Source organism: Rhinolophus hipposideros (assembly GCF_964194185.1).
Source record: "Rhinolophus hipposideros genome assembly, chromosome: 12".
Taxonomy (NCBI): Eukaryota; Metazoa; Chordata; class Mammalia; order Chiroptera; family Rhinolophidae; genus Rhinolophus; species Rhinolophus hipposideros.
This window is the reverse complement of record NC_138058.1, coordinates 30,150,292-30,438,649: the sequence shown is the minus strand read 5'-3', so window position 1 is coordinate 30,438,649 and position 288,358 is coordinate 30,150,292. Positions and strand designations below refer to the sequence as shown.

At 40.0% G+C, this 288,358-nt stretch overlaps 1 pseudogene across 1 annotated transcript; it reads left to right on the top strand.

Annotated features, from left to right (window-relative positions):
- The first annotated feature begins 269,215 nt into the window (after positions 1-269,215).
- On the top strand, positions 269,216-269,672 carry LOC308505970 (large ribosomal subunit protein uL24-like; annotated as a pseudogene). Its single transcript has one exon. The product of its transcript is annotated as a large ribosomal subunit protein uL24-like (transcript).
- Positions 269,673-288,358: the final 18,686 nt, after the last annotated feature.

Below are 288,358 nucleotides of genomic sequence, written 5' to 3'. Positions count from 1 at the left end.
CTTTACATAATCTGGTTTGGGTTTACAACTTGGTTTTTATTTTGTCTTTGTTTTTGTCGAGTATTTTTCTAGAAAGTCTTTTTGTGTTCTTCTGCTTGCAGTGTTTTTTTTTGTGTGTGTGTGCCATTATATTTTAGGTGAAAGTCTTGAAAATGACATTGCTGGATTTTGTTCTTTTTTGTTCAAATTCAATCTAAATTCTATTAAAACAGATTTAGTTTATCATGTTTCTTGTCATTATAAATATATTTGGATTAATTTCTTCAATCATATGTTTTGCTTCTATCTGTTCAAATTTTTCTATGCATGTATTTCTTCTTTGATCTGTTGAGTTGTGTTTGTTTCATTTTTCCCCCTTTTCTTGTTTGGAAGCTATCTATTCTGTGTTGGATCACATTAACATATTTTAAAAGTAGGGCTTACTAAGGTAAAATTCATCCTTTTCAGATATATAATTCTGTTAATTTTGATAAATGTAAACAGTCATGTAACCACCACCACCCCAAAATGTGGAATATTTCCATCATGCCCCAAAGTGACTACATGACCTTGTGTAATCAATTCTCCTGTGAACACCAACTCCCTAGCTACTACTGATCTGTTTCCTGTGCCTATAATTTTCCTATTCCAAAAGGTCACTTAAATGGAATCGCAGAGAATATTACATTTTGAGTCTGGCTTCTTTCACTTAGCATAATACACTTGGGATTCCTGCATATTGCTGCATGTATTGGTAGTTTGTTTTGTTTTATTGTTGAGTAGTGTTCCATTGTATTGGTGTACTACCATTGTTTATCCACTCACCTGCTGATGAACATTTAGGTTGTTTCCAGTTTTGGGTGATTACGAAAACAGCTGATATAAATATCTGCATACAGATTTATGTGTCGTACATATGTTTTTATTTCTCTTGGGTAAATACCCAGGGATAAGATTGCTGGATTGTATAGTAAGTATATGTTTGAGATTATAAGAAATCCCCAAGTTGCTTTCCAAAGTTGGCTGTACTGTTTTGCATTGCCTCATCCTGTGAGTAAGAGGTTCCAATGTTCTTCATCTTTGTCAGCACTTAATATTTTCAGTACTTTATTTTTTGGTCATTCTAATAGGTGAGTAGCATATTTTATTATGGTTTAATTTGCATATCACTGATGACTAGTGATATTGAGCATCTTTTTATGTGCTTAATTATCATCCTGTATCTTTTCTTGGTAAAATGCATCTCACAAATTTTGATATATGATGTTTTCATTTAATTCCATTATGACTATTTTCTAATTTCCCTTGTGACTTCCACTTTGAAGCATGAGTTATTTAGAAGTTTATTGTTTAATATCCAAATATTTGGGAATTTTCCAAATATCTTTTTTCTGCAGGTCTAGTTTAATTTCACGGTGGTCAGAGAATATACATTCTACAATTTCAATTGTACAGTTAAATTTGTTGAGGTTTCTTTTAATGCCCAGAATATGGTCTGTCTTGGTGAATGTTCCATGTTCACTTGAATATTCTGCTTATACTTAAGGATTCATTTTTGCCTTCAATTCTAGAGACTTCTCTCTTCAAAAAATGTATTCTCTCACACTCACTAGAATGGCTATTATCAATAAAGTCTAATAATAATAAGTATTGGAAAGGATATGGAGAAATTTGAACCTCATACACTGCTGGTGGGGAAGGTAAAATGGTGCAGCCACTTTGGAAAACAGTCTGGCAGTTACTCAAATGACTAAACATAGAGTTACCAAAACTCAGCAATTTCACGCCTAGTTATATGCCCAAGAGAACTGAAAAATTTGTACATAAATCTATATAGCAGTATTATTCATGAAAGCCCAAAAATGAAAATAACTGAAATGTCCATCAACTGATATATAGATAAACTGTGGTATACTGACACAGTGAAATACTATTTGGCAATGAAAAGAAACAAAATACTGATACATGATATAATATGGATGAACCTTGAAAACATGCTAATCTATAGAGACAGAAAGTAGATAAGTGGTTGCTTAGGTCTGGAAATGAGTGGAGTGGGGGAACAGAGAGGTGATAGCTAAAGGGTGTGGGGTTTCTTTTTCAAGTGATGAAAATGTTCTAAAATTGACTGTGATGGCTGCGCATGTAAATATGGTAAAAAAAATCGATTATATACTTTAAATGGGTGAATTTTATGGCATGTGAGTTATATTGTAATAAAACTATTGAAGATAATAATTCTCCTTTCCCTCTAGTCTCACCTTTTAGGATTACAAATAGATATATAAGATTCTTTATATATCTATTATATCTGGTTATAACACCTCACTGGTTACATCTTTCTAAAAAGTACATTAATAATAATGTAATAGTCTAATCTAATTCTTATATTTATATTTCCTTCAATTGTCTGTAAAATATCTTTTATAGTGTTTTTTTTAAAACCAGGTCCAATTAAGTTTCACAAATTGCATTTAGTTATTATGTCTTTTTAGACTCTTAATCTAAAACAATCCCCTCTCCTTTTATGGTTTTTTGTGATATGACATTTTTTGACGAATCCAGGCTACTTGTTAATAGAAAATCATCCATTGAGCTTTTAATGTTAACTATTATGTTTTTTGTTTCCAGAAATTGTTTCTTTTTTTCAAATTCTCTTTTGAAATGCTTGTTCTTTACTCATATTTTTCTATTTTATTTTTAACTCGTATAAATATTTTATGTATAGTTATTTTATATTCTGTGTCTAGGAATTCCATCTGAAGTTCTTGGTAGTCTAAATGTTTTCTTGTTGGTTCTGGTGGCTCTTTTAGTAGCTTGGTTGCTTAGGAATATAGTAATTTTTAATGAAGAGCTCCTATTTCAATGAAGTAGGATCCTGATAGACCTAAATAGACAGTATATTCCCCTGAGAAAATGTGTATTTCCTTTTAAAGGGATCCAAGGGGACAGATGTAGATAAGGCCATTTTGATTTAATTTTTCAGTTAGAGGTTTCATTACTATTCAAGATAGGAAACATTTGAACCCTAGACTATTCTTTTCTCCAAATGGAATTGCAACTGAGAGAGTACAAGTTTCTATTACGGATGCTTTTTCTAGCCTTTCGTTCCCTGGCCCATTCTTTCACTGAGGACTGGGGACCTCAGTATCTTCCCCCCATCTTGTGTGTGCCCAGTCGTCTCCTGTTCCCCCATGTGAGCATTAATTCCCCAAACTCTAGACTCCTAATAACAGTTGCCTGAGGGTGGACTCCGCTCCCCCGTTAGCTCACCACTCTGGTTTCAGTTCACTAGGCAGCTTTTCACCATGTGGATCTACCTTATTTTCATGCAATTTAAACTATGCATTAAAAAATACGTTGTGATTGATTCGGCAGTAGGGGTTCTGCAGCAGTAGGAGTTTCAGAGCAGCTGATCTGCCACACTGCTGGAAGCAAAATTCCCTACCTAACTCTGTGACCTCCTCTCCCTTGACTCTTACCTTTTTTGCTCTGCTCCAGTCACATTGGCCTTCTTTTTATGATGCAAACATATAAAGCTCACAGCTGTTTCAGAGCCTTTTCACCTGTTATTTGTTTTGCGTAAAGGACTCCTCCAGTTTTTCTCCTTTGCACTTTATTCAAGTCTCAGCTCAAATGTCCCATCTTCACATGCTTCCAGGATCACTCTCTTATTTTCTCTCTTAACTTAATACATCTTCTGCATGAAACTTTCCAGAACCTAATATTAGTTTATTTTTTTATGTTCTATTCTCTAGAATGTAACCTGCTTGAGGGCATGGACTCCTGGTCTGCAAAAGTGCTTGGTACATAGACACTCTAAAAGTAGATATTTGTTGACTTGTTTGGAGGTATCCCTGTTCTTTATCTTCTGCTAAGATACCTTCCTGTGATCTCTTCTAGGCTAGAAACCAGGGCCATTTTCATAGTCACAGTAGTTCACCTATATAGCAGGGTCACCATGGAAGTGCCACCCTGTGTATTCTAAGGGACATATACTCAAACTCTGTGTGTGTGTGTGTGTGTGTGTGTGTGTGTATGTACATGAGTACGTGTACGTGTGTGTGTTTGTGTCTATGTGCATGTGAATAATTGGGTTATAAGTGTTGAAAATATGTATATCTGCACAACCCACATCCACAATCCCTTGAATCATCAAAAAAAACAAAAACTATAATCTCTGCGTTAGCACCCCAGGGAAGCCTTAGGGAATGGATACAATAGAATGAGCTTTAATTCGTAGCTCAGTGCCATTAGATAGTATTTTTAAGAGTTCTGCAGCTATGACTACAAGGGAATCTCTTGTGATTTTCGCCCAATGTTCAAAACACTGGGAAGGGTCTTTCTGCTTACAGGCAAACAACTCACTCACTTATGGAAATCTCTTTGAAACTTCCATATTTGAGTTTTGGACGATGAATGAAGAAATGGTTCTCCTTTCACTGAAAGTACTAACTATTTCTGTAGGCATAATACGACACCAACAATGTTGACCATCAAAAGACTATTTAAGACTCAAGAATTTTGAGTCAGGATAGATGTGTTACTCATATCATATACAGGGTGACATTAAAAATATCCAACAAACATCATAGTGTGGATGCCAGCCATAGCACAGGAGCAGGAAGTCTCCTGCTGTGCCAGGTCAGGTTGGTGGGGAAGCTGCAGTAGGTTCAAAGCAGCAGCTGTTCAACATCTGATATGGAAGTGTTTCCATATTTTAACAACCAGTGTGTATTGGCCTAATATCAGCAGCCTTCATCTTATGGGATCGTGGCTGGTCTGAGCTTCCAGTAATCTTAGAAATCATCTAGTCCTAAGGTTTTTCTATTTAGTCTTAAAGAACGGAAACTAATGTATGATAGTTGACTTTAAACTAGTCCTAAACTTTTTCAAGCTATGCTTTTTAGGTCCTCTTCCATACCTCGGGATTAGTATGATCATGAATTTTAGAGAGCTTAGATATTTATCTCTCTATCAGAAGCCTGTCTGCTTTTAAATACCTTTTTTAAATGATTGGCCGTGGAGAATTATCTCTATAGAGAATTCCCTATCAAGTGAACAAATATAACCTCCTTTCTATTTTCTCATTATGGGTGAACATAAGCACAGTTTATCCAGAAAGCTCGATTTAGGCCATAAGGTTTAGTTTAGCCTTCTGCTTCTAAAAGTCTTTTACCAGAACTGCACATAAATTCATATGAGGGTCATCCTCTTTCTTCCTTTCGCCTGACCTCCTGGGATGGGGGTTGCCGTCGTATAATGGGAAAAGCCTGACTTTTAGAGTCTGACAACTTTTGGAGAAGACAAAAGAGGCAGTTCCTAGCAAATACCTGTAATATACAGTAGTTGTTCATCAATGTTTGTTGAACCTGCGGTACAAGTAGGCAGGAAAAGGTCAGCCAGGAGGAAATGAAAGAAGGCAGATGCTCTTAATAATTCACAACCCAGATAATCAGACTCAGTACTAAGTATCCCCCAATTCACCAGTCTTTTGATGGAGCCCGAGGACAGAGTGGGCTTGCTGTTATCCTGTGCATATCTCACACTGATATCAATCCCAGTACCTTTCCTGGGATCTTCCCCAAACACTTTTGGGATTACAATTATAGTTTGTCCAAAATTTGGCCAACATGGGGGAGTGTGACAACCATATCAAGGGGAAATAGACATATCTTTTATAATTTGACTGGACCTTCAGTTAAAAAAAGAAAGTGACTTTTTTTTACTTCATCACGGGTGGACGGTGTCATGAGAAAAGGAGATAGGGATAAATCTGGCATTTTGCAGCAGGAAAGAAACAATTACCAGAAATGTTGCAGTTGTGGTAAGAGCAACAGCCGTTGAAATTTGGGAGGGTGTATGCTAAGCAAAGGGCAGGAAAGAAAAACTGTCTTACAAATGAGATTTTTTTAGCTTCCAGAAATAGAGAAAGTAGTTTACATACTTACTCCTGCACATCTGTGTAGACTTGCAAAATGTGCTTTGCCTGATTCTTACGTTGCACTGTTTATGCTATTGGGATGCAGAATACCAGTGCCATTTTAATATTTGTGTTGTTAACAGACTGCTGCTCCTGTCCCTGCCTCGGCTTATAATGGCGGTCAGGACAAGCACTACAAGTTCCAAGATCATTGTATTTAGAGTCAGCAGGGACATTAGGTATCGATGCTTATGCCTTGGAGAAAAAAGGTTTCTAGCTTCTGTGGAAAATGTTTTCCACTCTCTAGGTATGTCAGGAAGGTGGTCACAAACTATACTGAAAGAAAAACTCCTTGCTGGAAACTACAGAACTCTGTGTTGAACACTGGGCTTAGCTCTTCAGATCCAGATATGCTGCCAGGTTACCACAGGTATGTTCTGCAGGAGAAACGAACCTCCTCCCAGATGGAATGTCCCTCCTAGATTCTCCCCACACTGTTTTTGTTATGAAGCTTTTCCCAAAGATTTCAAATCCTGCAGCAATTTCGAGTTCTGATCACATTCCTCCCCCTCCCTTCAGGATGTCTTGATTGAGTTCCCAAGGTCAATTATTTGTGCACATTCATCTGTCCTTCGCTCCTGCCAGTGCAGGGCTCTTAGCTTCATATCTCTCTTGCAGATCATTAAAAATCCTTCCCCTTGACTGGGAGTTCAGTGACAACAAAGCCTGATCCCTCGGCCTTTGCTGCTGTGCATACCATTGCCTTCTCTAGGGATGAGGACTCCTTCCCGGGTCCCTCCCGGTCCCCTCCCCCCTCCATCTCCATGACCATCTTACCATCCAACCTGCTAGCCACCTCTAAATGTGGGATGGTGCAACGGCGACACTGTCAGTCTATTCAAAAAGACGACTCTGAGTTTTTCTGTGATTTCTTAGGTGTAGCTAGAGCTCCCATTTCTTTTGAACATAACTTTTCTTAAAACGGAAAATACACTGAACCGGTTAGTGCATTTATCAGTTCATTTCACTTTTGATCCAGTAATTATAACAATATAATGAGCCCCTATTACCTCTTCATAAAGAAGTGTGTGTGCAGTGAAGGGCTGTCTTTGGGAGTAAATAAAGAGCCACGGATGGAGCTCTGTGACCACGCAGCCTTTGCTCACCACTCACCAGCTCCAGGCTCATTGGAGGCTGGCAGAACTGTGTACACTGCCTCGTGGGTGGCTGGTCTTGGAGTTCACACACATGTTTGAGGGGTACACATTTCCATAGAGCTCCTGTCTAATCCTGATTCCCTTTTCCCCTGTGATCCCCTGTTAGTGCTTGATCTGGGAATAATTTAAAAATGAATGAGACTAGCAGCAAGGCAAGGGGGTATTTCTTTTTTCTTTCCACTTCACTCTCTTGTTTTCTACTCCCTTTGTCTTCGCCTCCTCTTAAATCTCAACTTCCCCCTCTGTTCAGAATGGGAAGCTGTGTGATATAGTTAAAACCCATCCCAGGAGGGCTGGGAGGGAGGCAGGGCACCAAGTTGGGAAGGTCATTTTGCTGGCTCCACAGCCCCGACGGGCTCAGACCGGAACAAGGCCCTATGCACAGCCTCAGAACGCCCCGCCAGGGACTGAAGAAAGCATGCATGCATGTCCCGCCCAGAGGGTACCAGGCATTCATTGTTTTAAATCCCTAATTATCTTGCAAAGAGCACAATTTTATTTGTTAAATACAGATGTATAAAATATATGAAATTACTTACAAATTTATTTTGGCATTTCTTCCTTTATTTACTATGTTCCACGCCCACCCCACCCACCCACCCCACTCCACCTACCCACCCCACCCCCCAAAAAAAAGAAAAGGAAAGAAGGACGGAAGGGTGGGAGGGAGGGAGGAAGGAAGGGGAGAGGGGAAGAAGTGGGTATGGGCCTGTCCGCTCTGTGCTCTGAAAGGCCCTGGCTATAGAGAAACAGACACAGAGAAGGGTTGGCTGACTAGGTGGTCCTTCAGTTCCACCACCAACTGTCCTGGGACCTGGAAAATGTTCCTGTCAGAGCCTTGCTATGCTCATATCTGGATTGAGGTGATGGACTGGATGTCTTTATGGTCTCCTGCAGAGGCAGCAACTATCCATGATTCTCACGGACCCTTTGGAGAAGTGATATGTTTAAAGTTAGGACTGTACCTTCCAGATTTTCATGGACTAAGAAAAAAGAGCCCGATTATTTTTCCCTGCCTCGCCCTAGAGACCTTAGAGAGAAAGCACTTGGCAGGCATCCCTTGGAGAAGCCAGGTTTAGCAACATGGCTGGGTCAGAATACCAGGAGCAAAGCCAAGCACGGGGCTGAGGCCTTCACTAAATTCCCCAGCAGAAGCCTAGGAGACTCAGTCTTTTGAGAAACCCTGACTACTTCAGGAATCGAAATGAGCTGGAGAGGCCAAAAGCAGGATTTCTCATGACAAATGCAGATGTGACTGGCAGGGGGTTTACCTACAGGAAGAATACACAAGGAGGTCTTTGGAGAGGCATTCATCACACCCATAAATACTTCCTAAAACGCTACCTTTAAATAATGGGAAATGCATGTTAACGTGTTTAGAGGATGGGAGCCTGCGAGAGACCTCCTGTTATACAGTATGTGGAGTAATCACTGAGCCTTAGTGTCCGTTGTGGAGAGGCCAGGTGTCTGCGGGGACTGAAGCTGACTGCGAAACCTGGGCCTGCTTCTCACGTTGTCCATCACAGCAATTCTGACAGTGAATAATTTCCTATTCCCCCTTCAGGGTTTTCCATTTCTTCACCCTTTATACATTCAGTTGTGGTTGCAACATTCTAATAAGGCCTGCTTGCCATTGACATGTGTTAGCCAGCGTGCCCTGGGATCCAGGTTGTGGGAAGTGAGCAGGTTCAGGCGTGGGTGTGGTGTCATCTGGGATGCTGTTGTCTGAAATGCAAACCTTTGTGCAGCATATTCCAGTAGAGTTTATCTCTATATCCTCCTAAATTAGGTTTTCTATCCAGAAATCTGAAAATCAGGACAAAATGTTGATAAAATTGAAAAGATTAACAGCTGAGCAGGCATGACTGATGTAGTCTTTGTGTCATTGTAACCACCCTTGGAGTGACTTACCTGCTGGAAAGCAGGAGCTGAACCAGAAAATATTCTATGTCCTTTAAGGATGATGGTTTAAGCATTCAGTCCTATTCCTTAGACCACAGTGCAGACAGAAGGGAAAATATTTGTATGTTTTGTCTATCTAAGGCTTACCAAGTGCTAGGCATCTAACCCACTTTATCCCCTTTAGTCCCCAAATAACTCTGTAAGGTATTTATAGTTATTCTGTCCATCTGGCAGGTGAGAATACGGCAGGTTTCTCACATAGCTAGTAAAGGGTGAACCAGGACTCAGATCAGCCTGATTATGGAACACTTACCCCCAACCTTGAATTCTGGCATTCTTCTAGAGGAAGAAAAGGAATCCTCTAAGCAGAGGGTTAGATTACCAGAGCCCAGGGCGATAATTGAGGACTGCCCTGAAATTCCATCTCTAGGGTATGTGAGAAGGATATAAAATGGCTCGCTGGTCACTTGTGGTTGTGATTCAGTTCTCCAGAGAGGCTGTGTCGAGAAGGATGGTGATCAGACCATCAGTCCCCGAGTGGAGCAATCAGTCTCTAAAGTGACCAATCAGATCAGCTGTCCCTGTTCTGGTGGTGGAGTAGCGTCAGGCATCAGAACGGCACGTGGCCATCGCCCATCTAGATTCAATCCATGTGGAAGGAGAGGCTTTGAGTAGATGGTAAGAAGGAATTCTCAGGTAGAGTGGCGGTCTGGATAACCATCAAAGAGTGTGAAATCTCTACCTTATGGTTCTCAGGAAGCGGGGTGCCATCTACCTGGCGTGGGACAGAAGCCAGGGTTCAGGCACTCATGTGCCCTTCCAGGTCTACAATGTCTTATAAAAGCCTCCCACTCGTGAAATTCCTCAGTAAGTCTTTACTCTTCCTGAACACCTCTACGACGTGACATCAGGGTTTAAGAGCGGCTGCACCTAACTGCCTCATTTGTTGTGACAGTTTGTTGTCTACTAGATGGGTGTATTTTTGGCTTTACATAGATTGTAAGGTACTAGAGGGCAGGGGCCGTTCCTTAAATACTTTTATAGTCATTGTTACCTGAGTCTAACATTTATTCATTTACTTAACAAATATTTATTGAGTGCCAACTCTGTGTCAGGCACTGCATTTGTAAAGCAGAACGAGGCTCAGCTGTGGTCGGTGGAAAGCTTATACCTCAGACACATAGCAAATAAGTGGGATACATTGTGATTAGCATTCCGCATGTAGAGTTCATATGGGGAAAAAGGAGTTATGCATTATGTACAAAGTAGATGCTCAATGAAATATTTGTTGAATGAATGAAATATATGCTTAGGGAATGTAGCAAGTAATGAAAGATGTTCTGTACTAAGGATTATTGGGTAGAAGACAAAAGGTCACAGGCTCATATCCCACTCATGCTGTACCTAATAGGATCCTATAAGTTTAGGTTTGAAGGGGCTTTATTTGGACCTCCACATTTAATTGGACCTCCACATTCTTGCCAGGAGGAAAACTTAAGACCCAGAAAGGTTGGCTTGCCTCGGTTCACCACATCATCAGAGCGAAGCTGCATTTTCTCCTTCTTCACCAGCTCTTTGCTCCAGACAACACAAACTCAAAGGACTACAGGCTAACGCAGCACCCTTAATAACCCTAGTTATCGCCTTGATTGAGCTTTCCATAATCAAAGCACAGCCCTTGTAGAAGGGAATTTCCAAAAAGCTGCCTGAGGCTGCTGATCAACAATTCATTTTTAGCATTTCTTTTTAAATCACTCTAAGTCGTTGCACCTGGGTCACAGTGACAGCTGAATAAGGGGGCTGAGCAGCAATGTTGGGACACCAGGTTGGCAAGCCCCCTTTGCCATGTATATGCATGAGCTCGCCATTTGCATAACGTGAAAAAGCATCGCTCCCATTAATCACTGCATTCATCTTAATAATTAGTGGCAATAATGTTGAAGAGTAGTGGTCTCCACATCGATCTCCACAGCACCACGGGCTCTTTCTGTTGCAGATGAATGATCATCAAGAGTGACAAGTTGATGTCTTTGGATCGACCACCCCAGCTCCACGTGCTTTACAGTCTGGCAGCTGGTCAGGAAGCTCGGGTGATCTGTGAGGCTAACGCTGTTCTTCTAACAAGACCAGTAAAAAGGAGTGATGTGACACCTGGGAGGGGGCTTGAGGAAAAGTCCCTGACCACGTTAAGAGGCCCTCTCTCCACCATATGCATAGTACACTCGCTGTAACTGCAAAGCAAGAGGCTATTTGTCATAAAGATTATGACTCTATGGTTAAGCACTTGAAAGGCTACCACTTGCTCCCAGACCTTCTCCATAAAAGATTGGCTTGAGGTCTGTAATTTGCCAATACTTCTGGGTCAAGAGAAAGCCGTTTCAGATCAGAAATGTAATAGAATGTGTTAAGTCTCGTGGTACAGTGCCAGAAAGGATGGGAGTATTAATAATTTTCATGGGTTTTTTAAAAAAGGTCCTATCAGGTAAAAAAAGAAAAAAAAACCAACAGAAGTCACAAAGGAATCCACTTGAAGGTTTGAAGAGAAACTACAAAGGGCTTCATTAATACAAAAGGGGAGATTAGTCAGAGAACAAAAGAATAAGGAAGGAGGCAGCAAATGGAGAGAGGGAAGGAATTATAATAATGTGAGAGGGGAAGACTGTTGAGCAAAAACCAGGGAGGAATTAAAACAAAGACGCCTCAACTTTTTAGATCCATGAGATCATCCTGGATATTTCCCCCCTTGACAAAGTGTAAGTGCTAGGGAAATTTGGGTTTTAGATAGAAATGTTGTGAAAATGTAACAGAAATTTCTCTCCTGAGGTCCAGGGTAGCGGAGAGCCACCAGTACAGCCTTAAGGTGGATTTGAGAAACTTGATACTTATTTGTCTGCTTTCTCAGCTTGTATTCACAAGGTTTGAAGGCACCTCTGAACTTTCATTCTGCCTTTATTAGGCGGTGAGGTTTGCATTGTCTACAACAACCACCACAACCAAAAAAATGATGAAAAGCTCCTAAAGAGAGTGCAGGTATTTCCAATGGCTATTTCTTTTCTTGGGGATTTTTCAAATAAAACTGTCTTCCTCCATCTCCCCAGTGACATGCATGAGGCCTGCTGATGGGGTCTCTGCGCTTGTAGATTCTCTGCGAGAGGGACAGCACATTGAGTCTGGTCAGTGTCTGCACATAAATCGTGTTGGAGGAAGAAAGGGCATAATTTATTCAAGCAGCTGGCTATTTTGTACACAGCTGGTTGACTTCAGTAATTCTTTTTCCAAAGGGTGTGTGTGTGTGTGTGTGTGTGTGTGTGTGTATGTGTGTGTGTGTGTGTGTGTGTGGTGTTACAAATAGCTTTGTATTTTTTTTTGTATTTTTTGTATTTTTGAAACATAGACCATTCAGCTTTCGAGACAAGATAGATGACTCAAAACTGAACATTTTGAGAATTTTTGCGTGTTGCTACACATCCTTTTCTCCTCTTTGAGGTGTTTTCTGGTTTGGGTATCTAGAGAGAGGCTTTGTTACATCTCTGGATGGGGTTTTGAAAGGAAAGGAAGGATTCCGTTGTAAAACGTCCAGTGAACATGTGTGTGAATAAACCCCAGTGCTGACCCTTCTCCTAAATGAAGTCCATAAAGATTGGGTCTTTTACAATCATTTGAACCAATTCCCTCTCCTCCCTGGAGATAAGGGAAGGGTCTCTTATGTACAGGTTTGGAAACAGGACAAAGATGCTGGAATGTGAACAATGGCATTCTTCAAGAACTCTTACTAAGTGATGGCAGGATCTGGCTTCTTTGACCCCAAGAATGAAGTAGTTGAGGCAACAAAGAAGGAACACAATAAGGTCTGTCCATTCTGACCTTGGCGTAGGTTGACACTTCTCAGCCGACATGGCCACATTTGTAGGGCATGGAGTGCTTGGCTTGCATCTTCTGGGTGAGCTCCAGGCATTTTGCAAGGCTAGATTTTTTAGTTTGTTCCCTCCTTCCCGATGTGTTTTGCTGTGCCTGGTTCCTCTGCCCTACTGCTCAGTGTCTGGAGTGTGCAGGGGTGTTTTTAATTGGATTCTCTGAAATGCATTTCTGACGCTGATTTGGTTACATTATATTCTATTCTGTTATCAAACAAATTTGCTGTCAAACAAAAGATCAATGTTATTGTAATGTCCTACTTGATGGATTAAATAGGGTATTATTCAACTCTTATTAAACAATCAAGAAAAACACACTGGGACATGCTTTCATTTGCAGCTGCTGACAAATACAGTGTATGTGATCTGTGATTAAGAAACAAAGCAGGAGCAGTGATTTTCAGATTAATTAAACAAACAAGGAGGATTTAGGGACCAGGATTTTTAAAACCCAGTACAATTCTTTGAAACATGTTTGGAAAAGGACATAATTTACTTTAACTACATGAGTGAACACTTAAGAATATAAAATCTTTCAGTGACGCAATTCTGGATTAATTGCCCGGAACTATCGTAGCGCCATAAACAAAACTGTTCCAGGGATGGACCTTTCAGAGGAATTTTTTTTTCCCCTTGTGAGTAAATGTCCATTTAGAGAGCATCTCTAAATTTAGAAGCAATGCTCATCAATCATTTCTAATAAGTGCTGGGTAACTCCACTCAGCTGCCTGTCCGAAATGCACTCTCCTTGTGGGGAGGCTCCCCTCAGAGGGCTTTCCTCGCTCCACTAGCATTCGCTCCATTACCAGGGCGTGACCTCTGTGTTTCTCAGGGTTTGCTCTCAAGATGCCCAGAGAAAACAAATATTAAATCAGTAGAAATCTCTCTCTTATCTCAGCCTTCCTGGCTCTATATTATCTTTAAGCCCCCACCACCACCACCACCACCCCATCACCGGCTTTACATACAGTTGGCTACATTTTGGCTCCTTCTGTCTGATGCTGTTTCCGCTAATGGCTGAAGAAATGGAACATTACACCATTTAACGTGTGTGGGTCACATTAATCACAGAAAATTCTTTTAATGTCTCAGAAGTAACTGTCAAACTGGACATACTGAATCTATTTAAACTAAAGCATGCCATTTTTTATCTACAGTGATCTTTAATTCCCATAAAAGGGTCAAGAAAATGTGATTAAGTGACAGTTTTAAAATGTACTATAATATTAAATAGCTTGATTAAGTGACAACTATAAAATGTAATACAATATTAAGTATCTGGCTATGTCCCAAAAGAACTTTAAAGTATTTTTGAACGGTTTGGGAATTCACTAACCCATAATGGGTTACTAAGGAATTTTTTTTGTGTGTGGGGACATAAAAATAGTTGAACTTAAAGCACACATTGAAAAAAAAAAAAAGCAACAACAAAAGCTCGAAGCATTTACAGATAACATAGAGTCTGTCTTTGGAACACCCCAAAGACTGGGTTTTTGGCCGGATAGTGTGATGATTCTAGAATTCTGAATTTACCGGTGCTTGACTAAAATTATAATATAATGCCTGTAATACAAAGAATAGAATCAAAAGTAGTTGTGGCAGAGAGACCTCACAGCTGGACAGAAAGGACGCAGGCCTGTCCGCATCCTCTCAGGTTACCTCCAAGGGGCTAGTCATCCACCCCCAGGTTCTGCCTTACCCTGTATAGTAGGACTGTGCTCCTGTGGGAGGCAAAGTAAGAAACACCAGCTTGGCTGAGCCCAAGTCCTCCAGCTTCCCAGCTATCTCCCACAGAGTAAGTCAGCAGAGACACTCAAATATAAGAAAGGGCCCATACCAGGATCCTTGCTCTGTCCGGACTTTCATGGTGGCACCATCAGGAGGCTGAGGTTGGAAAGGGACATTCTATGCAATGCCTAGAATACATGTCTGGACCAGATGCCCAGGCCAAATGATTAAAGAAATTTATGCCAATATTCACAATTTAGTAATTCTTTTGCCCTGATTATTTGGTCATATCTTAGCCTTGTTCCCCCAGAAAGCAGAACTTGAGGCAAAGGTTTCAATGCTATTTTCCTATTATGGGGGTACAACCCAGGGAGCAGGAGTAAGAAGAAAGGAGAGTGAGGCTGGGAGAGCCAATATGAGGATGTCTTATCCTATTGGCTGCTACTATGTCTAACCCATTACTTGATCTTGCAGGAGTGTCCCCTAGGAAACCGTAACTGTAGAGTACATCAGCAAAGACAAAGGAGAAAGACTATCTGCCAGCTCCCATCTCTCATGGGTCAAATGTTTTCCCCACTGTACATCAACTCATCACTCCCAGTTACATTTGGGTGGGTGCACGATGGTCTCTTGAGGCATCCCGCACCTCTGGAGCAACAGGGAATGCCCAAGGCAGGAGGCAAGGCAGGTCAGGTCGAGCCTTTGGGATGCCAGTTGGAGCTCATGCAAAGCTGGTCTCTACAGTGGAGTTGGGAATGAGGAGAATCTGAGAGGATGTGAAGGGGCACATAGGAGGGTCCCTATCTATGTCAGAGTCAGAGGCACTCTCCAAGTAGTCAAATTCACCAGAACATTTCCATATGCTCCTGCTGAGAGGACCTCAATTGAATTTTGAAGTGTCTTCCTGGCTTCTGTCCCAAGCATAAGGCCATGGAGTTTCTGGGCTGGGTACCATGGACAAGTACACTCTGCACCTCTAAAGACTGCAAAGTAGATAGTAAGTTTGGTGATGGTTAGCAAGTGGCTATGCCTAGAATTGTAGACGCCCCTTAAGAGCCTCCCAGCGTCCCATAGAGAAAAGGATGGAGTCTGATTTCTAAGGACACTCTTCCAAGGAAAGATGCAATGCCATGCTAGATACCACTACAGGTCCCACAATGACAGAGACAAATGGCCATGACATATTTATGTCGGCTCACTCACTCTTTCTCAGAGTGATGATGAAGCTACATTTGGAAGATTTGCTCATCTGTCTAATAAATCAGCGAGGAAACTTTCCCTGATATTTACTCGGACTTTCTTTCCCATCTTCATTTCATTCCACTCCTCCAGTTGCTCACCCTCGTACCAGGCTACATAAATCTCTTCTCTTTCTTCTGCCCCTTTGTCAACCATTAGCCTGCTCCCCCTCTGTCATTGTTTCACCAGACCATAGATGTAAGTCTTCTAATCTTCGCTGATAAATCAGGCTCTCAGAATCACCCCTTGTTGCTCCCTCAAACTCCCTGGAGCTGGGATATAGGGCTCTGAGCGCCTGGTGCAGACGTTTCTTTTATAATGGGCCCTGAAAGGTTGTCAGCTGCAGATAATTAGGATCTCACTTCCCGCCATCGAGCTGCGTATATCTTCCATGCAAAAAACCCCCATCACCTTCAAAAGAATTAACACATGCAGAGGAGATATATGAGGGGGCTGGGAGACTGGAGGATGGGGCCAGCTCTTCTGAAGGCCAGAGCTGCTTCATGTTTCCTGTGGAAGAGGCGCGTCTCCTCAGGAGGAGAACCTGACCCTTCTCACACTATTTTATGGTAAAAAGTCTTATGCCTCGAGTCTGGATTGTGAAACACAGAGTAGTGAGAAGAATATCTTTTAAAGTAAATTGTTTTATAATAGTGATGTGCCTTCATGCTCTACCCTACTCTCTCCCTGTTGAGCTAGCATTTAGTCTTACAATGAAAACTCAAGTGTATTTTGTCTAGTTTTTATGTTCTACCTGCTGATCACTGGCTCACATCATTGTTAGGCATACTGCTCAGGTTTTCTTTAACAGTGGCTGAGAGCTATCAGGGATCTAGCTTCGGGAAACCTGGGTGGGCTGTCAAATGGATATGACGTCAGAACGCAGTGCTGGCCCCAAACACAGCCTGGCACAGAGAAAATTCTTTTCCAGCAAGTGACCCGTGAGACCTTAGGGATTCCCATCGTTAGGGTTGGGGATATTTAGAAGGAAGGGAAAAATCAAGTGGGGTGGATCTGAGACACTCCCCACGCTTTTGTCAGAGCAGATTTATTTTTATCCATGCTATATAATCATATTCCACGTCGGATTTTTATATATTAAAAGAAAGGAAAATAAGTTTGAAACCTCCTGATTCCATCCCCTTGTACATGAAGAAAGAGACCCAGAGACATGTTGAGGTCACATGGCTTGTTAGTGTTAAACCAAAGTTAGAATACAGGACCCCCACGCCCTGGAATTTTCGTTCCTCTCCAGCACTGTGCTGCATCATACTGGTCATAATAATGTCCCTGAGTGTTGTATTGGGCTCATTAGGAAACAGAGGGCTCTGTATATTCCCCGGGCCTTGTGCTGGTGACGAAGTGCTGTTCGCAGTCTGAGGTGCTCCCACTGACCTGTGCGCTTAGAGTGGTTTTTCTGCTGGTGGGCGCAGATGTGCACTGAGCTACCCTCACAGCCGCCATCATCTGCGAAGTGATTGGTGAATCTCAGGGGTGTGATCTTTGAACCTCAGCAAAGGGAACTGACGCCTTGAGGGAGAAAGCGACTTGGCCTGGGCTTCCTCCGAGTCACTGCTGGGACTGACCATAGCATTTCAGAGCTAGACTGGATCACAGCCATCCCCACTCTTTTTAAAGCTGAGGACATTGAGGCCCAGAAAGGCCAAGTGGTTTTCCCACACAACATAGACGGACTTCAGGACTGATGGGCAACAGGCATTGGTTCTTGTATCCTAGCTGGGTGCAGCTTGATTTGTCTATTTTCCTCCTTTCCATTGGGGCCAGTCCAAGACAGTGTTATGGGTAAAAGTGTGTACTCTGCCGACGAAAACTCACCTTGGACCTGCTGTTTCAGGGTCTAGATGAGAGAGAAAGGGGCATGCAGGAAGTTATCATTTATCCTTTCTTCTCTCCCCAGTCTATGTCCTTCCTGATCTTACTTGCAATAAAAATGGTGGTTCCGCCTCAATATGTTAACTTGTTTTTCTTATTTGATTCAGAACATGGCTGATGAAGAAGGCTATTATTTATGGGGTGCTCTCATACCCCAAGTCTTTCTAGAACTTATATTACCAGCAGTCTGCAGGCTGGCACCTCCATGAATCTAACCTAACTTCCCTGTGGAGAACGGAGCCAGCTGGAATCGTTCTTAATAAGAAGCCCAGTGGTTGGCATCATTCGTTGAAATGGGTGAAGACCAAAGTCATAGTGGGTTTTGACTGAGATTCCTTTTCTAAGCAGGGTTTTTAAAAACATTTCTTAAGAGTAAAACTTGAAACAAATGGGAGGCCTTGTTCCCACCAGGACTTAAAATACCAACATATGTATCAAAGAATCTATTCAATTTGATAAGTCAGTTCAAAGTGACCAGGAAATAACAACAAGAAGCCAGGGATGGAAACCAGCATTGGGTGTTTGGAGAACATTAAATACCATCTGTACATGGGTTGTTCTCCAAAATCCTCAAGTTCAGAAACATTCCTCCTCCCCTTCTGTTTTTTCTTTCTTGTCAGACATTCATTTATTTTTAGAGAGTCGGATGGCTTTCTCTGATTAGGTCAAGGTATCATAAAAAAAGCAAAACAGGAGTCCATCGAACAAAAAATCATCTTAGCCAAAGATAGGATGGCCGAGGGAGGGGCACTCTGGGGGGCGTGAGAAGAGGGAGCAGTTAATTAGGTCAAAGGTATCTCTGCGAAAACCATGCTGCTGTGGAAAGAAAGCCACTTATTATTGAGAAAGGCCATGATTTTTAATAAGTTTCCTCTTCTGGAAGGATACTAATAACACCTACCTCACTGAGTTGATGTCAGGATAACATGAGGTAATCATGGTTAACACTTCATGAACTGGAAAATGCCGTAAAACTGTAACATAGGATTAAGAGAGGTTGTTCAAACTCTGAAAACACCACAGCTTCCTGAGAGAGTGGATAATGGATATTGGTGTGTAGTGTGTGAACTGATTCTTGGCCTGCTTTCCTCTTTATAACTCCGTAGAAGGTATAAAGCATGTATACAGCTCCCTCAGAGGGTTTTTTGCCTGTAGACTAGCGTGGTGTTGATTACAATTGAATTAAAGTAGTAACATTTAAGAAAGATAGGGCATCTCCCAAAAGTCAGATGCTTATTCCCGCAACAAATTTTTGTTTTTTTAAAACTTATTTATTTTAAGTGTTTTTCCAGGACCCATCAGCTCCTAGTCAAGTAGTTGTTTCAATCTAGTTGTGGAAGGTGCAGCTCACAGCCCATGTGGGGATCCAACCAGCAACCTTGTTGTTAAGAGCACCACGCTCTAACCAGCTGAGCTAATCGGCCGCCCCAAATTTCTATTGAGTACGTATTTGGTGTTGCTCTCTAGCTAGGAGTTGGGAAGATGCAGCTCTAAAGCAGGACAAGAGCACCCATGGACTTCATTTCCTAACAGGATGACAAGAAGGCAGACACCATCTCAAACCAGGGCACGATTTGTCTCTCCCACTAACCCCTGTGGCTCCCCTTAAGTAGCATAACCTGTATGGCTTGATTCTGACATCGAAGCCAGGTAAGATTTTCATTTTTTACCAGAAATCCCATTTGTTCTTTACACCTTTTTTTTTTTTTTAAATCAAAGAAAACTGTTTACTTTCCATTGCCATTTTAACTTGTTACTAGAGAGCATCTGGCCTGGGTGTTCCATTAGCATGAAAATTCAGGAGGCAGCAGAAGGCAATACCTGCAAGTGCACTGTGAGAGAGCCGCTTCCTTCCCTCACTGACAATGTGACTTGCGTTTCTCTAGTGTAAATAAAATGATGATTCAAAGAATGTTCCCCATTAATGAGTATCTGATTTAGAATAAAATAAAATCCATGCTGGGAAGTTGATGAGCTTGATTTTGCTGAATTGCTTCTAGCATGCAACTCATATTTATTGGTCCTTTCCCTCTGACAATTGTCACCAATCGTCTGCTGTTCTTTCTGCTGAGTGGAAAGGGAGAGGGCTGGCAAGTTGATTTCAGTTCCCTGTAACTGGAGGTGACATTTGAAAGCTCAAAGCTATTGAAAAGGTAGGTGATTATTAAAATGTAATGTGTTTCTGCTTTCCTGATTATGACCTCCAGGTCTTACAATTTGCTGCCAAGCATATGCCAAAGCTGGAACACAGGTGGTGAAGTGTCGTCCCAGCTTAGGGAGAGTTTTAGACCCTATTAACCACCTACTTGTTCATCTTTCCTAATTGTTTTCAACAGTAGATAAGCTTAAAAATTAAGGTACAGGGAGAGATTACCTACGGTGGCTTTAATGAAGAATAGGGGGACAGAGAGAAAGGGAGGGAAGAATGGAGAGAGGAATGGAGGGAGAGAGGATATAGCACATAATTAATCAGAAAGAACACTTAATTGCTGTGAAAGGGTATTTCCCAGAAAAACAATTGAGTCCAATCTGAACACATACTCCACTGGCATTAACCACACATTAAAATTAGTGATGATTTGCTTCTTCACATTCTCTACTGCTTCCTCGTTAGGCTCCAACTTGCCACTCCAGCATGTTGTTCAGATGAAAATGATTGGATGTGTTATGGAGAGCAGGGAGCACAGTCAAGTGAGCAAACAGTTTTACTGGAGATACATGATGGGTGCCCTGCACAGAGGACAGAGACCCATGATCATCAGGACACAAAACAAGGTGCCTTCTAAAAGACCTGATGGAGATGACAGGTTAATTTTCCTGACTAGGCTGTTGGAATTAGGCGATCTGGGGCAATTAAAAGAGCAGGCACTCCATAGCTTGTTTGAAGTATGAAGTTTCTTTGCCTGTGAAGCTTCTGTTTTTTTATTTATAGAGCGGGACTAATACCTGTGTCAAAGGAATAAATAAATAAGATAATGTTCGTAAGCACTTAGAATAATTCCTGGCACATTGTGCACGTCAGGTGTAGAAAACTGGTGCGATTAGTTATGAGGCTCTGGCCAAGGGGTATTTTAAAATCTCTACCATCTGGTATTTCATCAACAAATTAATTCAAAAAATTAAATCTTGGTGGACTCCAAGAGAGGACATATTCTGCTACATGTAGGCTGTGTCTGGAGGAACAAAACAAAAGAATTCATACCCTAAACCTCTTGCCATTATAGCTGTTTTCTATTCTTATTCTTTCGGGCCATTCATTTGGTGATTGATTTATGTTCGTAATCCCAGACCTACCTGTCCTTCCTAAACCCCTACAAAAGCAGTGTTGCATTAAAAGCTACCAAGTCATTATCCCTTCTGAATTGGGAAGTATACACAGAGCTGGGATCTCCACTTACATACATATAGTCTAGGGGTAAATGACTGCTGTCTTAGAGAACCCACGTCGTTCCCTCCAGGGCCCCTGAAGAAGTTCTTCTGCAGATCTGGGTGGGGAGCGTGGCGTCCTGGTGGGTTCATAGGCAGCTCCCTAGACTGCTCAGTCATGACTGCCCCAGGCCGGTCAGAACCCAGGAAAAGAGCATCACACAGGCTCCAGGAGGGGACCTGCACATAGCAAAAGTCACCGCCTCCATGAAATTGGATCCATCTCTGCCCCTGTGGGGCCAAGTGGCAGTTGAATGTGCTTGTAAATGACATAAATCACTTGCAGAACCTCAAGAAACTATTACCTCTGGTTGAAAATAGCTGCTAAGGTTTCACCTCCTTGTGTGTTTACTACATCCCTTCACTTTAGCTTTTAGTTTTGAAAAACGGAGGATTAAAATTGCTTGGAGGGCCAAATTGCAAGGAAGGGCCAGTTGGCTATGGCATCTGTGTGAAATTCCATGCAATTTAAATACAGTTTTGCCTTCTTAGAATAAAGATATACCAAAGGACAATACCCCCTCAAAAAAAAAAAAAAGGAAGAAAGAAAGAAATTAATTGATCCTTGTGAGATAGCAACCTGGCAGTGTAGAGTGGGTCCATGGGTTTCAATATAGAGAAGGGGTAGATCGATCGATAGATAGATAGATAGATAGATAGATAGATAGATAGATAGATACATAGATACATACATACATAGATACATAGATAGTAGATAAAAGCTTCAAAAGAATCTTCTAGAAAGAAACCAAGCTAGCAACAAAGACTTTTCCACGTTTCTTTCGATGCACCTCAACCCTATAGCTCCTTCACTTTACGTTTGATGAGGCATGAATCACTCGGCCATTATGGAGCACAGGAAGAGCTCATGAAAATGTTGAAGACTGAAGGGTATTTCATTTCTTAAAGAACTATGCTAAGAGGCATTGCCTTCTTATTTTGAAAGACTAATTTCAGTATTTTGCTAATTATAAAAGCACTATAAGTTCATGGAAGAAAACTTAGAAAATACTAAAATCATCTCTAGCTCCACTCTCTGACATTTTGATGCATTTCTTTGTAGCTGGAAAGACCTCATACACCATCACAGTAGGGAGCGAGTAGGAAGTGGGTTAAAATTTTGGGTGAACTGGGTGAGGACTCAGGATCCCAGTCAGCCAGCGGAGACTTCTCAAGGATGGAGCGCCCCCTGCACCCCTGGGGTGAGGGGGCTCTCTGCTCTGTCCATTCCTTCATCCAGAGGTAGATTCTTAGACCACATTCTTCTCATTCTCCCACTCCTTGAGTTCTGCAAGTCTTTATAAGCAGCTACAGTTGTCCTGGAGGTGGGAGAAAGCAAACTCAATATCTGCTCTGTTTTACAGTTTCTTTGTTTTTCTTTCTTAGAACCCTGCAGGATGCTCTCTTTCTGTACCCTTTGCTCTTTATTCGGCATCAGCTAAAAGCCCTTTTCTTACAATGGGAGGTATGCTTTGGTAGAAAGAACACAGAACTGGGAAGCAGGGGTCTTGGGTTCTTCCCACCTTATACCTACCTGTGTGATCTTGGGCAGCTTGCTTCATCTGTCTGGGGGTGGAGGGGTGGCAAACAGAAACTAGATCAGTGGCTCATATATGGGGACAAGAGGACAGAAGCACGCCACAGTCACCTGGGAGCTTTTTCAAGTTAATAAGACAAGATCTGTAATGTTCACCTGAGTGAAGCCTTTTGTGACTCACTGGGAAAAGAGAGGCGGTAGTAGCTGGGGCCATGGCCGTGGGGACTGGGACACCACACACTTCAGGGGAGGACACTTACTCATTTCTGTTTCTGTTAAGCAACCATCTCAGCACTGGCCATCTGAGAGATTACTGGGGGGAGAAAAAAGTTGCTGTGAATTGAGGAGGTGGGGTAAAGCCAGCTCAAATCCGCTTTCTGGGGCTGTGCTATGTATCACCTACAGACACTGACCACAAAGGAAGGAATGAGTCGTTTTCTCTGTCCTCTGCCATTAGTGTTCATCAAGACAAACTATTTCTTGGCTCCAGTTATTGAACTTCCTAGAAAGAAAGGAAAGGATGTCTCTGGAGTTATTACAGGATTGCGCTTATTTCTCTGTGCTCTTTTAGTTGTTTTTTTTTTTTTTTCAAGCGATCCATTTCCTTTCCCTATTCAGTGGGGTTGGCAGGAGCTAATTTGTAGGCATCCTCCCTACGAAGCCAGATAAAAGTTTATGTGATGTTACTCAGTAGATAGCATCCCCATGCAAGAAAGCCAGGAACTGCATGGACCTTTGCCGACACTATTTGGGGCCCAGTTGTAAAAGTCTAGACTAGCATGACTTTAGCCATTCGTTTTCCATTTAAACATGAAATACCTTTCATACTCACAAGACTTAACCTTGTTACTTTCACTAAAATAAGCCTGTGTCATGCCTACCATTTAGGAGGCTGGTGACAAGAGGAGACAGAAACTTTCAGAATTTATCACAAATCATTCATTGGGTTAGATGTAGGAAAGAATGACTGGAGAAATAGTGCTTAGGGGAACTCTTAGTGCATAGGCATTTATACTTGTTTTTTCTCTGAGCAAGAAGAGTTCTTTTGGCCTCAGCTAGGCATTGGGTACCTAGTGGTGCTTAGTGATATCGATGTCCTGATGTTGTACATTTAAATAAGAGATCTTTGATGTACTTAGTCAGTTACACAATGCATAATTGAAAAACCCCAAAACCAGCAGTCGGCAACACCAATGGTATAGGTTTGGGCATCAAATTATGATGAAAGCCTCTGAGTGACGTTAGGCTCCCCGTGAGCCAATATACATGGACAGATCTAATGAGTGAATGAATGAATGTCCTGACTGGATTCAACAGAGATTAGAGTTGTAAAGCAGTTATTAGCAAATCCTTCATCGTGTTATAACACCAATGGTCAAAAAAAGGGAAAGGGATCTGTCTTAGTCTACTCAAGCTGCTTTAATAAACTACCATAGACAGAAATTTATTTCTCACAGTTCTGGAGGTTAGGAAGTTCAAGATCAAGGTGCTGGCAGATTCGGTGTCTGGTGAGGACCTGCTTTCTGGCTTGTAGACAGCTGCCTTCTCACTGTGTGCTCACGTGGCTTTTCCTCAGTGCATGTTTGAGGGTAGATTCTCTCTCTCTCTCTCTCTCTCATTTCATCTTTTTAGGACACTAGTCTCATCATGATGGTTCCAGCCTCAAGACATAATCTAAACCTGATTACCTCCCAAATGCCCCATCTCCAAGTACCATTACATTGGGGGCTAGGACTTCATAATGAATTATGGGTGGGTCAAACATTCAGGCCATACCAGGGTATACTGAATCAAAGGAGTGTTCAGTAGAGCACTGGGGCTCAACTCCCATGTCTATGAGCCAGGTACCTAACTTTCTTGAGACGTTTATGTTCATCTGAAAAGTAGTAAGACCTACCCTAAGGATTGTCTTCACGGTGTTCTGCGCTTGGCATCAAGACCGGTCAACGAATGCTCGATCAGGATGACCAATATGATTTCTGTTGCTATTACTGATGCCGGTGCTTCTGTCATTTCTCATTCCCAACGGAAGAGAAGTAATAATCATGATAGACTTATTTCAAAGGCCCTCAAGAGCTTCAAGCCTTTCCTAGAGTGAGAGTTACCATCCTGTGTTTTCATTTACAAAATGCATCCGCTCCACAGATTGCTCAAACCCAAGTGCAAGTACGTTCCAGACGCTGCCCTTGCCAGTAGGAGAGCACTTCCTGGAATGCTGAGTATTGACGTCTGAGTCTGTGCGAGTGTGTTATGCAGACCCAAACGCCTCGTTCGTCATCACTGTATTCCACAGGGTGAGCGTGGAACGGGGGCCCCAAGTGGAAGACAGCATTGGAGCCTGGTTGCTTGCTCCTCAGAATACCCTTTCCAAAAGGAAGCTGTGTGAAAATCATTGAAGAAGTGCTTTTTCTTCTTGCAGGAGTCAGTGTTTCACAGATGTCTCCGTGATGATGTTTTTATGAGTTGAACCTCTCTAGTAGGTTTTCCCTTTTGTTTTTTTGTGTTCTTTTATTTCATTTTGTTTTGGTGTGCTTGCCTTCAGAAATAGCTTGGCTTTTTAATATCGCCATGTACTGGATGGTTGGGGGTCTGGTCTCTTGTTTATAAATCAACTTTAGTTACTTACATCTGTTCTTTTTTTTCAAGCAGTGTTTTAATTTTTTTATAATTATTTATTTTTTCAGTTATAATTGACATTCAGTATTATGATATATTAGTTTCTAGTATACAGCATGACAGTTAGACATTTATATAATTTATTCTGTGATTCCCCCTAATTAGTCTAATACCCACCTGGCACCATATATAGTCATTGCAACATTATTGACTACATTCTCTATGCTGTACTTTATATCCCTGTGACTGTTTCGTAACTGCCAATTTGTATTTCTTAATCCCTTCACCCTTTTCACCCAGATCCCCAACCATCCTCCCCTGTGGCAACCATCAGTTTGGTCTCTGTATCTAGAAGTCTGTTTCTGTCTTGTTTATTTATTTTGTTCTTTATATTACACATATAAGTGAGATCATATGGTATTTGTCTTTCTCTGTCCGACTTACTTCACTTAGCATAATACCCTCTAGGTCCATTCATGTTGTCACACATGGTAAGATTCCATCCTTTTTCATGGCCGAGTAATATTCCACTGTATATAAGTACCACACCTTCTTTATCCAGTCACCTGTTATGGGCTCCTGAGTTGCATCCATAACTTAGCTTTTGTAAATAGTGCTGCAGTGAACATAGGGGTGCATATATCTTTTCAAATTAGTGTTTTGGATTTCTTTGCAGCCACTATAGAATATGTTTTGGAGGTTCCTTAAAAAATTAAAATTAGAGCTACCTTATGACCCAACAATTCCACTTCTAGGTATTTATCCAAAGAAATCCAAAACACTAGTTACATCTGTTCTTAATTGTAATCGATACAGTGATTGATCTTACAGACTTAACAGAAATGACTAAGAAATCTACTTTAAGTATTCATATAAAATTTCCATGGCATACTGGGGAAATCTTTGTTACTGTGGTAGAGTTCCTTTAATAATGGCGTAAAGAACTCGTTTCATCACATTGAAACTAGAGGAAACTCGCTCGCAATACATTTACATTTATGTTATTGGTTTGAGAGAATTTGCAGATAGGAAACTTAACTGAGTTGTTACTGCCATATTTCATCACGCTTAAGAAGATGGCCAATTTGAAGGGAAAAAAGAAAAGGCATTCATTCCAGCAATTAAGTTGCGAGATAGAGAGAAACTGACCAAAACTGTTGCTGAGTTTCTTGTCACCCAACATGTATCTTCAGGTTCTGTGAACATCATGAGTTGTGCTGCATTAGCACTGAGGGCATATTTCATAACATCTCTTGACTGTCTCTACTAGATAACATGAGAACTTACGAAACTAGGAAACACATTTTCAGAATACTGTTTTGACTTTCTGTGTGTGTATGTGTATTTTTCAAGACCACCAATCACATTGGGTTCTGCCACTAGAGCAAGGTGACTGGTCGGAGCCATTCCAGGTTAGGAGAGAAGGTTGGGTGGTGAGGCATGTGTCCATCACTCGCCGACTCATCTGTTCCCCACAAGGTGATGGGGTAACCACACCACTAGTAAGCCTCTCCTCGAGAGCCCACTGGCACTGGTTAGGCACTGCACCTCCTGCTGAGTCTCCAGGGTCACAGAGAAGAGCAAATAGGAATTCTGATCTGATCTCCACAAATGCTGAAGTGCCATCACTTGCTATTTTGACATCAGTTTGTCAAGTTGTTCTCTACCCATAAGTGCATCAGAATCACATGGGTGACAAGTTATAAAAGGAGATTCCCATGCTCCCCCACAACAGGTTTCGATTTAGCCAAGTCTGGGGTAGGGCCTAGAAATTTGCCGTTTTACTAAGTTCCTGGAGAGTTTGGATGTGTGTGGTACATGGGTCATACTTTTAGAAGCACCAGCCTAGCACAGTGACTCTGAAACTTGAAACACCTGATGGATTTGTTAAAACACTGATTACCTGGTCCAATCCCCAGAGTTTCTAATTCAGTAAGTTTGCTTTGGAGCCCAAGAATTTGCATTTCTAACAAGTTCTCTGCTGCTGCCGCTGCCACTACAACTCTTGGAGACCACACTTTGTGAATCAACAGCCTACGAAAATGCATCATACCTTTTTCAAAAACTGTTAGCTAGGAAGGCAGGTCACTCTTTGAGAAAAGAAAAAACTCAACTGGACATTACTGAGTACCGACTAAGAGAAGGTACCTGGCAGAGTGAAATGATATTTATTTTATCCCAGTAACAGTAACTTTTTATTTTATTTGTGGTTTTTACAGATGAAAAATCCAAAGGTTGGGCAGTTATTACCTTGTTAAAGGTCACATAGCCCGTTAAAGTATTTTAAAGTAATTTTTTCCTTCCCGTTCCTGTAGTTATACATGCAACAATTTACAGTAGCCTTTGGCCCAGTAAGGAGGCTACGTTTTGCTTCTCCCCAACTCAGCCCAGACGTACTCAGCCTTGTCCTGTGGAAGGAAATGGCATTCATACTACACACTTCCTGTGACCACAGAACAACTCTTTTGGAAGATGGCTGGATTTCATTGCTTACATTTACCATTTCAGGAACCAAGAAATTTCCCCTAAGGATAGAGCCACCATACAATTAGCAAGTCAGGTCATTAGGCATTGATTTCCTCAGTTTATTTATTCATTCATTTATTTAAATATGTACTAAGAATGACTGTATTTGCTGAGTATTGCACAAGGCACTGATACAGTGGAAAGTTCTAGAGTGAAGCCAGTAGATCAGAATTTGTGTGTTTTCCCCTTCACTTACAAGCATCAAATTTCTGGGTAAGTCCCGTCAGCCCTCTGGGTCTCAGTTGCCTATCAGCAAACTTAGGAAGTGAGATGAGGTGATCTCCAGGGTTCCTTTACTTTGGAACACTCCTGAATTTATAATTAAACCATGAATTTATAATTAAAGCCTAACTCTGAGCTGTGGGATGTATGGGTTTAGGGGGAAGATGGTGGAAGCAGAAGGAAGTAGAAATAGAAGAAAGAGTCCCTGTGTTTGAGAACTGAAAAATCAAAATGTGCACACATGGCATCATTGGAGAAAATGACAGTTTAGTATCTAACCCCAAGATTAAGTCAGGTAGTATGTCTTGCTGTGGGAGAGGTGGTCAAGGGGTGGAATATGAAGTAGGAATGGAGAGGGTTCGATTAGTGGAAAGGAAAGGGGAACAAATGCGGCAAGTTTGTGACCTCAAAAACAGGAATGTTTGTGATTTCACACCCCTTACAATTTAGAGTCCTCTTTTCTCTGCTGGTCACATCGTCAAATGGCTCTGGGGCTGGGTGAGCCATCTGCTTGTGAATCATGTTGCAAGGATCAACAAATAAAAATATAGGGCACCCAGTGAAATTTGAATTTCAGATCAACAACACAATTTTTTAAAGTATGAGTATGTCCCCCCAAATTGCATGAGATGTACTTATACTTAAAAATTATGCATTGTGCATCTGAAATTCAAGTTTAAATGGCTATCCTGTATTTCATCTAGCAACTCTGTGCTATGGGGTCTCTCTCAGAATCTGGGCAAGCCCATGAACAGTGAGGGGAGAGCAGTGTCAACTGTTATTAATTAACACTTTGGCTGTTTCTAACTCCTTAACCAATGGCTCACTCTGAATCCCCAAATAAAGTTCTCTCTGGCCAGAGAACAGAAGGAATCCAGCTTCTCTTTCCTCTGCTGCTCATCCTCTCCGCAGGCTGGAGCTGAAAGCAGAGCAGCCCTTGGAATCCTCTTCTCTCATGAACCTGCTTATCTCCAGGATTAACGTATAGTCGTCTGGCAGCATTAGATTCCTCTTGATCTCCCTTCCCCATGGCCTTGGAGGCTCCTAGACATGGATGAACATCTCTCGGCCTTCTTTCTCTTGCCTCACTCTAATTCCCGTCAGTCTGCAGCTCAACAGTAATAGTGAGAGCAGCTGGAGGAGTAACCTTCTGACACTACTTGTAGGGACTGGCTGAGCTATTTTTTTTCTAACTAATTGTTTTCATTTCTTTAAGGAGAAGAGTCCCTGGCTTTCCTGTCCTCTAACACTGCACATCAGGTCATTGGACTGAGGTGAGAAGATTTTGTCTTTATTGCCCTGTCTCCCTGCTTGCTTATGTCTGTCTCCACCTCCAGGTCCTTGAAGCCACTCACTGTCTAGATGAATTTGGCTTGTCTGCTAGGTAGGCTGTCCTCAGGGACACCTGTATTCTGGAGGCTGATTGAGCAGCCTGAGCAGGACAAACCCTGTGATACACTGGATTAGCCTCCTCTGTGTAATGCAGTTTAAGGGATTCCTTTGGGACACAAGGTAACATCTGAGCTTTCTGCCTTAAGTGATCAAGAGTCTCTCGTGGGAAAACGAGTTTCATTCAATAATTTACTCCTCCAGCATCTGTTCAGTGCCTAGTTTGTGTCATAGCAAATGTTTTCAAAATAAAGCGCTGTCCGTGCTTGCTCGGGAGATATAACATTCAAGCCTATAGTCTACTATCCTATCTTAGGGTATGCTGGGTGGGACGTGACCCATTTTACTGCAGTCAGATAAAGCAGCCTGCAAGTGGCCAGGACTGAACTTTCACATGCCTACTGCAGTGGACCAAGTGCCAGGAACTCCAGGTTGGAGTAAAATAGGGCATCAGAAGAACAAAGCAACCATGGGTTGTGACTGACGTGGCAAGGTGCCAAGTGAAGAAGGCTTCATAATCCAGGGAAGTCTTTTTGCAACAAAGGGCCACCCTGTAGACTCAGGTTCAGGTGCAGGACCTCTGCTGAAGGAAAGAAGAAAAGCAACAGGAGTAGGCAGGGCCTAAAGGGCCTTCAAGCAGAGGCCCAGTTACATGATAGAAGGCATAGCAGGACCTGGGCCTCAGAAATAAGAAAAAGGCCCTACCTTGGATGTAGGGACACAAGTTGAGACATAGTAGAAACGAGTGATTTCAGGGTAATCAGAATCTTGAGTTAGAACTATTTAAATTCTCCTTTTCCAAGATCAGAATTGTCTCTTTGGGTTCTATGAAGCTGAGGCTGCAAGTGTGGTTAAGTGGCTTAAGAAGGGGCCAGGTAGGATAGGTGACAGGTGGGCAGGGCCTGCCATTACTATCAGCCCCACACAGGTTTCCACGATCACAGAAATTTAATGAGTGTTTCAGGCACTGAAAATCATACTGGATTCCTGGAAAATTTACAAGGCAGCAAATTTAAAACTTCATTTATATTGAAGAAGCGGGCAGATAGTTCTTATTTACAGAGGCTCTGGCTTCCTTTATAAACAGGAACTTTAGCTTGGTCCTTGGTAAAGGAAAGAAACTAGGGAATGAGCCTAGAGGAGGCCACTGAAGCCTGATGCAAGCTGATTTAAGATACAGGCAGGTGTTGGCCAACCTGCAGTGGAACCTGCTTTCCCCAGAATGCAGCGGTCTTTGCAGGCAAGGCCTGGCTGGAGAAGCCTGTGGTGGGCACACGCTGTGCAGAGGAGTACAGGGGAGGTGTTCCAGACACAGGCCTTGGGCCAAGCAGGCGAGGCCCTCAGGGAGTGATGAAGCAAAACGCCAGCAGGAGCTTCTCCCGCCTGAGCTCCTGGCGTCAGCATGCAAAGAAGCCAGCTGTGTCTCTGGTGACGAGCGACTGTTCTCAGGCCCTCCGGAGCATGGCGTCATCCAAGCAGAAAGATCAGTCTACGGTTGAGAGCAGGTAAAGCAGAAACACTTGGTGCCCAGCAGTAGCTTGAAGGGCTGGATGAAGGACACGAAGGAAGGACACCAGCCACCTGCAGTTTCCCCGGAGAGGGGAGAAACGCCACTGGTGCTGGAGGTAGCTCCAGAGCTTCAGAGGCCATCAATAGCACGCGTGCTTGTCATTATCTTTACGAAGAGAGCAAGTATTTGTGGCAGCAACTGGTCTCCCTGGGCCTTGCCCTGCCTGCTTTGTCCTAGAAAAGTCACACCGCCGGCCCTAGGTTGAAAGAGGTCTCAGCTAGTTACATACTCTCAGGACTGGGGTCGATATTTTTAAAGGTCCCTAAGTAGACATTTACAAGTGAGGCTTCCCTTTGGGGCTGTTATTACAACTTATCCCTGGTTTATAAAGATTCTCAGAAATATATCTTAAGTGTCTCATGTATTTATCGACATCCTAGGCCAAGCAGCTACGCTAGGTGACCCCCTGACCTGGCCCACCCTGTGCAGATGGCGGGGTTCGGCCGCTCTGGGATTGCCAGGCAACAGACTTTTCAGTGTGAAATTCTGAAATTCAGAGTCCTCCTTCATCTTCTCATGCTGGACTGTATTAGTGCTCCCGACCAGAAAGAGTTACTGTAATGTCAAAAGGTGCTCAGACTGGGAGAGGATATTAGGATAATCCCGAACACTTGTCTCTGACCTTTGGCTTTTCAAATACATAACAACGTCTAATAGCTCTGCTTGATTCTCAACAATTCCATGGAGGAAGTCAGGTCATTATTATTATGGCAGTTGTTCTGAGTCTGGAAACTGAAGCCCAAAGAGCTTGAGTGGCTAGCCTGAGGCCACACAGCTAAGACTCAGGTGGGCTAACACAGTTCAGTGCTGTTCTCAGTACACCATGAAGACACCTAGCAGCAAGGGCGTGTTCCAGGCTCCTTGTTCACCTTGTTCACATTCTTCCCTATGATCGCGTAGAATATTTGAGCAGGGTTGGTGGCCTCGTGTTCTAGATTGAACCTCCCAGTGGCGCTGCTTCTGCCCAAGGATTTCGTTTCCTGAGCCTCTTCACTCCTGCTCATTTCATTCCCAGCTTTAATCCTGGGCAAGAACATTCCTTTTTATTTAAATTCTCACTCTGTGTAAGACACTATTATGAGTTCTTTACTAATTCTAACTCATTTATTTCTCATAATAACCCTATGAAGGAAAAACTATCATCTCCACTTAACCAGATTAAACCAAGGCCAGGGACATGAAGTAGTTACCTAAGATCCCACAGCTAGGAAGTGGCAGGCACAGGATTCAATGTAAGTTGGCAGGCTTGCAAGTCTGTTGTCTCGTCACTACACCAGGTCACCTCTTTGAATCTAGACCAGTGATTCTCAAACCACAGTGTGCATGATGGTCTCTGGAGGGTGTGTTACAACCCAGGCTCCTCTCAGAGTCTCATTCAGTAGATTTGAGCTACGGGGGCTGAGAACTCGGATTTCTGACGAGTAATGCTGCTGCTGCTGCTGCTGCTGCTGCTGCTGCTGCTGGTGGGGCTCCCACACTTTGAGAACAAGTAACCTAAGGACTCCTGGTGCAGCTGCTTGAGAAGCCGCTGGGTGAGTTTTTGAAAAATGACTCCAGGGCTCCCTTCCTAGATATTTTTGATTGAATGGGTTTTGGAGGAGGAACTAGGGATCAGTAGCTTTAGAGAGTTCCCCTGGAGATTCCGATGTGCAACCAGGTTAATCCCCTGAGTTGACCTCCTGGTGACTCAGTTTTCTGTCTAGAAAATCTGTATAAGAATCAGTCCACTGACACAAGGTTGTTGACTAACTCAAAGGAGGAAACCAATGCGAATGTGCTTTGCAAAGATTAAAGTTCTAACTAGAAGCAGTTCATTGTGGTTGTTGAGCACCTTGTTGAGGGTTTTGTAGTTGGACCAACCTGCTTCTCATTCTGGCTCTCCATTTTCACTTGTATATCCTTACCTCTAAAATGAGAATAATAACTAGTATTTTCATAGACTTCTTGTGAAATAATGCTGCTTTGGTGATTAGCGCATAGTAAGTGCTCAGTAAAGTGTAACTTTAAGCAGCTTTAAAATAATGCATTATTTTTTAATGTCCTTTCTTTCATGCTGACAGCTGTGTTTGTAAAACTGGTCTGATTTATGCACCTTGGCAGACCTCTTCCTCACTCCCTAAAAGCCCATCTATTCCTTGGACTAGTCCAGCTCTTTATTCACTTCATTATACGCTGGCCAGTCCTCTTTTGAGCATCTCTAAATGTGCATATATTATATGACCTCAGGATCTTATTTCTGTTTCATTTATCTAATTTTAGAAAAGGACAATAACGAATATTTGTGTCTATTTAGAGTTTTACAGAACAGTTTAATATACGGTGTCTCACTGGATGCTGTGGAATATGATGATGATGATGATTCCTTTTTGCAAGTGGGACAAAGAGGTCATAGAGAAAGAGAAGTGATTTGCATTACATCCCCCAAACTCTAAATGCTAGAGACAGGACTCAATCCAGTCTAGACTCCAACCCTGTGCTAGGCTACAGAGAGAAATATTTTTTCTGTTGTGTGTAGTATTTTCCTTCAGATGTATTTTATTTTGGTCATTTCCCACCATCCTCCAACTCCTTTCCCCTCACAAAAAACACTGTTGGGATTTTCAAGTTGAATTCCAATAAATTTACCAATTAGTTTTTGCAATACTGAAACTTTCTACCCAAGAACATAGTTTGTTTCCCTAGTTACCCAAGTCTTGTATATCCTTTGGTCAAACTCTGCAGTTGGCATTGTACATGAGATACATATTTCTTATTAAATTTACTTTTAGGTAGTCTATATGTTTGTGCTTATTTGGATGGGCTCATTTTTCTCATTTTATTTTCCAGCTGATTGTTTGGAAAATCTGTTTTGTAAATCTATTGATTTTGATTACTGTTTTTTAAGCAGTTAGTTACTGTAGCTAAACTCTGTTAGATGTAAACAGTTTTCCCAAGATTCTCTTGGGCTTTATAAGAAGAAAAAATTATATGATTTCCAAATGATGGCATTTTTTTTTACCCTTTCCAACAAATTATTCTAAACTATTTTATTTTCTTGTTGCTTAAGCTTGGATACTTTTGTAGAATTTAAGACAATGAGGAAGTTGGCTTAGGTTTACTTTTTATTGGCAAGACTAAATATGCTCTGAAGATTAAATCATATGAATGAAGTTAACCTTCATGTCTTGTAACAATCTCTAAAACAGGAACTTTGGGAAGTTTGTCTTATTTTGATAGGTTTCATAACATATGGTTGGGTATATTATATAAGCTTATTTGACATCAAATAGGAAACAAAGAGGATGCAATTTCCACATTTAAGTAGCCAATCACTCACTGGCTTGATTGCAGGAAAGCAAGCAAAAATTATTTCTGGAGCAGTAAAATAAAATTCATTGATTTAAATGAATTTACTGACTGAAAATAAATTCACTGACAGAGAATATTTTTTGCATTGATAATAATTGGTATGCTTTTCATAAATTTAAAAAGAGCATGATTGTGTAGCATTTTGTTTTCTATAGGCTTTGAGACAGGACTTATGATTGTCAAACTTAAAAAGAATACTTATTCCTGTTGATAAGAAATATTTAAATATGCAAATATTTACATCAAAGCATAGAGAGAACTTTAAAAAATTTAAAGGAGATAGAGAGTTTAAATGAGGAAACTGAGGCTCAGAGAGCTGAAATAACTTGAAGAAGTTCACATGTGCAGCAATGGTAGGTGAGAACTAGAAGCCAGATTTCTTGACTCTCTATTTCATCCATATTCAGATAATTTCTAAAGCATGCCTTGTAGGTAATTACCATTTCGTTGATTTGAAATAAGGTTAATTGCATTAGTGGTCATTGATGGTCCCCAGGCTTGCTGAATCCTCATAACTTCAAGCAGCCTGTGCTTCATAGATCATTGTACTTTGAATATACATTTAAAGTTTCCAAAGTCAACTCCTTTAGGAATAAACCTCAGTCCAGGCCCTGCCAGATCATGCCAATCTACATCCACTCCTTTGGAGAGTGAACATACAAAAACGACTGTCTTATTGGTCTACACAGGGCACAGAATGATGGTAGCAGAGGAATTTCCTTCCTCCCCAATTTACAGGCAAGAGCCAAACATTAGGTCCATTCTATTTGCCTATGGTTAGTGGAAACACAGTAGTGTTACAAGTATAATTATTAATTATCTTTGGAAATTCCTAACTAATCTCTGAAAAACAAGCCTAAACCGAACCACCCTGTACTTCATCAGATCAAAAAGTGACTTCCAGACCTGCATTTTATTTAAAAATCCTCATAGCAGACATTGTAGGTTGACTCACTCCAACTTTCTCTAGCTTTTCCTAGTTTTTCTTGGTTTTCTTAGGCTGTGCTGGCCAGAAAGCTAAAGACTACATTTGCCAGACTCCCTTGCAGCTAGGGCACAGACAAATAGCCTTGGTTCTACCGGTTAGAGCCATCTGATTTGTGACTCGGAGAAATAAGAGGAACCAATTATGCAAAGAGAAATTGGATCTTCTGGGTATGAAGACTTTTTTCTCAGATAACAGTGGCAAAGCTCTTGGATTCCAATCTCAAAAGTGGTCAGTGCCTAGAAATGGGCAGTGGTGTTTTACTATAACAGTCCTGGAGTGTCGTTGGGTCTTATTTCTGGCTGCTTTGATTCTGGCTATATAAAATGAACAAGCCTGGGTCCCTGATTATCTTGGAGATTCTATGACCTTCTTCATATCCTCTAATATGCTTTCTGCTTAAATTGACTAGATTTGACTCTCTTAAATTGACTAGATTTGACTGCAACTGAGAATCACAATTTATATATTCTTAACTATGATGATAATGACTAATGTAATGTTGAGTGTATCTATGTAACACTATTATTGTAACGGATCTAGCCTCTTATGTGCCGGATATTCTTCTACGTACTTTACATTTATTTACCTAATTCTCACCTCCATCCCTTGGAGTTTAGTACATTATTTCCATTTTAAAGATGAGGAAACAGAAATGTAGAGGGGATAAGATGCCTAGGGTCACAAAGCAAATAAAAGAGAGAAGTTCAGATTTAAAGCAAGGCTTTGCAGCACGTGACCTAACTCCTCAGGGTTCCCTGCCAATTTGTTCCCTGTGGATTTTATGAAATACGTATTATTATTATTATTATTATTATTATTATTATTATTACCATTTTACAGAAGCAAAAGTGAGGTACATTCTGAGAGGGTCACTGGCAGCTGTTATATAGCTGGTAAGTGACTGGGCATAAGTGGACCCAAGATCTCCAAACTCCACATCCAGGGATCTTTTGACTATGCCCCATTACTGGTCAGAGTTTCACTCTATTGCTTATTTGTCCATTCATTTGTTCAGATTGTTGATTATTCATGCATCTCTCCATTCATCCAGATGTATTATTCCTGTGAAAATACTCTGGTCTTTACTATTTTGTGAAGAATATGGAGCTTGTCCCAGGGCTTCTTCCTATAATGTACTGAGACCCACACCTCATTTCCATTGGGGTCCTATAGAGGTGTAGCATGACCCATAAAAAACACCATCTCTGCTCATATCTCATGATTTTTGCAAATTAATGATCTAAGTAAAACGGACCATTGCCTTTAAAAGTGTGCAATAAAAAATGATAATAAATGCCAGGCTGAGGATCATAATGGAAAAACAACTGTTTGGGGTACTTTGCTATGGTACAGTTCCCCAGCCTGAGTGCGTTAAGTGGAGCTAGCTGGATTTTTTTGGGTTCCATGTTCAATGCCTCAAGTCTTCTTCACACATGGCTGGATGCAGAATAAGAATTGCCTGTGAAGTCAAAAGAGGCTTAAATCTGAGGCCTGCCAATAGGCGTAATAATTAGACAGTGACCCAGAAATTCTTGGAAGAGTGATTTTTGAGCTACCTTCCATCTCCTTGAGGGCTCCTTCCCTTTCTGCCTGCCTTCCATGACTTCTTGGTAGGAAACTGGAAGAGCTGGGATTTTTGCCCAAGAAGGTTTAGGAAAACAAAAGTTAACTGCTGTAGCTTTGAGAAATAAATTGCTCTGTGAGGCAAGGAAAAAAATCAAAGATCTTGGGAGAAAAATGAAGCCACAGTTTCAATTATAACTGTTACCAGGTTTAGATCCAACTTTGGGCCAAAGTGTCATCCAGACAGATGTTCTTGCAATTTGGTTTCCATAATAAATGTTGTACTTGTGAAAATATTTTAATGACATCTCAGCACTTTACTAGGCCTCAAATTCTAGAAGATTTTCCAGGTCAGGCAAGGACCATTTGCACCATCTCACCCAGTGACCTCTTTCATTCTGCTGGGGCTTATGGGGAACATTAAACTTACAGATGCAATTATTGCATAATAAAGTATTGATTTTCTAAGAAACCCTATAACACTTTCTTCTTCATAATTAGCATTTACAATGAATACACCCAAGAACTTTTATAGAGGATTAACCACCTATTGCCACTTGAATGAGACACTTAGTACTTCAGTTAAAAAGTAAACAACATTAGAAAATAGCTTCGGTTCACAGAATTGTAGGTCAGCTGCACATCTCTTATAAGGGTTCCCACAGCGTCCTCGTTTCAGAATAATTTTGATATATATTGTAAGCCATTCTGGAAATGCCATTTAAAGGCAAATTGAATTATCTTCTCACAGCTGATGTGGACTTTAGTTTTGCTTGGCAATGGGATAACTAACTTGCTGAATTATCTCCTATTATAGTTTTCATCTGTTAAAGCACCAAAAACAAGAACAATGCACAATTGTAAAATAAAAGTCCCCTTAAATGCAAAGAAGTTTTCAAGAATAATTTAAAGATAATTTCTCCTATGTAGACGACTGAGGTTATTTAATACTCTGAGTGAACAAAGGCTATGATGACTGGTTATATTCATGGGAGGAAAGAGAAGATTTATAAATAAGTCGTCTGAAAAAGATGTTTTTCCACGTGTTTCTGGTTTGCTCCTGTTGAAATTAGGGGAGTGCTTTTGTGTCCTTCATATGTTCTGTTGAAATTGTCTCCTGAACGTGTTGAAGTTAGCTTTGGGGGAACTTCAGACACCAAGATTGCTGGAGCTTGAGAAATAGTGTTCTAACATTCAAACAGCACCAGCTAACCTAGACTCCATTTCCAGTTACACCACTGAGGACCTCTGCCACGTAAAAATAGTGCCTGTCTTTAGCTGTATGCTTCAGCTCAGTTGTCTGGGCAGCAACTTGGCATTGGCCTTGAAATTGACCGTCCCACTTAGTCCTTTTGTATCTCCCAGGGGAGAATAGGAGACATTCATTCCATCAAACACAAGATGTTGTTGAGCTCCTTCTATGTCCTCAGTCTTCTGTTGAATGCGGTATGGAGGCAGAGATGGAAAGATCACTGACAACAACAACGTGTGAAATACATGTGCAGAGATGACCAATCATACATAACTGTACAGGTAGAACTTTGGTTGATGCTGTTCCTTTGACCTGAAAGGCCTTGCCCTTGCTTCTCCAATCAATTGACTTTCTCTTCCTTCCAGGAAGCTTTCTCTAACTCTAATGCTCGTAGCTTCACTATTTTCCAGAGTATGTTAAAATTATCTTTCCATGGTTCTGACACAGTTATTGGAATCTGGTTCCGCCCCACACAAGGATTGGGTGTGTTCCTTTTCACATTTTAGGGCTTAGCACCTGGCAGGGAGTCATGCCCATCTTCTCTGTCCATCTAGCACACAATTTTCCTAATGATAAGGTATATATATAATTATCTTGAATTATAGTTATTTGGTTATGTGTCATGTCTTCTAATAGAGGAGAGTTAATGGTGCTTTGCAGCAAAAAAAAAAAAAAAGGCATATGTTTGAACCCTTCCCCACCACTTATTGGCCAACAGACTTAAGCATTTTATTGGAACAGCAATATTTACTTCATAGAATTGTTATAAAATGTAAATGACATGGAAAGTGTCTAACAGAGTTTGACACACCCAGTGTTTTCATTAAATGTTATTCTCCATGACCGTGCTCTCATTAATAGAAGGGAAAATATCTTAAATTATGTACTTTGCTTGTAACAGATATTAAAAAAGAGTGGGTGAAAAGATATGAAGCCAAATTAATTACATATACAATTAATAGGCGGGAAGTTAGAGGAAGGCAGTCATTGTGAGAGACGTAGTGCTCAGCAGTGACTTCATTCGTGAAGGGAGAGCTGAGTGAACAACGAAGGGTACTCAGGATTTGCAGTGATCACACACCAAGAAAAATACCCCTTATTGAGCATTTATTTTGTGCCATGCACTATGCAGATCACTCTGCATGTCTTGTTGAATCTTCACCAATAACCCTGTAAAATAAGTGTTATTACAGTTCCTACCATTTTCCAGAAGAGGAAACGGAAGCTTTCAGAAATTGAATTATTTTTTCAAGTTCATATAGATAATGTATTAGTCAACTATCGCCACAAGGATACCGTATAATAAGCCACACCAGAACTCATTAATTTGAAATGATAATCATTTACTCTCATGCTCATGGAGCTGCAGGTTGGCTGTAACTCTGCTGAGCGAGGCTGGTCTCCAAGTTATGGTCTCTGGGCCCTGGCGTCTAGCTGCTGCCCCTACAATAATCTCCTTAGACTATGGCTACATAGAACATGTAATTTGCCTCATAGGACTCATTCTGGGTCTGAGGCTGAAGGAACCATGATGAACTGGACATGTTCCTCTCACCGTGCAGCATGGGAGCACAAAAGGGCAGGCCAGACTCTGCAGGTACATTTCAAGTCTCATGTGCTGATACCCCATTGGCCTAAACAAGTCACATGGCCAACCTTAAAGTCAAGGGGTAGCAAGGTCCATGCTACCCACCATGAGGTCCTGGCAAGAATACGGTAGTGTCTTTCTATCACAAGATAGTGAAGAATTGGGACCAATAACTCAATTTCATTGGTGATAACTGGAAGAGGTAGTATCTAATCCATCTCTGTAATTTAAGAGCACAAAATGTTCTTCTCTATCATATACCATTTCCAAAGAGAGGAAAGGGGTTTCAGGTAGAGGAACAACACACACAACGGTAGATTAGAAAGAGGGTGAGGAGCATTTAGCCTGGAGCAAGGAGAGTGGTGAAAGCAGTATAGTGGCCAGAGTACAAAGAGCTCAGAAAGAAGTGATTGCAATGCATAATCTAGCAAACACTCCTGATTCTATTATTAGGAGGCCTGTCCTGAAAATCTCAGAGATCCCTAGGTGACTGGCAAATATTTCTTTTGATTTTCAAAGTGCCATTTGTACCCATCATCTCTGCTAGCCTATATGGTCCAACTAGATTAGGAAAAGTTTCCCTATATCAGTCAGTGTTCCAGCCAGAAAGAGATGACAGAGTCAAAAGGGTTCAATGGAACAGAATTGAATAAAAGGACCATTTATAGATATGTGGCCAAGGAAAAGGGAACCCACAAATGTTGATGAGGTACCAGGTACAAGCAACAGTGAAAGCCATTATTACCCCTCAGCCGAAAGGAACAAGGGAGGGAACAGTGTTACTAGAACCCAATGAGATCTGGGGCTGCCCAGCAGGACCATGGTGGGACAGGGATGGAACATGGTGCATGAGAATGGGGAAGGGAAAATGTGGTGATGGAGAAAATAAATAACCTGGCCTCTTTTCTCCCACCTTTCCCATCTCCTACTTGTAATTCCAGTTGGCCAAACCACACTGGAAGCCAGAACATAAAATATCAGATACATTGTGGAGAGGCTACCATCTGGGGCACAGGACAGAGAAAAACAACAAATGGGGAGGAGGAAATGGAGAATATTCAGAACATAACCCCCTGACTTGATAAATTGGAAATAAAAATTGCTCTGAGCAGATGCAGCTTCAATGATGAGTGATTAGCCACAGCACCCCACTGGGGACAATGTACCCAGCCCAGGGGCCAAGGGATACCAGGCTGGATTTTAATTCTCATTCACCTCCTTGGCGTGGTGCCTTGGTGTCAGGGTAGGCTGTACAGTGTATGCAGCAGCCCTGTGTACACCAGTCTTGACTTGCCGTATCTGACTATTAGCATAGGAAGCACATAACCCGAAATACAGTTGTGGTAGGAAGGTGATAAAATGGGTCCCCAGAGAATCCCCCAAATAACAGCTCCCCTTACTAACAGAGTGAAATACACCTTGATGTCGTCTCCATTTGCTGAAGCTCCTTTCTGTAGACAAGACCCTACTTCCTTGGACTTCTCTAGACCCTGTCTAGGTCCTCAGGTGATGGGCAAGCCTCCTGTGTGTTGCCTGGGACCAGGCCCCTTTCCTACCACAGCTCAGATCAGATCTCCAAGGATCTCCATTGCATCTAGACATCAGGAAGGAGCCTCCATGTCTCATTGTTGGTTTTGTACCCAAATCACACAAAATTCCCTATGGTCTGGGAATAAATGCATCTTTCTTCTGATATTATAGAATCATTGGTTTAAGTGGTTTGATGAGGGAGGAACAAAGTTCATACCTACAAAATGATAATTTCAGATAGCCTTAAGTCTTCACTAATCTGTACAAACAAGACAACCTGGCTTTTCTGGGAGTGATCGCATACTTGCCTGTGTTCTCAGGCTCCCAAGCTCTTTGAAAGGTAGGAGTGTCCCCACCTGTCCTCCTTTTTGTCATTGCTTCTGAAAACTCTGCCCTTGGCTGGGCCCCTTGGTATGTAGAACTGTCTTGCTGAATCTCATTCTTTGCACCCCCCAAAAAAAATGTTAATTGGGTAGCTGTACTGTGTGTTATTTGCTAGAATTTTTTTTCTTGAACATTATAATTATTGAATTATTTATTCACTCCAACATGAATGAGTTCCTGCCATGGACCAAGTACTCAGGATACTGAAATAAAATCTAAGTCTCTACCCTCAGAAACACACAAAAAATATACCTTGAATCCCAGATCTTTGAGCTAAGAACTTAGAGTTATACTAAGTTAGGTCCTTTTCAGCAGCTAAGCTATCTTCTTCACTTTACAAGTGACCCATGGGAGGGTCAGAGAGTCAACAGTTTACCTCGTCCACGACCTCTTAGCTGGTTGATGGTAGTGAGGAGGTGAAGTGCTGCTCTTTCTCCCTTGTCAAGATGTCCTGGTTAGCAGGGATGTGCAGGTAAATTTCCATTGTCTGGCTGGAAATTACTAGTGCCTGTGTCACCTCGTTCTCCAGTGCAATCACAAACCAGCCATTTTTGTTTTCTCGATTGTTAACACGACTAGACTTAATAGGAAAATCTGAACTTGGTAGTGACCTCATTTTCAAAGCCAGCTCTGAGGCCTGCAGGGAAAGGTTTTTGGCTTAGATATATTTCATGCACCTCACTCTTTGGGCTAGAGGGGAATTTGGCTTTTGGCTCACCTGGTAAACCAGGTGCCTCTGGGTTGTTCCCAGTTTGGTTCACTTCTTGGCCAAGGGGAAGCACTTGACAACCTCCAGCCTAGAATGAGGTCCCGGGGCTAAATGATACAGTCCTTGCTGAGAGATGACCAGGAGAGCCTGGCCTCCCCACCCAATAGCTGCACACATGTACCCTAGTGCCCTTGAAACAAGAGCAGAATCCTGATCCACAGCCATGTGGTTATACTTAGTTACATAGCAGTGTAATTAATGCCACTTAATGTAAAGTGAAAACAGAATTTCTGCAGCTGCCAACTTCCTCCAGCTCAGCCTGTACTATAGGCTGACTTCATTTCTAAGCATTATTTTCTTTTTCATCATGCTGATTGCAGAGAGAAAATCAGTCCAAGAAAGAGAAACAGACATCAGACTTCAACTGACAATACACAAAATACAAAATTTAGATTGCAGGTATTGATTTCCATCTAGCATCACGCCAATTGCTCCATAAAACTGAAGCCCTCCTGACATCTTAGTCAATGGTCAATTTGAATGCATCAGGCCTGTGAGCTCCACTGGACCTCAGCGAGGGAACTCGGCGAGGCATCACATTCCCTATTTCTTCAGTTCATTCCCTCCCCTCACTCCAGATTGTCTGCTAAATGTCTGAGAAAAGCTTTATGAAAATAAATGAATTTTTGGTTTACTAGTCATTCGGTCATTGCCGTGGTCTCATCAGCAAGGGCCTGGCTTCCACTGTAGGTATTTTCCTACATTCCATCTACTGTGCTTGGGTATGAGATCCGTGAGTCACCGAGACCCATATGGACCGTGGTCTGTTGGGTCACAATGAAAAGCGTTCCCATCTATGGAAGTCTTTAGAGTCCAAGCAAAGGCATTTGATGCTTGGGAAATAAAGGCTTTCCCAAATCGTGCTTGAAAATAATCAAGATGTGAGTTTTTACATAAAGGTGTGAGAAGGGTGAATGTGATTTTTGTTCTGAGCCAAGCTGCTAATCAGTCTGTGTGATTTAGTGTTGGGGAGGGACTTGCAAAGCTGTAATAGTATGCATGTTAATTAAAGTCAATATGGTCTCAGAAAATAGATGAGAACTGACTGGACACCATGTTTAGCTATGAAACACCACTTCCAATAAAAATTCCAGTTCCAGCTCCTAGCTCTTTTGAACAGTTCTTAATATATTAATTTCCCAAAAGCAACTCACACTCTACCGTGACGACACAGGCCTAAGAGAGATGATAATCCTCATCAACCGGACTCCATCCTTAAGCATCTTTGCTCTACGCTCTGTGCCCTTTGAAGACAATGGGAGCTTCCTTAGCCAAGCAGACACATTGGGGTGGGAGAGTGGATTGGAAATCAAGCCATCCCTAGAATGAAACACCACCAATAATTATTCTCTCTGTCAATGCACATTTTTCAAAAGTAATGGAAATCTCTGAAGAGTGCAATTAGAGAACTTTGCTCTTCAGCAATTGAATTGCCCACATCTTGCTTTAACTTTCGTGACATATGAAAATGCTAATGTTTATTGTTATATAGAGAGAAATATGGGAAAATTCCAAAGCAGACTCGAGAAAATAACAACAAAATATGGCCTCCACCCTGTCCCCCAGGCCCCTGTGCCCCACTGGTGCGTCATTAGAGTTGTACAATTTACAGCCTCCGTAATCAATTACATTCCAACCTCCATCATCTGGATGCCCACATCCATGCAGGACGGAGCCAAAACAGGCTTTCGGAGCAGCTGTGACATCAGGAGATTTGTGCAAGGGGAGTCATGGGTTTTTCTCAGTAGTTATTGCCACATCAAAGGAGGATCTCCCCTGGCCTCCTGAATGTGCTCTACCAGATGATTTGACCATACTTAGGTAACACCTAAAATGATGTCCAGCCCCAGGACAAATAAATTTCTTTGTCCATGCTCTCCCATTCTCTGATACATAGTTCTGCCTCTCTCCCCTCCCCCTCCCATCCCTCAGCAGCATCTTCTTACAGACATTTGTCTGATCCAGGCCCCTGTACCTCCAAAAACTTGCCCTCTGGGCTTTCTCCCTGGCCCTCTTTCCTCAAACAAAACAAACTTTTTCTTCGCTCAGTTTTCTTGGTTCTTGCTCCTTTCAACTCACCTGATTAACTGAATTAAGCTAAAGTATTAATGGCTGAAAATGAAAATTAAAGTGGTAATTCAGCCAGAAACATGTGTAAGAGAGTAAATCTTTTTATTATTTTAGTTACTAGCATCACCTCACTTCTTAGAGAGAGAACTATCATCGTTTGAAGAAAAGAAATTATTGAGCCATTTGGGGTAGATGAGATTCTGAGGGTAGCAGTTACAAAGGGAGGACAAAGTTTTAAAAAGATACTTAAAGTGCTCTACATGAGAGAATAAAAGAAAGTTGTGTTTTATCCCTGAGAGAAAAGAATAGATGGGTAGAGAGAAGTGAGGTAGAGGAGGGAAGAAGGTATGGCAAGAATCTGATTCTTTGTGAGATAAAGAATTGGTAGCATTTCTATATGGAAATGGGCAAAGCAAATTTTAAAATGAGAGTGTCTAATACTTCATTTAAAATTTTGCTCTTGTTTTTCAATGCAAGCTCTTTTACAATTCCTCCTATCCTTCATTTACATCTAGTAGACACACAAATATTTTTGTGAGTGTGTTTGTGTGTGTGTAAAATAAAAAAGAGCTTCTCACCAATGAGGTATGTGCAGAAGAAAGAGCCCACAGAATGAAGTGACTCTGAAGGTCTTTCGCCACTACTGGGAATTCGCAGACATCTTTGGACTGATTTCTTCTTCCAAAGAGTGTGCAATTGTTCATTTTACCCAATGTTCTCTAGATCTAAAGGAGCAGGCAGAGCAACTAATGTTTGAGTAACATTTGTAACTCGGTGAAGTGAAAGGACATGTAGTAGAATTTGCTGATGGAGAAGGGAGGAAGGGGACAGAAGCTTCCCCAGAGGGTGAAACAAGTCTGTATGGCTTAATAAGACCACCCGCTTTGGGATAGAAAAGAGGAATGAGATTTTGGACCCCTGAGCCGTTAAGTGAAAGCTAGGAAGATTCTCTGTGATTTAACCTGGGACAATCCCCCTTCGTTGTGCCTGGATCTGTGCAAATAACTGACTTCACGTAGTGTAGACTGGAGAGAAGCTTTGTGCCTTGGTGGGTAGAACTTTCAGGCAACAAATACGAGAGCCAGTGTGGAGCTAATAGTTTGAGACACATAACTTACTTTTTTTTTTTTTGGCAAGAATAGCAACATGGTGGTGGAAGTAGTTAAAAATGGCTTAAGCAAACAAGTGAAAGCACAAAAGCAAGGAATGACAGCATGTGAGACACTTTCAGGGTCTCCCCTCCACTTCTGAGTCAGCAGTGGATAGGATCTGGAAAGAGCTAGATTTTTCTGCCATTGACAAAAAAGATGAGCAGATAATGTATCTGTTACAGAAAAACATGTCTCCAGGTATAACGTGGAGGAATAAAAACCTGTTATAGCCACAGATTCTATTGCAAAAGAAAATTTTAGAAGCCAAGTAGTCTTTCCCACTACACCTATTTATGGAATGACTTCCAAGTGCCAGATACATGGATGGATGTTGACTACTTTTGACTATTTTATTTCTAGGCTTCACAGACAACTCACAGAGGTAGATATTATTATCTACTTTGCAGATGTGAAAACAGAGTCTTCTAAAGGTAAAAGAGTATGTCTCCCCAAGGTCAAATGCTAGGATGCTCAGGGGTGAGAGAAATGTGGGTTTAACTGGTCTGACTGCAGAGTTGATGGTCTTCTCTGGCAGGAAGTCAGCGAACCACAGTGGTGGCCAACAGTCTGTCTGTACATGCCGTGTGAACTAAGAGTGGTTTTTACATTTTGAAAGGGATATTTTAAGGAAAGAAGTATGTAGGATAGAGATCATACGTGTTCCACAAAGCCTAAAATATTTACTGTCTGGCCCTTTGCATGGGCTAGAGAGGCCCTGAATGAGACTTGATAAAGGTAAGCACTGCCTCTGCCTGATAACGTGGGAGCTCAGGCATTCCAGGTACTTGGGGCTTCTTAAAAACTCTTGTTGGACCAACAAGATGGCTATCAGCTAGAGCCTTAAAACATTAAAATAGTTTGTACAAAATGCTGCAGAAACGATAAGGTTCAAAAGCAGAGGCTTTCTCTAGAGTGTGAGTTTGAGACCTGAAGACCATGGGTCACTAAGGGGTCTAGGGATAACCTTAGAGATGTGGGAACCCCAGAAATTGTGCACAAACCGTGCATATGAAAAAAAATGATTTTTTTTTTTCCTGGGGAGCAGGCTTTAATTTCCCTATCATTCTCAAAGAGGTGGTTACTTCTAAAAGGTTATGACATCTGTTTCAAGAGCTCATGAAGGTGTGAAATATAGAATATCAGAACTGGGGAGGAGCATTGAAATGACTATCCCTTGGTCCAGATCTAGGCCCTTTTCTCTGTCTATTTTCTTTCCCTAAATAATTGCATCTACATCATGGCTTATTTTATGATCTAGACACATTTTGCAATGATCTAGATTCTACAGTCAATGACCTTCCTCACAACTCAGCTTGAATTTCTCAACTCATCAAGTGCCAAGAGGAAACTTTTGCTCTTTCCCTCACACCTGGTTCTTTTGAGTGTTCCCAGCTGTGCAAACCAGCGTCCAAGGAATCTCTATCATCACTCTTCTCCATATCCACTTCATCACCAGATTCTATTATGTTTTACTTCCTAAACGTCTTCTAAATATGCCCACTCTCCCTATGTCTCTTCATCATCCTAGACCCAGCTAACACCATCTTTGGCTATATATTTGGGTTACCACTTCTACCACCAGCCCCTCTCCAGATCATTCTCCATGTTACTTCCAGACTCTCACAGGTTGTGTTTCCAAGGAAGCCAACTTGAGATGGAGATTAGAATTCAAGTAGTTGATTAGGCAGTTTCTTGAAGAAAGGAAGGCAAGTAAGCTTGGGCAGAAGGAAAAATTGAGCTACAATGAAATTTCAACTGAAGTCTTAGCCCACACTGTGGTGATTTCTGAAGATGGAATGAGCCTTCAGAGCTGTCCCAAGGTGAGAGGAGCAGCCGGCCTTTATACTCCTGCACTGATCAGTGTATGAGTCCTGGAACAGGGCATCACCTTGGGCACCAGGGCTCTGCAGTTCAGGCAATTCCCAAAAGGGTTTGACAACTAAGGGCTGTCTTCCAGCAGGACTCTCAGCTGCTGGGATAATAGATTCTTCATTTTCAAAGGGGAATTGGTGTGGCAGAGTGAACTTTTCAATTCTGATCATGTCATCCTTTTGTTTAAAACCTTTCAAAGAAAAGCCAAAAGTATGTAACATGATCCTCAAAACGGTATGGTCTGACCCCTACCTGACCTTTCCACCCTCATCTCCATTCTTCTCAGCTTTGCTGTCTGGCCTCCAGCCACACTGGTCTGTTTTCATTCCCTCGTATTTATCTTACCATGTTTCCCTGAAAATAAGACCTAACTGGAAAATAAGCCCTCGCATGATTTTTCAGGATGACATCCCCTGAACATAAGCCCTAATGCATCCTTTGGAGCAAACATTAATATAAGACCCAGTCTTATTTTCGGGGAAACACGGTACTTCCTCCCACCACCGGGCTTTTGTACATGCTGTTCCCTGTTTTGCAATTGTTTCCTCCCCCTCCACTTTACCTAGTAGAGCCTTTAGGTATCAGCTCAATTCCTCTTCCTGACCTCCCTGACTAGGTCACTCCCCCATTACAGGCTCTCACAGCCCACGTTCCTTTGTGCAGTAGTACACGTGTTGGTTGCCGTTTTTGCATTTGCTTGTATGACTATTTCACAGCCAACCGTAGCTCCCATTAGAGGGGTTGCTCCATGATGACAAGGCTGTGCCTAGTTTTTGCTCACCATTCAATTTCTAGGTCCTCTCACAGTTGCTGACGCATAGTGAGTGTTCAGAAAATATTGGTTGAATGGAAAGTGCAAGAAGACCCTTATTTTGTGGATTAGGTCACCAAATATTGAAGAGTTCACATGGACTTGCTTAGAATCAAATCGCTGTTTAGTTTTGGAGAAGGATATTTTAAGTCACGTGTGTTTGCATATTATTTGGAGAGATTTTGTGGATTATTCATAGGCAAGTTCACAACTGAAAATGATTACTGCTTCTGCCTTCCACTCCCCCTGGAACTGGACCATTGACTTTTCCTAGAGCTTATCCACATTAGTTGTGGTCTTCATTTAAACAGTCAAGGAAAAAACTCAAACGGATTGGTGGATTAAATCCGATCAGGCAAGACTTTAAAAAAAATTATTTCTGCATGACACCAAATACCTAGTTTGACAGATTCTTTTGCTTTTCATCCAGTTGTTTTAACATGATGGAGATGCAATCTTCCCTTCATTCAGATGTCCCACCCTTACCCTTGAGTTTAGACTACATGGCAAAGAGAGTGAGAAAAACAAGAAGAAGAAAGGAGATTGGCCCACGAGGCACCTTGTATTGCTGGGCTCAATTTTAGCGAAGAATGAGTTGAAATCTTGGGTCATAATTCACCAATCAGGCTACATATGCAAATGAGAACATCCTGACTTGTCCAAAAGAGTTCCGTAAATAATATTATTCATCTCCTAGAAGCAAGCCATATTTTTACTGGACTTTTTACTTTAGCCCTGCATTACTAATGAGAATATATATTTTAAAAACTCTGTTATTTATTTCCCTTCTGCTTAATATTTCAATCAAACATACATTTACTGTATTAATCACAGAACATGATGGTTTTAAAACCTCAGAAATCATTTTAATTGAATACCTCATGTCTGTTTAATCTAAAGTTAATAAAACCTTTTTTTTTAACATCATTGTATCCAATTTTAATTTCTTCCTGTAGGACATTCACCCCTCCTTTCCCTGAATTTTTTTTCAGTCAGTTATAAAAAATTCATATTTTATTTGAAATCAAAGTTAGATTCTTTTTATGTTAGTAATACTAACCTGTTAATTACTTAATATCAGTACAATAACCAAAAAAATGAAGAATTGTGTCCAATGATAAAAATTTATGATGTATCAATTCAAAGTGTATTTAGAAATAAGAAACTCTCAGCTGATGTCAGTCATTTTCAGACATGAACACAGTTGGACAAACAGAAGAGTTCTGTTGCAAGACCTTTATGTATCTGCATCAGTGGGAGTTCGTGGGGAGAGGAAATAGGGGATTGCACATGGCACCAAGTGGCATTTCTTTTATTAATTTGGCTAGAAATACCATGGATACAACTCTGGATTTGGATATGCAAGCAATGAAATTCATTGTTTCACACATCTGCAGTGTTCCCAATCCTTTTCATTTACTTTTAAACTTGCATTATATATTGTCCCTGGTCTACAGATAATAGGTAATGAATGGCTCTTTGGTTATCTCTTTCATTAGAATTCCCTGGCTCCATGTTCATGTTATAAAGTGAAGGGAAAGGTGAGGAGAAAATTTTGTCTCAGAAACATTTGGCATACATTCCTTTGGGGCTTTATATATTGTGGTTCAATCAGCAGCATAAGAATTAATCTCTCTTTTAAATTTTGTATCAGTGCTGTTTAGCAGAGGGTTTCATTTATGACTCCTCTTGCACAAACACACAATTTGTCTGTCCAACCTCATGCAAGGTCAATGAACCCATTCCTTGTGTAGAATAATACTCAGATATCACATAGCTGGGTTGACCATATAATTCATCTACCAAACCTGGGTGGGACACTTTTCTTCATTAAAGAGGAAGAATTACTGAGTCAGGGCCACAAGTGTGAACCTCAAGCTTCCATGGAACAATGGGCATCTGGTCGCTCTACCTATAGTGTATCTGGAACACTGACCTCCTTTTCCCCCAGAGGAACATTCCATGAACACTTTTCTACAAAAAGAGTTAATTGATGTTCTGTGCCTCATAAACCTAGTCTTAAAATTACATGGACCTATCTGATCATTTTGATTATAGTGGAGAGTTCTGAAACTCCAAGAATGACCTGATCTATCGTAGATATTGGGCCCATGATTAAGTCCCTCTGCCACGGGCCTCATCATGGTCTCACAGTCCTAGAGACCCACAGCTGCCGAGCAGTGACAACAACTCATTGTGATTAACTTTCTACATGGCTGCATAACAGCTCATTGAGAGCCTGCATCATCTTTTATTTGTTCACAATCCTATGTTTGCCCATTTTCGGTTGCCTTCTGTTATCTTGAGCCTCTGGCTTCTGCCACAAAGGATGCAAGAACGCTAAGGTAGGACATCACAGAAATGTGAGACGTCTTAATATTTTGACCCTTACTCCCTAAGAGAGTAGCAGCGAGCCAACTGGAAGAAGGACACAGACAGTGAAGTGTGGGCCTGCCCCATCATGTTGTAGATCATTCTGTTCTGGAAAACAAATTTGTGGCAGGCTGCTCGTGGCTGCTTTTCCTAGAGTTACACAATCTTGGTATCAGACCCAAAGGTCAAATAATACAATCTTGAATTTTTTTTGAGGGAGACATTGTTTAGGACTTTTTCTTCCTGAGAGAATCCTTTATTTGGAAGTGACCAGAAAGGATGAGTTATTGAACGACTCTTTTGTCTTGGCCCAATGGGCAGAGAAAAAGCAATGCTCCCGTTACCTACAGACCTTCATGAAGACAAGGGCAGTAATTCGCAGATAATTAACCTGTTCTTAATCCAAATACTGGAGACAAATCTCATCAGTCTGTAGTCCTGGATCAGAGGGAATGTGCTTTCCAAACTAAGCTATGAAAAGAAGGGAGGACATTGGGGAGAAAAAAATCTTGGCCACAAGATTTTTGGCCAGAATTTTACATGATTCTCAACCCAAGGAAACCCCAGGCCATCAAAGGACTTTCTTCTTGTGGTGCAGATCTATCCTGAGAGAAATAACAGAAACTTCACAATATTGAACATGAGGTGATTAAATCGTTATATCCCTGCACTACTTCTGAGCAACAAGTGCCAGGGGTGAGTTTTACATGTAACATGGAAGTTGATGTGGCACAAAGCAGTGAGTGGTCTTTTTCAGCTGATACTTCAAGCAGCAAATAATTCTTGCCATGCAAAGAGACTTAAAATGCCCCTCCCAGTACCGCATAGCAGAAGACCCTGAATAAAGTAGAAAAAAGGAAGATTTGAAAAGCCAAGGTTTGAGAGACATAAAGTATCATGCCGCCATTTTTACTAGCAAGTAGTCAAGCTGTCACTAATTATTTGCAGAGTGTGTTAGAAGGAAGTAGAATTTTTCACAGGTGTAAACTGGTAAAGTTTTAGTTCTTAAAAAGTGCCAAATGCAGATAGACAGACAATTATTTTTTCTGTGATTAGTAAGAGACTTATAGTAAAAAACAGCCATCTCAATGCTGAAGGTTTGAAATACTGAGATCTGGGACATGGAGAGACGGCTAAAAGGTGATTCCTCTAGTCACATTCCTTAATGGTTATCACTAGTTCCTTAATGAACAGGAAGTAAAGATCGGAATCAGGATCCTTTTTTGTTCATTCCATAGGAATATTTATGTATTGTTCTTATCACTATTATTTAATTATTCTCATATGATTTTATTTTTATCTTCACTGAGGTCCATGTTAAACTATCAATCCAGGTGTTTCTGTTTTTCTGCACATATCAGAAATCCTGCCCTTTGTACAATTATACAAAACTGGGTACCTAGTAGTCCTTAGAGAACTGAGACTAGGTATATATTTCAAAGGCACTCAATCTCTGAAATGAAAGGTAGTATTCTATATCCTTCTTTATTCCCATCTATATTCTCTACCTCACAGACATATAGAAATATAATCAAAAGCTGTTTGGCCCAGGACAGTCATCAGGAAGTTTCTTTATCCCCCTACATTTCATGTTAGTAGGAATTCTGAAAAGACTTGGCAATACTTATCTTAATAAAGAGTTTAATTATTTTCAAATTCTCCACATATTTTTTGTTAACCTCAGCCTTCTGAGAAGCTCAGAAAAGGCATTACACTTTCTATTTAGTAGGAAACTAAGGCCTGTGGTGGGGTAATGCCTTGTCTAACATTTCATGTCCAGTCAGTGGCAGAACCAAGACCAGAACTCAGGTCCCCTGACTCTCAGACTTCTCCGTACCTCATGCCACAGTGCCTGCATTGTGGCAAAGGCCAAGCATCCCCTTTCATTTCTCCTCTTGGAAGAAAGAGGCATGCAAAGCTATCATTAGTGAAGGGAAAGGCGGAAACATTGAGTGGTGTTTACTGGTAGCCAAGTTAGTGGAGCTTATGAAGATAAGACCATCTGAGTCACATGGCATGTTGCTTAGTGCGGCTACAGGGCATTCCAGAAAAAAACAACAACATATTGGCACACAAAAATATTACTAAGAGGAATAATAAAGATATAATAATAGACAAAAAATAATAATTTCAGAGAAACACCAACAATGAGTGGTGACAATGAAAAGAGGTAATGTGGGCTGTACAGAGAAGACTGGAATAGGCTTGAGAAAACTTGGATTTTATTTCTGACTACATCACTTACCAACTTTAAGATCTTCAGCCAATCATTTATCTTTCTGTGCCTCAGTTTCCTTGTATGCTAACCTGCTTATCTTCCTCACAGGGTTCTGTCAGAATCAAATGAGATAATGAAGATGACTCTCACAATTCTGAAGTGCTAGAGAAAGGTAAGAAATTATAGAGTATTACACATAGTAGGTACTTACACTTTTACTGAGCTAAAAGGCTCTTTCACCTGGGATTGATTACCACGCTGCATCATGATTCCTAAGATTACGTGCCAGTAATTATTGTTTTAATGGAAATGGCTAAGTGAATTAACCTGCTGCCAGAATTATGGATCTAATAACATTTTAGAGAATTGTCATTATTCTTCAGCCCTGAGATATCTGGGAATGGAATGCAGTAACAAACATGCAAATTCTGGCCAACAGCCTGGGTGTTTTTGCTACTTGATAAAATTGGAATGCTTGAATACAGTTTTTCCATTTGAAAGACACATTACAAAAATCTACCAAGACAAGTTAAGTATGTGTCTCTGGCAAAGGAATTAAACAAATGTAGAGAGTGAGAAACATCAATGCAATGCTAGCTATTTTAGTGCTCTATTATCACCCACAGAGATTCTTAATGCAGGACGAAAATTCCATGATGATAAATTCCAGCTATAAGGCCCACCTTGTAGGATACCTATCAGGATCTGCATTGCTAAAAAGAGATTAATCTGAATTTTAAGAACGTACTAACCAGTCATCATCAAACTCCATTTCATATGTGTGTATCTGAACACACATGTGCACATGTATTAATAAGCAACTACTATAATAAAGGACAATGTTGCCCTTCGTGTAATCCTGTAATTTCACCAACAGTGAACTCGGTCTCAGAGAACATCTCATCTGTAAAAGTCTTCCTGTGGTATCACATTGCTTTGCTTTTAATCTCTGTGCAGTTCTTTTCTGTGTTGCTCTAATGCTTTGTGAAGACGAGGTATCAGCCACTGTTGTTGCCGAATCAGACAGATCTTAGGGCCAAATTTGGGGTTTCTTGAAAACTTTCTTGGGTGCTTCATCCTCCAGGCATCTCTGCTCATAAAACATATTAAGTACTTTCAAGGACAAGTTGACCTCTGGCCTACGGCACTTCCATGTTTGAGGGGATTGTTTAGTTTCCCCAGGGACGTAGCTAATGTGTTTTATAATCTGCAAGTGCCTCTCCATCACCCAGCCTGGGTTGGGTTGGGTTGTCGCAGCCTGTCCAGAGGCAAGGCTTTCCGCCTATGAGCAGCTCCTAGGTGACAGGATTCGGCCACTTGGGCTGTACTCACAGGCCCTCATTTCTCTCTCAAAGTGAAGTGTAGGAGATTACTTCATCCTGGCAATGGCTTTCAAACGCTAATTTGCCTAACAAAATGAGAAAAATAAAGGCAACGCTATGATATTTTTAATTGGAGTAAAATACATATAACATGCAATTTACCATTTTAATCATTTTTAACTACACAGTTCAGAAGCATTAAGTACATTCATATTGTTGTGCAGTTATCACCATCCATCTCCAGATCTTTTTCGTCATCCTCAACTGAAACCTCATATCCATTAAATAATAACTCCCCACTCCCCCCAGCCCCCAGGTACTAAAATCTATCACTCTACGTTCTGTCTCAATGAATTAACTACTCTAGGAATCTCATGTACGTGGAATGAAATAATACTTGTCCTTTTGTGATGGATTAGTTCACTTAGCTTAATGTCCTCAGGGTTCATCCATGTTACAGCATGTGTTCGAATTTCCTTACTTTTGAAGGCTAAATAATATTCCATTATATATATATATATCAATCACATTTTATTTATCCATTTATCCATCAGTGGATACTTGGGTATCACCTTTTGACACCTTCTGTGAATAATGCTGTTATGGATATGGGTTTGGCCCAACACAGTGAGTTTTCATAAAGTTAGATGTGTTTCAAGATCTGTCCTTCCAGTTTTTTCCTAGGTGTTACTGTGCTCTATCCTTTATGAACTAATAGGGATAGCAGATAATTCCTTTTTCCTTACTTGGTAAAGTACAATGTTGACAACCCTAAGTCAATATCCTTTTTTTTTTTTTTTTTTTTTTCATTTAACTCATCTGTGAAATACCAAAGTCTGGGAAACAGAGAAATTTTTCTCAAATGCAGTTGAGCCCCATAATCACTTGAAAAGCTTTGGAAACTACAGTTCTCAGGAACCTGCACTAAACTTGATTGAAACCAAGTCTAGAGAGGCGAACTCAGACCGTGATATGTAATTTAAAGCTCCCAATGTTATTCTGATTTACAGTTAAGTTGAGGAATTACTTGTGACTTTCCAGGACATTATGTCAAGTAATATGGATGAGTTTGGTCAGTGGTTACACCTCTGCCACCACCAAACCTATCATTGGGTGAATGCTACTACCAAATTTCAAACCTGTCCAGGACAAGGAGATTCTGAACTAGGACTGATGCTGTGTACAGATTACATCAGTTGTCCACAGTGCAATTTTTATTTCCAAATCAAAGTTGAAGTTTGTGTGGTTCCCCCACAGCTGTTTGCACCTGTTCTTTGGGAAAAGGAAATCAGTTTCCATAGCTTCTCTCCTTTCTTCCACCTTCTCAGACTTGAACTTGGCCACCTCAGGCTTCCAAAACTACATTTGGCCCAAATTGTACAATATCCGCACTCTGAATTTGCTTTGTTTGCAACTGTAGCCCATATTGAGAGGGGTTTGCTTTCATTCACACACTTATTGATTTTCTTTTCCCAAGTAAACAGCTAGAGTCTACCATGTGTTCAAAGGATCAGTAAATTACATAGAGAAGCATGTCAGAAATGAAGAGAGTTGAGTCCCACAAGAACCTTCCGAGTGCCATCCACAGAGTGCACGCACCCACATTTACTCTTAATCTTCACCACCTTCCAAATACCAAACATCAGTTGATGACATGTGATCAGTGAGGAAGCTCTGAGTTGATTAAGTGCAGTGATATTTTGAGAAAAGCAGGACATTCCTCATTATCTGCAAATCCATGGGTATGAGAGAGTGCGGGCTCACATATTAGCATTTCCACATATGTCTTCCCATCCTCTCTCAATCTCTAGCAAGGCAGCTTGCCTTATTAGTACCATGTTTGGGATTAACAGCTTTGCTATTGTGTTAGCATCTCTGTCATTACCCAGAGAGGGAAACTGGCAAGTGCTAAGCCAGTTACTAACAGACCTAAAACAGCACCCAGGATGGAATTCTCACACAGCAACCAACCTCAGAGCCAAAACTCCGCCAGCTACAAGCGAGGTGTTTGCACCTTTAATAAAATGGGCTTTATAATTAGGGTCGGGAAATTTTTAACCGTGCTAAAACTCTCATATCACATTAAAAGAAATGCCATTCAGATATTTACAAAGTAATGGAATCCCATTCCCATCTGCTTCGGCTTCCTTTCAACACCTCTCCCCTAAGCAGTGCCAAAAGGAGAAAAATCCTAGGCTTGCAGTGTGACTTGTAGGAGAGCCAGCCTGGAGTGTTTGGTTGGGAGGGGCTAGACCTTGGAAGTGGCTGGAAGTACTAAAAGTGTCTGGCGGGAGCAAAGAGGGCCCGTGGGCTCAAGGGATTATAAGGTTGACTTGCAGCGAGCTGGCTTTCTGCAACGGTGAGCAGTGGCCAAAATCCCTGGCCAGCACGGGGCCCAACGGAGAAAGCCCAAGAGCAGATGCTAAGACAGCTGTGTTTGCACCTCAAGTCATTTCTGATGGATCCAACCATTCTGGGGACAGTCAATCCATGGGTCACTTTCTTTTATACCACTTTAGATTATGGAGTTGAAAGCAGGAGACAGAGGTGCTAGAGACAAACTCACCCACTGTTCCGGGCGCAAACCCAGATTTCCCATCTTGGTTGTCACATGGTGCTGCTTTGGAGTTGCAAAGAATAGAATGAGCAGTGTCTCCGACTGATAGCCTTCCTCACCCCTCAGTGGTAACCAGCTCTGCATCACAGAGGTGGAAACTGAGAGTCTGGAAAAAGGAAAAGAAAAAAACGTCCCCTGGACCACTCTGACACTAAACTCAGGAATCAAGCAAGGAATTTGCCCTCCGTTACTAGTAAAAGTTTCCAGTTTCAAATTAGTCTGCCTTCAGCAAGGGTTCTCAGAACTTTCCCAGCTGTCTGTAGAATGAATACTGACTGCATGTCATGGTTTCTCGTAGTGATATGGACCTCTCTGCCCCCCAGTTTCTTCCACCACTTTCTTCATGGAGGAAAACATCCTTCTAGTGATTAAATGAGGTTTACATCCAACAACCCTAAGTCCAATAGGAAGAGAGGACCCCAGGACCTCAAACATCTGTGCCAGCAAGCCTGTGATGGTGCTGAAGCCATGGGGCCAGAATGGTGAGGAAAATTGTGCCACGGGAAGAGAGAAAGAGGGAAGAAAGGCTTGGAAAGCGAACTTCATTCACTTCATAATTTTGCTGGAGGCAGGTCCTATTTTCGTTTCTAGATCTGGTGATGAAACTTTGTGAACCAGATATTTCAGCACAAGTTCTGACAGGGTTTTCTCTGATTTGCAGGCTTTCTCATCTGAAAAGTCTTACAAAGCAATAATAACATAATCCCACTAGGTGACATATTTAACAAATCACTTCAGTGAAAAGAATTAAAATGTGTGAAATGGGGGCTGATCTACAAAGTCTGGGACATTCCATTGCATTTTGGAACTCAATAAATGTGTCCCGGTATGCAGGATTTCAGATTCTATTTAGTTCACAGCCAGACTTGAAGGCAACGCGCCTCATGATGCACTAGCTCTCGCTCTCCCCACTCTCTGCATCTCTTTTCTGCCAGTGCTTTTCTTCGGGGAAGGTGAACGATGGTCTTCTTTGGAGTTCGGTTGATGGGGTCAAATTCAATACAGCCCTTTTGGTTCTAACCCCGCTGCACTCCCAGAAGTACTTGCATCTACTCCCTTAGCTTAATTAGCCTGGTTGGTGGGTCCTTCTCTGAGTCCCAAACAATCATGCTTTGTGTCTTCTTCCTGCAGTGTAACTATGTGAGAAAAAACACAATGATGTCTGTCCAGAAAAGAGGGTTGATTAGAACTGTGAGGTAGGCCCCAAGGGAACCTGGTACCTGCAGGCGGAGATCCTGTAATCAGGCATTCTGGGCCTTCCCATAACAGAGCCCCTGGATGTGTCACACACAACCTCAACAGGACTGAAGACTGCTATTGGGTGTCACTTGTCTAGATACCACTATGATTCTGACTGGGGCATTGCCTCAAAGGAGGCGTCAGCCCTGTAAGGGGCCAGAAAGTAAATATTTCAGGTTTTGTGGGCCATATGGTCTCTATTGTGACTACTCAACTCTGCCCTTGTAGAGCAAAAGCATCCTTCGCCAGTATGTAAAAGAGTGGGCCTGGTGTGTTACAATAAATCTTTATTTACAAAAACAGACAGTGGGATGGTTTTGATCCCATGAACTCTAGTTTCTTGACTTCTGCCTTTGAAGTTGTCATGTGACCTTTGGTGATTGAGTTCTCCTGAAGGGTCTATGGGCTGTTATTTTTACATTATACATGTACTTACTTGCATGGAGTATTTGTGTATTGGGTACCTTGGTACATCTTTTATTCCTCAAAAAGTCTGTAAAATAAAGTCTCTCCCTTCCTTCCTCTATGTTTTTCTCTCTCTTATTTTTTTCCTCACATGCTCTGTTTTTTCCCAGTTTTTGCCAGCTGCAGTGAGACATTAGGAGGATACATCCTTCATCCCACACAAAACACACAATCATTCATGCCCCTATATCATAACAGCACCTATTCTAGTAGCTTTCAATGTTTTTGATCATGGCCCATAATAAGAAATACATAAATACATTTTCACATCAAGTCTCAGTACATACATATGATTGAGAGAGAGATCCCTTACAAAACAATATCTGTCCTTACTATGTGCATTGTATTCTTTTCGTTATGTTCTATTCTAGTTCATTGATTTAATGGTGATTATAACCACCAGACTGACGTCGTAACCCACTAATAGGTGGATTTCTGCAGTTTGACATGAGTGGCCTGACCCCAGAGTCAGTGTGCTCACACATCCGGTCCTTCCTTGGCACCCGCCCTCCATGCTGAGAAAAATTTTAGCAAGTTCATGTGGGGTCAGGAGTCCTGGACAAATCACGGTCCCAACCTTCCTGACTTCCTCTCGATAAACTTTGAATATTCATCGCATTAAAATAAAGTGCACCTTGTTTGCCCGCTCAGAATTCAGTTTCATAGGCAGGACAGCTTACGTAGATCAAAAACATGGATAACCTACAGGAGGAGGGTTGAGTGGAGAAACAGCTAAATGGAAGCTACATCGGGCCTCACCCACACTGCCTCCTCCCTCCTTCCCTGCCTCTCTCCCACCATCCCTCTCCTCCTCATGATCCTCACCTTCCTTCCTTCCTTCCTTCCTTCCTTCCTTCCTTCCTTCCTTCCTTCCTTCCTTCCTTCCTTCCTTCCTTCCCCTCCCTTCCTTTTCCCTTCCCTTTTTTCCATTTCCCCCTCTGTCTTTCTTTCATGTGTGTTATCCTTCCAGATGTTACCCAAGGTATGAAATCTATTTCATGAGTAAGTGTGCGTGCGTGTGTGTGTGTGTGTGTGTGTGTGTGTTTTCCTGTGTGTCTCACCCAGGCAGCCCCTGTGCCCTGGAATTACCCCTCAGGTAGGAGCCAGCACAATTAAAACTTTAATACATAGCCACATCCGCAGACCACTCAGACCACAGTATGTGAGGGCTTGTGAGGAACAGAATGGAAGCTGATCCCCAAACCCTCTGGGGAGGGAGACATGGCCTTAGTCCCCCAGGGTTCCCGTGCGCCCCTGCTGTGGTGCCGGAGAGAAGAGTTATGAGGACAAAGGCCTGAGAGTTCTAGGCAGAGCTTGGAACCCTCCGAGATGCTGTTCATTCCTCTAAAGGGTAGTATTTCCCCTTCTTTCCAGAAAATCACTGTGTCATTTCACCATCTTCCAGGAGCAGGCTGCTCTGTGCAACCCCTTATCTCCTACCTAGAAAAAAAAATGTTTTGACTTTGGGAGGAAGAGGATAGAGAAGGCAGGGGCTCCCTGAGGACCCCTCTGATTCCCAGACCCTGTCATCAGCTTTGGGGAAGGAATGCTTGTGAGCAGGCAGCCTCCTGGCAGAACAGGGTGTCCACAGGGCACAGCCACTAACACACAAGTTGACTCTGGGCTGTGAATTGAACCACTTATACTAAAAATTGTCCACTGTTTCTCTGAAATTCAAATTTAATTGGATCACCTACATTTTAATTTGCAAAATCTAACATTCTTACTCTGATGTCTGCAAGGAAAATGGGGAAGGGGGGCCATTTATACTTGTAGAACAAAGCTAGTCTGTTCCTTCGGGGGCCAGGGATGGCATGAACACCAGAACCATTTCTAAACTGCTTGGAAGAACCTTCTTGGAGCCATCAGCAATGTTGCCATTGTATGTTGCCTGGGAAGACAATCAAAGCCAAGAAAATATTGGGAATCTCTTTTTTCTTTTCTCCCCACATCTGGTGACCATATCATTTGTCGTCCAAACAGGTACACTTCTTTGAGTAACAAGTACACTTGAGCAAAAAATGAAAACTAGGACCGTTCCAGGCCAGCCAGGCTGTATGTTCATTCTGAGTAACCACCAGATTTAATGTATGACAGGGTTGTTTTCTGAGCTATCAACTCCTTTAAGAAAGGAATCTCTGAATAATTCTTTGTTGAGCTGAACTGCTAAGTCCTTAACTCCCTCTCTCTCCCCACCGTGGATTCTGGGTTTGTAGTTAAGAGGTTTATCTGCCCAGATGCAACTGCTTTATAAGCCCAAACTTCCTTTTTGCCTGAGGGAAGCTGCGAAGAGAGGGTTCTGTATCCAGAAACCAATTTCCAAAAGAAATAAATGCATCTAAAGAATTGAACATTTTAAAGCAGCACAGCTCTCCACAAGAGCTGAACTACGTCAACTCAACCAGTGGTCCCGAGGACAGAAATACACACTTGAACACCAATATGCCGGTGCATTGAGCCACACAACTCATCAAGGGGCCAAAAGAAGAACCCAGCCCAAGACAGTCAATAAATGATTATTTCTCTGACCCCCTTCCTCAGCCCTGATCCTCAGTCACGTGATTGAACGTATCTGATTTTTCCCCCCAAACTGCTAGCTTTTGTCCCCATAAACATCATGTATTTAAGGACCCAGTCTCTACAGTTTTCCTGTCTGGTAAGGATTTTGAAGAGAAATCAGCAGGGAATCAAGTCATCACTATCCTTTTGTTTTCATCAAACTCTATCTGCAGTGGGGACTCCTCCCCACCATGGGACTGCCCAGCCCCTAAGGAGACCCTCAAAGAGCATTGTGTGCTTCCAGTGATACACACACACGGACCCTTTTCAGCACCCAGACAGACCACGTTTCCTTGTGTTTCTCTGAAACCTACAGGGCCTTGTCATCCGGTACCCAAAGGAGTGAAGGAATTCACCTTTCTTTTAGGTTTGTTTGTTAAGATAAACATTCTAAAGGTTCAGTTGGACCAAGTTATTGAATCCATTGGAGGAGTAAGTTGTAAGGAGGATAAAGGTGCTAAGTTTGAAGGTGCAAACCTTGAGGGGATTCCAAGGGAAAGGCACCCGAAGTGCTGATAAAGGCTGTCACTTAAAAGATATATTCTTACTCCCAGATTTTTTTCAGATGTTTTAGGCTTTACATGTGTTGTGGTGAAAAATTGTGTGCTTTGAAAAAGCTTTGAAAAAGAAAAATAATTCCATCGTTTTTTTTCTTTTAGTATAATTCAACTTTTTATAAAAAGTAACATCAGAAGGCACCAGTTATATCTCCCATTAAAGGTGGTATCAACAGTTGTTCATGGCAGAAAGAGAAGCCTTATTTAAGCTAGCCAGAGTCCGTTCTATTGGAAATGAGTCTATGCTCATTTCTTTGAAGGTTTTCATGGTGATTAAAAAAACAAACAAAAAACAGAGTTATGCTAGATATTAACTAACATACAGGAGAAAAGAGAGGGAAGTGGGAAGGCCAGACTCGGTGGTGGCCCGAGAGCACAAAGTGCACCCCTAGGCGACCTTGGGCCCAGGACACTCTTACACCTCCTGCATGATCACAGCCAACACAGAGCTGTTTTTTTGTTTTGGTTGTTGTTTGAGTTTGCTTTTTAAATGAAGTTGTTGCTAACATTGAAGGGAGGTGCATTTTTACATAAAAGTCTACATTTGTGACTTGTTTCTCTTGAAAATGCAAAGGATCTATTAGCCCTCTTCTGCATGGTGACAATATTTTGGCACTGAGTAGAGGCTGCCCTTTTCTAGAGGATTTGAATAAATCCTTCTGCTGCACGCTGACTGAAGCTATTTGGTGTCCACAGTGTCTGGCCTGCCTGAGTTCTTTCCACTCTGTATTACCCTTTTTAAATATATATTTTTTTTACTTTTATAAAAAAATTTATTGAGGTAACATTGGTTAATAGCATTGTGCAAATTTCAGGTGTACAACTTTATAATACGACATCTGAATACTCCATTGTGTGTTCACCACCCAAAGTCTAGTCTCCTTCCGTCACATTTTTTTTTAGCTTTAAAAATAGTTTATTTCCTCCTTCACAAACATTCAATCTTCTGACCATATGCAAGGTACCACAAATTCAAAAACTTACATTAGAATATATTTGTCTCACATGATTCAAGATAGAGTGGGTTTTAAAAGCAAGTGGGTGCCCATTGCCGGGAGGTCAGGAGGGAGTTAGAGCATGTACCAGGATTAGGGGGCATGCATTTTCCTATGGTGTTAACTGAAATAGGCAGTAATCAGAACATGTGCGTCCTACGAGCAGTTGTCTAGAATTAGCACATCCAGAAGAAGTGCTGTGTCTCATGGTTTCTCTGTCTATATAATAATATGTCAAGAGTACACCCCTCCAGCACCGTATATTTAAATCCCTTTGCCTTCCTCATCCTCTCGCCTCTTATAACCATCATTCTGTTGTCTGTATCTATGAATTTATTTGTTTTGTTTGTGTGTGTGTTGCTTTTTGTTTTATATATATCCCACATATGAATGAAATCATAATATAGTTCTTATCCTTTTCCACCTGACTTATTTCACTTAGCATGATACTCTTAAGATCCATCCAGGTTGTTGCAAGTGGCAATATTCCATCTTTTTTATGGCTGAGTGATATTCCATTGTATATATGCACCACATCTTCTTTATACAATCATCTATCAAAGGACACTTAAGTTGTTTCCATCTCTTGGCTATTGTGAATAATGCTGCAATGAACGTAGGGGTGTATATATCTTTATATATAAGTATTTTCAAAATTTTCAGGTAGATACCCAGAAGATGGATAGTTAAGTCATATGGTAGCTCTGTTTTTAATTTTTTGAGGAACCTCCGTACTGTATTATTTCTTAATGCCAAAGCCAAGTACCAATTGCCAGTTATCATCGTACTTGCGCTAGCGGTTTTTTTTATACTCAGAACCTTCCATCATTCATGTTACCTACCTGGTCTCAATGAGTATTTAAGCTTTCCATCCTTAGTGCAAGGTGATTAGATTTGTCCCCAGATATCTGGCTCAGGTATGCCTGCAATCCCACCATTACTGCTCATCGCTTGGGGTTAGCTGATTCTCATTATAACCTTCCAGTCAAATCACTGCAAATACTTCTGAGAAGGGGAATGTAATATTACTTCCCTAACATTTCATAGGTAAGGATTTAACCAGATCACTCTGCCTACTTATGTCTAAGGTGAAGCTTTTCTCCCATGAGCAATAAGATTGGATGGCAGTGTACCTGGCAGAATTTCTAGGGTGGCCTACAGGATAATCCTACATCTGTGTTTAAGGAAAGTGTCTCCAAGTAAATGCTAGAGTAGACAAACCTGTAGCATTTAGACAGAATATAGGATCGAGTCTGTACCACCTATAACATGGGAGGTGTCAAAGTGCTGAGTTTTAGGGAACTCAAAGAATGACAGCCCTCTTCCTCGCACAAATTCAAAACAGATGAGAGGTAGGTACAGAGGTTGAACAAGTAGAGATCCAGCTATCAGCTCTTTACTGATTAAAGGTGGATTAAAGAATGTGACTTAGATGTGGAACTAAATGGGCTTGCTAACACTCTGCTGAATTGAATCTGACCCCCCACATGCACTGAAATTCACAGGCCTCACCCTCAGGGGTACGCCCCTTACTCATGGCTCTAAACAGATAGATGTATTTTTTTGTAAACAAGTGAGTTCAGAGAACGCAGAAAAGAAAGGTCTGCATTCTATGTGCCTATTTTCTCCCCACTTGCAATCAGTTAATTTACTGTTCCTTTGGGATTGGGATCATGGGTGGGAAGAAAACGACAGGGTTCAGTCTGTCTGGAATCCAATCGTGGATCTACTAGGGTGGGGAGTAAGTGCCCTCTCCAACAATAACCTGCGGGCTAAGTAGTGCTGGACTTACAGAGATACAGTCCTTCCCATCTGAACAAATGTGGGCCCAGGATTCTGGTCCAAGTAGGGGTCTAGAAGAGCAAGAGTAGGCAAGAGTAGGCCACAGGATTAAGAAATTCCAGATGGAAAGGCAGACTTGGCAAAGAAATTGGACATCCAGTGCCTCAGTGGGTACAGGCTCCAGGAACAATAGGAAGGATCCAGCGGGTTCTGGAAGGCAGGGAGGAGCAGGAGCCATTTACTTTGAGGTACTTTAAAAAACTTCTGGTTGGGAATCTGTAATCTCTCCTCTGAGGAGCCAGGAAGAATATTTGGCTGTTTGGTTTTATTAGAACCCCCATAATGGACATGGTGCTCTATTTTATACCTAATAGGTATTCACTAATATGTTTGGCAGATTGAATGAAAGAGTATTTTCTAAAGATGGCTGCAGTAAGGAAAGGTATACTAAAAAATAGGAATCCACAGGCTTACCTCTTCTAAGGAGTGTTTGCGTTTTAAAAAGAGAACCTTGTTATATCAAATTAATCTGTAACTGATAGAGCATGCAGAATGTGTTTGGACCAGAAGCTCCTGAGGGAGGCTCTAATTTCTCCCCAATGTTCATACATTTCCCAGAAGTCCACGGTTAGTCGTTTAGTACTCCACTTAGTCAAGCCCCTACCACCGTCTGAATTTAATGATTTCTTCTATGGAAGATGATTTCTTCTGGTCTTTCTCTCGTATTTGCCATTGGTGTATAAATATCTATAGCTCTCATTAGGAACTAAAAATACATATTTATGACAGTGATTCCTACCTGAAGGATTTGTTAGGAAATGCAATGTTTGTTATAGTAACAGAGTCAAAAAGTATGGCCACCACCGCCCAAAAACCCAAATCTCCTTACATAAATTATGGAATCCATAATAACTGCCTTATATGGCCATTGTAAAGCCAGTGGAATGTGATGCAGTAAGGATGGATTTCATATTTATTTTGACTTTTGTATCAAGTGGATGGAGAGTTGCTGATGTCAGGAAAGTCCCTAATTGAGACTCCCAGGGCATGGGTTTCTGATAAATGACGACTGCTTCAGCCAGGACCGATGGCCACGTGGGTTCCCACTTCATGACTTGAGTCACCAGGGAGACATTTCTCATTGGATCAGCTTATTGTAAATATTAGGTTTCAGCCTTTGAGCATATATTGCTGGTTTTCAGTTACGTGTGCTTTAGAACATCTGCTTTTTCATAGCAAAGAAAAGTAATGAAGAAAAGGAAAGAAGAAAGAATGAAATCTCTGAAGGAAGTGTTTAAAAGTTGAGCTGATAGATTTGGCAGTTCTCATTTTGTGGCAGGAGCAACAGGCATCACAGGGGCAGTGTGACTTCAATAATAAAGAATAAACGTTTTAATATTATTAAATACATCATAGCAGGTTTACAGCAAACTTCATAATAAAGTTAGATGTTTCAGTATCAAAAAGGCACACACATTGCTTTAATGGTATCTACATGTTATGGATTGTAACGGGCTGTTATGACATCATCTGTTAGGAATTTACTATGAATACTTGGGGAAGGGGGTTCAAACAAGCTCCTTCTAATAAGATGCCATGGAGTGTAACTATATCTAATGACAATTGGTCAATTATGAATAAAGCATTTTCAAAGAGAACCGCTCTATTAAAACGTTAATGGGGCTTAGCAAGAAGTCTCCATTTGTTGCCTGCTGTTCTCATCTGAAAAGCCACGCTCCTATGTGACTCTCCCCAGCTCCCAGGGAATGCACAGTTCAAAAGGCAATGGGGGATCATTTTGGCTGCAGACAAGGTTTTCAGTTCAATAGCAGAACCAACTTTGGGGTCAATTTTTGGGGCCTTCTGCGATTCAGATGGGCTATACATTTTTAAGCTCCTTCCGGCCTGATCATCCTGTTTGTCTCTCTGCTTTTGCATTTCATGGGAAGCGTTTGATTGAATAGAATCCACTGATGTGAAGCTCTGAAAAGAAAAATTTCTTAGCTGGTGATAGACAAGTTGGTTGCCCTCAGAAAACGTATTTTCTCTAATTCTGAAGCTGGTATGGGGTCTCAAACTTACTGCCCTTGGGTATAAGTCAGCTCATCAATTTGTTTTGTTTGACAGGTGCTGTGCTTAAAAGACATGAATTTGAGTGCCTTTGGGTGTGACACGCCCTTCCCAGTTTACAGTGAGCGTCACAATTTCCTATTGCCATAGGTTTAGCACATCAGATATTGCCTGTTACCTGCCAGGCCCTACAAAATTGAGACTCATGAGCCTGGTGGCACACAATGCCTGGCTCCTTCCTGCTCTCTGCACCTTAGGTTTGACTTGATGTCTCTCACTGATGCCTCCCACAGCTGGGCCTTGTTCCTCACAAAGAGTTTATGGTGAAACCAGAGTCATAAAGACTGGATTAAGAGCAAAGTCCAAGGAATCCCAGAATCTAAGAGTTTGCATGAAATCTTAAGAGTTTGGGATACTCCAACCCCAGATGATCAACCTGAGACACAGAGGGGAAATGCCTTGGAAAGGTCAGCCCCAGAAGGCGTAGAGCAGAGACAGAAAGCCAGGTCTTCTGATTCCCCATCCTGCTGCACCCTCCATCCCACACAGCTGGCCTGAGCCATGCCTCCTTTGTGTGGCCCTTCCCCACATTCCCAGAAAGTGTGTCTTTTCCAAAGTTACCATCCACACACACACAGGATGGCACCAGCTGTGCAGCCAAACTCCTCTTACACTGTACAACTGTGTCCGATGAAAAGAAAGTCAAGACCAGTGTGTTCACACTAAGCCCTCTAAATCTTGAAGGAAAGTGCTTCTCCACTGATGGCAGAGAATTTGGGGCTAGAGATGGATTAAGGTTTAAAACAAATTCCAGGAGACAGTTTTGCAGAGGACTCAGGCCCTTCTTTGTTTAGAGCACACTAAAAGTTTCCTTCAGGAATGGCCTTGGGAGTACTCAGAATGGTGTGGATTCTTTAAGGTACAGCAAATCCTCACTTAATGTCGTTGACAGTTTCTGTGACTTTAAGTGAAAACGAGGTAAAACAAAACCAATTTTACATAGGCTAATTGATATAAACAACAATTAAGTTCCTTTGGCATCTCATCAACATTATAACAAAATGGCAGTATTAGAGGACCTGCTGTAATATGAGCCTCCTTAGGAAAGTTTCCTTTAGCCAAAAATCATCTTGTAGTTAAACCCTCCCATTCCAACCAAGGAAACATTATCTGAAATTCAATTAGTAATTCATTCATATGAACTAAATATTATCCTCTTTTAGCATTGTGCCTTGTGAAAAATATTCCTGGAAAAGGAGAGCTTCTAGATGGCTAGTTTGGTGAGCTTTCTTCATGAGTGAAAGGGACTGAGGGCAGGGAGACCCCTGAGCATTAGTGAAAGGCGGGAAAGCAGGTGAAGGAAGTGTTCGGCGAGAGAGATTGGCTGATGGAGGAGCTAAAGGTGAAGGAGTCAATAAAGGAAATATCCAAAAGAAACCAGTGGCATCATATAACTCTAGGGGCATCTGTGGGTAAGACTGCACGATCAGCGCCACTGAACCTGCTCTATCAGGGTTTGGCTGTGGCCTCTCACTCAATACCCTTGAAATTCTCAGCCCCCAACTCCTGCCAAGGGCTTTAGCAAATACTTCCCGAAAAGGTAGAAGAAACAATATAAGTATCCAAGTACTCGCTCAGTGACTGGCACATAAACTCAATAAGTATTTGTGGAATATGTGAATCAAATAATTATAGTGTATACCTGTGGGCCATCTTCCAGGTAAAGCCTGGTCTCTAGAGCACTTGACCCCAGCTTTAGTGCCTATGAAATAGGTTCTAATTCCAGGAGATATGAAGTGAAATGGATGTGGAATCAAAAGATTTCAGAGTCCTCATCTGTCAAACAGCAACAAAAATAATGCCTGCCCTGCCTATCTCAGAAAGGTGCTATTTGACTCGGAAACAACAGAGAGTATAGGGTAGAAAAGGGGGTGAGTTTATAGCTCCTCCATTTGAACCATCTCTGGTGCGTATCCCTCAGATGGAGTTCTCTGGAGTAATTGACAGGAAGAGCAGGTTGCTCAGCAGAAATGCAGTGATGTCATAGGTGAAGGTATGGAGTGAAATGCAATTTTCTAGCTAGGATGTGGACTTCTGAGAAGTCACAAGGCACCTGGGTTGCAGCTTCCATTGGTTGTACAAGGTAATGAGACGCCATGATAAACAGACCTGGTGGAAAGTGCTACTGGTAGAATTTGACGGCCATTGTTGTTTCCTGAGAGTGAAAATAAGGCCTAGGACGACTAGCAGGCTGCTTCTTGTTACAGACTGAGCCTGGAATGGAATAGACCCAAACCAGGATTGTAGGGAGGATGTCAAGGAGTAGACCCAAGGTGGGGGGGGGGAGAGCTGAGGGATAGCGATGGGGGTAATCCATGTAGCTAATCATTTGGCTACAATAGAAGAGAGGGGAACTGCTCAAAGACTTGAGATCTGCAAAAGGTGTAAAGATTATTAGCAGCAAAATTGAGAAAGTTTGGAAAGTAAAGAGTAAGCTGAAGACATCTTTGGATAATTTAGAAAAAAATGAGCATATCTTGTTTGATTTTTCTTTTTATTTCTTTCATTTGCTGTGGTAGAATATTATATACATTCAATGGAATTTTGTATTAGGAAAGTGTTGAATGAATCAAAAGTTCCACATGGGCCAATGCCTCATGCCTTCAGGCATTTATGGGGTGAGGGTCAGAAATACGTACCAAAAAAGGCCTATTTCTTAGCTCATAGTTTTATCTTCCCCATCATTTCTGTTGTGGAGCCAATGTTCTCTTAGATTTGGAATGCTTTCCTCACTTATGTACTTATTTATATACATATATCTAACATAAATTAATGAAACTCTTTCCAGACACATAATTCCAGGAATTTTTATGCTTTTGTTATTAGTCTTTTGATAAAATTTTCTAATTAAATCAGTGTGACAGTCAGCCAAAAAACAGAATTGCTTCAGAATATCTTCACATGTTCCTTTTTGTTCAGTTTTTCCTGAAAGCAAAACAAATCAGTTTTAGCTGCCATTAGAGGCATTTAGGTTAGACTGGGAGAAGAACTCCCAGACTGCAGGAACCTGGCTGAATTTGCCATGTGGGGGACTTAAAATCTCCATCTCTAGATAATTCTAGAAAAAAGTAAAACAACCAGTCATATGTAAGGTTGCCTCATTGAAAAATGATCATGTCCAGGAAAATCTTCTGTGCTTGACAAAGTTTAATGATTTCAGACCTATATTGCTATGCTACCCCATGACTTGGCTCAGAGAGCGCATGCATTTTCATAGAGTAACATGGAAGACCCGTCCCCAATCTGGGAAACCGATTCCTCACCAGCACTGAGATGGGCCCTATAATTCATGCTGTGCTATGCGGTCCTCCTGATGTCCATCCATTACCACCCTGGCCAGGCTGATTGCAGGGGGATGTCTACCCAGTCCAAGAGAAGCCAACCACATTCTCTCTTCCAGGGAGTGGCATTAGGACTTGGAGCAGAATAGCCATGGTTAAGAGCATGGGCGTCAAAGGTAGGCCGCTGAGATTTGAAACCCATATGGACTACTCATTACTAGGTGAATTTGCACAAGTCATGTAATTTCTCTGCCTCAATTTTGTTACCTGTAAAATGCAGATAAAGCTTATAGGTTAGACAGGAGGATTAAATGAGTTAATAAAACACGGAAATTACTTAGATACTGAATCTAGAACGTGGAAAGCACTCTCTAAGGGATTGTTAATTTGTGATCTTAGCTGCTCCCTTGAACTAAGGAGCTGTAGATTTGAGGATGGGAGACATCACTGTGGAATGGTCATCTTCAGCTTTGGCCCCGCATAAGGAGAGAAAGGCAGTTTGCAGGACAAAATGAGAGAATAGAATGGAGTGAGAAATTAAAGCCGGAGACCAGAGAGACAGAGAGTGAGATGGACAGAGCAGATGCCTTGCTTCGTCATGGCTTTCAGGTTCCTGGTTCTGGCCTCTCCTAAGACTGACCTCCCTTTGGACTACTGGGTTCCAGGATATATTCCTGTGTCTGTATAAGAAATGTTGCTTTTTTGGGTTTACACCAGTTCAAACATCAAGTTTCCGTTACTGGGAAACAAGGATCCTTGGATAGGAGGGTTAGGTATACCTCAGCTCCCCTTGAGCACAAATTTCCCACAAATCAGAACAAAAAGAAGACGTAGAGGGAAAGGTACACACGTTCTGTTTCTTTTAGGGTTACTTCCTCTTTCTCAGAATAAGAGATGCCACCATTTTGACTTATTGTTCTCAAAGAACATTCATGTTCTCCATTAATAGCCTCTAAACTGAGGGACTTCAACAACCCAGACTCACTTTTATGTAAAAATGACTTTAGACTTGAATGAGCCAAACTTTTCATCTTCTAACTCTGTTGTATGTGGCAGTCCAAAAAGTACTGCCTCCTTCTTCTGTCTCAGATCATAGGAGATCCCACGCAGCAGAGAATGCAAAGCTCACACATATTTTGGTATTTTCCACTGCCAAATCCAAGTTCTCAGACTTAACCTGCTAAATCCTTTGACTTCATTCATGAAAAATGGCACACATTACCATGCCTCATAACACATCTTCTAAAACCTTTCCAAAACACCAGCCGGCAGTCAGCGTTGCCAGCCTCGCCACAGACACCATCATTCTTTCCCTTCCCTGTCTGGCTCTGAGTTTTTGGAACAGAGATGAAACTTAACCTTCCCAAACAAAGACCGTTTACTAGGCAACTTAGGGCAAGTAATTAGCTCACACACCATAAGGTGTCACAGAACTGTTTGCAGATCTCTTCCAAGTTTAGGTCTCCCCCCTACACCCCTTCTGAGAAACACACCCTTTTCTCTAAGAACCCACAATCATTTACCACTGCATGAAGGAAGTACACTTATTATAAGAGTAAAATATTTAAAACCTCTTCAGGGATGGTCAGACAACCTCATAAATCATGTTCTCCCCACTGGTGAGTTTGGGATGGGAAGGTCATGTGTTGACACATTTAGAAGCCATCGGGGTGCTGTGGTTTCACAGCTAGGAGGGAAACTTGAGCTTGTTGAAGTTGGAGCTTACTTGTATTTTTATTTATTGAATTAATGAAATCTTGGCAACAAACTGTGTTTTACTTTAGGCAAGATGTGATATTTTTTTCTTTGCCCCCACCTACCTCATCTCCCTCCCTGCCCCTCCCAAATAGACATTTTTATAAAAGTTTCAAACACAAGAAAAGCTTCCTGGGCAGCCAAACTGAACCTTAATAAAATCAAGATGAACCAATCAATATGTGGAGATGTGGCTTCCATTAAAATTGACATTTGGGTGTTAGAAGAAGAAAAAAGGAACAGCATGAAAGTAAATATTTTGAATGTGTTTACAAGGCTTCTGGATTCTAAGTGCTTGCACATTTATCAATCTGTACGTCAGCCCCACTGTAGTTTTCAGAAACCATAGATCACCAGAATCTAGCCAGTTCAGCTCATGAGATTTTCACTTCGGGTGAATGCTCTATTGCTGTGAGTGTGCAGACATTAACATGCACTAGTAATTGAACAACAACAAAAATCATCATCACAGTTTAGTGCAGAGGTTTTCAGTCCTAAATATAAGTTAGAATCAACTGGTGAGCTTTTGAAAGCCCCCAGGCATCTGTGCTTCTTAAAAGCTCCCCAGCATATCAGTGATGGTCCCAACAGGAAATCAATGACACACTCAAATTGGATAACCTCAAGAAAGTTTAATAGAGGAACTTTTTACAAAGGTGCCCGAAGGGTTGGGTACTCACCAGGATGTACTGTTGTCAGTGTTCTTGATTTCAGTTATTCTAAGAACTATGTAATGGTATCTCGTTGTTTTAATTTACATTTTTCTGATGACGTTATATGTAGCATCTTTTCATATGCTCATTTGCCATCTGTATATCTTCTTTGGTAAAGATATCTGTTAAGGTCTTCGGCCCACTTTTTAATTGTTTGTTTTCTTATTGTTGAGTTTTAAGAATTCTTTATATATTTTAGAGAGCAATCCTTTATCAGATGTGTCTTTTGTAAATACTTGTTTTCCTTTGGCTTGTCTTCCCATTCTCTTGACATTGTCTTTCACGGAGTATACGTTTTTAATTTTAATGAAGCTCGGCTTATCAGTTCTTTCTTTCTTAAATCAAACTTTTGATAGTACACCTAAAAAGTCATTGCCACACCTAAGGTCTTCTAGGTTTACTTCTGTGTCATCTTCTAGGATTTCTATAGTTTTGCATTTTACTGTTAAATCTGTGATGCGTTTTTGAGTTAATTTTTGTGAAAGGTGAAAAATCTGTGTCTAGATTCTCCTTTTTTTTTTTTATGTGGATGTCCAGCTGTTCCAGCACCATTTGGTGAAAAGACTGTTTTTTCTCCACTGTATTGCCTTTGCTTCTTGTCAAAGATCAGTTGAACGTATTTATGTGGGTCTGTTTCTGAGCTCTCTATTCTATTCCATCGATCTATGATCTATTTGTGTATTCTTTCACCAGTACCACACTGTCTGATTACTATAGCTTTGTAGTAAATATTGAAGTTGGGTAGTATCAATTTTCCAACTTTGTTCTTCTTCAAAATTGTGTTGTGTATTCTGGGTCTTTTTCTCTCCATGTGAACTTTAAATTAGCACCCTCATAGATGGCTGGTGAGAATCTAAAATGGTCCAGCCACTTTGGAAAACAGTCTGGAAGTTCTTCAGAGGGTTAAATGTGAAGTTACCATATGACCTAGCAATTCGACTCCTAGGTGGAATTGAAACTGAGAGAATTGAAAGCATGTTTGCACAAAAACTTTTACACAATTGTTCATAACAGCAATATTTATAATAGCCCAAAGTGGAAACAATCCAAATGTCCATTAGGTAATGAATGGATAAATAAAATGTGTGTATTCGTATCATGCTATACTAATCAGCAATAAAAGGAATGGAGTACTGATCCATGGTACAATATGAATATATCTTGAAAAGATTACGTTAAGTTAAAGAAACCAGTCACAAAATAATCTTATATTGTATGATTTCATTTATTCTAAGTGTTGAGAATAGGCAAATCTATAAAGACAGATAGTAAATCAAGTGGTTGCCAGGTCCTGGGGATTAGGGACAAAATGGTCATGTCTAAGGGGAGTGGCTGCTATATGGGGTTTTTCTGGCATAGGGGGGAAGGGAGTGATCGTAATGTTCTCAATTTGATTGTGCTGATGTTTACACAATTCTGTGAACACACTAAAAAATATTGACTTGTACATTCTCAATAGGTGAATTTTATTATATGTGAATTATCATAATAAAGACATTATTTTTAAAATATACATATAAAATTAGGAAATTTTGTTGTATGTATGTTATACCTAAATAAAGCAGTTTTGTTTCGTTTTTTAAGAAAGAAACTTCTTTAATTTGGTAAAGACTAAAAAGCCCCAAACTGTCCATATCATATTTTAGGAGGAACTATAGACACATTCCATTTAAGAACCAGAAGGAGATAAGAATGCCTGCCATCCCCACTACTGTCCAGCATAGTATTGGAGAGCGAAACATCTCAGAAAAGAAGCGGGGGAAAGAACAAGGGCAGGAAGGAAGAAATAAAACTTTTAATATATGGGGAAGATATAATTATGAACATAGAAAACTCAATAGAAGCAACAAAATAGTGAAATCAGAAGATGTTGATAGATACGATTGCAACTTTTAAAAATACTGTTGCTCTACATGAGCAATTATGAAATAGAAAACAAAATATACCATTTACAATAGTGACTAAAACTAAAAAGCATTTAGAAAATATACATGATATCTTTCGGGATAATAATATTCTATTAATGTATTGAGAACATATCATAAAATCTGAATCAATAGACAGCATGTTTATGGATGAACTGTCTTAATATAGCACAAATGGCAGCATAACCCAAATTAATTTATAAATTAAGTACAATACCTATCAAACTTCCAGTAGAATTTTTATGATCAGTAATAGAGGCCACACTCAAGAGGTTACGTACTATGTGATTCCATTTTTATGTCATTTTGGAAAATGGCTCCAGGGACAGAAACCAGCTTGGTGATTGCCAGGGTGTGGCATTGGGGTGGTAGTGACTACATAGAAACTCTGGAGAAATTTTGGAGGTGATAGAACTGTTCCACATCTTAATTGTGTTGTTGGATACACAATTGTATGCTTTTGTCAAAACTCAGAGAACTATATACTGAAATGGGTGTGTTTTACTGTATTTCAATTATATCTTAAGTTTAAAAACAAAATGCATCCATTAGTGGGTAAGTTGACCTTGTAAAAGAAGTGTCAAGTGGAGACTTGCTCTGCCTGCCAGAAAGACATACTACAAAGCCATTGTAATCAAAATAAACAACTAAAAGAAAGAGTAATTCTAATGCAAAAATAGGCAGAAAGACCAATGGAATATGAGGGAGCTCAAAGACAGACCCCATGTATAGATATGGAAGCCCATTATATCATATCGTATTGGTGACCTCAAACCCAGCAGTGTCACGTTAACATGTTTTATGGGAAGCATTTGGGAGACTCTCTCACCCATCTCTATCATGATGATAAATAAAAACAGGGTTCCAAACTGTGTAACATATACAAAGGCAGACTCCAGGTAGATTAAAATTTTCAGTGTGAAAAGTAAACTATAATGTGCATTGAAGGAATGTCATAGAATATTGTTTCATCTTGGAGATGAGGAAGGACTTCTAAATATAGCTCAAAAAGTAGAAGTCATAAGGCTAGTGGGATTGTAAACCAGTGTGACTTTTCTGTAAAGCAAAATGGAAGTGTTTGGTGAAATGAAGAACGTGCAAACCCCATGACCTGTTGGTCAGGCTCCTGAGTACACACTTCAGGAAAACTCTTGCATATGTTCATGGAGGGAAAGAGATGTTAATTGCAATATTGTTAGCGGTAGGGGGGAGTTAGATACAACCTTGGTGACTGTCTTTAGGTGATGCGTAAGTGAAATGTAACAATGCTCTGTCAGAGGCAATGAACTAGGGATACATGTGACCAATGTGATATATAGATAGATCATATAGTATAGATTGAACCAAATAAGGAGAATGAGATCTATTGCATAATATCATTTATGAAAATTGAAAATACAGAGACATACTATTGTCGTTGATTGTACTTTTCTGTCCAAGAGCACAAAAGAGGTTCATTCAAAGAGTTAGATGAAGAAGGTAGTTAAAAGTGATTTGGTTTCTGGAATAAAGGGGAAAATGTGCATAAAAATAAAGAAAACAGGAGTGGGCCTAATAGGGACTACCACAGAGGATGTTTTATGCAAGTCTCTCAACCTGAGGGGAAATAAATATAAAAGATAATCCCTGAGAAATATCTGCATAAAGCTATCATTCTAATACCTATCACATAAAATACAAAAAAAAGTACCAATATAATGAAAAGTCTTATTTAACAAGTTCAGATTGCTTCAGATGGCAAATCTCAAATCTAGTGGGAGAAAAATTGGCCCTTTGATGTGGTGGACTCTTTTAGTGGTCAAAATGGGCTCTAATCAAATAACTTATCAAACGTTGCATTTTAATGACATCAGAAGGCGTACTTGAATAATAGGTTGACTAAGGTTTATCTAGCACTTTAGATCTTGTAACTTGCTCCCCATTTTCCCATTCTACCGTGTTTCCCTGAAAATATGATAATCAGCTCTAGTGTGTCTTTCGGAGGAAAAATTAATGTAAGAACCGGTATTATTTTACTATAAGACCAGGTATAATATAATATAATTATAATATAATTAATATAATATAATATAATATCACATAACATAACATAATATAATTTTACAGGTCTCATTTTACTATAATATAAGACCAGGCCTTCTATAGTACAAGACCCTGTCTTATATTAACTTTTGCTCCAAAAGACACGTTAGAGTTGATTGTCCACTAGGTCTTGTTTTCAGGGAAACGTGCTATATAGCACCAAGTCCTGTTTAATCTATTTAAATATCAGGTTTCCATTATGTTTTGATGAGTCATTGCATTAATCTCCTTATTTGTTGTTGGCCATAGTATCAGAACCTCTGTCTGTCTCCCCCAATGTCTATAGGAACATCTCCCTTATAGGAAAATCTAATCCTGTCTCTCTTCTGATCAGTGTTGAGTTGACAAGACTTGCTGTTGGATGGATGTGGGTGTGTAGAAAAAAAGATGACTCCATGATTTTGGTTCAGAGCAACTAAGAGTGTAATGAAAGCTTTTCCTGGGATGCCAAAGACTGGGAGAAGGGCAAACCTAGAGTGAAGCATGGAGTGTTTTCTTTGGACAATTTAATTGAGGTCCAGGTGAAGCTATTAAGCTCCAGAGAGTTCTCAGAGCTCAAGAGAGTGGCTTGAGTCAGAGATGTAAATTTGAAAGCCATCAGTGCATATATGTTAATTAAAACCATGGCTGGTGACTACACAAGATCACTAAGGGAGTGAAATAGACAAAAGAGGGCCAAGGAGTAAACTCTGAGGCTCTCCACATTTTAGAGGTTTATAAAATGAGGAAGAGGAAAACAATTGAGAAGGTGTAACCAGTGAGGTAAGAGGAAAATAGGCAGGTATAGCATATTGGAAGTCAACTGTAAAAATGTTTCAAGAAGGAGGGATGGCCTATTTCTTTGTGTTCTCAAATGCTCCCGGAGGTGAAATAACATGAAGAATAAGCATTAACTATTGGATTTGGCAAGAGTCCTTTCCAGCGGTTGCTAAGGACACCAGTCTAGTATAAACAACTGCTGGAGGAGTTTTGCTCTATAGAGATTCAGATAATTGGGGAGGTAGATAAAGAGAGATGTGGTGGGTTTAGGTCGTGACACAACACAGAATATTTGTAAACTAATGCTAATAATCCAGGAGAGAGGGAGAATTTTGATTCAGGGGAGGGATCATTTCAAAACTGATGACTACGAGAAGGTGAGATAAGATCTAGTACCCAAATGGAGAGCTTGACACTCCTTGAATTGCAGTGGGAGAGAAGGCAGTGAATGTGGGTATAAGTATAGGTGGGTAGTGAGAGGGTGGTAGAATGATCCGGTAGTTCTTTTTTGATTACTTCTATTTTTTTCTCAGAGAATAGAGAAATAAGTTCATCAGCTGGGAGTAGACAGAGAAGACAGTTGTTAGATGTTTGAGGAAAGGTGAGAAAGCATGAAATAATCCCATATATACTTACACGTCATATATACATCAAATATGTACATAGCGAATGTGTAAACATATGTAAACTTGTAGGAATTTAATGATATAGTCCACTGCTTGATAAACAGTTTTTGGTCTTAAAAAATTTATATGCATCTTTCTATAATTATTCAAATTTACTCTCCCATAAGCAGTATATAGAAACCTAAGTCCCACAACAATGAGATATCACTACACATTTATTAGAATGCCCAAAATCCAGAACACTGAGGAGGATGTGGAGCAACAGGAACTCTCATTCATTGCTGGTGGAAATGCTAAATGGTACAGATGCTTTGGAGGACAGTTTGGTGGTTTCTGACAAAACTAAACATACTCATACCATATGATCCAGTAATCATACTGCTTGATATTTACTCAGACTTGTTCTGTTCACCCGTATGCAGTTCTGCTCTTCCTCCTGGGCACACACACAGCTAAGCTACATTTCCCACTGTTCTTACATCTAGGTAAGACCATGCACCTTCTGTGACCATATAATCTTATGTGAATAAACATATCTATATAAACGTTTTTACCCTTCCTTTGTTCATTTACTCAACCAAATTTTTAATGTTCCAAGCACTCCTCTAGTCACTGAATTTACAGCAGTGGAAAACTGAGACAAAAATCTCTTTGCCTCCATTGCGCTTACATTATAAAGCAGAGAAACCGATAGCAAATAAGCAAAGTTATCATTTCTCATAGAATAAGTGCTATGGGGAAAAATAAAGAAATAGGGGATATCAGGATGAGAGTTACAATGTTAAATAGTGTGGTCTGCAAAGAACTCACTGAGAAAGTATCATTTAGGCAAAAGCTTAAGGGAGATGAGAGAGTAGTCATGCAGATATCTGGAGAAAGACTGATCCAGGCAAAGGAAAAAAGAAACTTAAAAAAAAAATCCCCAAGGTGAAAGCACGACTGGCATGTTAAAAAAGAAAGAGAGAGAGAGAGAGAGAGAGAGAGAGAGAGAGAGAGGGAGAGAGAGAGAGAGAGAGAAAGAAACCACATCCAAGGAGCCCAGTAGAGTTTGAGCAGACAGAGTAAGACAGAGGTGATGGCTAGATCATGTGAAAGAGTTAGACCAGTAAGGTCTGGCCATTGTGAGAATCTGAGCTTTTCCTGTGAGAGACACCCCTGTCTTTGTTAAAAGTCCTGTGTGGCACGTTCTGGCTGGTAAGATGAGTATGGACTATCGGTGTCAAAGGCAGAGTCAGGGAAGTCAGTTAGAGACCATTGCAGTCATCAAGGTGATTGACAATGGCGGCCTGGACCAACGGAGTTGGAGTGTAAGTGGGGAGAAGTGATCAGATTGTGGATATATTTTGAAGGTAATAGCCAACAAGATTTCCTGCTCAAATAGAGGTGGGGATAAGAAAAAGAGAGGACTGAGCAACTGCAAGAATGGAATTGCCATTTTCTGTGGTGGGGAAAGGGTGCATGTATGAGAAGTTTGGAATTCCATGAAAGTGTGAGATATTTATTGGACTTCCAAGTGGAGATGTCAAGCAAGCAGTTGGATATATGCATCTGGAGTTTGGGATAGAAATCTGGGTTGGAGACATCCATTTCCCAGTAGTCAGCACTGTCTGATATTTAAGGGCCAAAATTCAGAATGAGATCACCAAGGGAGTGAGCAGAGATAGAGAAGAAGATGAAGGACTGAGCCTCCTTAGGATTACAACTAACAGTGGAAACTGGTGTGGTAGAATATACTGGGCACCATACTGGGAACTCCCTCAGCCAACTCTTGCTCACTAAATCAAGAGTATTTGCAATGGCGTGGCTTTATCTGTTGTGTCAGCTCTGCCACGTATTGTATTTTGCAGACACTTTGATTTTAAATAACTGAAAAAAAAGGGGTGCAAGTATTGGCACTGGGTCTGCAGCAGGTTATTATTCTGGAGTTCAATGCAAATTTTGAGGTCACTATAAGTGCCTACATTGAAGTGATTGAGGAAATGAAGATAAAACTTAACAGGTGAAACTAGAAACTCTTTGATATTATGAAATGTACTATAAATATCACTGTTCTTGTGGAGATCATCCAATAACTATAATCAGCATTGGCTCAAAGAAACTGTGGGAGGATACATTTGTCACCTCAAGAGATTTAAAGAGCAAAGAGCAGTAAATGGCTAAGAACATATTTCCATACAGATTACGTGTAGCTGATGCAGCTAGTCCCTCCTATGCCAGAGCATGGAGTACCTTTTTTCCCACCACAGACAAGATGTCAAACATACGCCTATTACACTGATGACAAATCATTTTACCAGTTTGCCTTTGATTTTGTTACATTTTTTTTTGTTGTTTCAGGTGTACAAAACAACATAATGATTAGACACTTATACATCTCACAAATTAATAACCCCAAGTCTACTACCCATTTCACACCATACATAGCTATTACAGTACCATTGACTATATTCCTTATGCTATACTTTACATCCCATGAATATATGTATATATATTATATATGTATGTATGTATAATATATATACATATATAATATATATGTATATATATTATACATATATATGTATATATATACATGTGTATGTATATACACACACACACATATATTGGATGTAAATTATAACTATATAAATTATAGTTGACATTCAGTATTATTTTATATTAGTTTCAGGTGTACAGTGCAGTGGTTAGGCATTTATATAGTTGATGAAGTGATCCCCCGATAAGTCTAGTACCAACCTGACATTTATATATAGTTTTTGCAATATTGACTATATTTCCCTTACTGAATTTCACATCCCCATTACTATTTTGTAACTACTAATTTGTACTTCCTCATCTCTTCATCTTTCTTACCCATCTCCCCAACCCCTCCCAACTAGCAACCATCTGTTTGTTCTTTGTATCCATGAGTCTATTTCTATTTTGTTTATTCTTTTCTTTAGATTCCACATATAAGTGAAATCACACAGTATTTGTCTCTCTCTGTCTGACTTATTTCACTTAGCATAATACCCTCTAGTTCCATCCAGGTTGTTGCAAATGGTAAGATTTCAGTCTTTTTTATGGCAAAGTAATATTCCATTGTACAAATGTACAATTTATTTATCGTCTATTGATGGGCATTTTGATTGTTTCCATATCTTTCTTGGCTATTGTGAATAGCATTGCATAGGGGTGCACATATTTTTTTGAGTGTTTTGGATTTCTTTGGATAAATACCCAGAAGTAGAATTGGTAGTTCTATTTTTAATTTTTTGAGGAACCTCCGTACTGTTTTCTATTGTGGCTGCACCAATTTGCAATCCCACCGACAGTGCACAAGGGTTTGTTTTTGTCCACATCCTCACCAACACTTGTTTGTTGATTTATTGATGACAGTAGTTCTGACAGGAATGAGGTGATATATCATTGTGGTTTTTATCTGCATTTATCTGATGATTAGTGACACTGAATATCTTTTCATATGTCTATTGGCCATCTGTATGTCCTCTTTGGAGAAATGTCTATTCAGGTCTACTGTCCATTTTTTAATTGGGTTGTTTGGGTTTTTCTGATGTTGAGTTGTATGAGATTTTTAATAAATTTTGGGTATTAATCCCTTATCAGATGTATCATTGGCAAGTAGCTTTTCTCATTCAGGAGGATGTCCTTTCATTTTGTTCGTGGTTTCCTTTGCTGTGCAAAAACTTTTTGGTTTGATGTAGTCCCATGTGATTACCTTTTCTTTTGTTTCCCTTGCCTAAGGAGATAGATCAGAAAAAATATTACTAAGAGCAATGTCAGAGTATACTGCCGGTGTTTTCTATTAGAAGTTTGATGGTTTTAGGTCTTACATTAAAGTCTTTAACCCATTTTGAGTTTATTCTTGTATGTGGTGTAAGAAGGTGGTCCAGTTTTTTTTTTTTTTTTTGCATGTATCTATCCAGTTTTCCCAACATCATTTGTTGAATAGACTATCTTTACCACACTGCATATCCTCGCCTCCTTTGTCACAGATTAAATGACCATATAGGTGTGGGTTTATTTCTGGGGTCTTTGTTCTCTTCCATTGATCTATGTATCTGTTTTTATGCTAGTACCATGCTGTTTTGATTATAGTAGTATAGTTTGATATCAGGTAGCGTGATACCTCCAATTTTGTTCTTCTTTCTCAAGATTGCTGTGGCTATTCAGGGTCTTCTATGGTTCCCTATAAATTTTAAGATTATTTGTTCTGGTTCTGTGAAAAATGCCATTGGTATTTTGATAGGGATTGCACTGAATCTATAGATTGCTTTGGGTAGTAAGGACATTTTAACAATGTTAGTTCTTCCTATTCATGAGCACAGTGTATGCTTCCATTTATTTGTATCTTCTTTAATTTCTTTCTTTAGTGTCTTACAGTTTTCTGAATACAGGTCTTTTACCACCTTGGTTAAATTTATTCCTAGATATTTTATTTTGTTTGATGCAATTTATAAATGGGATTGTTTTCTTAAGTTTTTTTTCATTATTGGTATATAAAAAGGCAACAAATTTCTGAATATTAATTTTGTATCCTGCTACTTTACTGAATTCATTTATTAGTTCTAGTAAGGTTTTTGGTGGACTCTTTCATTTTTCTATATATAGTTATCATGTCATCTGCAAATGACGACAGTTTTACATCTTCCTTTCCAACTTGAATGCCTTTTATTTCTTTTCCTTGGCTGATTGCTGTGGCTAGAACTTCCAGCACTATATTGAATAAAAGTGGTGAATGTTGGCAACCTTGTCTTGTTCCTGATCTTAAGGAGAACATTTTTAGATTTTCCTCATTGAGTATGATATTAGCTGTGGGTTTGTCATATATGGCCTTTATTATGTTGAGCTATGTTACCTCTATTCCCACTTTGCTGAGAATTTTTATCATAAATGGATGCTGCATTTTGTCAAATGCTTTTTATGCATCTATTGATATGACCATATGATTTTTATTTTTCATTTTGTTTGTGTGGTGTATCACATTAATTGATTTGCAGATATTGAACCAACCTTGCATGCCAGGAATAAATCCCACTTGATCATGGTATATGCTCTTTTTAATGTATTGCTTAATTTGTTTTGCTAAATTTTATTGAAGATTTTCACATCTATGTTCTTTAGAGATATCAGCCTATAGTTTTTGTTTGTTTGTTTATTTGTTTGTTTTGTAATGTATTTGTCTAGGTTTGGAATCAGGATAATGGTGGCCTCATAAAATGAGCCTGGGAGGCTTCCCTCCTCTTGGATTTTCTGGAATAGTTTGAGGAGAATAGGTGTTAATTATTTTTTGAATGTTTCGTAAAATTTATCTGTGAAGCCATCTGTTCCAGGATTCATTTTTTGAGAGGTTGTTGATTACTGATTCTATTTCATTGGTAGTAATCGGTCTGCTCAGAATTTCTCTTTCTTCTTGATTCAGTCTTGGAAGATTGTGTACTTCTAGGAATTTATTCATTTCGTCCAGATTGTTCAGTTTCTTGGAGTATAGTTGCTTGTAGTATTTTCTTAACATTTTTTGTATTTCTGCGGTGTCCATTGTCACTTCTCTTCCATTTCTGATTTTTTTTATTTGGGTCCTCTCTCTTTTTTTCTTGATGAGTCTGGTTAAAGGTTTCTCAGTTTTGTTTATCTTTTCAAAAAAACAGCTCTTGGTTTCATTGATCTTTTGTGTGTGTTTTTTTTAGTCGCTATTGTATTTGTTTCCACTCTGATCTTTATTATTTCCTTCCCCGTACTCTGGGCTTATTTTGCTCTTTTTTTTCAGTTTCTTAGGTATAGAGGTAGACTGTTGATTTGAGATTTTTCTTGTTTTTTAAGGTAGGCCTGCATTGCTATGAATTTCCCTTTTAGAACTGCTTTTGCTGTGTCCCATAGATTTGGGGTCATTGTGTTTTTATTTCCATTTGTCTCAAGGTATCTTTTTTTTTCATCCTTGATCCCATTGTCGACCCATTCATTATTTAGTAGCATGCTATTTAGCCTCCATGTATTTGTGTGTTTCTCAGGTGTTCTTTTTTTTTTTCCTTGTATTAATAATTGACTTCTAGTTTCATACACACTGTGATCAGGGAAGACAATATGATATCAATCTCCTTAAATTTATTGAGACTTATTTCATGGCCTAACATGTGGTCTATCTTGGAAAATATTTCATGTGCACTTGAAAAGAGTGTATATTCTGCTGCTTTGGAGTGAAATGCTCAAACAATATCAATTAAATCCATCTAGTCTGGTGTGTTATTTAAGGCTGTTGTTTCTGTGTTGATTTTCTGTTTGGAAGATCTGTCCATTAGTGTCAGTGGGGTGTTACAGTCCCCTACTATGATTGTGTTACTGTTGATCTCTGGCTTTATGGTGGTTAATATTTGTTTTATATATTTAGGTGCTCCTATGTTGGGTGCACAAGTGTTTACTAGGTTGATGACCTCTTGTTGGATTGATCCCTTTATAATTATGTAATGCCCTCTTTGTCTCTTATTATGGTCCTCATTTTAAAGTCTGTATTTTCTGATACAAATATTGCTACTCCTGGTTTTTTCTTGTTTCAATTTGCGTGAAATAGCTTTCTCTATCCCTTTACTTTCAGTCTGTGTGTGTCTTTCAGTCTGAGGTGGGTCTATTGTATACAGCATATGCATGGGTCTTGTTTTTTCTTCCATTCAGCTACCTTATGTCTTTTGACTGGAGAATTTAATCTATTTATATTTAAAGTGATTATTGATAGGTACATAGCTATTGCTATTTTACTATTTATATTTTTGATCTTCATTTGTTTGTCTTCTCCTTTCTTCTGCTTAAAGAAGTCTTTTTAACATTTACTATAATATTGGCTTGCTGGTAATTAATTCCTTTAATTATTTTTCCTTGTCTGTGAAGCTCTTTATTTATACCTAAGTTTCAAATAATAGCCTTGCTGACTAGAGTAGTCTAGGTTGTAGGCCCTAGATTTTCATTACTATGACTATTTCCTGCCACTCCCTTCTGGACTGCAAAGTTTCTGTTGAGAAATCATCTGATAGTTTGTAAGTAACTAGTTGTCTTTCTCTTGCTGCTTTTAGGATTCTCTCTTTGTCTCTAGTCTTTGCCATTTTAATTGTGATGTGTCTTGGTGTGGGCTTGTTTGGGTTCATCTTGTTTGGGATACTCTGTGTTTCCTGAGCTTGTATGTCTATTTCATTCACCAGGTTAGGGGAATTTTCAGTCATTGCTAGTCATTATTTCTTCAACTAGGTTCTTGGTCCTTTGCTCCCCCTCTTCTCCTTCTGGTGCTCCTCTGATGCAAATGCTTTTGCACTTGATGTTGTCCCAGAGGTTCTTTAAACTGTCTTCAGGTGTTTTTATTTTTTTAATTCTTTTTTTCTTTTTGTTGCTCCGATTGGGTGTTTTATGCTACCTTGTTTTCTAAATCACTGATTTGATCTTCTGCTTTATCTTATCTGCTGTTGATTCCTTCTAGTATATTCTTCATTTCAGTTATTATATTCTTTATTTTTGACTGGTTCTTTTTTATGGTTTCTGTGTCCTTATGCTTACTATCTCTTTGTTGAAATTCTCACTAAATTACTTAAGCATTCTTATAACCTGTGTTTTAAACTGTCTCTGGTAGGTTGGTTGCCTCCATTTCGTTTAGTTGTATTTCTGGAAGTTTTTCCTATTCTTTTATTTGGCGCATATTTCTTTGTTTCCTCATTTTGGCTGTTGTTCTGTGTTTGCTTCTATGTATTAGGTAGATCTCCTACGTCTCTCAATCTTTGTTGGATGGTCTCATGTAGTATATATCCTGTGTGGTCCAATGATACAGTCTCCCTGACCTCCTGTGTTTGTTCCAGTGGTGTTCCTTGAGTGTGCTGTGTATGTTCTCCTGTTGTACTTGATTGCTTTGGGTGCATCAATAGGTGGGATTGACACCCAGGTTGACTGACTGTGAGGATTGGCTATGCCCACAATGTATGACCCCTCAGTGGGGGATTTGCCTGGGCGGGCTCTTATGCCTATTGAGACCACCCTTTGGGTGTGCCGCTTGTGGGGCTAACCAGGTAGTGCTCTGGTGTTGTCTAAAGCTGGCCTTTGGGTGTGTTATTTCTGGTTTCTCTTGGGAGGGGCTCCCGTGCAAGCCAATTTCAGCCTTGCCTTGTGAACAGCCTGCGGCTTCCTGGTAAGAACTGCAAAGCTTTATATGGTGAGATGCTGCCTGTGCTGGACCTTGAGGCATGTGAGGGTGGTCTTGTTGTGAACCAAGGCCAGGTGCTACCAGTTTTGGGCCTGGGACAGCTTAGCAAAAAAGCCCAGGGCCCTATAGGCCTATTGCCACCTGCTGGTTGCCTATAAGTCTCAGCCATTGAAAGAGCTTCCATCGGTGCATGGGCCAGGCTGGTTGACCTGGTGTTGAGAGTGCCCTTGGCTCTGCAGCTCTAACTGGGCAGGGCAGGCTCCCAGGGAGTCATGAGGCATGGCTAGTGGTTTTTATAAGGTTAATGAGATCCATTCTTGAGCCAGTGCCAGGCCTATGACCACTTTGCAAAAATGCCCTGAGAACACCCTGGCCTACCATAGCTCGCTTTCGGCCCGCAGGTCCCCGACAGCCACCCAAGACAGGCTGTGGTTCAAATTGTTTCTCAGTGTCTACTACCCAAAGTTCTCCAAACCACTGCAAGCCATCTGCTGCTGTAAAAGGCTTCCACAGTTTGTGGGGTAGGGCCAGCTGCTCAGTAGCTGAGAGTGCCTCTGGCGATGCAGTACTACTGTGTTTCCCCGAAAGTAAGACCTAGCGGGACCATCAGCTCTAATGCGTCTTTGGAGCAAAAATTAATGTAAGACCTGGTCTTATTTTAATATAATATAAGACTGCATATAATATACATATAATCCCGGGTCTTATATTAATTTTTGCTCCAAAAGACGCATTACAGCTGATCGTCTGGGTAGGTCTTATTTTTGGGGAAACACAGTAGCAACGTGGGGCAGGGACCCAGGGCCTCACCAAGGTGGTGTGCATGTGTGGATTTTACCAGACCAATGTGGTCTCAGGTCTAGCCCTTAGGGTAGGGTTCAACATAGAAAAGATGGCGCCCTCCTGTAGGCTACGTGTGAGGCAGGATGCACACTGGGGCAATGGCTGCTATCCCTCCAGCCCTCGCTCCGAAGTCTTCTGAGGGGACCTCTGCCACTGAGGTGTTCGTGCCAGTGTTTAACCACTGTCTGTGGGTTTGGGGGCAGCCTGTTTCACATCTCTACTCCTACCAGTCTCCATATGGCCTCTTCTTTATATCCTTAGTTCTGTTCAGCTAGTCTTCAGCTGATTCTTGGGGTTAACTGTTCTATAATTTAGCTGTAATTGTTATGTGATCCTGGGAGGCAGGAGGTATAGCATTTACCTAATCCTCCATCTTGGACCTTTGTTACATTTTCTAATGTACACGTATTTTACATTTGATGTAACCAAATATATAGATATTTTTTATTTCTTCTATTCTTATGCTTAAAAATATTTCTCAATCCATTTCTAGTTTTTTAAGAACCACTATCATTTTTACTGATTGTATAATATTTCATATTCCACCAAATAGGTGAGCCAAGAAGCATAAGGCTTTGTTGTTGTTCTGTAGCTGTTGCTTTTTAATGGTAACTTCCTCCTTTGGCTATTAGGAGAGCCCTTGTATATGTGAGAGGCTGGTTGGAGTCCTCAGCTGGAACTCATATTCCCATACCCCATGCACGCTCGTACCCTCCAACTAGAGCTCTATTTATCAAAGCTTTCTAGAAAGCAGAATGACTGCTGACATGTTAGCACTGTGGAAGGAAGGAACTCCTCCTCACCTCAGGGACAACTTCACACACTCATGCCCCTTCAGGGACTGCAGCTCCACAATATACTGACTCACTTGCCTTTCACCCAGTTTCTTATTCTCTCCTAGGACACAAAAAATTCCCTTGAGGACTTTCTGGCTCGCTTGTTCTTCTCTATACTTCTCTGAGTTTCAGAGTCCTGAGTGACCTATTTTACTAAGGTGATGAACTCACATGTCTGGGGTGAAGATTCTTTTGGATGGGGTCTGCCCTCTCCTCTCCTGAAGGGTCCTGGGTGACAGCAGAGCAGAGAATCTTAGCTCTAGCCCGCACAGAGCACAGGAATGTAGCAGAAAAAACTCCATTCTTGAGTCCAAAGTCCTGAACTACAATTCTGTTCCATCCTTGATTAAGTGTGTCATCCACAGCAACTTGCCTTCTCTACCTGTAGATGAGATTGGCTGCTTTTGTCAGTGAAGGTACATAGCCTGCCTTTCAAGGCATGTCCCACTCCTATTCCCATCCACCATTGGGAAGCCATTTTTTATGTCTGCTTTGGGAGCAAACTCTATTGGACAGTGCTAAGTGCTTAACCGCTATTTTCCAAAAGAGCTCTTGACCCTCTCTTCCCTAAAAGTATAGGCAGAAGACAGACATTCTACCAGTATCCCAAGAGTTTACCCATACCCAAGAACCAAAACTTTCTTTTACAGGATGCCTCCATTAACCCTGACTTCTTGCATTACCCCCAAAACCAATAAAACAATTACAAAAACAAAAATAATAATGACTAAATAAATAAAGTGGGTGCGAATCATATACGCATTTCCATAAGCAAATCAGAGCAAAACCTTTGAATGATCACTTATAAATGCAAAAGCTGGATGGTCATGAATATTATTTCTCTAGAGACTTTCATGGTTTTTAAGAAACTTATAAATGTACTTCAATGCCAAAATGAATAGAAAAATTTTATCCAACTGTCATAAGTAAGAATCCAAAAACCTTAATAGACTTAATATTTTTTCATAAAGAGTTGTTCAGTTGCTTGGTCTATGACTTCAGCTTCATATTTGAAATTATTTTATAATAAGTTATCATATTTGTATAGATCTATGAGAGCTAAGGTGCAAGAAGCAAAGGGTACCACTAAACAGAAGCATTAAAAAATATATATCTAACATTCCCCTTCCCTGACCAAGTCTGCAGGAGACATTAAAGGGGTTTTTGATGAACAATTGGGGACCTGACCGAAAGACCCAATTTCAGTTTCAACAAGTCATCAAATATTATATGAGTCAATTACATAAACATTGGAATTTCCCAACATCTGATTCTAATAGCAGGAGAGCAGCCCAGGTTCACAATGGAGATTTCTCAATAGGCAATGCCGTTTTCCAGGTAATTAAAACTGTTTGTATAGGAGAGTAGATTTATCTTCTGAAACCATTTTAGCACTAGTGCTCTCCTGAGTGGTATCAGTTGACACACTGCATAATCTAGAACAGACTAATTGCTGCATGATTTCTAATTTTTCTACAGCCATGTAAATGAGCTGAAGTCTGCACAGGTGGAGCCCATTAGAGTGAATGATTTCCCTCTCATGTTGTTATCTTCATTTGCCGTTGTCTTATCAACTCCAAGTAGGAAATCCGCTGTCATGAAAAGCAGGCGAGGGAACAATGTCTGGCTGAAAAGTCTTGTTTCATTATTTTTTAATTCATATAGTCCTACCTGCTTAATGCAGCTTTCTGATCAGCATGCTAGGCAGCCAGTAATGCATTTTTATTTAAATAAGGAGGCAGGGCTTTCATTTAAACTAAAAAAATTATCTCCATTTCTTATCAGGGAACAAGGATTCATGATTCAATAATACATGAATTTAATAATGCATAATGGTAGACTTCACAGGTATACATAGCAATACCAGAGTGAGTTAGTATGCACCATGGGTTATCATCTCAAAGTGCCAGTCTGTTTTATCCATACCTCCTCCCTTCATCTCTTCCATTATTTCCTTTCAGTAAAAGAGTTATACCATTTGCCATATTCCTCTGCCGCTGCCAAGAGCCCAGCTCGCGGGTGGCGTCTTCACTTTACGACCGTGTTTAATAGCTGTTAAACTGCTGGACTTTAGCCTTTGCAAGAATTCCCAAATTGGACCCAAAGGAGACTTGAAAGGATTGGGAGGGAGAGAATCGGGAAAGAAAAGTAAGGAACTTCATTGCCTACCATTAATTGCTTTTTCCACTGAGGTATCTCTCCATCGCCTCATTTTAGTAAGGGGAAACAGTCTATAGTGCATTTGAGATATCCAGAGCCACATAATCTCTTTATAACTCGACTTGTGTTTCACGACTCACAGATACCTAAGCCTGGCATGTCAACGATAGTTTGACTCAGTGTCCCTTCATGTTACAGTTTGTGTGGCTCTCTTCACTGGGCTTCCCTGTGGATGGCAGGCCATTCTGCCTGATTTTGCAAGGCAAATGTACTGGGAATTTCAGCTGCCCAACTGAATTACTCAAGTGGCTTGACCAACAGAAAAGCCAAGTGAATCGGACATACATTGCTTTTCATCATCCATTTATTTGTTTCTCATTTTATTCAATTTGGAAAATTAGATAAAGCTGGCCCACTCCATTTTCTGCTTCTTTCATCTGAACATAGTGGGTTAAGCTTTTTTTTTTTTAAGAATTTGGAAATTTTTATTTAGGGAAAAATCAAAATGCACATGTGGAATCTTGTTGGCACAAATACATGGGCACAAAATGTGCTAAGTTTGTCAGAAAGATTAAGCATCTAGAGTTTTTTTTGTATACTACAAAATGTTTCTAAATAAGCACAAATGTGTGTTATTGGGTGGCCTAAATAAGACAAGCTAGCTGGCTTTAGTGAGTTTGTGAAACCAAATGTGTAATGTGGTCAGTAATACTATGGATTAATTCTATTCCGCTTGTTTCAGTTAGATAAGTACTAATACCACAAATATATTATAACCTCCTTGTAATCAGGGTGATATTATCTAAGATCTTGTTTGGATACCTCACAGAATTATTCATCCACAAAACTATATACTGAGTCCTATCATATGTCAGTCATTGCTGGAAACATTGGGTATTAAAAAAATAAATAAAACACAAGTCTATTCTCAGGAAGCTCACAGTTTGTTAAGACACATGGAGACAGAGAAAATACACACGTATACTATACAATGATGTCCAGAGACTTGTACGTACAAAGTGTTGTAAGAGCACAGAGAAGGAGTACCCCAAGAACTAGGCACTGAGTAATTCCGCAAAAAAGACTTGTGAAATTGTAATTTCAAGGGTCTGTTCCCAAGTAAGGCATGATTGAATTGTTAGTACTCTGAGTCAATTTTTGCTTTCTAGTCAGTTGCGTATCCAGCAGTTGATCTGGTTTTGACATATTTTATATGGTTTCTTTGGCTAAAATAGCTGAATAAACTAGGCAAAGAAGAGTCCACTAAAAGTATTCTCGATGTTTTAAAAATCCAATTCACTCTTCCTTAGAGCTTATGGGGTTGTAAATATAAGCATGAAAGGAGATTATTCTGTTTACTTTTATGTCTGTATAATTTATATTCCATAAGCTTTTAAGGTGAATTATAATAAACCCACACATATACAAGCATACAAGCACTAGGGTAGTTAAAATAGCAATGGAAACAAAAGAAAATAGAACCAATAGAGAGAAGGGGAGTTTGTACCTGAATTGAGGCATTAGATCATTATAATAACTAATCTGGAAACTTCCTGGTAGTTTAATACATTTCTGTGTAAGTACTTTAGGAAGTCTAATTCTAAGTATAGTTAATTTCACTAGTCTTTTGCCCATTTCTCCTGCTTGGGTAAGATGGGGGAGGGGCAATCATAGTACAGAACCCATAAATCAACTCTAATCTCTAATGGCATTTTCCATGCAGTCTTAAGGAGGTCATAGAATGAATTTTTCACCCTCTGTAGAATTTTGCTCCTTATAATACCTTCACTTAAGAAGATTGTATCCTGAGAGTTTTTCCCAGGGAGTCAAAATGGGATGTCAAATTCGTTATCCTGCACCCTGCTTGGAGCACTAATCCATACTCCTTAGCTATAGAAACTTGCTTCACAGGTGGTTGCTGAAGTTATAGTATTTTTCTTTATATTTAAAGTTAATCCAGTTCAGTATCAATAGCAAATCCTCTTAAAACATGTACCTCGGCAGCCAAGCCAGGATTTTGACATTCATGGCTGGGGACTATGCCATTAACACCTTCAATTAATCTCCATGCAAGGTCATTAGGCGGTCCAGATTCAAGACCATATGTTAAGATGTTATTAGTTTTCCTGCAAAGGGACTGTTTGGCCAGTTACAACTAGAAACAGATGCCCACCAGTAGGATCAGAAGAGAATAGTGCCTTCATTATGACACCTCACATCTCACCTCTCACCAAGGTGGGGCAGGGAGCTCCCTTACTGATCACTGAAATGGGGATTCAACAATTTTAGGCCCTTTATAAAGTTTATTACTATCAGTAATGAATAACAGAGGAGAGAGAAAAGAATGAAACTCCACAGAGGAAACTGACCTAGTTGTAAATTCGCATCTTAGGAAATTGTCTAATGTATTTCCTAGAACATCAGAAAAAAACAATGGACTAAGTATCTAAAGGGGATGTGAATATAAATTCTGTCACTCTCTAGGTGTGTGGCCTAGGAAAACATCCCTAACCTGTCCGTTCTTCATTTCTTCACCCCTAAAAAATGGAAAGGGGGATGTTGTAGGGTGCCAGGAAGGCATTATCAAATGAGATAGTGTATGGGAAACATGTTTTAAAAATTGAAATATCACTCCTTAAATTCAAGGTGTGCTCTATTTTTATAACTAACTGTCATGTGGGGCGGCCTGCAGGGTCTCTGGTCCCGCTCTCCACATAAGAACGCAGGACATGGTGAGGAACACCCATGGAGCCATAAGTAGGGGAATCGTATCACTATATTCTCGCTGGTGGCATCCACCTCTCTGCAATCCGCTCTTGCCAGCCACCATCTTCTTGCTAGCCCCCATTTTTCTGCTAGCACAGCCACAGCAGTTATATTAGTGGCCAATGGCTCACTGGTTATAGCTGATGGCCAACTAGCCACAGATGATGGCCATGCAATCACAGTTGATGGCCATTTACTACCTGAGCCAGCACCTTTCTATGTGAGGCCGAGAGCCTGGAAACTGCTTTCTGGGGCTCTGTCCCCACACTAACAAATTATAATTTCTGTGAAATGGCATATATTTGGGTGTAATCTCATTGCAGCAGTTTCAGCTACTGGCCAAATCCATTTGAAAAAAATCTATCCTGGGAATCAAAATCTTTCGATTATATGTCATTTGTCTAAAAGAACCACCATTTGAATTGTTTCCAAAGTACGAGAGACTTAGAGTTCTCTACAATGCTACTAAAGCATATGGAATAGGAGAGAACCACTCCTAAGATAGGGTGCATACCCTAGAATCTCGGTGAGATTTGTAGAGAACTAGCCATGCCATCTACCAAAGCTGGATTTTATTAAATGAGCCTGCGGTATTCACCGAGGGGTTCTTAAAGCATTGGTTCTCAAACTTGAATGACCACACATCAGCATCATCCAGAGGGATTGTTAAAGCACAAGTGCATGGACTCTGCCTCCAGTAGGTCTGGAGTGGACCTGAGAACTTGAATTTCTAAACAAGCTCCCAGGTGAGGCTGATGCTGTACTCAGGAGACCGTACTTTAAGATAGCACTCCCTTATAGTCCTTTCCTATTGGTGAAAGATTAGACAGATGTGGTTTTCAAAGGTGTTTCAGATCCCAGCATTGCCCTGAGGGGAATGCTCTTCTCCACTTCCAATGAGAGTAACTGCACTTTTATCAATTGCATTTATTAGTATCCTGAACAGGAATTTGTTTGAAAACCTAGTTACTAAGTTAAAGGCTTTCTAAGATCCCTTCAGACTCTAACCTTCTACAAACATCTGTGTTGTGAGGGCCCAGAAGAACCTTGAACACTCTTCATCCTGCTCTCCTGGTGTTGTGCAGACCTAATTGAGTAGCATGGATAATCCAAAAATTACCAGCTTTCCTCAAGTTGAAGAGTAGCTCAGAAGTAAAAGGTTTCATAAGCCTAAAGCACCCAAATTCAGCCTCGTGTGTCATTTCGATAACTTGAACATGGACATTGGAAGGAAAGAACCCACTCCAGGAGAGGAACTGATGTTTTTTCAAAATTTAAGTAGCCTCAGCCAGCCTTTCCCCTTATACTTTGAAGTGGATTAAGCATTTTCTGCTTGAGGGTCTCCATGCATTTCCCCCTTATTATACTCCTTGGGCCTAGGTGTTGGACCTGCATGCAGTAAACACCAGCAAAACAAGCCCTTGGGAATTGTCAGTATCACTGGCTCACAGGAGGCGTAGAGAGTTTGGGGTGGTGAGCCTAGAGACCGTGGTGGTAGGTGGTGAGTAGGCGGTGACCTGGTAGATGTCAGATGTCCTCCAGAGCATAGTGTAGGTAACTGAAGTCCTTACAGCTTTTCCCAGAGAAAATTGCTAATGGCCTGAAAGCTAGGATCTTGTTGAGTAGTAAGGTTACTATAGTACTCATATTGTCCATCGGATGCCAAGCACTCTGCTAGCATTATGTGTCATTTTCCTCATATACATGTCCTTATACATATTTTCCTAGTTCTTTCCATGACAATCAAGGTAGACATTTTTCCCCCAGAAGAAGAAACTAAGGTCCAGAGTGATTCAGTGTCATTCCTGAGACTTCTCAGCTAAAAGAAGCACATCTAGGTGGATTCACACTCAGGTCAGTCTCGCTCAAGGATCACCTCACCATAATGGTGATCCGCTTACAAACTGCCCACTGTCCCCTCCCCTCTGTACCAGCCATGGTCGGTCCCCTTACCTCCTGGGGCTCTGAAGATTTACACTGCTTTAAGACATACTTTACGTTTTGAAACCACTCCTTCAGGCTTCTTTTAGCCCTGCCCTAATTCCTTTCAGATTTGAGGCCCAGGGTCCTCGGGTCGTGCCGAGCTGTGGCAACCTTTCAAAGTGAGTCCAGCTGGACCTCATCTGATAGACGGCTGCCCAGCAAAGACATAGCTTCTCGTAGGCCACAGCACTCTGAAGCAGGAACCCATTAACTTTTAGGACAGGAAGAATAGATCACTTGGATTGCTACAGCAGGAGTAGCTTCTGCAGCAGCTAAGAGAAGAGTCCAGAGAGCAAGCTGCTGTGTCCACAGCTCCGGAGCATGGCGGGTTCACTGAGTGGAGAGCGCTCTTAATGACCAAGGCCTGGATGGGTACTGACAGGCCCAAACCATGCAGAATGCTGTTCAGGACATGGGGCATTGTTCATAGTGACTGATAAAAAACGAGCTAGACAACATCAAAAGATACCCACCTGACTCTCAGTGTAATTCCCTAATGGCATTAAAAATGTAAAAGAATGCCCCTTGTGAGCTGTCCCTGTATGTCCTTACGGTGCTCCGAATACTTGGGGAGCCAAAGGAAAACTGATAAAGAACAATTGGTGTTGTTCCATGAAAGAGCCAAGAAGAGCATCCTGGGATTCATTTTCAATTAGTTGTGAATCATGTTCGATCCATGAGGTAGATAGTGTAAGCAGTGTTTATCAACGTGTTACTGAGTACGCTGAAACCTCCGTGTAAACCTGGCATTAGGCACGGGAGTCAGAAATGCCCTCCCCCATCAAATGCCGTGCGGCCATGCTGGCATGTTCCACCAGATGCCCTGAAGACAGATGGCCAATTCCAGGCAGTGGAGAAATCGAGGGCCATTTACAAGTTTTGCTGTGAAATGTGGGAAGCAGTATGCGTTTCCATCTTGTTATAAATCTTCACAAGATGCTACTTCGTTCTAAATTGCAGCCCTAATTCCCAGGCTGGAATTTTTAGATGATTTCCAAGTAGAAAGCTTACTGTACAACATCGCCAGTCCAGGCAGCACCTTAAACAATGAAATATGATGATAGATAACAATGGAAACTATCAGGGAGCTCTCCCAGCGCAAACAGAGAAACATCCCTGAAAACAGTATTAAATGAAAAACACATGGCACATATATCCGTAGGTACACTGTTTGCATTTTCTGGAAGGCTACACTAGAAGCTATTGCAGTGATTAGCTCTGGGCAAGGGGCTTGAGATAGAGGGTAGAACAGAGAACGGAGACTTCCCATTTTTCATTTCACACATTTTCATAGGCTGAAATTTCGCCGCATGTGTATATTATTTTCACTTTCAAATTTAAAAAAAAAGAAACTGCTCTCATCTTCTACTGTCAACAACTTATAATAGAAAAGATATTTTACATCAAAAAAGTGGGAATGACATAGTCTCATATAATGGGTTGCTCATCCAATTAAGTTTTAATTAGGTAAAAACAAAACAAAATGGAAAACGAGCATAAATGAATAGGCATTTCCACCACCTCCGCCCCCCCAAAAAAGTTATCGTAGTGATTGTTTGCATAGATCCAAATGTCCACTCCAAGATGGCAATGGTTCTTCAGCCAGTCTGGGTATTGATGTAGGTGACAGATATGGATGAGAGCAATGCTGAGATATGATTTCCATTTGCTGGTATTCCCCTGGGAGAAAGAGGTGGCCCCTCATCCCCACCAGAGGTGATGCCCCACCAGCGGGCCTCCTGAGAAGGATAGTTAGCCTCCTGTCTGTTTTGGTAAGACTCTGCACTGCCCTTAACACATAAAATGCTGCGGTGGGATGTCATGTGTGCCTGTGTGCACGCACCTGCTCAGTTCAGGGAAGCCTGGCTGCAAAAGGAGCATCAAAGGATGGCAAGGGATATGGAGATGCAGAATCAGAGATAAAAGGGACCAAATTTTACTAGCAATCATAGCAAATATGTAACTTGCATAAGTGAAGCCAATTACTGTATTATTGCCTCCTTTTGCACTGTGCACAGTAGGGATGTCACTGGATAATGGTTTGCATGTAGAGTTAATCACTTTGATGCATTTCTGACTGATCCCAGCAAATTATGTTTTGGTTCCACTATATTAAACACAAGAGCCGGGGATTATCATTAATAAATCTAAGGCACAGCATGCATAAATCTTGAATAAATCAAATATCAATTACATAGGCAGTATCTGCTGACATCTGCTTTCATCAAATAATATATTTGAAATAAGTGTTATTCCAATTTGTTGGAGTCAAAGGAATCTTCGTTCAGGGAGCACAGACCCTGGACCCCAAAGAGAAAAGCAGCTGAGCAGTTGCTGGGCGAGCCCCTCTGTGGCCCTCAGCTTTAATCTGTGAAGACTACATTTAGATAACTGCATGAGATCCAGAGGGAAAGCTGCCTTGCTGAGGAAAGTGCTTCCAGCCATGTGCCATTTACAGCTAGGTGCTTTTAAAGTGAAGCAGGAGAGACTGAGGGGAGAAGGGAGGGACACTTCCCAAGTTGGTCAGGTACAGGAACAGACCGTTGTGGGGTGTAAGGTCACTCTTACGGCACAGAAAGGCAAAAGTCCTCCAGGTGTGAGGGAAGAAGGACAATTCATGAGCATGAAGACCTCCAAAATGGAGAGGTCATAAGGAGCCTTCACTCCAGGAGAAACAAAGGTCAGGGTGGGGGGAAGCAGACTGCCCTTTGCCTCTCTGGAGTGCCTGGCTTTGGGCAAAATTGAGGGCGAAAGGCATCATCTCTCTTAAACCCCACACCCTCCCATGTGAGGCAGCTGCTGATATTATCATCTCAGGAAACTGGCATGCAAAGTCAAATGACACATCTCGGGCCCCACAACTCTCAAGTGGCACAAGATTTGAGTTTGGATCTGTTCGATTATTCTATATGGCACTGGTGGTGGTGGTGGTCATGATAGCAGTATGTATCTGTACGTGTGTGTGTGCGCGCGGGTGTGTGTAAAACAGGCAAAACTGCACGGGGATAGGAAAGGAAGCACTGAGAAGATGTATTTTTAAAAGACATTGAGTGTATTTAAGTCATGTGTCAAGACAGAGGAGAGAGTATCTCTACTACAGTGTATCCCTTCTGTGTGGAATTCCATCACGAGTTAGAATCTCTTCTCTCTGTGGTGGTTTTTCAGGACTCCTTTGGGGCCTCTTCAAGGAACTTTCTAGGGTTAAACTCATTCTCAGAGAGGGTGGAGCTGGGTTAGGAAATGTTCTCTAGGGCACTGGCTCATCATGACAGGTAACAGTGATTGCCTCATCTGTACTCTCTGGGCAAAGGAGTTGAGCAGAACTGAAATAAGCCAAAGTCGTGCCCCTGAAGCCGTCCCGAGGCCTCAGTGCAGGGTGGAGACAGTATTTCACAGACTGCCTGTCCCAACCTGAATGTGCTAGCCTCACAAAGAACCCAGACTTCTTTTACTATTGCTTTTATCGTGTCCGGCATCAAAAGAAAGTTAAAAAAAAAAAAAAAAAAAAAAAAAAGCAGGACCCCAAACCCAGGCCATCCGGGACCCCTTAGGTTTATGTTTTCAAAGCAGAGGTACTTGGGAGTCAAGGCCATCTCCTTTTGGTCCAAAGATCCCAGGAGATGATTTGGAGGAAGCACTTCAAGGAAGCTGAGTTGAAACAGCTCTCAGATTTCTTTAGGCCTCAGCTCCCCTGCATACCGAGCTGCACCACATCAGACCTGTTGGGCCCCTCACCACATATTTCCTCCTTTCTGCACTCCGCTTTTTAGATCAGACCCTGAACTGGGATATTGAGAACACTTGGTTGTCGACAGATAAGTAAAAACTGATGTGATGTCACCACAGAGATGAGCAGATATTTTCAGAGTTGCAGACATATTTGTATTCATGCAGTATATTACGTGTAGGTGCAAATACCGAGTAGTTGAGTTTAAAATATACTTAGCATTGCAAATCTAACTTAGGGATCCATAGGGATTGTGAGTTTTGTTTTGTGGGTTTGTTTTCTGTTAGATTTTTAAATCAGCATCGTAGAGGATCACAGGGGTGTCTTTAGATAGCGCATCTGACTCAGGCATCCCCTTGGTAAAGGGAGCGTTTCAGGCTACAAGATTACTCTCCAACGGTTGCGTAAATCTGGCCAAAACAGTATTATCAAATGTCAACGAATAAAGAATAAGCTCAGTCTACCTCCATTTTGCTTCAGTGTCCCCTCTCAAATACAGACACCCATTCTACAAACACGGGAGCACATGAGCTGCAGGAGGAGGGAGAACCAGAAACCTTCCTCTCCACGGGGCCCACTCTCTATGCAGTGTTCTGCATACAGTTTTATTTTGCCGCTTTGGAAACAACACATCCCATGGCCTAGACCAATAGAAAACCAAAAGAGAGTCACCAGGGCAGCTAAAGAGTTTCCAGTTCAGTTCAGAACAAGCTAGGTTAACCTGAAAAAGAATGAGAGAGTCTGGAGATATCTCTTTTTACTGAAGATGGAGACATCAGCTGCACCATCCTGGGGCTTCTCTGAGCTCAAAGGAAGAAACACTGCACTAATTAGCTTTCAGTCTTCAAACTGTGTCTTTGCACATCCACTGGTGAGGAAAACATGGCAGGCCCTGTATTATGGGGTAGCCAGCACTGGGAGATAATAATCAGGAGCACTGAAAAGGCAACTGAAGAAAAAGCAGGAAACAACCGTGTGTGTGTGTGTGTGTGTGTGTGTGTGTGTGTGTGTGTGTGTGTGTGTGTCAGGAAAAAGAGAAGATCTCACGTAATTTATGGTGGTTGATTTCAACCACAGCCACAAGTAATAACCCAGTCAGAAAGACTACCTTTAGATAAAATGAATTCTTATGGTCTCTATATAAATATAGCCCCATGAGGCATTATTTGCCATTTGTAATTGGCCCTCCTGAGAATCTGACTCTTGGAATGTAAAACTGAATGCGAATGGTTTTCAGTGTGGACTCTGTTGGCATTAATCATCATGGTGGTGACACTGGTGGTGCTATAGCTGATTGCAGTGTTTGGGGGGAAAACTAAATGAAATGACAGTTTACATTTTTTAAAAATCATAGATTGTATTCAAAAAGAATACAGTGATATAAAAATATACTGAAAATCTGCAAAGATAATTGATGTACAAGACGCATTCACTCATTCAGCAAATATTGTAAGAAGTGTTTTCTGACTGTTTACTTTCTTTCAGACCAGGGTCCAAGGATGTGGGAGATACACGTTAGAAATATTATCATCCAAATGAATGTGTCAAGTTAAAATAGCCAGAGTGACACAAATCCTGAATATTCCTGTACTTAGATGATGGGCAGGGCAAGAGCCAACATACAAGGGTCAGTATAGAGCCTTATTCTCAACTTTCTGGTTCTGCAATCAACTAACTGATGTGATTTTGGAACAGGCCACTTAACCTTAGTTTTGAGCAGTCTTTTAACCATAGGTGTTAGACTACATGGTCCCAAAATGTCCATGATATGGAAAACTTTCTTAAAAAGCCTACTGATTCTCACACAACCAGGGAATATCAATTAGTTTGAAAAAAACGGAGGGGGGGATGAAGCCACCACTAATCAAGGGGCAAAGTTAGGCACGTTTTCGTTGTTTACATCTGTGTCTTGTTACAAAAGTCTCCACCTCCACGTCACCGTGTGTTGTTATGTCTCCGTGCAAACCCGAGTGTTTGTCTGCTTCGGAAAGGTCAGAGGATGGCCGTCCCCAAAACCCCTTTGATCCTCTATTACCATATCCAATCAGCCTGTCTCATCGGCGAGCACTTGGGAGTGGAAAAAGGACAAACTGCTGATACAGGTCTTCATTTTGCAATAATTTTCCTAGCAATTTTATTTTCAAATGTTACTGGCACATGGCCAGTTATCCCGATAGCAAAAGTCACATTGTTCCAACATATAGTCAGCACAAAAATGCATACACATAAAATCCACATTTAAAATTTGCGTTTCCTTAGTATTTTCCCCCTAGGCAGCACAGATTTCATTTCATCATCTTACCACAACCTTAGCAAGCTTTCAACACAACAAGGTCATTTAGGAATAATTATATGAGCATGTATGAATGAGCCAGTCGCTCTGGTGACACACACATGGTATAAGAATAAGAAAATGCACATTCCACCCATTGGTATATCCTTGAGCTTAGTGGTGTTTTGCCAGTTTGAGCAGGAAGCAAATTGGATTCTTGTTTCCTAAGAAATATTTATGGCGGAAATCCTACCCCCCTCCCAGCATTTCAAGAACTCAACCTGGAAGTTTTCCTTGATCTCAGCTCCATCATGCAGAGATCATATAATTGCTCACCAGTTCTCCCTTCCCAATTCTCCCCACCTCTTCCTGGTAACCCCTGGACAGTTTATTTCCAGGGCTTAGAGAAGCATGCTGACCTCACTTACTTGTGCCCTGCACATCCTCTGGGAAGAAAACAGATTGGAAAAACAGAGCTGTGAGCTCCTAGTCTTGGGTATTTTTTGAATGGGGCTAATTTTCTTCTAAGCCCTATGGGAGCTGGATGATTTTCTAACCATCCAGATTAAAACAAGAGTGCCACTGATTTGGCAGGGGTCTTGTAGCGCCATTTCATTTTATGAAGTTGCCATTTGTTAAGAGGAAGAACCCAGATAAATGGCACTTTGACCTACCTAATTTAATAATAAATGGTATCCATGGTTGTATCATTTGCTGTCTGAATATTATTATTGATTGAAGTTTTCCTGTAACATGGACTGGATTCCCAGTCAGGGAGGCATCCTTGGGGGATGTCATTGTGGCTGTGAGAGAGTAGTTTGACTAACCAGTGTGACTTGGCCTTCAATACCAACTCCTACAAATATGGTCACCATTTAGTTGCCATCCTTCACTCTGATGATTCAGAAGGATGAGCTATGTAGAAAACCAGTGTTTTTACTTAACTGATTCATTCCAGGCAGTGTTGCCTAAAGCCTGAGCCAAAGGCTATCTGCAATAAAATCATATGTGGGGGACAAACTTGCTAAAAAATTCCAATTACTTGGCCACATTCGACCTACCAAATTAGTATATCTGGAAAGGATCAAGAATCTGAATTCTTAAAGAATTCCCCATGTGATTTTTTGGACTCATTAAAGTTTGAGAAATCCTGCTGTCATTAAAGTTTGAATAATCCTGTTTTTTGGACAAAGTAGACTTCTTCAACAAGCAGGGGTCCTAGTTTAAAGGAAAATGCCCAAAACAGGAGAATTATTGCAAATGCAGTCTCACACCTTTGTAAGTTCTAACTCTTTATTACTCAAAGTAATAAAGACCATGGACCAGCTTATCGGCATCATCTGGGAACCTATTAGAAATATGAAATCTCAGGCTCTGTATCAGAACTGCTGTATCAGAGTTTACATATCACAGGGTCCCCAGGAGATTCATATGCACCTTGGACTTAGATTTGGGGAAGCAACATTCTAAGTGACCTACAGGTCTCTTTGACACGTTATTCAGGAGTCTCACCCTCCTCTTTCCTAGGTCCCCAAAACCCAAGAAAATGGAACAATGTCAAGTGCTCAATTATGGATACAATGAGTAAAATATAAATGATGGGTTCTTTATGACAAAGGATTCATGTGTAATAACTTGGCAATATTAGAGAAAGGAGAGCCAAAGACGTCTTCGGGCCTGGGACCTTGCCTCCTACTAGAATCAGTGGGAAGATGCTCCAAAAGATCGCAGAATGACTTACAGTTACAACTACACGGCCGCTCAGCGTAAGGAAGAAGATCTCTAACGATCCCACTTTCAGGGGCAATAGGTTGCTCTGAAAGGTAGTGAGTGTCCCATCCCTTGAGGAATTCAATCCAAACTGGGATAATCATCACTAATGAATACTTTGTAGACAGGACACAAACACAAGATTGGTGGGTGGCTATAGGTGGCTTCTGTATTTGAGATTATTTGACTCAATACTCATTGCAGCCTTATGTTCCAACTTTTAAATACATACACATTTATACACATACACATGTAATGCAATGATATGCTGTGCATAACTAAGTAGTATTTATTTTTAAATTTCTCTAAGATTGTTTACATTAAGAGAGTCATTAATCCAGATCTCCATCTTTTATCAGACGAAGAGTTGGAGAACAAGAGATGGTCTCTATATATCCCATGGACAAAAAAATAAATAAATTACACCATTCTTAGATGGCGCTTATTTCAGGTTCCTTTTCCAGTCCATTTCTTTACTCATGAGAGGATGATTTGCTGACTCCCTACCATGAGCTTTGGCAGTACAGAGGTCAGCGTCCAATGTTCAATTTGTCTGCCAGCAGTCCCAACACTCAAGAAGCTGTGTGTCTTTGTCACTTCATCTTTAGAGGGCTCTCTAATCATGCCTGGTCTTGGTTTTGTCATTGGTAAAGGGAGTGGAATAATAGAAACTGCCTCATAGAATTGTGAAGATTAATGAGTGAACGTATGTGAACCCCTTAGAACAATGGCTGACACATAGTAAGTGCTATGTGAGTATTAGCTTTCATCATCATCATCGATACTATTGTTATTACAGACTGGGGAACACAAAAATAAGTAGGACAGGCCCTCTTTCCTGTAAAGTTACACAGTCTGGCTAGAGAAAGCATGCAGGTAAACAGTGTCAGGAGGAACCGCTGTAATGGGGAAAGGTGCCTCCAACTCTGACTGGGAAGGTCTAGAGAGGGCTCCCAGGGACGGAGGGCTTTCAAGCTGGGTTTTGGCAACTGAGGGGACGTTTTTCAGGCAGAGAAGGAATAAGGCGGTTCCCGGCTGAAGGAAGAGCTCTCTCTGCTTAGCAGTCCTGACGCCGCCTTCCGTAAGTTGGACTCCCTCCCTTCTGTTCAGTTGAAACCTGTTCCTTCTTCTCTGCCCTGGCTCCTAGCTGCATGCTACGGACTCTTGTAGTCCACGTAACAGTCCTTGAGAGCTCTCCTGGGGGCTTCCTGGGCACTGCCAGCTCAGAGAGCCGAGCCGCAATCTCAGTGAGGACAACGTGGCCCTGGCAGGAGGGGAGATGGCAGTGTCTTTCCAAGGAAGTGGGGACACTGATTACATGAGAGGATGGGTGAGCTTCCTCCAAGAAATCAAATGCAAAAATAATTGTTTTTTTTTATGTCTGCGTCCCCAACTCTGCCACCCATGGGCAAAGTGGCTTCTCCTGGTTCTCTGCCAGTCTTCCTACTAAATATTTAGCTCTCTCTGAAAATGATGCCAGCAGTCACTTTCCCTTGTCAGCCGTAGTTCACACCATTTTAGTATGGTATATTATCTACTCACAATGGCCCACGTAGTATAGTATATTGCCTATTCCTAACATCTCTGTCTCTACTACCCGTTTCATCAGCCCTCCTTTGAAAAGCAGAAGCAAAGACCTTTCACTGGTGTTTCTGACTTGAAGAGGCTGTTTAGAAATTTCTTGGGATTTATATCTGAAATTTTACATCCAGCCTGACTCACCTAGGTGAGGATAACAAATGAAACTTTTGTGCCAGAGGAAAAGTAGAAGCAAAGGGATAAGTGACAGCCCCCAGGGTGATACTGACAAACCCACGCTGGAGCCAGGTGGCACCACCTTCTTTTGCCCTCCCACCCATATTCAATTTCAGTGTGTCCCCAGTGTCCTAAATGAAAAAGGACAGGAGTATTGGGAAGTGGTAGGTTGTTTCTACTTCGATCCATGTCCACAAGAGGTTTCAATCACTGGCTTCCTTCTGGCTTTTAATTTTTCTATACATCTGAGACTTAGTTTAGCTCAGTCCTGAGCTGGGAAGTAGGAAGTGGTTGGCTGAACAGGGATCTGGAAGGGGGACATACATGGAAAGGGGGATGTCGTTCCTAATAACACAGACAACACTGCTGCTGTGTCCAGGTTTCTTCTGTAGGCCATTGGAATCAGGGTTATTGAATCGCCGTTGAAAACAGACTCAGATTCAGATTGATCAGCCCAAAACAGATTCCTAGTGACATGTTCCCCTGGCACAATGATTGAGTGAAGATCTGGAAAAAAAGCTAGAGACTGAAAACATCACTAGCACCACCTTTACAGAAATACTTTTGCTTCCTATTATTTGAAATGACTGTCTCAAATTATTGTTTGTTAAATATTCGTTGGAGTCACTTCTCCCCTAGGAGGTAGTCTGGGTTTACTCACAGATGTCCCTCCCCTCTCTCTCTGTGCTGCAGAGAAATGCGCACTCATTTCATCCAACACACTACATAGATGAGAGACTCACCATTAACCTTGCTTTCAAGGAAGTTCCAAACTAAAGCATAAAAAATATGCTGTTTGGGCACAAAGCCCATCCACAGCTATATAAATACCATATCTGGGCATATGAGATACCTGACGTTCAGCCCAAGGAAACACCATCTGAGAAACATACAGTATCACAATCTGGCTATATTTTATGCTCCCTTTCCATCAGTCTGGGATAAATTGTTCGTGTCAAGTTTGGCAAGCGTGGGTGAGCTAAATGGAGCTGTTAGCTGTCTTTTCTACATATTTATCTGTCTCATTGCCTGCTGTAGGATGTCTTTGTGATCGTTATATAGGGATCACAGATAACAGACCATTTGAAATCTTCAATTAAAACTTAATCCTCAGATGTCAATAATAGTATTTTATACAGAAGGTTACAAGGAAAGCGGTGTCTTTAATACATATCATTAAAACAAACAAACCAACAAAAAAGCAAGAATAAAAAGTGGCCTGAACATTGTCCGAAACGAAATGCCTGACACTGTCTCATGAACCTTTGTCACTGTGATAAGATTATGGTTCTATTTCAGTATCCTATGCAAATTGTCAAAGTCACATAAGCTTTACCAGAAAAAGGAGCATCATGAAATGTATCATCTTCCCTCTTTAAATTCACTCTCTATTTTTGGTTTTTATTGTATAGGAGAGCATTGACTGCAAAAGATGCTTTAATTTTATACAATTATGAATACAATCCAAGATTATAAGGGATTAAGTTCTTAGTCATATTGTACACAAGGAGATCCAAAAGATTACAGGAAACTTAAAATATCAGCATGTATTTTTGGGTGGAGGAATTGTTGAAGAGAGAGAGATTGGAGTGAAAAAATAATTTATTTTAGCAAGCCATGAAGTTGTAGGGACATTGTCATTGCAGTGCATCAGGTAAACCATTTCAGCAAAATCAGTGTTTCCTGAAGGTGATGGTGATGTTGATGAAATTTCTTCTTCTGCCCATTTTACAGCATCAGTGGGATTGAAGAACTTCTCTACAATTGACCCTTTGATCAAATACTTTTGCTATTTTGGGCATCCGTTTTTCCTTCCTCTTAATAACAGTGCCCCAGTTTTGGTCTGGGTTTCTACTCCTCCACCAAGAACTCCAAGTGCTTCAATGCAAGCTGGCCCCCTCTCCAGTCCAGGACGTTTTACAGAATTAGCTTAAGCCAATCAATATATCCAATCCCAGAGGCCACAATGATTGGGTCAAGATAAGCATGTGCTACAGTTTTCCCAGAGAGATGGCAAGAGACTGTCAGAGTTACTGTTTCTAGGTAGAAACTACTCCAACCACCCATGGAAGCTACCAGTAGCTAAAGAGAATCTTTCTTCCTTTTGGTAGTGTACAATGTGTCTGTAAGGTCAAATATTATTATACCTTACCACCATAAAGAATTAAGGGGAAGATGGGAGAAGGGTAGAATGGAGTGAATTGCCAAAAAAAAAAAAAAAACACCCCAAAAACCATAAACAGAATTCTTATCAATCCATGCTTAAATCACATCTTGCCTCTGAACTTGTCAGTTACCTGAACCAATAAATTCCCTTTATCATTTAAGTCAAATAAGTAAACTTGAGTTCATCTTTTGGTTGTCTGTACCCACATCCTAGCTAGTACTGCATGGCACTTATTGTGTGCTTACCACGAGCAAATTACTATTGCAAGAGCTTTAGATGTATTCTTTTATTTCATTTTCATGACAACCCTCTGAGAACCCTTATGGGGCACTGCTATCATCCCCATTCTGAAGAGGTGAAATTGAGTTGCAAATAAATTAAGTAACTTGTAAGAAATTTTGAACAGATGGTAAAAGTTAAAACCAGATTCAAACCTAGGCAGTCTGAATCCAGAATCCATACCCTTAATCACTATGCCACAATACCTCATTCATCTCCCATTATCAGGCGAGCCTATAGTAGAACATCTTGGAAATCTTAGTCCTAAAGATTGCTGCAGAAGGGATCTCAGCATATTACGGTGATAATCAGCAATATCCTCTCCTAGAATTGTACACCCTTCTTGCCTATGACTAATTATCCACTTCACCTTTATTCAACAAGTACACGTTGAGTCCCCAGCTGTGTGCCAGGCACTGTGCTGAGTACCGAAGGTGTAATTCCTACTCTCAGGGCATTTTCATCTAGTGGTGGACACTGATAATAAACAAATACTCATAAATATAAAACTTAGTGCCAGGTAGTTGTAAATGTTGTCAAGAGAATTAAAGCAGGGTAAAGAGGCTTTCCAAAGAAGGCTGTAAAAAGGATGATTACTACAGGAACATTTAATGCAAATTCATCGGCGTAATTAAAGTTTCCAAGGGCAAAGAGCTAAAGATGAGCCGTCAGCAGGTGGATAATCACTCCATTCTAATCCACAGGCAGACATCACAAGTCCAAGCAGATCCGTGACACCCTATCACTTGATTTATTTTCTGTTTCTGTCACACCCAAGTGTAGCTATCAGGAAAATAAAAATAAAAAGTGTGGAATTCTCAGAATGGCATGGGAGAAATTAGAAAAGAATACGATCAATCAAGGCCATAAGCATATGGCAAGAGGCCCTCAAATAGTCAGTCGCCTTCTTAGTAGGATGTTAGGCTGGGGGTCCAGACACCAGAGCAACAAGCAGAGCCAAAGTTCAGCAGGTGACCCTGGTGGGCATCTATCGGAGAAATAGGAGATATCTGCGGGTGGGGGTGGGGGCTAGGTAGCCAAGTATGTATTGTTCAGGAAAAGTCACAGAAGCAAGGAACCAGCTGACACTAGATGCGGTATGATTGTGAGCAAGACAGTATATGCACTTTGGATTCCTTTTATGCTACCAGGGTCAGGAACCAGCATCTGAACCTATAGGAAGTAAGTGCCATCAATTGGAGTTTAAGAAAAATACCTCTGCCCAGCCAGGGATGCCAAAAGAGAGACAGAGAGAGGGAGAGAGAGAAATGGGGGGGGAGGGGAAGGGAGGGGAGAGGAGAGGAGAGGAGAGGAGAGGAGAGGACAGGGGAGGAGAGGAGAGGAGAGGAGGAGAGGACGGGAGGAGAGGAATACCTCTGGAAAAGTTTTATCTGTTTATGAATGACAGGTTGAAAGAAGTGTTCTACACTGGTTAAAATCATTTATATTAAGCATCAATAAGAACAAATGAATAAACAATTAGCAAACAGCTTACGGATCAGTAGAACTTACAGTATCTTTGAATCTTGTTCTAATTGAATACAATTTAAAAGAGATTAATAACAGTAGTGACTAATAGATTGGTAAGACTATTAAAAATGAAGCATGATCTTGGACACCAGAGGCTGGACATTAATGAATGCCAACTATAATTTTATATATATAATGTGATGGTTCGGTGTGGGGTCGGAGGGATGGTGGATGGGGGAGGGGTGTTCACAGTGTGAGGGATATGGATGATGAACGTCTAAGTATTACCTTGTTTTGTACACCTGAAACTAATAAATAAATAAATTTATGAAAAAAAAAAAACAAAAAAAAAACAAAAAAAAAAACAAGAAAAAAAAAAAAAATGAAGCATGATCAATTCTCTTCCAATTAACCATACATTTGATATACTTTGCTGTTCAGACCACAAATCCATAAAGCAAGGCACCAAAGCCGCTTTTCCCAATTGCAAAGTACGCAAAAGGACATTGAAATAATATTGCAATGGGCAAAATTGACACTCCTAGGAAAGTCTGAGTGATCCCACTGACTTCCTTTACACCAAGGAAGGTAAGGTTCAGTAGCTACCCCAGTCTTTATTCCATTTTCTCAATCAAAAATTGGCTTGAACCACAATAAAGCATGTTGAACCATCCACTTAAATTGGATGCCTCACCCATCATAAAAGTTAACCGTTTTATGCCCAAGGTTATTTACACTGACCTACATAAGTCATGGACCTGAATAATAGGTTCCAGAGCTCTCACAAACCAGCTCTAATCTGCCACTGTGTATTAGGGATAACCTTCCATACAAAGTGAGTGTATGGTTTCCTTTCTTCTTTTCTTCTCCTTCCCCACATAACCTGAAAGCTGCCTTTTAGATCAGCAGCATGCGACCAACTTTGAAGTAGGCAGGCCATACGGCAGGGAAGAAAAGAAGGCAGAGATCATTGGGGAATCTGTAGTTCAATCACGATAAGTCAGAGAAGGGTGCTCTTCAGGAGGCAGGGCTTAAGGACTACAGAAGGTGTGGCTCTCCCAGCCCAGGGAGGGGAGTGCAGCCAGCAGCAGAATCGGCTCTGAGACCCAAATCCTACTGTGTGCTCGCCTCCCCTTGCCCGCTTGGCGCGCGTGCACACACACGCACTGCTTCAGCTGTAAAACCACCCTTGTTCAGGGTGATGGGGGAGGGGCTGGAGAACAGAATTATTGTACATACACCATCAGGTCACCCAGAGTCACTCCTTCCCCTACAAAGTAGGCTGCAGCAGCAGTGAGTTCGGGAGCCTCCGGTGACCCAACTGTGCGCATGTACAGGGGGGATGGTCCTGTCTCTGTCCTCATTCTGGAGCCGTTGAGTCTGGTGCTGTTTCACAACTTCAGAGAATAGCTGAAAAGCCACCAGGCTGTGGGCTGAGTCATTGGAAGGGGCAGAATGGGACTTGAGAAAAGGGACTCGTGGGTCCTGGTGTCTGACTACCTGTGTTCCACTCCAGGCTCCGTTATTTCCAACTGTAAGTTAAATCAGCAGATTTCACAAGATCTTCCCTAAAATGGGTGTAATCATCATGCCTACCTCAAATTACTATTGTAAGGATTAAATGGAATAATATATGTAAAGTGCTAGGCCAGTACTAATTCAATTCATTCCGACTGTTGTCAGTATTGCGAAGAAAAAGTCCTGTGCCCTGTGCTGAGAGAGCAGCAGTGGTTCTAACTCTGTGCGCCCACCCCTCGCGTTTCCCTTGCATCACACAAAGCCTACTCTTCTGATTGCCTGAACCACTACAATTACAGTCTCACTTTATGAGCACAAGACACACTAATCTAATGCTGCTTTGCTCATTAATTAATTAGGTCCTTCTTCCAATAGGATTGCAAGGTCTTCCTAGGCAAATGTCATGAGTTTTGCCTCTGCTGGACCACTTCCTCCCTGCATGGCTCCTTCCCTCTCCCGTATCTCTTCCCTCTCTGCCCTTCATATAACTGGACATACAGCACTTTCCATAATGTACTGGAATGGTCTGGTTTCATGTCCGTTCACACTGAACTATGCCTCTTTATGAGTAAAGACTGTCTTGTGGAGCAGTTGTGTCTTCAACACCTAACATAATGCTCATGACATTGCAGATGGGGAATAAATGTTTGTTGAGTGAAAATGTAAATAAAGTACTATTATTGCAAGAGACATATTTCTTCGGATATTCTTACAGGTGGCTTACGTATATCCTGATGCCTTGGTCAGGGATCATGTGAGAATCCAGAATCCACAGGAGGCTCAACCTGTAGCTGTAGTCTCTCTCTCTCCCTCTCTGTCTCTCCCTTTCCATCTACCCAATTCTTTTCCTTCCTTCCTTCCTTCCTTCCTTCCTTCCTTCCTTCCTTCCTTCCTTCCTTCCTTCCTTCCTTCCTTTTCTGTCTGTGTGTGTTGTCACTTTTCCAGAGAGCTGAGATGTTTCTGTAGAAGGCACACGTGACTTGGTAGAAGGTACAGGTATAGGCTTTGGCATGGTGCTCCCATCTGTCTCATATCACAAATGCCTAAGGGCTCTTTCCTATGTGCAAACTGTCCAGCCAGACGGAGACCACCAGACCTTGCAGTCTGGCTAGGCTGGGGGAAAAGAGTTGTCATTGTCCAAGGCCATTTGCATACCAAGTGATAGATTCTAGACCTGGCAAAGTTGGAAAGCCCAGTGATCCTCTGGGACATAGTAACATTCTTTTGTAACATGTTACAAAATGTTACAAAGCCCTTTGTGTGAAAGGGCTTTGTTCCTTTGTTCTCAAACTGATAACCTGGCATGCCTTGATTTTCTTTCCAAAGCAAATGGAACTTCAGTCATTTCTTCCTATTGCATAAAATGTGTGCCCAGTCCCACATCTTGAATTGTCATCAGATTTTCCTGTAAAATGGTGCCTCTGCTCTGTTCTCCAAAGTTATCCTGAGCTTTCTTAGGATGATCAAATGAGATATTACGAATGAAGGCACTATTCCAGTTATGGATATACTGCCCCACTGTCAAAGGATTAGTACAAGTAACACATAAATCAGAAGGAGTAAATAAAGCCACGTCTTCTCCACGCCTGCCATTGGCTAGTAGGAGTGAAGCTATACAAGGAGTGTTTATAATAGGTAGCTCAGGTTTATGTATACCTGCAGCACCTTTGCTCATTTAACTCTTTTGCTCCCTCTCACAGGCACCAGCAGGGCCTCCACTAGACCCGGTGACATTTCTCGGTCTTCTTTACTTACTATAGCCCCACATCTGGAGCCAAATCCTTGGGAAATCATCCTCTTCTCCCCTAACCTTATCAACAATGAACACATGCTAAAATGCATGTACTTGGCATATACGAATTTACAAATCTATCTAGCATGGAGACCAGGGCGCCGTTTGAGCCAGAGCTCACATTTACGTGGGACGTCAGATTTTCACTTTTGCCATTATCTTCAAATGGCTATATACTGTCATTTGTTCATGTAGTGCCACAGAGAGCCATAGACAGGATTAAAAACAATTATACAAATTGAAACTGCATTCCTGGTACTGGGTCACACTGCCTTTAGGGCACCATGTGTTAATGGATATATTTTAAATAAATCTTTTAATTATCTTCTGAATAGTCCCATTATATTGCATTTTTTGGTAAAAGTATTAATTTGTTCAATGTAAACCTTAAAAAAACTTGCTAGAATTCTTTCTAACCCTGTTTTGACATACCTTTGTTACACGTGCTTTCTTAAAGGAATAAGGAAAAGAAAAAGAGGAGGCCCCATCTTCTCTCACACTGAAAGGCCTGGCATAGTTAAGACTCCAGGTTCCTCAGGCCGTGACGGGGACTTTTGAGGGATCCTGTGCTTTGTTTTTGAAGGTGTCAGCATGCAAACCTGACCACAGAGGTCCTCCTGAGTACATCAGAGGCCCATTGGGAGTCACGACACCTGGTCCTGTTTCTCCTTTCTATTTTGTCCCATTCCTACACCTCCACTCAGGACTTGTGGAAAGCAGACGGCTAAATATTTTAAATAAGTAACTTGAAGAAGCATGTGATATTGGGCCATCCTGATTTAAAGAGGAAAAATAAAGACAATTCTGTGGATTCTGAAAGCAAACGGTGGACTAGGATATAGGGAATTAGGCACTAAATTTCTATTAATTCATAAAAACTAAAATAGAATCCATTAAGGGTGGTGGGGTATTGGTGCGAAAGGAGATGTAAATTATCCACAATCGTGCTTGAAATGCAAAACCCGATCATGTTTGGCATCAGGCCAGCTACCATTAAAGTAATTATTTTTAATCATCAGCACTTGGTGACATGAATACTCATATTTGTTGATTTACTGGGAAAAGCACTTTATGTTGTAAATAAAAAGGATGGGAAAATATACAGTAGGATTTTAGAACAAATAATAATGATTATTCTTGCATTTTCAGCATCTTTCCTTTTACAAAGCCTGTTTTTTTGTGTGTTTTTTTTCAAAGCCTGTTTCCATGTGGCTCAGACACAGGCCTGGTGTAAATGTTAGTGGAAGCAGGTGTGAGCTTATTTTTATATCCTCTTTTTTAATGGGATAGTTGTTTCTACTCTTAAATAAGGATTGGGGAAGAGAGGATTTCTGGTGATTCTTTTAACGGTAACCAAAGGAGACATAGAAAATGGCTATTAAAATGCACCCTAAGAATTGCCATGAGCACCCTCAGAAACCTTGGGACAAATAATTACTTTTCTCCTACTTCGGTTTGCCAGCTTCTGCTGGGATTTGAAAGGTGAATCATACTCACCAGAGGGCCATCCCAGGCAGGGCAATGACACACTCAAAGGTCTCTAGGAAACAGCCCCGTGTGTGTAGGAGAGACAGACGTGTGGAGTGGAAGGAGATAAGGCTTTAAAGGCAGGCTGAGGAGTATGGATGACCTTTCGCCCTGTCCAGGGGGGTGAAGGTCATCTCCTAAATCAGTGGTGTGCAAACATAAGTACATTTTCCCCCAATCACCTCAACTTGGTTGAAAACGCAGGTTTCTAGGTCTGACCAGCTTCCCTTCCCCCAAAGACTCAGATTCCACTGTCCCAGGGCTGTGCCCAGAAGTCTGCATTTTAACCAGCACCATCTTTTACCACCTTTGCCTACCCCTGCACTGTCTTTGAGGCTGACCGTCTGGTCTCCCTTTGAGTGGCCCTGCTGTAGGCGATCAGGAACGCCTGAAGGATTTTTAACAGAGCAACAGTTGCTTTGTTGGCAATCTGGAAATGGACTGCAAGGGGCAAGGCTGTGGGCAGGGAGAGCTGTGACTGTAATAACAGAATTAGTGCAGTCGTGCTGTGGGCAGGACGGCAGAAACAGCTGAGAGACATTGGACAGGGAAACCTGAGAGGCTCTGAGGGCTGATTACACGCGTATGTGGAGTCCAGCGAGAAGTGACCCTAGTACTTCTGGCCCAGGTGACTAGGGAGGTGATAGGAGGAAGGTTCCTTTTGGTTTCTGGGGTTGGGAATGAGTACACGTGTTGGACAAATGTCACTTGATTCATCTGTGGGACAACTTGAGGGGACACATGGGGTAGATCTGAAGTGGAGAAAGATGATGTGAGCCTGAAGGACAGATCTGAGAGTCATCTGTTTACAATCAGTAAATAAATCCATGGGCGAGAAAGAGGCCACCTGGGAGAAATGTCTAGAGAGGACAGGAAGAGACTTTGTTTTTCATGTAATGAGAAAAGATTGCAATAAACCCACTATCTCCTCTTGCCTCAGGAAAACCACTGCTCTCCAGTTTTTCTCTTCCTATTAACTTCCCTTTTGTGAGCCCCAAAGTGAAGCCTGATATTAGCAAAATGCAGCACCAAGGAAATCTGTTCATTTTCCTAGAAATGTAATTTAATAATGAACCATGGCATTAATTTCTCAACTCCTAAAAGTGCCTGGAAATCCTCCCCCCTCTCAAAATCTCCATGTAACTCAATCTAAAAACTTTTTCTCCAATTTATTCACCTTTTCTTAACTACCCGCATTTGAGATAGATACTTCTGTGGATTTTTGTTTGTTTTGATGCATTTAATTGCTGGTACTCTTTTTCTGTAATCTTTCTGGGCTTTTTTTCTTCTCTTAAATTGTCATTTTATCTCAGTAATTTCTAAGACTTTCAGTTCTTTTTTTGACCATTATAACAGTATTATTATAGTGTGTTTTTTTTTTTTTTTCATTTAATTAGGCACAATAGTATGGGCCAGTCTGGAAACCTATCACATGTTGTAAATTTTATGCAGAACTGTGTTCCAAAATGTGTTTTTGGAACACATATAAATTGTAATTGGTGGCTGCCAGCATTTGGGAGTATCATCATATTACTATTTTTAAAATAACATAATGTTATTGTCCACAAACTAATAGGGTTTGTGTTTTTTAAAAAAACAAAATACTATTTTTGAGGAATAGCAGCTTGATTTCATAGGAATATAATGCCTCATTAGGAAAACATATTTGGACAGAAATGGTTGAGAAATGCAAGCATATGATTTAACCAGAGGATGTTAAGATTGGAAAGAAAAGTCTACCTGCATTTTCCCATATGTGAAAACAGCATGGCCAAAGTCTGGGGAACAGGCCCCAGAGACCCAAGGGGGCCCCAATTCTTATAGCTCCCACTAAATCCTTATGATGCTGCCCTGAGATCATTCTATTAAAAATACTGGATTCTTACCCTTTAATCCCCAGTGGAGCTCCTGGGCCTGTGTTGAAGAAGAAAGGGGACTTAGGCCTAGCAAAGAACAGTAAGCTTACTTTTTATCCTCTCATTTTCAAGTTTTTGGGCAAGAAGCCAGAACACTAATGTGAGTGTTCAAAAGAGAGGTTTGGGGTTGGGGTGGGAGATGGGATGGAAGGGGATGGATTTTACACAGTACAGACTTGCCCTTCCAGGAATCACCTCTTCTCATAATTTAGCCAACCTCCTTCTGTGAGCTAAATTACCATTACTTGCCTCAATACTAATATTTTCTGTGCTGTCTTTGGACTCATGCATATTAACTGGCCCAAATATTTCCACGTGTGACTCTCCTTTCTGATTGAAAAATGAATCTGATGCCATATGTGGATTTCAAATGTAATCCTGTATATTAATTTTACTCACACTCTCTAAACAGCAAAAACACAAGTCACTCTTTTTTGCTAACTATGACCTGAACTGGTCATTGGCTGTATTTCTGAAGAGATTGGTGCTGGGAAAAGAGTTAGCCTCTGCTATCTCCTTGGCTTTCAGGTTGTCAGGTATGTGTGTGTGTGGGGGGGGGGGGAGGGTGGCCTGAATATACCTGTTTTATTCTAAGACAGCTATGCAGATGAGCCTAAGCCTTCTGGCTTGGAGGGAGTTCATGATACTCGATCGTAAGTGGACAGAGAAGCATCAGGTTTTTGTTTTATTCTGTAATGATATAACTTTTATTTTAAATGGTTTATTTACTCTTATTTTGGAGACCTTCTCAAATTTTATGGTAGATCTTTTATTCCTCTAATATGTCTTTGACATGTAGCTGGTAATTTTAGAGTTACACACCATGTTAGACTCAACTAGGAGTTATATTGCTTTACCAAAGAATCTTAGCAAAATTTCTCCTCCCTTTTCTGTCATATCAGTCTCTTTTCTTCTTCCCCTCTCTTCTGTGTTTCTTCCTTTCTCGCAGTGTGTGTGTGTGTGTGTGTGTGTGTGTGTAGAAAAACAAACACCAACCTGCCAGAAGTTTTCAGCTGTCAGGCTTAGTGAGATATAATTTCCATACAATAAAATTCACCCTTTGTGGACATACAGATCACTGCTTTTTGGAAACTTATACAGTCATGTAACAAATGAGGTATAGAGTTTTTAAATCACCCCTGAATTTTTCTCGTGCCCTTTTGTAGTTGATCCTTTTCCCCACCCCCAGCCTCAACAAATCAGTTTTGCAGTTTCATAGTTTTTCTTTTTCTGCAATGTCATAGATGATTCCATAGATGGAATCATCCAGTATTCAACCCTGTGAAGCTGACTTCTTTCACTCAACATAATGCTTTTAAGACTGATCCTTATTGTTCCACAAATCAGTTCCTTATTACTGATGAATACAATTCCATTGTATGGGTATACTATCATTAATTTATCCATTGATGGACATTTGGGTGGCTTCCAGTTTGGGGAATTTATGAATAAAACTTCTGTAAACATTTGCATTCAAATCTTTGTGTGCATAGTTTTTAGAAACGCATTTGTGTGTTAGCCTATATATGAGTATATTAGCCTGTATGTATTAGCCTATGTATATAGTAATATGTATTATATGTGATATTTATATAAATACTTCTTAATTTTTTTTATATAGCTACAGATTTAATTTCAGTTTCTCAACTGTTTTTACAGTGTGTCAAAGTTGTTTATTGAATCATTTATCCTTGCCTCAGTGATTCAAAATTTCATGTTAAAAACTTTCATAAATAGTCAGATCCATTTCTGGATTTTCCATTTGGTTCAATAGTTTCTTTGGCTATTTTTGCACTGCTTATCATGCTGTTTGGTCATTACAGCTTAAAATTGTTAATATATGGAAAGACATCTTCCTCCTCATTGCTTCTTTTTTTTAATAGTGTTTTTGTTATTCTCATCTATTCATCCAAGTGAACTTTAAAATCTTCTCTATCAATTTTTGTGAAAATCCACTGAGCACTTCAAAAAGACTTATCTTACATTTATAGGTCAATACAGGTATACTTCACATTTAATAAGATCAAGGCTTCTTATCAAAGAATATTATAATTTGAAGGTATATTGAAATCTTCTTTATAACTTGGCTATGATTTTTCAGGTGTGTCATATATTTCTTATTTAGTTTATTCATATTTTTATTTTTGTTTGCTATTTTGCATGGAATACTTTTTCCATTGTATCTTTTCAAATTAGTTGTTAGTGTGTATGAAAGCTATGATTTTAGTACACATATTTTGAAAATGACCAACTTGTTTAACTTTTATATTCATCCGGAGAGATTTTTCTCTTGAGTTTTCTTGGTAGAAAAGAACAGAATTGAAAGGATATTTTTGCCTCATCCTTCCCATCCCCACTTAATCACAGTTGTTCTGAAAAACTTTTGCCTTACATAGAGGCATTGGCTTTCTAATGTCTCTCCTTCTTCTTGTTACTCCTCACTCCAATCTATCCTATGTATTGCTGACAGATCTAATCACTTCTTTATTCAAAACTACCCAGAATGTTCCCTTTTTATTAGTTATTTAAAAAACCCTCTAGAGCACCGAGCATGTACCAGGCAATATCGTAGTGAACAAAATTGACTTCTGCCCTATGAGCTTTTCATCTACATGGAAAAGTGAAAGATCCTAAATACACCAGCCAGCAAACAAGCATACTATTTTAAATACCAGTGAGGGCTTAATTTAAAAGACCAGGCACTATGCACAGAGAATTCTAGGTCAGAGGAGCTCCTCAGAGGATGTGATCTTTGGACTGCGACAGGCAGGATGAATAGGATTTGGCCAGAGGAAGAGTAGGGGAGTCTTTCTGGAAGATGAAAAGCAGAACGAAGTCCGCAAGGCAGAAAAGAATGGTGCTTTTGAGAAAATGGAGAAAGGTCAGTGTGCCTGCAGTATGAGGAGTCAAGAGGTGGATGGTAAGAGGCTAGGCGCTGAACCAAGCCCCATGTCAGTCGCCTCTGAGATTTCGAGTTTTATTTTAAGTGCAATGGAAACCATGGATGGTTTTAAGGGTGGGAATAACATGATGTGGTTTGCATTTCAAAAGGCTCTCTGCTCCGAGTTAACCCATCATTTGGTTTTGTGGAAAGGATGATGGTCAAGTACAAAACTTGAAGAATACTAACATTTAATGGGGAAGTAGTAGAAGAATCTGCAAAGAAAGAATGAGAAACAACAGTCTTGGTCTGAAACAGAAATGGTTTAAAGTGAAAATTTTTTCCATGTAAAATTGGTGAGTGGTAAAACCCTACAAGGCCTCAGTCAAACTCCACCTTCCTTATAAAGCCTTTGGCAATTACCGCAAAGTTTCTATTAATAAGATTCCTAGCCTTTATTGATGCACCCTTTCCCATAAAACTTAGCATTTGCCCTTGATTACATTGCTTGATTATATTGCTGTCTTGGAGTTTCTTACTGTATCTAACCCTTAGTTCCCTAATGAGTTTATAAATTCCTTGAAGTCGGACTCCCTATTTCTTACCCTTTAGTTTTTTTCACAGATCCTAACATAGTAGTAATGGCATAGCAGATACCCAACAAGTAGTTGTTGAAGGATATGACTTGCTTCCAAAATAGAAAGAGCTGGTGCTTTAAGGAAATATCATGTTTGGTTTTATATTTAAGTTCCTGGAGCATCAATTGTTTAGCCAGGTTCTCATCAACAGCCTGCCCATCCTTCTCCCTCTTACTGCCCCCCCCCCACAAATCTATTTTCCTTTGGCAATCCTGTATAACCCTAGAACCAATCCATCCTACCACACGTGAAGTTCCTGTCAAGTGTTCCACTTTCCATTCGATGACTTCTCTTATTTCCTACTTACTTATCCTAATGCATTGTCCTTTTGACCTAAAGAATTATCTAATGGTTTTTACAGAAGGTGTACATAAACGTAGCCTCCCTCAATTTAACCATAACAGTACTTAGTATATCTTGAAACCACTTTTCAGGCAATAACTAATTCACTGCTTTTTAAAGAACCCCTGCTAAAGAGTTAAGCAACTGAATCTCCACTGGGAAGTTGGAGAGACTGAATCCATGGGTTAAGTGTTGACCAATATCCCTGAGGAAGTCACTGCGTCAGACTCTGTGAGGGTTACAAATGCTAAGCTCCTCCTGTCAGGCTCACTTCATCCCTCACCTCCTGCAGTCATTTTGACTGACTCCACATTAGATACAAAACACAATACTAGAGGAGTTGCTTCCAAGAGGCTTCTATTGGGAAACTTTCAATGGAGTAATTTCTCTCCATTTTTAATGGTGAATTTACCCTTTCCAGAACATAAAGATGGACTGTGCCTACTGAGCTCGCGTAGGAATAGAATTTCATGTTTTGTGACATAAAATTAATGCACATGTCAAGGAGTTCCTTACCCTCTTGTAATTGTTTAATGGTATTCAGACATCCAAATTTGAGAATAGAAAGCAATGACTGCTGCTTCATAGAGTTAACAGGCTAACAAATTACTAGTCAAAATTCTCTACCATTCAAGAGTAAAAACATCTCTTGCATAATGAGGTACAGCTCACATGAAACACAAAAATACCTTTTTGGAACATAGCAGTACTCTCAAGATTCAGCCAAAAAGGTAGCTTGCCCTCTGAGTAATTTGTAAATCTAAAATATAATAGGAGGGACATGGATTAATAAACATAAGCCTAACCTTTCGTATAAATTCCATTTACTGTATACCTATAGCAACTGGTAACCTTCTGACATTCTTATCTCCTAAATTTTTTGTTTTCTATCCATCTGTTAAGTATTAAACGATGTCAGTTCTTCCCTCCCAACTCTAGATTTATCCCCATCACACTAGACTAAATAGAACTAAATTCAATTACTGCATTAAGATGTATTCTGCCTTACTGAAGAACAAAATATCTCCTTTTTACCTTAAATCAAAAGGCATGTTTGAACTATGTCCCCCTGATAACTGCAGCTTCTGAGATAGAAGAGGGAAAGCAGGAGCTACATACATTTCCTCTGATGTACTTCCTATGAAATTTGCTCTTAGGAACTTAAATCCTTCCATCCAGGAGATCATCAAGCATAGCTTAAGAATGCTTCTATTTTGGCCACATTTGCACCATGTGAAATCTAAGGCAGCAAACTTATGATGTGCTGGGTCACAGTTTGATGGTCCCCAAATGAACATGTTGGGAGTAAAAGCTTTTTACAGAAGAATGCCATGCTTCTGGCCAGTAAAAGTTTGAGGGTTGATGCATGCCCCAAGGGAGAGTAGGCAGAGTATGTAGAGAGAGAGAATGAGAAGAACGAACATCAGCCCTAGTGGTTACCCATTAGGCGTGAGAAGACATGCCTGATATGAGCCAAGGGAAGGTAAGAAAGTGCCCTGCCCCAAAAACTCCCATCCTATTCCATACATTGAGCAATCAGAGTCATTCCTCCAAGACAAGGCATTATTACACCTATGTCATAGAAATCCTTAACAGAAACAAGCTACAGTTGGATTATTATTACAGCAATAATAATCCACCAAATTTAATTCGTACTGTTCAGGGGCCACCAAGCTGTCCCTCCCCGAGCCATGGTAGAAGTTACAAATGGACTAGCCAGGGATGAGGGCCATTCATCTGTGGGCTAACCATTGGGGCTGGATGCTGGTTGGGGTGGGAAAAAAATGACATTTTTAGATGTCATGCTAAAAGACAAGAAATACTTGCTTTCAATCAAAGTATAAAACAGTTTCCTTTTAAAAATCATGAAAGTCATACCTAGATGCCTGCAGTCTGAGAAACACTGGCATTAAGGAAAATGATGCTCTGGAAGGTGGCAGAGATTTTCCTTTAATTTCTTGCCAAATGACCCCCCCAAAAAAAACCCTTTCTCTGGAGCCAGCCTCAGGCATTTCAGCTAGAAGCTGGAGGTCCTACTCAGTTATACCTCTGCCCACCTCACCCCCAGTGCAAGCACCCTCCTAGATGTGGGCTGGAAGACAACAGGCTTCTGATGAGCCCTGGGGCTCTGCAGTTCTGGGTCTCGGTCCTCATCAGAAGACCCCATAGCTCTTCTCAGAGGAAATAGGATACAGTGGGAATCGTCTTGCGTGTAAATGCCCGAAGGCGAGAATGCCCAGCAAGGACTCCCTTCCCTGAGCAGACTGAGTCGCCAGGTCCTGGACTGTGTTTCTCAGGCCCACTGGGGTCGCAGTCAGCTTGGAACCACCCTGGGGTGTATGCAGGAGGCAGAGCACAGGCAGCCCCCAGGGTTCTGATGGTGATCAGAGCACCAAGAAGGGACTAATTTAAAAACCAAACAATGTAGTAATTGCCCCTGGTCACCCGGCTGCCTTGCTTTGGAAGGCCGCTGTTTCCGATTAGTGGGGCCTGGATCTGATGAGGACTAACAAAGTGTAACGAATGATCAAAGTGACAGTTACAACAGTGCGAGTGCCCAATGATTGATCTGGATGACATAATAATGGTAACCAATGAGGTGAGGCGGGTGGTGGTCCCCTCCAGGTAAGGATGGGGGTGGGCCCCTGGACAGGTCAGGACTTTTCTCTCTTTGGGGAAAAGGAGGTCACAGGGTGGAAGCAGATGCACGTGGAAAGGAAAGAATGAAGCACTCACACCTGAAATTTTGGACGGACGAGAAGAAAATAGGTCCGCCATGGCTGAGAAATGAGATCCTCATTCAGAGATGGAGATAAAGATCACCAGTCCCTAATGTCACTACCCGACTATGAGGGGACTGCACAAAATTGTTTATTATGAGAAAACTCGGCTCTCTGTATATAATTTAAATTCTAAAGGGGCTTGTTTTCTGAAAAGCAGAGGAATTACCTCTTGAAAAACCAATAAAAGCAGGGTTTCAAATTGATATTTACATACCCATGTTTATAGCAGCGCAACTCACAAAAGCCAAGAGGTGGAAGCAGCCCCGTCGTCCCCCAACAGATGAGTGGATAACAAAATGTGGTGTATATACATATGGTGGAATCTTATTCATCCTTAAAAAGGGAAGGAAATCTCATCACATGTTACAATGTGGATGAACCTCGAAGACATTCTGCTAAGTGAAATAAGCCAGACATAAAAAGACCAATAACGTATGACTTCATTTATAGGAAGTATCTGAAGTAGTCAAATTCATAGACACAGAAAGCAGAATGGTGGTAACCAGGGCCTGGGGAGAGGAGGAAAATAGGAGTTGTTGTTTAATATGTATAGAGTTTCAGTTTTACAAAATGAAAAAGTTGTGGAGATCTGTTTCACAACAATGTAAATATACTTAACACTACTGAACTGTACAATTAAAAATGGTTAAGTGGTAAATTTTATGTTTTTTTTTTAAAAAAGTAGAACCTGACAGGTTTATTATCATTTGGATAAAAATAATTTTTCCGTATTATACATTTCCTGTTTTCTCAAGTAGTACGTGCCAAATCTATATTTGACTGCTTTTTTGGAAGTTCAAATATGGCACAGGGTGATAGGAGAGGGTTGACTCCAAGGCCTGTTGGGGTGGAGAGTGGTATTTGCCCCCAGACAAATGGCCCCAGAATGATGAATACCTGTAGTACTAAAGTCTGTGTCTTATGGGTTTTATGCTGCTTTTGTTGTCAGGCTCTCAATTTTCACTTCTTTCCTGAAGCCAGTCTCTTACCACCTCCAAATTTATCGAGGAAATGTGTTATTAGACACATTAATTCAAGTTTTGCATAAAATGAGGATTAAAAGATGCAGAATCGGGGACCAAAACGTACTGCTAACCGCCTAAGCTTCAGTACCTGGTGGTCTTGGGAACTCAATCCAGCTTTTCTCTTCTTGGGAGCCTGCTCTGCTTACCGTTGTCCACCTTCCCACAGGGTTTGGGATGGGCGCTGCTGCCAGCTCCAGAATCGTGGATGGGGAAGGCAGGGGTTTATTATCAGCCCAGAAGTCACAGGCACAAATATTTCAACTCATTCTGATCAAAATTAAGAGACTCTGACTAACATAACTCCATCTCTAAGAAGACTCACCAGCTTTCTTCATAGAATCAATGTCATTAATATTTCTAGTCTTTCATGCTACTTTGTTGCTTACTGAATAAGAAAAAAAAATGTATCCTATCCGTAAAAAACAAAGATTGGTATTTTTAAAAAGAGTGTATTCTCAAGAACTCTTCAGGTCTTCAGAGAAAAAGATGTCCTCTCACTCCTGACCCATTCTACTGATGGCTTTGCAGGCAGAGATCTTCTGTTGACTTTTACATTTTAGAAAGTTTGTCTGAAGCTCAAATGAAATGTGCTGCCTTACGGATGAAAGTCTTAGGACTCCAGGCATCTCACTTCATAGCTTTTGTGTTCTGCTTCTGCTCCTGGGCTGAAGGCATGTCCCTCTTGCTCATTTCCATCTGGAGGCTGCAGACACACACAGCAGAAGAAGGGGAAGGGAGGCAGGACAAGAAATGGGGACAGCTGTGTCCCCACCGGCAGGGGATGTTGTCTCACCTCCCTCCTGCATGAGCTCACTGAGTAGCCCCAGCTCTTTGCAGGAGGGCAGCCCAGCAGCTACAAGGACCAGGTGTGACCTCACCTCAGCACTCGCTAGCTCTGCCCAACGTCCTCCACCTCTCTGAGCCCCCATTTTTCCATCTTTTAAATGGCATCACCTTCCTGCTTCTCCTGCAAGTTTACCATAAAGATCCACTAAGCCATAGCTGTGAAAACAGGCTGCTAAGTGTTAGGTTCCTAGGCAAATGTGAGGCCTTTTTGCTGATTACCATTTGGCAGAGGCAAAGCCTTGTGCTGTTGACACAACTGTCCTTTGCAGCACTTGGCAGTTTGGGCTTTGCTGACAAACGGGGAAAGGTGGGAACATTTGCCTCTAGCTTCAGTTTTAAAACAAAGTTAAAAAGGTTTTTCCCAAAACTTGTCAAATGAGGTTGTCTCAGGGTTTGCATATCACTCGTCCTCACCGGCCCACTTTCCCTGAGCGTCTTCCGCAGGCTTCCCTCTCTGATCTCTCTTTCCACTCCAGCCTTCTTTCAAAACAAACCAATAGGTAAGCCAGCATAATTTCTCTTGTAATAATCCAAATACAGTTTCCCGGAGACTGGCACATCTTGACAAAAAGACCTATTGCTCTGCAGCCTGTATTTCCAGAATCTCTCTGTCCAGCCTGGTCAGGGCCTGAAGCACCTCGTCTTGAATTAGAGTCATGTGGTCACCCAGATCCCATGGCCGACTCTGATGTCAGTTCAGGTGTTCCCTGAACAGCCTTTCATTGTCACACTATTTTCCTGACGGGTCTTGGAAAATCATTAGGAGTGACAAAATATTTTCCAGAGCTCCAAGATTTTTCTTCCTGGAGACTTTTAAACCTCTCTGAGCCTCCCTGTTCCATCAGTGCCCACCCTTTGGGGCTCCAAGCATATTGGACTTAATTAGTTTTAATACTTTAACTGTTTAAATAGTTAACAGTAGAACTTAGACTTCGAACCCTCCCCACCCTCCATCCCCCATAATTGCCTGTGTGTCTGAGGTTGTCAGATCAAGATGGAAAAATACCTCTAATTGTTTCCAGACAATACATGACGCTCTTACTCTGGGTGAGAATAAGTATAACTTACATTTTCACAAAGGATCTCAGGGAGGCCCGTGGGAGATTCCTGCAAGCCGGGTTTCTTTGTACATTCCAGTCCACTGGAAAATAAAACCCAGTTTCAAAACTGAACCATGAGCTTTCGATTCCCCTAGATTATTCCTAGATGAGTAGCTATAGCCAGATTCATTTTTTTCAAACAAACATTTCTTTGCAGATCTTATTAGATTTTGATCTTGGCCTCGTATGTCAGAAAGTAAATACCTTGGCCCAGAGGAGGTGACAACTGTTCCCTGCAATATGGCGCAAGCCGGATCCTTCCGTACCCCATTACAGCCCGACAGATAATCCGCATGGTATTTTTTTTTTCTGTCACGAGGAATCTCACCCTCCTCAAGAATTTCACCTCTGGGCCTGAAATTCTATCACTCAGAGATTCATTCATTTGTATGTAAGAGATTCACTGGTTTTGATTCCCTAGTTTTCAGAAATTGCACAATTTGAATACAGATGCAATTATTGACAGTTAATAACATATAGTTTAGTCAAACTCTGATTAACAAAATTTCCATACTCTGTCAGAATGAGACTCTGGATTAGGACCAGGGAAGGAGAATCCTAGGGGAGGAAGAGAAGAAAGTTGAAAAAGAGGAGTCACACCTATACTTATTCCCACCCTGTGTGTGCCAGGTGCTAAGATCCACAGCATGTAATCTTTATGGCATTCCAGTGAGGCCCATTTGAAAGAGGAGGAGACTGCGATTTGGAAGGCTGAGAAAACTGCTCAGGATCACACAGAGTACTTACTTTATGTTAACCTTAGTGATTTTCCTGTGTCAATATATGTAAATTCAATTTAAAATATTTTTCTTTCAATCAACCCATGTCTCTTGCATTCAAAATTAAGTATCTTTTTTTTCTGTAATGAATATTAAACTAATACTTGTATGAAGTTATAGTAGTACCCCCTTATTCGATATTTCGTTTTCCACAGTTTCAGTTACCCACGGTGGTTCAAAAATATTAAATGGAAAATTCCAGAAATAAACAATTCATAAATTTTACATTGTGCACCGTCCTGAGTAGGAAGATGAAATCTGGCACCGTCTCACTTTGTCCTGCCAGAGACGTGACTCATCCCTTTGTCCAGAGTCTCCACACTGTATATGCTCCCCGCACGGTGGTCACTTAGTTGCTGTCTGGGTTATCAGATCCACTGTCTTGGTATCGCAATGCTTGTGGTTATCACTCTTATCTTATTTAATAATGGCCCAAACCACAAGTGTAGTGATGCTGGTAATTTGGATATGCCAAAGAGAAGCCACAGAAGCTGTAAAGTACTTCCTTTAAGAGAAAAGGTGAGTGCAATATGGTACGATCTTTTGAAAGAGAGAGACCACATTCACATGACTTTAATTGTTCTATGTTATTATCTTTGTTGTTAATCTCTTATTGTGCCTAATCTATAAATTAAACTTTATCACACACATGTATGTATGGAAAGAAACATAGTATATATAGGGTTCAGTACTATCCACGGTTTCAGGCATCCACTGGGGGTCTTGGAGCCTATCCCCTGGGGGTAAGGGGGGACTACTGTACTATGTATTGAAGAAGTTATTATATGGTCAATATTACATATATATATATATATATATATATATCTACTATATACTATATATAATATTGAATATATATTATATAGAATGAAGAGGATTTATCTGTTTGCCACCCATCAATTTATATGCCATACTCCCAGGAACAACAGCGCAATTTAGGAAGCAGCCCCATGCTAAAGACCAGCAGTTCTTGTGAGCAAAAAGGGGCCAGAGCTTGTTGTTGTGAACGAGCCCACTGGGCCAGTGATGGACCAGCCCACAGCTAATTTGTTTCCTTGGTGCGTCCTGCGGAGCTAGGGACCGGGACAGCCAGTGGCTCAGCGGGCAGGGGAATCAGCCATGACTTCCATTGTGTTCTTCGGAAGAGTTATTATTTGACTGGAGAGAAGCTAATTTGTTTTGTTTTGTTTTGTTTTAATTTATTGGGGTGACAGTTGTTAGTGAAATTACATAGATTTCAGGTGTACAATTCTGTATTACATCATCTATAAATCCCATTGTGTGTTCACCACTCAGAGTCAGTTCTCCTTCCATCACCATATATTTGATCCCCCTTACCCTCATCTCCCTCCCCTCACCCCCTTACCCTCTGGTAACCACTAAACTATTGTCTGTGTCTATGAGTTTTTGTTTCTCATTTGTTTGTCTTGTTCTTTTGTTGTTTTTGGTTTATATACCACATATCCGTGAAATCATAGGGTTCTCTGCTTTTTCTGCCTGACTTATTTTGCTTAGAATTATACTCTCAAGATCCATCCATCTTGTCACAAATGTTCCTATATCTTCTTTTCTCACTGCCGAATAGTATTCCATTGTGTATACATACCACAACTTCTTTATCCATTCATCTATCGAAGGACATTTTGGTTGTTTCCATGTGTTGGCCACTGTAAACAAAGCTGCAATGAACATTGGAGCACATGTGTCTTTATGTATAAATGTTTCCAAATTTTTTGGGTAGATACCCAGGAGAGGGATTGCTGGGTCATATGGTAATTCTATTCGTAATTTTTTTTTATTAAATTTATTGGGGTGACAATTGTTAGTAAATTTATATACTGCCTTCCATAACGGCTGCACCAATCTGCATTCCCACCAACAGTGTATGAGGGTTCCTTTTTCTCCACAGCCTCTCCAACACTTGTTACTATTTGTCTTGTTGATGATAGCCATTCTGACTGGGGTGAGGTGATATCTCATTGTGCTTTTTATTTGCATTTCTCTGATGATTAGTGGTGTTGAGCATTTTTTCATATGTCTATTTGCCATTTGTATGTCCTCTTTGGAGAAATGTCTCTTCAGGTCCTCTGCCCATTTTTCAACTGGGTTGTTTGTTTTTTTGTTGTTGAGTTTCATGTGTTCCTTGTATATTTTGGATATTAGCCCCTTATCGGAGGCACTGTTGGCAAAAATCTTCTCCCATTCAGTCGGTTGCCTCTTTATTTTGTTGGTGGTTTCTTTTGCTGTGCAGAAGCTTTTAAGTTTCATATACTCCCATTCGTTTATTTTAGCTTTTACTTCCATTGCCTTTGGAGTCAAATTCATAAAATGCTCTTTGAACCAAAGGTCCATAAGTGTAGTACCTATGTTTTCTTCTATGCAGTTTATTGTTTCAGGTCTTATGCTTAAGTCTTTGATACATTTTGAATTAATTTTGGTACATGGTGACAGATAGCAGTCCAGTTTCATTCTTTTGCACGTGGCTATCCAATTCTCCCAGCACCATTTGTTGAAGAGGCTGTCTTTCCTCCATTGTATGTTTTTAGCTTCTTTGTCAAAAATTATCTGTCCATATATATATGTGGTTTTATTTCTGGGTTCTCAATTCTATTCCATTGGTCTATGTGTCTGTTTTTCTGCCAATACCATGCTGCTTTGATTATTGTAGCCCTGTAGTACAAGCTAAAGTCAGGGAGTGTGACACCTCCAGTATTGTTCTTTTTTCTTAAGATTGCTTTGGCTATTCGGGGTCTTTTGTGGTTCCAAACAAATCTGATGATTTTTTGTTCTATTTTTTTTAAAAAAATGCCATTGGGATTTTGATGGGGATCGCATTAAATCTGTATATTGATTTGGGTAATATGGCCATTTTAAGTATGTTGATTCTTCCAATTCATGAGCATGGAATGTCTTTCCATTTCTTTGTGTCTTCTTCAATTTCTTTCAAAAATGTCTTATAGTTTTCAGCATATAGGTCCTTCATATCCTTGGTTAAGTTTATTCCTAGGTATTTTATTCTTTTTGCTGCAATTGCAAAGGGAATTGTTTTTTGTATTTTTTTTCTGAGATTTCATTGTTAGTATATAGGAATGCAGTGGACTTTTGTAAGTTGATTTTGTAGCCAGCAACCTTACTCTATTCGTTTATTGTTTCTAATAGCTTTTCGGTGGAGTCTTAGGGTTTTCTATACATAGCATCATGTCATATGCAAAGAGTGATAATTTAACTTCTTCATTCCCAATTTGGATGCCTTTTATTTCTTTCTCTTGCCTGATAGCTCTGGCGAGGACTTCCAACACTATGTTGAAAAGCAGAGGTGATAGGGGACAACCTTGTCATGTTCCTGAACGTAGAGCAAAGGGCTTCAGCTTTTCACCATTAATTATGAGGTTAGCTGAGGGTTTATCGTATATGGCCTTTATTATGTTGAGGTATTTTCCTTCTATACCAATTTTAGTAAGTGTTTTAATCATAAATGGATGTTGTATCTTATCAAATGCTTTTTCTGCATCAATTGATAGAATCATATGATTTTTGTCCTTTATTTTGTTTATGTGATGTATCACATTGATGGATTTGCGAATGTTGAACCATCCTTGTGCCCCGGGGATGAACCCCACTTTGTCGTGATGAATAATCTTTTTAATGCATTGTTATATTCGATTTGCTAGAATTTTGTTTAGGATTTTAGCATTTGTATTCATCAGAGATATAGGTCTGTAGTTTTCTTTTTTTGTGTTGTCCTTACCAGGTTTTGGTATTAGGGTAATGTTGGCCTCATAAAATGAGTTAGGGAGTACTGACTCTTCTTCAATTTTTTGGAAGAGTTTGAGCAAGATTGGTATTAGATCCTCTTTGAAGGCATGGCAATTACTGATTTATTATTTCTCTCCCTAGACAACAGCTACAGGAGTGGCTTCTGCATCAGGTTGATAGGAAGAGGTCTTTCTTTTGTTTTCCAATACTTGTTGGTAGAATGTTTTATTTTCTCTCCGACTGCAGCTTTTTTTTTCCTCTCTCACACAGTAGTGCTATGTTTTCTCTGCACTATTTTAGCTTCTCACACAATGGAGGGATTCCCTGGGAAACGGGCTTCTCCTCTGTTAACAGTTTGCCTGGGTCGTAGGGCGCCCCGTCTCTGTGGAGGTGCGGAGAGCTTTTGAAGTTCCAAAGCTCTTCCTGTACCAGATTCAGAGCCCGTATGCTTCAGCAGTTCTGTTTACTCCTGCAGGGACCCGCCCAGATAGGTTGGGACAGGGGCGGGGTGAGTTGTGAGAGGTGGCCCAGAGCAATGTCGGCGACCACCACCACAGCCAGTCCTGCTTCCATGGCTCCTTCCCCTTTGCCGGAACTAGTTGGGCTGTGAATCTGTGTCTGTGGTCCACAGTTCTCAGAACAGCAAATATTCTGTCCTTTGATCTGACACTGCTACTGTTCTGCTTCTAGCACCGGGCAGGTGGGGGCGGGGCGAGCTCTGGGAGGGTGGGGAGGGGGCGGCCAGTCTCAGTACCTAAGGCTTCCGTTCTCTGCTCGGCAGTGAGGGCTTAAACCACCGTTTTCAGCCTTCTTCCCTCAGTCTTTTCTCCGAGGTCTCTGCCGTGAGCATTGGGTTCAGTCATGTTATATGCTGCCCCCTCAGCCCTGTGGGCCGTAAGCGGAGCCCTAGCAGTCCGAGTTCTTCCCTCTCCTGCAACTTCGGTAGTTCCGGGATACAGCGAGCTCGGAGCACTGAGCTAGGTCTGCGTCCTGTACCTGCGTGGCTCCGTCTCCGCACTTCTCTCTTCCCCCCTCTCCCACTCGCGCGATTCTCCCACCTTTAGGTGAATTCAGTAGTGGGCCTCTTCATCTTGCCTGTCTGCTGTGCAGGGAGTCCTTTGTGGAGTTATTGTTGTTTGATCAGTTGTAAATTCCAGGGGAGCGTTACAGAGGCTCACCTCACACCCCCATTTTGAATGGAAATCACTCATTTGTTTTTGAAGTGAGACTCAAGCAGTGGTTCTCCAAATCAAATTTGGGCACTAGAGCTCATCCCTGATGACATCTTCACTGATCATCAGTGAAAACATGGTCAGATTTCCATCTATCCTTTCTTGGAGAAGACTATAGATTTTGTTCTTGTTTTTTTCCTATAATTATATCCGTTTGAAAGTGTGATTGCCCTTTTATATTTTAGGAAATAGTGGGAGAGTTCATGGAAATTTGTGCTTTATTAAAACCTTTACTTGGAAAAAAAATGGCAGGCTGCATAACCATCTCTGTGCATATATGAGAATATTTCTCTAGCATGTCCACACATGTTCAGAAAGAAACATAGGTAAGGGAATAGGGAATGTTCGATAAACCATGACAGAATCACATTATGGAATTAGAAAAAAGAATGAAATAGAGCTGCAATGATAAAGAAAAATCACCAAGTTTAAGAAAAGAACCTGAAGTAGAAGATGATGCCATCTATATAAGCAAACCGTCCAAATTGTGTATTTCTCTATGGACCCATGTACGTACGTAAATATGTAGAGAAAGTTCTGAAAGCTGTCATAGCAAACTGGTAACAGTGGTTACTTTTTAGAAGACACTGAGATTAGATGGGTATCACCAGACTTTTGCTCTATCTATAGTTTGACATTTTTAAATAAGGATAATGTGTTTAGCTACTACTCAGTTCAATTGAGAATAAATTAAGAGTTTTAAAATTCCAAATCTTATGTCAGTTCCCTCTTATGACTGTATGTATTATACTTGCTATTGTAGTTGTTATTATTATTTTATTAGTATTATTATTATTGATATTTAATTTTACTAGTCATTGAAAGTCAAAATCTGGACATTTTTAAAAGAAGGACTGTGGTCGCTCTTACCAAATATTGCAGTCAAGCCTTATGGGAATCAGAAAAGGCTGAGATGGAACCAGAAATGGTTTAAAGGTTACTCACCCAAACTTCCTACCAAATGATTGATACTATAAATTCTAGTTACTAGAACAGAATCAAAACAAAGATTCAATAAACATGATAAAGTACACAAAAAGGTCATCTTTACTAATTATCAGCACACTAATCATGTATCTTAAAAGGATAGGGTAAAAACCAGTTCAATATTTTAAGTGCAGCACCGTGACTTTTATTCACATCATTTAAATGAAATAAACTTTAGTTCCTCAAAACTCAGTGTTGCAATATTTCATGTATAATAAGAGTTTTCAGACTTTTTCTGTTACCACTGTCCCTCTAAGGTTCACCAAAGCACTAAGGTTATCATCCCACATTTGCGTTTGGGAAAACCACATTGAGCATTGGGCACTGATTTGAAAAGAATGCCTATGCTGCTCGTTAAAGTTTGCAGGACTACACGCTAGAGAATCTGCATATACTTCGTTTGTCTTTTCCCCTCACCATCCACTCAGCCCCTCAGACTTCTAAAGCAAATCCTCACCCTCAGCTCAGCCATAGCCCAAAAGGATCCAAGTTCAATTTTCAAGCATTTGTCTCTTACATCATCATCAGCCCCATACACTACACTTGGCATCGACATCAAGGTAAGCCTTAGGGAGAGATCAGATTTGTAGAACTGGAAACTTCAGGCCAATATGACAGCAGTTCCTTGGACATTCAATCCAAAGCCCCAGGTTGTGGGGGAAGAGGGGGCGAGCTGACCGATCAGTGCCAGAGACCAGCCTGTCTCTGGAGCTGCTCCAGGCCCTGATGCAACCAATAGCCATGGGCTTTGGTAAAGGACAAACGTCTCTGCTGCTGGGCGTGCATCTTCACTGCCTCGTGCCTGGAACAGGGTCGTGAGCTCTTGCACACATGGGACAGTCATTTCCTTTTCTTGTAACCTCTGGATTGCAGAGATTTGGGGGATCCCTTTGTTCCCTTGGAGCTCAAACTCAAAATCCCCAGAACACTGTTGCTTTGACTCCTAGAAATCAAATTTTCACCCTTTTCTTTCTTTTTAAGTGTAAAACAGTTAGCTAGGTCTCTGATCCGACAGGGTGTGCAGAAGATCAGCTCACATCTACATTACACACCCTATAAAGTCCAAAGCCCTCACTAAGAGTTTTGTAAACTAGATGGTAAGATGATGGATTCATGTCTGGCCTCACTGTCTGCATTTGAAACGGGCCTCACCATCTCGTAGCCCCATGATCTCAGATAAGTTATTTAACCTCTCTGTGCTTTGATTGTCCTTCTTTTGTACAATAGATATAATAATAGTATCTCATAGGGTTATTATAAGGATTAAATGAGGAAATGGTTGTGGAGGATTTAACATAGGGCCAAACATAGTAATTATTCTGTAAATATTGGCTATTATTATTGGTATCATGAGAAGTCCTTGGTGACATAATAGCTATAACAAAGTAGTGGAATGAAAATGTCCATGTTGGTTCCCATATATCTGACCAGAAAAGATAAATAGAATCAACAGCTATCAATGCCTTAAACTTAATGGTTTAAGCCCCTCTGGCAGAATTTATAGTACCAATCAGTTGGCAGGAAGCCTGGGTGAGTAACCCTCTGGTTCCATCTCAGCCTTTTCTGACTCCAGTCAGGCTAGAATACCATCTTGGTGAGAGCGACCACAAGTCCTTCCCTTAAAATGATCAGCTGAAGATCCAGTGGCTGTCACATGGGATTTCCTCTAGTCCTGAACGAGCATGTCTCCCTGATGCCCATCCTTAGACCCAACAGTGCTTCTTGCTCACCCACTCAAAACCATGGTGATGAACTCACTGCAGGGCTTCCATAGGACAGTTTGCAAGTCCTATCATGGCCTGTGCTATTCCACGTTAGTTCTTATTTTTCTAGTGAGTATCCAAGTACCACGTAAGTAGGCAAGGTGCTGATAATACTAAGGGAAAACATCTAAAAGCGGCAATTCCAAACGGTCTTTCATTTTCTGAGTTGTGACCGCCAGTTAAAAAGCAATTTTCCAACTCCTGCTACTGGGGTAATATTTGACTACAACCTCTGTAGTAGTCAATGGTTCAATTACATCAGATCAATAACTTTCCTACATTAATGTCTTCCTGTACCTTTTGGATCTTAAACCATCACACTATGGAGAGGAAGCCACGTAAATATTTGATAAGGGAATAAACAGTCTCCAGGTAAATTTAAAATTTCATCCCCCAAACCTTGTATATATTCTCCGGGCATTTTATCAACTAAATGTAATAACTGATAGCAATAATACTATTACCCACACATCTGTGGATAGTATTTTGCATTGAGAGTGTAACAAGTCTCAGTTATATTACTCAGCTGCAGTTTATTTAAAAATAGAAACCAAAACTGGGAAAAGAAGGAAAGGGACAGAGGACATAAACTTGTTTTTGGAATTGCAGAGGTATAAAAACAAAATCACAAAGACTAAATTCATTCTTTACCCATTAAATATTTTTGGTACGTGGTCATTCATGTTAGGAAAATACTATAAGGATAATGATCTCAGTAAACTGACATCTTAGAACCCAGACTAATGGTCCTTGCATTTTGACCATTACAAATTTAGCTCACAAGAAAAGGGAGGGGAGGAGAGAGAAGAGAGAAAGGAAGGGGAAAAGAGAGGAGGGAAGACACAAAGCCCCATGGTTCATCATGCATCATAAACAGAACCACTCTTGGTTCCCTCTCCTGGGTCCTGGCACATCTCTGGGCAAATGGAGTTAGCCAAGAAGCAGCTGCTTGGGGAGAAGTTTGAGAGAGCTTGAATCAGTGAACTAAGATACCCATATAGTGTCCTTTGTGGTAGGAGAAAGGCAGGGTGGAAAGGAGAGAGGTGTGGGAAGGAATCACACTCCAGCAAGAGTCCTAAAATTCTACATTTAAAGCAGGACTTTCAGGTCTTTATGAAGGCCAAAAAATTTTAACTTTTTGCTTAAGAGTTTTCACAATATTTAAAGATTTATACATATGGCCTGTGGGCCTCTAGTCATACTCTTGTCTCAGACCCCACACAACTTACAGGCAGTTCTGACGCTGAGTTAGCATTTTATACCCTACAAAGTCCCTTCATCTTTAATGTCAGCAAATCCTCCCAATCACCTCAATTCATAGAAAAAACAAAAAAATCAGTTGAATCCCCAGGGGGTGGATGACATATCCAAAATCACATGGACAGTAAGTAGTGCTGGTTTACCTGTTCTTGGCAGGAGGAACTCTAGATATGGCTTAAGTAACCCAAGCTCACAGTGAGGTTGCTCATAGTCGGGTCTGGAGTTTGGGTCTGTCATGCGGCTGGTGCTACACAAAAGTCTGGGGAGATTCCCTGCTTTCGAGGTATCCTGGTTGTGGGCAGAGAAGATGAGGGGGCCTGCAGAGGAACCGTGGAGGGCTATGTATGTGAAGCCCCAGACCTCTAAAGGAAGTCAGACTTTCAATATCAAATCCATCGATTAACATCATTGTTCTCCATTGATTGGTAAATCTTCTGTCACTTAAGCAAGTGGTCTAACAATTTCTTAGTTGTTTGTATTCAATATTTATACATTAGGTTTAAAATCATCCTAAAGGGCAGATACTAAGGCAGAAAGCTAGGTCTCATGGTAGCCTCTCACCTTTCTTGTTTAGAAAAGTACAAAAGATACAGGTTACTCTACAGAGCCCTGGGTAGGTGCCCAATCAAACCTTGGGGCAGGGCAATGTTACTCATTCCCAGGACTGTTGGAGCACCTGGTGGAGTTGAGGCCATCAAAAGAACTATAGAAGAGTGATGCTGTTTCTTATGGGTCCAATGAGTTTGGAGACCTTAAAGAATTTTAAGACAAAGATGGCTTACAGGGTACAAGAAGGAATAATATTGCTATTTAACATCAATCAATCTGGTAGAGAGAAGAGTTTTTCTTTAGGAACATTGGAACAAAGATTGACCTTGCTGAGCTAAAAAAAAAAAAATGTCAGAGACTTTAAAAGATTTCCCAAGATCAATGATATATTTTTAAATCACTTTCCTTAAGCAAATCAGTCTTATAATATGGCAGAAGGAAACCTATAGAAGTCATTCCAAAAAGTGTCATCGTGGGTCAAGGATGAGCTCATTGTGGAAAATCAAGCAAACTCTCATTTTCATCAAATTAAAGTCTGAGTGTCCAGAGAACAAGGATTGAAGTTGGACACCTGTGATGTCATTCCCAGGTCCTATAATGTCTCACCTATGTGCTCTTGTTTAGTGCTAAAATCTGCTTAGTTAAGTGTCATGTTCTTGAGACAAGATGCTTTCATTATGCTTTGCAGTTGATTGAAGTTGCTTAATCTAAGAGACCTGAGCAAGTTTTCTCCTAAAATCTTGTATTCACCTTTGTTCATATCTTAAAGAGCCACCTTAGTTGGTTACATTTCTTTCCTCTTCCCCTCTGTCCTCTTACTCCTCTGCTTTCCATTTCATCTTCTCTACTTTTGTTCTTGTTTGTGCAGGGCTTCTTTGCCCTCTCTCTGATATTTTAGCTCCTTGTGGAATTACCAAACTCATCCTCCCCTTGCCCCCTGTTGTTTCCCATCTGGGGTTCACTGCAAAAAGCAGCCCTGCTGCCCGTGTTTCAAGATTTCTCTAGTCAGGTTGACCCTTCCCAGGTACCTCCATTTTATGGTTAGGAAATTCCTACCAAGAGTGACTTCTCGGAGGCCATAGCTGACAAAGTCTGAGCCCAGATTTTTATATTGATGTCCACCTAACACACAGTGGAAGCTCTTTCTCTGAGCTCTACCAGTATTTATCATTTGCATCATTCCTATGACAAAATGCCTTCCATTGATGATTTTAATAAGGATCTCACGGGTGCCTGATCTTTACATTCATTCTTGGGTCTTCTGTGTCCTGCAGACTTCACTGGCTCCTTAGCTGTGTGAAGGACCCCAGGCCGTTTAGAAGAAATGATGCTGAGTACTTTGAGTACTTTCTTAGATACTAGGATTGAGAGTCGCAAACTAGCACAGGGATTTGAAAACTATGGCAAAGCCTTGGTAAGAAAGGAAGTGATTGTAGGAGGGAAACAGCTTTCCCAAATGCAGAGCTCAGTTGAGGATTGTATGTCCTATCCTGGGACACAGTGAAGTGGGGAGGAGGACCAGGTGAGAGAGAACCACTGGCCCAGTCTCTGGGGGAAAGATGACAAAGCAAAGGCAAACTGGATGTACATCTAACACCCCAAACTGCAATCATTAGATATTAATGTCAAATACTTCCTGGTAGCCTCCTATGTGTTACACTCAATATGTGTCCTCTCATTTAGTCTTCAGAAAGAGGTGGGTACCAATTTATTGGCTCCACTTTTTCCAGACATGGAAATTGAGGCTTAATTATTAATATTACTTTGCACGAAGTCATAGTAAGGAGGCGGTGGGAGTGGGATTTTAACCCATGTATTTTGACTCCAAAGTCTAAGCTGGAAATCACTAACATTGATATTTAAGGATGGTTGAAATAGGTGCTACATGTAGAATCTTCTACTGAAGGCAAGGGAGAAATGACCGCACTTGGAGGTGCAACTGATCCCAGACTGGGTGGACCCCTCAGCCTCAGTCTCCATAGGGATTGGCTGTGGCAAAACTGAGAGCATACGGGGAGCCAGAGCAGGGCCTGCAGTGGCTATGGGGTGGGGAGTCTGGGAGAAGAGCTCTAATGGTGGTGTTTCCAGCAGCAGCTGAGTCGCCCAGGGAAAGAGAGAGCCTTCACACGGCCCCACACAAGAGGAGAGTGGGAACTAGCTGCCTTAGGGTGGCTGATGGCATGTTTGGGAGTCTTACTGACCAAACTAGACAGGAACAGGACTCAAATGTCTTTATTCTTCATCTCTGAATGTTTTCAGAATATGTACCTTGTCTTCCTGGCTTCAGTGCGTAGGCAAGGAGGGCAGGAGTGAGCTTTCCACTTCTTTAACTCCCCACAATGAAGACCCAACACCAATCTATTTGCTTAGAGATTGCCCGTTCACCCATGTTTTGGAAAGAATGCAACTCTGTTCATGCATTATTTCTGCCTGCTAGAAACTGGTGCTTCAGGACAAAAGTTATCAGTCCTTTGGGCACAACTCCCTTGAAGTATTATTCCAGGTGTGTGCATATGTGTGTCTGAGGAAGGAGAGAAATGTGGCATTTATTGCACACCTACTATGAGCCAGGCACCAGGCCAGACACACTACAAATGTTACCTCACTCCTCACACAACTGGATAAAGTAGAGAAAATTATTGGTATGTATTTTGTATAGATGTGAAAACTTAGAGGCTTGCACTCACAAAGTTAATGTAAGCCCAGGTAGTTCTGGCTCCAAAATCCATCTTTCCCCCCACTTCACTGAAAGACTTGCCAAGTAGAGAACAGGTGTTTGTGGGGTAAAGTTTTCCTGCTTTGGGTCTCCTTGAGTAGCTTTCCAAGCTATGGCACCCCTACCCTGAGGAGAGGCTGCTGTCCATGGGGCAGGGAGAGAACAAATCCTGGGCAACATGAAGCAGATAGAAACACACACGGTGGATGAAACAGGCACCCACGACTCAGTAGCCCCCTTTTCCATATCAAAGTAATCAGTGCTCTTACGATATGTTTTAACATGTACTCTCCTGCCCAGCAATTTGGTGGTTTTTCAAGACATCTTCAACGGCTCCTTCTCCTTTTCATAAAGTATGTTTGATGACTCTCTACACAGCTCCTTCCATCCCGTGTCACTCCAGAGAGGGCTTCAAGCCATCTTCAGAGCCTGGCCCCAGTCATGCTACAGGACATAGTCAACATTCGCAGAGGAAGAGAGAGGACTTTCAGTCCATAAAATTACATCATGACCATAGAGCTTTCTCTGGAGCCCCTCAGACTTGAACCCAAGTACTACGGTAAAAGAAAAAGAAATTGGGGCAATAAATATACCAAGGAAAAAAGAGCGCTCTCTTCCTTGCATTCAGGAAAACTCCGAGGAAATATTAAACTAACTTCACGTAGGCTCTGTTTCTAACATCTTCACCAAAGAACTGTAGTCAGTGAGCCTAATGGAACTTGGGGTTTACAGCCAGCTGTGTTTGAAGACAGTGATACTCTATTTAGAGAGCCCAAGGGGAGATGCTGCCAAATATACTTTCCATGTGTGAAAAGCGAGGGGACGAGGAGTACGGAGGAACCTCAAGAGGTCACCCAAGCCGGCTCTCTGCTCCCAGGCAGCCAAGGCCCGCACTCTCTCTCTCCCTGCTTTATCCCTTCAGCACCAGGAGGCTGGTCAGACCGCTAATGCTCGGGGCCACCTCTCAAAACCCACCCTGCCCCTACCCCACCTATGTGGGCAGGTCCCTGTAGGAGTAAACAGAACTGCTGAAATACATGGGCTCTGAATCTGGTGTCAGAGCGCCAACAGCCTCACCTCACCCACTTCTGGTAAAGTGGCGTTAATCATTAGCACGGTGGTACTCATTGCGAGCGTTCCTTGCCTTTCTCTTCTCTGCCTTCTCAAGGCGATCTTGAGCACCTCAGCTTTAGAATGTCCACCTCCTTCAGCCCTCGGAGGTCAGTCCTGCCATCTGAGGGAGACTCTTGGGCTTCCTGATAGAGACTTGGGTAAAAATGAGCAGGAGAAAAGGACCCCAGAGTGCGTGAGGGTCAGGCTGGAGGGCTGTGGGGAAGCACTTTAGAAAGCAGTTGCAGCCTTTAGGAGCAATGGGTGGGGGGACGCAAAGGGGAAAATGTGAGAAGTGTTGGGGCCCCTGTTTCCCATTCATAGGGCATTTGAGAAGTACAAGTAGAGGACTTGATTTATTTTGAAATTACTTCTGATTGCATGGACTGTGTTCTTTCAGCCGTAACACTTCTCCAAGACCAAACCTCATGGGGCGTGACTTCATAAGCATTACGCTGGTGTTTCCAAAACTAGGTCTTGTGAGGTTGTGGGGAGTGTGATGGGCTCCGCGGGGCCGGAGAGCAAGGAGTGCACTGTACAGAGTGAGTAAGTCCGGTGTCTCAGTCATCACCAAAAGCACCAAACAGCTGTTCGGCTTTTCAGTGATTTCTAGGCAACACGTTTTCATTTCTTTTTCTTTGAGGAGGATGAAGAGGTGTGGGAATCTGTGAGGTGGGAAGTAGAGAAAGAATTAGAGAATGAAGAAAAGGTGTGCTTACTTAAAGCTGTCTAATAAGCTGTCTTTTTTTTTTTTAACTTGGACTCTCAGGTTTTAGAACTAAGAGGGACTGTAGAAATCAGCCCCCTGACTTCTTATACTGTAATCACCATGTAACAAACAAGCCAGTGTGATGCAAGTGGCACAAGTGGTCTCTGGGAAAACCAGGACCCAGGCCCTGCTACTGACACCGTGGCATGCCACGCCTGTCACACAGGGGTCCTCCACCCTGCCTGGGGGCTCTGCACAATACTGATGCTGGGGTCTCACCCTCAGAGAGCCTGATCTCCTCTGTCTGGGGTGCAGCCCAGACATCAGGACTGTACAGGGCGCCCAGGGGATCCTAAGGCCAGGCAGGAGAAACCTGACATTGAAGCCCATTCCCAAGCGCTCTCTATGGGGAATGCTATGGACTGAATATTTGTGTCCTCCCCAGATTCATAGGTTGAAACCCTAACTCCCAACGTGATGGGATTAGAGGCCTTTGGGAAGTGATTAGGATGAAATGAGGTCGTAAGGGTGGAGCCCTGGTGAATAAGACTGGTGCTCTTAGAAGAAGTGTCAAGAGCTTCTCTCTCTCTCTCTCTCTCTCTCTCTCTCTCTCTCTCTCTCTCTCTCTCTCTCGTTCTGCCACGTGAGGGTGCAATGAGCACTCAGCCATCTGCCACCTGGACGAGAGTCCTCGCCAGACCCTGAGAATGCTGGCACCTTGATCTTAGACCTGCAGCCCCCAGAACTGTGAGCAATAGACCTGTGCTGTGTAAGCCACCCCATCTATGGTATTCTGTTATAGCAGCACAAATGGGCTGAGATAGGGAACAACTGGGAAGCACTGTCCTCTCATTAATAACACCCACACGCTCAAAAGGCATCGGCAAGAGGAGGTGGGAGGCCGTGGAAGGAGCTTGGAGTGAAATGCCAGCAGACCTCTGCTTTGGTTCAGACCAACTCACTGTGTTACCTGGAAGAAGTGACAACTCCCACTGGCCACAAATGCTTCCTCTGTAAAATGAGGTGATTGAAATGGAAGGCCTCTATTATTCCTTCCAGCCTGCACATTCTACATCTCGAGGTAACCAGGCTCCAGTTTCTGAAAACTTGAGATTTGCATGGCTTTATTTGTTTCCCTTTAATGAAGTTCTCCTCTTTTCTCAGTTCCCGTTCCATTTTCTTCAGCTCATTAAATGGGGCCCCGCGTATAGGAAAGCCACACCCCCCCCTTTTGGCCAGGCTATAGGCACAAATAACGTCACATGAGCAGTCGAACCCACCTCTCCCTGGCAAAAGCCTCCAGATGCTCACACAGCAAGTCCAGTGTCTGCAGTCACCGTGACACACTTTGTTTCTGGGACCCCCACCTCCCCAGAGACATCTCACACGCGCTCAGCACCCTGTCTGCCAGGAGCGTCACCGCCGGGCACCTGCTCTGTGCACTTCTTACTGCGCACGCTCCGTTCTTCGTGGGAACTCCACTCGCAAAACCACCTGAGGAAGCGTTGCCGTTTTTACAGTCATGTCTAGGCAGGGGTTTTGCCTGCCAAAACCGCCTAAGCTGTCAGTCCTCAAGGGCAAGCGTGGTGCCAGGTTCCATGCAGAAGTGGAAAGAATGGCTTTTGCATCGGCTCTGCTGCTCTGGTCTCCCAGGCAGTGTTCCTTGTGCCCGCAGAGGCAGTAAATTGTCTCCAAAGGCAACTTCTCCATCTTCTAGCCCTACTCACTGCCCATTGGAGAAGAAAACCAATCCAGAGTGAGTGGCAGTGGGAAAGGAGCAGAGTTTTCCAACCTGTTCAATGTACACATATGTACATATATACATCATATACATACATAAACACACATATATATATATATACCATATATATGTGTATATATATATATAATTGTATAGTACTGTATATAGTCATTAGGATATATGTGTAGCATGTGTTTATAGATGCATAGTATATAGCTATATATAGTGTATATATAGTGTGCATGTGTATGTGTTTCTTTATCTGTTTATTTATAAAGGAGGCAGGGGTTCTAACCTGCCAATTCTGTAAGAAGCCACTTCAACTCTCAGTCTGCTTTGTCCAGCATTCCTTGCTTCATGTTGTTGTAAGATGTCTCCCTCTGCCCTTTCTGAGGCAAGCAAATCCCTCTTAATTTCAAAGTATAACCATCACTTATCAAGAGTTCACAAGAAAACTTTTTTTAATCCAGTAAGTCTATCCTAAACAACACAAATGCAGACAAAGATAGTCATCATGATTTTTATTTAAAGGAAAAACCTTAATTCCAATCTGAATATCCATATAATGGAACGTTATAAAGCCCTTTAAGATAACATTTTTAGGCATTTTAAAAATAATATTTACTGAAGTGGGAAAATACTTATGGTATATGATGATGTCTCAAGTTAATAATTCAAAACAAAATCATAGTAAAAAGAATGAAAAGAATTCTTTCATTTGCATGCCAACATGCAAATAACGGTGATTTCTAGGTGGTAAATTAAAGGATATTCTGATTTGTTTTTTTTTTCTCTCTTCAAAATATTTAAAATAAACATCTAATCATTTTATAATTGAAGTAAAGACATATATAAAAAATGGTGCCAAAAAATGTATACACATTTTAAGAAAGGAAAAATCTGTATTAAAATTGTAACACTCAATATATACCAATAACAAAAGATAAATACAAGTCACGTTTGACTTCTGCAATTACAAGAGGTGCTCAATGTGGTTACCATCAGCGTCCAGACACTTCTGATTGTGGCGAACTACTGCTTGAGCAACGCTGACCAAAGTGTCCACTTGTAGACATTTTTTTGGCATCCCCAGGTGTATGTGTGTGTATATATATATATATATATATATATATATACACACATATATGTGTATATATACATCTTTAAATGTAAGAACCTCAGAGCTGGTAGCATTTGTCCCTAAAAAGAACAACATGCTGAGAAAACCAAGCGTTTCTACCTGGCTTCTGGGTGGAGGCCATCACACTGTGAGCTCTCTCATGCCCACAGCAGCCACCCTTTGCTAACCACGTATGGATCAGTGCAAACCAGGAATTCAGTCCATGCCTGGCTTACATTCACCTATTTACTCTTCTCCGTGTCTTTACGATAAGCACCATTATCATGACTCATGAGCCGATGAAGAAACCACAATTTAGAGAGACAAAATCATCTTGGTCACCAACCAAGGGCCAGAGTCCGTATCCCCACTCAAGGGCTACCTTAGGCTGCTGGCCACCTCAGCATTCCCCCTAAGAGAGAACAGTTTGCAATTCAAATCAAGATGTACCTCAAAGGAAAAACCAGTTAGCAACGAAGAGGCAGAGAGAGAGAACATGGTGGCCAGAGCAACCCCAACTCACAGAAAGAAGAAAGGGGCCATTTTCTTTTGTGCTTGCTTCTGGTTCCCCAGGACAAGTGTCCCCAAGGCCCCTGGCCTGAGGAGCTGACTCCATTTGCTGACCTTCACAGGATGCTTTACCTCCTACTCCCACGACTCAAATAAGAAACTAAGGCAGTGGGGCCATTGCCTCAGTCCCAATAAGTGGTGAGAACTAGAATTGGAAGTTCCTCTCCTCGAATCCTAAATTCAGAACTGCAAGCCCAATCACCCAGGGTAGAATGAGAACAAAAGGAGTCGTATTGCCATTGCCAGCTGGAAGGGGCCCTGCAGGCTCGAGAAGCGCCATTTCTTCAGCATGTTCTCCTCCAATCAAGATGTCCCAGGGTTCCCTGCAGCTTAAACCGACAGAAGCACAATACTCTTCCTTCCAGACGTCTTGGGTTAATTTCTTTATTTTTTCTGGCCCATATTTTGAAGTCTTTCCAGACTGATGGACTAAAGTGGAAATTACATTCCTATCGGCTCTGTCCAAAACAGATGCCACATAATCACAATCATATTAATAAAACTGGCAAGAGTGAATATGAAGAATTTGAGGCGGGGGCTGGAGGGGTGTGTGTAGTGGGGGGAGGTGTGTGGGGAAACTAACAACTTCCAGAATGTGTCTCAACTGACTGAATGTTCCTGCCTAGAAATCTGAAGCTGGCTTCTCTATCGAAACTCCAAATAATTGCTTTTATTTTACTTAATAATTTTTACAGTTTGGATGAAGGGACAGAACAGGGGGAATATTTGCTCAAATCTTTCTGGACTTCACAATCCTCGAGATCTTATTTATGCGTGGGTTTCCAGCTGTGCATGACATAAGTCATTGAAAACTGGCACGTCTTTCCATCAGCAAGCACAGCACAACCACAAGTTTGGCGGGCGGCTCATGTTGCCAGATGCCTTCACTGTTTCTTAAACTATGTATTCAAGGCACTACACTTTTTTTCTTGCTGGAAATACTTTCAAAGAAGAACACAATGTTTTGGGTTGCCTGGCCAAACTTTAGCTGTACTTTTGCGTCTCTGCCAAACTTCCTGTTTTTAGCAAAACAATTTATTATCTTGCTGCTTCTTTAGGCCCAAAAGGATTTGCAGGCACAAATAACTACTCGGTGTCCATGTCTTTTCAGAGAAGAAACTCATTCACTTTCCCATAGTTGTCCTGTAGATGCAAGAATAGAAACATATTTAACTTTTGGGAGTGTTACCGAGGTGTAGAAAAGGTTTTAATTATTCAAAACCTCTACAGTCTGAACTTTAAAGAACTGACAATTATTTTTTTTGTGTAAGGAAAATAATTCTTTTCAGGTGGTTTGGCAAGATCACAGATTTGCCACACATGGTATTGTAGAAGCAAGTTGGGAGTGAGTCTGGGCTTAGAGGCCAAGGTTAGACTAAAGAGACTCTATTAATCAGCAGCAATCAAAAAAAGCATTTGACCAGACACTTTTATGAATAGTTCATCTCTGATTACTAAACCACACAGTCACCCTTTTAATTTCACCAGAAAACAAAGTGAAACAAAACATAAATAGTAAGAGTCTTCCCCATCCCCACCTAGCAGCCACCTAGCCTGACTATCAACCTATATATAGATAGAGAGGAAACAAATTCTCAACGTGATTAGATTGAGGTGGCTATGTATAGTATCAGTTTTCTTCTACAAAAATATCCTAACGTAAATAGAACATATGTTATCTTTAGCAACGCATGTGCACAAACACACGTAGTCATTCAGATAGTAATGACCTCTATATAGCAGAGTAACATTTGTAACAGTGTGGTTAATTCTTCAGTGCAATGCATTTCTAGGGTGGAATATATTTCAACTTAGATACATGGGCCTAACCACAATTTCTCCAGGTCTTTCAAAAATCACTTCACATTACTTGCAAAGAACAAGGAACTGATAATGCCTATTTCCTGCATATTCTTGCTTCAGAGATCTTAGAATTCTTTGATGGTGACTTAGCAACCACTATAAAAATAAAGGCTCCTTAAAACAGAGTGAGTCAAAGAGTAAGACACTTTAGAGGAGATGGTTAATATTAATGAGAGAGTGTGGTGTAGTCTGACAATAGACCAGCATCAGCACTTGGGGAGAAATGCTTCTAACTTAAGCAAGAGAGGTCCAACTTCTGTCTTTCCAAGTGTCCTGTTCCCTTGGATTAAAGCAGAGAACAAGACAGTATCTGTTGGATGGATAGATGGATGGATGGTAGAGATAGATTGATAAATGATAGATAGATGATAGATAGATAGATAGATAGATAGATAGATAGATATGTAGGTAGATAGATACTGTGTGTGTTGTCTGTCTTTTTCTTTTCTTTTTTTTTTCTTTTTTTTCTTTTTTTTTTCTTTTTTTTTTTTTTTGTATTGATACTTTGATTCTCTATGGCAAAGACTGGACTAAGAAAAGAAAAAAGTCCCAAGTAGCAATTCAAAGGGCTAGAGGACATTGAGGAGAGAGTTTAAAAGGAAAGGTTTTCTTATGAATTACCACTCAATTCAAGCCCTCTCATACGTTGTAGTTAAGTATATGGTACAGAAGGTGGCTCAAGATTTCCTATATACCCTTCTAAAAGGTGAGAACGTGCCTTTATTATTAACCATAGGGCTTTAAAGAGTTATTTTTAACATTTGAACATAAACAATATCAGCACTAAATATAAGATCAAAGAAATACTGTTTCCATGTGGATTTGCCAAAGTACAGAAACATGGCTGCAAAGTACAAGTTCCCTTTGAAGGGGATATTGTTATTAATACTGCTTACTCAGCAGTCTAGTAATATCAAAATAAAGTGAACATATAGACATATATTCATTATATCCTGCCTGGTGTGAAAAAGGTTTAACTCCTCCAGCCTTTCAAAACAAAACCCAACATCCTAAACCAAAGCCTTAGGGCCCCTTCACTAGCTTTTTTCAAAATGAACACATTTAAAGTAATGTTTGAAGCCTGTGGTATCAGAATTTATTTCTACAAAGTTAACTCTATTTAATATCCTTGGCTCTAAGCTTAATTTGCTAAATCGTGCTGTTTTTTAAATTTATTGCAAAATTATTGTTCTCCAGGGAAACAATTACCATTCCTCTTACTTCTATGGTATTGCTTTCCTCTGCATGTGAATTTAAGAGATTTAAAAGCATCTCTGTTTTGAGTATCAATCAGGACAGAGTGACTCTGACACTGTATTTGAATTTAAGAGAACATGTTCTGTTCAATTGAATACCCAGTTTTTCTGAATGAGAACAATAGGGTATTAAAATTAGAAAAGAATCATAAGAAATGGTTGCATGTATCTATTTATTTATACACTCCCTTGTAAAAAGGATTCTAGGCAGCTTAGGAGCATATATAAAATATAGCTACATAACATAAATTAGAAGTAGGCATAAAGCAAAAAAGAAAACACTAGAGCGAAGACATAAATAGAACCAGAAATGGATCTAATGTAAGTGCGTAGACGTCTGTAAAGGAAGCACAAATTCGAGTCTTGGACTTTTTAGTTTCATAGTCAAAACAAAATCCTGCTCAAGATTATGGCTCACGAATGATGAAGGTTTTCAGAACTTCATCTTATAAGTTCAAAACATTTTGTAGGTTATTCATTTGTGAACTAGACAGTGGTTTCTGGTCTTCTCTACTGAATGTTATAACCATCACTGGAGAGGCAAAGGCTGACCACACTGCATCTATTTTTCAATATTTTGGTAATTCATCCTTATTCCCTTTTGGGGAATTGCCTTTGTGTGAGGATGCTCTGTCCCTACCCTTCCCAAGTTCCCAGTAACACAGAACTTGAAGCATACTGGGCAGTGACTGAGTCCTTCCCCGTGGTTGTGTGCTACGAGAATATGACTAGTTTGTGCTAAAGCTCTGGTTCCAGTTCATCTCAGAGCCTGGCTGTCCCACCTTTTCATCAGTTGTCTGAGTCATGCAAAAATCATCCAGTAATGTCTTTGCTGCTTAAATTAGATTCTGTTGCCTGCAATGACAGAACACTAAATGAAATACAAGTATGGCAGGCAACTCATGCAGATGGGTTAAATGATGTATCTGGGCCCCACAGGGAATTTTAAGTAAGTTAAATCTAGAACCCTGAGACTCTAATGCCCAGTTCACGGACATTCTGATCCTACTCAACACAAACTGGATCCAAAGTGGGAATAGTCATTAGTGAGAGCATTTGTGTCTAAGGCAGTAATCTCTGCTGAAGATTATGTATCTTCTTTCTTCATTCAAGTTCTTAGTATCTTCTGTTTCCTGTGTAGGATATGGATGCATTTAGGAAAAGGTTTTGGAGCCGTCTAACACCATGTGCCCTCTTTCAGTGTTAGATGTAAACATTATTATTAACACTGCAATACCTTCTGTTTGCTCTAATAAATAATTTCAACACTGCTAAAAACCATCACTTGAGTAATGTGTTATGTGTTATAAAGGGTTCTGACCGAAAAGCTAATGGAACAAGAACTACCAAGCATCCAGAACAATCTTGAAGGCCTATGAAGCCATGGCCTGTGCCCAGTGGTGTCCTCATAAATGTTTCATAAGTGAATCTCCAAAAAAGAAAAAAAAGAAAGAAAGGCTCTGACTTTCAGTCCTTACAAATTTCTGTGGCATAAGAACGCCTACTATTACCAATTCCAAGCTACCAACATGACATCACCGCACACAGAATCAAGAAGAGATGTGCACAAAGGGCTCTCAAAGCCGGTGCAAATGAGCTTCAGGGTGTTTCTGGAAGGAACCCTCCTAGATCCCTCCCCTCTAACTGAGCCTGAGGAAGGACCTCAAAGGACCCAGAAATCCATTCATTACTCTTGTGATTTACGTTCTTCTAGAAGGAGCATTGGAAGCCTCCAAAGTGAAGTTGATCTTTATAAATCAGTGAACAAACTAATGAGTAATAAGAGTCTGTCTCTCCTCGTATCTCATAATCTTCCTCTGGAACATCAGTGGGAGCAAAAATGATTCATCATGAATAGATCTCCTATGTGAAGAACATCCTTAGTTTCCTTTCAAGAGAAAATTTCCATTGAAAAGCAGAGTGATCTGCTTTGTCTGTAAAGAAAACAAATGAGCTGAAGAAAACCTATGCTATTTTGAAGGGGGTGGGGGGGATCACAGCCCAGGGGCAAAGCGTACTAACATGCCGTATAAGATAGAGTAATGTGATGGTGAAGACCATGGGTCCTACATCCAGCTCTCTGGATTTGAACCTGGTTCTGCTTTTTACTAGAAGCTTCTGCCTTTGGGTGAATAACCTGAGTTTCGAAATCTAAGGTTGCTCCTCTGCAAAATGAAAATAATAGTGTTCTAACAAGAACATAAAGAGATGATGCAAGCGAAGGACTTAGCATGAGGTCTGACTTGTGGTAAGTTGTTCCTGTTACTACTCTTTACTGTCCCATCTGCCCTTGTCCCTGGGCTCGGAGTGTTTGTGTTTCCTTTTCTAAGATACAGCAGCCACCAATGGAGTCCATTCAGAACAGAAAAAGGTTTGGTAACTGGACTATTAGGAGGGAGCCAATCTTCGCAGGGTGCTTTCGATGGGCAAAAGGACACGATGACAGGCGCCGAGGAGGCATTCCTCCCCACCTCGTGGGAAGGAGCACAGCCTGGAACAGGTGCAATCACAGGGGCCCCGGGAGGGGATGGCTGAGAGGATGAAACTTCCATTATCAGGGTTTGGCTGAAAACCATCGGAGCCACATTTCCAGTGGAACTTGTAACTGCTTACTCATCTCAAATAACTTAAAGCATGTCATCACCATTCCCAGCCACAGGAATGAATCCTGCCACAGAGTGCAGATCTGTTTTCTTCCTTAAAGCCCTCAGAGTGTTCTGCTTCAATTCCCTGTATGGGATGTATATATATTAAAGACAAAAAAATGACCATAAAGTGAACATTAAGATTGAGAAATGAGGTCCAAAGATGCCAAGAAATTCAAAAGTAAGTGTTCCCCCAGCAGCTCTAATTCAACCATCTTTGCAGTAATGCATCCTTTCCGATTTCTGAATCCTCAATGGAATGCCCATTTCATATGGATTCTGGATCCTTCAGCTAAGCCAGGGGAGGGATGTTTGGGGTCCTTCCTGCTCCTTCTCACTTCCACAGGTCATAGGAAAATCCTGTGTGGGACCCTTCCACTGAATCCTTGAATGAGGCCAGACATGGCAATGCACACTCAAGAGCCCGGAGTGCAAGGGCCTGGAGTGGGGGTGGGGCAGGTCAGCCCAGGAAGCTGGACCAGTTCCTTTCCCCAGCCCCTCCCTGACATCCAGGAGGCTACTCCTGGCTCCACAGCAGATGTATCCATGCAGATATCCAGGATGCATTAGTGGCTCGACACAACTGATGTGCTCAGGCACCTCCGGGGTACATTAGTTGAAGTGGCTAGAGCAGCTGGTGGCTCCTCTTCAGGCATAATTTATCTGTTGCACTTTACTTAATGTGCAAAATTAAATTTATGCTGAATCCATGTGTATTACCTGCTGTGCATGAGCAGCATGAAATATACCATAGAGCAAGTCAGCACAGAGCCACGCTCTTAATTGCTAATGGCTTTCAACACACTTCATGCGGTCTAACCAAAGTTGGGGTCCATTCTACTTGGAGAATCCTGCTCATATCAAGATTGAAAGTGCTTCTCCCCAGGACCTTCTGGATAACTGAAGGAAAAGACAAGCAATGCTCTTCAGTCCATCTTTCTAAAGCCCATGTTCCTTAGATCTCAGATTCTGCACCTTTCATTAATACAGTGTGTGCCAAAAAACAAAATGTATACACATTTTAAGAAAGGAAAGCTGTATTGAAATTGTAATACCCAATATATATCAATAACAAAAGATGAATACAAGTCACATTTGACTTCTGCAATTACAAGAGGTGCTCAAAGTGGTTACCATCAGCGTCCAGTCACTTCTGAATACAGCGAACTACTGCTTGAGCAACGTTGACCAAAGTGTCCACTTATATACATCTTTTTGACAACCCCCAGTATTGTGATCATGGTTTCTACAAAGGGCATGACTTTGATGAAAAATAAGCAAATCAATGTGAAATATTTTTAAAGTAGAATATAGAAAATAACCCCAAGATTCAGTATGAGTTTTGTCACTGTCAAGCTGTGGGACCCAGGCTGGGTTTCTGGTTCCATCCATTAAAACATAGGAATTGGGATGTTTGATTTCTACTCCAACAAGAAAAGAAATCTATGCAGCCAAGTATAATGAATTTTACAAAAACAAATCACTCCAATTAAACTTTTAAAAATGTGGTGTAAAATATACTTGCACACACTCTCATGCATCTACAGTCACACAGAGCAGATATTAATTCATTTGAAACCTGTTTCCAAAAGGAAATTTGTGGAGGAATCAAAAGGGGAGAGAATAAATACACAGGGAATGCAAAAACTTAAATACAACTATATCTCCTTCAACAATAATTATGCAAAGTGTCTTTCATGTTTCCTATCCTTTTAAAGTATGCTTTGCACAACTATAGAAACCATTTCCCATGGGAAAAAAAAGTTGTTTGCTCTGCAATTTACATTTGTACTAGAAAGTACCCATCTGTGGAAATGTCATGCTCCTCCCTTGAAAATAATTTCTAGCTTTCCCCACGTAAAGGACACGGGAAAAATAAAACCAGTGATTATGTTACATTTTAATGTCATCTTTACATAGTTTTTCAGTAGTATATTAATATAAAATTTTAAAAAAATATATCACCCTATTAAAGCACAGTATTTTTTTAAATGACAAAATTGTGTTAGGAAGATACAGAGTGATCATTTTACTTGTTTTTCTACTCTTTCTCATTTTTTTCCATATGAAAACTCAGGATATTATTCACCAAGGATTTTAATCTGACATTTTAAATGTTTTGTTTAATTCTAGTGGTTCTTGATTTCATGTGGTTTGTGGCTGAAAAACTAAAATGTAGATATGAATTATATGCATTCATACATAAACATACATATGCATGTGTATGCATTCTTTCAGACACTGTCTTATTGAATAAATATGCACGTAGATTGGGTTTTCCCACTAGTTCTATTTTTGAATATATAAGCTATGCTGTTTTACTGAATAATCTAATACATATACTTCTATAAGTGAAATGCACTACTAATAGCTTCTGAATCTTGTTGCTTTTCTGGAAAGGAGGTAGTAAACTAAATTTGACTCAGTCATAAATGTAATTGAGCAGCTACTAGGTAAGGATAAGGCTTAGATCTGAAAAACAAAACTTGGCCCCTGCCCTGTGGGAGCAGGCAATTAAGTGACAAACTTGGACATCCACACAAATAACTCTAGTGCAAGGTAAATAGCAGTAAGTCTGAGGATAAGGTTATGGGGGAATGATGGCACCCTGGGACTCTGGGGAGGTATAGAGGCCACAGTGGAATTAGAGGTGAATCTTGGAAAATGAGTAAAACTGGCTGGTAGACAATTGGGGGGAAGCAGAGTGAAGAGCACAGCATGCAGAGGTAACTGCTTGAAGGCCGATTTGGATAAATGAAGGAAAGGTCAAAGTGCCAACCTGAAGTTCCCTAATACAGCATACCCCACACCTGGGGCTGTCATTGACTAGCTTAGGGTGGGACTTAAAAAAAAAAAAAAAAAAAAAAAAGCAAAGCAGGGATGTTTCCCTTTTCTAACCCCAAAGTCTTGTTCAGATCTTCATAGTCACAAGCTTGCTGGGCCCAAGAAGAAAACATTTCCTTCTTAATCCGCAAAAGTAATAAGCTTTTACTTGGCAGTTTGTCATTGCCTTCCTTCCTTTAACTAGCTGCTTAAGTGTAGTTAAAAGAAAGGAGACATTATCAAGCTCATTTTAAAATTCCATCTGTGATATTTTACTTGATATCTTTTGGAATAACACTTTTCCTAGGTTAATCCTATGCTTTCTCAAAAAAGGAATTCTTTTCCTTCCTTGCTTTCTCTACCTTTCTCTTTCTTTCAATATCAAGGGGCATGAATTGAGACACAAAATAAGGTCGGAAGATACCTTCTTTTAATTGAGTATTTGCATGATATGGGTCTTAAAAATCAAAGAGGCTTTTTGTCTTACAGCTTCCCTGACATTCTCCCACTACTCTGCAAAGGAATGCATATTACCATGTTGCCCCAGGCCTGGTCTTCCCGTCTCATTCAACACCAAGGCTTTGTCAAAAAAGAGGTCAGTAGCCTCTTAGACTCTTGTGGAGATAGGTAGAGCCTGGTAATCATTTCCCACAATGGGGTTATCTGCTATCTGCCAGGACTGTTTTTCTGAATGATATCTGATCAAACTACCCTGCAGTCTCCAAAAGTACCCAAGGGGGTCTTCCTCACCCTGTCGTCTTTCTCTGCTTTCTATCAATCAGCCCAAGCCAAGATAATGTGTGATCCAAATATTTAAGTGTCAACATAGACCATGATGATTGGGTCTACATTGAGATAAAATCTCATTTATATTCTCTAATCCAGCTCATTACCCCAGATGGTTCTGCAGATTTCCAGTGAATTGTCCCTAATGGGAGGATCCAACAGAAACCCCAGAAACTTTGCATTCATTCCTTCCTCTTGTTTTGGGCCAGGCACAGTGTTCATGCAAGTTCCAGTGATAAGCAAAAGAAACAAACTACCTTGGAATTTGACTGAGTTTCTGGATCTCTGACCCAATTCAGGAACACTTCAAACCCTAATCTCCAAAATGCAAAATCTTTGAAAACTGGAAGCAATGAGATTCCACTGCTTCTGTAAGAAAAAAGAGAACACCCACATGCTGTAAAATTGAAAGAGGGTATACATAAACAGAATTATTCTCCTACTTTCCATTCAGACTTTCTGATACTGTCCTTCTATAAAATTAACGATTGCAACTTTTTTTCCTTTAGAATCATGAGCATCCCATGCCCAAATACCTACGTCCAATATTTGAAATATTCCAGGTTTCACCTGAGCTGATCAAAATCAACCTATCAAATTCCTTTTTACCCTGTTTTTTAGACAATGAGAAAGGTTTGCTAGGTAGCTAGTGCCCAGTCTTTCAAAATCTGACCTGAAATGGACTTCTCTGGGCATCAATCATTTCACTGGATGATATGGGATCACCACCAGCCTTGAAGCAGACCTTTGGCTTTCCCACACAAGACCTGTACCAGGATCAGCAAGCGCATTCCTGTCTAAACCCTGCCCTGCAAATCGCCACAGCTCCTTTCATCAAGTTAATTATAGAACCGAAGCCTGGAAGGGGAGCCCAAGACATCATCTGTTCCCTCCCCTCGGCTTTCTGGCACGGCCACATTTAAATCATCCCAGACAGATGGAAATCTATCCGGTTTCTAAAGACCTCCAGAGGAGGAGATTCCACAAACCAGTCAGTCACGCACTCTGCTGTTTAACAACCCCTGTCAGAGAAGCCCTCTTTATCTCTAGTCTAAATCTCACACAAGGCACTTCGAGCCAATTTCTTCTTGTCCTTTGCATCAACCCTTCACATACCTGAAGGTTGCTATTAAGGTATCTCTCCAGCTTCTTTTCTCTGGGTGGATCAATCTCCATTCCTTCCACCTCTTCTTATAAGTAAATCTAACTTTCTAACTTTTAATTAGTTCTGTGAGTTTCCACTGAACCTTGGTATACCCAAAGATTAACTGGAGTTATAGGTAGTTATTCATTTTACCCTCAGGATCCTTTTTACACTATTAAAAATTGAGGATCCCAGAGAGTTTTGTTTATGGGGGTTATATCTATCTGCATTTGCTATGTTGGCAAGTAAGACAAAGACATGTTTAAGGCCGCAGTATACACACGTATGCACTCCATTAGCCATCAGAGTGTGATGTCATCACATATCATGTGGCCTCTGCAAAACTCCACTGGAAGCTCAGGAGAGAATGAGAGTGAGCAAACAGCTAGCATCATCATTTTCATTATCACCATCATCATTATTAAAATAGTACAGATGCTGGAGCCCTCCCGAGAGTCCCGGGGCTCCCTGTGATCTCTGGACCACAATCTGAGATCCTCTGCTTCATAGGCAGCCTGGCCCTGTCCTCAGAATGGTCCTGGATGTGCAGGCGGCTGGCAGGCATCTAGTCTCGTCTGGTCTAAAGGTGGCCAGATTAACCGCGCTAGGTTACCAGGTGAATTAAAGCCTTTAACTATCAAAGTGCCCATGCCATCAACCTCAGAAAAATAAGGGAAACTGATTTTGAGAAGAATAAGCAGACTTTCGTTGATAATTTTATGGGAAAACACGGTAGTGTCAGAGCAGAAGGGTAGAGGTGACTGTTGACTGTGCCTTAATCGCAAAAGTCGACCCTCTAATGTATAATCCTCTTAATCACACTCAAAACCATTCTGTTTATTTACTGTTGATCTGGGCACAAATAAGTTGTTGGCTGTAAAACAGCAGAGCTCTTCAAATCCCTCGCTTACCACTTTTTTTGCAACTGAAATCAGCCCTGTCTACTGGATGCCACTAGGTCTACCCATCAATTTTAAAGGCTCCGAGGGGATGGTGGAACGTAGGAAAGGGGGAGGGTATGTGAAAGCCCCTTTTGCAAGTTCAGTCCCTGACTTCAGCCAGATGCTGAAATGACTTTCTTTACCTTTACTCACTCTTCCCCAATTTTATGTTATTTTCTTTTGTACCTGAGAAACTGCTCCTTTTTCCCCCTCGACAACCTCAAATTTAAAACTGTTAGCCTGTCTTGTTTAACATATTTATAAGGCATTATAGGCTTCTCAATCAAGCAGCACATATTTATTATCTACTCTGTATTCAGAATCCTGCTAGACATTGTAGGTACGTACCACAGAGGCATAAGTCTTATTTTTTATCTCTAGGGACTTACAGTCTAATTGAGCAAAAATAAACCTCACCTAAAACAACAGCCCACTGTAAGTGATAGAATAGAATTAAGCTCTAACCTGCACAATACGGACTATTATAGGAGTTGTCAGAAAGAATCTCTCTGTTACGATGTAAAACTCACCACACAAATTAAAAAAATGGAAATATTTCATTTGTGGCATAGGTGAATTTTGAGTTAGACCTTGAAATGTATTTCTTCTGAAAACTTGCAGGGTCATTCTTACAAGCAGGCCTGGTCCTGGTGTTTGTGGGATCTGGAGCTAGAGTACAAACGCTCCCCACCTCCTACCAGACCCCAGCGTGATGCCTGTCCCCATCTCTTCCCACCCCAGCTCCATCTTGGACAGGTCAAGTCTCACATGCATGAATGGGAAACTCCAGCGTGCAATGCAAACTCAGACCACAACCACACCCCCACAAAACAGCACCTCTGGTACCCTTGGAGCCTAGCAATGAACACACCAGAAGCCTGGTAGGCCTGGGAAAGAAGATAAAAGAGGTGCTGAGAAAGAGGTACAAGCCCTGGAGCTGGCTCAATTCCTCTGGGCGGAGAATTTCAGGTCTCTGGGACCCGAGATGTATCTGAAGAAGGGTAGTGTAGAACAAGGCCAGGTGGATATTCCACTGACTACTCAGAATACTCTCCTTGAAGGGAGGGAGACACTTGGACTGGACCAAAGCATGGTCTTTAATTTGCAGGACCCAAGGCAGATGCCCAGGTCTACGGAGGTACCTTAAAGTAGAGAAATTCCAATATAAAGTCTTTTAAAACAAATATTCTTCATATTAAGTGTCTCTCAGTAGTCCTTCAACTTAAGTCACACAATTTCTTATTAAAGGAAATTTGTGCTTTGATTAGATTCTCAAAGTAAGACTATCATACATTTATTTTACTTATATTACTTAAATTTACTTTTTCGTATTTACATATGTAAACTTGTATATGTCCTTTCCTGGGAATTATCAGATATATTTTAATTTGAGCAAAACATTCAGATGTGGAAAAGTAAAGTTTTCAAGTCATATTTTCAATGCACAGTAAAGTTAAATGAAAGGTTTCTTTTACAAAGTGAATTCTAAATTTTCATTGTATTTTTTAATGGAGTTAATCACTCCCGAAATCAACTATTATTATGTTGTATTTAATTTATGCATCAGGCTTTGAGTCCTCCATAGAAGTCCAATTCTTAATCTAGCTACATTTCTTTAAAAACTTTTCACCTGCAATTTCCCTTAAGGTATTCTATCTCTACTCTCCCCCCTCCCTTCATCATTCTGAATTAGTGAGATTTTCCTGTCCCTGGTAAAAAACCAAAAAGGACTATTTTTATTCTACAGACATGGAATATGGAAGAAAAGATGTATTTGAAAAAAAAAAGACAGAATTTTTTTTCTTGAGTGCTGTCTTGTGGCCCATCACAGCATGACCAGATTCACAATCGTTGGAAAGCAATTCATTACTACACCTTCTCATGAAGTACCCTAGGGAGAGTGCAGTCATAACATAGGGCAAAATTTCTTCAAAAGACCATTTTCTACTGGAAAATGGGCAAATGACTTGAACACATACTTCAACAAAGAGGATATATGGATGGTAAATAATATATGAAAAGTTGTTTGACGTCATTAAGCAATAGAGAAAGGCAAATTAAAACTACGAGGACATATGTTACTACACACTTAATGGAATGGCTAAAGTGAAAATACCAATAATACCAAATGCTGGTGTGGATGCAGAAAAATTAGATGTTTTATACATTGTAGGTAGGAATGTAAGACAGCAAAGTCACTCTGGAAAATAGTTTGGCAGCTTCTTATGCCACTAAACATACCCTTAACCGTAAGACTCAATCGTAATTCTGCATATTTCTCTTAAAGAAATGAAAACATGTTTATATAAAAACCTGTACATAAATGTTCAAAGCAATTTTATTCATACTAGCCAAGAACTAGAAATGACCCAGCAGTCTTTCCGTGAGTGAATGGATAAACAAACAGCAGTACATCCATGCAATGGAAAGCTACTCAACAATATAAAGGAATAAACCACTGATACGTGCAACAACTTAAATGAATCTCAAGGAAATTATACTGAGAGGAAAACCAATCTCAAAGGGTCACGTACTGTATGATTCTATTTATATAACATTCTCGAAGTGACGAAATTATAATGATGGAGAATAGAACAGGTAGGGGTTGGAAGCAAGGTATGATTATTAAGGAGAAACTTGAAGGAGTTTCTCTGTGGTGCTAGAATAGTTCTATATCTCAATGGTGGCTGATAAAGCTGTCAAATCTGTTGTCAAAAAGAACAGGCATCAGACACTGACTTGTGCAAAGTCTTTCCCAAAGGGCAGCCATTACTTGATTACTTGCTTTTTTATCATGCGTCTGCTTTGCACAGTGTATTCAGTGCACTTTGATTCTCAGTGCAGCTCTCTGGGGCTGGGAGGGCTATGTCAGTACTCCTTCTTTACACAGAGAGAGAACCACCGCCTGGGTCGTTACGCTAAGGGGCCGATGGAGAATTTCCTAGCTTCTAGAGTGTTCGGCTGTTGCTTTTCTCACTACACTGCCTCTCAACAAGACCCCAGCCATGGAAGTTGGGGAGAATATGAGCCCTGCTCAGAAGGACCATATTTGGGTAGTGAATATAATGATCCTGAGACTCCTAGAATTGGCTCTTTTGACTGGACCCTCATGTTGTGACCAGAGGTTGTCAAACACTTAGAGGGAACTCATGGGTTGGGATTTTTATCTTCTCAACATGAACTGTATTCTTATTGATTTGCATTTACAAAACTTGTGTCTCCTTCCTCAAGGGTAAGGACATAAACTCTTGCCAGACTGTAAGTCACATTATATTTTCTCTTGATACTTTCAATTCTTGTGGCATTATTCCTCCACTCTTGCTGCTTCTTCCCTAAATTCCAAACAAAATGCTATCAACAGAGCTGGGTGGCCTCTAAGAAAGGGGGCTTTCTCTTTGTCTATTTAAAGTGTCCTTATTATTTTAAAAAAATACATTCTGTTAATAACAGATGCCTGGTATCTCACTTCTGTAACATACTGTAATTAACAATGCAGATGTGAAATAAAAATCTCATTTATCAGATAGACATGAGCAGGTGATTATGTACTTAGAGGTATAAAATGCATAATGAAAATGCACAGTGATAATTGTTCCAAAAGGTCTTTCATTTCTGGGCCACAGAGTTTTGAAAGTTAAATATAAAGATTGTCTGTACCTTTTCTTTTCTCTGGCCCTGGGCATAAGATTTCTTCTCAATCCATACAAGCTCATTTCGAATAATTTAAATTTTGTAACATCTTGTTTAAACTTAAGGCCATCTGAGAAAAAAAAAGTGTTAGAAAGCCTATACAAATGATACATTTCTGTTTTTCCAAAATACTCATATAACTCATGAAAATTAGACAGACCAATTTTATTAACCATTTTTTAAAATTCTATTTGAAAAGGAAAGCACTCTTGGATGGAAAGCTTGTATATCAAATTTCAGACCTAAGTAAACTTTTATAGCTGAGCTGTAAAAATAGTCATTTATAATGCAAACACTGCCAAATTTTTAACTATGATCCTGCCAGTGGGCAACTATAATAATCCAACAATAATCATCATCATTATAACAAATCACCCAATAGAGAGACTGCTGCCCTCTCCCAATGGGCAACCATTTCCCTCCAATGGGTGTATTCCAACAGACCCTAATAACACACAGCCAGCTACCCTTCCTTCCCAGCATTGGCAAACTTCGGGAATAAATTAGTCAGGCAGACGACCCTGCCTGCATCCAATATCCTTTTTGCATCCAAGATAACATAAAAATTCATTTTATCAAATGTGCTCGTGTTACTCCCTAACTGAATTATCTTCCTCTTTGTCCCATAATACCATAAAGTTTAACCCTGAAATAAGAAGGCCAGTACACTTTTTTAATGTTCGCAAATGTTCTGTTTAAAGGAAGAGAATCTCTCAGACTCAGTTTAACTCAAACCAGAACTGAATCCACTCTTGGCACTGCTGGGTTTCAGGTTAACCCGAATGGGCTCCTGTGCAAGCTCGTCTTAAAGGGCCAGCATCTCAGGTCAGACCAGCATCTGGGGCTGGCCCTGACCAACCCACCTGCCTCTAGCCTGTTAGTTAGTACCTCAGCCAAATTAATAACTTTATTAAGGAAGGGATGGAGTGGAAACAGACCTCTCTGGGGAACAGGCAGCCCGATGACAAAAACTGTAAAAGGTCTTGGGGTAGCCACATTTTTCTCCCTGTGCCACCAGCCTGGAATCGCTAACATAGTAAAGCATCCCTAATTCAGGCAAGTGGGAGGCATTGGGACATCCTTGTCAAGCTCATTGCTGTTCTAGTCATGAATTCGAGACTGTTTTAAAAAAATGCCTGTCTCTACTTCCAAGAATGTATAGACACTTAGATATTCTGATGGAAATTTTTATAAGTAAGAAATAATGTGATTAATGTAACCACTGTTTTATGTTATTAAAGTTTCGAAGTTTTCGAAAGTACGCTTTTTCCTTCTTTAAATGACTGAAAGAATTTTTGAGCTGATAAATGTTCTTTAAGGGATTTATTTTTGACATTTAAAAAAATTTCTCAATTGTTGGAATGTCAATGCCTGACATTTCACTTTTTGATAGCATCGTATGTTAAACACAATAAAAATAACTATTTTCTTATTTTTATTGTTGGAAATATTTATTCCTTATCCTCACGTTTTCAGATGAAGAAATTTTCTCAATTAGAATTGCTTTCTTAGAGTCTCTCTCTCTCTTTCTCAGATTGGCGAGTTGGAGAGAAGGAACTAAGCAGGAAAGGCCAGCGCTTGTCGGTTCTCTATTGAGGAGCTACCGACTTTGCCAAGCATGCCTGCTCCGGATTTCTCATGCCATGGGAGACGTCCACAGCCTGCGCTCGCCTCCTCCGTGACCCAACAAGTGTGCCTCTAGTACAAGGTAAGATATTCTCTAGGAAGATGTTGCAGGAAAGAATTCAAGTGTGAGCCAGAAAATACAGTGAAAAGTGGTTTATTGAAGAAAGACCATAGGCAGAGCAGAGAATGAAAGACCACCTTGATTTGAGGTGTGGCAGTAATTTTTATTTGGTAGGTATTTTGCATGGAAATAAAGGGGAGGAATAGTTGGTTAGTTCCAGGAAATGGGTGAGCTTTACTGAGAATAAGGGAAACACCCCTTTTTTTGTCCTTACATAGTCCTTTCCGGAGGTGTCATGGCGCTGGTGGGGGTGTCATTTAGCCTATAGATGTATTACAATAACGGACCATATAATGTGCCTGGAGGTTACTTGGAGGTGAAATCCTTGCCATCTTGGCCTTGGCTCGTTTTGGCTGGTTTCCTTGTCTCATCTTGATTTACTAATCCTTTGTCTTCCATTGGCAATTAATGGTTTTTCTTGGAGCCCTGCCCCTGCCCTATCTTAGACCTAAGCTTCCTTCTGAGAGCTGATACTTTGATTTCCATCTGTGTGGCTTCTATATTTCTCTTTCAATTGGTGCTAAACTGGAGCAGGCACAAAAAAGGAAGACTCATTTTTTACCTCTTCTGACCGTAACATATATCAAGTGTTATGTAAGTTGTGAGTGGAGGGAAAGCTCAGTGTGTGTCCATTTCCCAGGTAGGGAACCTTTAAAGAACGGTTCTTGAACCTCCATGTAACCCAAAATGTTTAATTACCACTCCTATGCTGATAATCTCTTAGCAGGCAAATAGGAACAGAGAGACAAACAATGCTGTTCATTTGAAAATCAAGTGAGTGAAACCCAAATTTTAGAAGAAACCACAAAATGAGAAAAAATTTGCTCTCATTGAGAGCAAGCTGTGTTCAAGTGCTAATCAACAAAATATAACCAGTGTTATAGAATGGAGTGTTTTCAAAGATTATAAAAATTGTTGAAGTTGAATAATGCTTGACATAGAGAAATGATGAAACAGAAGAAAAAGGTGAGCCCTGGAAATGTCAGTGTGGCATGAAGAAATGACAGTCTGTAGGAGATCTGCTTGAATTTTCCCAGGGTAGATATTCTTTCTTTTCTTTCATTTTTTTTTTGGTTACAGTTGATACTCAATATTATTTTATGTTAGTTTTAAATGTATGGCATAGCAGGTAGACATTTATATAATTTACAAAGTGATCCCTCAATTAGTCTGGTACCCACCTGGCACCATACCTAGTTATTACGTTATTGACTACATTCCCTATGCTGTACTTTACATCCCCATGGCTGTTTTGTAACTACCGATTTGTACTTCTTAATCCCTTCACCTTTTTCATCCTGTCCCCAACCCCCCTCTCCTCTGGCAAACATCATTTTGTTCTGGTAGATATTTCTTAAAGTGCTTCTCTGAGGTCCTCTTGACCTCAAGTTTTCTCTGAGTATTTTAGAATCTTAGCCTTGCTGACATGCAATTTGGATCTCAGAAGTCTTCTAAAAACTAGCATTCACTTCAGTCCCCCAGTCTAAAGGGGAGCCCCACACCTGAAAGAGGCAGTAGCGGTGCCGAAATTCACTTAGTGAGATGGCCATGCCATGTCATGAGTAGTGGCTTGTCTCAGAAAAGCCTCTGGATGGGACTAACGACAAGATTTGTGGGGCCCCGTGCAAAATGAATATGTGGCTCCCATTTTTCAAAAATTAAGATTTTCAAGATGGTGACAACAGTGCATTACTCAAGTGTGGGACCCCTTTGACTGCTCAGGTCACACGCCGTTGAAGCCAGCCTAGTGTCTGGAACCTATGGTGGGATGGATCACCGTATGGACTGGGGAGGGTCTCTGTTTTTCTTTTGCAAAGATCTCAAAGTGCTTTACATTCACAGCCACCTATCAGCAGTTCCTTTCAACACTCTTGGCACCCATCCATCTTGAAGGCAAGCATTGTCTTGAGGCTCTGACAGGTGGGTAAACTGAAATACACACAGATTAAGTAATTTTCCCAATGCTCGACCCGTCAGCTACAGGTGGGGAAGCCCTGAGTGGGGGGGGTGGGGGCGGGGTCACAATTCTCAGTTGCCACCAAAGCTGCCTGCAACCCTATCCTTCTGTTTAGTAAACCCTGGCACTTACTATTAGGTTGGTGCAAAAGTAATTGTGTCTTTTAAAATTTTTAACCTTTTAAACTGTAAGTACTTTTGCACCAACCTTATAATAGCACATAAATAAATGCTCCCAATGCCAATTAAGTTCTGCTTCATCTTTGGCACCGATTTTTAACTAGAAACCACATCATCACATGACAATTATATCAAAGGAAAACCTGAATACAGAGCTGTGACTATCCTTTACACAATGGGATACATCAATGACCCTTTTAAATATTCTTTGTTGTGCCTTGGATTTGACATTATCACTGATGGTAATAAAAACACCGTTTCCAAGAGCTAGGTATGTTCTGCCAGAGCCTGGTCTAGGGGTTATCGTGGCTATAATTTCTCTTTTCTTGAGGTACTTCTGTTTCTCCAACTTGGTTTTTCTTCCCATTTCTACACACACACACACACACACACACACACACACACACACACACACACACTATAAGGCTTCTCTCAAAGCAAGCAGCTAAGCAGAACACATAATTCTGTGTTTAGCCAGTGGTTTTTCCCTCTTTGCCCTAGTTGTTAATAAACATGTTTAAACTACCTATAAGCCTTAAATTAAGAATGAGGAAAGCAGTAATGTAGGAGTAAGTCAATCTAACCTAGTTTGCTTTGAATCCCCCTTTCCATGGCAATAGTACAGTTTTCCTGCTTCAACAGCAAATATGAAGCCTTCTGTGGATGCAGGGGTATGAGATTTAGTTGCATGGATGCACAAATGTAAACCAAAGATTGCCATGGAGCGAAAACACCCACCGTCCCTCTCCTGCAGCCATTTCCACAGATGTGTATTTTAAAGTTCATTGCTGGTCATCATTGAAGATTGATGATGGGAACATGAAGGTTTCTTAGATTATTCTCTTTATTTTTGTGTGTTAGAAATTTTACATAGTAAAAATTAAATTTAAAAAAGAATTAAGTTGATGAAATAAAGTTCAGCAATGCTATTTTTGATTCCTGGATAGAAATATTTTATGAAACCAACAGAAGACAACAGGATGACAAGGTAAAGACTATAGCACCCTGTTAGCTCAGAACCGCTGCGTCTCTTTTTTTAAAATTTCCTCATAAGCAACAGTATACCATCATGGATGTCAGTCACCCACATTTCCTCACCCTTCACATGGACCAGCATTTGTAAGATAAGAAGAATTCCATTTAAGTTTATCCATCATAGATAAGCAGTGCCTTACAACTGTCATCCAGGTTCATATCTAAATAAAATGACAAAATGGCAGAAGGGAGGAGAAAGAAACTAATACCATTTTGAGCTCCAGAGCTGCCAGGCCCTAAGTGAGGGACCTGACCCATGTATCTTCATATGTAGGTCATATGTAGGTCATATGGTCAGGGACAGGCATATGTCCCATGGGAGCTGGGAGGTTGGGAATGAGCCATTTGTCCCATGGCTCTCATTCATGAAAGCCTCAATTTTTGACTTTTGATCTTATCTTTAAATGAAGATAATTCTTACCTTAAACATTTGGTCCTTGTACTTATATGTGTTTCACAATTATGAATTTGTTAAATGTAAATATTTGAAGTGTACCAGTTTTTAATCACTGTTTTGGCCATGCTTGCTTTTTAGTATACCAAAAGCCTCCGAAGAAAAACAAAGAAACAAACAAACCCAACAAAAAAGGAAGTGGCTTGGGCTTCTCTCAGACTCTCAGAGGCCCTGCTCACAGAAAATGAGCTGATTTGCTGTGTAAATAGAAGTCACTAACATTTTTTTTTTACTAACAATTTTTTTAATTAAAATTTACTGGGGTGACAATGGTTAGTAAAATTACACAGGCTTCAAATGTACAATTCTATAATACATCATCTATATATGTCACATTTTCTATGTGACATATATATGTCACACCCTAAGTCAGTTCTCCTTCCATCATCATATATTTGACCCCATTTACCCTCTTGTATCACCCGCCTCCCCCCTTACTCTCTGGTACCCACTAAACTGTTGTCGGTGTCTATGAGTTTTTGTTTCTTTATGTTTGTCTTATTCCTCTGTTGCCTTCAGTTTTATATCCCACATATCCGTGAAGTCATATGGTTCTCGACTTTTTCTGTCTGACTTATTTTGCTTTGCATAATAACATTTTCTTCTTTTTGTTTCTACTGCCTCCTCCTGCGATTTGTCATGTTTTCCTAGAGCTGCAGGACTCATTCAAAATAAGTAACAGGAAAATATATGAAGTGACCAGTGAAGACCACGTTATAGTTAAAAAATATAGGGAAAGAAAGAAAGAAAACCTAATTTGGGAAAACTGAGTAATGCCAGGAAAAATAGTTTTCAAAATTCCAGAGAAGAGCAAATGAGACCTTAATAGCTTTAATATTTCCCAAATGTGACCAAAAGGAGAGCTCAAGGAGGACGATGCCTCCATAACTGAGCTTAAACATGTTGCACAACATGCTTGTTTGTCCAGTGCAATGCTCACATAGTAACAGCCAGTATCTTCTGTGGACCTGCCACCCCGTCCTTCTTTTCCCATAGAATGCTTCCTTTGCTTCCAAATTCTCTTCTCCTCCATCCAAAGGTGTGAGCTGTAAAAATCAGTAGTCACACCAGAGGCACGCCCCAACCATGCCCTCAGCTTTTGACATGTGATGCTCTGCTCCTAGTATAGGCCCTGATAATCAGACCCAAATTTTGAAATCCAAGCACCTGATTAGGGCTTCTTGGATCTTACACGTAATGATAAAAGGATAAGCTTTTATAGAGATTACCGTATTTGCCGGCGTATAAGACGACTGGGCGTATAAGACGACCCCCTAACATTTCCACTCAAAATACAGAGTTTGTTATATACTCGCCGTATAAGACTACCCCCTCTTCCGCACACCTTCCACACACCAAATAACTTTCAGTTTAAAATTTGCATCATACTTCTTTCTTTTGGCTGGTGCCATGATAGGGATGATAGGGGTTTGACTGGTCGACATTTTCTATGCTGTACTGTACAATGGTGCAGTATTGTGGTTGGCTGTTGTCTGTATACAAAGCCTGATTTGATTGGTCCCTGCTCCCTGTTTGCCCGCCCCGTCACTATAGCAGTCTGGTCCACCCTTGCATCAGCATCTCCCTGGGACCTCACTAGTGCGCAAGTGCGAGCTCTTCAACATTCTAACAGGCACCATGATAGCGCAAAATCGCGAATCTTCAATGCATATGTAAAGAAATATACGGTAACCCGAATTTACCACACTCGCAAAATCGCACACAGCCGACCATACACCCAGTATGGTATCGTGATTTGCGATTTTGCGCTATCATACTGGGTGTATGCTCGGCTGTGTGCGATTTTGCGAGTGTGGTAAAATCGCATAACAGCAAAATCGTGTAACAGCCGAGCATACACCCAGCAGCGCTGCTGATGCCTGAACGGTATGTGGAATGAAGTGGGCGGGCATCGGGAGGCCACTATGGCACGGGGCAAGCACTATGGGCAGTCTATCTGAAGTGTACCTGGCGTATAAGACGACCCCCCCACTTGGAGGCATATTTTTCGGGGCCAAAAAATCGTCTTATACGCCGGCAAATACGGTAACTCAAGAACCCATATAACATGTTCCTATATTTTAACTGATTAAAAAAAATAAAACTGAAATTCATTTTGTTTGGAATAAAGCAGGACATATATACAGAAGATGCCAAAATATATACCATATATATGCATTTTAAGAAAGGAAAACTGTATTAAAATTGTAATACTCAATACATACTGATAACAAAAGATGACTACAGGTTACATTTGACTTCTGCAATTACAAGAGGTGCTCAAAGTGGTTACCATCAGCGTCCAGACACTTCTGATTATGGCAAGGCTACTACTTGAGCAACGCTGACCAAAGTGTCCACTTGTATACATTTCTTTGGCACCCCCAGTATAAATTGGCCTCAAACCCTGTGAAACCCTCACTGGAGCTATAGTCAATGAAGAACTTGAATAATTGACACTGAGTTTTAAAAAAATAATAATGAAAATCACCCTCCTTCACTGCTGAGTTTGGTCCTCATTATAGATTAGTAGTTTAGTGAGTTGATGTGGAAATGTTCCTTATTATCACAATTTTATTGCCTACCTCAGTACATCTGTTCCAAAATTCATATAAAAATGGCCAGACATTTCAATAAACCAGTATGTCTTGGAATTTTCATATAGTTCCCAATGCACTAAAATCTGGATGGAAAGCTGGTACTTTGAAATTTACAATCGCACAGACTGAGCAACATCTGGATAGCTTTGCTCTATTGCTTTCCTTGTTCCTTTAGATTTAGACTCAAGTTATGATTTGCAGGGAAGGCCAAAACCCTTGTGTGTGGCAGGTGTGAGTTCAGGCTGACAAAAACCTAATACTATGTTCAATTCACTCTGATACAGCTTTTTACAAAGCAAATGGAACAGCGCTTCTGCCCTTTAGCAAATCGTTTAACCATCAAGGAGGAGGACGGAGCAAGGGGGAAGGAATTTTCTCTTTAGCTGGAGAGAAAGACCTGGGAAAAACACATATTTGTGACTCAAACTAGGCTCCTTGAATTAGCTCTCTCTCATCACATCCCTTGATAGTCTATAGGACGTGTGTGTGTGTGTGTGTGTGTGTGTGTACGAGACCAATTTCTTACATAAGGAGAAAAACATTTAGAATTTCCAAGTAAAGGACCCCTTTAACAATTTGATCAGCCTCCACACTGAATCTTTAGAATTTCTTTCTTAGCTGTCCATATTAGTGAGAGACAAAGGAATAAAGGGGAGAGAGAAAGGACAAACAAGAGAAGGCAAAAAGTATACTGGAAATGATGTATAGGGGCAAATGTAATTGTAACTAAACTAAATACTTACTGATGACAACTACACAGGTCCTCCTGTTCTTTGTAACACTCACTGTAAAAGCTGCAGACACCTCTTCCCCCATGAAGCATGAGTAAAAGTCATACTGGAGTAGCTTTACACTGGTGCTGCATTTTAGGTTTGAGGTAGGTAAAGTGCTATTTTCGAGAATAGGTTAGATCAATCTGAATTTTCGACCTGACCTTCCCCTCACCCCTAATAACTTCCTGGTTCCTTGGTCACAGAGTGATTTATGAGCAAGAACAAAGAATGATGTGTCTATCCCAGCAGCAAGGGAAACTAGAAAACTTATTAAGGGGGGGGGGGGGAGAAAAAGGCAGAAGGAAAGAAAGGGGAAGAAGCCAAAGAGAAAATACCAGTTTCAGAATGAAGTACCTTAGTTTCTAGGTTGCTGTAATTACCTAGTCACTGAAGAAATAAAACGTGGAAATCCATTTCATAAAAAAAATCAATGTTTTAAATAACGTGAAGAGCTCTCATAATTTTAAGTCTCACCACAATGTCTGTGTGCAGAACACTGATCACCTTTAAAGAGGAGGGCTCCAATAATTTTAAATTGTTCTTCACTGAGAGGGCTCCAACCCTCCATTCTCTTCCAAATGGAAGCAATCTTGAAATAATTTTAAGTAGTTTTAAATAGTTCTTCCCCCACTCCTTGTCACTTTATGTCCCTTCTTTTTCTTTCCTCAACTTTTCAGACAGCGATGTTCCCAGCTTTAAATTGAAAAAAAGTCTTAAATTTATAATTGAAAATTAACCCTCAATAGCAAGTGACGCTCTTGTTGCTTTTTCTGAAGTAAGTGAACAACCTTTTCTCAGATTAATGGTGATAAAAGTGCAGGGCTTTATTTAGGAAACCCTGCTAAGAATGTTTTTATTTAGCGCTTGCAAAAAAATAATGTAAAATTAATGAATAAGGATTTTATTATTTCTAATCTACAGTTCCATAAAGAATACAATTTTATATTGAATTCTAGTCTCATTTACAAAGACTTATAATTAAAATGCCTCAATCTTTTTCAAATTAGAAAAGCAAATTGTTACATATCCTAAGTAGGTGCTTTTCTGTTTAATGACAGTCACTCACATGATTTATGACACACATTATTTTATATCAAAGTACAATGAAATAGGCATTACCAAAGGTAATCTCCGTAATGTCTGGAAAGGGATCAGAAACCTCAGTGCAACAATGAACACCGTATTTAAAATGCAAAACCCAAAGACATTATTATGGTTTTGATTTCTTATGGCACAGCTTCTCCCGATCAGTTATATTACCAGTGCAGCACAAAGGGTGTTTGCGTCAGAATGCTGCTAAGATAACAGACGGGAAAAATGAAATATAAAGTCAATTTTCATGCAGAAATTGTTATCAAAGGGATGATAAAGTAAAACTGTATAATCACAAGAAAAAACAATTGATGATGAACAATCTAAAATAGACCACGTTGACTATGTCTGATTCTGGCTTTTAAACTCTTGTCCTATTAAAATATGTAATAAAGTGTTAAGACAATGTATAAACAAATGCAAGTAGCACACTATGCTGATTATTATTTAGACACTGCCTTCCAAGGTCTCTCTGCAAATGGAATCAAGCAGCCGCTTAAGTGTGCTCATCATGAATTGAGATGAGTTTTCATCAAGCTCAGACTTCTAACTTAAATGAAAAAGAAATAATTGTGAGTTTTCAAACTCGTAGTTGTTTCAATGTAGAATGGAATCAGCAGGCACCATGGGAAGAGGAAACACACGCACACACACACACACACACTCACACACACACACAATTATTTTACATGCACAAGTGAAGTCATAATGTCGGAGAGAATATGACCCCCTAAATTTTATCTTTCTGGAGTAAGATGTAGATAACGCCCAAGCATACCCTGCGTTGAAGGATTGATTACCCATTAGAATGAAGGCCTCTCCCCACCAGACTGTTGATCGTGCAGTTTGCAAGCAGAAAGGTGGCTCTTTCTAATTCTTTTTAAGACATTTTGCTTGGGGCCTCAGAAATTAAACGGAGAGCAGCAGGGAAGGGGTTTACTATTTAATGCTCTTGGTTGTAATTTTTTAATTAGCCATTAGGAAGATGAAGGCAGGTTCAGACAGGGAAGAAAAGAAAGACTTGGAAGAAATATGGCTTTTCTGCAAAAAGCCGGTAGAGATTACAGGAAAGACCCGGGTCTCCAGAGAGGTTCCCATCACAGAAGGAACTCGCAGGCCACTTCCTCATGTCCCTTGGGCAAATCTAAACCTAGTTGTTTGAAAGCTTGGGGTTTAACTGGATTTCCTAAAAGATGTCATGTCTTGGGCTCAGGTTCGTACAGCTGAGAAAAGGAAATGACTGGAAAAAAAAAGACAAAAATGCCGGGAACACAGATGTGGCTGATCTCAGGGGCTTAGAGCCTCTGGGTGTGTTACACACACCTCCATATTTTTGGGAAGATTAAAGGGAAGAGAGGGCACTGTACTTTGTGTATCAAGAAGCCTTGGCCTGTCTCTTATTTTCTAATGACAGGACCAGTAAGATAGTAGAGAAAAGCCGAGGTAAAACACAATAGACTTTGTAAGGCCGAGAATACATGCCTTTGGAAGGAGTGAATCAGGTCAAACTAATTCAAAGGCAGACCTGCTGAAACCCTGAATACAGACATACTTCTGGAAGACAGAGCAGAGAAACGGTATAATTTGCATAGAATTCAAGTCTGGAGGTGATTTTAAGTAATAAGAAATGTGGCAAAAATTATTCAAATGATATTAACAGAGGAGACTCAAGTATTTTTACTACTTGGAATAACCGAAACTGTGAATCTTCTAGTTTTCATTATTCATATCTGCTCCTTCTCTATTTCCCATGTCAGTAATGACACCATTCACTTAGTGATTCATTCAGTCTCTCAAGCGTCCCCTTCACCTTCACCTTCTCTCTCTAATCAGGCACTAGGTCTTGTCTAGTAAACTCCAGCATATACATCTCATGTCGGTCCTCCTCTCCCACCTCCACTGCTGATAGTCAGCCCTTCATTGCCTCTTACCTGGACAATTGCTTTCGCCTTCCACATGGTCCCTCTGCCTCCACCCGTCTCCCTCCACCCCTCAATCCAACATCTACATCTGATCCTATGACCCAGTAGGTCTGGGGTCATACCCAGGGAATATGCATTTTATCGTTTTAACTTCTTGTTACGAATATTTCTAAGCATACTGAAAGGCAGGAAATACAGGAAGTCAATTCATTTATGCCTATATCTGTCTCTCAACTTCAACAACCATCAACATTTCCCTGTACCCACTGCCATTTTTTATTTCCAGAATCCCCACTCTAGCCTTTTTTTTCTATTGGAGTATTGTAAGGCAAATCCCAGACAGCATAACATTCAATCGATTCTTATATACTTAAGTATACATCGCAAAAAAGAAAAATTAAGGACTTTAATTTTTTTTTTTTTGGCAAAACTACAAATGTAATCGTTCCTTCCCATAATCAATACTCAGTCAATATTTACATGTCCTTAATTTTATATATGTATATATATATATATATGTATATATATATACATATATATATATATATATATATATATATATATAAATTTGTTTGTGTTTGGCTTGGAATAAAAGTGCATTTAAAACTCTTTCCAAGTTCTCAGAAGACCAGCCACCTATGAGTTCCAGTGACCAACAAGATAAAGTTGAAACTGTCCAGCAAGGTACCAAGGATCTGTTAAGTTGGTGCAAAAGTAATTGCTGTTTAATAGGATAATAATTGCAAAAACCACAATTACTTTTGCACTAACCTAATAGAACCCACCCCTCCTTCCAGTCTCTTTTCTTACGACTTATCTACCCAGTTTGCTCCCTGTACTTCAGCCATTCTCACCACCTTTCAATTCCCCAAAGGTTTCACTGCTCTTTCTCACTTCTGAGCCTCTGCTCTACTGTCCTCTCTGCCTGCAACACCCTCCCCCCTTTACTCAAAATATTTCCTTTGTGAAGTCTTTTCTGTCCCCCGACCCCAAGAGAGTTGAATATACTTTTCTTATACACCACTCAATGTTAATGCTCAGAGAGCATGTCCCTCCTCACGTAGGCTAGCTGTCACAAGCAAATGCCAATTTTCGATGGACTGTCTCCTCAAGCGGCTGATGATCATAAGCTTTCAATATAAAGGGGACAATTTATAAGTGAGTGATTGTGATTTGATTGTGACCTAGAAAGCTGGCCTTGGAATATAGTAACTTTTAGGTAGGATGACCATGTGATGTATTACACAACTGGACAGTTAAAAGGAAGGGGCACTATTAATAATTAGTCAGGATAGAAATGCCTGGGATTGTCCCAGGCAAACAGGATCCTTTGGTGAGCCTGTTCTTTGTGATGTATGCTTTCAAAGAACGATTGGATTCTTTGTAACTGAGGAAACTCCCCTCTCAAGGCGTGGCCACCCTCAACAAGAATCAAGACCACACTCAACTGGCTCCATAGAGAATGGCTCCAATGCCCACCTCTCCAGGACTACTTGGGCCAATAAGATATGGTGCCAAATATGCTGTTATCCTACCAAAATCCCCCACCAGAAATATATTCTTCCCCCAGAATGGACAAGAAGAATTCCGTGTCCTGGGCCCTGTCAGATGTTAGAAGCATTCCATCCACCGTCCTCTGGAACAATCAGAAACTATAAAGTTTAACTCCCCTCTTTTGGTAAGGATCTTACTCTTTCTTCCTCCTGCCTGTCTAGGAGACATGAAATGGCAATCAATCTTTGTCTCTGGGTCAAGGCCTAAGCGAAAAAAAGAACAGGATCCTCGGTCCACCACGGGGAGCAGCTCATGCTGGCCAGCTGAGCTTCCCTTTTGCTGTAGCTCCCGTCCCACAGCGTTAATCCTGGCATCTCCTCTGCCTCCTCAGCCTCCTCACAGGAAGAGTTCAGGGCCAGGTCTGTGATGGCTGGACTAGAGTTAGCAACATGAAGAGAAAGAATATGGAGGTCTCCACTGATGAAATGCGCCGGATAGCCTAAGTCCAGGTTTCCTTCTGAGGTATGCCCAAACCTGACATAGGTCTTTTTGGTTATTCAGAAATCTATCATGTCAGTCCTTCTCTATCGGCTCTAAGTCAAAAACAAAAATATAAGGGGGGGTAGTTTAGTTCTCTGATAGAGCATAGATAAGATAAATTTTATAATATTACTTCAAAATGGATTCAAATGGTCTGGAATTTGATTTGAAGCCTACGAGCTGACATGACATCTAAGTAAAAGTAAATAAAATTAAGTGTGTGTGTGTGTGTGTGTGTGTGTGTGTGTGTGTGTGTATTAGCTCAAAAATAATGTATTGCACTGACTCGCATAATTATGGCCTTCTGCTTGGGAAATATTTTGCTACTAAATAGAAAGGGAAGGGCATCTGAAGGCTTTGTCTAAACTAAAGAATTCGGTCCTTTTATTTTTGACAGATGAGGTCATGTCACGCCTCCTTCCATACTCTGGTCAGGCATTCAGAGCACGTGCCACTGGGAGAGGCAACCAAAGCCAGCTCTCAGTGGGTGGGAGGAGAGGAAATGGGAAATATGGAAAGGAAAAAAATCTGCCTATTCCCCCTCAAAGTCATTTTGGAAATGTACGTATTAGCATACATAAGTTCTGCAAAAGAACTTGAATCCACGCATGCTTCCAGGGAATCCTGGATTGGTGTCCCTCTGGATTCACAGTCTTCTAACACAGGGGTCAGGGAACTATGGCTTGAGGGCCAAATCTGATCCACCACCTGTTTTTGTATGGCTCCCAAGCTAAGAGTGGTTTTTGAATTTTTAAATGGTTGAAAAGAATATCAAAAGATTATTTCATGACCGGTGAAAAGTATATGACATTTAAATGTCAGGGTTTATAAATAAAGTTTTATCAAAACACAGCCATGCTCATTCACGTCCATATTGCCTAGGATGGCTGTTGCACAACCATGGCAGGCTTGAGCAGTTGCCACTGTGTGGTCCACGCAGTCAAAAATTACTGACTGACCCCTTAGAGAAAAAGGTTTGTGATTCACGTGCTAACTCAACCGGGCCATGGGCACGGCCCTGCTTATCAGGGAAGAAGGCAAGGTTTGGGTGGTCACGTGTAGGAACCATCCTCAGATTGTTTTTCCCAGAGCTCACTAATGTTACGTCCTGTAGCTCTTCCTCCTCTGCTGCATGGTTCTTGAAGTATAATGATCCACATCTTATTCTAACAGAACATTAAAGTGTCTTTGTTTTAAGAACTGTATATTTTATGGAATTTGAATAGTATTAGTGTCATATACATACTAGATTCCAATATAACAATGTGAAAAGTGCACAAGTAATTTTACTTTTGTATCACATTAATACTGTGCTGCATGATGGCAATATTAAACTAGTGTGACAAAATGATGCCAGTGTAAAATGTAAAACTGCTCCTATCACCGCAAGTTATTAATGCTTTGCAATGGACTCCAAAGAACAGTGTGATTAAATTTTCTCAATCTTTTCAAGCCTCAGTTGGAACTCCAGTGACAAAAGAGGATAAATTACCCTGGCAAATACTTGTGCCAGGCTATAACAAGCTTGGCTTTCTAGTTGTGGCTCTAGGACTTTTCAGAGATGCCAGAGGCATTCCAGGAAAAGAAAATGTATGACTAAATAAGGGGACCTGCCTTGGTCTTGGTTTGGGCAACAATTAACCCCTTTATTTCTGAAATCTTAAACGCTACTGTCTCACACACTGACAATGAAATGTCACCACTCTTTTCTTCTCATAATTCTCGTTTTTTGACCACCCACCTCAAACTTCCAATCCAAATCCCTCTGTCTTTCCTCCCAAATTCACGTCTCTCTCCTAAGCCTTTTCTGTTCCTTTGAAGGCTAAATTAGTCCATCTCTCTTTGACCATCCCTTCCTTATCTTCTTGCTTTTCCAGCCTCCATTCTTGCTTTCTCTCCTCCCACATCTGGGACATGGACTACTGCTGGAAAAATCACCCACCACGTGGATCGGTACCACTGTACATCAGCGGTCTTCAAACTCACCTGGGCTCTAAAACGGCCCTCTAATTCTGTGACTTTCTGTTCAGCCCATGTGTCGTCCTTGTAGTGTTTTTCATCTTTCTAACATTCCCCTTTCTCTTCAGACTCCATGCACCGTAGCTTTCTTTTTTGTTCTCATCAAATGTCCTTGCTTCCTACTTCCTACTTCTCTGAGAAAAACAAACATGAAGCTTCTTCAACTTGTTCAATGTTCAACTACAAACTTACCTTGCTTCCATGCTTCCACTTGCTTGCATGCTTCCTTCCTTCCTTCCCTCCTGGAGACCTTGTCCCTCATCCTATCCAGGACTCATCCCTCCACCTGTGTCTTGGATCTTGTATTCTCCTCCTTCCTCAGCAGGCACCTTGCCCTGTCTGGCCTCCTTTTTCCTGTATCGCTAACTTCTTTTCTGATTCAGTTCGTCAACCTGTCAAGTCTATTTTGTACTAAACAAACAAATGACCCTTATCTGATCCCATATTCTATTTACCTTGCTTTCTTTTATAGTTGCAGTATACTTGCTTTCTTCCTTTCTTTTCCCTCCTGTTCCTACCTCAATCCATGTCATCTTTATTTTGTCTCACTCCTGTAGCGTAAGTCTCAAATAACCTCCATTCTGCTACATTCAGTGGATGGTTTTTGTGCTCTTAGCTTATATGAACTTTCTTCTGCACTTGACATTACTGATCACCCTCTTCACACCTTAAGATTTCCTCCCCTATTGTTTCCTACGCTTCACTCTGCCACTCTCTCCTGGGTCTCTTCCATCTCTCCATCTGTTCTTTCCTGGACTCTTGCAGAGGCCCCTCTGCTCACTCACCCATTACATATTGGTGTTCCCCAGACTATGACTTTGGTCGTCTCGTCATCTACATTCACCTTGAAAGACACCACTCAAACCCCTAGTCTCAACTACCATTATTATCCTGTGGACTCGTAAATCTGTCATCCCAGATTCTTTGCCGAACTCTACAACCACCTATCCAAATGCAGCAAAACATCTTCACTTGGATTTCCCACAGATATCTCAGACAGCATATGCAAAGGCAAGTCTCTCAATTTCTTCTCCAAAAACTATGTTTCCAAATATATCGGCCCAAACACTCAAGTCAGAAATTTTGTCTGGACTCCAGCAGCTTTCGTGTGCCCTACAACAGGTCACCAGGTTCTTAATATCATCTTTATCTGTATTATTCTTTCCATCTCTATTACCTTAGTTCAGGTCCTGATCAGTTGTGGCTTATACCCCAAAACCTCTTCACTAGCCTCCCTCCTCTAGTGTTTGTGTCCCTCAAATTTACCTTCTGTATTGTTGCATGGATCATCTTATAGAGCTGATGACAAATTTGATCAGACATTGCTCACCTGTTTCAACCCTTCAGTAATTTCCAGGGGCCTTCGAGAGACGGTTTAAACTCACTTTGGTGCACCCAGCCTTTTGTAACTGGCCTCTACCTATATCCCAGTGTCATGTCTGCCTCACAGAACTCTCTGTTTGGTAGTTTCTTTTCATTGCAAGGACCCAAGATTCTCTCCAGTTACCTCTGAGAAAAGAGGGTTTAGTGAGGTTTGTTTACCCATGGAGTTGGCCTAGACATACAAAGTTTTCAGGAATTGAGGTTCTCTCTCTCTCTCTCTCTGTCTATCTGTGTGTGTGTGTGTGTGTCCCATTCTCCTCTCCAACCAACTGGTTTTCTCAAAACTTTATAACCTTATTTTTCACTTGGTACCATAATGCCTGCCCTACACCTGAGTCTTCTCATTCGTTTTTCCTCTCAGACTCTTGGTTAACTGGACCAGATCTTTGGTTGCCCATTGCATAATTCCCTAATGGCCCAGTTTGATGGCCCAATTTATCCCTTCAAACACAGGCCACATATGTTATAGGACATTGGCTTAACTGGTGCTCCACATGAGTCAACTGCCCACCACCCCTTATCTGATAAACTAGGGCCACAATTCATATGAAGACCTAATTCATATGGAAGAGTTTATGTTCTGTTAATATTAATGATAACTCATATTTATATAACTCCTAGGTGTTAGACATTGCCTTTAAACACCATATATGCATAAATGTCCATTCAAAACAACCCTAAGAAGTTGGTTCTATTTTACCACCGTCATTTTACTGTTGAGGAAAATTGACCTGCCTAAGTTCCTACAGCTGTTATAAGGCACAGTCAGGATTCAATCTCAGGCAATCTGGCTCCAGACTCCCTGTGCTCTTACCTGTCAGTTTCTACTGCCATGGCGCAGACTCCCTTAGCAGTGGGGGTGGGGAAGAGGTGATCAGACAACAGTTGGCATCTCTTGTTCCCCAAGGCATCATGCTGGTTCCCACCTTTTTACCTTTGCGTAATGGCTGGTCTCTCTACTTGGAATTCCTTTCTCTGTCTCTACATGTAAGAACGTTGGGGAATGGATGAACAAATACAGTAGCTACATAGCCTTGAGCTCATCACTTCCCCTCTCTGGGTCTCAGGTACCTCATCTATAAAATGAGGGGGTTGAACTAGATTCTTCAAATTCTACAATTGTGTAACTTTAAGAAAAGAACAAAGGGAGCTCAGAAATCAAAGGTGACTACAGTACCATTTTGATATTCCTGTCATCTTACAGCAGTCGGATTCTCTGTTGTTACACTTAAAGGGAATGTGAACATGGCAGTGACTCCGTAAATGTTTAATGATATGGGTTGCTCCTGAAGTACAATACCCTAGTAAATGGCAACTACTTGCTCAAATGACGGTGCACTGAGTGGGTGCTGATCCCCTTTCCACAGCAGATTTCAGGTTTGTCTCTAAGCCTGAAGCATCTCCTTTTAACCTCATAACTTCAGAATTCTAATGAGGCCAAAAAGCAACTCCGTTGAATCAAGATGTGTATTTTCCCTGTTGGATCAGATCCATCGAGGTTGCCAATAACCATCCACTGTGGTGGTTGGAGAGCCAACTTTTACATGAAATTAAATGAAAGTTTACAGGGGCTACAGGCTTAACTGGGGACTCTCTTTTGTGGCTTTTCTTTTAGTGCATTATTTGTCAGATTTTTATAAGAACATTATTGCTTTAAGAAAAAAAAATTAAACCCTGAGAAATTACTCTCAGTCTAACGAGTTCTTTTCACCGACTTCAGACATCATTAGGGGAGGCTATAGCCTAGGGCTGTGCATGAACTTTTTCTTCTAACTGTACACTTTATGTATAATTTAGCTTTCTTGCCTAAATTATTCAAGCAAATAGTGAGTGAAAATAATGGAGTTCACTGAAACCTTCCAGAGTATTAAAATAAAACAGTTTTTTATGTAGGTTTGAATTTTTAAGCTTTTTAATCATGGATTTCAAATGGAATACACATGTCTGGCTTTTCTTCACTTGTCTCCTGTGTCTTTTTCAGAAGGGGAGAAGAAAGGAAACTAACTTTAGTAAATAATCCATTAATTAATCACTGGTGCTGATAACAGCTCAAAGTTGATGTCACAGTATTTGGAAACAGCATATTGAGTGGCCAAGGCTGTGTGATGGGTACATGTTTTAAAAGGTAGACCCTGCTTTTCCCTGTTTTTTTTATGACTAGGGTGGGGCCAAAATTGAGTGGTATATTTGAAAAGGGGACTAATCTGCTTAGTTTAAATAGGAAATTACAGTAGCAGGATTTGTACTCAAATTACCCCCAATTTATTTCTTTTAAAGAACCAAACATATGTTCTACATAATAATGTTTCATCTTGGATGGGCATGGTATGGAAACCTTATCTTTATCCTTGATAACTCTGGAGAGAATTTGGAAATCTGGAAGAATGTGATTTTCTGGCATATTGGATACCATTCCTCAAACTGAGGATGTGACCCAGGATTAAGAATCCAATTAGGATATTTTGATATTCCCAAATACTACCTTTTGTCCATCAGCGATCAGAAGCAGCAACCCTTTCCAAGGAATAAAAGGAAGTCGTTATCAGGGCACATTGTCTCTGGCAATGACAAAGGCAGTAAGAGCAACCAGGGCTGTGGAAGGGAAGTGATCAGTGTGCAGCAAAGAGCTACAGACACGAAATTCTGAAGAGGCAAAGGAAAGCTTGTGAGTAATATATGAAGAGGGACAATGGCCAGAGCTCTTTGTAGGGGAAAAGAATGACCTAGAATAACAGACCTATAAGTTTAATTTATTGGCCTGATTAGACACAGGAAAGAACTATCACAAAATCAATTTTTCAACACACAGGCTAGAACAGGGTATTAGGTAGTAAGCACTATGATATTATAAAGACTGTTAGAGTCTCCTCCTGGGATGGTGTAAAATACAGTGAACTGAGGGAAATTAAGAATGCAATCTATATTGGTTTTAATAATATGTTTAATTCTCTCCATCATGACATTTTAAACAATTACCTGGGAAAATTATATTTAGAAATGCAATTATTTTAAACATTGACCAAAGAGTCATGAAATGTAGGTTCAAATCTTAAGTCTACCATGGAGGAATCATAGGCAAGTTACTTTACCTCTCTGGGTCTCTAAGGTCGAAATTATTTGACTACTCACCTAAAAATTTCAGTTACTGCATGTGTTTGCATAAGGCTCAAGTTTCTTAACTCTCCAAGGCTCAATTTCCTTCTCCAAAAAGTGAGTTGATAATATTCTCAGGGCTTAGGGTTGCTAACAAGTATTGAATTAGAAAAAGCCTATTCACCTAGCAGCCAACACCAGTGTTTTCAATGGGTACAAACCCCTGCTGATTAACAGCCAGAGTCAGGACACTTGGATTCCAGTGTTAAGTCTACCCCTGACTAGCTAGCCTTAGACAAATCCTTAATCTCTCTAAGCCAAGGTCCTTCATCAGGCAAAATAGTTTGGTGTACACACTATGATTAGGAGTGACTCCCTTCCCTGCATGGTCTTCACGTCCCTCACCCTCTGGTCTCTTCCATTCTTTCTTTTCTTTTTCTTTTTTAACTTTTTTATTGGGGAATATTGAGGAACAGTGTGTCTTTCTAGGATCCATCAGCTCCAAGTCAAGCCACTGTCCTTCAGTCTAGTTGTAGAGGGCGCAGCCCAGCTCCAAGTCCAGTCGCCATTTTCAATCTAGTTGCAGGGGCTGCAGCCCACCATCCCATGTGGGAATTGAATTGGCAATCTTGTTGTTACGAGCTCGCGCTCTAACCAACTGAGCCATCCGGCCGCCCCTCTTCCATTCTTTCTTTGAGGGGGATCTCTCTTATCCATTCTTTTATTGTTCTTTATGTCTCCACTCCATTCCCAAGCCCTTAGCTCACACCCAAATTTGAACAGTAGCCTGCCATCTTAACATGAATGAAACTCATTTCTCTTAACGAAGCCTTTTCTCTTGGTTTTCCATTTACAGTAAATGCAGTCTCCATCCCATTTAGTAAATGCACACATTTGCTCAAGTCAAAAATCTGGACATCATTTCTCTTCCTCTTAACCACAATCTCTAGCCCATTAGTAGATCCTATTGATGCTAAATGCAAAACATACCCTAAATCAGTCCACCTTCTCTGTCAGTAACTTAATTCAAGTCCCCATTGTTTCTCACCTAGTTAATTACAATAGCTTCCTAGTTCGGAAGTCTTCCTGATTCTACTTCTGGACACCTCCACAAGGCAGCCTGAGTGATCCTCTTAAAACTAACACAAGTTGCATCTCTCCTTTGCTAAAAAAAATCTCTCCAATAGCTTTCCCTTGTCCTTTGGGGGGAAAAAAATCCCAAACCCTTTGTCACGGACATCAAAATGTTGCAGAATGTAGCCTGTGATCACTTCTCCTACTTAATCTCGTATACCCTCCTCATCACTCACTGCACTTCAACTCATCATCACTGATGATTACCACAGTCAAAAACTAATCTAATAAAGATTTGTCCTCCTTGGAGGACGAATCACATGGAGTCAAGGTCTCCCAGTCCTTTCAGATTTTTGTAAAATTTACCTTAAACCCCGTATTCCATGTTCTATGGAAGATGAATGCCCCAACTAAGATTTCTGTGAAATTACAGGGTCTGCAGATTTTCGTGTTCACTCATTCTTGGTCCCAACCTTCTTCCACTGAATTTTTTATCTCATTTGGGTCAATCTTCCCTTTTAATTCCCCCCAAATGTAATCACACAGGTTCTAATATGTGTAGTAGACTTCACTGAAGATGTGTGTCCACAGGAGGGTTTTACATGACAGAAAGCACACCAAGTAGAATTGGATGTTAGTCATCTCCAATCTTAGGAATTTCTTATGCCTCCCTTCCCTCCCCGCCGCTCCACCCCAAGCTCTTTGCTAGGCTCCCTTTCACTGTTTGACCCACTGCAGATGCCTATTCATTTCTTACAGGGCACTGAGCTATGTTCATCATTTCCCTGCATACCATCATCAGGACTGATTTATGCAGAAAGTTTTCAAGGTTTTGTATTCTTATTTCTTCATTTTTCATGTCTTCTATTTTGCCTTTAATTGTCATTTCTTGCTATTGACATGGTGCTTGCCTCCAGTATTCATTCATTACCCTCTAATTTTCTGATTCTAAGCTAATGTTGGCAGAATCCCTTGCTAGGTAAAGTTCAAATTTTGTCTATGACAAATAAACCCTGTAATGGTCTCAGGAATTTCACTGCAGGTGCTTGGTGATATCTTTAGAGCTTGCTTTGCTCTCCAGAGTTCACAGGTAGGTTCCATATTTGCAAATCCCTAAAGTGTTTTTCATAAAACAGTGGTTCTGAGGCACATTTATACATACAAGATAAAAAGGGGGGTCTATGGATAAATAAATTTCAGAAATACCAATGGGGACAAAGTTAAAAGTTGTTGCTTTTTGCAGAATTTCTCAGGGCAGTCTCTGTGAATCCTTAGCAGGGGGCGTGTATAGAATACACAGGTTCCCAGTGGGTCTTCTCATCCAGAGACCAAATTCCATTCTACATGATGGTCAGAGCCAGCCCATTGATTTGCTAATATGTGAGAGGTTGTCATAGGATAGTAATACTTGTACATACCAGTTGGAGAGGCAGAATAGCAGAGAAATAAGAGCATAGATTTTAGCACCAGATCGCCTGAGTTAGATTCTCAACTCCTCTGTTTGTCAGTGGAATCTTGGACAAGTTGCTTAATCTACCTGTGTTATCTCATCTGTAAAATGAGGCTGTTACTAGTATCTACCTCAGTGGGGTTGTTGAGAATATTAAGCGAATTAATACATATAACACGTTAGAGTAGTGTCCAGCACTGAGTCAATATCTTGCAAGTATAACTCTACTTGTTTTATTAAGGTATAATTGACATTTAATATTATATTAGTTTCAGATGTATAAAATAATGATTTGATGTTTGTATATACTGAGAAAAGATTACCACTATAAATCTAGTGACCATCCATCACCATACAAAGTTACAAATTCTTTTTTCTTGTGATAAGAACTTATAAGATTTACGGTCTTCACTACTTTCAAATATGCAATAAAGTATTATTGACTATAATCACCATGTGAAAATAATCTGTATCCATCAGTGGAAGAATGAGTGAATATATTAGGTTGGTGAAAAAGTAATTGCAGTTTAACACGTTAAAAATAATTGGAAAAACCGCAATTACTTTTGCACCAACCTAATATATATAGTGGAATACTACTCAGCCATAAAAAAAACTTGCCACTTGTGACAATGTGGATGGACCTTGAGGGTATTATATTAAGTGAAATAAGTCAGGCAAAGACAATACTGTATGATTTCACTTATATGTGGAATCTAAAAAACAAAACAAATGAACAAGCAAAACAAAACTCAGATTCAGGGAATGGATTAGTGGTTGCCAGAGAGGAGGGGGTTTAGTGGGTGGGCAAGATGGGTGAAGGGGGTCAAGCAGTAAGCTATACTTTATAATAGTTATTATTCTCTAGCACAACCCCAGCTTCTTAGAAAAAAAGGTATCATGATTGATCTGATCGTCCCGTTCCATTCCCAATGGAGATGCTCTGAAGCCTCATCCAACCAAATAAGCTCTCAGGAGGTGGATCCAGAGAAATGAGAATTGATTTCAGTTTTTGTTTGACCCTCTCCGTGCTTCCAGGATTAGCTCCCGGCTTTCTGTTTTATTCATGCTAGTTTTCTCCGATCCTACCCTCCATCACTCCCCATTCTCACTGCCCCTTGATGCGGTCCTTTACCTCCATCTTTACTCCAGGTTGTGCTGGAACGAGGTCCTTCCTGGGAGCCCCCGGACAGCCCTCCAGCTTCCATTTTTCCTCTAAGTTTCTTCCCAACTTCCTCACCTTCACTGATTCCTGACTGCACCAGTTTCCAGACAAAACTTTCCAGTGGGAAAAGCTCTTTCTCCTCCTTCTTCAGGCACGCAGGCTGAGGAGGGGCTGGGATGCACTCAGCTCCTCATCGTCACCTCCACACCCTTTGGACTCTCACTGTCCTTCAACAAACCTCCCTCTAGAAGGTCCATGTGATCTAGTTATAATTCCTCCCCAATTTTATCTATCATTTTCTACACTTGCAATTCATTCATTCATCCAGCAGGTATTTGTTAAATACCTACTACGTGCCAGGTGCATAGATTTCAGCAGCAGGTGTGCAGCCTTCCTTCCTCCTCCAGCTCCTGTCTGCACCCCCACGACTTCAGCATTTAAGTTCAATCTCTGAGAGTGCCTTCACCTCCTTCACCGATGGAGCACATCAATCATTTCCTCTGTTTTGGAAATGGGTAGGCCATAATAATGACAGGCTCACCCGCCCTCAGAAATGTTCCAAAGGACTGAAGCAACAACCATCTTCCCTGTCTCTCTCACAATAGCTGCTGCTGCACTTCAATTTCATCTGTACACTCACCTCATCTTTATCCTCTTTATCCGTCTTCTTACTCGGCTTGGACCCAGTGGTCCAGTGGTTCTCTCTATCTTACCTATTTACGTATTCATCTTTACTTTTGCTAAGGCAGCTGAGCAAGATCTTCCATTTAGCAGCTACTCAGTAAATATTTATTTAATTGAACTGCATTGAATGAAGTTGGAAAAAGAAATCCAATAATAGGCACAGTGAGTGGAATATCAAGTATAAAACACAGCATTTAGCAGTCTTCTTTATTGTTCCACAGACTATACCTAAAGTATTTTGCTCATTTTTTAGTTTCACTTTTTAAGAGACACATTGATCAATTCTGAGGTGGCTATGAGTCTACTTTAAATACTTTATATTAGTTTCCCTTCTCCCTCTCCCTCTCCCTCTCTCTCTCTCATAAGAATCAGAAACTTCTATATGCTGCTTTTTTGTTTCACTTAAAATTATATCATAAGCAATTTACTAAGTCATAAATATTCTTTGACAATATGATTGTAATGATCACATGGAGTTCTGGCACAGAACAAAACACAAAATTACTTTGACAATTTCCATCCAAAAAAAATCACATAGATTTTTTCCAAATTTTCAATGAACACACTGATACAAAATGTGGGGTAAAGGGGTCTAGCCATTTGATCATTTATGCAGAATATCATATGTAAATCTTGCATGAGAGGATATAAATATATTTATGGTTATTGATACATATGGAAAAATCCTCTCCAGAACTCCAAGAAGCAGCATGTAATGTAAAGACAGTTTTACCGCATCTTTGTCAACATTGGCTATTATTTTTCTCTTTTCAGTTGCTAATTTGATTCACCCAAAGCCATGTATTTTATAGGATATTTTTAAAGTAACAGCTATGTTGAGATAAAATTCATAGGCCAAAAAATTCAAGCTACAATTTTTAACTTTTAAACTACAATTAAGTAGTTTTTAGTATATTTACAGAGTTTTGCAACCATCACCATTGTTTAATTTCAGAACATTTTCATAAGCTCCCCACAAAATAAATCCCATACCCATTAAGAGTCATTCAGTCCCCATACCCTTTTCTCTCTTCCCTCTAGCAACCACTAAATTACTTTCTATCTCTATTTTCCTATTTGGGGCATTTCGTATCAATGAAATCATGCAAGATTTGTTCTTTTGTGTCTGGCTCCTTTCAGAACTTAGCATGTTTTCAAGGCTCTTCCATGATGTTACATGTATCAGTAATTCATTTCTTTTTATGGCTAAATAATATTTCACTGTATCAACATACCACAATTTGTCTATCCATTCATTATTGGATGGACATTTGGATTGTTTGCATTTTTGGTTATTATGAACATACTATTATACTATGAACATTTTTGTAAACGTTTTATGTCGGCATGTTTTCAATTCTCTTGCATATATAATATTCAGGAGTGGAATTTCTGGGTCATACGGTATATTTAACTTTTTGAGTAACTGCCAATCATATTCCAAATTACCTGCACCATTTTACATTTTAATCAGTGATGTTCCAACTTATCCACACCCTTATCAACACTTGTTATTGTTCATCTGTATACAATATTATATTTTTTGACTGTAGAATTATCAAAGTGGGTGTGCAGTGGTATCTCATTATGATTTGATGTGCATTTTCCTAATGACTAATCATGTTGAGCATCTTTTATGTGTTTATTTGCTATTTGTATATATTTTTTGAGAGGGATCTTTTCAAATGCCAAGGCCATTTTTTTCACTGGATTATTTGTTTTTACTGTTGAGTTGTGTAAATCCTTCATATATAAGTCTTGGTATAAGTCTCTGATCAGATATGTAATTTGCAAATATTTTCTCCCATTCTGAGGATTGTCTGCTCACTTTGCAACTCCTTTAAAGCACAACAATTTTAAGTGTTGATGAAGTCCAGTTAATCTGTGTTTTTCTCTTATTGCCTATGCTTTTGGTGTCATAACTTAAAAACTTGCCTATTGCAAGGTTATAAATATATAGGCCTATGTTTTCCTCTAAGAGTCTTATAGTTTTATTTCTTACGTTTATGTCTAGGAATTATTTTTCAGGAAAATTTTTTTAAAGTTTTCATTGAAATATAATACCTACATAGAAAATGCACACAATGCTCAAGTTGATAAAATTTTGCAAACTGAACGTTCCCTTGTAGCTAGCACCTAAATCAAGAAACATAACATCACCAGCACCCCAGAATTCTTTCTTCTCACTTACAGTCAGTCCCCCGCAACACACACACACACACACTTTCAAAGGTATCCTGACTTTCAAAAGCATAGCTAGTTTTCCACATTTGTGTACTCTATATGAATGTAATCATACCATGTATTCTCATTACTGTCAATTTTCTTCGGCTTGACCTTATATTTATGGGATTTATCTATATTGTTGTATGTAGTCGTGAATTATTCATTTTCATTGCAGTAAAGTATACAACTTTGTGATTACACCATAAATTAATTTATCTATTCTACTGTAGATGGACATTTGGATAGTTTCCAATTTGGGGCTATTATGGATAATGACATGTAGTTCATGTCTTTTGGTGAATGTATGTATGCATTTCTGCTGTGTGTGTGTGTGTGTGTGTGTGTGTAGAACTGCTGGGTCATAGTGTATGATATATTCAGTTTTAGTAAATGCTGCTAAACAATTTTCAAAAGAGGTTGTAAGAGTTGATAGTTTATAGCTGTCAGGGTAAGAGATGGTGGCAGCTAAGTCACAGTTGTAGCAGTGCAGATGGAGCGAAGAGGGTCACAGTGGAGGCAGAGTCCATAGGATTTACTGATGTGCATGTGAGAAAAGAGACATAAAAGATTACTCTTAAGTCTTTGATCTGAGCAACTGGGTGACTGGGGGTGCCATTTACTGAAATGGATAAGGGGAGGAGAAGTAGATTTGGTAGAATTAGAATTAATAGTTATGTTTTATAGACACGGTAAGAGTTAAATATCTTTTGGCTATCAAGTGTGAATGTTTAAGAGGCCGTTGGGGAAGGACCAGGCTGTTACATATTTGAGCATGATCGTGATATAGACTGGTATTCAAAGCAGTGAATTGAAAAAGGTTACTAAAAAAGACAGTGTAGATAAGAAAAAAAAGAACAACATTTAGTGATTATGAAGAAAAGGAAAAGCTGACAAAGAAAACTGCAAAATACAAGTCAGTTTAGTAAGGGTGGAAAGAAAGTCAGATGTGTGGGAATTTCATAAAGTAAATAACTAAGAAGAGCTGAGTGTGCACTGTAGACTGAACTTGATAAAACTTACTAACAAATCATTAGCTAATAGGCTGCAACTACAAACATCCAATTATAATGATAGTTTACACCAGGTTAGTTCTGTTATTAATTCTCCTCTCCTAACCAGGCTCTTAATGAAGTATAGGAATCAGAGATCCCAGGCTGTTGCTCTTCTTCTGTCCTTCTTCTGCTTTGCCCAATTTTTTTTTCAATCCAAGTGGGTTCACAGGAAGAGTCACTTTTAAATAATAGAACTGATATGATACTGGTCCGAGCTCTTCATCCATCTCAGAGTAACTGCTCCTTATGGGGTCTCTAAAGCAAGAAGACACTTGTCTTCATCATTTCAAATGTTACAGCCATCTCCTTCTCCTTGTGTTTCTGCATTGAAATTGAATATAGACCTTTTAGGGATAACTTGCCACTTGTATTATGATACTTCAGGAGGTATACAGTAATCAGGAGCTGACTTATTTTTATCTATATGCATATGCTCCTCAATTTATAATGGGGTTATGTTCTGATAAACCCATCATCAGTTGAAATAACATAAGTCAAAAATGCATTTAATACACCTAACCTACCAAACATCATAGCTTAGCTTACCTAAAACGTGCTCAAAATACTTACATTAGAGTACAGGTGGGCAAAATCACCCAACCCAGTGAGTACATTGTAGCATATCAGTCGTTTACCCTCATGATCGCATGGCTGACTGGGAACCCCCTGCCCACAAGAGAGTATTGTACCACATATCGTTAGCCCAGGAAAGATCAAAATTCAGAATTCGAAGTACAAGTTTCCACTCAATATGTTTCACTTTCAGACTATCATAAAGTTGAAAAATCATTAAATTGAACCATTCAGAATCGGGGACTGTCTGTATTGTATTAACCACTGGAAAATTCCTTCTTGAGTATTTTTTCTTTATACTGTGTTTTAGACAACAACAATATGGAAAAATTAAAAAGAAATGGAGTGATTAGGTGAAATGGGAGATACAACTCCAGGCATACCTTGTTTTATTGGGCTACCCAGATGTTGCATTTTTTACAAATCGAAGGCAAGACCCTCCACCAGCAAACAGATTACAACTCACTTTATTGTGATACTCACTTTGTTGAGGTGGTCTGGAACCCAACCTGCAGTATCTCCAAAGTATGCATGTATAATGAAATAAATTTGTTCCAACAATTTCTCCTAAATTTTTTAATTCAGTGGTTTTCAGTATAATCACACAGTGTACAGCCATCATCCCCATCTAATGTCATAACATTTTATCACCCCAAAAAGAAATCCTGTACACATTAGCAGTCACTCTCTCTTTCATGGGATGTCTTTTCACTTTCTTGATGGTGCCCTTTGAAACTCAGAAGTTTTAAATTTTGATGAAGTCCAATTTACCTGTGTTTTTCTCTTACTGCTTGTGCTTTTGGTGTTATATTTCAAAAAACATTGCTTAATCCAAGGTCATGAAGAATTAAGCCTAGGTTTTCTTCCAAGAGTTTTATAGTTTTAACTCATATTAGGATCTCATCAATTTTTGCTTAAACTGAACATTTTAAATACTATAATGTAGCAACTCTGGAAATCAGACTTTATCACTCATTGTTGTCATTGCTGTCTGTTGTTGCTGTTGGTTTAGTGAATTTTATGACCACATTTTGTAAAGTCTGTATTCCGTGTTGTATGTAGTCACTGACGCCTCAGCTTGGTTAGTTTAGTGGTCCACTAACGACTGGACAAAGATTCCTCAAATGCCTGGAAATAATAAGTCCTCCAGCTATCGTTGAGGGGTCTGTGTGCATGTTGAGGCACATCTTCAACCTTCAGGCAGTTGTCAACTCTGTCTTAGCCTTAGTTGACAACTTTCTGCTTCTGCAGAGCCTTGAGGTCAGCCAGAGGTGAAAGACCTTTTCAGATCTTTCTTGGGAATGCACATAGCCCTTTTCATGCATGTAACCATCTAGATTCCCAGAAATATGCTGGAGCTTTTCAAAGGGTCCTATGGACATCTCATCCTCCAGTTTTTTAAGTTTTTCATCTTTACCTTAATTTTTAAAAATTGTCTTCTCCAGTTGTTGCTGCTGTCCCAGGAAGTTGTGATGTTAAATAATTGCTGCTGATAACTTTCTACAAATGTCCACAGACAAAGGCTATTCATATAAGCTAGTTCTAAGTCAGGTTTTTAAGGCTACCTGGAGTGGAATTCTGAAAAAGTTAATTTTGACATTTTTTTTTTTACATACAGAAGCTGTTAGATTTTTATAGTCAATACCATCAGTGTTTTCAAACAAAAATTATTTTCTATCCCAAATTCAGATATTCTCTAGCTATCTTGTAATATCATATTTACATTTCATTATTTTATAGTACTTTTTTCAAATTACTAATCAACTCTCTAAGAATGCTTTTGAGAGAAAAATTTCCTTCCACTACTGATTTGAAATGCCACCTTTCTTAAATATAATTTTTGGACTCTTTATTTCCTTCCAGAGATCTGTTTGTCAATTCGTGCACTGGTATAAAACCATTTTATTATTGTAAATTAAAATATTTTAATATTGTGCAAAACAAATGTTCCCCTCCATTACTATCTGTTTTTCAAAACTTCTTGAGGATTTTTATTCGTTTCTTATTCCAGATAAATTTTAGATTCATTTTGTCAAATCTTACCTCCAAAATGAAATGAATTATAATCTGGACTCTTTTTTGTAATTACATTAAACTTATATGTTAATCTAAGGAAATTGAAATTTTGTAATATTAAGTCAGCAAATATATAGATACACTAATACCACTCCATCTATTCACATTTATTTTATGACACTCAGTAAAGTTTTGTAAGTTATTTTCCAAAAAATATCCAAATTATCCTGTAAATTTATTCTCAGGTAGTTTATATTTTGTTGTTATTATTGTGGGCATAATCTTTTTGCTATATATTTTCTACGTGTTTTTCTATTATAAATGCAATTTTATTTAATGGACAGTTTGAACCTGCTTATTTGTTCTTGGTGGACATTTAGGTAATGTGCAAATAATGATACCTCTTATGCTTCTTTCCAGTAAGTGGACTCATTCTTTATGCCAATTTTATTTGTTAGAATTTCTAGAACAATATTAAATATCAATGGTGATAGTAAGTCTCCTCCCTTATTCCTGACTTCAATGTCTTTCTCATTTTACCCTCACAAATGTCATTGCCACTTAAGGTTAGAGTTAGATTTTCCATATCAGATTAAGGAAAATTCCTTCTATCCTTAGGAATCTATGATTCCAAAAAGTAATTAATGAATATTCAATTTTAGCTTTTCAAAATCAGTAGAAATTTTCATAATATTTTTTTCTTTTACTTATTATATTAGGTTTCCTGTCGTAAAACATTTTAATTTGTTTAATAAGCTCTATTTGTTCATGGTGAATCATTCTTTAATACATTACTAGATATTATAAGTTACTAGTGTTTTATTTAGGATTATTACTTCTCATTTTTAATGAGTGAAATTGATTTGTGGCTTTCCTTTTATGTCATTTTTGTCAGGTTTTTTGTATCAGGAATAGGCTAGTCTTGAAAAATCAATTGCAATGGTTTTCTTCCTTTGTTTTAGAACAGTTTATATATAATGGAAATTTTCATTAAAACTTTGAAAAAAATCACTTGGAACAATAATCTGGGCTAAAGTCTCTTTCAAAGGCAATTTTTTGACAGCATTGTGAACTTATTCCTTATGCGTTGCTCTGTTTGGGTTTACTGTTCTTCTTGAGTCACTTTCAGTTATTTGTATTTTCCCAGAATCAGAGGAATCATATGATCTCACTCCGGGAATAATAACAACAATTTTCCAATAAAATTCCCATTTCTGATAGATGCCAAAACAATGTGAATCAGTAAACTCGTTATAAAATATAGATTTAATTAGCTTAAATTCTGTGTTTATTAGGATAACAAGTTGCTGTGTGACTGCAGTTTCCACTGTCTCTGGGTCTATGTTTCAATGTGCTCCGTGGTGGCTCAGTAAAGACTAGCTAACAAAAATATTTCTAGAGCACTTTGTAAATGCACTGAACTAAACAGCTACTTCCTACTAAATAATGCATGGGCAACAAAGAGTACAGTACATTTTCTTATCCAGAAGAAATTACTGGCCTGATAAACCACCAAATATAGATATGACGTATGAGGTAAAGAAAGCAAAACATGAACAGTGAACACTTGCCTGGTTTAGCTCACATTATCTTTATCACACCCTTGCTCAATCCTAACCTTCCTAGAGACTCACTCAAATGAAATATTAAAGTTTCTATTGAATTTCCAACAAGTACAAATTCTCCATGCCCAAGTATGGCTCCAGGCAACGGGGAAACAAATAACAACAATAAACTATGTTTTCTCACACAGCCTAGAATGTTTGTTAGAGAGGGGAAAAAAACTTTCTCTGCTGTTTGGATTGGCCAGAAATTCACATTAAGGTTCAGATACTCACTCATCTGAGCAGTTTGCTTCACTCAAACCCTTTCTCCCTCCTTTTCAACTTCAGCTTTTAGAAGGTCCAGGCTCTTGATTCTCTGTTTTAGTCAAGAAACCAAACTCTATTTTCGGTTTATGCTCTTTTTTAGTAAATGAGGTGGACAGATGTGGGGTCATAGACACATGAGCAAACCAGGAGTTGAGAGTCTGAGATTCCAATCTGGGCTCCACAGTACCCAGCTAGGCCCATTTGCACATGTGGTTTAATTCTATGAGCCTCAGTGTCGACATTTGTAAAACTGAAGTGGCTGTATTTCAGAAGGTCAATTTTGAAGTCCTTCACAGGTTTGTAATCTTTGATTCAAGAAAGAAAGTGCTATTTTAGAGTTTCAGTCATGGCCAAGTGTAGAGTCTACCATCTGGAGTGCTAGCCTAAGGAACTGATGGAAGCCACCTTCAACGTGTGTTATTCCGGTCTTGACTTCCGCCGACCCTGTCTTTGGGTTAAATCAACTATAAAAGTAATCCATCTGAGTCTATCAACGAGCAGAAACTTGTAAGGTTTGCATTTAAGTATTCAGGTAAACTGCCTGGAAGCATTTCTTCCTCTGAGAAGAGGTTTGTTTGCTCTGAAAAGCTCAAGGGTTAACAAAAGGTGAATGAATGTTTGATATAGGCAGGCTCCTGAGGGGACAGGTGGAAGATATGGAGGGTGGGAGAGAAAACAATGCCTGCTTCTCATGCCCCCCCACACCCCCCACCACAAGTGACCTGGGATGGAGTTCATTTGGGGAGGAGGGGAACCTTTTCCAAGTCTTCGTGTCTGCAGTCAATCAGGGAGAAAAAGAAAAGCAGGTGTCAACTCTCCAGGCTCCAGGGCAACAAAAGGAGAAGGGCTCTGAGAAGCAGCCCTCTCCCTGAACTCGAAACTCCCTCCACAACTATGCTATGTCAGTAACCATGAGTTTCTAGAATTTTTTTTTCTGCAGTTGCAATCAATTACCTCTTTTAAAGAGAACTAATTTATAAAAATTATTTCAGATCCTCTTATATGGTACACTGGAAATAAATTCAGGTAATATGGTAGAGAGTAAAGTGGAGTCAGAGACGAGACAAATTAAATGGAGTGATTATCCAGGGAAAGCCTCCTTTAATAACAGTAGCTACCATTTTTGAATGCTGACTATATGCCAGTCAGGGCACATTTGTAATTTCATCTCATCTTTGCAACAGCCTTACGAAATAAGGACTGTGATCGCTCCCATTTACCGATTACAAAACTGAGGTCCGAGGTCCTCAGCTAGTAGGCAGCAGAGCCAGGCCTCAAACCCAAATGTGTTTTGAATCCAAAGTCCCCCCTCGTTAAGCTGCCTGTGGGAAGAAGCTGCCTGTAGCTCTAGAGCACTGGTCCTCACCCAGTCTGCACGTGGCGATGGGTTTAGAAGAAGCTGACACTTGGACCCAAACCCGACCGATTCTTATTTAACTGGTCTGGAATTCAGTCTGGACATTTCACTATTTAAAGGCTGCCCAGGGAAGCTAACTTGAGAACCTTGAGGAGGTTCCTGAAGATTCCAGATCATCCTATATGATAGTCCACCTGGGGCTCCAGTCAGCCAATCATCTTACTCCAAGAAAGTCCATCTTCTATTTCTGCTCCTCCGTCATGCCTGCCAGGAATGGCCCTGAGGCTACAAGGCTGGGTGGCCATACCACCCCTCACTCAGTGCTGAATATGCCCTCTTAGTGGGTTACTATGTTCATCCCCATCGTATAGATGAGAAACCCAGGCACAGACAGGCTAAGTAATTTCCCCAAGGCCATACTGCTCCACTGTAAGTAGCACGACTGGGATATAAATCCAGACCCATCTTCCCATGCTCTTAGCCACTAGTCTTACCTCCGTCCCTTTAGTTCAGTCCCCTGCTTTAAACTCAGAGGTTATGAAGATCTAAAGAACCAACCAGAATACAGCCTGAGTCCCCTGCAATAAAATTTCCATGAAACAGGCCCCTTGGCACTTCTGTAGCCCTCGGCTTACCTTCTGCCAAAGGAGATGTCCAGCCTTCAACTTTCCTTCAAAAGCTGTCCCATCTACCACAGGGGTTTTCTCACTGCCTTAGATTTATAAGACACAGTTTTCTTTAAACTTTTATCTCAAAAACCACTCCTCTTTCCAAACCCACATTTGCATGTAAAGAATAGCCACTTTGCATCTGTGATTCTCTGTGATTCCCCAATCGTTCAGATGACAAAAGAACATTAATTTCACTAAAGGAGCATATCTGAGCTCCCATTGCATATTACATAGCATTTTATAGTTTCTGAAATGGTTTTCATCCATTGTTTCATTTGATGTCTCCAAAACACTGGGTAAGCAGAGCTGATGTTGTCATCCATGTTTTACAGAGAAGGAAACTGAGGTTCACAAAGGCCAAATAATCGATGGAGTCAAGGGTCCAACCTGAGTTTTCTAGCCCAAGACCAGCTCCCTTTTCCCTATTTTAAAAGCATAAGCACTAGTTTGATTTGTAAGGGGTGAATGTTCTGCTAATTAGAACAAAACCTAAAAATTTGAGTTTGAGTGGCACTTTACAGTTTGCAAAGTACTTCCACCATCATTACTGCACTTTATCCTCATGGAAATACAGGAAACCAGGCTGAAGAACTGTCTGTATTTTATAATGTAGGTTCTAAGGCTCAGAATGGTTAAGTCATCTCTCCACAGATTACCCTCTCATGAAGTCACACAGACAGGATTTAGTCTTCTGGCTCCAACTCCTACGCTACTCTTACTAAAGATTCACAGTGCAGATTATTTAAGGGAATAAATTATCCCCATGCTCATATACAATTTAACTAAAATGATATAAGCAGACAAGTTTGAATTCCTTGTACTACCCATAAGTAGGTTACTGTTGTAACTTACATTACTGCCCAGCAAATAATCACTCCCTCCCACCTCCTTTGCTGCACTTCTCACTCTGTGAATGGTTTTGGCCTCATGCCAGGGGGGCGATGTTGCTTCTTTGGCCAATGGGACGGTAATCTGAGTGACACCGAGCACAGACTTGAAATACAGTTGCACTGCTCTTTGTGTGCCGTGGGCAATCACTGGGCCATGGCAGATCAGAAGCACGTGGAGTAGACCTAGACCCAGTCGGGAGCTTGAAGCCAGGCCCAGCCAAAGCCAGCGTAGATCAGATCCCTGCGAGGTCATCCCCAGGTAATGTAAGTGAGGATAAACGCCAGCTATTGGGTGTCTGTGACTGATACCTTGACTGCATAGTTTGGTGCACTGAGAACTATCTAATTCCATGGCTAGAAACAGAGTGAATATTGATTGAATTAAAATAGTCTTCTCCATGATGAAGCCCATGAACAACCCTCAGTACTGCTGGGTCTTCTGCAGTGTGTGCAACTTCTGGAGGAGAGAAGACTCCACAGGAAGCAGTGTTACACACCTGTGACCTCACCGGCTGCAGCATCAAGGCCAGATTACCCCTTCAGAGAAGCGGGAGTCAGGAGAAAAGATTCCAACTTCAAATTCACCCCAATCTAAGGGGCAAACTAACCCTTGGCTTTAGAGAAAACCAGATGGGATTTGAGGTACAGGGAGGTTGTTCCACATGTCACATGGTGTCATATGTTTCCATGAGTGTTGGCCCACTTTCTTCCATGTCATTCACTTTTAGCAATCATTGAGTAATTCTTTATTACTGGGTTGTCTTGAGTAGGAAAAACAAATGTAGAACTCCAAATCCCACAAGACCCAAGCAACATGACCTTGTCCACATGGGGAGGAGAGGGTTACTGTGGTTTATGTGAGAGTTTCAGTTATTCCCAGTCTGAGCCCAGTCATTCCCACTTCACCTGGATGGCCACTAGAACTTGACCCTATGTCTTTTTCCCATAGGTAGGAACACCCAGAAAGGAATACAGTCAGAAACACAGGCTACTTTTCAGCCTCAAGTTTGAATTATCTAAGAGGTAGCTGACCCAATAACACCTTGATGGCTCTCCCCCTCTGTTTTCCAAAAGACTGAAGAGAGGCAGAAAGCCAGCTTCTCTCCTGGAAGCCTGAGGCAATGGCTCTGTGCAAAAAGGGGGGCAGAGAAGGATTTAAATTGAGTTGGATCATTACATTAATTACGTACGTATAATTATATTAAATCCTGTAATTGACTGCATTGAATGGCATAGCACAATGAAAATTTACCAAAAGGATAGATTCATTTAAGTCATTCTTCTGTCAGGTGGTGAATTGGAAATCTCAGTGTATTAGGAGGCAACCTGAAAACAAATATTGGTGAGAGAGGGGTATCTTTTGTTTTCTTGGTTGTTCCTCCAATTGTTGACAGCTCGGTTAGGACTTTCTAGCACTCTTGCCTCCCTTTCCTAATAATAACTACTGTATATTGAGTCCTTCTGTGTCGGGCGCTGTACTAAATGTTCTGTGTAGTATATTGTTAATTCCCTAGGACAAAACTATGAAAGAGGTTTTATTATTTTCCCATTTTGTAGAAAAGAAAACTGAGGTCTACAGAGATTAAGTAATTTCTCTGGAGTCAGATGGTAATTTAAACAGTGTGAGCTAAATTGTGTCTTCTTTTCATGGTGTCACCACCACCACAGTACTCTCTAAAGACAGGAGGGAGCAGTGAGGGGCTGAACAAAGCCGAGAGAAAACACACAGGTCCATTCTGAGAGTTGAGGGCTGTCCTTTGGTGTCCCATTTGACTAACTGAAGTGCACCCTGGTTCCTGGAGAGGAAAGGGAAAACAACATTTGTTAGGTATCCTCTATGGGCCAGGTGCTTTCTCATCGGTTATCCATTTCCTTTTCATTTCAACCCTGTGAAGTAGCTACAATTAACTTCATTTTACAGATGAAGGAGGTAAGGCATAACGATGTAGAACAGGAATCCAGGGCCACGTGGAGGAAGTGGGCAGGGCTGGGGTTCCCTCTGTTCCTTCTGAGCCCTTACCCTTCTCCCACACCGGAGGGGGCATCAGTACACACACCCATAGTTACCACACTGAGTGTGTTGTTAAGAGGGGAAAGGTGCCAACAAAGGGAAAACATGTTCATTATTCCCAAGTGTCTTCTTTTAGAAACTCTGCCCTATCCCTTACCTTGAAACAACACTGTGTCAGTCTCCAAGAAAACCGAGGTCGATTGTGTCCACATATAGCACCTAAGTGCTGGGCATGAGGGGAACATGGACGACAATGAGCTACAGCCCCTGCCTTGAAGGAAATCCTCCCCTGTGTGTAGTGGGGAGAGGAGCAGCAGGCTCACATGCAATAAACCCAGTAAGCTCCAGCCTGGGGCAGGAGTGGTTCACAGTGCTGTGGGGACACAGAGGAGGGGCTGTCTGTGACCTGGGAGGGCTTCCCCCGCAGGAGAGAGAGCTGGCTGTGGAGCTGGACTTGGAAAAACTACTCCAGCTGTGATCCAGCTATGTGGTCCAAGAATGAGCCACAGGGCACAGAATTGGGTGGAGTGCCTTCCTGACAGTGGGAAAAGTATCAGGCAACCAGGCAGGGGAGAAAGTAAATGACAGATTATTAAAAGGGGTGTGGGACCTGCAGGTGGAAAGCCACCACCAACGTTTTTAAACAAGGCAATGACATGACTGGGTGAGGATCTAGAAAGCTCCTCTGGTTAGAGCAGGGTGTCTGACGAGCAGAGGGAGCCACCAAGGAGGCAGGGCAAGGCCAGGCAGACCGTGATGGGGGCCCACCTGGCCTAGGGCAGGCACCGTGGAAATGGGAGGAGGAGCCAGTGTCTCCGGCTGGGCTTGCCCACCTGCCTCCAAGTCCGAATCCCTCAGAGCTTCATCAGAACTCAGATGCTCGGCCCCACCCTAGACACACAGTCTCCAGGGTGGGGCCCAGCAAGTTTATGTCTTAGAAGCACCAAGCTGATTCTGACATTCCTCCTGATGGTAAAGAGGCAGAATCATCAGACATAGTGAAGGAGCCAGCCATGTGCAAAAAGGGCTGGGGGCGGAAGAGGAGGAGATGACAAAATTGACGCTAAGATTAACGGGGCCTCCTGAGTAAAGGGGTCGGATGTTTGGTGAGCTAGAACTCACTCCAACAGGAAAAAGGGGCAAGTCCAGCCGTGGACAGAAAATGCACCGCTTCCCAGGCATCTAGGGACATACATGAGCAGCAGTTACAGAGCAGTGAGCGTCAGAGCTGGAACCAAGAACATAATTGGACTGGGAGGGTGTTAGAAACGATTGCCCCAGAGTGTATCGATACAGAGCCAGGAGCAACCTTAGATTTACCGGGTAACAAAAGAGGAAAGAGTGGTGACAGAAGTTGGAGAGGACCCAGAAAGCAGAGTGTGGCAGAAATCAACAGGGAGATGCCTCCACAAGGCTGCACTCTACAGAGTCTACAATTTCAAAGAAGGTAAGGGTCAGGACCAAGCAGAGGCTTTGGAGTTGTCTACGAGGAAGCATCAGGGCAGTAGTCGTGTGTCGAAAGCCAACTGCACTGGATTACAGAGAGAACAGGAGGTAGGAGAGAAGGAAGGCTGTTACCCTCTTGTCTCAAGTCCCAGAATTGATGTCACCTGCTTCAGAGCTGGTGAGAAAACAGGATGGACGTGTGCAAATTTAGAAATGTTTACTCTTGATTGAGGGGGGAGGGCTAGAAGGGGCTTGTGACCCAAGGGGATGATTTTATGTAAGGTAATGCCTTCCAGAGCTGATTCAGCCAGATGACTTAAGAAGCAGAGATAAAATGCATCGGGATTGCAGGAGAGAAAAGAGAAGAAAGGGACAATACAAGATTGTCAGAACAGAAGTCTCCAAAATTGTATTTTTAAAAATATCTGGAATGCTAATTGTGGAATCAATTAGGGGTGTTATCTCAAACTCGCTACTCTCAGGAAATACTGAGATGTACAAGATTGACAGGACAGTTCTCATAGGAATCTGTGCTGCATGTCAACCTAGTGTGTGCGTCATTTTTAAATGCTTTCCCAACATTTTCTGATAAATGATAAAAGCAGCTTGTGTCTCTGGGAAGACCAGCTGCTACTGTTGGGACTAATTGCAGAACCCTTGGTGACAAAGAGGGTGCTACTAGGGAATGAGGAGAGGGGCTTAATGAATCACAAAGGTACATCGTTTATCAAATAAAAAGACTGATATTTCAGAGTAAATTCCATGGAAAATGAATGCACTGTGTTTCAATGAATCAGGCACTGAGAATATTTCCTTAGAAACTAAGTCCATATTTTCATTAAAAAGGGAGAGAGAGAGACTGAGAGCACACACGAGTGAGAGAGAGAAAGGCTATGGGATTCAAGTGCACCAGTGAATTAACATCTTGTGGTAAAAACGCTGCCTGAGAAATTAAAATGATATTTGAAACATAAATCCCGCGTGCTAACAACTCTCGTTATAAGCACCCGCCAGAGTCAACAGACAGAGTTTGTTTGCTAGGAGGTTGTTTCTGGAGGCCAATTTTTGAGTTCTCAAAAAACATCTGTGCAAACGCAAGGGGAAAAGCCACAGCAATAGAAGCCATCAGTGGTTAGGTGTGTTATAAATACATTATTACTTCATTGTAATGGCACATGAGCCTTGGCTAGACTGCAGAATGACCTCACCAGCTGTCAGCCCTTGAGTTACTCTTTGAATGAGCATTCAAGATACAGCAGTGACTCCGAAGCAGCGCAGTGTAAACACACAGTTAATCGTAAGAGAGGGACCAGGCGCAAATTCATCAACATCCTACAAAGAAGCGGGGAGCTTTGGCCCAAACCACAAAGACGGAGAGATTCTTCTGTCACGCAAAGCCACCGTTCAAGCCAGTTCTGAAGAACCTTTTTAATGGAACCTCCGAGTCAGCTATCCCCTGGGCTTTCTCACTCTGTCTCCCCTCTCAGAAAAGAGGCCTCATGGCCCAAAAGAAGCAAGTCTCCTTCCAAGGAATCTATTCCTGCAGTGGAAACTCGGAAATGCAGGCCGAGACTGGGTGGCAAGGGTCTGAAAGCAGCTGGGCTCCTGGCAGAGGTTCTCTGCATACACAGAAAAGCAAGAACTATATTTAGGGGTAGGCTTTCCTCTGCAAGGTGAGGCAAAACACTTTGAAGATAAGAAGACTGCCCACAACTAAATAGAAAATGATGGGTGGCCAAGAAGTGTCAGGAGCCATGGGAAAAAAATACGAAGAAAAGGAGCACCTGGAGGTAGGCTGTCTTCACTTAGCTCAAGTTTCTGATCGAGCCCTGGGCGTCCTGAGAGATGGCTACAGTAGTTTAGATTTAGGCCAGAGATGGCATATGGCATGTGCACAGGCCAGTAACTCAGGATGTCTGATGTGGGTTTGGGGTCCTACCCCAACCGTTTTTAGTGTGAAACTCCCTCAGTGTCCTTGGCTGTTGCTTACTGAAAAAGGTGGGGGAGGGGAGACTCATTTCTAATGAATTTGGACATGCATCAGGAGTGGCTATTGCAGTGATTCCATGGATGAGTGCTATTAGTAAAGGTTCTAAAATCGGGACGGGGGTGGGAGCAAGGAGGGTTAAAAGTGGGTTTTTATTTCCTTAATGGAAAAGGGAAAAGAAGTTTCATCTTCATGTTCTGACTGACAGAAACTCAGAAATTTGATCACATCTTGTGCCCAAGATTCTGAAGGAAACGACTAGAAAGTAAACCCAATGGGGTCAGAGAATATGTTGCGGGTTTTGATCACCAGTGTCTCCCCAGTGCCTAGCGGAGTCCTCGATGCCTACAACATACTCAATTAGTATTTGTTGAATAAACGAATGCATGCATGAATGAATGAATGTATGAATGACACAGCAGTCATGTATGCTCCATGTTTTAAGCCACATACTACACCTAGCTTAAGATTTTACACTCCTCTAGCAGAGCTTCTATCAGCAATTCCTGTTGGTCAGCCTTTAAGTATAGAGCCTCATTGCAAACTGAGGCATGATTTTTCAAAGATGAGTGTCTTTACATTGTAATCACTGAGGGGGGGTGGTTGGGAGAATTCTATTCAATGAAAACTTTGTACTAATGATTTGGGGAAATGCATGATAAAATTTTTTCAGTTCAGTAAGTATTTAATTCATTTATCTATCAATCATTCAAGAAATAATAAACAAATAGAAAACAATGAACAAAATAGCAATAGTAAGTCCATACCTATTGATAATTATCTTAAATATAAATGGACTAAATCTCCAATCAAAATACATGAAGTGGCAGAATTGATTTTTTAAAAATCCAATTATGTGATGCCTATAAGGAACTCGCTTCAACTTTAAGGATACACATAGACTGAAAGTGAAGGTATGGAAAAAATATTCCATGCAAATGAAAACCAAAAGAAAGTAGAAGTAGCTATATTAGTCTCTTTTGTTATATTAGACAAAAGAGACTTCAATCCTAAGACTGTAAGGAGAGACAAAGAAGGTATTATATAGTGATAAAGGGGTCAATTCATCAAGAGGATATAACAATTTGAATATTTATCTACCTGACATAGGAACACACAAATATGTAAAGCAAATATTAAGAGACCTGAAGGGAGAAATACGTAGCAATACAATAATATTAGGGGACTTTAATAACTCGCTTTCCACAATGGATAGGTTATCAGACAGAATCAATAAGGAAACATTGGGCTTAAATGACATACTAAACTAGATGAGCTTAACAGACATTTACAGAACATTTCATCTAACAGCAGAAGAATACACATTCTTCTCAAAAACACGTAGAATTTTCTCCAGGATAAATCATGTTAGGCCACAAAACAAGTCTTTTTTTTTTTTTTTTAAGAAGACTGAAATCATATCAAGCATCTTTTCTGACCGCAGTGGTATGAAACTAGAAATCAATTATGAAAAAGAAAACTGAAAAATTCACAAATATGTGAAGATTATACAACATGCTCCTGACAAACCAATGGAGCCATCTGGTCCTAGAAGAATTAATACAATCCTTCTCAAACTCTTCCAATAACAGAAGAGGAGGAAACACTTCCAAACTCATTTTATGAGTCCAGCTTTATCCTGATACCAAAGTCAGACAAGGACACTACAATAAAGGAAAATTACAGGCCAATATCCCTGATGAACATAGATGCAAAAATTCTCAACAAAATATTAGCAAATATAATTAAGCACCACATTGAAAGACTCATATACCATAATCAAGTGGGATTTATTCCAGGGATGCAAGGTTGGTTGAACATCCACAAATCAATCAATGTGATGCACCAGATTAACAAAGTGAAGGATAAAAATCATATCATCATCTCAATAGATGCAGAGAAGGCATTTGACAAAATTCAAAATACTTCCATGATAAAAACTCTCAACAAAGTAGGTATAGAAGGAACATACCTCAACCTAATAAAAGCCATGTATGACAAGCTCACAGCCAGCATCACACTCAACAGTGAAAAGCTGAAAGCTTTTCCTCTCAGACTATGAACAAAACAAGGATTCCACTCTTGCCACTTCTATTCAATATAGTACTGAATGTTCTAACCAGAACAATTAGGCAAGAAAAATAAATAAAATACATCCAAATTGGAAAGAAAGAAGTAAAACTGTCTCTACTTTCAGATGTCATGGCATTATATGTAGGAAACCCTAAAAACTCCACCCCAAAACTGTGAGAACTAATAAATGAATTTAGTAAAATGGCAGAATACAAAATCAATCCATAAAAATCAGTTGTGTTTCTATATGCTAACAAAGAAAGAGAAATTAAGAATGCAATCCCATTTACAAGAGCATCAAGAAGAATAAAATACTTAGGAATAAATTTAAAGAATCTGAAAATCCCTGTAAAATTCAAGGCACCAGGTGGATGCATTGCCATCATGATTATGCTTTTGAATTTCAATAAGAAATGAGTCCCTGTTCATACAAAGATGTTTGTCATTGTTACCAGCAGTCTTAGTCTTGGCAAACATTTAATGCTGAGTATCATAATTGTGGCAGATCTGGGTTGGTGGACTTTGATATGGGGACTTATGGGTTGGAGCTGCTGTGTTCGCTAAAATGCTTGAACATGGACAATCCAAAGGCAAATCGTTCCCTTGTCTTTGTAACCAGCACAGCCGGGGAGGTGTAAGGGGCAGTGGGCTCTGAGACAGCCATGGCTGAGGGAAACGGTGGCAGAACTCTAATTCGTCTGATACTTAGTGTCACACGGATGAAGCACAGTGGTAAAGATGCACCTCTCAGGCCAGGCATCTCCTGGCTAAGGTGCTGCCAGTGTTCTCTTGGGTTTCAAAGGAAAACTGGGATTCATAACTACATGGCATCAGCCATTGGTGGAAAGCCCCTTATACAAAAGAATAGTGACCATATCTTGGTAGCTTTAAAATTTTGGGATATTTTAAAGATCTTTCACAGACATGTATAGGTAATGACTGGGGCTATAGCTTTTAAAATCATATCTGATATTAAAACCTATCCTGTGAAAGGAATAACGAGGCACAGAGAATTAAGAGAAAAAATGGCTTTCTTCCCTTCAGAGAACTTTCAGCCACTGTCAGCAAGTTTTCAGGTGTTTGCTTAATCTAATGTTTACAGAATACTTTATTGCTCAAAATAGACATTGAACTCGTATAGAAAACATAATGGAGATGATAAGGCATATATTATTGTCTCCACTTTACAGATAAATTAACTGAGGAAGAGGAAGGTTAACAGTAGAGCGAGGACCAGCAACAGAATCTTTGACTATTCATTCAGTGTGTTAGACATTCCTCCATGGTGCTTGGACGTACTCAAAATCCCCATTGCCAAAAGTCTAGCACTGCACTGTCCAAAATGGTAGCCATGGGCCACATGCGGCTACTAAGCACCTGAAATGTGGCTCCAAATTGAGATGTGTTAAAAGTGTAAAATACATGCCACATTTCAGGACTTAGTACCAACAAAAGGAATATAAAATATCTCATTAATGCTTTTATGTTGATTGTATGGCAAAATGATACCTGAGATATAGTGGGTTAAATGAAATGTTGAAATTAATTTCACTTGTTTCTTTTTACTTTATTGAATGTGGCTACTAGAAAATTTAAAGACCCAAAAATGGCTCACATTAGATTTCTAAAGAACAGTGCTCGTCTAGACAGAATAGTCTGTCTCTTCTTTGGAGGGATTAAGATATAACCATTCACTGGATAAAGAAGTTGTGGTACATATACACAATGGAATACTATTCGGCGTTAAGGAAATATGATATAGGAACATTTGTGACAACATGGATGGATCTCGAGAAAATAATGCTAAGTGAAACAAGTCAGACAGAAAAAGCAGAGAACCCTATGATTTCACTGATATGTGGTATATAAACCAAAAAGAACAAGACAAACAAATGAGAAACAAAAACTCATAGACACAGACAATAATTTAGTGGTTACCAGAGGGTAAGGGGGTGGGGGGTGGGTGATGAGGGTAAAGGGGATCAAATATATGGTGATGGAAGGAGAACTGACTCTGGGTGGTGAACACACAATGGGATTTATAGACGATGTAATACAGAATTGTACACCTGAAATCTATGTAAATTTACTAACAATTGTCACCCCAATAAAATTAATTAAAAAAAAAATAAAAAATAAAAAAAAATTAAAAAAATTAAAAAAAAAAAAAAAAAAAGATATAACCATTCACTTTCGATTGCAGTGAAATTCGCTTGCAATTGTACACCTTCCTCTCCAGTATTCTTTCTGTTTTGACACGGCTATAAGCAGAAACATGATGGCACACATTTTCTCACGTGCCTGTGAGCTTGTTTATTGAAAGAAATAATAGGCAGGGAGCTATGGCTACATTTTATTTGAAGAAAATAGATGAAAATTATGGAATCAACAGCTCCATTTTATTCTCTTTCCTTTGATATCTATGTTTAAGCGATCCAGGGATTCTCATTTCAGTCCATTACCAGACTCTCTTCTAGAATGTTTTCCCATTTAATTCATTTTTCCCCTAAAAAGAGTGTGAGTTCTTATTGCATGCCTCTCAGCCATCCTTGACCCTCCCAACACAACATCTTGGAAGGCATCCATCACACAGGGCACACAGAATCGAGGGCAAGCGGACCACTGGATGTTCAGATGTATGCTCAGATGTTAGAGACCAACTCCAAGCTCTGGCTTGTAACGGGCAGTGATCTAATAGAATATTTTCAGCTCAAGAAAGGAGAAAGAAAGAAAGAAAGAGAGAGGGGGGGGGAAGAAAGGAAGGGAGGGAGGGAGGAACAGAGAAAGAGAAGAGAAGAGAAGAGAAGAGAAGAGAAGAGAAGAGAAGAGAAGAGAAGAGAAGAGAAGAGAAGAGAAGAGAAGAGAAGAGAAGAGAAGAGAAGAGAAGAGAAGAGAAGAGAAGAAGCATCTGCCGCCCGGTAAGCCTACTGGTTTGACGCGTTCAGCAAAGTGCATGAAGAACTCTCAAACGTCACAGTGATTTGGTTAATTGGGTAAAGATAAGGGTTTCTGAATAGCAGAGTCAGTTTGCCATATTGGCCTGGCACCCAGAGACATGTGATAAAAAAACAGCTTGGCTGTCTGGATGCATCTGAACGCTCGGTTATTTCATAAAGCCTGCACTGTGTGTTTGGAATGCACATTTGCTCTTATGAATAACAGTAATTGTTTGGCTTGGCCTGCCTTTGTGTGACCGCCAGCTGGCAATGACTGGAACCGTGACACATGACACTCCAGCTGTGTCCACATGTTTCTGCCTCGCAGTATCCACTTATATAATTTGCTTTTTTGATCAACAGTTGAACCATTTAAGGGAACTCATCATATTACACATGCCAGCTACTTCTTTGCAAATAGTTCTATTGCAATTTCAAAAGAAGATTTTTATTATTCCTTGCTTATTATGGTGATGTTGCGACTTTATTAAACATAGTGCAGTAAATGATACAGTCCTAATTGAACTTGAGTATTTTTCCCTTGAATACACATAATTACAAGACAATAGCTTAGCATTTAATCAAATGAACCATTAAAATAGTAACTAACGATGGTCTTCCTGTGACTGACAGACCTGACCCAGCATCTTTAACTTCCGCCACCACCAACACCCTCCATTTTATTAGGCTTCCATATTAGGCGTTGTATGTAATTAGGTTTGTATTAGGGAACTGATAACTACCTGGTTTGTGGTAAAGAATCTTATCTGCTTGGCTGTTAAAGTTTCTGTTGTGCTACAATCTATTTTCTTCAGAGAGATTTGGAAGAACCAAGCAGAAATTGAATGTGACCCAAAATATACTTGTATTTCTATTACCTTTTCCTGTGAAACTGAAAACACTCACTTAATCCCTCCTTCCTGATACCAAAGAGTAGGGAACACACGCAGTCCTTTCCGCTCTTGGGAAAATTCTAAGTTATGCAACCTTGGTAGCGTATGGCTGGTGAAAGTAGGCCATTGTTGTCGCCTAAAAATCCTCCTCGATGTCTTCTCTTACCATAGCTTGGGCTTTGTTAAATTGCTGAGTTAATTGATTAAATGTGATGAAACATCACAATAGCTGACTGGAGAAGCACGTGTTGACAGTCTTAACAGTCTAGAGAAATGGGTACCTTGCAAAAGTGATCCATGCTGCCTGCTCAAGACCCTCTACTTGGAGAAGGGAAGAATTCATTTCATCCATTCTTTTAGTACTCAGATTCTCCTGGCTCATGTAAGAGGTAAAACATTAGTAATACTGGAGGAATTAAATACAGGAGCTGTGTAAAAAAAAAAAAAAAAAGTCAGTGAGGAGGGGAGAGGGACGTGGAAAAGTCAAAAATCTATGAAATTAGTTGTCAGAGGACCTGAATTCTAGTCCAGGATCTGTCACTGGCTAGTCATAGTACCCTGGGCACATAAATATGTTACCTGTCAATGCATCAGGTGCCTGATTCTTAAAAGCAGGGGTGGGTGAGAGAGAATAGAAAGGCTCTCTTTCCTAATAAATAGAGTCATTCTGAAGATCCAGTAGGATAATAATCATGAACGGCCTCAGAAAGTACAAATATTCTACAAATTCAAGATATTATTACTGTATAAAATAATGGATGTGGAAGTCAAAATTAAGGGATATATAAGACTTATTTAGGAATATACTTCATCCAAAGCTGAAGAAAAGTGACAAGTACTAGCTGAGTGGATACTGTTTTCTGATGCGCATTTCAGAAAGAAAAACAAGTTGAGAGTTGCTTAAAAAAGTTATTCTCAGCCAACCTAACATCAACAAATTTGAGAGCTGGAAGGAACCAGAAACCTTATAGCCAACATTTTCCATTTTATTGACTAGGAAATTGAGTCACAGCACAAGGAACTGAATTGCCCAAAGCCACACAGCCAGATGGTGGTACAGGGAGGAAACCCAGGTCTCCTGACACATACTGACTCCAGCCTTCATTATGGGACCTTGGGAGAAAGCATTCTGTCAAAAGACACACAACAAGAATTAAGAGAGTTCCTGTGGAAAAATCTTTGTTTGGCTGTGGGAAAATAAGAAGAGGTAAATGGAAAAAGTGCCAGACATTGGTGCATGAGATCACAAAACAATAAAAACCAGGATTAACAACCAGGAACAAAAGCTTGTCACATGTCTGGAGGGCTTTGATGAGAGGCATGCTGGGACTTAGCAGCCGGCTGTTGGAGACAGGGCAGAAGGGGTAAAAGACAGGACTGGTGTCGGAATCTTTACCGGATGTGAAGAATTGGTCCCATGGGGGAGTAGCCACTGGCACAAAGCAGTGTAGCACACAGTTTCCCCCCAGGCACTTGCTAACGTTTGGGGGGATTTGGAGCTGGAGGACATGGCACTGCAGCAGCGCAGCGGCATCCAGACAGCAGTGTTGCCTGAAGTCAGGAAGCTGACAATGTCATGGTTCTGGGTGGTCCATCTGCTTTGGAATAAGACCCCAGCCAGCAGCTGGAGTTACCAGAAACAGGGTCCAACTCTTAGGAAAAGAAGCTTGCAAGAACTAGAACTGTCTCTGACATATGTTGGGTACAATAATGAAGAACAAGGTATCCCTCTCTCAGCCTCATGAGCTGGGATTCAGGGCAGACCTTTGCCTCAATAGAATGGCCAAAGTGCAGAATATGGGAACTAGGCAAGCCAATTTCAGAGGGAAGAAGGCCCAGGAGGTCTGAGATTGTCCCCAAGCCCACTTAAGACTCCAGGCTTAGCACTGGAGACTAGTTCCGTTATTGTGGTTTGAGTCTCCTAAACCACTAGTGTCTTTGGTCAGACTGGTTGGCTAAAAGACTACAGCTCGAAAGTCTATAATGATTGCTCCTGAAATATGAGGAATTCAGGGCCTAACATAACTTCAGTGATTTTCCTCAATTATGCAAAGACTTAATCTTGGATTATTCTCTAGGCTCTCAGTACATAAGGGCAGACAGAGCCTATGTCTATGTGTTTGCCATTATAGGCCAGGCAACTCGCATAAAACCAGACACATAGTAATCATTCAGTAAATATTGTGAAAACAATGAATAAACATTCAGATTGCTCCTTTCCTCTGTTGGCCATCCCAACATTATTTATCTGACATAACACTGCTGGTGGGCACATTGCCTGCTTTAGAGAGTTGTCCAGGCCCGAAGCCACCTGGACAAACTGGCTGAAACAGAGACTCTGAACTGAAGTGACCACGTGGTTGGGAGGAGAGGCTGTATGTCTTTCCTTCACCATCACTTTGTCCCTTTTCTTACTCAGAGTTCATCGTTTAAAGGGAACTCTAGGAGAAGAATATAAATTTATAAAAAGGAGAGCAGAACAAGTGCATATTTTCTCTTCAGTGTTGTCGAGAGGTATCAGGAAGGAAGGAATAGTTCAGATTCAAAGGGCATCCACATTGTTGGTGCCTAATTTAATGTGGCCAGAGTTTTTAGGAAGCAAAACTCATTCATTTATTTATATATTCATTGATTAATTCTCTAGGCCTCAATTTCTCCATTGTAAAATCAGAATAAAAATAATAACTATCTTCTTGGGCTGTTGTGATAATGAAAGAGCGTATAGATACAAAGATCAAGAAAAGTTTTTGGTACATAGTAATGACTCAATAAAAGTTAGCTATTATCATCATCTCCATCATCACCACCATCGCCACCATCAGAGACAAATCACTTGTTCAGAAAAGCATGTCACTGAAGAATGAGAGTTCCCTGAGGATAAGTGTAGCATAGTTGCCATTGTATTTCTATCAATGAGTATAGAACTCAGCACAAAGTGGGTGCTCAACAAACGTTTGTTGATTAGCAAAGAACATATGTATAAAGCCCAGCTGAACCTTGATGGATTTAAAATTTAAAAAAAGGAAGAAAATTTTAAAAAAGGAAGAAAAAAAAGGAAAAAAAGGAAAGGCATTCTGAATAAACAGAAATCAGAAAAGATACAGGACGTGCATGTTTAAGGAGGGCGTCCTGTATGTTCCTGAGCATTCCTGCTCTGAGGGGACGGGGATACTATGGAGCCCTGAAGTGTGGTCAGAGCCTGGGTAAGGAGAGCTTTGAAAGCCAGGAGAAAATGGTTGGCCTTTGTTACGAATCAGGGTATTCACAATTCCTTCCTACAACAGAGAAACAGTAAACACTTAACAAATGTCAGCCAATATCTGAGAATTTTGTACAAGAGTTGCAATTTGGGTGAATTTTAGTCACTGATTTCATCGTGGGACAAGCCATTTACTTCAAAAATGTTGTTTTTGATTTAAAATTCATTATTATTCATTAGAAGAATAGTATGCAAATATTCTAAAAGTTTATAAAATAGAGGTTTCCAGCTATTGCTTGGGGTATAGAAAACTGGAAAGATTGTTGCTTCTGCTGTAATAAGAGGGAAAAGATGGATCACCTACAAAATTATAACTTTTCTTGAACCTATGAGAGAACTGAGGGTTAAGAACAAAACATGTAAGGAAAGACAGGTGATTTCAAAGGGAGAGGAGGACATGACCACTGACTTACGTACGCAGAGCACAGGAGGAAGACAGGACAGTCAGACAAGTGGGTAAGAAGATTTTACCGAATATTTTTAATGAATTGAGAAAATGTGAGTGTAGGCTACTGTGAAAACACAGACTCGCTGTGAGCCACAGAATACATGGATAACGCACACCTAATCGCAGGGTGCTCTCCATCAGTTTCACCTGGGAACTTGCCCAGGTGCTCATGAAAAAGAATAAGGACAGGGCAGGACATCAAAGAGAGCCTCCATCCTGCTAGAGAGCCCTGGTGGCGGGGAGCAGAATTCACTGTGAGACAGGCACCAGGACCTGCACAGGTTTCTCTCCCCTACAGAAGAAAAGCCTTTCACCTTCTTTAGGATGTAAGAAAGAAACTTGGATTTTCAGAAAGAATTACAGAGTGACGCAAATGGTTAAAGTTAGTCATAAAATTCATTTTTCCCTAATCTTTAAAAATGCTCTATGATTAGTTGACTGTCTAAAGCAAAAATAGCAGCCATGTGTAAAAGTATAAAATAGTAGCCATTTTTTCATCAAAACCGCGTTGTATTGGTGAAAGCATAGACACGTAGATCAATGGAACAGAATAGAGAATCCAAAAATATAGCCACTCATGTATGCTCAATTAATTTTTGCACCAGCTACAGAGATAATTCAATGGAAATGCAAGCCCACCACAAATTCTCACCCAGGATCCTGTAATAGTACCATACCTAGGCTTATCTTAGTAAACTCCGGAAAACCAGAGTCAGAGCAAAAATCCTAGAAAGGAAACGAAGGGGGTAAAATAAGGCATGTCTTCACAGGGACAGCCATAAAACATATGGCTGACTTTGAAGCAGAAAAATATGGAAAATAGAAGATAATGGAATAGCATCTTCGAAGTACTCAAAGAAAATAACTGAATATCTACAATTCTATATCTGCATAAAATATTTTTCAAAAATAAATGCAAGATATTATACTTTTAATTTTGGTTAGAATCTACAAAGACACAAAAGATTATTTTTCCCATAGTAACAATAAGAATAACCCATACAAAATAAAAATCATGTTTTTATTCATTTAACCACCTAGCAAAGAATACTACGAACAAGTAATCCTTGATAAACTGACTTCTAGCAGGTGATTATTTCTTCATAACTGAGCAGAAAGCCATGGAAGCTTCCATACGTACAGTGCAACCATTCTGAGGATAAGTGGATGGAAGACCTGGCCTCCCACAATCAGTCTTCACCTAGATGAAGAGAAGTCGCCCAAACCTTAGAATACTGTGTAAGTAGGCAGGACACTGGAATCTGGAAAACCCCCAAATGCAAAAACAAAAATGGGTAGACTTGGCAAATAGTTCTCTTTACCATGTCTCTGAATTTTTGCCAAGAAAGCAACAGTGGAGGGTGTTTGGAAGTCTAAGATTGCCTGTTTTCACTATAGCTGGATTCTCGGGCCCTGCTGAATCCAAAGGTAAGCCAAATTTATCCTGAACAAAGGAGTGAATTGAGCAATGCCACAGTATACAGGCCAACATGTGAAAAACGATTGTATTTGTACTTATTGGTAACAAATATTTAGAAAATGAAATATGAGGTACACTGCCATAGCCAATCTAATTTTTAAAAACATATGAAATGATTTAGAAATACATTTAACAAAGGGAATGTAAACCATTTACTTTGAAAACTATAAACATTGCTGAAAGCAATAAAAGAAGGCATAAATAAGTGGCGTAAAATGAAAAAAAAAAACAGGAGAATGAACAAATAGGTTATTGTATATTCATACAACGGAATACTACAGAGCCACGAAAAAGAATAAATTTTTGCACATGTCACAGCAATAGACATAAGGTTAAGCTTAAGAAGCTAGACACTATATAGATATTTAGTTACCTCACTGTGTTCACTTTGTAAAACATCATGTAACTGTACACCTGAGATTTTTTCATGTAAAGTATTCCTGTTCAAGTTAAACTAAAAAGTTTAAAAGAAAGTGCCCTCTCCAAGCCCATGCATGTGCTCGTGCAGAAAACCCACATAGAGAAGTCACGGCCCAGCTGAGGTCTCGACTGACAGACAGTATGGACCACCAGACATGTGAATGGAGACGTCTCCAGATGATTCCAGACTCCAGCCTTCATGTAGCAAAGGCAAGCTGTCCCTGCTGTGTCCCACCCAAATTCATGACCCACAGAAACCATGGGAGGTAATAAAATCAGTGTTCTTGTGGGATGATTGTTCTAAAACAAAAGTAACCATAGGAACATCGGTTGGCAGTGCCACTGGCCATGTGTAAAAATGGCTGTTTCACTGTAACTGCACCTGCACCCAAGGTCACCATCTTCAAAAATCTTTCCTGATTTGATTGCTGAGAATTGCCTTACTTTCTCATGTTTTGGTGAAGTTGAACTTTCTTTTTGCCTATGTGTAAATTAATTGTATTTTTTCTTTGGGACTTTCAGTGGTTTGTATCTCTTGCCCATTTATATTTTGGGAATTCTGGGCTTCAATGCACAGTTTGTGTGGATCCCTTATATTATAAAGATTTAAAAGCCCTTTCATTTTTTTCAGGTGGGAAAAAGTTAAATAATCAGACACGAATTCTGTATGAGACTCACAACACTGAACGTTTGGTTAATTTCAGTGGAGAAGCTTGTTTTCTCCTTCACTGATTTACTGAGTTGTGTTCAGCCCTTGGGGTGGCTTTGTCTCCCTATAGCAGGAATGTTCCCCAGTGGACAGGAAGTGGAAGGTGCTTTTAGGAGGCTCTGTGATGCTTAGAAGTGAGAATAAGACACTTGGCAGAGTATTTGGTGAACTCAGTGAAAGCCTTGAACATAGGGAAAACTACTCTGTTGAGATGTTGGCTTAATATTAAAATATTATTCAGTGTTTTTCCATAAATTACCACTTCAGGCAGAGGAAAGCAAATGTGTGTGATGGAAGGATCTAGAACAGAGCTCTTTCTGTGAAATCGTGGGTTTCATCTTTAGGATTCATGCAAAGTTTGTATTCCATTTTTTTCATGTTTGTATTGTAATAATATGGAAGAAACATTTTTGCCAAAATATTTGAGAAAATTAGAAACTAATGGGAGATATGCTATGCTGACATTAGGTTTTTGGTATTGCAAGAACTCTGCCATATTCACCTTGGCACATTTTTACCTCAGTTTCAGAAGCATGTGATGATTATGCCACATCATAAACAGCACTATAATATGAATAAATCTGATTTCATCCAGATATGTCATTGTATTATAGTTATTAATTAGCGTATTTAACAACAACAAAATTGTATTCTCTTGCCTTGTGTTCACGTAACTTTTGTTCATTTATTCATTCATTGCTTTATGCAACGAGTATTTATTGATTTTTTTTTTACATTTTGGTATAGGAATATTACATCTTTTTGCATATTTTTCATTTTATTTATATTTATTTTTTTCAGTGACAGTTGACATTGAATATTATATTAGTTTCAGGTGTACAGCATAGTGGTTAGACATTTATATAATTTATGCAGTGATTCCCCCAATTAGTGTATTACCCACCTGGCACCATACATATTTGTTGTAACATTATTGACTTGACTCTCTATGCTGCACTTTGCTTCCTCATGACTATTTTGTAACTACCAATTTGTATTTCTTAATCCCTTTACCTTTTTTACCCAGCTCCCTAAACCCGCTCCCCTCTGGCAACCATCACTTTGTTCTTTGTATCTATGAGTCTGTTTCTGCTTTGAGAGTTTATTTTGTTCTTTAGATTCCACATCTAAGTGAGATCATATGGTATTTGCCTTTCTCAGTCTGATTTATTTCACTTAGCATAATACATCTAGGTCCAACCATGTTGTCACAAATGGTAAAATTTCATTCTTTTTATGGCCGAGTAATATTCCGTTGTGTATATCTACCAAATCTTCTTTATCCAATCATCTATTGACAGGCATTTGGTTGCTTCCATAATTTAGCTATTGTAAATAATACTGCAGTGAACATAGGGGTGTGTATATCTTTTTGAATTAGTGTTTTGAATTTCTTTTTTTTATTAGTTTCAGATGCACAAGACAAAGTAATACTTAGATGTTTATCATTTATATCCCTCACACTGTGTGGCCCCCCCTACCCCCACCCGCTATCCCTCTGACATTGCACCGAGCCATTACATTTCCACTGTCTCTATTCCTAATGCTGTACTCCGCTTCTTGTAAGTATATACATACATATGTATATATACCCAGAAGTGGAATTGCTGGGTAATAAGGTAGTTCTAGTTTTGATTTTTTGAGGAACCTCCATACATTTTACATAATGGATACACCAATTTGCAATCCCACCAACAGTGTACAAGGGTTCTCTTTCCTCCACATCCGGGCCAACATTTGTTTTTTGTTGATTTATTGATGATAGCCACTCTGACAGGAGTGAGGTGGTATCTCATTGTGGTTTTTATTTGCATTTCTCTGATAATTTGTGACACTGAGCACATTTTCATATATCTATTGACCATGTGTATGTCCTCTTTGGAGAAATGTCTATTCAGATCCTCTGCCCATTATTTAATTGGATTGTGGGGTTTTTTGTTGTTGTTGAGTTGTATGAGCTTTTCATGAGTTTTGGATATTAACCCTTTATCAAATATATCATTGGCAATTATCTTCTCCCAGTCAGTAGACTGTCTTTTCATTTTGTTGGTGGTTTCCTTTGTGCAAAAACTTTGTATTTTGATGTAGTCCCATTTGTTTATTTTTTCTTTTGTTTCCCTTGCCTGAGGTGATAAATCAGAAAAAAATGCTACTAAGAGCAATGTCAGAATGTTTACTGCCAATGTTTTCTTCTAGGAGTTCGATGGTTTCGGGTCTTACATTAAAGTCTTTAACCAATTTTGAATTTATTCTTGTATGTATTCCAGTTTCATTTTGTTGCATGTTATCTGTCCAGTTTTTCCAACACTGTTTATTGAATAGACTATCTTTACCACACTGTATATCCTTGCCTTTTTTGTCACATTAAATGTGGGTTTATTTCTGGGCTTTCTATTCTCTTCCATTGATCTATGTATCTGTTTTTATACCAGTACCATGCTGTTTTGATTACTATAGCCTTATAGTATACTTGCTATCAAGCAGTGTGATACCTCCAATTTTGTTCTTCTTTCTCAAGATTGCTGTGACTATTCAGGGTCTTCTATGGTTCCCTATAAATTTTAAGATAATTGGTCTAGTTCTGTGAAAAATGGCATTGGTATTTTGATAAGACTGGCGTTGAGTCTGTAGATTGCGTTGGATGGTATGGACATTTTAACAATGTTTATTCTTCCTATCCATGAACACATTATATGCTTCCATTTATTTGTATCTTCTTCAATTTTTTTCTTCAGTGTGTTATAGCTTTCCAAGTACAGGTCCTTTATACCTTGATTAAATTTATTCCTAGGTGGGTTTTGTTTTTTTTTTTGATGCTATTGGAAATGGGACTGTTTTCTTAAATTTTCTTTCTGACAGTTCATTATTGTGTATAAAAAGACAACCAATTCCTGAATATTAATTTTGTATCCTGCTACTTTACTGAATTCATTTATCAGTTTTAATAAAACTTTTTGGTAGAATCTTTATATATACACATAGATAGATAGATAGATAGATAGATAGATAGATAGATAGATATAGATAGATAGTATCATGTCATATGTAAATAATGACAGTTTTACTTCTTTCCTATTTACATGTCTTGTATTTCTTTTTCTTCTGATTGCAGTGGTTGGGACTTCAATATTATGTTGAATAAAAGTGGTGAAAGTGGGCATCTTTGTCTTATTTCTGATCATAAGGAGAATGCATTTAGGTTTTCCCCACTGAGTATGATGTTAGCTGTGGATTTGTTGAATATGGCCTTTATTATGTTGAGGTAAATTCCCTCTGTTCCCACTTTGCTGAGAGTTTTTATCATAAATGGATGCTGGATTTTGTTAAATGGTTTTTCTGCATATATTGATATTATCATATGATTTTTATCTTTCCTTTTGTTAATGTGGTGTATCATATTAATTGATTTGCGGATATTGAACAAACCTTGCATACCAGGAATAAATCCCACTTGATCATGGTGTATGATCTTTTAAATGTATTGCTTAATTTGGTTTGCTAATATTTTGTTGAGGATTTTGGCATCTATGTTTATCAGGGATATCAACTTCTAATCTTCTTTTTATATAACGTCTGCCTGGTTTTGGAGTCAGGGTAATAGTGCCTTGTAAAATGAGCTTGGGAACTTTCTCTCTTCTTGAATTGTTTTGAGAAGGATAGGTGTTAATTCTTCTTTGAATGTTGATAAAATTCACCTGTGAAGCAATCCAGTCCAGTGTTTTCTACACCATAAAGCATCATCTACGTATGAGGGAGTATTTTCTGAATTTAAACCCAGCAGTCCGTATAATCTCTCGCCGTAGGTCTTCGCTTCCTCCTGCAGATCTGTATGCCTTCTTTGCAGTTAGAGGGAGAATTGGGAGCCTTCCAAGCACAGATTATCTCAACAGGGCTTCTTTTGCATATTGAAAGGGTTCAACTCCATAAACTGAAGAGTTGATACCATGGCTGTCTGCTGTGTCTGATTCATCTAGTGGCATGTTTTTCCCCCTTTCTGTATCATTTAAATGAAAAATCTTTATAGTCCAATTGTGCCAGGTTAGGGCCAAGTTATCTTCGATGCCTCAGAGCCTGGTCCTACTCAGGAGATGCGTCTGAATGCACAATTTAGAGTCTATCACAAAGGGAACAAATAGCCCAGATACGAATAACCGGAAGAGAATTAAATTAGGAGAGCACTAGATATCCAAGCCGGGGTGAATAGCCACTGATTCTTGGATAATTGAGCAGACCAGTCACCTAGGAAGACACTTTGATTTTAACTATTTGTGTAACTGATATGTATGCCAATAGCCAAGACCATGGCTGCGTGGTGTCAATAATCTTAGCAGACTAGGCCTGGAGTCACTCAGCTCTGACATAGTTAACAACTATGCGATCTTGATTTGGCTCCTCTAACTTCACCAACCTTCAGGGTCTTCAGCTGAAAAATGAAGATTGGAGGAGGTGAATTAAAGGCACTTCCAATCTTCAACATATTTTATGTCCTGATAATACACATGGTTATTTCTACTCAAATTCATGGATTTGACCTGAGCTATCAAAATTTGTTAATCTAACCCTTTTATGATAAACAATCACAGAATATGGGCAATATATTGCCCCTGGCTCCAAACATTGGGGACCCCATATAAGTCAGTGGCTCAGACAGATATTCATTAGCAAAAAGAGAGAGCCATCTATATGCTGAAGCTCTTATACCTTCTGCCTGAAATCACTCTCTCCACTTCCTCTGGTCTCTAAGGCAAAGCTGATGGACCAGTTCCTCTCTTTTCATCAGATATGGCACCCTGTGTATGATCTTTATACACTGCATTTTGGCTCTCAAGACTGTCTTTGATTTATGAAAATGTCTGTTGGGTACTAGGTGTGGAAATAGAAAACATAATATGATTTGTTATGAGCTCTACATGCCCCAGAGATGGTTCCAAGTCCCAACCCCTTATGGGCAGTTAATCTTAGAAACACTTCTCTCTTTCTGCATGTCTGTCACTCATTACTTCCTGACAATGTATTATATATCTGTTTCATTGTCTATTGTCTGTCTTCCCCACTAGGATGTAAACACCTTGAAGTTATGGAGTTTATGACTCAATTCACCAGTACATATCCAGGGTGAAGAAATTACACTTAAAATCATTGCAGATTATAGGATTATGGGATCCAGAGCCCTTTGTTTCCTCACTTCTTTTCCTCCATCCTCCAAAGACTCCATGGAATGCTGAAAACTGCTCACAGCTGCCATCTTTTACTCTCACAAAGGAGAAAACAGAGAGCCAGGAATGTTTAGTGTTTCTCTGAGACCACAAAGCCAGTTAATGGCAGGGACGCTGGAGCACTGTTCCTGATGTGCTTTCCATTCTGCCTAACCGTCAGGAAGCCTTCACTAGCAGATAAATTCATTCCTAGGGGACTCCTCCTATTTCCTTATGCATCAAACAGGAAATTAGTTTTGTGTTGTTTTGTTTTTACATTTTTATCACTAGTGCCCAGCCCAGAGTTCCCAATGTCCATCATTTCCAGTCTCACATAAAGATCTGAGCTCAGATGCCTTTCCTGCATCCCCACCCAGGCCCATTTATTCCCCCAAAGGAGCTGGAGGCCAACTGCTCCACGCCTGCTCTCCAGACTGGGGAAGAAATTCTTTGCCCTGCCCCATTGCCGCTGGCTCTCTTTGGGTCAACGGGGGATGGGGGATGACAGGGCAGAGCCTGTGGCATCCTGGCTGATGAACAAATCTCCCAGATCGCAAGTCCAGCTGTAAATGCAAATGACAGTCAACAAGGAGGAATCGCAGAAACAGATGCCTCAGGCGCCCAGTTATGGTGACTGTGAGGGGGCGTTCAGTGCCAGGTCCCACAATTCACCCTTTGCTTTGCGGAGGAAGCGTACAGCCTGAAGATTTAATAGAGGTTGACAAGAGTGGAGATCGTCACATCAGAAAACTGTCAAAGACCCAAAACGATCTCTTAAGAAGAGATGGCTTACAACTGGGAGGAAGGGAAAGGGATGAAAGAAAGAGGGTTGCTGGGTTCTTACCAGACAAGCTGGTTTCTATTGAAAATATAAAAGATGAGAAACATGGGCATGACAACAATGTTTCTCATTGTTGTGAGAAAGCAGTTGTGACGGCTTTAATTAGAGAAAAATTACTAATATGTGCTATGGATGAAAGCTGGTTTGTCTGTGTTTATTTCCACTGTCTGTTGCTCATAAACATGCATGCACAGCCGTGCCCGTTTATCTTGTACAGCCTACATGTCATTTATCGAGAGACCAACCAGGTCAGGGAACATGGGGACTGACTGTTGCAAGGGTAGGAAGGACTAGAATGTCTTTCCTGCCAGCCACAGGGGAATCTCTTTTCTGCTTCCACTTTCAGGAGGTAACATAAAGAGAAGAACAGCCAGAGGTGAGGGGTATGAAATGCAGAAAGAAAAGGAAAACTTGGGAACAGAAAAGAATGAGAACAGCAAAAAATGAACACAACAACATAAACAAACTGGTATTACAATGAGACTGCCACACACCAGTTGCTGTTCTTGGAGATTTGGGAGCTCAAAGCAAGTGGTCAAAAAAGATAATTTGGGTTAATCATGGGTGGTAATGTTATTTTCATTTCAATCTTTATATTTTTTTCCATTTTCCAATTTTTCTACATTAAGCATGTGTTACTTTTATTAGTCCAAAAATAAACAAACAAAGAAAAATGAGTCTGCTACTCACCAACTGTGCTTTCTTGGGCAACTATCTTAACCTCTTTGCACCTTGGTTGCCTCATCTGTAGAATGGGGATTAATATGTCATCATAGTTTTTGTAGTAGTTATAAGGAACCAAGCACAATTTTCAGCATATAATAAACAGTACTTAACAAACAGCCATTGTTATATTATCATAAACATGACATGTTATTTTTTAAGAAGTTAGGGAGAAGAAATATATTCACCAAAGAATAAGCATGTTCTCAGGAAGGCCTTCCCCATCACTTCAATCTTCCCTCCAAACTTTGCCACATATTCAAACCTTACTTCTAGGTGTTTTTGTGGGTTTTTTTCTGAAAAGAATCAAAAGAAGCATGAAACACCCCTACTGGGTACTGGTTCTGAATCCTGATGCACTGGCCCTGTGCTCTCACTTGGGAGGTGCTCCTTCCACCATACGCAGCTTTTCCCAGGCTAACCTCTCCTCAGGTTTAAATCAGCCACCGTACAGGGGTAAGCACCTGCAGGGATTGGGCTTCTTGGGTGCCCCGACTGCACTTATTGTATCTTTCTCTTTGATCGATCTCTCATTGAAAACATTTTACGTTTACTAGATCACAGCAATTCGGGAGGACACAGAATATTCCAGTTCTCTGGGACCCAATTCCTCGGGTGAAACCAGGGATTGGATGATGTAATATTACTTTCTTCTGGAATAGTCTGTGACGGTCCAAGTTTTTCTGGTTTTCCCTCAAAGCCAACACACTACTTCTGTTAGGTAGTATTTGAAGCCTACCTTTGAAGGCTGATTTTTTACTATGGAAGAGGCTTTGCCCTTGATGAGTAATTTCAGTTATCATCGACATATGAGAGATGATATTGGCCTTCATTGCCTTTTTTAGGTGGAGAAGTATGTGAGCTCTGCCGGCAGAAACAAAGCCAAAACCTCCTTCGGCTCTGTCCATGCAAAGTCAAGTGGGGACCCACAACCTGGAGACACATGCATGTCACATTTGTTAGAGAATTTGGTGTGACATATAGCCAGGAACCTTTTACTAAGCTCAACATGGAAACTGGGATAACCTAGTTTGTCTGACAATAGGGAAAATGGAAGATAGTGTTGTAGTAGAAATATTACAACATAATTTTTTTCTCCAAATGGCCATTAGTATGTTTACAGTCAGCTAGTGACCAACACTGGTAATGTTTCCTTGAAAAAAATCAATCCAAATGTGGCACTAGAAAAAAAATTGGTGCATATATTTTTTGAAAGAACAGAAAATCAACTGCTCTTTAAGCTACTCCTTGAAAAATATCACTTTAAAAGTATAAGAACAACAAAGGGTATCTCTAGTGAGGAAGTATTTGTTGGTTGTAAAATTTTAGAGAGTCAAGGGCATTTTATACATAATAATGTATAATATATCTTCAGAGAATGTGTCTGAAGATATATTAATATTTTAGGTCTAAAGATATTGCAGGGAAGTAGAGAAGGAATGAAAAGTCTACACCTAAATCATAGGCTTATTATGAGAGGTTCATCAAGGGGTCTAAGAAAAAGTTGGAGGACTCACATCTCCCGATTTCAAAACTTACTACAAAGCTAGAGTGAGCAAAAAGATGTGGTACTGGCATAAAAATAGCCATACAGACTAATGGAATAAAATTGAAACTCTATACATCTATGGAAAATTGATTTTCAACAAGAGTGCCAAAACCATTCAATGGAGAAATAATGGAATTTTCAAGAAACAATCCTGTAACAGCTAGATATCCACATGCAATAGAATGAAGGTGGACCCTCTACTTCAGACTCCCTACTTAAGATTTTAACTCAAAATCAATCCAATATCTAAAATTATCAAACTCTTACAAGAAAACATAGAGATAAATCTTTATGACCATAGATTTGGCAATGGATTCTTAGATATGATACCTCCAAAGCAGGAGCAAAAATACATTAATTTGATTTAACCAAAGTTAAGAATTTTGGTCCTCAAAGGACATCATCAGGAAAGTGAAAAGACAACATACAATATGGAAGAAAGTATGATTAGAGTCTAGTATCCAGAGTATGTAAATAACTCTTACAACTCAACAACAAAGACAACTCTATTCAAAACTGGACAAAGCACTTGAATAGACATTTCTCCAAGAAAGATAAACAAATGGGCAACAAGCACATGAAAAGATGCTCAGCATCATTAGTCACTAGAAAAATGCAAATTAAAACCACAGTGAGATACCACCTCATGCCTCCTAGAATGGCTATAATTTCAAAAAAAATAACAAGTGTTGGTGAGAATGTAGAGAAATTGGAATCCTTGTAGAAAAATTGATAGGAATATAAAATGGTTCAGCCACTATGGAAAACAGTTTTTCAGTTTCTCAAAATGTGAACCATATAATTATCACATGACATAGCAATGCTACTGTTAGGTACAGTCAGCCCTTGGTATCTGCAAGGTATTGGTTCCAGGACCCCCAAGGCTACCAAAATCCACAGGTGCTCTAGTCCCTTATTTAAGATGGTATAATATTTGCATGTAACCTACACTCGTTCTCCCATATACTCTGAGTCATGTATAGATAATATATATAATATATAATACCTAATACAATGTCAATGCTATGCAAATAGTTGTGATACTATATTATTTAGAGACTAATGACAAGAAAAACAAGTCTGTACACGTTCAGTACAGACGCATCCATCAGAGGCCTAGTTACTAGTACACGTCAGCCACAATGTAACCTCTTATTCAATATTTTTGATCCTTGGTTGGTTGAATCCCAGGATGTGGAAACTACAGATAGGGAGGGTGGACTGTGTATCCCCAAAAGAATGGAACACAGGCTCCCAAACACATACTTGTTCATGAATGTTCATTGAAACACTATTCACAGTCGCCAACACAAATATTTATTAATAGATGAACAGATTACCAAATTATGGTATATACGTACAATAGAACATTAATTCAGTGATCAAGAGGAATGACGTACTGAGGTGGAGGAACCTCAGAAACATTATACTAAGTGAAAGAAGTCAGACACAAAAGTTACATAGTGAATGTTTGTGTTTTTAGGAAATATCCAGAACAGATCTATCCATAGAAATAGAAAGTGAATTGGTGATTGCCAGGGTCTTTGGGGGACGGGGGGGAGAGGCAACAGGGATTAACTGCTAAATAGGTATGGAGTTTTATTTTGGGTTGATGAAAATGTTTTGGAACTAGACACAGGTAGCGGGTACATGATATTGTAAATGTACTAAATGTTGAATTGCTCACTCTTAACATGTTAAGTTTATGTTATGCAAATTTCAAGTCAGTAAAAAAGATAATTAAATAAATAAAAAATTTTAAAGTAGTTAATTAATTAAAAAGAAAAACACAAGGGGCTGGCAGAATATGGCAGAGACTAGGCCCCTTGTATCCACTCACATGGGTGGAGCTGTTCCTTTCCCGTCTTTCATTTGAGACACTCTCTGTGCTTGGGACAGTCCCCACATGGCCTCCTGTCCCAGCCAGCCTCCTAGGCAGCAACTGTAAAGCTTGTCCCTCCACCCACCACTCTGCCTTTTGGCTGGAAAAACAAATATGCAATCTTGAGGAAGGAGGGGGTGAGGTGGATGGTTTTCTCATAATAGACCAAACCACAGGGCCACTGATACTGAGGTACAAACTACTAAGGTTATAAGTTAAGGACTGAGGGCTAGATATTTTTATAATTGTGATGATTCCAGGACTGGCATTTTAAAACAATTATTACCTTTTGTTTTTGTTTTTTAAGAAGCAAACCCACATACCTTACATTCGTGTGCAGTTTTGTACAGAATCTTCTGTCTCCCACGCTAGTTGCTTTTCATTAGGCACTATGGAAATGACTCTGCTTGACACCATATGTATAAGTAATATATGGATATCTCTGGCTCAGGATCTTGAGATGCACAAAAGTTTCCATGGCCCAGTCTTACTGCTCAGCTTGTTATTAATGTCCGCTAGTCAGGCCTTCCTACTGTTCAGAAAATTTCACTCCTGTGGCTTCTTGGCTGATTTCAAGGAATCACTATATGAGATGAGTGAACTCGTCAGTGTGTTGGTATTTAAACTGGTCAGACGGTGAAAAAAAATGAAGACGGGGAGTTCATAAGAAATATTCATTAATAATACTCTTTTCCCTGTCTTCCCAAGTAGGGCATAAAACAGATCTGTTATAAAACCATCCAAAATAAAAATGAAGGTGCTGAGGATTATTATTTCTAAGTGTCTTGCCTTAGGAAGAAATAAAAAGATACATGAAATGAAAAGATGCTTAAGACAATGTGGTGGTTTTGTTCCAGAGAAACATTTGGGCCCTTTCCCTGGGAAGGGGGTTAAAAGGTTGTCAGTGCTTTCTCCAGGGGCTTCGTCTGACAGTGAACATGTGTTTCCTCCCCTTTAATCGACTCGCCAGTAGCCAGAAAGCTGCTTGTTTTCTGCAGAGGTTGTCAAAAATGATTTCAGTCTGGAGACGATGAATGATAAAAGAGGTTTTCGAACACGATTTTGCACTGCGGCTTTCGCAGCCCCAGAGAGGGGAGATTGTATTACAATTGCGGTGCAAAGGGCCACGTTCCCTTGGAAGGAAAACAGCCTCCTTCAACCTGTCTGATGTGTCCAGGTATCTTAGGGAGCTGAGAGCTACAGGGCGGGACGCAGTCAAGAAGATGCTCCAGAAAAGCAGGGCTGTAAAGAGAAAACCCCAAACAAAGCCTCTCTGAGATCTCTTCTTTTCAACGGTCCACATGTGTCTGGTTCTACTGAGAGCTGCTTTCAGGGCCAAGTGCAGGACAAACTTCCGAGAGGGGAACAGCAGCAGGAACACAGCTGCGGCCACCACCGCATCTCGGCAATGACCCGGCATGGTTGTGGGAGCAGGCTGTGGGAGCCTGGGTGCCATCCGTATTTCCTCCCCTGGATTTATGGTCTTGGTAAGCCAGTATTGCTGGGGTCTGTGTTTAGAAACCTCAAGAAGTTAGTTATGCCTTTCCAGAACACATGACACAACCTAAGCATGCAAGGGAAAAGGAGGCCTTCCATTCTCTGGCATTTCCATGTTCTCAAGAGGGAAAAATTAAGAGCTGTGGGCATTTCAGTTCAGTGGTCCTCTCTTCAAGAGGCCCCCTCATTTCTGTTTCACTCTTCTGGTAGACTCTACGTTGGAAGAGCTCTGTAAGGGAAACTTGGAACTTCTTAGAGGGATGATAAACTCAGCCGTGATTGTTCGCATTTCAAGCATAAGATTAGGATAGCCTTCACTTTACACACATGCAAAAATCAGTGCAGAGTTACTTTGGTCAAAAGTAGGAAATTCAGTTTACAAAAAACAAAATTGGGTTTATTTGCAACTTTTCAGAAAAACATCAATCAAGGTGTTGGGTACAACTACTCTTAGGAACTTCCTGTTAGACTCCCAAATTGAAAAAGAAAAGCCTCAACAGAAATTTCCTACAACCTCAGGCCGAAATCCTGTTTCACACAGAAGGTTTTTATTATTATCTTCTTAATGATATACATGGACATGATTGAAATCTTTTCCCTCTGCTTGCATAGCCAGATTCCACAACATCTCCTGAATAGTAACTTGTATTCCTTTCTTTATGATTTCTGACAATATTTAAAACATTTTTAGCTCACCCGTGGCAAATATTTCTGCCACTGCAGAAAGATCAGGCTGATAGGCAGCAACTGTAGCCAGTAGCCCTGAAAACCAGAGAGAGGAGATTTTGGCAAGCTGAGTGCTGAACTGGCGTTTTCATCTGATTCTCATTTGTTTTCGAGCTATACGGTTATATCGCCACCCAACTCATTCCCCGAATGTGAGCAGGAAAGGAGTGTGCTTGGGAAGCGAGACTCAGAGGCACCATACAACAGGTGCATGGAGAGAGCTGGGTAGCACCTTTCCGTCCTGCCAGACTCCAGCCATAAATATATTGCAGGTTCCAGCTTTCAAGGTCTGTGCTAAGGGCATATGCCCTGAGCTGACTGACATGACAGTGACAGGGAAGGACGAACTATCACCGAGTAACATCCTCTGCTAAGTCTGAGCTGCCGGTCTTCCCAGTGCCAACATATTTGGCCAATGTCAGAGCGATTTGGCTAAGTGGGCTCAATCAACTGCTTTCAGTCTATTGTGGCTCATAATCCCTATTCAGGATGGAGTGTGCTGCAGCCTAATGAATGCGGTAATGGAATCCTTGTGTATGTTTTTCCACAGCAGGGCGCAGATTAGCATAAGTGTCATATTCTGTAGGCTTGCCCACTCTTATTTCTTAGGCGTTGCATATGCTGGGAACTTTTCAACTGGATAATAATACAATGAATATGGCCCACATATGCAGAGAGAGCACAGCATTTTTAGAAAGCAATCTGTAATAAAATCTCACCTGGAGGTGCATTTTGATAGATTTACTTTGCACTTTTCCTTAAAAAAAAAAAAAGAGTAATATTTTACACCATAGATCCTGTAATCTGAGAAAGGAAGAATTAGGTTGAATTTCATGCAGCGTTTTAAAGCATGTTGTCATGTTTGACCAAGGGTTTGAGGAACACTTTATGGTTTTCCCCGTTTCCCATACTCAGAGCAAGTTCAAAGCTCTATTTGCATGTCACGATTGCTCAGAGCTGACGTTCTGTTCTCAGAGATGCCAAATGGGAGGGAAAGATACTCTTGATGGGAAAATTTCATGGAGAGAAACTGAGGAGAGAGGGTGGGGAGACTGAAAAAGCTAGCTCACATTGTTGTTCTACTTTAAGGCTTAGAAGCTAAATGGAAAGGCAGGCTCCGTTTTTCAAAGGGAAACTTTTCAAAAGGCATTTTCTCCCTATAGTCCCGAGGAAGGCATGCTTCAGTAAATACGAATGAGATTATTTTAAAGTCCCTTAAGACAGGAATTAGACCTCATCGCTCTTCCACTATTTTGTACTGCTAGCAAACCACTGTCAAACTTTCTGACTCTCAGGGGTAAGTAATGGTCCCCAGCGTCTGTGACTTCAGCAACACGTAGGATAAACACAGAAGCGCCCTCTTTTTCTGCTACCGATGGGAAGGTTGGTGTAGTCTGAATGATTGGCCTACTTAGGCCATAAGGATGAAATTCCATAGATATTTTTATTCTAATTTCTCTATGATTTGGTCCCTGCAGCAGTGGGGGAGGGGCAGAATGGCAGGTTAAGGGTGAGAGAACACCCAGTGAAACTGACTCCTCTGTGTCTCCTGAGGGAAGAGGGTGCTGCTTCTGAGAGCCCCCAAATTTATGACTTGATTAAGGAGAGTGTAGGTCCATGGCATGCATACCACTTAAGTGGTGGTTTAGTATGAGTAATCAAAGAGGTTATCCTGGCACCCGGTAAGTATCGATATATATAGGCCAGAATAGAAAAGTACGTCTTGATGCTCTTAGGCCTGGCGACAGGGGACCATTCTGAGCCTATTAATCAGCCTAAGGTTAGTGCTACCTCTATCTCATATTTTAATCTCCTCCTTTCTGCTATGCTAAAGAAATTATATCTGTGGCTGAAATAACATTTAGAAATGAAATTGTTTGCCAAGTGAATGAGACAATCAAACCAGTCATTTAGACTTGGGGATTAAATACGAACCTCATTTACCTTTATTATCCTTACATTTCTCGCTAATCATCATAACTCAGACTATTTAAATGTCATTGAAAACGTCGCCAGTAATGGAATGTCATTAATATTTGTTTGTAATGATTCCAGACTGGGCTGAGCAAATCTTAAGAAAGCCAGCCCATCTCCTTTTTTCGGGAAGTGGGGTAACCAAGTTGGAGGATGTAGGCATCCCTTCTTCGTGCCTTCATAGACAGTCAAATTGCAGCTGCCAGCTTTCTGCCCAAGCATCTCTTCTTTGCAAAGTGATCAGCAGACCAAGGCTTTCCAAAAGAAAATGCTTCAGCAGGTGCCTCCATATGAACATATCTTTAAGAGTCAACTTTCCAGCAACAAATGCCACCAAGCTAGTTAACTGAGGCCACCAACTAGAAATTTCAAAGAAAGCAAACTCTTCCCCTGCCCCCACCTCCAGCCGCTTTTAATCTCATCCCCATTCCCTCGAATGTGGTAGAAAGAGAACTGGGTGGCAAGAGTATTTAAGTCTCCGAGGAAAAGGGCTGTTAAGTCGACCTTGGTAACTTAACTGAAACAGTATATGTGTAAATCCATCGAAAATCCCTGGCCTTTTACAACTCCTGTCCCAATGGAAATCAGATCATAAGACTGTTTACAAGAGACCACGATTCATTTGGATAAAGACCCATGACAGCGCAGCCCAGGATTATTTGAAATTTTAGTAACCTAAGCTTTAAAAATATTCTAAAAGCAAAATAACGAGGGGCAGGTAATTGCCACGGGCTAATTATTTATGATATTTCATATACATAATCGGCGAACAATCTCCGTAAATGTCAGCTTGTGGCACTTTGGCAATCACTTGTAATTTTTATTGTTTAAAGAAATGTCAGCATTTCCATTTTCCACAACTTTAGTTAACCTGGGCCCTACACTTGGCTAAATGGGCCGCCAGAAGAGCATTTCACACTGCCGTTTCATAGCATTTCATAGCTCCATAGCTGACCCAGTCCCTGGTTTAGCTACAATTTAGCTACGAGAAAAAAAGAAAACATAAGGTGTACAAAAGAATTGAAATTACAATTAAAGATGGTAGATGCATTTATTTTTCTGAACATATAGATTTCACTCACATTTTGGTTTGTCTTTTCCTAAGTTTGGGGGAAAATTCCGACTTGGAAATTTGTTTGCTCCTTTGGTTTGTTCCTTTTACTCTCCTTTCCAAGCTACTTGGAAATAATTACTGTGAACAAATGAACTCCACTAGAAGACTCCTTAGTAGTCCAGAGAGAAGAAGGAAGAGCAGAAGATAATCATCAGGATGGATAATACCAGAGCCAAGTGGGTCTGAAGCCCATGACGACCGCCGAGTAACTTCAGGTTGCTCACTTCCTTCTCTGCACTCTGCCTCCAGCACCCACGATGGTACAGACGCTTTCTAAAGAGGCTCGGAATTTCATTTACACTTCAGTGTGAATCACCTGGCTGCCCTGGTCAGTCCCTCAGTGTGGCTTTACTACAGGCAGCGGTAGTTAAGCTAGGCATGTTCCCAACATCAGGAAGAGGCTTAGAGAAGTTGAGATGGAGAGGCTACCTGGTCCAGGCCTTGTAGTTTTGTTTTTCTCCACTTCCAGACCTGAGCCCTCTGCAGCAAGCAACCATGCACCTCCAGGTCCTCATCAGGCCAAGGAACATCCCAGCTTGATCCCCTCTTTGTATTTATTGGAGCTGGAGGCACTGGAGCAGCTGTGTAACTTGTGCCCAGCATTGTTCAATCCAGATGTCTGTTGGGACAGAAAGAATAACCCAGAACCCTGGAACGAACTGGGTCCCAATGATCAATACAAGTTCTACTCAGTGAATGTAGATTACAGCAAAGTGAAGGAAGAAGGTCCAGTCTTCTAAATGGAATGTTTCACTATAAAGCTGCTTAGAATGATGGTCTTCCAGAAGCCGTCTGCACCATTTTCCACCTAACCAGGAAATAGTTCCCCTCCAAAAGCAGGAAATCACGTTGGTGTATTGTGTTGGAGTTTATACTGATTAATAAATATCTGAAACTTGAAAAAAAGAACAGAAAAAAAGAAAGGTTGAGGCAGAAAGGCAGGGGCTACACTTCCCAACTCTGAGCTGAAAGACTGTGGTCAGCATGGGATCTGACAAGCAAGGGGTGCAAGGAGGGATCTGAAACCTCACGGATAAAACGGGAACCACTGGGTAGAGAGAAGCAGAGGAGTCTGGAAACAACGTGGGCAGCAGTCACAGCCTCCCCATTCAGGTGAAAGGCAGAGCAACTGCTGTCTGAACAGAGAGGAAAGAGCTTTGCGAAAAAGGGGCAGCAGGGCTGCTCCCTGGGCAGGGCTGTCTCTAGGTGGAGCCAGCATGGAGATCAACATCCAAGGTCTCCAGAGCCCGCTCACCCTGTCCTGTTTACCCTACCTTCTTTCCCTGGACCCGCCAATTTAGGGAACTCCATCATTGAGGTCTTCTTCGTGAGTGGGTGTTAAAAGTCCTATACTTAAAGCAAATCTCATACTTGGAATCAAAAAGGTTTTGCTATAGAGCTTCAAAAGTAGATAAAAGGGATGGCAGGTGGGGCAGTGCGCAAGGAGGAAAGATAAGAGAATGCGAAAAGGCTGTCAGTGAATGGGAGTGAAAAAAAAAAGTTTGTACTGGCAAATGCTCACCTGCTGGCAATTCAATGGGGAAAATGTTATCTGAAGAACAGAAGACATCGACACTTGCTTCACTGAATCCAACGAAAAATTGAAGTATTATTGAGAGTTCAAGGGGAATAAGTTGAAATGTATGGACTCTAAGGTTAACTTGGTACCATGCTTAGACTTTTTTGGCATTCTGGATTTAAACTTGTATTCTGTAAAAACTTTATACCCTTTACAAAATCATATTTGGCTTCTAAAAGGAATTATGTATTTCTTTGGAAAGTTGAAAATAAATTCCTTAGCATTATTTTGTCTTTGCAAAGTGGGTTTCTGCCCCTCCCCTGCTCCTTATATTGCTACGCATTGTATTTAGTAAGTGCAGATTTGAGCAATTTTATTCAGGTCTGAAAGGATAGAGACAATTGTGAAAAAATGAAATCTCCTCATGTTCCTGTTTTGAATGAACGCCATAAGATGAAAATTCTCTAGAGGGACATCACGAAACCCCTAGTCAATGCTAATGTTGCATCACACTCTTCCACAGCCAGTGAAGATAGAATGAGTAAGGGAAGGCATTTAAAATGAATGACAGAAGGAATCAAAATTACTGGTAAAGAAAGGCTCAGTAATTGAGGGGCAAATGAGTTCTCATTGAGCCATGAACCAGTGGGCCACATGTTTCGTACATTTCTGTTTATTTTGGGAAAGTATGACACTTGGATCCTGAATTTGGCTAGTGCAAAGTTTTAAAAGCAAACATATTTTCCATTTTAGGCGGACACATCTCAAAACTTTTTTCCTTTAGTAATACAGAGCATGTCTATGTTCTCTTCTGGTAATAGCTTTTAGTCTTCTTATATCAGTGTTTTTAGTCTTAAACCACTGTAATCCTTTTTGGACTGCAACGGAAACATAAGTGCTAATTTCAAAAATCCATGAAAGAACATGTTAGTGAAGTTCAAGAACTGGGAAAGATGTATTTTAGAGCATTAGAAATGTGTTCAGGTCAACTAGTAATTTTCTGAAAAAAATTTCCCCAGATTTTCAGTTGATCAAACATCAACCATGAATCGTAGTTTAATAAATTTACGTGTTGATTGAAAAACGCTTTTTCATCAGGCCATGATACAGTTGTGTTTTTTCAACTCTTTGAACACAGTGATGACATATTATCTCTTTACATCTCTCTTATCCTAGAATGTTATCCTGCTTGTATTGCCTTGTTACCACTATTATAAAGAAGTGGCATCAACCCAAGATGGTATTCTCTGATTGCTTTACATATGGTTTCAGTGACAATAGGGCACCTTAAGCTGCAGTGACAAATGACTGCCAATCACCATGGGCCCAGGCTGGTCGAGACTCCATCTCAACACCTGGTTTGTGGCAAATTATGCACAGGAGCTTAAAGCTTTCCCCAGGAATGAACATGTATCGCTAGCATACACATTTCATGGGCAAAAGCGAGTCACATGAACACCTAACTTCAGAGGGGCAGGGAAGTGAAATCCCTGCCATGCACCTAAAAGGAAAACTGGAAAACTTGTAAACAGTATCTATCCTTCTTCCTATCTCCTCTACTTTATTAGACTTTCCTGGAGGCCAGAGACCAAGTCATACTTCACTTGAAATTTGTGTCGCACAGTGCTTCACAAGACCCATATTATTTATAAACTATTGTAATTTGAATAAGAAGCAAAAGACAGGGATATTTTGAAGATTCAGGCCCTGCAGCCTCCATATCAGTCATGTATTTATTAAGTGCCTACTGTGTACAATAGGCACTATCATTTACCAAGCTCCTATCGGTTATATGTACGGGATACTAAACTAGTTGATTTTCTTATAGTTTCTCTAATCTAGAACACAACTACGAAAGAAAAATTTTCTCCCTCCAGTGCAAGACACTGCATTATTGAGAGATCAACTAACTTGTCTGAAGACACTCGAGGACAGTAGAGGCAGAATAAGAACCATGTGTGTCAAACGTATATGGCCCTGATTTATCTACTCCAGTGCTCCCAAGAGTGGAGCGCTAGCCTTCTTGCTGTTTCTCAAGCATCCCTGCTTGAGACCTATGGACTTGCTATTCCCTCTACCTGGAAATCTCATCTCCCAAAACGGCTTTTCCCTCGCCATCTTCAAGTCTTTGCTTCAATACTAGGCCTAGTCTCACCACACTATTTAAAATTTTAAAACCACTCCTCCCCAGCCAAACCCAGCACTCCCTATCCTGTTCTCCTGCGCTATTCTGCTCCCAAAGAGTTGTCACCATCTGGCATACTATGTATTTTGCACTTATTTTGTTCATTGTCTCTTTCCCCAACTGGAACCTAATAAGAACAGGGATTTTGGTCTGTTTTATTCACTGCTGTACCGCCCCCCACCCCCCAATGCCTAGAACATTGCCTTATACATGGTAGGTACTTAGTCAACGTCAAATGGATGGATAAGTGAATGATACAATTATACCTAGTTGGATAAAACAAAAACATTTATAATTTACAGTTCTTTACTGCAGTGTATCAGAAAAAGTTTAGCACATCAAACCATGCTTTCGAAGATATTGTTGGTAGAGATAGCACATTTCCTTACAATAATTAAATGCTCTCTATATTAGTCTGACTAGAGGTTGTATGTGTATACACATATGAAAATTTATTAAGCAAATACACCTAAGATCAGCTCATTTTACTCTATGTTATTCTTCAATTTAAAAATAGGAACATTCAAAACAACCACAAAAATGGTAAAGAAAGCCTAAATAAATAAAAATATCAAGTATTTGATCCTTTGGGCAGTCGTTGGATATAGCAAAAATCATAAATGATGAACCTTTAGTAACCACATTGCTGGATCTTGCTGTCTCTCAGAGATCTACTTCAGTGTGAAGGGTTGGGGAGATGGAGAGACAAATAACAGCATCTTGCCACATAAGGCATTTGTCATCTGAGTGATTCAGACAACAAGTGGTGTGTGATTTCAGAGGAGAAGAATCTTGTAGAATGCAGAGGGGTGACAGCAGTTGGTCCTCAAAGAGTGGGCAGGGCCCAGAGGGGCAGATGCCACATACGCAGACATGGGAAGTGGCTTTCAGAACCCAGCTCTACCAGTCAGCTCTCTGAATGCTGCGCCAGCTAGCTCCCAGAGGAAAGGAGTACCTGCTCCTTTCTGCTCCTTGCGGAGTGCCTGACATAAGGACACCTTCTCTGCTCTGAAGCCGGGACCATAGGCAGAGCCTTCTTTCCTGAGGAAACTCCCTTTGGATGTTGAGGTTTGTGGTGCCTTCGTCTGCCCGCTTTCACCAGGGGGTCTCAGGGATGAACACTCTGGTTGCCAGCACCATTTCTGACCTCCAACTACTGCAGAGAAAGCCACAGAACACAGGACAAGCGCTAAGGCAAAACAGCCATTGCACCATAACAAGAAAGATAAAAACAAGAAGTGAATTCCTTCTCCTGTGCCAGCTTCCCTTCCAAGGAGCAGTATCTCCTGGTTCAGGCCCTGTGGAGCAGGGGGCTGCAGCCGTACACTGAAGCTGTAGCTGGGAAAGATACATTTTCTGCGATGCAGTGTCATTCACCAGGGGTTGGCCTCAGCACAACACCCCCTTCTTCACAGATTCATCAAAGGCTCCGGGGTCATTGTCCTCGTCTTTCATTTGCATGACACTGGCGAGTTACTGACAAAATCATCATCCTCATCAAGTGTTTCCCTTGGGAGTGTCTTAGTTTGTGTCCAATTAAAACTAGATACTCAGATTTGGCGCCTGGCTCCATCTTCCAAATGGCTTTTGTGCTTCTTGGCTGCATTCTCACCAGGGAGGAAACCGCTGGCAGGGGAAGCGAAGAGCGGCCTGAGTCACCCTCCAGAGGGCCGTCCTTTGAAGCCAGCTCCCTGCACCGCCTCCCCAGATGCACCTTCAAGACGCTTGGTCTCCTTTCATCCTGGTTCAAGTCTCAAAGAAAAGAAAATGTAACTTTCAAATATATTTATGATGGAAATGCAAGCTCATTAAGAAGAAGGAGAGGGAGGGAAAACTGGTTACTCTTAGAGCCACCTGATTGTTCTCAGTTCCTCCAGCTTAATTGTTTGGAAGGAAAGAAAGAAATCGAGAGGGGGAAAAAAGAAAAAGGATAAGGCAAGCATTTTTGCCCTCTCTGTTTTAGTAAGAAATTCCTTCATTCTGATGCAAACCAATTACACTTGGATTGTACTTTTTGAAATTACGGACGCATTCAGCTCGCTGGCAATGATTTTCAAACTTGTCTGACATTCTGTTTATACACATTCAAGGGAGACTTATCAGAACTGACCTGAAAGCCCAGAATGTGCTAGAACATGTGTCTTTCCAAGAAGCTTTTTGTTACTTTAGGCACCAGAAAGTGTGCCTTATCACACTTCCTTCAGGAAGCCTGCCTCAGAGTCAGAACAGCCCAAAGAACTCATTTCCCTTATTTCACATTTATCTCTTTCTCCCCAATGTAAGGCTCTTTGGGGACAAGGACAGTGCAGTTGTGTCCATCATGGGCTCACCATCAGCCAGTGATAAGACCTTGTGGAAGGGCTGCTTTGTAGTTCCAAGCAGTGATGGTACATCATGGCTCTGATGGAGTTTTTGTTCCTATCCACTCAGCTCTCTCGTTGAACCAATTCTTGCGTAAGATTCCATTTGAACAGGAACCGTTGAATGCCAAATCCATCAATCACTTCGGATTCACATATCCCACTAAACTCAGTAAAGATCTGCTGACAGTTATATGTATATATAACCCAGTAGTGAGATTTTCTTCACCTCTCCATTCACCATCAAGCACCAGAATTGCGTCCAGGAAACTCCTAAAAACCCATGCTCTGTTAGAAGCTCCCCCTCATTAACCTAACCTCCTCTCTCTTTACTATTTTCTCTAAGCCCTAAATTACTTTGCATATTTTGGCCTTATTCATTGTAATTATTCTCTAGTCATTCCATAACATTAAGTGAGATGATCCATACTAAAATGTAAACTGTAATATACTCTCTAAAGGCATATTGCTTGTATTATTGAGCTTTGAATTAAAGGAGTAGCCTTCCATTCCTTTATCATTACCCATTAGCATTAAAAGAGTGCTCTGCATGGAGCAGGGTTACAGTCAACACTCCTGTACTAACTAGCCAGTCGTGGATAGTCAGGACAAGCCAGCAAACAAGTGACCTAAGGGCTAGGGCAGCCCTACCTGGGGGCAGAGTTGTGATGAGGTTAGGAAAGAAGTCTCGAGTCAGCCGACCTGGGTACAAATTTTGGAACCACCCCTTCCTGATTGTAAACTCAGACACGTTACTATTTCTACGCTTCAGTTTACTCATCTGTAAAATGGAAAGAATAACAAACCTCATGGAACATTGTAAGGATTTCATGAAACAATAACTACTGAGTAGAATTATATGAGGAACAAATGTGCTAACCTCCGTAAGCACTTAGTAAAGGACAGGATAAATAGTAAGCACTCAGGAATGAAATCATAGCTATTCCTGTTATTACCAGAGACAGACATCACACACTGCAGGTGTCCCAGTGCCTATTCTGGAAGTTTTCATATCACCAGTCACCTTTGCCAGAAGCTAAGGAAAATTACAATATACCTATGTAGCTCTGAAAACAAAGTGGGAAACAAACCCCCTGTATGCACACCTAAGGCAAAGTAAGTCTCTCTTACTAGTGTGTGAACCAGGTGTGAACATGTCTGCACCCACCATGCCAAAATGAAGCACTATCTTTAGCTACAGAGCAAGGCCAGGACACTAGCAACTAAAATATTAATGTGGGGTATCTCTGAATAAAGGAATTGTAGGAGCACCTGTCTGGGTTCTAAGCTACAAGCAACAGAAACCTCCTCTGCTTGATTTAGGAGAAAAAGAATTTAGTGAGGAGCCTACAGGGGCGTTGGGGAATCTGAAGGGCATCCTGGGAACACAGGCAGACACAAGGGACTCTCTCAGCAGCCAGGACTGCAGCCAAAGTCACATCACAGGGTCTACAGGGTAGACTCATGCCATCTGACACTGGATGTCCCACCAGGCATCACTGCCACTCTCAGCACTGGGCTGACACCACATCCCATCCCTGCGGGCACTGGAGGATGGCTGTGGCTGCTCCTACCACTGAGATGAGTTCCTCACTCTGCCTGCTTCTTATGTCACTCAGTCCAGATGCAAACAGCTGACTAGGGTAAGTGTCTGCTGGCACAACGGTACATGCCGTATCCTCACCTGACTCCTACAAAGACTCACACTGTGAGAACTTCTCCCCCCTCAAAAAAAAAAAAAAAAATGGCCTCAAAAGCTGGACAGACAAAAGAATGGCAAATGCTTTCTATAATATAAATGATTTCTAAGGTTCTCTTCCTATCTGTTTTCTACAATGTATATGTACACATACACATTTGTGATCACATGCAATAATAAATGTACTTTGTTTTTAAAGGTACAACTTCTATTTTTTAAGGTATTTTAGGTCTTTATAGACGTCATTCAAAATCCATGAAGTTTTTGGGGGCGGGCAGCTGGTGAGCTCAGTTAGATAGAGTGCAATGCTCATAACGCCAGGGTTGCAGGTTGGATCCCCTCATGGGCCAGTGTGAGGTGCGCCCTCCACAACTAGATTGAAACAACTGCTTGACTTGGAGCTGATGGGTCCTGGAGAAACACATTTAAAATAAAAAGTTTTTTAAAAGTTAAAAAAAAAAATCCACGAAATTTTCAAAGGATAAAGGATAAATAGTCAAAGGAACAGCTGAGAAGACCATTGAGTGGGGCACTAGGGGCGTATGTATATTTGGATTTTAAAATGTAGCGAGAACGAAATGATCAAGAGGCCAAATTGAAAAACTATGTTTGACACCTTTTTTCCTTCCCCTGCTCTGAAAGCAGGGGGATATCTAATTGCTTCTGTTTCCTCCAATAATAATCCCATAAATAACAGAAAGGCCTAGTGTGACTCTATTCCCTCAGTATCAGATAACTATCTTGACTGTTTATGCAGTCGATGCATTAATTTTAGTGCAGGCTGGCTTTTTATTTCTTTGAAAGGAGCCTCGGACAAATCCTCTTTGAGCTTTGCATTGAGCTCGGCTTTGCAGCCAAAATAAATTAGTAAAGTCTAGAACTTTGTTTTCAGAGTTTGTCAAGTTCTTGCCAGTGAAATCTTTCCTCCAGTTCCAGATGTTGTGGTTTTCTTGACTTCAGTTTCTCTTTTCCTGCCACATGAAAATTCCAGCTTCTTTGGGAGATTTCATGGGAAGCCAGAGAAGGGTGGACACAGCTCACCTGCTCAAACATGACCCCAAGGAATGATTTAAATAGAGGTACTGCCTCAGCCCTTTGGGCTGAATCATTACGTAGATACATTAACTTTCTCCTGATAATGTAAACTGTGTTTCTTTTATGCTTGGTGTGGGTGGAGTGAGGGGTCCAATGGGGCAAATTGAGAATTATTCTATTCCAATCAAAATATCCAGATTATTGGACAAATCTTAATTTGAGGCTTGAGCTATTCAGGGAATGGTCTCAATGTTCCACTTCTCTGTGTGTAACACAGACAAAAGCAAGCACACAGCAAAGGAGACCACAGCCACTCAGCAGACCCAGAGTGACGTCTTGAGCTACAAGACTGGTTTGGGGTATGGAATAAGACACAGTTTTACTGCATCAAAATATAGCCACTGTGTTCTTACATTAATATGACCTGTTAACCAAGAGCACATACATAAATTTGGATTTCTTTTGGCTCCTTTAAAATTTCAGAGGCAATATTATCTTCTACTGAGACCTACACAAATTGTAACTTGAGGAAGAAGTAAATTATTGAAAGAGCGCCGGTGATTTGTTCAAAGAGCGATTTTTTTTGAAGACTCACTTTTTATAGTTTAATATTCTGTAGCTTTTAAATGTGGTTTATTGTACCTGTATTTTATAAATTTATGTATTATATATGTATTATGTATATATGTTATGTGTGTATGTGTATATATATGTATATATATATCTTTGAGTTTCATATATTTTTAAATTATCCCTAGTTTGATAGTCTGAATGTACCCAGGTCAGCCTTATTTTTGTCATTAAGCTAGACTATTAGAATTTTTATCCTCTTCGAGGATTAAAGATTATGTTTTGAAGACCACCACCTGCAAGTCTTTTAGGAGGTGCCATCGGTACTCTTTCTGACATTTTAATAAATAGGAAAATAAATGCTGCCCACCAAATTGTCTAATGTCAACACTTACCTCATCCAAAATGAGTGAGTCAGTTTTAATGGATTTTACAGCATGTGCTGAGTTACATTTTTTTCAACACTAACTTATCCAACTTTTCTCCCCAGGCATTAATATAGAAACTATAACTCACCCCAGTTTCCTTATCTGTATTATGAGGAGGGTAGATGTAATCATTGCTACATTATCTTTCAGGTCCAAGTTTCTATGACCAGGAATTCCTCTGAATTTTAGTTTCTTTATCTGTAAAAGAAGAAGGTTGATTGCACATGTAAAGTAATATCAGACAGGATTTGTCTTCCTCTGTCTGGCTTATTTCTCTTAGCATAATACCCTCACGGTCCATCCACGATCCACGTTGTCACAAATGGCAGGATTTCCTTTTTTCTCAAGGCTGAATAATATTCCTCTGTGTGTGTGTGTGTGTGTGTGTGTGTGTGTGTGTGTACACATACCATATCTTCTTTTATCCATTAATCCACTGATAGATGAATAGTGCATAGTATCATTTATACTATGTGGAATCTTTTTTTTAAAAAAAAAAAGTCAAACTTTTTTTAGAAACCAAAAATAAAAAAGTAGTTTCCATGGGTGGGGGAAATAAGAAGAGGTTGGTAAAATGTACAAACTTTCAGCTATAAGATGAATAAGGTCTGCGGATCTAATGTAAAACACAGTGACGATAGTTGATAACACTGTATTGTGTAATTGAAAATTGCTAAGCGAGTAGAACAAAATGTTCTCATTTACAAAAATATGTGGAGTGATGGATGTGTTAATTAACTAGATAGAGGGAGTCCTTTCACAATGAATATGTGTATCAAATCAACACAACGTACACTTTAAATATCTTAAATTTTATTTGTCAATATACCTTAATAAGGCTGAAATCAAAATAAATCAATTTTTAAAAATTTTTTATAAAGAAAATAGTTGAACTATGGAGTTTTTTAGTTTTTTGTAATTATTATAAAACTAATACATGCCTGTTTGAAAAAATTAGACAGCACAATATTTCATGAAATAAAATAGTACATTTCCCCCCATTTCTGTTTTTTTTAACCTATCTCCCCAACCTATGCCCCAGAAATAACCACTGTTCACATTTCTTTTATCATTCCAAACATTTCTGGGCTTATTCAAACATTTTATATTATACTTTAAAATGCAAATGGAATTATATAGTGTATTTCTCTGATCTCCTTTTTTAAAAACAATGTATAGTAAACACCTTGCCTTGACAATTCATACAGGCACACCTCCTTTTTATCAGCTATATAATGTTCCATTCAATGGTTATGCATCATTATTTAATTCATCTTCTATTGTAAATACTTAAATTGTTGCTATGGTCTGAATGTCTGTGTCCCTCCAAAATTTATATGTTGAAAATTTAATGTTCAAGATGCTGGTATTAGGAGGCAGGGCTTTGGGGGAGATGATTGGGTCATGAGGGAGCCCCCATACACGGGATTAATGCTCTTTACAAAAGGCCTCCGACAGCTAGCTGGTTCCTTTTGCCATGTGAGGATAAAATGAGAAGTCTGAGACCCAGAGGAGAGCCCTCACTCGCCCATACTGGCAGGCTGGTCTCAGACTTGCAGTGCAGGAAGTGTAAGAAATAAATTTCTATTGTTTGTAAGCCACCCAGCCTGTGGTATTTTGTTATAGGAGCCCAAATGGACTAAAACAATTGCTTATTTTTTTTACTTGAAACAGATGATTTCTAAGATCCCTTTCAGTGCTACAATTCTCTAATCACACACCTATTCCTTAGTTTCCTGCATTTTCTGCATTCATTCAACAAATATTAATGAGGATATATCATGTGGCAGGAACTTCAAATGAATGTATTATGAATAGCCAATTTGAACATGCTGTGATTAGTGTATTTCCCATATCCAAGCACACCCAGTTTCCCGTAGGTTCCTTCTTAGTAACAACCAGAAAAGAAAAACAAAAAAACAACAGACTATAGATAACAAGGCTTATGTGATGAAAAGCAGATTCTATAAGTAATTTTATATGAATTCAAAGAGCACATCTTTTAGATCATTTATTTTATTCTTCACAATCAGTAGAAGGTGATATTGCCTTTGGGATAGTATTATCATTAATAAGAACAAGACAGTCTTAATTATAATTATTAATAAGACATTATCTATTGCAGATTTCTTGCTCACTATGTAGCCGCACCAAGTGCTTCACATGCATTTTCTCTAAATCTTACAAAATTCCTGCATGATAATATCAATGTCCTCATTGTACAAAGTAGGAGAGAGTAGGAAAGCCAATATTCCTTGACGGTTCATTTTCTGCTCACTAAGTTGCCCCAGTGCCACTTCAAGTGTACACCAAATGCAAGCTTTCTATAAAGCCTTAGCTAGAGATTTAAAAAGGAAAGCCGAGATTAGATAAGGGAGAGACCACAGAAAAGGCCTATGGCTAGATTAATATTTAATATACTTTGAAAACTATTAAACCACCATCAACTCCAATCTCAAGCTTTTATAACACCCTTGGGTTGAGATATTCTCAATCGTTGCTTCAGCATGTAATTTGAAATCTTGGTCATCAGGATGTTGGTTTTCAGTTCAGTTTTATTTTGCATTTATTGAGCAACATTTTGCTATAAAAAATGAAGATTTTCCCTGTACCTAATTATACAGCGGCATCTCACACTGTACTCTGCTATAAACGTATTTCCCTAAATGCCAGTCAACACCAAATTATCCACATGAGGATTATCCATGTCAGAATTGTCTCTTGCTAATTTTTAATCCCCAAATAGATTTTGCCTACTGCCCAGGGTGGCCTTTCTTGGCAGCTATGAGTGTCAGTTCAGAAAGTCAAGCTAATATAGACAATTACGTGCATAGGATCTAATTGAAGGAGGTGATTCTGATGCCAAAATTTTTTTTTTAAATTAAGCACATCATACCTCCTGAGGCCAAACAACAATGATTTGGGGATTATCTGTTGCCTTGGATTTTCTGCACTACCACTCCCTCCCACTGGCATGTAGGATTGAGAACTGGCCGCCCAGCATATTTTCAATGACTGTTTTAGGAGTAAAGCTGTTGATTAGCAAAGGACTGTTGTCATAGCACATGTCAAACGCGGCAATTATCATATTTTCTTACAACAAGTTCTACAGCTGCTCTTCTATGGTTCATTTGTCTCTAAAACTTGGGAAATAATTGCTTTTGGTCAGGAGTTTACAAGAGCAAAACCAACTATTCGAGTCCGAATGATTAGATACGCTGCCCTTTCTAGGCAATAATCAAATCATGACCTGAAGGTAATTTTAAGTCTTCTAAAGCCATACCCAGCTACTCCTTTATGAGAACATTATGTAATTAATGGAACCAGATCTTTCAGTGCTAAATTGCCCCAACCCCTTCACAGGAGAATGTTCTGGGAAAGACATAGAGCAATCTCTTGTGTTTTCTGAAAGCAAAACAAACAAACGAAAAAAAAAATGTGAACTGTCCTAGCTAAAGGAGAAATTCTTGGGTACTTGAGAGTGGCAACTACCCAGTAGATCCACTGAGCAAAGACGTGCCTGGCAAAACTGCCAGGCCTTCCTAACATAAAAGAGGGGTTTGGGTCCTTGTGAAAGGAACAAGTAGAGCAGAGCAACCAGAAAATGCCCAGCTTCATTTACAATGCGCAATCCTTAGGACCAACACAAAGTTTATGTTCTACTCTGTCCTGTTTATGTTAACTTGAAATTGCTTTTTCTCTTAAATTTTTGAGTTAAATTGATGCTCTGAAGTAATTCACAGCATTTATCCTATAATTGCCCATACCACTCATTTACCACTTAGATGTCTGAGGACCTGCAGTCATGAAGCAGAGCTCTTAAAACAACTCTCTCTAGTGAGGCAGTTTCAGATACCAATTTGGGCAGCAATGGAGATAGCACCAGGCCCCCAAAATGCACGAGGACACAGGTGCCCAGCATCCTTACTTCCTGCTTCTCAACTGTAGGAGAAACAAGATTTGTTTTCTCTTAGAAGTGTAAAAAATTGAGTATAACTTTGATGGGTAGTGGAAAGGAGCTATGATGTTACTGGTTCAGTTGTGTATTTCCCTTGTATGTATTTTTCCACATCACATTTGATTGAGGGACAACTTTGACATTAAAAACAATTACTTTCCCAATCTCTTCATTTGTTACTGTGGAATGTTTTATATCTTCCCCAGCCATTCTTTCTTTTTTAAAGATTTTTATTAAAAATATAACTAAATGATATATGCGTTTCAGGGTACACCATAGTTATTCAACATTTATATACCTAAAGAAGTGATCACCATGATAAATCCAACAACCGTCTGACACCATACCACGCTATCACAATATTATTGGCTATATTCCCCATGCTGTACATTACACCCCCATTATTTATACTTGGAAATTTGAACCTCTTATTGCCCTTCACCTTTCTCCTCCCCTTTAAAATTTTTCAACTACGATTGACATTTAATATTATTTCATATTAATTCCAGGTGTACAACATAGTGATTAGACATTTATATAATTTAAGAAGTGATCCCCCTGACTAGTCTGGTACCTGGCACTATGCATAGTTATTACCATATTATTGACTACATTCCCTATGCTGTACTTTACATCCCCGTGACTATTTTGTAACTACCAATGTGTACTTTTTATTAATTCCTTCATCTTTTTCACCCAGCCCCCGACCCCACTCCCATCTATCAACTCAATGAATTAGTATCCATCCGACACTATACATAGTTATTACAATATTATTGACTGTATTCCTTATGCTGTACCCTACATCTCCATAACTACTGTGTAACAATAAATTTGTACTTCTTAATCCCTTCCCCCTGTTTTCACCCACACCCCCAAACCACCTCTCATCTGGCAACCATTAAAATATTTTCTGTATCTATGAGTTTGTTTCTGTTTTGTTTGTTTATTTTGTTCTTTAGATTCCACATATACACAAAATCACATTGCATCTGTCTTTTGCTGTCTTGACATACTCTTCCCAGCACAGTACGCTCCAAGTCCATCCATGCCTCCATAGATGACGAGAACCCATTCTCTTCCATGGTCCGAGCAATATTCCATTGTATGTATGTACCACATGCTCTTTATCCATTTTTGCATCGACAGACACTCAGGCTGCCTCCACATCTTGGTCATTGTAAACAATGCTGCAATGAACATATAGATGCACACATCCCCTCAAAGTAGTGTTTTGGGGTTCTTCAGATAAATACCCTGAAGTGGGATTACTGGGTCCTTCTTTGTCTCTTCTTATAACCTTTGTTTTAAAGTCGATTTTGTCTGGTATAAGTATGACTACACCAGATTTTTTGTTTCCATTTTTATGAAATATCTTTTTCCATCCCTTTCCATCTGTGTGTCTTTCAATCTGAAGTGCGTCTCTTGTAGGCAACATATGTAAGGGTTTTGTTTTCTTACCCATTCAGCTCTCCTGTGTCTTTTGACTGGATCATTAATCTATTTACGTTGAAAGTAATTGTTGATAGATAGGTAGCTATTGCCATTTTATTATTCAGAAGTTTGATTTCTTTTTTTTTTTTTTCATCTTAAAGAAGTCCTTTCTACCATTCCTTGTAATACTGGTTTGGTGGTGATGAACTCCTTTAGCTTTTTCTTGTCCGGGAAACTTTTTATCTGTCCTTCAATTTTACATGATAGCCTTGCTGGGTAGAGTAGTCTTGTTGTAGATCCTCACTTTTCATCACTTTGACTATTTCCTGCAAATCCCTTCTGGCCTGCAAAGTTTCTGTTGAGAAATCAGCTGACAATCTTATGGGGGCTTCCTTATACGCTGCTAGTTGCATTTCTCTTGCTGCTTTTAGGATTATCTCTTTGTCTTTAACTTTTATCATTTTAATTATGATGTGTCTTGGTGTGGGCCTTTTTGGGGTTTGGGACTCTCTGCACTTCCTGGACTTGTATATCTGTTTCTTTCACCCAGTTAAGAAAGTTTTCAGTCATTATTTCTTCAAATAGGTTCTCAATCTCTTGCTTTCTCTCTTCTTCTTTTGGTACCCCTATGATGTCAATGTTGTTACACTTCATGCTGTTCCAGTGGTCTTTTAAACTATCCTCATTTTGTTGGGTTCTTTTTGCTGTTCAGATTGGGTGTTTTCTGCTACCTTGTCTTTCAAATCACTGATTCAATCCTCTGCTTCACCTGGTCTTCTGCTGATTCCTTCCTTCTGGTGTTTTCTTAATTTCAGTTATTGTATTCTTCACCTCTAACTGGTTCTTTTTTATGGTTTCTGTTTCCTTTTTTATGCTTGCTACTTCTTTGTTGAATTTCTGATTGAGTTTCTCGTAACCAGTGTTTTGAACTCTTGTCTCTGTTTGGTTGTTTGCCTCCGTTTTGTTTAGTTCTTTCTCTGGAGTTTTCTCCTGTTCTTTTATTTGGGATGTATCTCTTTGTCTCCTCATCTTGGCTGCCTCTCTGTTTGTTTCTATGTATGAGGTATATCTGCTATGTCTCCCAGTCGTGGTTGGTTGGCCATATTTAGTAGGTGCCCTGTAGGGCTCTGGCACAGTCTCCCTGGTCACCTGCACCAGGTGCTCCAGGAGTGTCTCTTGTGTTGGGCTGTATGTGCCCTCCTGTTATATGAGGTCTGACAATTAAGTTTGCGAACTTGTTGCACTGATGTTACTAACCTTTTTTTGATATCAGAGAGATTATTTATTATGAATTTGTACCAACTAGACACAGTTAACCAATTTACTATTCGGAAGTGCTGAAAAGGCTGCATGAAAAAGTTAGACGACTTGAACTTTTCGCCAACAATTCATGGCTCTTGCATCACGACAATGCACCAGCTCACACGACACTGTCTGTGAGGGAGTTTTTAGCCAGTAAACAAATAACTGTATTGGAACACCCTCCCTACTCACCTGATCTGGCCCCCAGTGACTTCTTTCTTTACCCAAAGATAAAGGAAATATTGAAAGGAAGACATTTTGATGACATTCAGGATATCAAGGGTAATACAACAACAGCTCTGATAGCCATTCCAGAAAAAGAGTTCCAAAATTGCTTTGAAGTGTGGAGTAGGTGCTGGCATCAGTGCATAGCTCCCCAAAGGGAGTACTTGGAAGGTGACCATAGTGATATTCAGCAGTGAGGCCTGTAGCACTTTTTCCAGGATGAGTTCACAAATGTAATTTTCAGAGCTTGTAGTTGAGCCTTGATTGCTATTGATATGTCAGTGAGTAGGATTGACCTTCAGGCTGACTGGATGTGGGGTTTGGCCACGTCCACAGCTTATGGACTGCTGTGGGGGGGAGGGGGAGCTAATCCCAGTGAGTGGAATTCGCCCCAGTGGGCTCTGGTTTCTGTTGAGATCACCCTTGGTGTATGCTGCTTTTGGGGCTAATTTGGCAGTGCTTTGCTGTGGTATGAAGCCAACCTCCAGGTATGTTGGTTCTGGGGCCTCTTGAAAGGGGCTCTGGTGCAGGCCTAGGTTACCCATTCCCTATGACCAGCCAGGGACTACTCGGTCAGAGTTACGGAGCAATCTGCAGTTTTTTGCTGCTTATGCTAAATCTAGAGGCACATGAGAGAGGCCACATTGCAAACCGAGGACAGCTGCCACCAGTACCGTGCCTGGGGTAGCTCTGCAAAAAGCTAGGATACCCCAAGTCCTTTTCACTTGTCAGCTCCCTTAAAGTTCAGCTGCTGATAAAGCCTTGTGAGGTATGTGAGTTGGGTGAGGTAGGGGTCTCAGGGAGTCACTAGAGTGGTAGAGTTGTGTTCACCAGGTTAATGTGGATTCTGATTTTGTGCCAGTGCTGGAGCAACTCAGGAAAAATCTCAGAACACACCGAGCCAGTCGTTGCCTGCCTGGGGCCCATGGACTCCGATAGTTTTTCAAGAAAGAATGCAATGTGGGCGGGGTTGGCTGTTTATGGAAAAAGTGCCTCAAGTGTTTGGGAAGTTGGGTAGGCCAGGGTCCCAGTGAGTCAGCACTTTGGAGCAATGGAGCTCACCCGACCAATCAGATTCAGATTTAGCCATAAGCATAGGGGGTGGGCTCAACACATTAAACTTGGCATCAGCCTGCCCCCCTGCTCAGGAGAAAGACCCCACACAGGGAAAATGGTGACTGTCCTCCAACCCTGGCCTCAAAGCCACACGTCTCAGTCTGCTCCCCATATGTCTCTAATGCCCCCCGAATAACCGTCCCACTGCTGGAGCCTAAGGTGAGTGCCTGTGAGCAAGTGAATCTGTGCGCGAGCCCTTTAAGAGGATGTCTAGGTTTCCCGCAGACTTCTGTCCTACCGGGATGGTTGGAATCCCCACTGTTTTTCACAGCCAGAAGCCGCAGCTCCTCTTCCTAGTATCAGTACTCCAGGCTGGGAGCTTGGAGTGGCACTGGGTTCCTTTGCTCCTCCGGGGGGAACCTCCACAGCTGAAGTATCCCTCCCTATTTTCAACCACCAGCCCAGCTCGCGTCTCCGCCCCTCCTACCAGTCTTGGTACATGGCTTCTTCTTTATATCCTTAGTTATAAAGCTTCTGGTTAGCCAGACTTCAGACGATTCTCTAGGCTGATTATTCTATAATTTAGTTGTAATTTTAATGTGTTCATGGAAGGGAGCAGGCACCGTGTTTATTTACCATCTTGAATCGCCTCCCAGCCAGTCTTTCTTTGTCTTATCCATTATGACTTCCATTCAGTTGGTTCAGTCTTTAAGCGAAGCTCAGCCCACCTAGACTGAATTAGTTAGGGCACATATTTGGGTGCTAAACTATACCCAGTGGCTTAGATAAGAGAGAAGTTTGTCTCATTTTCATGGTTGCTTTGGCATCATCACAGGATTAAAAGTTGAGGCACCCTCTCTGCAAGCTCTGCCATCCGCAGATGTCAGTCTTATTGGCATAGACAGCAGTGCTATCTTTCTCACTTTCATAAGGACAAAGCGTGACTCCTGTCATTAGCTCTAGGTGCTCACAGAAAGAGAGGTAATCACTTGTCTAAGGATCACTTGTCTAAGGATCCCCACCTCAACTTCTGCTTCTAGGAAACCCACCTTAAGACACCACAGAACATAAGACACAGAAGGAAGAGAAGGGATTCTGGGCAAGGGAAAAGCAGGAGAAACTGTGAAGTTTGTAAGTGGTAGGGGAAAGGGAAACTTAGGGGCCAGACAGGGACAGGGAGGGCTGCCCTGAGGACTTCAAGACAGTGTCGGCAGTGGAGGAGGGGACATATGAAGTCACCAAGGAGAGGCCAATGTCAGCAAAGCTATTTCCTCCGTGACTTGGGCCTCGTCTGGGAACACACCCTGCCCAGTGCCTGGTAGGTGTTGTGCTTGTTACTCCTAGCATAACCAGACATTTCAGGGACTATTCCTGCTTGAACTTGCCCAGTTCTGTCATGGTAAGAGGAGGTCTCCAGCTGATCCATTTGTTAATCCCCTGGATTAAGTCACATAAAGAGTGAAAATGCTACTAGGAGAGAATTTCTACAGCTTCCTGCTTGCAAACAAGATTTGCCTGCAGTTGAGGGTCATGCCCAGCTCTGACAACTACTATAAGCCTTGAGTAGGGTTTGGAGGGGGAAAAATGCAAAAAAAGAAAAAGTAAAAGACTGTGAGAGGGAGAGAAGTGGGGCAAGACAGACAGCAAAGATGGGAGCAAGAGACAGGGTCCCAACTCTCTCTTACAGCAGTCCTTGGATTGATTTCTCTGAACTGAACATGGAAAGTGTGCTTTGGTCTTGTTATTTTAGCACCATTGACAGATATAAAAGAGAGGAAATGCTAAGCCTTTTGATAATGTTTGGAGCAGAAGTAGTTTGAGAAAGCAGGGCGAGTCTTCTTGCCTTTTCTTCACTACTTGGGTGATTATTCTTCATGTCCTTGAGACATAAAGAAGAAAAAGTCATAGAGAAAAAACAATTACTTTTCTTAAATTGAATAAAAACTCCAATCAAGAGTCACCCTTGGTTTTGCCATACATTAATGTATCTCTCCATGAACTTTGGAAAAGGATCTCAACCTCAGCACTGAAACGTTGAGAGAGGTTCTGCATGAAGTGCCTTACTGTCTCTTTCTATTGCTCTTATGGTCTCTTATGGTCTCTTTCTATTGCTTTGTTTCCGGTGAGGTGGAGGGGGAATGGGACAGTGTTAAGGAATTTTAGAGACTGCTGGGCACTGTAGTATGCTTTATTGAAAATTCAAACCAGGTAAAATACATTCAGCATTTAGAATGCATTCATTCATTTAACAACAATTTATCGAGCATCCATGAGTCAGGCATTGTACTGGACACTGGCAATATGGAGGTATGAGAACACAGTTCTTATTCTTCAGGAGCTCATGGTAGAGGGGAGACATGTAAGCAAGAGATTATGGCAAGATTGACTTGAAGCTCTATGACTATACTCAGATCTAGTCACGCAAGGTTCATAGCTTTCCAGTAACGGAATAATCTAGGAGTATGGGAGAAGGTAAATTCTCCAGGTGTTTGTGACTGGCACAACTAGCAATGTGGTTTGAGATAAATCTAACTCTGCATTGCTCCATTACGACTTGATTCATTCCACCCTGTACTTCCTGCTCCCTCAGGGAAGTGGCATTACAGTAGGGATTCAACAAGAAGAGGACACAGCAGGACTAGAGAACCCGGTTCATCCTTTGTGTCCAATGATTTTCCTTCCCCAGTGGTGATGATGAGAGAAACATAGACTCTGATAATTGGAAGGAATTATATATTATCTACTCCAACTCTCTTCTCCTCCGTCTTTTATCTCATTATCCCATGTGTTGCTTGAATGTTATTTTACAATATCCCTGCCAGGAGATTTATGTGAACACTTTCAAGAATAGAGACCTCAGTTTTATCCAAAGTGATGCCAAACCAATTTTTATTAAAACAAATGTTTTAAAAGGATAATTTAAATTTAAGTGAAATCTGTGGAGGTTTTCTCATCGGTTTATTCATTATGACCATCTTTCATTTTCAATCCTTAAATATGTTCATAATAACTTCTTTAAAATGCTTGTCTGATAATACCAACATATGAGTCATCTTGTAGTCTCTTTCTATTGCTTTGTTTCCCCCCTTGACTGTGGGTCATATTTTCCTTTCATGTTTAAGAATGCTTAATTACATTATAGATATTGTGGAAGATATGTGGTAGGATATCTGAATTATATCATCTGCCTTTAAATACTACTGAGTTTGTCCTGTCAGACAAATTATTGGTAGATTTTTTTGATCTTCTTATGTTTGGTTTTATTCTTTAATAGAGTGGTCTATGTTGGTGGTGGTGTTTTGTTTTGTTACTTATTCCTAGTAGGATGGGCATTTTTTCTAGGCCATAGTTCTCATTCCTTTATAAAACATAACCTTTCTAGGGTCTCAATACCCCAAATCTTTTTTTTCTCTTGTGGGCCAGAACCTCAACGTCTCCCTAAACTGCATAGTCTCTGTTATTACCACTCCTTCACAGTAGTCTGTGTCATATATCATGAAATCTCAACCTTTATCTGCACAGCCCAGCCCTCAGCCAAGGAATTTTCATAAATTCACATACAGACTTTAGAGGCCCCCTCTGCACAGCTCCTTCTTATTCCAGTACCCTACCATGGAAATTCCAGCTATTTCAGGAGACAAACTCCAATGTCTGTTTCTTTATCTCTGTTTGGCCCCCCATTGTTCTGTTTGGCCCCCCTTCCTTGGGCTACAGCTAGAGAGTGCACCCAGGCAGAGAAATATGGCTCTTCTTGGGTATTTTCCTTCTCTCAAGGATTATAGTCCCATGCCTGTTAGCCAATGCCTAAAAATAATTGCCTCATTTATTTGTCAAATTTTATAGTTGTTTTCAGTGAGAGGGCAAGTTTGATACCAGTTTCTCTGTAATGGTTAAAAGCAGAAGTCAATAAGCTTTTTAAAAAATGATGTTATTATCTGCATATCCTGATTAGAACTACGCCAACCCATGCTGAGGAGCTAGGGACAAGCCAACATCCTGTGAGAAGATGGCAAAATGGAAAAAAGAAAGGAACCTGTGTCTTTAACTGGATTTCCCAACCCTTGAATGTCTCACCTCCAAACTTATTGGTATATGAGATTATAAATGTCATATTGCTTAAGCTACTTTTGATTGGATTTTCAATTATTTGCAACAAATGATATTTTCAGTAACTGTTACAAGTTACTGACATAATACCTCATGTCTAAGTCTTCTTTTCTTGAGACCAAATAGCTCCTTTAGGCATTCATCACATGATATTATGTGAATTCAGGTAATTTTCAAATTTCTTCTCTTAATGATGGTAATGTGCTATAAACGGAAGAGTGTGATTTACTCATACTTAGGGAGAGAGAGAGAGAGAGAGAGAGAGAGAGAGAGAGAGAGAGAGAGAGAGAGAGAGAGAGAGAAATTGAGCTCACTAATTATAGCAAATTCACCCAGACAGTGGATTCATACTGTGTTTTACTTGGATCAAACTGAGATCATCTAGTCCAAGGTTCTCAGCCTAGGATCCATTGAGTTCCAAGGATGGGCTTGGGGTGAAATTTGATGTAACACATTTGTATGTGTACTTTGCTAAATATGTAAAGCTAAGGAGATCCATAGCTTTCAGGGTTTTATTATTTGTTTGTTTGTTTGTTTGTTTGGGGGGTATGGTTCCATGACCCCTTCTCCAATGGTTAGAAGTCATTGATCTAGACCAAACTTTTGTTTTCTAGACAAAGAAAAGTTATTCAAATAAACTGTGATTTTGAGAAAGACTGCCAGAATTGAGACTTTAATCAAAGATGCCTACCTCTTTCTAAGCTATATTCAGATGAATCTCACTCACTGGTACAGTCTTTTCTTCCCTGATTTATGAAGGGTCGTAAGTGAATATGGGCTCTCAAGTCAGCTGGCGCTAATACTGTTTGCTTAAACTTGCACAATGTACTTGTTACTCTAAGCCTGGGTTTCCAAACCTATAATATGAAATTAAAAATAACATCCCTGTATCCATCAAGGTTCTTTGTTTCATGTAACATAAGCTGACTATGGCTGATAGAAGCAGGAGGAAATTTATTGCAAGGATCTGAGGTAACTCAAGGATAAGGCTCTTCTATGTTGCTCAATTCCAGGAATGGCTTCCATACTGTATTATATGTTTCTGAAAACATCAGGAAACTGAAGGAGCAGACTCAGAAATGGCAGAAGAAGGGTGTCTAGACAATAGCCAGAACCAAACCCAAAAGGATGCCACAAAGCTAGTTGGATAGGGACTTTTGTCACTGAAACTGCTGAAACTGAATAATGAGGTTTATCTACCATTATAACTAGCCTTGGACATTGGATGTGGCCTACTCTGCAGCCCCCGTAGACCCTGGAAATGGAATGTTGAAGCCACCTATACCTCCATTATCTGAGAAATAAATTCTGTACTTCCCTGCATATTGTATCTCTAGCTACCAATTTAAAGTCTGGGGCAGATACCTCTGTGTTGGCTGAATATAGGTTATATGTCCACACTCTAGCTCCAATGGAATCTGGGGTAACAAGTATTTGAACTCTTTTTGCTTCTATACTGGGAAATTCCATCAAAATTTATATTACAGGGAATTTCTCATGCATCAGAAATGGATTCAAAGGCTGAACAACCTTCACAAATAAAACTAACATGGATCTCATGAATCTACTACTCTACCCATAAGGTTCATATAAGGATGAAATAAGGCGATATAAAGATATTATAGTACAATATAAGCTTATATTACTATAATATAAGCAAATAATAAGAGCTCAGTTAATGTTCATTTTCATAATCATGTTCTTTATTATTGTTAAGAGTCAAGTAATCTACTTTTCACATTGTACTAGTGTGAATGACTGTATCTGAGAAGGGTAAAGTAAGAACCTAATATGATTTTATTTCAAAGAAGGGAAAATTAAGGAAATGAAGAGTAAAGCCAGAGGGATAGAGGTAGAAAGACAGATAGAGAGAAAAGAATAAGGAATGGGCACTAATTACAGAATTACTGATTCCTGGGAAGGAATGAATTATCCAGGAAAAAGATCGTAGATAGGGCATGACATGGAGACACAGCAATTAGAAAAGTCATATTATTTAGAGCTCTGTATCTTAGGGATGACCTTCCCTATCCGAGGTGCTCATGCCAAAAGAACACAATAATTATAGACAAATGGAGAGGCTTAGAAATAAATATGTTTAGTCTTTTTGGAATTAACCTTTATAACTTGTATGTATTTGGTGGTGGTGATGGTGGTGGTGGTGATGGTGGTGATGGTGTGTGAGTTTATTTTGTTCGGCTTTAACTTTACAGGGAAGAAATGAGATTTGAATTTTAGGGAATTTTGATTTTTTGCTTTGGTAGCTCTCCTTCCAACTTCATTCTTCCTCTTCTCCCACACGCAGGCACACAAACCACCACTGGAATTGGCTGCCAGACAGTGTCTCCCAGAGTGTTGCCACTGGTCTCATTTGTGCTTGGCTGACTTCTAATACCTGGTACAGGATCTTAGTTAAAACATCAAAAATAATAATTATTATTATAACAGTGATTCTCAAGTGTTGTGAATGTAAGTGTAAATAGGAGAATCCCTGTTACAGTCAGTAAGCATTGCTTGTCTGTTCGTCACCTTTTTTTGTTAGGAAATTGGCCCTTCCCTCTCTCCATGTGACTCTGGGAGGGCTATAAATTAAGAGACTCCACCTTTCCTCCCCTCACAGGAATGTGCGTATGATTCATGTTGATGAATCAGATTACCTTCTCTGCCTTAACCTCTGTGCTCAGTCCAGAGATAGACCCACGAAGTAGGCCTGGCCAATCTGAATTCTGTTTTGAAGCTTGATATGGACATTGGGATGAAGTCTTTCTTGAGTTCACAAGCCTTCAGGGCCGTGTAATCATGTCGCAAGGACCAGGATCCTCTCCTTATAGGACAGAGCCTGCCTGAGAATGAAGCCAAGCAAGGGCAAACAGAGTTCAACATATCTCTGAGTTAACCTGAGCCAATAACGTTTCTTTTCTGACTTTAGCTAGTTTGAGTTGGGTTTTTATTATGGGCAGTTGATAGAGTTCCAGATCATAGACCCACCCCCACCGAAATATTTTTTAGACTCCTATGTGGTGTGACTTGAACTTTTAGTGTGACTTGACAAAACATAATGATAAAAATCACTATAATCTCAGTAAAGCTTTTAAAATAATTGTGAAAGTATTAATTATAAAGCATCTACAGACATTATTTTAAAAGTCATAATCTATTGTGAGATGTTATTTTTCTAGACTCTAGAGACTGCTTACACAAGTGGATTAATGGACCCCTAGCAATAATTTTATTGCCCTTCCCCCATCCAAGGTTGAGAATCACTGTTTTTAAGCTCTTAGACTTTCAATGTAATTCTATGGAAAAAGCAGTTTTAACTTTTACCATGTTTTCAAGAGCTATAAACCTTTTGTCCACTTTTGAAAAAAGATACCATCAACGAGTCTTTTGATAAGCCTTTACACTCAAAAAGGCAGAGTTTGGTCTGAAGACTCCAAAAACACAAGGCCACCATCTGTGAGGACACAGGATCTATCTGTGAGCCAGGAGAGTTTGGAAGCTTTCCTGGGAACCACACCGGGGTCACCATCCAGCCAAGGAAGTCACCGACACAGAGCATCAGATGCCCAGCAGCGCAGACACACACAGGTCACACTCCCATGGCAAAAACTGCGTTTGATGTTTGAATGTGGTGCCAGGAGCCATTAATATATAGTTGACATTCTATCAGAAAATTCCACCAAAGCTCCCTTTCCTATTAAAAGCTACTCAAAAAACTGGTGGAAACCCGAACAATAAAAGCAACCATTTACTAGGAAAACCCATGCAGCCCTTCAGAAAGCTGACTGGATGGTATGAAACTCCCTAGCTGTTCAATTTCCTTTTTGACCTGTTTTTAAAGCTACAACAATTTTCAAAGCTATTTATTTTATATAGCTGAAGATCTCTATAAAAATTTCTACACACATTTTCAATTGAACAAAGAATAGACTGCTAGACCATGTTGGAGGTCAAGAGAGCCTGAGAGTGAGGTGAAGAAAGTCCATTATCCCCTACTGCAATTTAGCGATGAGAAAAGGGGGTTCCACTGCACTGGAAAAACATCGATCCTTCCAGCAAAACTGTTAGCAGAAAAGTAAGGGGCAACAGATGTACATCTAAGCCCTGAAGCAGCATGATCAAACGCTACCTGGGCCTTTGGCATCCGAGTGGCCCAGTAGAACTAAGCTGATTGGAAATGGTTCCTTTCAGCCAATTGTACCTTCCCTGAAGTCTGAGCTGTGCCTCTTTTCTACCTCCTGGCAGCACAGTGTGGCAATCTCTGACTTGAGGCAAGGTTCCTGTCGTGGGATCAAATGTTGGGTTTTAAAAACTAAAGTTTGATGTGGGTGAACAACTGCCTATAAAATGCATTAAGCTCTTTCCCTGTAATGTATTTAATTTCACACTGACTGCCGGTATTGCCCCTGAATGGATTACGGCAGGGGGCTGCCATTGTCCCACTAAACCACACGGGTTAAATAATACCTTGGTGTCTAGAACTGCTCCAGGACCATTTCATACAGGCTAATACGTGAAATGAATACCCAGCTTTTCTGCAAGTGATTTAGTTTGGTTAAAAATCAGGCCACGTTGAATTCGTTTATTACAGTGCGAGATCATTTACGGCACTATTTGGGTTGCACTTTTGCCTACAGTAACATTCGCACCTGCGTTTTGCCATTCTCAGCAGCAGGACATAATCACACACTTGCTGCAGGAAGGCATTTGGTGCTCAGTCTATTTACTTAACATCCTGGGGAATGATACTCCACTCCAGGGTCAGCCACTTCAATGTGGCTTCGTGTTTAGATAATGATACCAGGTTCTTGTCTGAGCGGGGGGGGGGGGGGATGGTAGAGATAAGCTCCAACATTGCCAGCCCTGCTCCAAGCTGCCCATTCTTTTTCAAGAGCACTTTTCAACCTTTAAGCGCATTTCCAAAGTTATCCCCTCACGTAGACAGGATAATCACCTCATTTCATGAAGCACTTCTCAGGCCATAGATGCTGGAATCATTTCAGTCTGAGCCAGATGGGGCCACGAGGAGATTTTACAATGAAGTGGAATTTCTCTTTGTCCCTTCGGTTGCACCTGTAACATAAACAGCCATGGAGATGGAAGCGCTTTTAAAGCCACTTAGTGGGACCTCTGCTACCATGCGTTTTGCTTCAGTGTCTGAATGCGTTGGCTTGTGACTTTCCCTGGCTTTGGGAAGCAGAAACACGTTCTGGCACATGCTTGTGACCCTGGGCCAGCTCACCTGGGGGCTAAATTATACAGTTGTAGGTACTTATTTTTAAAAGAGGTTTCAAGTGCAAGAAGTGAAGAGGGTTCTTTTCTTTCCTCTGTATTGTTGTGATTAAAAAAAAAAAAAGTTAGGAAAGTATTAAAGCTTTGCCCATCTTTTCTGTTTCCCCTCTTGGCTTTTGAGTCTCCAAAGAATGCTGGAAGTCATCGGAGGCCTGCTTGGAATAGAGAGTGTTAATTCTTCCATATCTAAGCCTCTTTGTTGAGATTCCCTTTGTCTCCCGCCCCAAGTCATTAAACACTAATCCCATCACTCTCCCTAATCCGAGGCCCTGGAGCTGGAGTTCAGTTTCCGAAACTGTCTTTGTAGCTCTCCTAATAGCTCCTGTGGACGGCAATTGGTTCAGGCGCATTTAGAGCGTCCCATTTCAGCTTTTTAATGAAGTGCCCTTAATGAATCTTTTCCTCCTTCATGCAGTGAGCACGGGCTTCAATTGGTTTAGTGTTAAGTAGGGGAAGATGCCCAGTCATCTTGGGGGCCTTTGAGAAATATGACTGTCAGAGGCAAAAACCTAGGAAACAGGCCATTGAAGGCTACAGCCACTGAAGTGCTCATTTAATTACTAAGGATTTACAAAAGAAAATCTGCCCTTTGTAGCTCACAAAGGACAAGGAACTAAGAAGAGATAGTAAAGGGTTTTTCCGACAAATGATAAAAGGAAACATGGTTGAGTAAAGTTATCAGGGCATGTCGAGGAAGTCTTTCACGTTTGCTGCACAGGCTTAGCTTCCTATATATTAGGTATGTCCAGATACTGCCATCGGCTTTTCTGTCCTGCCAAGTGATGGAGGCCAGAGAGTGGGTCTGATGAATTCTTCATGGACAAAGGACCACTGCAGTGACAATCCACTGCACTACATTTAAGACAAAGTATTACTCAGGATGCATTGGTAGTTCCAAGGGACTTGAAAAACAACCATGGGGGGACAAAAACAATGGGGGGAAAATATTGCAAGCACTTTTATTTGCTTTCCCCCCCAGCCCCAAGTATACTGTTTACAGTCTCAATAGTAAGTTAGCTTGGGTCTACTATTTCTCCAACACAGCAGATTTAAATGAAAATTCTGAATGACACCTGATCACTTTGTTTCCAAAATATGTTGACCCATTTCATGGATAGCTCAGCATTATTTCTCCTTCAGTGAAAATATTTACTATGTGATAAAACCTGTATCATATAGCTATATGCTATAATCTGTTTAGCATATGATGAAATTATTTGCAGGGTAAAATGATAAAAATAAGTCAAATTATAGGTAGTTTTAGTCTTGAAATATATACATTTAAAATTCTACAATAGTATTCAACATTGCTTTGGTTAAGGAATTAAAAGAAAAACAAGTTAATGGCGGGAGGGAGGAGGAAATGCCATCATAATGGTCATAATTTATTTGCTACTAAAGACGTAAGAAAACCATTGACAGCAATTAATATAACTGTGGCTGAATTCTTTGGTCACAGTGTCTGCATGCCAGTCAAGTCACAGCATCAACTGATCTGTAAAGAGCCTACCGATAGTTGGCACTCAGTAAACACTTCTGTGGATGAAAAAGAAGCCACCTACTAAAACTGATTCTTACTAAACCCCGCCTTACAAACCCTGAGACCAATTTTTATGGTCTGAACATAAAAATTTCTATCTAACGGCACGTTATGATTGGCAGTCATGTCCTAAGCCTGTAGCTTCCTTACAAAGTCCATCTTTAACTTTGAAATTGTCTGTTGTGCACCTAAGATAACACACCTCTGAAATGTCAGAGTAATCTTCTTTTCCAGACCCCTAGTAGGTACAACCCTCAGTACCAGAGCACGAGACCAGAGTATTTTCTTGTTGCCTATGTACCATGTCTATGTTCTGTAAATATTAAGTCTCCTGTACCCACCGATGTAAAAGGAGTATGTGTTTCTCCGTTTTACTTTTTATCGAAACTCAGAGATTTTCCCACTTTGCTTTCTCCCGTCTCCCCAGTCTACCACCAATGGATTTCATGTACCCCTCCTTGCATCTCCTCCTTTGATTCTAATGTATAAAATAAGCTGCAAAACTGCCATTCTCCAGAGCTGAGATTTTGTCTCCCAACAATTGTTATCACTTTGGCTCAACTAAACTCTTATAAGACTTTTTCTTAGGCTGGGCGTTCTTTTGTGAACAGTTCTTATCAGACTGATGAATTAACTAATTAATTGGACCAAGTGATCTTGTCCTGCAGAGTAGGCCTAGAGAAGCTTCAAGTTTTTTGGTAAAGGCATAAATGTCACCTATACCCCATCATGAAATCATTTAATAGATTGGACAAAATTAAGATCACACAGAACAAAAGGCTTAGTTTTCTGATTTGGCAATTCAGGATGGCCTTGTAAAGACGCTGTCAGATACTGACAGCAAAGTCCGGGGTTTCGGAAATCCCAAGTATCCCTCTTAATGCCAAGACTCCAAACCCTTTTCATTGTACATGGCAGGTGACATCTTGGCTTTATCTTTATTGAGCATTTCAATACAATTTTGCTTCCTTGTGTTCTTATCAGACTTGATAGTTTTCTTCACTGAAACAAAAACAAAAACAAACCAAAAAACACACACACACACACACACACACACACACAAAAAAAAAAAAAAAAACCAAAACAAAAAAAACCACTTTCAACTCCCTAATGAAAACAAATCAGATACATTTATTAACTGGATAAATCAGCACAAAATGACTCATCTCAGAATGAAACCTCAACATTCTCCTCACAGATAAAAACAACTGCATTTAGCATTTGGGTTGCATTTCAAATTCCAGTGCATGTCTACTGTTGGCAGTAAAAGTTACACTTGGACATTGTTAAAATGTGCTCATGTGTTCAGTGCTTCTCCTTTTCTCTCAACTGACTTGCCAAATCTTTTTCTTTGGGGAATCAAACAGCTCTTACACGCATTGAGGAAAAATTTCCTGTGCTGCATGTTTTTTTTAAAAAAAGAAAGGCTAAATAGCATCAGTTGAGTTTATGGGAGACACTGAGGCAACGTGAGGCCAACCCCACGACCAGCTGAGTGCCAGCTGTCCTCAGGAGCTCCAGGCCTTGGAAGTCAGTATTCCCTGAAGCTAGGCTGCCCATGGTACATTAGATCATGATGGCTACATCCTCACAGAACTCTTTATTTAATCCTTCTCTTCCTTTCCAGACCCTGACTTTTTTTTTCATTCTCATTTTGCATGAGCAAGCTGCATGAATCTCGTTTCAAATGAAAAAAACATTTTAAAAATGGAATGAGGGTGGTATATTGGGAAGATCTCCAGAAGGCACTACACAGAGCATTTTTTACATCCCTCTGAACTTCATCCCCTCAACTACAAATGTGGAGGGAGCGGTGGTGGTAGATTAGGTTACAGCTTTTGTTCTAGGAAGGGTATATTTTAGTAAAACATTTTGGTACTTAAGAATTTCTTTTGAAGAATAGATGACTCACCGAGTTGTTGAGTTAATAAGCATTGGAAGCGGTTTGTTTTTCCTTTTGTTAGTTGTTTATAGCATCCTTCGACCTATACCAGTAGTCCATGCCGAGGACACAGCAAATTTAATTGAGAAAAGAAAAGACGAGAGAGGAATGTTATCATTTATTTAGATAGAAGTAGCTCACACCTTAATGTTACTTCTCCAGAAAGTAAAACAACAAACGATGATTTATCTCTTCCATCATTTCACAGATATCTAGATGCCAGGTGCCGTGTACATTATTTCCTCTATATTCCTAATGCATCATATAGTGCCTGAAATATATTTCTGGAATGAATGAACAAACAAATCTATCAGGTTGTAGATAACCTGTAATGCTATCTAAAGATAAGCGTCAATTGGACACCAGAAAGAGCTAAGATATATTTTTTCACATTTCCTCCAGGATTTCCCATATGGATTATAAGGAGGTAGAATGTTCTGCTGTTTCGCCTTAGAAACACAGGCAGTTCACAAAAGGGGAAGTCAAATGGCTAAGACATTACTTAAAACGTGCATATACTAGTTATTAATCAGATACATGTAAATTAAAACAAAGATGAAATTTTATTCTGCACATATTGGAATGGAGAAAAGTCGGAAGGGAAGATAACGCCAATTGGAGAGGATGATGTAGGGCTATGAGAGCTCTTATACACTGAATGTAAGTTTGTGAGCCATTCTGGAAATCAGCCTGGCAGTATTTACATCCCACATCCCAGCAATCCCACGTGTCTGCCAGAGCAATTCTGACACAGCACCATCGAGGCACATACCATTCAGTGCTGTAGTATTTGTAGCAGTGGTGAGTTGAAGGCTATCTAGAAGTCCGTCTTTGGTGGTAGTCTATGCAACAGGTAAAATGAACAAATTAGAGATAAATACACAATATGATTGTTATAAAAATAGATGTTGAGTGAAAATTGTAAGAAATTAAATGAGTATAGCACAATTTTATATAAGTAAATTAAAAACACAGACACACTAAACCAATGCTATCAGAATGCATGGAAATTCACGTGAATATATCAAACACCTTAGCATGTGTATCTACTAGAGAAAAAGGAATGGGCCTGTCAGAGGAATGAAGGAAAAATATAATTATAGCAAGCGAGGGAAAAGAAAGAAAAGGATTCTTTTCTGCAAAAGAAAAGAATACTTTTTTAGAGCAGAGATGTATTCTTCCCCAAGATAGTAGCATCTCTCAGAGCAAATGTTGGACTTCAATAACGTTGATTGAAGTGAGCATCAGTGCAAGGGCATCAGATTTCCTTGACAAATAGTAAAGAATCTAGCAGAGGTGTAAATGGTCTTCACAATATATAAAGCAAACATCCTCATATTGGTTAGGATAATGTGAGCTGCTGTAACAAAGAAACCTCAAATGTCTCAGAACATGGACTCTGAGGACTAATAGACAAGATTTAAGTCTATGTCTTAAATGGGGGAACAGGGAAGGGGTTGCAAGAACCAATCCCTTGTGGATACCGAGGGACGACTGTAATGCCAAATCGATATTCATCCCTGCAAAGATAAAGAAAATAATTCAACAGCAAGAAAAAATATTTACCATGTGTTCCATGAAAATGATTATAAAATGGACTTAAGGTATGATCCACATTTACATGTAAGTGTATGTGAATTTATACATAAAACACTTGTTAGAAGAATATACTCCCAAAATGTTGACAATAGTTTTTCTTTGAATGGGGCCGTGAGCAGGTTACAGTTACTTTTCTTTTCTTTTACAGACTAATGCTTTCTAGGTTTTCATCAATAAGCATATATTACTTTAGAAAAATGGAACTTTCAAATTCCAGGACATACTTAATGTGTTAATATGGTTTTTCTTCCCTTTCTATAAAAAGTCTTCAAATGTTAAAAAAAAAAAAAAAAAAAAGTAAAGAAACAGTACGAGGGCCATTCTTTTTCCATCACCTAGATTTAGTGATTGTTTACACATTGTATTTTGCTTCATTTTTTTTTTCTGAAGGATTTTTAAATACATTATAATCATGAAATATCATATCTATAAGCTTCCACATGGATCTTTAAAACTAAGGATACTCACTTAAGCAGAGCTAACAACATTTTATGTTTTTCAAAAATGACAATTGGAAAATACAGTTAGACTCTTCTATTCTTTGATGAACATAATTTCTTTTTGTAAAATTAATTCTGTTTCTATATTTAGAGATTATGAGGCAGATAGTCAGAAAATCTAGCTATGAGACGAGGCTATAAAATAGACTTGCTACACATCCATTGAAACTGTGGCGTGCCCTTTTCTCATTTGTTAAATAAAGGTGTTGTGCTAAGTGACCATTTCCAGTTTTAAAAATCATATTTTCTCTGAGGGCAAAAAGAGGGACAAGTGAATTTGCAGAATTAAAGAAATCTGAGGGTGGCAGCAACACCAAGGAGCTAACATGAGTCACTGGAGTGCGGAAAATTTTAACTTTGGGAATTTGACACATTAGATTTTTCTAATGTGTCCAATAAATAAACACACCTATGACCTTTGTTTTCACCAGAGTAAACTCTTGAAACACCCTCCAGTCTCCCAGGCATGAGGTTTTGTATTTTAATTTTTCCAAGTCCTTGCATAGCCTCTTGACCGGTTCATTCTTGTGGTTGTTTTTTCCTGTAGCAAGGCAGTCTGGGTAACCTTTGCCAAGAACACATCCTCCGACATTAGCGCAGTAAAAGAAAGTGCTAAGCCGGCCCGGTCTCTCTTCATTTACATCACAAAGTCCAGCATTCTTCTGTACTTCTCTGCTTTGAGAGACAGTCCCTGGATACGGGTCAGATTCAGATGCAGCTTGAGGCACCACTGATTGGTTCTTGTGCACTCTCTGGTTAGGGCACTAGTCGCAATTCCTCAGTTTCCTACCCATAAAATAGAACTAAGCTTTGTCCCTGCAGGGAGCATGGTAAGAATTTATTGTTTTAGGAAGTATTCATGTACTTGATTCATTGTATAACCAAGGGCAGGTGCAATTCCTACCTGGGTACTGCAGATGACGTGTGCTAGCCACATGCTATATCTGTGCTCAGGCACAACTTCCATCAACTCTGGAAGGAGTCTGCTTCCAGAGTCCCTGTTATGGAAGAATACCGATTAGAAGTCTGGAAACGCAGGTTCTCATTTCTCCTCTACTCTGAGCTTCTCTGTGTGTGAACAAATCCCTGAACTTCCTTGGAATTCAGTTTCCGCATTTGTCAAATGGAGCAGCTGGACCTGATTATATCTAAGATGCCTTTAGATACATAATTCAATGCTTCTACCGGCATTTTTTTTTTCCTTTTCTGGGAAAAGTAGTATTCCACACAGTTTTTGAAAGTCATTTAAAAGAATATATGGAGACTGACCCCACACACTTCCCACCCTAAAGGCAACTTCTTTGTGTCCACTACTTCTTTGTAGTTCCAAATATAGTCTATCAAATTAACTATGTACATATCTGAAGATCTCCAATTTTATGTCTAAGAATTTATCCTACTGACAGGCGTGAACATGTGTGAGAAGATATATATATATATAGATATAGATATAGATAGATATAGATATAGATATAGATATATATGCAGTTACTTGTTACGATATGGTTAGTACTAGCAGACTGGAATAACCTAAATGTATATTAAGTATACTGTGATGTGTTTATAGTTAGGCCATTCAAAAGAATGAGGTAGATTTATATGTACTCCAATCAGTTAAGAGTCTTTATGTTGCAAGTAAACTGAAAATTCACTGCCAACTGATTTAAATAATAAAGGAGATGTAGTGGATCACATAAATGGGAAATCCTTAAGAACTCAGTTTCTTCTCATCTCTGTTTTGCTGTCAACAATAAAAGCTTTATCCCAAGCCCAGTCCTCTTCTGGTCCTGGGAGACTGAATCAACCGTGATTAAGGAGTCTTGCTCCTTCCCTGAGAGAAGAGAGTGCTTCTGCCCCAGCACTCCAGGCAAGACTCCTGAAGTCCATCTTGACTGTACAAGCTTAGATATGCCATGAGAATGGAAAGTATTGATTAGCTTTGGCCAGTCAGCCCAGGGTGGCATCCTTCCCGGAAGCTTTGTAGGGGAGCATGGACAAGTAAATGAAAACCCAAGTACTTTCAGAATGGAGGAGAGAATGGACACCAGAAAGGCAGCCATCAAACGTCCACTATAGTACAGAAGGATGAAATTACTTCTCAGATAGTTTGTTAAATGTAAACATCAAGATGCAGAGGCATGAATACAATATGCTACCATTTGTACAGAAAAGCATGCACATACAGGCATTGACTATTTCTAACATAATTTTAATCACAGATCATTCATACACGTATGCATGGAAGTACTCACAGGGGAAAGCAATAATAACAAGAAACTGAAGTTCTAAGATTAGATCATATGCTGACTATTTTCAAATAGTAGCTTAGAATAGAGGGTCCTAGAACAGTATGAGCAATGCATGAACCGCCCCTCCACTGCTTTGGTCTTCCCACTCTGAATGATACTGTTCCTCAGTGTCCTCAAGAAATGAAGAGTATTTAGCAGAAGAAAACTAACTCATTATGCAAATGACAAGGCAATAAATAATATATATGTGTTTGCACAAATCAATTTACAAACATCACTTATCCTGAAAGAGTTTTTAAACAATGCCCAATTGCTAGTCACTAGGAATTCCACAAGGTGACATAATCCAGGGATATTTCTTTTTTCTTTTAAGATTTTTATTAAAATATAGCTACCAGACAACGTTATATTAGTTTCAGGTGTACACCATAGTTATTCAACATTTATGTACCTAAAGAAGTGATCACCATAAGTCCATCCAACACTGTACCACGCTATCACAATGTTATTGACTATGTTCCTCATGCTGTACATGACATCCCCATGACTTATTTGTTTTCTATCTGGAAATTTGGACCTTTTATTCCCCTTACCTTTCCTCCCCTTTTTTCAATTACAGTTGACATTCAATATTATTTTATATTAATTTCAGGTGTACAGCATAGTGCTTAGACATTTATATAATTTAAGAAGTAATCCCCCTGATTAGTTCCCACCTGGCACTATGCATAGCTATTACCATATTATTGACTATATTCCCTATGTTTCACTTTACATCCCCATGACTATTTTGTAACTACCAGTTTGTACTTCTTAATCCCTTCATCTTTTCACCCATCCCCCAACCCCCTCCCTTCTATCGCCTCAACAAATCTAGTACCAATATGACACCATACATAGTTATTACAGTATTTATTATTGACTATATTCCTTATGCTATACCCGACATCCCCATGACTACTGTGTAAAAACCAGTTTATACCTCTTAATTCCTTTCCCTTTTTTACTCATCCCCAACCCCATTTCCATCTGACAACCATCAATATGTTCTCTGTATCTATGAGTTTGTTTTGTTTGTTTGTTTTGTTCTTTAGATTCCACATATAATCGAAATCACATTGCATCTGTCTTTCTCTATCTGACACTCCACTCAGCACAATACCCTCCAGGTCCATCCATGCTGCTTCAGATGGCAAGGACCCATTCCCTTCTCTGGCCAAGCAATATTCCATTGTATATATGTGCCACCTCCTCCTTATCCATTCTTCCATTGACAGATATCCAGGCTGCCTCCACACATTGTAAACAGTGGTGCAATGAACATATGGATGTACACGTTCCCTTGAAGTAGCGTTTGAGTTTCTTCAGATAAATACCCTGAAGTGGGATTATTGGGTCCTTTATTGTCTCTTGTTATAGCCTTTATTTTAAAGTCTATTTTACCTGGTATAACTATTGCTACCCCCACTTTTTTGTTTCCATTTTCATGAAATATCTTTTTCCATCCCTTTACTTTCTGTCTGTCTGTGTGTCATTCAATTTGAAGTGATTCTCTTAAGGAAGCATATATAAGGTATTTTGTTTTCTTTCCCATACAGCCCTCCTATGTCTTTGAGAGGAGCGTTTGATCAATTTACATTGAAAGTAATTGTTGATAGATATGTAGCTATTGCCATTTATTATTCAGAAGTTTGATTTTTTTTTTTTCATCTTAAAGAAGTCCTTTCTAACATTCCTTGTAATATTGGTTTGGTGGTGATTAACTCCTTTAGCTTTTTCTTGCCTGGGAAGTTCTTTATCTGTCCTTCAATTCTACATGATAGCTTTCCTGGGTAGAATAATCTTGGTTGTAGGTCCTTGCTTTTCATCACACTGAATATTTTGTGCCAATCCCTTCTGGACTGCAAAGTTTCTGTTGAGAAATCAGCTGACAACCTTATTGGGGTTCCCTTATAAGTTAGTAGTCGCCTTTCTCTTGCTGCTTTTAGGGTTCTCTCTTTGTCTTTAACCTTTGTCGTTTTACCTTGTTTCCCCCAAAATAAGACTTGGCCAGACAATCAGCTCTAACACGTCTTTTGGAGCAAAAATTAATATAAGACCCGGTCTTATTTTACTATAATATAAGACTTATATTATAAGACTTACTTGACTATAATATAATTATAGTAAAATATAATTATAGTAAATAATTACTATATTTACTATATATTACTATTTATAATTATAGTAAAATAAGACCGGGTTTTATAATAACTTTTGCTCCAAAAGACGCATTAGAGCTGATTGTCTGACTAGGTCTTATTTTCAGGGAAACATGGTAATTATGATGCATCTTGGTGTGGGCCTGTTTGGGTTCATCCTGTTTGGGACTCTGCGCTTCCTAGACTTGTCTATTTCCTTCACCATGCTATGAAAGTTTTCAGTCATTATTTCTTCAACTAGGTTCTCAATCTCTTGCTCTCTCTCTTCTCCTTCTGGTACCCTTATGATGAGAATGTTGTTACACTTCATGTTGTCCCAGAGGTCTCCTAAACTATTCTCATTTTTTTGCATTCTTTTTCTTTTTGCTGTTCCAATTGGGTGTTTTTTGCTGCCTTGTCTTCCAAATCAGTGATTCGATCCTCTGTTTCATCTAGTCTGCTGGTGATTCTTTCTAGTGCATTCTTCATTTCAGTTATTGTATTCTTCACTTCTGACTGGTTTCTTTTTTATGGTTTTTGTGTCTTTTTTCATACTTGCAATCTCTTTGTTGAAGTTCTTACTAAGGTCCTTGAACATCCTTATAACCATTGCTTTGAACTCTGTCTCTGCTTGTTTGCCTGCCTCCAGTTTGTTCTTTTATTGGAGTTTTCTCCTGTTTTTTCATTTGGGGTACATTTCTTTGTTTCTTCATTTTGGCTGCCTCTCTGTGTTTGTTTCTATGTATTAGGTAGATCTGCTATGTCTCTCAGTCTTGGTTGGGTGGCCTAATGTTGTAGGTGTCCTATGGGGTCTTGTGGCACAGTGTCGATGGTCACCTGCACTGGGTGTTCCAGGAGTGTCCCTTGTGTGGGTTGTGATGGTTCTGTAGTTTGGTTGTAATTTTGATGTGGTTGTGACAGGAGGTGAGCACAGCATTTACTTACTCTGCTATCTTGATGTAATCCATGGATATTTCTTTTCACACTAAGTCTCAGAAATACCTAGGGCTGCACAATCAGTCACATATTCAAAATTGCAAGGAATCCTGACAGTTTCTGATAGTTTCCTAAACGCCTGCTCAGTAGGTATTCTGTATATTCATGGAGTTAGACAATTGGTATAAATTTAATTTTAGTAAACTGAAGAAAAATTGGAAAAACACCTGTGCTGTAAGGGTGTCCCCACTCCGAGGAAGGGATGAAAGAACTTTACATAGTCATCCCACAGCACTACTGAGCAAGAAACAGCAATGACTTCAAAAGCCCATTACAAACTTCCAGCACTACTTTTTCAAAAAGTAAAATTAACATGTGGGATGTGTGCGTGTGTATGTGCTAGATGCAATAACTGATTTTTACAATAGAGTTTTCATAAGTGGAAAGTATATCAATAAGGAGAACTGGAGTTAAAAATGCAGAATGATCAAAACAAATGGTTCCTTTTGACATATGAGAGAGAAGGCTTTCCTTGGAAATAACTGGGTAGTCACTCAGGAATTAAATTAGAAGTGTTTTGAATGACTGAGTGACTACCTAGTTTTATGTATGTATATATGTATGTGTGTGTGTGTGTGTGTGTGTGTGTGTGTGTGTATATGTATATATAAAATGAAATGTGGCAAGACAAGAAGAAAAATTTATAGACATTGATGAGTGCCAAGCACTTATAGGAGGGAAGATATTACAAAGGGGTAACTGTTGCTCATTCAATATTAATTCATTAGAAAATAAATGTGGATGAGGTAAAACAGCAAATTAATTAAACATGTGAACTCTGGGGCGAAAGAGCTTGGATGCAATGTTCAGTACACCACTGACCAGCTGCCTTAACTGCTAAAGTTACTCCTCTCTGCCCCTTGGTCTATGTAAAAAAATGGAAATAACGTTCTTAGCATAGTTCCTAGCATTTAACTAGTGCTCTCAATAAGTTAGCTTCCATTATTATTAGTAGTAATATTATTATTTAGTTGAACCACTGTTTAACATTATCTGTTTCTCTGCTTTATTTTATTATGCATAGAATAGGATAGACTACTAACAGGCTTACAGATTTTTTTAAGGGGTGGGGGAAGAAGGGTTGCTGAGAAATTACCTATTTACATTAAAGTTACGTTTACATGTATGTATTCATTAGCATCCCAGCAATTGTACCTTGATATTGCCCTGGCCTCTTAATGTTCACTCTGTGGCATTTTAATGAGCTACTTACTTGGCAAATAGTTACTTACAATTTAACAACTCATTTGGTTTGTTCCTACATTTTGTTTCTAACATGTTAGGTGATTTTCATCTGCTGTTTCTGTGATGTTCATGTACAACTCTAACTCTCCCTATATGGCATCCATTTTAAACGCAGAGTAAAATTCTTCTGGTAGGCCTCTGTGGCAGGGGCAATGGGATGGGGGAGAAAGAAGCAATTAGGGAACAATCATAAATGTGCTGTCAATTAAAGTATTTCTTTTCTGGAAGGCTGATTTTAAAATCTTTCTTTGCATTACGTTACTTTTATGAAACTTGTAATAGAAATGACCTAAACAACAAATAGAATCTCCCTAAACAACTCTTTGTAATGGGATACAATTCAGTTTGAAAGCTAAAGGTAAAAGATTATTGTGATGAGATATCATTTATAAAGCACTGATCTCCAACCAGGATGATTCAAAAATTCCAGAGTAAGTCGTCTGTCCTAGCAATCGAAGGGCTGAGGAGAAGAGGAGAACCGAGAAGAAACTGTAAAAACCTGGGAAACCGAGTGATATATGACTCATTCCAGCTGTCCTGTGAATGAGCGACGTGAAACCTTGTAGAAAAGGGCCTGGATTAGAGAGATGACTTCTCTCTGTCGGCTCGATACTACACATGAAAACAATGTCAGGAGACTCATGACCACTTTTAACATTGATTAAACCCCCAATGTGGCATGCACATCTAGGAAAGTATGACTTTCAGCACCCTAGAATGTGTCATTTTAAAAAATAGTGGGAAATACTATACAAAAAGGAGGGACCAGGATTGAATGGGAATGAGAAAGATCCCTACCCCCACATGCACACATTCATAGCCACAGTATCGGCAATGTATTTATTCCTTAACACTCTTTTTTTCCTGCTACCTTTGCTTCTTAGCTTCCATGCATCTCTCAACACACACACACACACACACACACACACGTACACACACACGAAATAGCTAGATCATCTGGATTCATTTAGGGACTGAATTTCCTAAGTGCCAGTGAGATAAACAGACCCTATAATATAGTTGTCACCAGAACAAACCAATGTTTGATCAATGGTCCATTTGCTTGGTGGACTGTGAACCTTGCTTGAGAGCTGAAATGACAAATATTAGTAAAGTATTATCATCAGCTATCATCAGACAGTTGGTTCATTGTCCCTTGTGGTGTGAATTATGAATTAGGAATCTGTATGTAGCTATAATGGTACCACAGCATGATCAGATCATTGACCAATTGATTCAGCTGCTCCATGTTTTCTGAAGAGATCAAATCCCCCTTCTGGAACCCTCTAACCCACAGTGGCATCTCTCCTTCAGAAGTTCTGAATACTGTGGCCAGTTACCAGTGGTTTTCAATCATCTTAAATGATTAAAATCAGCTAAAAAATAAGCATGAGCCATCAATATATTATACTTGTTAATTTGTAAATTAAGAATCATACAGTATAAAACAAATATAAATTAGAAAAAGATGAGCTAAGATGACATCAATATTTAAAGTCATTATCAACAATGCAAAAAGACATTTTTGCTCTCACATAAAATATTGACAGGTTATCGTTTGTTATGGACTATTTCTCATCATTATTCAGAATCTTGGTTTTGTTTTAAAATACTTGATTTTATTGTCTGTCAGAACTAAAACAGTTACTACACAAAGATGTGTAAATCTGAATGGAAGATGTGCATCATTTTTCACACTTACCAAAACATTACAAGTATGTTTATGCTTAGGTTTCAATCACACCCTCCAATTATCAAAGAGTTTTTGTTGAAATTTGGCAAGCGAATGTTCCTTCTTTCCTGTTAAAAATGAATCAGAAGGTGTGGCATGTTGATATTGTGAACACACTAGTTCAAACACTAAAACACTTTATTTGGAAGATTTTAAAACAGATTAGAAATTTTTTATTTCCAAGTTTTTCAGCTCTAGAGATACAAGGAATTTAGTAGGAAACAAGCATGATGTTTTTCAGGACTAAAAATTACATAAAGTTGGAACTATTTCTAAACATCCATTTTCCAAATGTTTTCTTCAGTGTTCTAAGTTTCTTTCAAAAAGCAGTTTCTTCTCCCTTCTCATTAGCTTAAGGGATGGTTCAGAGGGGATGTAAATACCCATTTCAGATAGTCTTCCTGATCATTTTGATTCCCTTTTTTTTATTTTGCTAACTTCTGATCACATCTGACTAGATCATCACTGCTTTTACCTTGTCATAAGACTAATGAAAAGTTTGTTTTAGGAGCAGGAGACAGCCCATTCTGCCATATGTTTGTTGCTCACTTGTGCATGCATTATTCCATTCGTACAGTATTATCTTCAGTTTATGGTTTTCTTGCTGAAATCTTTTTAAGCTACTTGTCCATTTAGTGAGAGTTAATTTAAACCAATATTATCAGCTATAATTGCCACTTAGGATGGCAGAGCTATAACTACAGTACGTCTCTACATGCTGAGTTAACAAGTGAGGACACTGTGGATGACCCAGAGATTTGGGAACTTTCCATTCTTTGTTTGAATGCTCACTTACCCCAGGAAACTGTGGTCAGGAGCGAATGAGGCCACATGTGCCAGTCCATATATTAAATACTATTAAAGCTTAACTTATTTCTTATTTTTATTAAAAATACTTATAGGGTTGTATACTTTCTTTCTATACCTACCTGAATGGATTATCCATACTGGCCTACCTGACTCTTGCTTTTAGGGCCTTTGCACCTGCTGTTCTTTGCCTGGAACGTTGTCCCGACACCCTTCAATAGTTAGCTACTACTTATCCTTCAAGTTTCATCTGCAATATTACTTCCTCCTGGAGACATTCCAAGGTCTTCCCTGTCTTCTCAAAATAGGCCAGGTCTCTCTGTTGTAAGCTGTCATAGGATCCTATTGAATTCCTTCCAGAGCCCTTCATAGCACATAGTTACAGAATTTCCTGTGTGACAAAGAATGACCTTTCTGCTCTTTAGAAACTGTAATCCCCATGAAAGTAGGGGTCACATCCATTTTCTATTGTATGCCCAGTCCTTAGCATAGTGCTTCACAAATATTCAGCAATCAATGAATATTTATAGAATACATGAATGATAGATTATCACTTACTCTGGGACCCATCCATATACAAGACATATACTTTCACTCTTCTTGTTTTATTAATTGTCTACTTTACCCCTCTTATTAATGGGAAAACTATAATATAAGAGGGCTATATGTTGGTGAAAATGTGGAGGAAAGGGAACTTTTTCACACTGTTGTGGAAATATAAATTGGTACAGCCATATGGAAAACAGTATGGAGATTATTTAAAAAACTATGATTAAAATTACGACATGATCCAGCAGTCTCACTTCTGGGTATATATCTGAAGAAAATAAAATCGGGATCCCAAAGAGATATCTGCACTCCCATGTTCGTTGCAGCATTATTCACAATAGCCAAGATATGGAAACAACCTAAGTGTCTGTCTATGAATGAATAGGTTAAGAAAATGTGATATAGGGCCATCGCTGAAGCGCCAGTGACCAAAATGAAGTTCAACCCCTTTGTGACTTCTTACCGGAGCAAGAACCGTAAAAGACATTTCAGTGCATCTTCCCACATTTGCACGAAGATTATGTCTTCTCCTCTTTCCAAAGAGTTGAGACAGAAGTACAATGTTCGATCCATGCCTATCCCAAAGGATGATTAAGTTCAGGTTGTCCAAGGACACTACAGAGGGCAGCAAATTGGCAAAGAAGTCCAGATTTACAGGAAGAAATACATCATCTACATTGAACGAGGACAGTGGGAGAAGGCTAATGGCACGACAGTTCATGTGGGCATTCACCCCAGCAAGATGCTTATCACTAGACTAAAGCTGGACAAAGTGCAAAAAGATCTTTGAAGGGAAAGCCAAATCTAGCCAAGTAGGAAAGGAAAAGGGCAAATGTAAGGAAGAAACAATTGAGAAGATACAGGAATAAAGTAATCTTATACACAACTTTCATTAAAAACTGTTAAAATGAAAAAAAAAAAAAGAAAATGTGATTATTCAGCTATAAAGAAGAAGGCCATCCTGCCATTTGTGACAACATAGATGAACCTGGAGGATATTATGATAAATGCCATAAACCAGACAGAGACACATACTGTATGTTATCACTTAAATGTGGAATTTAAAAATATATATATTCAAACTCATAGAAACGGAAAGTAGAATGGTAGTTGCCAGGGGATGGAGGATGTGGGAAATGGACAGATGTTGGTTAAAGGGTGCAAACTTCCAGTTATAAGATGAATAAATTCTGAGAATCTATTGTACAGCATGGTGATTATAATTAAATATTGTGTTGTGTACTTGAACTTTGCTAGAGTGTAGACCATAAGCATTCTCACCAGAAAAAACAAAAGGTAATTTTGTGAAGTGATGGATGTGCTAACTAACTTGATTATGGTATTTCACAATGTACACATATATCAAATCATCATATTATACACTTTAAATATATACAATTTTATTTGTCAATTATACCTCAATAAAACTGGATTTTAAAAAAGACAGTTATGTGGCATGCCCCAGGTCACACCATGAGTTGATAACAGGAGGAGGAAAACTTGAGGCTGTTGATCCCCAGGGCCGGTGCTTTTTCTGTGCACCCTAGAAGACAGGAGAGAAAAGTCAGCATTGGAAACTGCCTTCTTATTCAGTTCATCAGACTCCCTAAGACCAAAAGTTGTCTTGGAATATAAAATAAATTTGCGGGAATAAAGATTTTAAAACAATAAGACAAAGAGCCTAGCAGAAAAGCTTTATAAAGACCACAGGTTGACAATTCATAAAAGAAATATAAATTACCAATTAACGTGAAATTATATATAATCTAAGGGTCTAAGTAAAAATTATGCTCTTTTCCCCCATAGGAGTGCTAAAGAATTTTTTTTTTAATTGGTCATACCTCCTGTTGACAAGAATGTGAAAAAAATGGGTCTTTTCATAAATTCTTTGTGAGACCATAAATTGGTACAATGTTTTTTATTCCATTTAGCAGTATTTATTGACGTTTTGAATGTCCGTGCCCTGTGACTCAGTACTCTTAGGAACTAAACATACAAATGCTTGAATGAGTGAGCAAAAATATATTACAAGATGTTCATTGTAGGGAAACTTTGGATACAACCTAAATACCCACAAATAGGAAGGTCATTAAATAAATCATCGTTCCATCAAACTATGGAAAATGATGCAGTCATTTAAAGAATGCTGTAGATCAACATGTACTGATGTGGAAAGCGAAATTTTATTGCTAACTTTTAAAAAATGCATCATACGATTCCATTTGTGTTTTATTTAATTTTAAGTAAACACTAAACTTTTAATAATGATTACCTCTAAAGAGGGAAATAATATGGGAGGATAAATAGCAGGGACTTGTACTTTTTACTGTAGTATATGCGTCAGGATTGTTTCCATGGTCACAAGCATGTGTTTCTCCCATAATTTCTTTTCCTGCCAAATCACTTGCTGCTGTTGTTTCAAGTCTCCAATGCAGATAGGGAAGAGCTTTGTCACCCCCTGCTCCTGGTACTCATGTAAAACCTGGATGGACTATGATAGCCCTGCCCAGGCTGGGGGCAGCTGGGAGACAGTGGCTAAGTTTCTGTACCTTCCCATCAAACACACCCAGACAGCCAGGTGGAAAGATGGCAGAGGATGTTTGCCGTACAACCCAAAGCTCATGAGGCATAACATGCGTTGCTTCCTCAGCTGGGCCTGGCCAGAGCAAATGCATATGCAACACAAGACACAGGCAAAGTGGGCCTCACTGCTCCATTCAGAAGACAAGGGCACTTTTCCCAGGAAGTTGTGGAGAAGTCTGTGGAGCTCCCAATGCAATTTTCCGATGTCCCTTTCCACGCAGAGGGGAGGGCAGGTCACATCAGGGAGAACACATAATAGAGGTTTCTGAAGGAGCAGTGGAGGGTGTTGACCATTATTCAATAAATGTGCTAGAGCCCTTCATGTGCCAAAATTAGTACAATAATTTAAGGACCTTATTTCCTGAAAGCTTTGGCCCTTCCTCTCCTCTTCTTCCAGCAAACCACACCTCCTCTTCAATATCCATCTGTAATTCCACTCTCTCTAAAACTTGGTGATCACCTCCTCCTCAGCCCCTCTAACATAACCTCACCTAACATCACCTCACCTCCTCTAAACCTGGAGCTGTGTGTGTTCACTCAGTTAAACTGACAAGGAACGGTCTGATAACATCTCCTCTCTTGCTTTTGTCAGTTGTTTAAATCTTTGTTTGTTATTTGACTTTATGTTTGTCTTATTTTCCAGACTGGGTAGAGATCCAGTGTTAAACTGCTTCCTACAATTTTGCCATAACAGACACCCAATAAATACCTGAAAATTTGAAAAACTACAAACAAGAAAGCCAAGAAGGCCAGGAATTCTATTTTTTTCTTTGTTTGTTTTTTTCAGTTTGGTGATTTATGTATATATATTTCTTGTTCCCCTTCCAGAGTATATGAGTACTATTCATCAAAAGGAATTCAACATTTTAAATGAATAACAAAATTCATAAATGTTTAATATTCATTTATCAGCCCAAGGAGAGTGAAAAACTATATAGTAGCCAACAGTGCAAGTTAACTAACAAAAACGAAAAATTGGCTTCAACTAGAGAATGATGTTCATATTTCATATTCAATAAAATACCAAGAACAAATGAGGTGAAAACTTAGGAAGATAACTAGTCTTGTCAAATAGAAATAGGTGTAGTGTGTGTGTGTGTTTTAAATTAAAAAGTGAAGTTCAAGGCTCCTTTGCTTAATGAAGCCAGTTCTTTCATCTTTTAAAATGACAGTTAAAGTCAAAACTGGAATTTGGGGGGAAAAGGAGATTTAGGACCTCCCTTCAGACATTAATAAACACTACTCCACATTCTAAAACTATTAGACATAATTTGGCATAATTGCCAATCTTTCCTGAGCAAAGACGTGCAACTCAGTTGTTTTAACTGCTAAACTCTTTTCACAAAGACTGATCACTTCAGTTTGGGGCTCAGGGTTCTTGCCTTCAGAGAGGCACAGTGAGGAAATATATTTTTGGTCCTGTATATTAATACAGAACTTTTATTTTCTCAAACTCATCTTAAGAGTGGGACGGAGACACAGATTTGCTGAGACCAAAAGATATTTTCTATGGTGCTGTATTAAAGAAAATTCATGTAAGGAAAATGAAGACAATTGTTTTTATTCTCTCTTAGCTGAATTCCACTCTAAGTTTGTTGAATCTTAAAATTTGTATAGACCTCAAAAATATTTCACTCTGAGGACATATGCTTTCTTATGGTGACTTTCTGTCCAACTTGTCTCATCTGTGTAATTTAGATCGTAACCCCTCAAGGCAGACACAATGTATTTTAGAGCATTTTTCTTAGAGCAATATTATTCTACCAAATTCAGTACATCTTAAATAGCAATACAGCTTCCATTGCCCTTCCCTGCTACCTCCTGTTGGTTATGCTGGCCTCCTGATTTCAATGTGTGTGGTTCACTGTCCTTCCATTAAACTATTGGAGTGGGTAGGATTTTCTAATTCAAGTATTATTCATTTGAGATATATTCCCTAGTATATAGCAAAGGGGGTGGGAGAAGGAAGGGGGGGCAGACACCAAGGGTCATATTGATCAATATTGATTACAGTGAAACCAAAAGCAGCTGTTTTTCCTTAATTGTGCAAGACATAACCTGTTGAGGACCACCAAGGTTTGAAAACAATGTATCTAACTTTTCCTATCTCCGCTATATTTTAAAAGTATTCATTTCCTTCCTTCTCACCCCATCTGTAAAAAATAAAATAAAACAAAATAAAAATAAATAAATAAATAGTAAGTTAAGACACTCCAATGCTGAATGAATTTTTTAACATGTTTGGTTAGAATATTTTTAAAAGTTGTTTTACTTTTGTACTTACTGAGAAGCACCAAAACCACTCAGAAAAATAAATGCAGGAAATCTTTCTGGCTTAGTAGAAGGCTCTCCCTGGTCATGCAAACTTGTTTTGCTTCAGGATGGCTTGAGAACCTTCACAGTAGAAGATGCTAGTCATCTGGCAACTATAGTGCTTACAGTGAATCATTGAATAAATTATTACCATCCACGGAGGCTGCCTCTTTGGATAATTAGCAATTTCAATCTAAGAAAGATACTGTAAAGTACACTCCAGCTCTGACATCAATTGAAAATTTGCCAGGGTAAGTAGCTAAATTAGACTGCTGTAAATACTATCTAGAACTTTATTTTCAATTATATGCTCTTAGAAATTCTGCCTAAAACTATATTATATATAGTCCTTTGGAGCGTATAGTAGCAAACTGAGATCTCACACAAAAATGGGATTTCACTATCATTTTAGAAATTTGCCAAATAAAAGACTTTAAGGTGGGATTTATTGTATCTACATAGATAAACAGAATATAAAAATTGTACCTACCATTTTCACAGCTTTTTCCCCCAGTTTTGTGTATGCACTTGTAAGAGATGGGGAACATTCTCTGTGGTCACATTTGATTATATCTCTGTCTATGAATTAAGTTGATGGGTGTATTCCACTTGGGAAATTGCTCTATAGTTGAAATATAGGTTTTATGACCTCTGTGCTGATCTCTATTTTGTAGCTTAAAAAGACCTATTAGAAATTTAATATCAGACAGAAGATTCTCTGAGACTTGCATTCTTGCATTGTGACTAAGGCTTAAGCTTAAACAATTAGGAATATAATCAAATGTTTTGCAAGTTCACATTTCAAAATGATTTCTTATTAATGCAAACAATGATATAAACATTTTAATATAAATTATTTCAATTGTTTTTTCATAATTGCAAAAAAGAAAAAAAATGGTACATGGACATTATTCCCCAAATTTGAAATCAAAGAGGGAGGAAAAATCTTTATCTTGGGCATAATTAAAAAATAGACATAGATAAAATTTAATCCGACAACTTCTCTTACCTCTTTAGCCTTTCACAAAAAAAAAAAAAAAGAAAGAATCATTAAAGAATCATTTAATCAGATCATTACAATGCACAATCTCTGAAGTGATTTGCATAAATAGATGTTCAGAAAAGAGGTTATAAAAAATAAAGCAGAAATAATGTATAAATGTACATAATTAAAACAATACTACTTTAATAATGAGACATTCTCCAAAAAGATCAAAACACATTTTTAAAAAAATGAAATCTCATAATTATCACTATAGAAAAGTATGTATTCTATTTTTGACCACTGGACTTAAAAAAAAAAAAAGGTAGTTTTTTAACGGCTTTGTCTTGCACTCTTAGAAATGTATTTTAAAATTAAGTGACCAGGAGACATTACTACTGGCAAAGCATTAGCAGGGAAGAGACCTCAATAAAATTAGCAGGGAGACACTGAATCATTTCTTCTGTTAGTGAAAGTCAGAGGCAAAAGTTCTAAAATGATACAATTGCAAAAATAAATCAAATAAGCATGTCACTTCTGCTTTTCTAGATTAATATATTAACCATGTAACATTGTTCAAAATTATGTCAGTTACGCATATAATAATCTTTTAAATTAATGAAGTGATGAAGCCGTTTGATGACACCCATGATTTACAGGGCTGCTTTTAGCTAATGGTAAAAGCCTTTCATTTAATAAATTGCCCCCTTGAGAAATTACCAAAAATGAATATTTTCTATGCTAAATGTTTCAAGGTTTACACTTTTTCAATATATTAACAAATGGCAAGGAAGACGCATTTTTCAAAATATATCTTCTTTTACATATATTTAATTGAAATTAATTAGTATATCACTTTAGAAGGAAAGATTATACAAGATTATTTATGAGAATTTTTGTGAAGCAATAAAGCTGAATTTAAACAATGAAATTCATCATAGTTTTACAAAATTTGTATGATAAATTGGGAATCATTTCAAGCTTTTTGATTAAAGAGGAAAAATTCTATAGAATCTATGTTCTGAAAATATAACTAGGGCTCTTTGCTCTTAGCTTAATCATTGCCTTAATTGTTTGTCTGCATTATTTATTAAGATTGAAACTATATTTATTACTAATAAGGTTTTGTCATTTTATAATAATTTGTGTTTTGTTCACTTTTACCTAGAATTTCTTCATGAATTATTATATATATATGTATAAATCATATATATAAATAATTTTAGCTCCAAGATATTTCTCAATTCAATCATGAATAACGATAGTCAGACCTTACAATCATTTCCATTGTCTTATGGTTTTATGTGGCCCCAGAGATGTGTTTGAATACAAGAGAAATAATGTCTTATGGAGAGATGGTCTATAAGTTCGTTAGGAGATCAAAATAGATTATAGTCAAGCCAGGATATGCTTGCATGTGATAAGAGCAAGAAAGAAAAGGAGCTAAATATAACTAGCAAAGAAAGCCTGAAATTGATGTTGCCTGTGCTTATGGATTTGTTTTTATAATGTGCAGACTGATTTTTATTCCACTTCTGAATTAGTAATTTGCCTAGTACATTGGGCCAATTTCTCTTCAAAGCATTTGCAGCTCCAGCCCTAAAAACAAGAATAATTAATCTGTGCTTCTTGAGTCCAATGGATATAATTTTAGGCAGGCAGATGTCAAGGCAATAATTTTTAGAATTCTTATAATCAATGGCAGTATAATGGAGAATTGCCTGTTGGCATTTCAAATGATTTTAAGGAATTTTAAACTTTCATCAATGAATTTTTAATGTGTACTCATAATGGATGCTCATGGGATTGTAGTCTGTGCACAGTAAAACAGAACTTGAAGCATATTATTATTTTCCTTTAAAAATGGCTTGAAGAAAGTAATAAGTGTTAGAAATTCAAGACTTTCAGTTCTTTGGTAACATGTAACCGCATCAAGCTAGTCATGAATACAATTATTTGAGTGAGCTACATTTTCAAGAGTTAATAAAGAAAATTGAAAAGAAGCAATGGTCTTTCAAATATTCATATCTCATGTATGAACAGTTGCAGGAGGATTCCGTTTATGGTTAGAGTTGCATTTAGAGTTGCACTGTCACTTTCTCTGATGAGCCTGCACAATCTACAGAAGTCTCCTGCATTTTGGAGAAAGAGCCCCTAAGCTTTAGGATGGCAAATTGCAAAATATTACATACCGCAAAGTTTGAAATATTTGATATTTCTAGCACTAATACTGAACTCTTTGTTATCCTGTGAGATTATTGCTAGGAAGTACCTTCAATGAGAACAAAATTATACAGGTATAGAAATTGATTAAAATCCTTGCCTGGATGAACTAAAGCCTATTGAAATCACAACAACAAGAGGGGTGGGAGGGATAACAAGAGCTATCAACAGAGGGGTGGACTAACCCATGTAGGCGAGGATACTTTTGAAATAAAAGCTTAATTCCTGGTGAATCAAACCTCACATTTTAATCTATGGGAAATATGATGTTACATCTTTGGACCTAGTTTTGTCTGTTTGTAAAAAGGAATCATGATGTTTACTTTCAGTGAAAATTATTGCATCTTTTTACTCCTACCTCTATGAAATGTTAGAAACACAATGAGGTAACATATGAAAGCATTTTTAACTCTTTGAAAGACTTGTGTTATATATGAGGTCTGACAATTAAGTTCATGAACTTGTTGCAACGATGTTGCTAAACTTCTTTTGATATCTGAGGGATTATTCATTATGAATTTGTGCCAGCTGGACAAAGTTAACCAAGTTTACTATTTGGAAGTGCTGAAAAGGCTGTGTGAAAAAGTTAGATGACCTGAACTTTTTGCCAACAATTCATGGCTCTTGTATCACGACAATGCACCAGCTCACACAGCACTGTCTGTGAGGGAGTTTTTAGCCAGTAGACAAATAACTGTATTGCAACACCCTCCTTACTCACCTGATCTGGCCCCCAATGACTTCTTCCTTTACCTGAAGATAAAGGAAATATTGAAAGAAAGACATTTAGATGACATTCAGGATATCAAGGGTAATATAACAATACCTCTGATGGCCATTCCAGAAAAAGAGTTCCAAAATTGCTTTGAAGCGTGGACTAGGTGCTGGCATCAGTGAATAGCTTCCCAAGAGGAGTACTTTGAAGGTGACCATAGTGATATTCAGCAATGAGACATGTAGCCCTTTTTCTAGGATGATCTGAGATTCAAGTAACTGGAATTTGCCAAGCCCTTTGAAAGGAGATAATGGTGTAAAACGTTACACATTAAAATATATGTTTATAATATATACAGAGCGTGTTGCAAAAAATGTATACACATTTTAAGAAAGGAAAAGAAACTATTAAAATTGTAATACTCAATATACACCGATAACAAAAGATGATTACCATCAGCGTAATTTTAATAGTTTTTTCCTTTCTTAAAATGTGTATACATTCTTGACATGCTCTCTATATAGTATATTTATATACTGATTAGAAAATTTTATGTGATTTTTATGGTAGACTTCCTTTTTTAAGTATGTTCAGTTGAACTAATAAATATATCGTCTCTGTACATACACCGACAAAATGCCAGGAGGAGGATAAGGAACTTCCCCAGCAGTGGAAGAAAGGTTTTATTTTTCCCCCTTCATGATCTAAATGGAAGCTTTACATCTTAAATTTACTCCTCATAGAAACAGACACACAGTGACCGAGAAGCTTAAAGATATAACTGCGCTCTCTCCATTTTCAAAGATGCACTTTGGAAATCAGACAAATCTTTTACGTTTTACAACACAGAGAGCAGCAAATCTGCCGCTGTTTTTCAAAACAGAGTGCAGTCTGCCTCACAGACCCAGATCCAATAAAATGCTCTATTTATTGGCTAAGCATTAACGGCGTCTCTTATTTTACTCCTGTGACCCTCCTTGGCAGTTAGTCACACATTCCAATTGAGCAGACACCACAAAAATATCCCTTATGTATAAGGAAAGAAAAGAACCTAATTGGCCATCGACCTCTCCCTTATAGCCTCTCTGGTGTCACAACCCAGTGTCTGCTAATTTGTCACCCCTAGGGCCAGAAAATTTAGGCTGAGAAGAAGAAAGCAGGCAAGGTTAAGCATGAGGTTCAGGGCCTGTTCCTTGCCCCACCCAGAATCCCCACTTTTGTAGTCAAAGCCTCAAAGAGAATCATCACCATCTCCTGACCCAGTGCTCCTCAAAACGTCCTACACATAACACAGGGTGTTATCAAGAGCAACGCTTATTACTTGGTTTGTATTTTATTTACTTTTCCTAGTACCTTCTGTTCATAGCAGTGGTATTGCAATCCCGTTTATGACCATAACATAAAATTCCCTTTTAAAATACTTGTATTTCTATTTTAAAGAAGATTTAAAGAAAATTATGCAAATAATAGCATGGGGAAGCAAAGATATGGCAATAATCATGAAAGTGATTTGTGAATAGCTCAAGATTAAAAAATACTGAGCCCAAGAATGCTAAAGCAATCATGGGGAAAGAATAACCACTCTCCCCTTTAGCTAGATTTTTATAATAATTATTAGGATTTAGTGGTAAAGTGCCTTCCCGTATGTTTTCATTTGATCTCTTTCTGGCACTAACAAAGTAGATAAGTTATATTATTGTCACCATTTCACAGACGGGGAAACAGAGGAAAGGATGGCTGAAGTGATTTACTAAAATTCATACAGCTAACTAAATGCTGAGAGAGAACTATTAAGCTTTCAAAGGAAAGCTTTCTGCTCCATATAGAATACACTTTTCAGTTTAACCCACGATTCATTTAAAAAGTTCGCGTGAGGACTGTGGAGTTAAATGCTGCCTTTGTATTAGGTTTGTGTGTTCACTCATTAAGCAATATTTCAGTACTTTTTCCAAATGTACAACAGACATACATAATAGGAAAATTTTTGTGGAGCTATATAAGATATGAATCCAACTGAACCAACTGGTTCACCGTAGTGTTAGTTGGTTATCTGTTGACAGTCAAACACTTTATTGATGTGAAATGCTGTATTAACCCCCTAAATTACCAATTACTTGTATTGTTGTTCAGCTTTTATATTCAAGTAAGTTACATGTAAAGAAAAGTATGAATGTCATGCAGTTATGCTTCTGATCAGTCCTTGGAGAGATATTTAATCTTGTCCGTCATGCTTGTGGGCTATTGGCATTTGTCAGTGACGACTAATGGATCAGGTGGTCGATAGACATTTAGACACAGGCAAAAACATATATTCAGGAGATGCTGCCACTTTGTTGCTTTAGAGGAAAGCATCTGATTTGCCACTACATTTGCTTAAAAAAAAAAAGGTCATAATTTCTGAAAACACAATTTGTAGCTTCAGTTGCAAATTTAGTCATCCGAATCAATACACTGAGACCCCCAAATTGTACGACATCTTCAAATTAAAATGATTCCTCAGAAACGTAAATATTTCCACATGAAAAGGTATATGCTCACCTCCAAATCAAAGTTACATAAACATAGAATGCTGATAAAGTTTCCAATATCGCCAGCCAGCCCAATGCATTCAAGATCTCAGCATGGAAAGCTATACTTTCTGATAGACTGAAAGCAAACGAATAAAGATGTATTATATCCATGCAATCTTCCAGTAAAATAACCAATCTGAAGTTTCTCTAATAAATTTAATTTCGTTTTTTATAAGAATACTTGTTTTACAGCATGAATTATATTTTTTCAAAGGCACAAAAACCCTGTTTGTTTTAATAGTCTTCTTTTGCATTCTCTAAGAGGATACTTCTTTTAGAGATATGGACAATATAAGTTTGGTGGTACAAGGTAGCCATGTGATCTGAAATAAAGTTCTGAAGTGTAAAGAAATGTAACTTAAACTCAAAGTGAAAAGCTAGACCACTTACGCAAGCATAATTATTTGAACCGCCCAACCTTTCATGTTGAAATTAGTGAACATTTTCATTTTCCATATGCAATCACTTACTGTCCTTTACCCGCTATTAGTGTTTCAAGAAGCAAGGACGTTTAAAAGGGGGGCGGGAGGGAAGCCCTCTGCTAATTTGAAGCTGAGAATCCTATCCACTGAAATTGACAAAAGTGTCTTCTTGATAACTGCCATTTTCCAATAATACAACTTTGCAGGAGCCAGTGACTGTTCTGAGTCTCTGTATCAGTGGAAAGTAAGGTGATCTTTCATTACCAAGAATTATTTTTCAGACCTTTTGAACAAGGGCCCTCTCGTAGATAAAAATACCCAGGAAGCTTGTTTGTGAATGACCCTATCTGAACACATTTCCATTCATTTCAATGGATTTTGGCACCTTATAAGTCCTTTAAAAACCCCAAGTGATGAATTGTTACATGACATGCAAACAGCTCGAAACCTGCTAGCTGTGAGAAGCTCACAAGTAACTTTTTTGTTCCCAGTGTCCTAGTTCTGATTAGACATGGAGAGAGCAAAAGCATTATAAAAGATTATAAACTGCAGAATAAGTGTGCTTATTTAAGATTCATTTTACTAAAGGGTGTTGGGACACTGACTCAGTTGTCGGTCCACAATTTTTACCCCCTGAGTCGGTACAATGGTTGATAACGGACTCCATATAACTGTGGTAGGAGGCATTGTTTTCCCGTTCTCAAAGCAACTGGCAAACTCCTCAAAATGATTGCCTCTCACAAAGTTAACAGTTAGACAGTTGTTAGCTGTTAAGCTGTCAAGCCCATCCATATATACTGAGGATAAGTAACTCTGCCAAAGTAAAACATGACCGTGGTCTGGACATCAGTCAGTCAGAGCGAAGCAAAGAGGTGACACCGCCGCATGGAGGAGCCCAGAAGGCAGAGGCAGAAGAGAAGGAAGGAATCAAACCATTTTCTGCCATATTTTACCTCCATCCCTTGATATCCAGAGTGACACTGGTTACAGCAGGCTTGTGTCAGAGCCAGGCAGACCTGAACATATTTTAATTCGGGTGAAATGAGCTTCCTGAAGTTACACGCATGCCTCAGCTTTTTCCACCATTTCTCCCCCTCTCTCCTGACACTGTCAAGATCACCAGCCCCCTCTTCTTATTCTGCTGCAGATCTCAGTGCTTGGAAGAGGGTGGTAGTTGAAAACTGGAACAGCCTACTTAATCTTATGGTGGGGGGAGAAGGAAAGGAGGGACAACCTTTTTTTTTTTTTTTTTTTTGCAATGCCAGTTCCTCTGTTATTATAATCAAATAATGGCAGTTTAATTCAAAACATTTATTGAGCAGGTCCTACACGCAGGCTGTGGAACTAAGAAGCAGACAGCAAAAACCGTGAAGAAATGGGGAAAGGAAAAGAAAGCTGTTGTGTCTTTCAATCCTTCCAGGATATCCTTATGTGGAAGGGGGAAGGGGGCAATCAAACCCAGAGTCAATTGGTTTGCACGAAATTAATCTCCAAGGAAGGGAGAGACACCACCCTTCATTCAACATTCACCAAACTAAAAATTTTCAAGCAGGAATGAATCACAAATCATAGGCACAGAAGTTTAAACTTCTGAATCAAATGCCCTGAGGCTGGGAACTAAATATGTGAACTTTAAAATTTTTCTGGGGTGATTTTGACCTTTGTCTTTGATTAAGAACAGTTATAAGCCAACCAGCAGTTCTCAAACCTGGCTGATTAATCGTAAGAATCACTAGGGGGCTTTAAAAAATACGGAATCCTGGCCTCTACCCCATACTGCATTGCTCAGAATCTTTGAAGATAGGACCCCAGAATGTGTGTTGGTGAAAGCCCCACATGTGATTCTGATTATTGGCCAGATTTTGGAAGGATTGCTTTAGATCACATCTCAAACAAGTCTCAATATTGACCCTAAAGCCCAACTGAATAGATCCACATCAGGTCGGGACTCTGTGTTTTAACAAGCATCCAAGGCCATTCTTGTGTAAGTACTGTGAATTGTGAACACTGTGGATCTTAGGTTTTGAACTTGAAACTTTATTTGATACCTTTGTCCTTCTTGCCCAATCATTTATGTACATATTCTAAAAATAATAATTTACCAAGCATCACCTATGTGCCAGGCACTTTTTTAGAATTTACGGAGTTTATAATCTCGTGCTAGAGATAAAAAACACAAATAATTATAGTACACTGTAGCAAGGAAGAAATAAAGATATGACGATAATGTTTTTTAAAAAGTGATATATGAACACAAGGGAGGAAGTGACTAACTCATCCTGGAGGGACTGGTAAAGATTTTCCAGAAGACAGGCTAACTTTAACAGTAAGACAGGAATTCTAGTTAGAGGAAATAGCATGTAAAATAGTTGCAGTGTTTCTCAAAGTCCACCATTCTCTTCAGACCACCATTATCAGAATACTCAGAGACATGTCACTAAGTGCACCCCAGAACCACACAATCAGAATTTCTTGGACGGGGCACAGGAATAAGCATTTCTATTGGGCTTCCTGGGTGATTCTGAAAACCACTAGCTTGTGAAAACTATTGGCATAGACACTTGAAAAAGCCAGTTTACTTGGGGAAATATAAATGCATGATGTTAAAGTGGGAGCTATTTTTCTTAAGGCTTTAAAAACCAAGTGAGATTTCTGCTTCTGGCCAAGGTGGAGTAACAAGGATCAGATTTATTATTCTACCTGAAGCAACTGAAAACCAGACAATTTTCAACGTCACTTGCCACGAAAAAAAGAAACAGAGAGAGAGAGAGAGAGAGAGAGAGAGAGAGAGAGAGAGAGAGAGAAAGAGAAAGAAGAAAGAGGGAGAGAGAGAGAACAACAAGAAACAACAGTTTTCAAGGCACTGGATAACAAGTTATAAAGGACAGTGATCCCCAAAGGAGAAGTGAAAAAGGAGGTAAGCCCTATTCTTGTGTCAAGAGAGTTTCCAAGCTGTGGTGCAGGGAGGAGGAACCCAGACAGAGCACAGCAGACTCTTTGAGTTGAGGAAGTGGAGCTGAGGATGCAGGAATACCAAGTAGAGGATAGAATGAGACAGGTGCCACACTTCAGAGTAATAAGATACTATTTTGAACATCTTTATGCCAATAAATTCAACAACTTGATTAAAGGGACAGATTCCTTGAAAGACACAATTACCAAAGCTTACTAAAAAAGAAACAGATAAACTGAATATCCCTATCTATTAAAGAAATTGAAATTATAGTTAAAAACCTTCCCACCAAAAAAACAAAAAACAAAAAATATTTATATAAACATTAACAAGTAACAACAGGCCCAAATAGTTTCACTTGTGAATTCTATCAAGCTCTATGAGAAATAATACCAACTCTATCTAAATTCCAGAGAATTGAAAAGGAATTAGAGGGAATACTTCCCAGTTCATTCTGTAAGGCCTATATTACCGTGATACCTACCACACGATACCAAAAGCATGATTCATGAAAAATAAAATTGTTAATTGTGTTTCATTAAAATTAGAAATTTCTGTTCTGCAAAAGACCTTGTTAAGAGAATGAAAAGACAAGCCACAGACTGCGCAAAATACATAGCTGATAAAGGTCTTGTATCCAGAATATACAAAGAATTCTTAAAACTCAACAATAAGAAAAAAACAGCCCATTAAGCAGTGGGCAATGATCTCACCTTACCAACAGAAATATACAGATGACAAATAAGCATGAAAAGATGTTCAACATCACTTGCCACTAGGGAATTGCTAATTAAAGCAACAATGCGATACTACTACACAATCATTAGAATGACTAAAATCCAAAAACCTGACAATACCAAGTGCTGACATAGATGTAGAGCAGCAGGAGCTCCTTCTCATCACTGGTGGGAATGCAAAAAGGTACGGCCACTTTGAAAGATGGTTTGGCATATAATGTGGTCTCCTGGATAGGATCTTGGAAATAAAAAAAAGAATTAGACAAACAACACTAATGTAATATGAATAACTTATGGACTTTAGTTAATAATAAGATGTGCATATTGGTTCATTAACTGTAACAGATATAATATCTGTAAGATGTTAAACATAGGAGAAACTCGGTATGAGGTATGTGGGAAATCTCTCTACTATCTTCTCAATTTTCCTGTTATTTCAAAACAGTTCTAAAACATAATGTCCATTCTTTAAAGACATTAATACTCAGGGATAAATTGAATGAAAGATGAAGAGCTCTCATTGAAAACTATAAAATACTGCTGAAATTAAAGAAAACCTAACTAAATTGAGATGTACCATATTCATAGCTCAGAAAACCCATTACTGTTAAGATGTCAATTGTCTCCAAATTGATCTGTAAATTCTCTCCAAATCGATCTACAGACTCAACACAGTTCTTATCAAAATCTTAGTATGTATTTTTTTTTTGTAGAAACTGACAAACTGGTTCAAAAATTCAAATGGAAGTGCAAAATACCTAGAATAGCCAAAACAAATTTGAAAAAGAACAAAGTTGGAGCACTAACACTACTTGATGTCAAGACTTCTTATAAAGGTACAGAAATCAAAACAGTAGACAAATGATTCAAGGAAACAGAATAGAGAGTTCAGAAACAGACCGACACATATACGGACAACTGATTTTTGACAAGGTACAAAGTGGAGAAAGAATAATCTTTTCAATAAATGATGCTGAAACAATTGAATATACATATGTAAAAAATGAACTTTAATTCATATGTCACACCATATAAAAAAAATAAATCAAAATGGATCATAAATCTAAATGCAAATCTAACCCTATAAAACTTGGAGGAGAAATATCTTTCTGACATTGGATGAGGCAGTGGTTTCTTAGATGTGACACTAAAAGCAGAAGCAACGAAAGGAAAAATAGATAATTGGATTTCACCAAATTTTTAAAAATTTGAGCAAGAAAGTGAAACAAAGTGGAGCAAAATATTTGTAAATCATATACTTGATAAGGAATTTATGTCCAGAATGTATAAAGAAATCTTGAAACTCAACAATAAAATAAATAAGCCAATTTAAAAATGGACAAAGGATTTGAATAGACATTTCTCAAATAAAGATAACGCAAATAACCAATAAGCAAATGAAAAAAATACTCAACTTTAATCATTAAGGAAATGCAAATTAAAACCACATGAGATAACACTGTGACATAGTAGAATAATTAAAATTAAAAAGATTGACAATACCAAGTGTTGGCTAGAATCTGGAGAAAGCCTGAGCTCTCATAGTCTTCTGGTTGAAATGTAAAATGGAACAACCTCTTAGGAAAACAGTTTGGCTGTTTCATAAAAAGTTAAATATACACATACCAAATGATTCAGCCATTCCACTCCTTGGTATTTACCCAAGAGAAATGAAGGCACATGTCTATAAAAAGACTTTTACACAAATGTTTATAGCAGCTTTATTTATAATAACTCCAAACTGGAAACAACCCAAGCAGCCATCAATAGGTGAATGGATAAACTAAACACTGTGTGGAAATACTACTACTCATCAATAAAAAGGAATACATTACGGAAAGATACACACGACAGCATGGATGGGTCTCAACAAATTATACCATACGAAGTAAGCCAAACAAAAGAGGAACACATGTGTGATTCTATTTACATAAAATTTTAGAAATTGAAAACTAATATATAGCAACAGAAGGTAGATCAGTGGTGCCCTGGGGTCAGGAAGGGATCACAAAGAGGTATGAGAAAACTTCTGGTGATGGACATGCCCACTATGTTGACTACGGCAATAGTTTCATGGATTTACACATATGTCAAAAATTCAAATTGTGCTTTAAATACACGCTCTTTATTGAAAGTGAATAATGTCTCATAAAGGTGTAACTTTCAAAGACAAATGTGTATAGATGAATCAGACATTCTCTCACCTTTCTTCTTCCCCACACAGCTAGAGGAGCATTAACAGGTAACTTCAGGAAAAGCTCTTCTATCATATGCTTCGTTTTCAAGGCCTTTTGGTCCCACTGAGTACTCAAAACCAAGATCAGTGGAATAGCTCATAGGAGAATAATAAACTTAGCTCCTTTTCTGTAGATCATCATATAGTTGCTAATGCACATTCATGATCTAATTTTTGCCCTTATTTGTGTGATGTACATAAGGTGGGTGTTATTTCATCTGACCACTTGAGAAGTGAAGGCAAATAGAGAGAAAATGAGGAAGGACAAGAGCTCAGAGTTATGCAGCAACTTAGCTGGAACGGAAGTAATGTTTCCTGACTAAATTCAATGCATTTTGCAGGACATGGGCTGTGGTGTAAGATAACCCATCTCACAAAGGCAATTGTGAATGATAATAAATGAAGTAGAATTCAGAAAAGGAAGACTGAGCAAAGGGGGTCACCTTAACACTCTCACTGCTTCTGCTACAGGGAGCCCACTAACACCCCTTAGATGTTATTGTGCACACTCAATTACAATACATTACATGAATCAATTATTTTTGTTTGTTGTGGGCTCCTGGAATTGAAGCAAACTGAATGATAATTAATTATAGTTAACATTGATCAGGTTATGTATTGAGTTAGTATTTACTGCATGATTGCATACTTACTAACAAGCCTATGGGGTGGCTATACTCATAACTATGATCCTCTCCACCTGACAGATGAGGAAACTGAGGCATAGAGTTTAGTAGAATCAGCAAAGTCAAAGAGTTGATGTGTGAAAGAACTGCAATTAAAACTCAGACTGGATGACTTCAAGGCTTCATCCTATTCTGTTATTCTAACTAATCAAGAGAGAAATTTGAGAGCTTTTCTACTTATTACTCTTTCGCAAACAATAGCTTTCTTTATTTAAATTTACCAACTATGGAAATTATAAGGTTCACTGAGTGCAAAAACAATGTTTAAAATTAAGGCAAACTTTGAAAAAACAGACATATGGGGATATACATGTGTGCCTTTCTCACTCATGATAACTGGTCACTGAAAATTCAGACAGAAGATGACACAAAAAACCTTGGGACAGCCTGGAAAAATGACACCAGTGGCTCCTGGCACCTGAGAAGTGTTTTGTCAATATGGTTCAGCCACAGGAAAATCCACTTTGAAATATCCGTCACCCACTCAGAGGAACCCGTCTGGTCTCGTCTTCCCAAACATCTTATTAGGAATTTTTGGTTTTACAAGGAAAAAATCCTCCAGAAAGTTATTTTTCACTCAGCCTTCAATCTTGCTTATTCCCACCAGTTTCAGTGAAACTCGAGGTCTTGAAAATGTCCAAGTAAAACAGAAATTGACTTTAGAGAAAAGAAAGACATATCTCCATATAACTGCTCTTTCTGATTAAAAAAAAAAATAGTACACATTCTTTTTAGAAACCTTGATAGTATAAAAAGTAGCAATAACAAAGTAAACATTATTCACTATCTTATAACCAGAATTAATATGTTTATGTATTTCTATTGAACATTCCTCCTAGGTGCACTCAAGCATACACATAATTAGGATAAATCTCTTTTTTTTAGTTTTTTTATAATCATTTTATTTTTAAAATAATTTTATTAAAAATATAGCTAACATGTAATATTATATGAGTTTCAGGGGTACACCATAGTTATTCAACATTTATATACCTAAAGAAGTGATCGCCATGATACTTCCAGGCACCATCTGACACTGTAACACGCTACCACAGTGTTATTAACTATATTCCCAATGCCATTAGATCGCCCTGACTCATTTGTTTTTTACTGGGAGACTTGGACCACTTATTGC